General features: G+C 50.0%; 4 protein-coding genes and 6 long non-coding RNA genes across 20 annotated transcripts; 5 read left to right on the forward strand and 5 right to left on the reverse strand.

Annotated features, from left to right (window-relative positions):
• Window positions 1–7,593: 7,593 nt before the first annotated feature.
• On the reverse strand, window positions 7,594–13,442 carry LOC135278275 (zinc finger protein 541-like). Its single transcript, XM_064384829.1, has 8 exons — window positions 13,242–13,442; window positions 11,970–12,019; window positions 11,670–11,809; window positions 11,123–11,226; window positions 10,495–10,570; window positions 10,072–10,160; window positions 9,457–9,543; window positions 7,594–7,970 (listed from the first exon to the last, which is right to left on the reverse strand). The coding sequence occupies exons 2-8, from the start codon at window positions 11,999–12,001 to the stop codon at window positions 7,962–7,964; spliced, it is 537 nt and encodes a 178-aa protein (XP_064240899.1). The 5' UTR covers window positions 12,002–12,019; window positions 13,242–13,442; the 3' UTR covers window positions 7,594–7,961.
• Window positions 13,443–16,065: 2,623 nt separating this feature from the next.
• On the forward strand, window positions 16,066–26,933 carry LOC135278276 (uncharacterized). Of its 5 annotated transcripts, none has more exons than XR_010345820.1 (4): window positions 16,066–19,097; window positions 19,266–20,688; window positions 21,050–22,569; window positions 23,979–26,933. It is a non-coding gene; the product is annotated as an uncharacterized LOC135278276 (long non-coding RNA). The 5 variants fall into 5 exon arrangements; XR_010345821.1 differs by having other exon boundaries at window positions 16,068–20,688; window positions 21,050–21,227; window positions 22,482–22,569; XR_010345817.1 differs by having other exon boundaries at window positions 16,066–20,688.
• A 561-nt stretch (window positions 26,934–27,494) lies between these two features.
• On the reverse strand, window positions 27,495–35,665 carry LOC135278277 (serine/threonine-protein kinase PAK 3-like). 3 transcript variants are annotated; one of them, XM_064384833.1, is made up of 8 exons: window positions 34,734–35,665; window positions 33,722–33,785; window positions 30,535–30,647; window positions 29,896–30,013; window positions 29,158–29,257; window positions 28,536–28,732; window positions 27,811–27,948; window positions 27,495–27,662 (listed from the first exon to the last, which is right to left on the reverse strand). In XM_064384833.1, exons 3-8 carry the CDS (start codon window positions 30,576–30,578, stop codon window positions 27,573–27,575), a joined length of 687 nt encoding a protein of 228 aa, XP_064240903.1. In that variant the 5' UTR covers window positions 30,579–30,647; window positions 33,722–33,785; window positions 34,734–35,665; the 3' UTR covers window positions 27,495–27,572. The 3 variants fall into 3 exon arrangements, with proteins under 3 accessions (XP_064240903.1, XP_064240900.1, XP_064240901.1); XM_064384830.1 differs by having other exon boundaries at window positions 31,797–33,785; XM_064384831.1 differs by lacking the exon at window positions 34,734–35,665 and adding an exon at window positions 31,797–32,522 and having other exon boundaries at window positions 33,722–34,676.
• Window positions 35,666–35,779: 114 nt separating this feature from the next.
• Window positions 35,780–37,451, reverse strand: LOC135278521 (uncharacterized). Its single transcript, XR_010346003.1, has 3 exons — window positions 37,250–37,451; window positions 36,304–36,341; window positions 35,780–35,902 (listed from the first exon to the last, which is right to left on the reverse strand). It is a non-coding gene; the product is annotated as an uncharacterized LOC135278521 (long non-coding RNA).
• A 99-nt stretch (window positions 37,452–37,550) lies between these two features.
• Window positions 37,551–41,879, forward strand: LOC135278278 (uncharacterized). 3 transcript variants are annotated; one of them, XR_010345823.1, is made up of 3 exons: window positions 37,551–38,515; window positions 38,773–39,183; window positions 41,412–41,879. It is a non-coding gene; the product is annotated as an uncharacterized LOC135278278 (long non-coding RNA). The 3 variants fall into 3 exon arrangements; XR_010345824.1 differs by having other exon boundaries at window positions 37,552–37,677; window positions 38,160–38,515; window positions 38,773–41,879; XR_010345822.1 differs by having other exon boundaries at window positions 38,773–41,879.
• A 22,669-nt stretch (window positions 41,880–64,548) lies between these two features.
• LOC135278318 (hydrocephalus-inducing protein-like) lies at window positions 64,549–219,780 on the forward strand. Of its 3 annotated transcripts, none has more exons than XM_064384874.1 (19): window positions 64,549–64,912; window positions 191,256–191,372; window positions 192,889–193,008; window positions 195,013–195,132; window positions 196,896–197,029; window positions 198,621–198,820; window positions 202,421–202,604; window positions 203,684–203,783; window positions 205,012–205,130; window positions 206,259–206,482; window positions 208,404–208,471; window positions 210,609–210,841; window positions 211,639–211,739; window positions 212,985–213,120; window positions 213,567–213,731; window positions 214,609–214,700; window positions 215,213–215,375; window positions 216,669–216,895; window positions 218,758–219,780. In XM_064384874.1, exons 7-19 carry the CDS (start codon window positions 202,470–202,472, stop codon window positions 219,104–219,106), a joined length of 2,112 nt encoding a protein of 703 aa, XP_064240944.1. In that variant the 5' UTR covers window positions 64,549–64,912; window positions 191,256–191,372; window positions 192,889–193,008; window positions 195,013–195,132; window positions 196,896–197,029; window positions 198,621–198,820; window positions 202,421–202,469; the 3' UTR covers window positions 219,107–219,780. The 3 variants fall into 3 exon arrangements, with proteins under 3 accessions (XP_064240944.1, XP_064240943.1, XP_064240945.1); XM_064384873.1 differs by lacking the exon at window positions 64,549–64,912 and adding an exon at window positions 189,340–189,586; XM_064384875.1 differs by lacking the exons at window positions 64,549–64,912; window positions 203,684–203,783; window positions 205,012–205,130 and adding an exon at window positions 189,340–189,586.
• Window positions 178,068–179,009, reverse strand: LOC135309680 (uncharacterized). Its single transcript, XR_010369858.1, has 3 exons — window positions 178,887–179,009; window positions 178,587–178,776; window positions 178,068–178,324 (listed from the first exon to the last, which is right to left on the reverse strand). It is a non-coding gene; the product is annotated as an uncharacterized LOC135309680 (long non-coding RNA).
• Window positions 183,933–184,871, reverse strand: LOC135309654 (uncharacterized). Its single transcript, XR_010369842.1, has 3 exons — window positions 184,752–184,871; window positions 184,452–184,641; window positions 183,933–184,189 (listed from the first exon to the last, which is right to left on the reverse strand). It is a non-coding gene; the product is annotated as an uncharacterized LOC135309654 (long non-coding RNA).
• A 24,169-nt stretch (window positions 219,781–243,949) lies between the features above and the next one.
• Window positions 243,950–247,560, forward strand: LOC135278539 (uncharacterized). Its single transcript, XR_010346017.1, has 3 exons — window positions 243,950–245,112; window positions 246,236–246,295; window positions 246,449–247,560. It is a non-coding gene; the product is annotated as an uncharacterized LOC135278539 (long non-coding RNA).
• Window positions 247,561–264,992: 17,432 nt separating this feature from the next.
• LOC135278282 (serine/threonine-protein kinase pim-1-like) lies at window positions 264,993–272,814 on the forward strand. Its single transcript, XM_064384838.1, has 8 exons — window positions 264,993–265,184; window positions 269,375–269,467; window positions 269,657–270,023; window positions 270,642–270,821; window positions 271,077–271,226; window positions 271,402–271,545; window positions 272,175–272,310; window positions 272,596–272,814. Exons 1-5 carry the CDS (start codon window positions 264,993–264,995, stop codon window positions 271,181–271,183), a joined length of 939 nt encoding a protein of 312 aa, XP_064240908.1. The 3' UTR covers window positions 271,184–271,226; window positions 271,402–271,545; window positions 272,175–272,310; window positions 272,596–272,814.
• Window positions 272,815–281,536: the final 8,722 nt, after the last annotated feature.

Here is a 281,536-nt window from a genome sequence, read left to right on the forward strand (position 1 = left end):
CTGTGCCCTTGGTGCAACATCAGGATGGGGGAGAGGATGGTTAGTTAGAAATATGAAGAAAAGATGTGGACAGCTGCAACATAGTAGCCACAAGAATGCTAAGGTAGGTGTAGTTACCTGATAAGTAACTAACCAATGATGAGCTCGCCTTTTGCAATATGTATTGGCCTCATTAGCACCAATATAAATGTATGTGCCTATCAATAAAGTTTTGAGATTTGCTGATCACTCATATTGAGTGCCGCATTTCTTCCACCGATTACCACAAATGGTGACCCTGGACGTGAAACCGGTAACGGCAACCACGGTGGATCGGTGAACGAGTTCGGGTCCTACAGCAGCAAGGACGGCGAATAAGCATTGCTGAAAAAGGGAAAGGTGCCGTGCCCTGGGTGACCTTATAGAAGAGCCCGGCCAATATGTGCTGCCGAGACCTTGAAGGGCTGCAAAAACGTTGATGTTCTCAAAAATGGAAATGGAAAGGCAAGCAGAATATGATTTATTTACTTGCTTTTTAAAAAAGCATCAGGTTAAGGACATAGATTTGCAGAACGAGCTCCCACAGTTGTTAGCTTACGGGTATGCACAAGGAGTTTCTCAAAATCCTTATACAGTACATGAATTAACAGAGTGGCATAAGTTCGGGACCAGGAGTGCGACAGGGGCCGCGGGAGAGCCCGGGGCAGACGCGGCGGCGAGAACGCGTGTGGCAGTGGTGGCATGCTCGGTGCCGGCGGCACTTACGCGCACCGCGGGTCCAGTGACGCGCACGGTGACAAAAACTCACACGGCAGCTGTCCGTGGAGAAAGCGCACAGATCGCGAGGGAAGTGCCAGCCAGGGCCGGGCCAGCCAAGGTGAGACGCGGGGGCCGAATACACGGCAGCGACAAGCGCAGTGCCAGTGATAGCGGCGCGGACGTGCACCAGTAACACGAAACCCGAAAGCTGGAGCTGGGAGGGCTTTTTCACTTTTTGCAAGCGCACAAGAGCACCAGCGGTGTGGGACATTCTCCTGCTGGCTGTGGGTGTTGGCGCAGAGCCAGGGGGAACCAGCCCGAGCGGAGATCCAGGCAGAGCGGAGCCCAAAGGAGACGGGGCTGCGCGGGTCCGGGCGAGGGCGTTCCTCTCCACACCCCCGAGGTGGCACAGGCTGAGGCTGTGCTGGAGCAGGTGGAGACGGGGCGGGAGCTGACATTCCTCAAGGCACCGCCCTGTCACAGCTGCCTGGCAACCACAGCAGCCAGCCCATCGCAGCAATTCAAACAAGTGTCTGAGAAAAAACAGGTCAGGAATTTTCTTCAAGATCAGGATGGAAAACTTCTGAAAATTCACACAGTGCTTTATCCAGCTTTTCATAAAAAAAAAAAAAAAAAAGGGCAACTCCACAGAAAATGCAGCAGATGTTTCACGGGGCACTTCACCCAACTGTTCCACAGGCTTTACAGTTAGTTTACCGTTTTGTGGTTTTTTTGTAAATGTGTTTGCTTTTTTAAAAGTGGTAGAGTATTTGGGTTTGATGGCTTAAAGTTTGATGACTTCATTGCCTTTCCCTTACCTGAGGCAGGAACAACCTTTTAAGGGAACAGAATCTAAATAAACTTCCTAGTTTCTGTTTGGACTACATGTGAGAAGATTTAAACTGTAATATTTCTGTATACTATGGTCTTTATGGTCTTTGCTCTCTTCTATTCATTAAGAGATGGCATTAGATAAATGGATGTAAATGTGCGAATTGTTTTTGTACTGTCCTTATTTTAAGTGAAATTATTTGTGTTTGAAATTATCTGTCATCTTTCTCAGTTTTGTTTTAAAATATCTCTGCGAACTGTCCAGCTTTACCAGCCTGTTATCCTTCAGTTAATGATTGTTGTCAATCAGTAAGAAATCTCAGTGTAACAAAATGCCACCTGGATTCATCAAAAAAACAAAAAAAAACAACAAAAAGCAACAAAACAAAATTAAAAAAAAAAAGGGGGAACTGCTTTTATTATAAAAAATTATTCCCTGGGAAACAAAATGTCGTGTAAAGATGAAAGTATTAGTAAAGATTTAATTACTCAAGGTGTCTTGGAAGACAAAGCATTTGGGAAAGGTGAATCAGATCCTGTTGTGGGGTCATCAGTCGATTCCCCAATGATTCAAAGTTTTAAGAATTATTTATATTAAGTTTATAACCTTTGTTATTTTCGGTTTTTGTAAGTAATGCTGATAGATAGCGATTGTTGTTAATACTAGATGAATACTTTGGGAAGGTTGTCTTAACCCCTTCAAGCACTTCTTGTTAGGGAGTTTTCAGATTTTTGTGATGAGAGTTGTTGTTGGTGTGTTGTTGTGGTGTTTGCAGCCGGCTTTCATGTGTTTTTCTATTTTTTTTGTGTGATCACCTGCAAGACACGTGTCTCTTCAAGATCCTGTCTTTTTATTTCCTAACTATTTAGATGTTTCTGAGGGTTTTTATCCAAATTGCCAGTTTTGTGGTTCTTTTATTATTATTACAGAAATACTCCAGCAGAGAATTCAAGAAGTGTGCTGTGTTTAGAAAATCTCTGTCTTGACAGAAACTTCAGAAGGATTCAATTATTTGCTGGTTTGATTGGTTTGTAACCCTAAGGTTTCTTGTTTATAACAGCTGTTTTTAAAAGTCCTGTTTAAAAAATGTGTTAAGTGATACTCACCAATTAGAGTTCGGGCTCTGGCCAAGCTCTGAATCTATTTGGATAGAGTGACTGACAATCGACCCAGATGTTTTCTGCATCAAATAGTATTCAAGTCCTTTTGACTTGGCGATTTGACCATCTATGATGGCTGAGCCATTTTCAGAGGTAATTTGGAGAACCATGAATCCGGACATGATTTCCCCAATTCTCTGTCATTTTAAGGTTTATCAGCTGTCACAGACTCTGGGATAAGAGTTCAGTGTTGTAGTGTTTGGTAATTTTCTGATCTTGTATGTGTTGTTGATGGTGTGTATTATCTGAATTTATTCCTAATTACTCTTATCTTAACATTTCTCTATGTAACATTGCAAAATGAAACCAGGACCCATTCTTCACCTCTAGGATTTTGAGAAAATTCTTCAGTCCTGCGGGGACATGGGATTTGTTTGTGTTTTAACAGGTGCAAAGTCCAGATGGATTTCAATGAAGAATGTGAAACTCTATCAAGAGCAAGAGAAATGTTGACCATTCAACAAGCAAAGAAGACAGACAGATATTGGACTGTGTGACACAGGGCAGTGTCCGGAGACGAGACCTTAACCTCCCTATACAGCTGACAGTTTGGTGTGGAACTAAATACTTACTAGGTGCACTTACTCAGCAAAACAGAAAAACGGGGGAGGCGTGGGCCTTGGAATGGATATCTCCTCCACTTCAACAGCATAAAACCCTCTTTCAAAAAATCGAAATTTTGGCTGATTTCATCAAGGAGGGTTGTGAACGGACACTACAGATCATGGGAAAGGAGCCTGCTCAGATACGGGTACCAATGAAGAAAGATACATTGACCTGGTACCTGATAAACAGTATGGAATTACAAGAGGCACTGTTGGGAGCTGGAAGTGTGATTGCCACTGATGATATCCCCAATATACCGTTGAATTGGGTAGGGCAATGGGGTTGGACTCAATGCCCAAAAAGGTCACAGAAACCCCTGGCGGATGCCATAACAGCCTACACAGATGCAGGAAGAAAATCCAGAATTGCTGCAGTGACCTGGCAGGAAAAGGGACAATGGCACCATCAGATTCTCCAGGCCTCCGAATTGGATACTTTACAAACCATGGAGTTATTGGCTGTTGTTTGGGCCATGATGCATTTTTCTGGGCCCCTCAATATAGTGACAGATTCTTTGTACGTTGCTGGAGTATGCAAGCGAATAGAAGATGCCTCTATAAAAGAGGTTCAAAACAGGAGGTTACATGAGCTGTTTATACAGTTACAGAGGGCAATTAAGCTGAGGAAGTATCCTTTCTCTGTCATTCATATCAGAAGTCATAAGTGGGATATTGGTCTAGGAAAGGGTAATGCCTGAGCAGATAAGCTAGTCTCAATCACACATGTGACTCCAATTCCCAGGCAGACTGTGGCCAGAGAAGCACACTCCATGTTTCACCAAAATGCAAAAGGCCTCCATAGAGAATTTCAGATATCTATGGAAGAGGCACGGGCAATAGTCAAAGCCTGTCCCATATGTAGTCATCATAACGGGGGCTGCGGGTTAGGTCTAGGAGTTAACCCCAGAGGGCTGAATACAAATGAGACCTGGCAAATGGATGTCACACATGTTGCTGAGTTTGGAAGGATAAAGTATGTGCATGTTACTATAGACACCTGTAGTCATTTTATATGGGCCACAGCACAGACTGGTGAGAAAGCAGGGCATGTAGAGAGGCATCTCAGTAGCTGCTTTGCAGTAATGGGAGTGCCACGGCGTATTAAGACAGACAATGGGCCTGCCTACTGCAGCAAAAGAATAAAGCAGTTCATGCAAATGTGGGGGATAGAACACGTGACAGGCATCCCTAATTCCCCGACAGGACAAGTGATGGTAGAAAGAGCTAATGGTACCCTGAAAAGATATCTAGGTAAATACAAAGATATTAGAGAGCCGCAAGAAAGGTTGCTAAAGTGTCTATTTGTCTTAAAGCACCTGTGTGTTTTTGGGGAAAGCAAAGTTCCTGCTGTAATTCATCATTATGTAACAGAGAAAGATAGTGTGAGGCAGGATGTATGGGTAAAATACAGAGATCCCAAGACAGGACAATGGCAAGGTCCTGCTAAGGTATTATACTGGTGCCGTGGATATCTTTGTGTTTCTACCCCTACAGGATCCTTGTGGGTAGCTGCTAAATGGACCCCAGCAGCCGTGTTAGACGGAACCAGACCCCAGAAAACTGAGCGAAGAGGACCGTCGGCGAGTGGAGGCAAAGCTGCTGATCACTATTCGACCGATACTTCTCAAGCTGAAAGGACACTGTAGCTTTGCCATTGACCGAGCGATTGATCGGTGTCAATCTCTAGACAATATACTAAGCCTGCTTCCATCGCTTCATACGTTTTATCGTAGAAGGCCTAAGAGATTAGCTTGTATTAAGTGTCAAAATACTCAGTGTGCTGCATGGATATTGCCTTTTTGCGGGGCTTGTCAGCAAACTAAGTGGGTGCTTCAGTCCCAGTTACCTGAGCTGTGGTGCAGAAGCTGTACATTTTATTGGCAGTGGGATTCCTGGCAAGCAGAACTCCAGGCCTTTACAGGGTTACCTGGCTGCCAAGGGTTACAGCTGTATGAGTCCCCAGAACAGAAAATTCTCGCATGGTTTAGGTGGGAAACACAGCACTTTGCCAAGCACGCTTTACAGCAATCTCAATTGTGTATCTTACTGTCTAAGTGTGGTTGGGGTATTCCCCTCTCCCAGTTAGATGTAGTAAGTCCGATTCTGGGGGATCAAGATCCCAACCAAGCGTAGGACGATTGTTTAAGGGTTCTAAAAAGATTAAGTCTGGGCAGCTCGAGAAAGAAAAAGGGGAAAGGAAAGAAGAGACTTTCTTAACAGTTTGTGAGCAACCTGTTAATTTCCCAAATGTCTGGATGGTTCAAAACAGCGCCCGGGAAAATCAGGGTGATGTGGCAGACTTATGCTGCTGTTTTACTCATATTTACCCTCTTAATAGACAGCCCAGACATTGCCAAAGGAGTGAGAACCCATCAAGCATGGGCCCCACCTCAGCCCAAGACTAATATTTGGATCACCATGGCAAATTTAACTAACCAGGAGGCTATTTGCTTGTCATTATCTTCTCCCGGCAATCCATTTACCGTTTGATTGGACTACCGGCAGATCCCTGGCCATGCCCATCAAAAATACCCACCTGCAAAACCAATGACGCCAGGGTCAGTGTAGATAACTGGGACCAATGGATTTCTCATTTTCCTATAGCACCGCAGGAACCCCAAGATTTGGAACTGTTAGGCTCAGTGATAGTGGATGCATGCCTTAGGTTTAAGCATAAAAGTCAGCTGCCAGCCAAGAACTATTCTACTATTGTAACTTCTAGCATGGCCATTTACCGTAATGCAACAACTTGGTGCAATTATACCACAAAGAGTGTGTCAATCTCATCAAATGACCCTATTCAATTACCAGCAGGTTTCTTTTTAATATGTGGGGACCGTGCTTGGCCCAGTGTCCCATCGATGCTGAACGGGGGGCCATGTACAATTGCACGGTTGTCTCTACTCACACCCAATACATCCATGATCCTGAATATGAGCCACCGCTATCATAGAATTAAAAGAATGGCCCCTGCATTTACTGCTGACTGCAAAGATGATGTAAAACTTTGGTCCCCAGGGGCCATAGTGGCAGCATCCTTTTTGGCTCCAGGGGTATCAGCAGCAGGTGCCCATGCCATTTTAAACAAGCTACGATGCTGGCTTGCTAAACAAACTAATGCCACTTCTTTGGCACTTTCTAGCTTTTTGCTTGATGTTGATTCTATTCTCCATGCAACGCTTCAGAATAGAGCTGCAATTGACTTCCTTTTACTGGCACAAGGCCATGGTTGTGAGGAATTTGAGGGCATGCATTGCATGAACCTCTCTGATCATTCCCAGTCCATCCACTCCCAGCTCTCTGAGTTGCGAAGGTTAATTGGAAACTTACAGGTAGAATTGGGCTCTGGTATTGATGAATGGCTCAAATCTTTAGGCTTGGGATCATGGTTGCACTCTATTCTTAGAGTCATCATTATAGTAGGCATTATAGCTTTGTTAGTAGTGTTAGTTTTGCCTTGTTTTTTGCATGTGCTTACACAACATGGTTCAAAGAATGATACTTGCTGCATCTAATCAGACTATGCTTGTGCAACAGAAAAACAGGGGAAGTGTGGAGGATTTTGTGAACAGCTAGCCAGTTGACAAAGGTCACACTGATATAATACCCTTAATTAAGCAAGAAGGAGATGAGGATAGGAGTCAGCAGTCAGTATCCAAACCTGGCAAGGGCACTGTGCCCTTGGTGCAACATCAGGATGGGGGAGAGGATGGTTAGTTAGAAATATGAAGAAAAGATGTGGACAGCTGCAACATAGTAGCCACAAGAATGCTAAGGTAGGCGTGGTTAGCTGATAAGTAACTAACCAATAATGAGCTCGCCTTTTGCAATATGTATTGGCCTCATTAGCACCAATATAAATGTATGTGCCTATCAATAAAGTTTTGAGATTTGCTGATCACTCATACTGAGTGCCGCATTTCTTCCACCGATTACCACAGGCCTCAACCCACTACTTTTATCCCAGCAAGTACAGTGAGACAAGAGCACTCCTTTAGATCCAGTGCATTGAATTCAGCAAAGCCTCCCCAGCCACTCCCAGCTGAGATGTTCAGGAATCAAAGGAGGAAGCTCCACCATGATTTCATTGGCAGTAATGGGCACACGCCTCTGGAAGTGCTGCCAGCTGAGCCAGGGGCTGGGCCTGGGGGGGACTCCTGTGCCCCCATTGCCCTCTCAGGGCAAATGCCGTGCCTGCAACACCAAGGAAATGTAATGAACACTGCCTTGGGGATTTCATAGAGACAGAAAGGCAAAATGGAGCAAACTTTGGTTTAATGATAAAAACAGATTGTGTCTCAACAAAGACAAAATGTGAAAAGTTGAAGCATAGAAACACCAAACCTGTTACATTTATTGCTAAATCTAACACTACTGATACATCTTGAATAATACTTATATATCTTAGCTAATAAACAGAGAGATTACTATCATGTAAACTAATAGAAGAATAAACAATCCTAAAAACTTGAAAAACAATCTTATTTCTATCTATCCTCTTGACGCCTAACTCTTGCTAGCCTGGGGCAAATGCAGGGCTAATTTGGCCTTTTCTTCTTGGGGAGAGGCTGTGCATCCTTGCGTGGGCGATGTCTTCTTCTGTGCTTGTTCCTCTCCTTGATTGTTTCAAACTCCCTGGAAGACAGGAAACAAACCATCCGTTGTTAACTTCATACACACCATTAAGCCAAGCGCCGAGATCTCCCTTTTTGGATGAATTTCCATCTTTTCAGGCTGTGACACATTTGTAAAGTGATCAGCACCATGAGTCTCATCTTTCTGGTTTCAACTCTTTGAAATGTCTTCCTCCTTTTGCTTCATCGTAGGTTTAATTGGATCAGCAGCATCAAAGCAAGCTTTGATGCATGTGTTCCTGCTTGTACGAACTGTGTCTTGTTGGGGCATGGCAAGGTTTCACTGGGATGCTGGGTTTGAACGAAGCTGTTTGGGTTTCAAGTGGGCTGTAAGCTTGAGCAGGGCTGCCAGGGGCGATCCTGCAAGTGGCCTCAGCTTGCCCTGTGGTGCCTTTGGAAAGGGTCAGCGTGCTTTAGGCCAAAGGGGCAGCTGGGAGCAGAAGGAGGAGGAGCTTGCGCACCGTTGGCACTGCCCGCACGGAAAGGGGCCTCCCGCCGGCTGGGGCGGCTGGCGCGGTTGGCAGCAGGGACACTCCGCGCTGCCAGCCCGCTTGCGGCTTCTCTTCCCTGTCTCCCCAGTCTCCTTTCTGGGAGGGCTTTTCCTCCTCTTCCGTTTGCCCGCAGTCTGGGAATCAAAGAATCCTTATCAGTGCTTCCTTCCTCTCAGAAAGCTGGAATTCACAGCATCCACCCCAAAAATCTATTGGCCTAAGCAAATTCTTCCAAACCCCGAAGAGCTGAGAAAAGGGCTGGATATGGCAGGGGGCTGCGGCAGGCTGCCAACCATGGAGGTTGGAGGAAAATACTCCCCTTTACCACAGTTCTAAGGGGGTGGGATAAATACGTGGCTATCCATAGTTCTACATGTCTGATTTCTACCTCTCTGCCTAACATCTATTTATCTCTGGTTTTCCTCCCCACATGTCTAGGGCATGGCTTTTACATTCAATCACACTAGTGAAGACACATGATTACCTATATTCAGCTACCCAAAATGATCTCTCTCTCTCCCTCTCTCTGTCTCTCTCTGTGAAGCAAATTGTTCTTTGCTGGTAAGGAAAGTATTAAAGGTGCCATGGCACCGGCAGCTCCTTCTTGGGGATACGCTGGGGTGCTACAAAAGATCTCTAAAATTTGGCAGCATCTCCATGAAGGCAGCCCAGATGGCTGATGTTAGCAAGCAGTGGGGAATGAAAGGTCTGATTGGAATCTGAGGGTGCCAGCCCTTGAGAAACTGATTTGTAGAGAGTCAAAGCCCATTTTGGTGGTGGTGCTGCTGCTTTGTTGGGTCAAAGTTGTGCTCCAGAATTCCGTATTTTAGGGTAGCAGCACAAGAAAGCCCCGGGCAGCACCTGCTGCGCCTCTCCCAGTGCGTGGGACCAAGGGAGCCAGGCAAAGCGGTGTCTGGCGTGGCTTGCCAGCAGGGCTTGTGCCCTTCTGCCCGTTTCTTGACCCTGCTGGCATGTCTGGATTTTCTTCCCACTCACCTGAGCAAGAGTGCTGCTGGCAAGTTTCTGCTCTTTTTTCCAGCAGTAGTAGTATTCCACACACTGTGCCACGGTCTTACTCGGGATCTGTTGTGAAGAGAAAAAGAAGGAATCTGAAACAGCCGTCCTGTAGGGTGCATTGGAGAACAACGAGATTACAGAGTAAAGTAGGAATTAAAGTCACGGAGAAAATTGAGGAGGGTGTAAAATGAAATCAATATGCAGGAGTCAGAGAGGCATTATGCAATGTAATAAACTGAGTTTTATGCTACGTGGTAACACATATAATGCACAGATCAACACCAAGTCCCTCTAGCAGAGTTCTTCTTTGCCCCGTTCACTGCAGTTATCCCAGCACAAGGTGTTGTGGAAGCAGCAGCACACCTGGGAGACAAGTTTAACAGAACAGAGCTTTGTCTTCCAAAACAGCCTGGAGAGAAGGGCTGCAGAGGCCGGATCACCATTTTCACGCAGGCCTTCCATGTCCTGTTCTGTGACTGCTTTAACAGTTTTGGTACTTGAGAAAAGAGGGACATAGGTGCAGTATTTGGTACCACAATAGTCAACTTGTCCTTCTGATGATCTGCCAAGGTGAGGAATGTCCTGTGGCTTTACCTGCTTCTGGATGAGATGGAAATCCTTGCCGTAGGTGTGGAAAGCCTTTTGGAAGGCCTCCTTCTCCTCAGGTGTCCATCTATCAGAGCCTGGCAAGAAAAAGCAGCAGCTGAATTGATCCCTCTAGCCACTTGAAGCAGATCCCACTGGCTGCCGAAAGCAAGCTGGCTCCAGCCGTCATTCACGTGTGTGCATGTCTGCTCCCTCAGAAGGTGATGAAGACGAGAGCAGGCATTCCCCAGGGAAAAAAGCATGGAAAACGAGTCAAGCTGAAGGAGTCGATGCTGGTGCTTTCCCTGCCCCCAGAGAAGGCGAGATCGTGTGCTGGTTTAAAGCACAACTAATTGAAGCAGAAATGCTTGACACGGCCATTAAGGGCACGGCAGCATGTGTCAGTGAAGGAAGAAGCTGGGCTTAGGTTACCTGCGTAATGATAATCAGCCAAGGGATGGCCTTGAGCTGTTGAAGGCCCCCCCGAGAGCAACATCTCCAGAGCCTCCTGCAAGATGCAAAGGAAAAAGGCTTGAGCTGCCCCACAACACAAAAAAGGAGCCAAACCCCACCCATGCTGCCCTTCAGCCGCTTTGCGTCTTCAGCTGAGGATTCAGGCCACTGGATCTCATATGGGTCAAAGATTGTGCTTTGCTCCCAGTCCCTCATTTTTGCTGCCCGGCCCTTGGCTCCTGCTCCCAAGGGTAGCATTTTCCTTTCCAACTCCATGATTTTGCTCCTCCTGCACCCTGAATTGCCTCAGCTGACTGCGGCTTCTGGGAATTGCCCCTCAAAATGTCTTAGAGAACACAGATCTCCAGGAGGTTTTCAAGGCAGCAGGCTGCAGGACCCTGCGGCGCTGCCTCCAGGAGAGATCTTGTCCCTGCTGGAGCCATTTGGGCTCAGCCCTGCCGCAGCTGGACGAGACACAGCAGGCAGCGAGTGCTCTGCTGCTTGTGAACTCCCTTCTTCAAGGAGCAGCCAGGAAAGGCTGTCCCGCTGCCCGGGCCTTATCAATTCCCTGCCCACTCTTGCCCGCGCCCAAACAGCCGCTTCCTACCGGAACGCTGCCGCGAGCCTGGTGCAGGCAGTGCAGGGCGAGCTCCAGCTGAGCTGCTGCCCCGGGAAGGCCACGGGAGCTGGCCATGTCCAACAGTTCTCTGACTGCAAGCACAACAAAAACCCACCCAAAGTCAGCCTTGAGCCAACAAAGGGGAAGGCTTGCCATACAAGGCAGAAGGAAAGCACAAGAGCTAAAGCCTGCAGCTTGGAGAGCACGAAAAGGAGAGCAAAGCAAGGGGCAGCTGAAGCAAGGGCCCACCTAGTGCTGCCTCTCCCTTCCATGCAGCTTTTGGCATAAGGAGTGGGGGCCAATCTCCCCTCTTCCAGTGGCAGATGCCCCTGACCCATTTGGAGAGCAGCACAGTTGCTCTTTTTCCTGCTCTGCTGCAAAAGCAGAGCATTCTCCTTGCCCCTACCACTTCCACAAGGGAAGATGGGCATGACAAGGAGAGAAGCAGAGCCTGCCAAAAGCTGCCATTTTACCCAAAAACCAGCATTTTACATGCCTGACTATCTCAGGAGTGGAAGGAAAGCTAGACAGCTACCTCTGTCCGGTTTATCCAGGTCAGGGTCGTCTTCCTCCAAGGGCTTCCAGACCAGGGTTGCAGGCTCTTCAGCCTCACTTGGCGGCCCGGTCTGCAGCTCGGGGAGCTCGGCCTGAAAGTCACTGCCAACATTGATGTGTCTAGAGGAAGAAGGAGTAGGACGTAAGAAAGGCAAGTGGTCAAGAGACACCTGGCGTGCAGCCACGGCCTTGGACCAATCCCACCCTGACTCTGAAAGAGCAGCTGTCCTGCTCGCTGTCCCTCAAGTTTGCTGTCCTTTAACCCTAGGCCAAAACTCACGGCTCAGTGTGGGCTCTCACTTTCCTTTTCATTGTGCCTCTCCTTTCCACCTGAAAGAGATCAAAACAACGCTCCAGATAAAACTCATTCTGCCAAGATGTGTCGGTAGCCTGCTTCTCATCCTCACCACTGAAAACCCCAAGCTCCTCTGTCCCAGCTCCCCTCCATTAGGTGTCATTGCTGTGTTTTTCACTTGGAATTTCTGAGGCAGGTCCCTCTAGCAGTCTGCAGCTTCCTGAAGAAGGAAAGCTGAAGGGCAGGCACTAGAGTGCCTTGAGTCTTGGGGCCAGTGAGAAGAGCCAAGAGGATGCATGGAAGATGCACTACTGCAGGCTTGGGTTGGATGGAAGGAAAAGGTTCTTCAGCCAGAGGGGGCTTGGGCACTGGAACTGCCTCCCCAGGGAAGGGCTTCCAGCACCAAGGCTGAGAGAGCTCCAAAAGTCTTTGGACACTGCTCTTGGGCACAGGCTGGGTTTCTTAAGGCTGTCCTGAGCAGACCCAGGTGCTGGGCTCCATGATCTTTGGGAGTCCCTTCCAGCCCAGAAAATGCTGTGATACTGTGATTGTGTTCCTGAGAAGCACCAATCAAGAGGACATTTCACAGCTGCCTCTGACCGTGAGGCAGAGCCAGCCCTACACACATTGAACAACACAGACAAATCTATAGCAATATCTCTCTGGAAAAGAGATGCAAGGCAGGTGGAAAAAAATCAAAAAAGCTATGAAAATAGAATATTGTTCCAGTGTCTGTAAGTGATGTAAGTATGTGAGTACATAAGAATTGCTACAACCAGATCATTTCTGAGGATGAAAGCCAGTACTGCAGACAAGCCCAGCAAACTGCTTCCATGCTCTGATGGGCAGGCATCCCAGAGGAGAAGTCCCATCCTTCTGGTTTTTGAAGCTTTGCAGGAGGTGTGACCAGAGTGAGGGTGTAACAGGATTAGTGGACACTGAACCCCTGACCTCCCCCGGAATGACCAATTGGCTTTGGGGTTACCACAACGTAAATGGGTGCTAAGAACTTCTAATCAGGTGATCAGTGGACGAGAATCTACAAGTGCACTGTGACAGCTCCCTACATCCTCTATGGAAAGGTCTGTATTTCCCCTGGAGGCAGCATTATTCCTGGAGAAGTTGCAGCCTGCTTTCATGTGCAACCTCGTCTGGGGAAAGTGACCACACACCATGTCTGTGGTGGTTGGTGGCAGAGCCAGCTGGAGCCTCCTGCCGTTCTGTGAGTGCTTTGGGGGCCCACGGGGATTTTCTTACCTTGCACAGTGCCAAAGTGCTGTGGGGATGCCTGGCGGCAGACGAGGAGATGAGGATGTCGCTGCAGAGGCCAGCTATGGCGCTGAGTGCAGAAGGTGGCTGCTGAGGGACAGCCAGGAGCAGATGCTGCAGCTGCTGCTCCAGTGCTGCTCCACCAGTGTTCCACCAACGGCCGCAGGAGCAGCAGACAAGGGCAGTTGCTATGGGCACAGCCCAACATTCCATGCAGAACCCCAGGGGAACCATGGGACAGAAACAGGGATAGGCCACCTTTGCCCCTTCTACTTCTTCTGCTGAGAGTTTGCTCTGAGGAGCTCCCCATTGGGGCTTTTCTCCTCAGCCCTCTGGACGGGGAAAAGCAGAGCAGGGACAGCTCTGGCTCTCCTCTGTGCTTCTCTGTAAGGTGCCTGCAGCTGAACAGGCAGAGGAGGCTGGCTCTGTCCAAGGGCCCATTCCACATTTCCTGCACTGCAGAACCACAAGGACTCCTGCCGCTGCCTCTCCTCTGGCTCTGAGAGGAGCTAGAGCTTGCAAATCGTTCCATGCAGAACCAAGTGCAGAGCTTTCTCTCCAAGTGGCGGCATTCATCCTGCCCCCTTTCTCAATTGTCTGGTGCCCAATAATGTCACTTGATGTTTTCCCTCCTTTGGCCTGCTGAGCTGGTCTCTCACCTCAACACCACATCCCAGAAACTTGGAGAATCGGGATGTTTCTCAGGGGAGCTGATGGGGACACACACACTGGGGCAGTGCACCAGCATTGCTGTAGTCAACAGGTCATGCAGAATTTCTAGGTCTCTCTTCCAGCTCCCTTGAAGAAGGGAGAATGTTCATCTCTACTACTCTGGCATTCCTCTAAGGAAGGAACACCAAGAGAATTTCTTTTCCACACTAATGACCTTCAGCTTTGTTTGAATACTTAGGTGCCAGATATGGCAAAACCCAGCCACTTGTACTGCTTCCCTGCCTAAGGTTTAAGCAAAAGCAAATCTTGCTTCCTTCCCAGCCTGCATGTTACACCTACGCCAGCCACCAGCTGGGAAAACACCTGGAACAAGGCCCACTGCAAGGCAGATACTTTGTAGGCTCCAGACCCGCCTGCACTGGCTCCAGCAGGCAAGGGCAAGCTTTGGTCACTTCCCAGAAGCAGCCTGGCCTTTCCCCCCTGCCTCGCCCCCCGCCATCCTCCACAGCCCCTGCTGCCAAAGCCTTGCTAGGCAGAGCCATTTGCTGGGATCGGTAAAAGAGTGACTTGGATTCTTCTTTGGCGCAAATACCAAAGCTGTGAGAAGGGAGAGGATCAGGTTCACAGCTGCTCTGCTTTAGCTGAGGACATTACTGGAGGCTCAGAGCCTGGTCCTTTAAAGAGAAACTGATCTGAACTCCCTGGTGTCTTTGTGGTGCATGTGGATGTTTCTTTTCTAGAATCAGAGAGGTTAGAAAAGTCCTCCAAGGTGCTCAAGTCCATCTGTCCCCCAAAACGAAACAAAGTTATGTTGCTGGGCAACCAAAAGGCCTCAACCCACTACTTTTATCCCAGCAAGTACAGTGAGACAAGAGCACTCCTTTAGATCCAGTGCATTGAATTCAGCAAAGCCTCCCCAGCCACTCCCAGCTGAGATGTTCAGGAATCAAAGGAGGAAGCTCCACCATGATTTCATTGGCAGTAATGGGGACACGCCTCTGGAAGTGCTGCCAGCTGAGCCAGGGGCTGGGCCTGGGGGGGACTCATGTGCCCACATTGCCCTCTCAGGGCAAATGTCGTGTTTCCAACACCAAGGAAATGTAACGAACACTGCCTCAGGGATTTCATACAGACAAAAAGGCAAAATGGAACAAACTTTGGTTTAATGATAAAGACAGATCATGTCTCAACAAAGACAAAATGAGAAAGGATGGAGCATAGTGAACACGTAACCTCTTACATGTAATGATAAATAACATACTATTAATCTACTAGTAATTTAACACAACTTATCATCTAATAGTACTAATACATCTTTTATATTATTAATGTATCTGAACTAATTAATTGAGAAGTTCCTACCACGTAAATTTAATGGACGAATAAAGAATCCTAAAATCTTAAAAAGCTATCTTATTTCTTTCTAATCCTCTTGAGCCTAACTCTTGCTAGTCCTGGACAAGTGCAGGGCTAATTTGGCCTTTTCTTCTTGGGGAGAGGCTGTGCATCCTTGCGTGGGTGATGTCTTCTCCCACGCAAGGATGCTTGTTCCTCTCCTTGATGGTTTCAAACTCCCTGGAAGACAGGAAACAAACCATCCATTGTTAACTTCATACACACCATGAAGCCAGGCGCCGAGATCTCACTTTTTGGATGAATTTCCGTCTTTTCAGGCTGTGACATCTTTGTAAAGTGATCAGCACTGTGAGTCTGATCTTTCTGGTTGCAATTGCTTGAAATGTCTTCCTCCTTTTGCTTCATCGTAGGTTTAATTGGATCAGCAGCACCAAAGCAAGCTTTGATGCATGTGTTCCTGCTTGTACGAACTGTGTCTTGTTGGGGCATGGCAAGGTTTCACTGGGAATGCTGGGTTTGAACGAAGCTGTTTGGGTTTCAAGTGGGCTGTAAGCTTGAGCAGGGCTGCCAGGGGCGATCCTGCAAGTGGCCTCAGCTTGCCCTGTGGTGCCTTTGGAAAGGGTCAGCGTGCTTTAGGCCAAAGGGGCAGCTGGGAGCAGAAGGAGGAGGAGCTTGCGCACCGTTGGCACTGCCCGCACGGAAAGGGGCCTCCCGCCGGCTGGGGCGGCTGGCGCGGTTGGCAGCAGGGACACTCCGCGCTGCCAGCCCGCTTGCGGCTTCTCTTCCCTGTCTCCCCAGTCTCCTTTCTGGGAGGGCTTTTCCTCCTCTTCCGTTTGCCCGCAGTCTGGGAATCAAAGAATCCTTATCAGTGCTTCCTTCCTCTCAGAAAGCTGGAATTCGCAGTGTCCACCCCAAATGTCTATTGGCCTAAGCAAATTCTTCCAAACCCCGAAGAGCTGAGAAAAGGGCTGGATATGGCAGGGGGCTGCAGCAGGCTGCCAACGATGGAGGTTGGAGGAAAATACTCCCCTTTACCACAGCTCTAAGGGGGTGGGATAAATACGTGGCTATCTCTAGTTCCTCATGTCTTATTTCTACCTCTCTGCCTAACATCTATTTATCTCTGGTTTTCCTCCCCACATGTCTAGGGCATGGCTTTGACATTCAGTCAAACTAGTGAAGACACATGATTACCCATTTTCTGCTACCCAAAATAATCTCTCTCTCTCTGTCTCTCTCTGTGAAGCAAATTGCTCTTTGCTGGTAAGGAAAGTATTAAAGGTGCCATAGCACCGGCAGCTCCTTCTTGGGATACGCTGTGGTGCTACAAAAGATCTCTAAAATTTGGCAGCATCTCCATGAAGGCGGCCCAGATGGCTGATGTTAGCAAGCAGTGGGGAATGAAAGGTCTGATTGGAATCTGAGGGTGCCAGCCCTTGAGAAACTGATTTGTAGAGAGTCAAAGCCCATTTTGGTGGTGGTGCTGCTGCTTTGTTGGGTCAACGTTCTGCTCCAGAATTCCATATTTTAGGCTAGCAGCATAACGAAGCCTTGGGCAGCATCTGCTGCACCTTTCCCAGTACATGGGACTGTGATTGGTGTTACCAGTCACAGCTAGAAGATCTGCCTTCTGATTCCCCAGTGGGAGACAAGCCAAACCAACTTGCAGAGCAAGCCAAATAATTGTTGATTAGACACTTCTTTTAGCATGGAGTGTTCTGCCCTTTTAGCTGTCCTGGTTATATAGGCCAAATCAGTTACTAGATTAAAAGGTTGTTGTAATTTTTTAAATGCTCTGACATCAGCAGCCAACTCAGGAATTTGGGGGGTTCCTTCAATGACTTGAACATCCTACTCCCACTTCTGAGTGTTTGGATCCTTCCAAGTGATAACCGATTTGTGTGATTTTCCAGAGCGATCTGTAAAAACTGTGAGGGCTTTAAGAGGAACCTTACCTTTTAGAGAATTTGGGACTAGATGGAATGTTTCTTTTAGTAGCTTGTGTTTTGGATAATGAATAGAGACTTGTCCGGGATAGCTGTCTAAATCAAACTGAAGGTATCCATTTGTCTGTAATAGCGATTCTAATTTGTGTAGTTGAAATGCTGGATAAATGTATGTTGGGTCACACGCTGCAGGGGTTCGGAGGTGGTTCCTGTCTTTAATGATTAACTGAGCTAAAAGCTCTTGAGGGATTGTAATAGTTTTTTTGGTGTGGCAAAAATACCCATTCTACAATTAACAATTTTTCTGTAGAAGACGGGTCCCACTGAAAAAGCAGTGCCTGGAAATGTGGGGATTTACCAAGACTAGCAAACTGGGAGGTTAGAGAGCAGTCAGCGCGGTGTGCTTTTCGAGATGAGATAGCAGGTGCTACCTTTCGCAGCGCGTCGTGGGCATCTGGAGTTAAGATGCGCTGGGAAGTCAGGTCATGGCTCCCCTTCAGTAGGCTGAACAAAGGGCACAGCTCTTCTCTCGTGAGTCCAAGCAGTGGTCGGATCCAGGTGATGGAGCCACACAACTGTTGTATGTCCCTTAGCATTTGAGCCTTATCTTTGATGGAGATATTTTGGGGAATAATGGCTCACCCGCTGATAAGGAATCCAAGGTACTTCCACAGGGAGGTCTACTGGGTTTTTCAGGAGCAATATCAAAACCTGCATCTTCAACTGCTGTCACAGTCTTTCTGATCACTGGGTTAAGGTAAGTCTTTTCTTGGGAGCAAATTAAAATGTCGTCCATATAATGCCGAAATATAGCTTCAGGGAAGGCTTTCCTGATTGGAGATAGAATCCCAGCCACAAACATTTGACATAAAACAGGGGAAGTTTTCATTCCCTGTGGCAATGTGACCTAATGATATCTTTTAAAGGGTTCTTGACAGTTGATTGGTATCGAAAATGCGAATTTGGGAGTGCGGGACAGAGAGGGATGTTGAATAAACAGTCTTTGATATCAAGGATTGTGAGCTGCCAGTCCCTGGGAAGTACAGAAGGTGAGGGGAGCCCTGGTTGCAAGGAGCCCATGTCTTCTAAAACATAATTTACTTTCCAAAAGTCTTGTAATAACCTCCATCTGTCTTTGCCAGGTTTTTTATAAAAAGACATGGGTCAGGAGCTAGTTGATGGTACAATGTGTCCTTTTAATAATTGTTCCTGTACTGGGGCATGGAGCACTTCTAATTTGTCATTTGGAAGGCCCAATGATCCACCCACACAGGATCATACCCACAGGGAGGGATCATACCTTTTCCCACAGATGGACAACAGCCATATTGAGTGGTTTAGTTTTCATTTCTTTTTAATTCCCAAAGTTTCATTTTTTTCAACATTGTAATACAGCATCTCTATTCAAATCATTATACTCACCTTGGTTAATTAAATATTTATTAATTTATTTTGCCCCCATAATATCAGACAAAAGCATAGGACAAAAGCATAGGAAGAACAACAAGCAATTACAGAAATACAGTATCTTCCCTGAAAATCCCTTGGAAACCATGTTAAAACAATGGGAAGAACATCAACTTACTAAAGATAAAGACCCACAGCTCAAGATTGTGCATTGCATGTTAGAATGGCCAAAGAAGAAATTAAAACAAGGTCTTCGCTGGCTGAAGCATGGGTCTACCAGGATGTGGATTTGCGAAGTACTTTACAATTACGCCCAAAATAAATTAAATGCAGACTGGAATTGCAGTATGTGGAGGTCTGGTTTAAATATTGGAACAGCGAAAAGGAAGTAGAAACAGATAAACCAAATTCTCTCTGTAATGATCAATGATAAAGACACAACGAGGAAAACCAATCAACCAAGGTGGGACTCATTAAATTTCCTCCCCCCTACTGCACCTCCCAACGAACCAGCTGCAACTGCAGCTGAGTCATTGGAGGCTTCAATGAGTCATGTAACTGAGAGGGCTGAAGAAATTGAAAGTAGCAGTGGGACATCAGAAGAAACGTATATTCTATCATTCTCCTCCAGGCAAATTACAAATTCAGCCATGCAGGAAGTTCCATCCAATCAAGAAGGTCCAGCCTTCTTCACTTGAAGGAGAACCCTGGTAGTACAAAAGTGTTCCTCCTGCTCCAGCAGTAAAGATAAAACAAAGGTGGCATCCCTCAGAGAGGTCCCAATGGAGGGTGCACAAGGTGGAATAGGATATGTAAATGCACCCCTCACCTCTTCAGAAGTGAGGCATTTTAAAAAGGAAATGGAGATATTATTCAGTGACCCAGTAGGTATGTCAGAAAAAGTTTACCAGTTCTTAGGCTCTAGGATTTACCCTAGGGGAAAATGAAATTCAATAATGCAAACCCTTTTCTCTCCAGAGAAGAGAAAAGTTATTTAGACTGCAGGGATCAATATATTGGACAGAGAACATAATTTAGGAACAACTGGAGAGAAGAAATTACCATTAACAGATCCAGAATGGAACCCTAACTCAGATGAGGGAAGAAAAAGTATAGCAGAATACAGAACCCGAATTGTAAGGGGAATAAAAGAGGCAGTCCCCAGAGTTAATAACATGAAGAAAGCCTTTGGTAGCAAACAATAAAAACATGAGAGCCCAACTGACTGTATAACTCGCTTAAATAATAACATCCAATTATATTTAGAAAGAGATTTAGGTAGTGAAGGAGGAAAGACAATGTTCTAGGTCCACTTTGGGTTACATTCTTGGCCTGACATAAAACAGAAATTAGAGAAATTAGATGGATGGCCAGAAAGAAGTTTAGATGAGTTATTAGCTGAAGCACAGTAAGTTTATGCCAGGTGAAATGAAGAGAAAATGAAGACTAAAGCTAAGATGATGGCTGCTGTCCAAATTCCTAAACCAATTAGGCAGGATGGGGAGAATATTCAATTGAAGAAACCTATTTGCTTTTATTGTAAGAAAGAAGACCATATGCAATCCTGCTGTTTTAAGACATTGAGGGACTTAAGAGATTCTCCAAGTGGAGAATCAACCCTCAGAGAACTGAGGGGGTCAGGGGCTCTTCTTCTTGGGGCACAAAAACCATCTTCAAGAGCCCTTGATAAAATCAAGGATAGGACCCCTAGAACAATTAATGGAATTTTTAGTAGACACAGGAGCAGAGACAACTTGTTTAACTGAAAAACCAAATGCATGTGCCATAAGCAAAGACACTTTCAATATTTGTGCTGCTAAAGGGGAATCCTTCCCCATTCCCATCATTAAGAATGTCACTATAAAGGGTAATGGACTAACCAGAAAGGGAGATTTGTTTTTCTACCTCCAGCAGGTAACAACTTACTTGGCCAGGATCTCCAGATACCTTTGAAAGTTGGAGTAGTTCCACAAGAAGGAAGGATGAAGGTCATTTTGTTTACTTTATCCACACAAGATGAAAACTGATTAATCCTACAGTGTAAGCCCAACCAGGTAACTGGGATAAAATGAACATTACACCCATTGTAATTAATCTCCTTCCAGATATTAAACCAGCAAAAGTACCCTGGCACCCCCTTACAAAGACCAAAAGGTATTGGCTAAAACCCATAATAACTGAACTGTGACATTATAATATACTAGAGCCATGTACTTCCCCATACAACACCCCATTCTTGCTATTAAAAAGCCTGACAATAGCTACAGGCTAGTTCAAGACCTACGTGAAGTACATAAAAGAGTGCAAGCTGTGTGCTCATTAGTACAAAACCCTTACACCTTGTTAAGTTACCACCTACACACTCTTGGTTCTCAGTAACCGACCTGAAGGATGCATTTTGGTCATGCCCTGTAGATTCTCCTTCTAGACACCTGTTTGCTTCCACCTGGGAAGATCCAGACACTGGAAGGAAACAGCAGCTCACCTGGACCTGGTGACTGCAAGGGTACATGGAGTCTCCCACACTCTTCGGTCAAGCCTTGGAGAGCCTGTTCATTCCCTTTTCTCCACCCTCAGGAATACAAGTAACACAGTATGTAGATGACATACTACTCTCCAGAGAGCAAGAATCCACTGTAAAATTAGGCACCATTCAGTTACTGAACCTTCTAGGAGAGAATGGACTAATAGTATCTAAATCCAAATTACAATTTGTTAAACCAAAGTAAAATATTTCGGACATGTAATTGGTCATGGTACCAGAAAATTGAGTACTGAAAGGATAGAAGGGATTTTAAATTTACAACCTCCCCAAACAAAGAGCGAGGTTAGACAATTATTAGGCTTAATGAGGTACTGTAGAATATGGATTGATGAATACACACAAAGTGTCACAATTTTATATGAAAAATTAACTACATCAGAACCTATTAATTGGACCCAAGAGGATAATAAAAACTTAGAAAATTTAAAGCAAAAGATGATTCAGACCCCAGTTCTCTTTCTTCCTTCACTAGAAGAAGATTTTCACCACTATATTAACATAGAGAAAGGAATTCCTTATGAGGTCTTGGCCCAAGAGTGGTCAGGAATCCATAAACCTGTAGCCTACTTGTCCATATTGTTGGTCCCTGTGTCCCAAGGATGGCAAACATGCATCCAACCAATCACTGCAGCAGCCATCCTAGTAACAGCCAGCCAAAAACTTACATTTGAGAGAAATCTGACAGAATACATACCACACTCCACCCAAACCATTCTTAAACAACGAGCAGCCGAATGGCTAACAGACTCTCATATTATACAATATGGGAGCACCCTCATCCATTCCACAACTGTAACCCTGAAAACAACCACCCACACCAATCCTGCACAGTTCCTATGTGGAATTCCCCAAAAACAAGATCTCGTGCACAACTGCAGAGTTTTTATAAACCTGCAAACAAAAATTCAAGAAGACCTCCTAGAGAGCCCATTAGATGAAGGAGAAATCCTGTTCATCGACGGATCATCTAGAGTAGTAAATGGAAAGAGGTGCTCTGGATACTCCATCAGAGATGGAAAAGAACTGTACAGGTTAGAAAAGGAAAACTACCACCTTCCTGGTCTACCCAGGTATGTGAATTAGATGCTTTGGAAAAAGCATTGCACAGACTAGACAGAGCTATTGGAACCATTTATACGGACTCTAAATATGCATATGGAGTAGTCCACACGTTTGGGAAAAGCTGGGCTGAAAGAGGGTTTCCCACATCTAAGGCCAAAGACATTTTACACAAAGAACTTATATTAAAAATTTTAGAGGCACTTAAGTTACCGAAAGAAATTGCAATGGTACGTGTTCCAGGTCATCAAAAGGGAACTCTGGAGAAACCAGAGGAAACATCCTAGCAGACCATGCTGCAAAGGAGGCTGCTTTTGAGGGGGAATTAAAGGTATACAGATTTTATCCAAAAGACACACCCGAGAGTACACCAGACAACACCCTTCCTATCCCTATTTTTAAAGACAATGAAAAACAGAAACTCATATCACTAGCTGGAAAGGAAGATTCTGAGGGATGGTGGCATCTTCCTGATGGCCATTAAATGTTAAATAAAGAGCTCACTCGAGAAATTTTACAGAACCTCCACCAATCCACACACTGGGGATCTAAAGCTTTAGCAGATCACTTTCTTCAGAATTTTGGATGTCGGGGAATTGATTAATTAGCTAATCAAATTACCATAGGTTGTATAATTTGCCAAAAAGTCAATAGAAAATTAACGAGGAGAACGAGACCTGGAAGAATTGAAATTGCAATTAGACCCTTCCAAAGTATTCAAATTGATTTCACAGAAATGCCCCATGCCCAAAGATGGAAGTATTTCTTACTGATTGTAGATCACCTTACCAATGGGGTTGAAGCATTTCCACTGTTAATGCCACTGCTCAAACAGTAAGTAAGGTAATCCTAGAAGAGATAGTCCCAAGATATGGAATTATAAATAACATTGATTCAGACCAAGGTACCCATTTTACATCATTAGTATTGCAGCAGTTGGCTCAACAATTAGGAATAACTTGGAAATTACATACCCCTGGCACCCTCAAAGTTTGGGAGGGGTAGAACGCATGAATCAGACTATTAGAACAACCTGGACCAAACTGATGTTAGAAATGAAGTGGACTTGGATAAAATGCCTACCCCTTGCCCTTCTCAGAATCCAGAGCTAACCCAGAGCTGACTTAGGTTGTTCCCCATATGAAATGTTATACAGGCTTCCCTATTTAGCCACCCCGCATCAAGTAACTGCCAAAGAGTGAGGAAATATAAATGTGCAAAGGGATATTCAAATGATTGCCCAGAATCTAAAAGACTTAAAGCAGAGAGGTCTTGTACCCCAGAACATTCCTTTAGACTTCTATTTACATAAGATATGCCCCAGAGAGTAGGTACTTATTAAATGCTGGAAGGAACAATCCCTGACTCCATCAGGGGAAGGTCCTTTTCAAGTTCAACTGACCACAGAGACAGCCATCCGAGCACAGGAAAAAGGGTGCACTTCCGTCAGCCGAGTAAAAGGTCCAGTAACACCACCGCAAGATAACGAGAAACCTCCATGAACTACTCTCTACAACAGTCCTCCCCGGTGTTATTCCTGAAATTATTATATCAATTGTTATTCTCTCACTGTTTTACAGTAGAGAATCTAATGGTTATTGTACTTACTATTTAACAAGTTATTATGAATTTTCAATTCCATTTCTCCACCAGTGAAGAGTATCATTTCCCTGAGAAATGACCTTTCCTCTCCAATAACTATGTCTTTTTTTTTTTTTTTTTTTTTTTAAATTTCCTTAGGAGAAACAACATGAATAGAACCAAGGCCAGTTCCAGGTAGGACTTTCCTGCATTTAGGTCCCTTCCTGCATCCAGGTACACTCCCATGAAAACCAAGGGGTCTGAACCCAGTAGGAAAACCAGAGAGGTTGAATGGTCTGCACCACCTATCAAAGAGTACCACAGCACTTCAATCTTCCCATTGACCCCTGAGCGAGGGAAGGGAAGGTGCGCCCTACTCCTCATACTCTCCCTCTGGATCCTGTAGATCCCCCTTGTCAGAGCCTGCATCTGCTGCCACCAATGCTAACATACAGTGTACCTGACCAAAGGAAACTCCTACCTCATAAAACACTCATTCCAGGCACATTCTTATGTAAATCCCTTTTGTTATAATATGATGACACTGAGTAGATACTGACAATCGGACAAAAACCAATGGATTGGTAGAAATATTGGAAATGCAAACCAGAAAAGGAATGGAGAGTGTCCTGATCAAGAGATTTGGCTATATGTCAAATTTAATTATATAACGAAAAAGAAGGATTTGTTAAAAAGGAAAACTTATGATGTTGATTTGATTCGAGAAATTGTAATAACTGAAAGGGGGAAACAAAAGGGGGACAATCCATTAGCTACCGATAAAAACTTATTTACTGTTTTAGCAGAACAAATTAGTAAAAATCAAAATATAACCAATTGTTGGGTTTGTGGAGGCACCTTCAAATCAGAAGCCTGGCCTCAGCAAGGAGTCAGTATTGGACCCCTCAAATGACTTAAACTAAATTATTTCCCCTCCCAAACTCCAAGAGATCAAGACAATTGGCTATTGAGGGACACAGTTCTTGGAGAAGAATATATCTGGAGAAAAGGAAAAAGATACACTGAGGAAGTTGGAGAAACTACCTGTAAAAGATATTTACTAACTGAGGATCACAAGACGTGGTGGATACTGAACGAACCAGATACCTTTTGGTCAAAGAAGAAAATCAGAAACAAGAACTGCATATTACATCCCAATGAACAACTTTATCAGTGCTGGGACCCTAAAAGTCAGCCTTTATTCAGTATTACCCCAAGTTTCTAAGTATTGGACCTCCACTTTTATCACGCTTTCACATTTTTGGGAGGCCCCCCAAGGTTTATACTGGAATTGTGGGCAAAGAGCATATTCTAAACTCCCTTCTCACTGGTGTGGCAATTGTACCTTAGGAGCAATACGACCTAGCCCCTTTCTACTATCAGAAGCAGCTGGAAACCAGCTCGGAGTTCCCCTAGATGATAAATTAAAGAGACAAAAAAGATGTGAAATAGGGGGAATGTAACAATGGGGTGAGGAAGAGTGGCCACCAGAGAGAATTTTAGAAACTTACGGACCTGCCACTTGGGCTCAGGATGGGAGCTGGGGCTATCAAACTCCCATTTACATGCTAAATCACATTACTGGACTACAAGCCCTGATTCACGTCATATCTAATCAGGCCAAGAGTGCAATTGATTTTTTCAACGCCCAACAGAAGCAAATGAAAACAGCTGTATATCAAAACTCTTTAGCCCTAGATTATTTATTAGCCAAAGAGCGTGGAATATGCGGCAATTTCAACACATCAGACTATTGTCTGCATATTGATGACCATGGTGAAACTATTACTAAAATTACCCAAAACATCAGAAAGCTTACACATGTTCCAGTCCAGTTTTCACCTGATTAGTGGAAAAATATGTTCTCTAGGGAGTGGTAGAAGAAAGCCTTAATTATTTTTCGAGTTTCCTTAGTTAGCCTTCTCTTTCTCCCATGCTTAATCCCATGTTTCATTCATCTAATTACCTCAGTAGTACAAAGCATGTTCGCTAGTCAAAATCTTCAAACGAGCCAACATTCTATGCCTACTGTCAAGAAAATCATAAATCTCAATCCAATCAAAACAGATAGGAAAACGGGTAAAAAGGCCCAGCAAGTTTAGATTAATTTTAAACAATTAAACACTATCAACAAAGAACTTTTACATTTATGTAAATGCAAAAGCCAATTACTAACATAAGAGAAAGAGGGAGGAACTGTCATTTATAAAATCCCTTACATGGCTTTTGCATTTGTGACTGGTTTATATTTGTAACTGTTAATTAGCTTTTGCATTTATAACTGTTTAAAGTTACTAGTTTGATCAAGTAAAAGTGTTCAAATTAATGAAGTAAATAATATAAAATCATTATCAAGTTATACTAGCTATTCAGTAGATCCCAACTGAATGTTTAACAGTCCTGTTAAAATAGGTAGCAAAATAAGAACTATATTATTTTTATAATCCTTTGTTCTTAACCTAATTACATTATTTGTAAATTTAATTATCTCTTTTTAGTAGCCTTATACTTTCAAAGTTCCCAGTGCAGTTTCCTCTCACTAACAGCATGCAGCATTTTACAGACAATTTCTAGCCCACTCCAGGTTGAACTGGTAACTTGATGCCATAGCAATGGTGCATACTAATGAGAGAGCTTCCCATCAAAAACCTCAGAGATATCATCCCACCCCAGTGACAGCACACTCTGGGAAAGAAGATCTTACCCCATCATCTACTAGCACCAATCACCTGAGACTATGGGGGCAGGACTGCAAGTACAGACTGAGGGGACCGAGAACATCAAAGGGGCAGCCTGGCCTGAAGAGCTGTCTTTGCTGTCTTTTACTGTTCCTGGGACTGTGACTTAGCTACAGCAGGGGACCCCACACTGCAGATTTCAGTCAATATCTCTTTTTAGAGACCTTATTCCAGATTTGAGGGCAGACTAAGTGCATTCACTGCAATGCCCTCGGGTTCTTGCCTTGGGGCCAGACGCCAGTTCAGCTAGAGGTTTCCTCAATCCTTGGGCCTGGGACTTTATCCTTTTTTCTTTCTTTCCTTTCTTCTTTTTCCTTACCTCCCTTTTTGTTTTTCCCCTTTAAATAAACACCCTATTTTTGTTCAAATCGCCAAAGCTGTATCTTTTTACCACATTCAGTAAATTTTCAGACTTCATGCCAGCTCCTCGGAGCAAAGCATGAAGATTACTCCACCAAGGCAAGTATGTGTAGTACTCCCTTGTGTTGGCATCAGTTCCCATGGCAGAACATGCCTTCCCACTGGACACTCACCTGCACCTGAGCCTGTGGAGAAGCCCGGCTCCCTCCCCCTCTGCCCACAGCAACACAGACACTCCCAACCTTTCCCAAGAGCTGCAACACAACCACAGGCACAGCAGCATCCCCAGCAGTGACACCACTGCTCTGCTCCATTCTGCCCTGCTCTGCTCCTCTAGTCACAGCTGCAAGCCTGTATCTCCACAAGAGGCTGTGGCCTGGAGGCGAGGAAGGAAAAAGATCTTTGCTCACAAACAAACTGTGCCACAAACCCCATCCATGGGTCTTCCCACATAGCAGAAACACTTGACCATTCAGAAGCAAATTTAGAGCTTATTCACAGGGTGAGAACAAAAGGAAGCTTCCAACACAAAGGGTTTATTTATTTATTACAGTATTTATTCTGACTATCACTCATAACAAACTACAAACTACAAGCTATAAACTACAAACTACAAACTTCAAACAACAAACAACAACAAAGGCCTCCTCCAGGGCTAGTATCTCCTGTCGGCCATGAACTCCTGCGTGGCCATGATCAGAGGCGTCAGGGAGGAGGCTGGCTTGGCTGATCTTACAAATGGATGCTGCCCAAAGAGAAAAAGAAGCAATGAGCTTCTACTTTCCCCACAGCCTGAAGCAGGCTTTCTCTGGCTAGCAGAAAGATACAGAAAGGAGGGCATTCTGTGCACCTCTCTCTCCACATCCAGGACCTGCAGCCGCTTTGCCTGTTACCTGCAGAAGTTCCTGGGCAGACCAGCGCCTGTCCTCGTCCCTCTCCAGGCAGCAGTGCAGAAAGTCTCGCAGCCACGCCGACTGCTGCCTGGGCTTCTGCAGCTTCGGGGGGGCCCCGGTGCTTATCAGCTGTTGAACCTAGAGAAGAAGGAAATGCCACACTCTACCTGTCTCCTTCGCACCCCAAACTGCTCACACAGAGCCCATTGGACAAGCTCCACTCTGCAGTGGCACTTTACTCCCTGCCACAGGGTGGCAGATACCTTTCCTAGCCCTACTAAAACAACCCAAAGCCAGAGGCAGCCATAGCCAGTCCAGTAGGCAAAGGCTCTTGCCTTGACCACTCATTTCACTGGATGATGGAATCAGCAGCAGCTCCATCAGCTAAAGCACACTTTGCTTCTCTGAGCACTGACACAGCCTCTACAAGTGACATGGAAGACTGACTTTCATCTAACTCTTCTATTTCCAAGGATTATTCCATAAAATGCAGCTCAGCACTGCTCACTGCTCCCTTAGGCAAAGCTTCTGCCAAGCAAAAGGCATCCTGATTTTTAGGTCCTGTTCATGCACAAAAATGGCAAGGGGATGATCTGGCCAAGAAGCACGAGAGACTGTGCAGCCTGGAACCTATCATTTTCAGGTGTTGGCAAGCTTCCCAGGCAGAAGAATGGAAGCAGATTTTGTTGGGGTGACAGCAGTGTCTGAGAGCAGCTGCAGCGTACCGTGCGGGAGGTTTTCATCAGGTACGGAGGCGCTCCGTCCACCATCTCGATCCCCACGATGCCAAAGGACCAGATGTCCACTTTGGGGCCATAGGGCTTCCTGGTGAAAATTTCTGGCGCCATCCAGTAAGTTGTTCCAACAGCTGATCTCCGTTTGTTCTGCTCGGTGGTGAGCTGAGCAGCAAGGCCAAAATCAGCTGAGGAGGAAAAACCACTCTGATCAAGCCAGCGTGAATTAGGAAAGCAAACAAAAGAAATCCCCATTGTACCAATGTCCAAGAAGGCAGTGTGGAACCCAGCTGTAAAGGGGCCATACCTCAGGCCTGCAGCCAAGGAAATACGGAATTGGCCACTTAGCAAAACCCCCCAGTTTCAGGCAGTGGATTTTAGTCCCCTGAAGCTATTAGACTGTAACTGCCTTGCTTGGGAAGGGACACACACAACCCAAAGCCACCCCTGAGCCCTTCTTCCCAGCAACACTTCCCTGCACCTTGTGGCTGTGCTCTGTGCTTGCAGCAGGGCAGCCTGCACTGCCACAGGCACCACTGCAGGGAACTGGAGCCACCCAAAGGCAGCCCCACACCGCAGCCTGCCACGGCTGAGCCTGGCCAGCAACACCCACCCAACTTGACTGATCCATCCAAGCCCAGGAGAATGTTGTGGCTTTTGATATCTCGGTGGATCACTTGCTTGGAGTGCAGGAAATCCAGGCCTTGCAGGCACTGAGAGAGGAAAAAGAAACACGAGCCTAAGTGGACTTCATCCCACAGGCAGAAAAGTGGCACATCTGCAACACTGACTTCCTGGGGGATGGTGAGCCATGGCAGGACAGGCTGCTGGCAAGGGCAGGAGCCTGCTGCTCCACCACGAGAACAGCAGTGCCTTTCTAAGTGAGGATATGTTTGCTTCTGAAAGAGAAAGGGCAATTGTTCCTCTGGCCAGTGCCCTGCAAACACAGGCTGAAGGAGCCCTGCTGCAGTGGCTGTGCTCTCTGCAGCCAGACAGCAGTGGATGCTTTTGCAAACACCACTTTGGGTGCAAGGCTCTCCTTTGAGGCTGAGCTCTGGGAAAGTCCTGTGAGTATCTCTTCATCTTTGCCCCTTGCTTCACTTTGCACCACCAGCGCCTTTGCCCTTACAGGGAAGGAATGCAGCACACACAGGCTCCAGGCAAGTGTTTAGAGAGGCAAAGACAAACACACCAGAAGAAGGGCAGGGACACTGGCAGGCACTTCAGATGCTCTTGCTACTGCCAAGGACATAAGAGAAAGGCTTGGAAGATGAAATCTCTCCTCTCCTTATCACCCATTTGGAAGGACCATCCCAACCAAGCCATGGGAAGCACAAGTGCCATCCCTTACCTCCCGAGAGACAGTTGCTATCTCTCCTTCTGCCATGCGAGTCTCCCTGATGACATCATGTAAAGAACCTCCGTCCATGTATTCCATCACCAGCCAGAGTTCCTCATCCACCAGGTAGCTGAAAGGAGCAAACAGCCTGGAGATGAACGCACGCACTTACACAACCTGATGGATTCTTGTTTCTGTGTCTCTCTCAGAGGAACACAGGAGGAAGTGAGTAGTCATTCCCGACGCTCTGCAGGGCTTGAACTCTGAGCAGTCTAAAAGACAGCTCGGTATCCACACCAATGCAACAGGCCAAGGGAAATACAATAGACAGTGCTTTGTCAGCACTTCAGACACATGGAAAAAATCAAATCCCAAACCCAACAAAAAAAATGTGGAGAGAGGACAGGAACTTGGAGGCTGTTGGCTCAGTAAGACAGGGCCCAGTCCTGTCTTTGAAAGTGCCCTTCACACTAGGTATGCCAGGAAAGATGAATGCAGGCCCAATGCAATCTCCTCCCAAGACGCTGTAGATCAGCCCAAGAACAGGAATTAACAGCTCCATCCTCTTTTGCCAGCGACCAAAGGAGTGGTTGCACCTCTGGCTTGCAGGATGAGAATGACCTTTCATGGCAGGACAGCAGAACCACTCACCTGTCTACATAGTTCACAAGGTTGGCATTCTTACTGCCATGCATGACCTGGATTTCATTCAGGCACAGCTCGCTGCTGCTCTCTTGCAGGAGACTAATTTTCTTGATGGCCACCTAAAACAACATGGAAAGCCATGAACCAAAGAAGTCTGTGGCACAGGAGCACAAAGGGAACATGAAGACAGTGATTATGGGATGACAGTAGCCCCAGCTGGGCTGGGCCAAACTGCCTTGTGACTGGACATCAGACCCCATGCTTGGGCACCTCCCAGGACAGAGAGACAGATATCCTTTGCCTTGTAAACCTGGGAGAAACATGGTCTAAGCTCTCCACCTCAAAGCTCTAACAACACTCACTGTGCCCACTGTCTTACCCAGGACCTTCCTTTATCATCCCCATTGTCATTGACACACCTCTTGCAAGCAGGAATCGATTCTGTGCCAGTAGAAATGGAACAAAACTGCTGGGAAACCTTGGGCACTTCTAGGGGGCTTGATCATTACTCCAGCAACCACTGGCATTCTCCATTGCACAACTACAAAGCAAACTCTTACAGACATGACTGATAAAATGCTGTTTGTCCTAAAATCATCCTCAGGGTTATTCCCCATAAGAAACACAACCCTACATATTTCACGGAAAAAATGCTGTGATGATGAAAACATCATTAAGGACACCTCCAAAAAAGACAATCCAAGCACTTCCTCACTTCAGGAATTTGCATTTCGTTCCACTAAAATACTTTAATTCACACCACTGATATTTGCAATTACTGCCTGACTGTAAAAAGAAATAACCCATGCCTTGATCCTCTAGGGATGCACACCAGGCTCTGAGCAGGACTCAGGCCCTTGAGACACTCCTTGCAGACCTTGCTCTCTCTAAGCACAGATCCCAAGGGCAGCACTGCAGGTGGCTGCAGAACTGCCAGCATGATTTCCATGTATTGGCTAACAGCCAGAAACGAGAATTCAGGAACGCTGCAGCCCCAAAGAGCAGTGCCATGCTCTGAGACACCACCTGGGCACGTAGACCCAGCCCTGTGTCCTCCTCTGAACGATGCCGCTTGGCCTCCTTGCATCCCCTGGGGCAGCTGAGAAGGACAAAATCTGTCCCCACTGTATTTGGCAGGCAGACACTGCTCTGCACTCCATTTGCCTTTGCAGCAAAGCTCCACTGGCGAGCCAAAGCTCAGCCACAGCTCACAGCAGAGGGGAGGGTACTCGAGAGCTGCAGAAGCTGCGGCGCTGCTTGAGGCTTACCTCTTCTCCTGTGGCAGTCTCCACTGCCATGCACACAGTGCCGAAACCCCTAGAAACAAAACAGCAGCAGAGAAAGAACAAGTCCTTTAGTCCCTGCTAGTGCAAAACACTGCAGTCCAACAGGAACAAAGTCCTGGAGCAAAGAGTAAATGGAACATGACAGATTCTTCTCTGGGTCTTTTCTCCCTTTTCTCTTTCTCTAGCTGTGCATGTGTCGGATTTTTCCAGGAATATGCCCGTTGGGTCTTCTTACACCTCTCCTTGGAGTCTGTCTGCCAAACTCAAGCACTACCACTCAGGCTTTTCTGAGAAGCCTGAAGCCATGTAACAGCCATTGGAGGAAAGCCTCTAGACACAGATCCCTTCTCCAGCTTGCAAGGAAAGTAGTGTCCAGCCACAGCCATAGCAGGCAAAGGCTTCCATTGCTGCACACAAATGGAGAAATCCTCAAAACACAGGGTCCTTAGGCAGCTATGTTCTGGGTCCAGAGCCATTGGCAGCTGCTTCTCTTCGATGCAACAGACACTGGAAGGACTCCACTTTTCTGGCGACTTCTTGTACATTTGGCTTCTGTTCTGGGGTGACGTTATGATGCTTGTTTCCCCAGTCATTTGTTCTGTTTATGCTGGATGTTATATTCTGTGCCTCCAAGACGGGATCAGACAGTAGGGGCCAGGAGAAGAGGGAGCACAGAGTTTTGTTATCAGCTGCACTCTCCCCCGCAGTCTGCTGGAACACAGAACTCCAGTGTTGTGGTCTGGGCACAGATGGGGCCACACACCACACTCCTTTTGCTTTTTAGTTAGTTTAGCTAGCTAAGGTAGTCTGAGTTTCGCCTTTAGTGTTTTTCTTTCCCTTTTCTTGGAGCCATTCGAACCTGCTCCAGACTGGGACCCAGCAAAACACCGAGAGCTCACACTTTGTAGCCCACCAGGGCCTACTCTGCAGCCTTTCCCAGCACTGGAGAATGACAACCCCCAGGAGAGACTTTCTGAACTTGCCATCTCTTCAGAGCAGCAAATGAGTTTTGTCATCCGGTATTGTTCATTTTGTGTGCTGGGGAGTGATTTCCCTGTTAAATAAACAATTTCTTTCCACTTCTGTCTGAGGAAATTATTCCCAAACTGGCTGGGGGCAGTGGCCATGTGGGTTTGCTTTTAGGAGGGGCCCTTTCTGGAGGTTTCCTCCAAAATTCGCCCTAAACCAGAACACCTGGTACAGAGAAAATGTTGCAAATCAATCCCATCTACAGTCAGCAGAGCTGGCTTTCAAAGGGAATAGCTTGGTGGATTCTTTGCAGCAAACGCCTAAACCCCACAGGATCCACGAGGAGTCTGCCATCAGGCAGATGATGCCTTTTCCTCTAGAGTGCATTGCCACTGGGCATGCCCCTGAAACTTTGTCTTTTGCCACCGCAGCCACAAAAGAGAGCTGCTTCTTTCATTGCTGCTTTTGGCTTCTAGACTAGGTGGTGGTCATCCTGACTACTGAATTTTATTTGCAGCAAAATATTGGAAAGAAATGTTACTGAGAGCTGTTCCCTGACAGCTGTCAGCTGCTAGCTTGACCTTTGAGACAATGAAGTTTCTCCTCCTTTCATTCCCACGTATTCTGTATTCTTTTGAGACACTCAAAAATTATTTCTCCTATGAAAAGCGGCAAACAGGTGCAAACACACTTGAGGGACAGGAGAGCTGCCAGGTGCCGCTCTTTGCCGCAGACAAGACATTGCCAGCATCCAGGTGTCTTGGCTGTGCTTTCACAACACAGCTATAAATGCTGGCCAGCATTGAGAGATCACCTGGCATCATCTTAACGCAGTGTCTGAACAGCTTTGGAACTTGCCTGATGTCACTCTGGGGAGATGGGACACGAGCAAAACACACTGCCCCTCTCTTTGAAGAAGGAACTGTGGCTGCACTCACCCTTTGCCAAGAATTTCCAGTTCTGTGTATTTAGCCTCAGGATCTCCCTCGCTCACCAGCATCTCTGTAAAAATCCCAAGGACAGATGCTCACTTCAAAAGAGATCCCACCCTTCATCAGATCACAAAGGCAGCCCCACTCTCCGGGACACTGGGCCCTCTCAACTCAGTCAGTCGGGAAACAACAACACCACTGCACCAGCACCACCTCAAAAACAGCAGCAGCAAGACAAGCAGCCCTGCAGCACAGATGGCCAGCACTAAACTAAAAGCCTAAAGTAAAATCTAAGCACACAGAGAAACAGTCAGAGGAGACAGGGATCAGAAAACTCTAACCAAGAGAAGTGATTGTTGTCTATAAACATTAAGGGCAGCAGGAAAAACAAAACCTTCCTGTTCTTGGCAATGAACACTCTGCGACATTCAACACAAGCTTTCATCCTTGCAAACATCAAAGGCATCTTGGGTTCTGGAATCAATTTTTGTCATCAGCTGCCCTCTCCAGAACAGGAAGAATATTGCAAAGTGCTTCCAGCAGAGCCCAGATCTCCAGCTTTAAGCAGGACTTTGCCTAAACAATGCCCTTCAGCCTTTCAGGAGCAGCAGCTCATGTTATAAGCTACTGTGATGGCCTTAGGAATGAGGTCCCTCAGCCTTTAGGACAGGCTGAGTGCTGAAGATGACCTTGGCCGTGCCCACAGCAGCTGGGCCCCGCAGGAGCTCCTTGAGGCCTACTCATTCGCGAGGTCACAGCCTCCTGCTCAGCCAGAAACAATCTCTGCTTGGCCTTTTGCCTACAGGGAAGCTCAGGCAAAGCCAAACCAGGCCGAGCTGCTCTCAGAGGCAGGAGCAACACCCCGCTGATCCCTCACCACCTCAGAGCACAACAACAGATCCTGTGTGGAGGAGGCCTCAGGACCTGGCACTCAGCTGAGCAGGAGGTGGGACAGCTCATGCCGGCACACGCGCACACAAGGCACTGCTCCGGCACACAAGGATCACAAAGGACCTACTCAGCATGGCCAGGCACTTGTCCTCTGTCCTCTCTCGCTGCTGCTCTCTGCTGCCAGACGAGCTGGTCGTGCTCCAGGTGCACGAGCTGCTCGTGCTTGAGCTTCCAGCCTGGGCACTGGAGCCTTCTCCCGAGCCTTCAGCTGCAGCTCGTGCAGGTGCCAGGACAGAGGAGATGGAGCTCTGGGACAAGAAATGAATTTGGGTCACAAATGAGCCTGGCAGAGATGCCCCCATTCCATTTCAAATGCAAGCCCCTAGGAAGATGCTGCTGGCCACACCCAGGGCTCTTCACCTCTCAGCTTGTGCAGCCCGCTTCAACAGCTCAAGGCACAAAATCCAAAGGCTGCTTTTACATGACGGACAAAATGACACCAAAGACGCTGCTACCCAAAGCGGGCACTTACTGGTGTTGTTTGCTCCGGCCGTGGGCTGACCGCAGGGCCAGGTTCATCGGCACCTTCATCCTCTTCAGCCTCTTCCTCAGGTACAGAGGCAGCCAGAGCAGGTGCTGACGCTGCCCTTGTGCTCTGTGGACAGACAGCAGCATGAGGGATAGGAAAGAACCTGTCATTCACCACCTTACCTATATTCAGCTACAGGCCCTGCTGCAGCTCAGCTCTTCCTTTAGCTACTGACTTTAGCTGCTCTGTGGGGAGGGCCAGGTCCCTGCTGGGGACAGTGCCTCCTCGTATCCTGCAAGCTTGTGAACTGCATCTTTGCACTGCTCTCCTCACAGGGGACAGGGAGCCTGCACAGCCACTGGCCACCAAGGGCCTCACCTGTACCCCAGGAGCATCCAAAGACATCCTAATGCTACCTCTTGTCTCTTACTAAGACAAATTCACAGCCCCTTTCAGAACAGTAGGAAGCTGCTGCATAAACAATCCAAGTTCCACTCTGCTTTTCCAAGCTCCACTGACTGGGGGAAGGGCCGGAAAGATTCCGGCCTCCAGCATCTTCAGCCAGGCACAGGAGGTGCTGTCTGATCAGAAACTTGCAGCTATGCTTTGCTCCAGCCACAGCACGACCCAGAGATGCTACTTACTGATGCTGGATGCTCAGGCCCTGCAGTGGCAGCAGGCGCAGTTTGGGGAGCATCTTCCTCCCCTCTGGCCTCTTCTGCAGGAAGACACGCAGCCAGAGGATCCTCCGAGGTTGGTGTTGGGCTCTGCAGACAGACAGCAGCGTGAGGGACAAGTGACCTTTTCTATGTTCAGCTCTAGACCCAGATGCACTAAGGAGAAATCATCTGCAGAGAAATGGGATTCTAAGTTGTTCCCACTGAAGTAAAATGGGACAATTAGAGGGGACTGCACTCTCTTGTGCAGGGGAAATTCCGTCATGGCTTAAAGCACCAAGCAACCCCACTTCCAGCTGCTTAAAAGCTCTGAAAAGGAATTGGAGAAAACAGCCTGGGCTCCTCCTGCTGCTGCTGCTCTTGCTGCAAAGGGTCTGGACTGTAGTTTCATTCATCCAACCAGGCTGGCACTGGACTGCAACACGCCCAGCTCACAGCTTGCTCCACAATTGTCAAATGCTACCAAGGCCAGAGACTTCTTTCCCACTCACCCAAAGACTGGATTCTCTCCAGGCACGGGTGATGTGACCTGCAACACACAAGGGAAAAACAACCAGATGCTGTAAGAAAACTGCCTGTGCTGGGCAAGCCCACAAAAAGTCAACCCAAAGACAGAGCATTCTGCTTTCACTACATCACTCCAGCTGCAACCCCTGTGTCACACAGCAAGCAAGTCAACAGCACAAAATATTGCCTGGTGTCTACCTTCTGTCCTCTGTGGCCACTCAACCCACAGAAACTTGAGACTCAGAAAGGCCCAGTGGTTCTGTAACAATGACTGCTTCTGCCCCACCCCACCCAGCAGGAGCTACAGCTCCTCCCTTTCCTGTGCTTCAGTTTTCTCAAGAGATTGCATGCAGCAATTGCCATGAGCTCACTGAAAACCTTTCCCCGGAAAAGCTTCACCCAAGTGCCCCTTAGCCAGGGTGGCAATTCTATCGTGACACAGCACGGGAACAGCTCCAGGGTTCGGGAGCATACAAGAACTCCTCTGAAATGTCTATCTCAGAGGCCTTTTCCAAGCTGATTCTGTGACTTCATCACAGAACAAATGGCTCTTTTAGTGTGCAGGAAATGTCAAGGTCCACAGGCACATGCTGGGATGAGGGAATGCAGACAAGAAGACTTGAACTGAGGGACATTCCCTCAGTCCTGGAGAGCAGTGCACAGCTTTTACAAGGACTCCTGACAAGCTCTCCCACTCTTCCTATCTTGGAAGTTGTCTTCCTTGAGCCAGTAAACTGAGGAGACTAAACTCCATAGCCACAGGCTGTGCCACAGGAGGAGTGAAGCCCCTGCAGGCCACATTACAAATGCTGCCCACTCCCCACTGGCTAGAGACACCCCCTTCTTGGCTGGAGCTGTTGACAGCGGCTTTACCCAACCAAAGGCCTCTTTGTGGCATTTTGGTTTCCATATGCTGCAACATCTACTTACGTGCCAGGTGGGTGAGAAAGTACCCAGAATAAGCCACGGAAAAAGCTGCGCAAACTGCAGCACACACTCCCTCCATGGCTTGAGCAGCGCTGCTCAAGTCTGTACCAGACAACGCCTGTGGGAAAAACCAAAAATATTCCGAGTCCTGCTGGCAGAGACCTCGTCGATCAGCAGGTTCTGCCTGCAGTGAGCGTGCCACAGAGCTGCTCTGCACACTGAGCCCTTCCGGGCCTCAGCACAGCAACTTTGCCTTGACAACGCCGGGATGCGGCTGCTGACATCACAATAGCAGCCGCCCTAGGCTGGATTGTGAATTCATGCATAGAACCAGACCTGCTCTACACCTAATGCCAAAAAAATCCTGCAAAGTTTTCCTCTGCTACAAAGCAACACAAAAAGCCCTCCTAGTCCATCACCTGTTGCTCAAGGCATGTAAGAGTAGAAACACACTTAGCCCCTAGAGCCCACACTGAGAAGCTGAGCACTGAGAAGTGAGCAGGATGTGAGGAGCCGCAGTAGTGGTCTTTGACCACTATTTCTGCTGAGCAAAAACCAGAAAGCTTATTCCTTTGTTCTAGAAATCAGAAAACAAGGAGAAGCACTGCTTTAATTACATTTAGAGGTTTTTCCTAGGTACAGAGACATGGCCATGGATCTTTCTGTACATATATATTTTATTTATATATACACATATATATATATATCTATATATATGTATGTGTATTATATTATTGAATACTATATATTCAAAACATTTTACATCATAGCCATGGGAAATGGCATTCCCACAGCAGGGAAATGCCATGACAGAAAATGCAAGGAGGATCGTTCTGTATGACTCACTCTAGCAGGGAGGCCTTGGGACCAAAGCACCACCACCATTTTTTCCCCCATTTTTCTCCTTCCACAGTATTAGTCAGGAGGCGGGGCTGAGATGGGGGGCACGGAAGTGACAGCTTTGACACACAGCTGAAACCATCAGGGCCAGTGTGGCATGTGGGACTGTTTTTCCACTGCAGCAGAACCAGGCAAGCCAGAGTGGTGACACTGATCCCAAGTGAGTCCAGCCAAGCCAAGTGGAGCCCAGCAGGGTGGTAGGAAGAGGCAGCAAAGCGGCAGATCTCATTCCCACACACATGCCCAGCATGGCAGACTGATGGCAGTGGCAGTGCCAAACAGAGCTCTGCAGGGACAGAGAGACACCCATCACCATCGCCACTGCCACCATCCCTGCTGCAGAGAGGGAGCAGGAGACTGCCACTGCAGGTGCACAGCTCCTCCAGGCAGCACCAGCAGCCCCCATCTACCATCAGAACCATTCTGTAAACCCTCGCCATCCTGTCTTTGTTCCAGGGGCCCCATGTAACACTTCACCTTTGTTGCTTAAGCCATTACTCCTTTTGCACTATTTTCTTCTTATTGTTGTGCACTGCTTTTTATTTCCTCACTACATTATAACTCTAATAGTTTTAACCTCTCATTTATTGTTTTCTCCATTGACCCTTTCCATTGTCATGGAGAAGGAGAGAGAGGAGAGGCTTTACAAGGACTACCTCAAGAAGAGGACATAGAATGGAGGGAAGGCCTTAGAAAGAATAAACAACCCTCATGCTGCTGCTTTTGCAAGGAATAAATATCCAAGTTTCTTAATATCCAGCCACAAATCTGTGGAGTCTTGACAGCCAAGAAGCACAGGAACCTGGACACCTTCTTGTGAGAGACTAGAGGAGATTGCTGGCTCAACACTTTTCACGGGCTTGTATGTGGGGAAGGGGCAGATCAAGCCTTGCTCTGGTGAGGCCATGCCCCACTCAGCACGCCCCACACCCCCAGGCCTGTATCCCAGCCCAGCAGTGGCCACTGATCCCTGGCACACCAGAGGCAATGCTCCACACCTGTGTCTGGAGCCCCTAACCCAGCTCCTAAATGGCCAGGTGAGTGGGAGCCCCATGTGGGGGAAGGCCCCAGGAGAGCCAAAGGCTATTTACCTTGGGATATGTGGCCACCACATGTCTTGACCCTACCTCTTCTTGGAATTTCTATCAGCTGAACACCACTGGAACCTGGAGTGATAGCTATGTTGGTTCTTTTCTGTCATTCTCTTTTTCTCTTTCTTCTCCCTTTTCCCTCCTCTCAGATTTTTGAAAATAACTTAAAATGTAACAGGTTTAGTAATCTAAATGTAAATTAACTTACAGAGATTATAAGTTGAATGGGCTAAATTAATGCTTCATAGAATATTTTATGTTGATTGAATCCTGCTCTAAATTATTTTTGGCTTTAAAGTTCTCTTATTTTCAAATGTTGCCAGTGAAGGGTTTTGATGTTGTTCCGAACTCTTGAGAACATCTCGTCAGTATTTCTCCTGCTTTTCTAACTTAGAGTACATGAACAAGTTTAAATCCTTTTAAAGTATCTCATAGAGCAATGTTTTTGGAGGCTTGCATTTTAATTGGCACAGCAAGCAGGGTACTCTTGAGGTGAGATGGGCCTTTTATACAGCATTAACTGTTCATGACATAATAAAGGAGAAATAAATTGTCAGTCAAAGCTGCTCTTTTCTGGCAGAAAAGTAATAGAATCCCACGCAGAAACTGATCTGAACTGCTCTCCACTGACACACTTGCTAAAAGCTTATATAGAAAGCTTGTCCAGCCCTAAAGAGAGATGGGGATGGAGAGAAACTAGCACCATCCACAGTTACTTGTGGAGAAACATGAAATTTGGTAGAAGAAAATTAAAAATTCCCAGTAAAGGACCATGCCTGGTATGCATATGCATGGAGGTTTGACTCAGAGCTGTATGGTGCCCATCATCTGGAAAAGGAGCTGCATCAGCTGCAAATTGCTGAGCCTGAAACAATAGCCAGCCTCAGGCCAGAGCAGGAATTGAATGCCAGGATGAAGCCAGCCCCCAAACCATGAGAAACCAGTGAAACACGCTCTTCCAAAGCCAAAGAGCTTTAGAGTTGCAATTCAACACTGCTGGGGAAGGCCTGGAAGCAGTGTTTTCCGTAGTCCAGGAACAGCCAGGCCTTCCTGACTGCAAGGTCAGCCCCACAGCCCTTGGGAGGGCTTTAGTGCCTCAAAGTCCAACCCCGCCCCTCACCCTAAACTCTCCCCACCCCTATAAAATACAGAGGCAGGATGCCCCGAAAATGATGTCACCTTCCTCTGCTCCCTGGAGGAGAGGTTCGGCTCTGCAAAGCCAATCTTCTTCCCTCCTCATCCCAAGCCCTGCTCACTGATAAAGAAGGAATTCACTTACCAGGATGCAGTGTCTGCAGTGATACCTCATTCTGCAACAGAAGTGGTTGAACTACACGGGAAAATAAGCAATGATCGCAAAGAAAGGGAAATGGAGAATGTTTTGCGAATTTGGATTTGGGGGAATGAAATAGAACTTTTGGAGAAGGAAGCACATGGTGAAAAGCGCTGGTCTTTTGCTCAGGGAACAACTTGTGGTATGAAAAGTTTGGACCCCTTGCAGAGGGGGGAACCCCATACAATGCATGAGAAACAGCTAATGCCTGTTGACCTTCTTCTGTGTTATTGTAAGTTATTTCAACATTCAAGGATCAAAACTGAGAAAACAAAATCTTGGCACCACCTCCAAAAAGTTATGGTTGTTGATAGAAGGTGGTGGATTGAAATATCCCTAGAGGCTCTCTGGAAAGAAAATGGGGATTAAATGGGGACTCAGTTTCCCCAGATTCTTAATGAAGCTTTGCAAACTGCTCCTGCCCTGCCTCCTTCTGGCAGCCCTGGCTATTGAGCCTTGTCTGCCACCAAAGGCTGGAAGCCGAAATGCTGCTGCTAGAGCATAACCCTTAGGAGAAAATGCTTTTATCATCGTGCAAGTTTGTTGTTTTGGTCTCACTAACAAGCCTGAATGTTCAAGAATGTCCTCACTAGTCAGGAGACTGGGTGTGCATCCAGACCCGGAAAGGAGAGCCACTTAACCAGAAGTGGAAAGGACTTTTGATCCCATGGCTGTGAGATTTACAGCTGGACACTCCTAAATTATGTGATTAAAGTTAGCTCTGGACACATGGAATTGTATTGGACAGTCCAGTAAATGTAACTCTGCTGCAGATAAAGCTGCAATGGAACATTTCTAAAGTGAAAAACATTAAATGTTTTCTCTGTCTGCCCATTTCCAGAGCAGTGTCCCTGGTATGGCAGCAAGGCTGTTTGTTCCTGAATTAGTCAACCATCCTAGCAGGACCATGTACCTAATGACTACAATAGCAAGTATGGCTTTGAGTGCCAGAGGGGTAAGAGACCAAGAAAGAAAAGAGAGCCATGTCTGTAGGAGTGTGCACCCTAATGGCAGAGTGGCAAAACTAGCCTTTGTCCCCCAGAAAAGAAAAGAAGGCCAGAAGTTTCTCTCAAGGATTAGGTGAAAAGCCACCTCATGGGACCTCAGGGACTTCACCAAATACTTGAGGACATCTAATTGGATAGAAGCCAAAAAGTCCCGCTTGATCCATCAGGGAGAAAAAGAAGAGAAGAAAAGAGCTAAGTGCTTTTGTGAAGTGTTTTTACCAGGAGCAGACCTCTGCACCTGGCTCGAGTTTTTCTCTTTGTTATTATGCCTTTTATTAAACCTTTTTGTTTCTAACACTGCAGCAGAAGTCATCCTGTTTATTTTATGCCCCCAAAGTAATAGATAAGCTGTCCTTGGGTGTATTATATTTCTTTTGAGGGCTTATGAGACCTGGCTAAGAAAAAGAAACATAATAGAGCAGAGCTGGGCAGCAGCTGGGGGTACTACAGTGCACTCACAGCCACCTGCCAACGCAGCTAGCCAAAACTAAAACAAGCAAACAGAAGCAAAACCAAACAGACCAACCCTCAAATAATTTTAAAAAATAAAATTAAAAAAAAAAAGAAAAAAAAAAAAGAACAACCAAAAACCCAAACACTACAGGTGCTTGGCCTAATAGCCTGGTTACTAATAACCTAAGAAAACAACTATTAAAGATGACACCTGGGACACCAGCTGGCCAGAGCCAATTCCCAGCTATCCCATAACTTGCCTTTCTGTGCAAACACAGAGGTTTCAGTTGCCCACCTTTCAGAGAGAGGAGCCTGCCAGACCAGGTTGAACATTCAGCAATGTCTACTTGAATGATCTCAAGCTTCCAGTCCAGAAGCCCAAGCTTATGAAGTGTGATTCTTCCTTTAATTTCCTAGATTCAAAACTGATTCTTCAGATCTACACATGAGACAGTTCTCCACATCTATTGAGGACATGAATGATTTGGAAAGCAAACTAAGGAACAAGGCAAACCCCCAAATTTTATAGGGCCAGGGAGAAAATGCTAAGAGGAAAAAGGGCAATTGTGTTTTTATTCCATCCTTATTAGCTATAACTTGCAATTGCTGTGGGGTAGTTATGAGTTTATTCAGGTTGACAACTTGAGTCAAAAGTTTATTTCATTCCTGAAGCTGCAGACTTGAAATGCTTCAAGTTCTTACATCCCAGGGGAATCCTGTATGCAAAATACTTGAAAACACATTTTTTATCAGAAAGAAAAAGAGATTTAAGCATCGTTGCAAGTGTTTTATATATTCATAGAAATCTCAAACTACTAGGTTAATTCCTGAGACTATTTTTATCTTTTGCTCTTGTGCTTATTGTTGTCTTATTCCATATTCTCTTACTACTTGTAACCCACACTAATCCTATCTCACTGCATGCAATAACAAAGCAAAGAATTACCTAAGGGATGAAAAGAAGGCATTCCTCACTATCTTGCATAAGGATGAAAACGGAACATTTCAGGGACTTCAACAACTCATTTCTCTGAATAGGAGCAAAGAAATAAAAGGCAGCAAGCTTTAACCACTCCACAAATTCCAGCTCAAGTAAGAAGCTCACAGAGGGCACTAAGGCAGGGAGACATGTGGACATGTGCACACCATCACCTCATCTGACAAAAATGAACCTGTTTCACAGCACCAGGCAGTTCATAGAGCCAAACTCCTTCCCCAGCCCCATGGGAAAGCAGTGTCAAGGCACAGGAACCGGGAAGTGTCCCAGGGTGCAGAGATAATGCTGGCAGCATTTGAGCCAGCAGCACTGGCTCAGACACACTGAAGTTCACCTGTGAAGAAACTGTACAGCAGCTTCTTCACACTGCTAAGTTTCATGGGGCTGGCTGTATTTTTCACAACAGCCACTTCAGTACAGGACAGGTGTAGTGAAAAGTTCTGGAGTTCTGTTTCCTCTCTTGTAAATTCCTATTTCTCTTCTTCTTTAGGACACCCACAACTTGAGAGACCTCAGGAGGCAACATTGTATTGCAAGCAGTTCCCAAAGTGAGCTTGTAAAATATGCTACATGGGGATTTCAAAACTCTGTATTTCCAAAAACTGTTATTTTTCTGGTTAAAAATGCCTGTCAATTAAAAAGCTTAAACTTGGCCTGTTTTAACTATAGAGGAGAATACTCTCTGTCCCAGACCATCACCCAAACACACCCTTGCTTGGATACAGCTCTCGGACCTTTTGGGTAGCTTGACAACAGAATTCAAACATCCAAGAACAGGGGTACAAATACAAATCCTTATGTAAACATCTGGAAGCAACTAGGAAGTTGCTGGGTTGTTCTCATTCTGTAGGAAGAATTAACACAGCAGTAATAGAAATCACCTTTCTCCAGAAGCAGCTCTCACAGCTAGCACACTTCAGACTGCACCACAAGCAGTTCCTAGGTGTGGAATCTAGTTGTTACATGCCACCAATAGCATGTGAAACTGCTGCAGGAAAACACCACAGACACTTTTTCTTCTCTTTTTCTTTCAGTTCCAAAGGGAGTCATAAAACCTGGCTGGCTGCCTGGGTAGCTGTGTTAACACTGAAAACACTGACCAGCAGAAATGAATGCAATCACACCACTACAATCTTCCACGGAGGAGGGCAATCCTACAGATCAGTATATGGTCAAATTTGCCCCGAATTCTCATCATGTCCATCTACTCTGAATACCCTTACTTGGGATTTTTGTTTCTCAGCCATCACAGAACTGACAGCTGAGAAAGAGAGAAAGAAACATGAACAGTCCTTGGGTAAGGGCAATACTGGATTGTCAGGAACTAAAAATAGTTGATAGCATCTGTATCAGGCATTGTTTTTTTACTCTCTACCAGTGTCCATTTCAGGTATCCTGATAGTATGATTTAGGATTTTGAAGCTAAATACAATGGCTGCAATTTGAGAGGCCTACAAAAAATAAAACCTTATCAGACTGGTTTTTCCCCTAGGGACAGGTGCAAATTAGAAAATGAAAGGGCCTAGAGATAATTTTAGAAAAATATAGTATTTGCATCAGATTCTAAGGGGATAGAGATATTTGAGCAGCAAGGAAATGTTCCCAGAAATGTTTGTCTAGCCTGAAGAGACCAGCTAGCCAGAGGAACGTGAGAGAGCCACTTCTTTTAAAATGTGTACATTACTGAATGCAAGATCCATTGGCCATTTCAGCTTCTATTTGCAACAAAAAGTAAGATATTAACTTGTGTTTATGACGACTATAATTGGACTTCAATGTTGTTGAGACACTCCCAGAGCAAAATACAAAGAAACTGCATTCCATGTTAGTAAACGCAGCATTTACAGTAGCAACTAAATAGTCCTATCTCAGAGTTAAATGTTCAGTTCTTCATAAATGCAGTACCTAAACCAGTTAACTCCCACCTACACCCCAGACATCCACCTATACCTGCTTGTGTAAATTGTATTTTCCACTCCACTCCCTGGCCCTTCTCTCAGCACAGTCCTCAAGCCCTCAACCAGGCACAAGCCAACTTCTCACCAAGCAGCTGTTGGTAATTACCTGAGCACCTGTCCCACCCACAGCAGCTGTGCAGGTCCCTGACTGCTGGGAGAACAGGCTTGAAATGCAGACCCCACCCCCCATCACCACGAGAGAAAAAAAAAAATTATTACAACCTTTCTGAACAATTTCAAACTAGTAAAAGATTAGGACATAGAGAGACTTGTCTATTCCCTTCAAGAAAAAGTTTATATCCTTCTCTGTGAAGGGAAGACAGGGCTTTTTGTTGAAGCAGAAGCATGTTTTATGAGCCCACTTTCCTTCCTCGTTTGTCCCTGCTCCCCACGAGGCCACTCACTAGGCATATATAGAAATACCTGTGTCTGAAAACACATCTACATGAGTGCATGACTTGCACTGCAGCAGTTGAAGGCATTGTTTTTATTGCACAAAGATCACAAACCTCTTCTAGAAGAAGTGCAGAGTTCTTACTAAGGAGCTGTAAGAACCCTGCCAGCACATCTGCTGCTAAAGCAACAATTCCAGCTTTGCAGTGGCTTAAGCGGGCTGAGACAGAAGTGTTGCTCCATCAATGCATAAACCACAACAATGCAGTGGGGACAAGCCTTTGTTCCAAGTTTGACTGAAGCTTCGGGAAGCAGGTTTGCCTGCAGAGGGCACACAGAAGCATGACACCTTTGCCTCCTGTGCACCTACAATTTCTACACCATCATTATCACTGCTCGGGTGACTGAGCAAGCTGACAGTGTGTGTCAGATTGTCTGTCGTGTACAGAAAGTCACAGAAAGAAGAAGGGAGGGAGAAAACAGGGAAGATGACAATGCAAAAGATGTTGAAGGAGTGTGGCAAGGATTGAGGATTAAGAGACAGAAATAAGAGGAGACCATACCCCTAAACTGTCAAGTGCTGAGGGGAAACTGCAAGTACTTGCATATTTGAGCTCACCACCTGGACTTGCATGCCTTGTCCACATTACCATAATTTCAATAATTTTGATTCCTGGACAAGCTGCCTGGTCCCCAGTACCAGTCCTACCTCCCTTCCAGCAGTCTCTCTCTGGGCAGAGTCAAAAATAGATCAGGGATTACCTTTTACTCCATAAGCATTCAAGACAGCCAGAGAGCTTCCAGAAAAAAGGCCATAGTGAGTGCCCAGGACAAAGAAATTATAAGCAAGTGGAAGAAGGAGTTATTGATTGAAGATCACAGTTATGTTGAGGTTTAACCTTTCAAAGGTTTGTTTCTTTTGAAAGAGAGATTTTTGGAGCTCCCTTGAGTTTAGCAATATGAATTAAGCATTTAAATTTTAGCTTGCAGAATTATGTGTTGAATTTTAACCTTTTACCTAAGAAACCTCTGTCATAGTACAAAAAGAATAGAAAAATGCAAATATCAGAAGCTTCTTGCATAGAGAACAATACTGGGAGAAGACCAAGGATGCAGAAACCCAGATAAAGGGGCTCCTCTCTCTCCAAGCTCATGAAGACCGACGGACGTACTCAGATAAGCACCAAGGGACCAAAGCACACGCGCAAAGAAGAAAAGTTGAAAAGTTCAGCCATAAGGATGACCACAATCTTTGGCCTCAGAGACCACCAAAGACTCCCATGTGACCCCCACCATGAACAAGGCATGTTCAGAAGGGCATGGATCTAATTATCATGCCAGGCGAGGACAAGCAGGGCCAGGGGTTGAATATGCATGAAAAGGTTGAGCAATGTCATCTATATGGAGCACCTTTGTGAGTAAAACATGGGGCTCAGACCAGGGCTCAGGGCACAAGTTTTCAGGAGAGCTGTCTTGCTTGTGCCGGGTGCTGACAATACAGACCCACTTCATAACTACATCAGGTTGTGGAGTCTATTTATTCCACCTATGGCTTCACTTTTCTACTGAAAACTGCAGGTGAGAAAGCCAGGCAGAAAAGGGAAGGAGAAGCCACGTAAACAAACCCATAGCTCTATACAAGGACAGAAGCAGATTTCATCTTCACCAGGCTGAAGAGACTTCAATTTGCTCTGGCATTCTTCACATTCATTCTCCTGTGGAAGAGCGCGGGGCTCCCATTAGCTGAGAGGAAATGTGCTCTGATCCTGGCTCAGGCACGGGCTGTACAACCTGCGGCCAGTCCCGTGCTGGTGTGGCTGGAACAGCTGCGCTGTGCTGTGAGCTCAGGAGAATGGAGCTGTGGCTGCTGCCACCCTTGGCTGTGTTTGGGAAGCAGAAGGTAGGAACATCAGTCATCTGCTGTTGTTTGACTTTATTGTTATTTAAGATTGTAGTAAATACTGAGCATGAACTGGGGTGCAGATTGTAATTGCACCTACCTCACTGGGGGCTCCTGGGGAAGCAGTTTCCTTGAGAATCAAGCTCCTCTCCTCCAAAGGCACTTCCCCAAATGTCTGCATTTCCCAGGGAACACCAACACACGTCAGAAACCCTGGAAGGCTGAATTCCTTCTGCTCCTTGCACCACAGGCACTCCAGCTCGAGCTCATCTTCCTTCCCCCGGCTCTGTGTCACTTCCTTCCCCACGCCCACGTGTCGCTTTGGGCGCGCAGCCCCGGGCTGTTGAGAGCTTTGTAACAAGCTGGCTCCGAGCTAAAGCTCACAGTGAGATTAATTTGACCAAGATAGAAAATGAGGGAGTTGCCATTCCAATTAAACTGTGTGTCCTTGGCCCACGGATGAAGTAATGCACCGAGCAGGTGGTGGAGAAAAATAACCTGGGAAAGTGGGATAGTTATACCAAAAACAGCACGTAATTAGCTGATAGCTAGTTAGCCAATGGTGAGCTGGGATTTTGCACTATGCATGAGCTAATTAAAAGGTGTATAATAATCAGTGATTCGGGAATAAAGACGAGACTTGTCGATCATCATATGGTGAGCGAGTCTTCCTTCTCCATCAAATGGCTGACCCCGACGTCGACCCGTAAGACGACTACGGACGGACACGGCTGCCACGGATGGGGAAGTAGAAGCGGGTCCTTCTGAAGCAAGGTGGGGGACGGCAAACGACCACTGTGAGGTCGCGGCCCTGGGAGCTGTATAGACAGTCTCAGCCTACGTGCTGCTGAAGTCTGTAAGCCTTGCAACAGCGCTGATTAGAAATGGAAAGGCAAGCAGCATATGATTTATTTATTTGCTTTTTAAAAAAGCGGCAGATTAAGGACATAGACTTGCAGAAAGAGCTCCCACAGTTGTTGGCTTCCGGTTGTGCACAAGGAGTTTCTCAAGATCCTTGTACAGTACGTGAGTTAACAGAGTGGCGTAAGTTCGGGACCATGAGGGAAACGCGTATGGTGGCGGTGGTGCCAGTGGTGCGGCGGCGCAGCGGACCGAGTGCTGCGGCGGCAGCATGCTCGGTAGCGGCGGCGGTTACGCGCACCGCGGGTCCAGTGACACGCACGGTGACAAAAACTCGCACAGCAGCTGTCCGTGGGGAAAGCGCACAGATCGCGAGGGGGGTGCCGGCCAGGGCCAAGCCGGCCAAAGCGAGACGCGGCAGCCGAATAGGTGCTAGCGGCGGCGGACGCACACCAGTAACGCAAAACCCGAAAGCTGGAGCTGGGAGGGTTTTTTCACTTTTTGCAAGCACACAAAAGCACCAGCAGTGTGGGACATGCTCCCGCTGGCTGTGGGTGTTGGCACAGAGCCAGGGGGAACCAGCCCGAGCAGAAATCCAGGCAGAGCGGAGCCCAAAGGAGACCGGGGCTGCGCGGGTCCGGGCGAGGGCGTTCCTTTCCGCACCCCCGGGATAGCGCAGACTGAGGCTCTGCCAGAGCAGGCAGGAGACGGGCGCGGGCAGACATTCCTGAAAGCACCGCCCTGTCACAGCTGTCTAGCAACCACAGCAGACAGCCCATTGCAACAATTCAAACAAGTGTCTGAGAAAAAACAGGTCAGGAATTTCCTTCAAGATCAGGATAGAAAACTTCTGAAAATTCACACAGTGCTTCATCCAGATGTTATACAGGGCATTTCACCCAACTGTTCCACAGACTTTACAGTTTGTTTACCAGGTTTTTTTTGTAAATGTGTTTGCCTTTTTAAAAGTGATTGAGTATTTGGGTTTGATGGCTTTAAGTGTGATGACTTCATTGCCTTTCCCTTACCTGAGGCAGGAACAACCTTTTAGGGGGGCAGAGTCTAAGTAAACTTCCTAGTTTCTGTTTAGACTACATATGAGAAGATTTAAACTCTAAGATTTCTGTATACTATGGGCTTTATAGTCTTTGCTTTCTTCTATTCATTAAGAGATGGCATTAGATAAATTGATGTAAATGTGCTAATTATTTTGTAAATGTGCTAATTATTTTGTACTATCCTTATTTTAAGTGAAATTATTTGTGTTTAAAATTATCTGTCATCTTTTTCAGTTTTGTTTTAAAATATCTATCCAAGATTCAAAGTTTTAAGAATGATTGATATTAAGTTTATAATCTTTGTTATTTCCAGTTTTTGTAAGTAATGCTGATAGATAGTGATTGTTGTTAATACTAGATGAATATTTTGGGAAAGTTGTTTTAACCCCTTCAAGCACTTTTGTTAAGAAGTTTTCAGATTTTTGTGATAAGAATTATTATTAAGGTATTGTTGTAGTATTTACAGCCAGCTTTCATGTGTTTTTCTATTTTTTTGTGTGATCACCTGCAAGACACGTGTCTCTTCAGGATCCTGTCTTTTTATTTCCTAACTATTTAGATGTTTCTGAAGGGTTTTAGCCAAATTACCAGTTTTGTGGTTCTTTTAATTATTATTACAGGAATACTCCAGTAGAGAATTCAAGAAGTTTGCTGTGCTTGGAAAATCTCTGTCTTGACAGAAACTTCAGAAGGATTCAATTATTTGCTGGTTTGATTGGTTTGTAACCCTAAGGTTTCTTGTTTATAACAGTTGTTTTTAAAAATCCTGTTTAGAAAATGTGTTAAGTGACACTCACCAATTAGAGTTCGAACTCTAGCCAAGTTCTAACTCTATTTGGATGGAGTGACTGACAATCAACCCAGATGTTTTCTGCATCAAAAAGTATTCAAGTCCTTTTGACTTGGCAATTTGACCATCTATGACAGCTGAGCCATTTTCAGAGGTGATTTGGAGAACCATGAATCCGGACAGGATTTCTCCAATTCTCTGTCATTTTAAGGTTTATCAGCTGTCGCAGACTCTGGGATAAGAGTTCAGTGTTATAGTGTTTAGTAATTTTTTGATCTTGTATGTGTTGTTGATTATGTGTATTATCTAAATTGATTCCTAATTACTCTTATCTTAACATTTCTCTATGTAACATTGCAAAATGAAACCAGGACCCATTCTTCACCTCCAGGATTTTGAGAAAATTCTTCAGTTCTGCAGGGATGTGGGATTTGTTTCTGTTTTAACAGGTTCCCTGTCTCAGCTTGAAAAGAAAACGGGGGAGCTCAGGGTATTGGAGTGGCTCTCTCCACCGCTACAGCAACAGAGAACTGTGAGACTGAAAATTGAAATGATTGCATCCCTCATAAAGAAAGGACGTTTTAGGGCCATCCAAGTTACAGGAGCAGAGCCTTCCACGATATGATTGCCCATCAAAAAGGACACGCTTGACTGGTATTCGGTGAACTCTGGGGAGCTCCAGGAAGCCCTTTTAGGAGCTGGAGCTGTCATGGAGACTGGGAAACTGCATCCTAGTCCCCTCCAGTGGATGACAGAATGGGACTGGATAACAAAGCCCATTTGGATTCTGTCACCATTAAGGGGGGCTATCACGGCCTTTACGGACGCTGGTAAAAAGTCCAGGAGAGCAGCCGTGACATGGAAACAGCAAGGACAGTAGCGACAGCATTTGTTAGATGCAGATGCCAGGGACAGTCTACAGACATTGGAACTTTTAGCTGTAGTATGGACAATGATGAATTTAAAAGGTCCTTTGAATATTGTGACTGACTCCCTTTATGTAGCAGGATAGCTGCCAGGGTACTATACTGGGGGAGGGGATATCTTTGTGTTTCCTCTCCAACAGGACCCTTGTGGATCCCCGCGAAGTGGACTCGAGCTGTACCAGATGTTGAGGACCGTCGCGGCCTTGTCACCGGAGGACAAAGAGAGGGTGCACAACAAACTGACGCTGATATTGCGACCCTATTTGCAACGCCTTAAGCCCTACTCTAACGACGCGCGACGTGCCTGCGTTCATCTTCCTGACGATTGGATCGGGTGGTGTCAGGACCTTACGGTAGAAGTAAAAGCTCCTCAATCACAGCCATGCCTGGACTGTGGGGACAATAAATGCGCTGCATGGATCGCGCTAGACTGTGGAGGCTGTAATAAGGTGTTTTGGTTGGAGCAATCGACCGTTCGGCAGAACTGGTACCCAAGCTGCCGATTCTCCTGGAACTTGCAGAACTCGTGGCAGCGAGCACTAAGGGATTTTACAGGGTTTGATTTGGGAGGATCGTTAGGGTTATATGAAGCCCCGGAGCAAATTATCTTGGCATATGTTACTTGGCAACTTAAGACCTTGTGTGAGCGAGTAGAAAAGCAAGTACGTACTCACATAACAGCTTCACGCTGTCGAAAGCTTGTGCCCCTCACACAGACATCCACTGTTGGACCGATTAAAAAAGACTGTGGGGTTGAGGAGGCACTAGATGACTGCATCAAGCAACTTAAGTCCTGTTCTCTTCGCTCCAGAGGGACTGCCAAATAGGGCAACCCGCATTCTGGAGCGAGCTGAAACAAGTAGTAGTAGCCACACTTTTACCTGGAGGGGCAACTAATAAGGCCATGAATTTGGCCAAGCAGTTAGGCTGCTGGGCCAAAGACGAACTGAACGCCACCTCCCAGGTATTGGACATGTTGTCTCAAGATGTACAAAGTGTAAATCACGCAGTATTGCAAAATAGAGCAGCAATCGATTTTTTATTATTAGCTCAAGGCCATGGTTGTGAGGAATTTGAGGGTATGTGTTGTATGAATTTATCAGATCATTCTGTATCAATAAGCTATAGAGATATTGTGTGATAGTATTGCTAATGCTTGTATTACCATGCTTGCTTAATTGCATACAAAGAATAGTGAGTCAGATGATGAAAAGGGCTTGGAAAACAACACTTCTGGCCCAAAAAGAAAATGGGGGAAATGTTGAGAGCTTTGTAACAAGCTGGCTCCGAGCTAAAGCTCACAGTGAGATTAATTTGACCAAGATAGAAAATGAGGGAGTTGCCATTCCAATTAAACTGTGTGTCCTTGGCCCACGGATGAAGTAATGCACCGAGCAGGTGGTGGAGAAAAATAACCTGGGAAAGTGGGATAGTTATACCAAAAACAGCACGTAGTTAGCTGATAGCTAGTTAGCCAATGGTAAGCTGGGATTTTGCACTATGCATGAGCTAATTAAAAGGTGTATAATAATCAGTGATTCGGGAATAAAGACGAGACTTGTCGATCATCATATGGTGAGCGAGTCTTCCTTCTCCATCACCGGGCCCCTACAAACACGAGCTGCCCGCTGCCTCTGCACGTGCCTGAACTCCTGCCTGCGCTCAGGGCAGCAAAACCAGGCTGTTCCCAGCCAGGGAGCGGAGCCCTGTTCCCGCAGGAGGCTCTGCTCAGCCCCTTGCAGGATGCTCTGCTGTGCACGCAGCACTTCTCCTGCCCGCCCAGAACGCTCCTGGCACAGCAGAGCACAAGCTGGCCGGCTCTGGGCTCAGCACACCCCAAACACGGGCACAGGAAGAGGCAGCGGCTGTTTTGCAGCCATGCCCAAGACAGCTGGGAAGGGTCCCCTGCCTCTGGTCTCACTTGGTTGGCTTTCTGAGTGGGCCTGAGGCAGGGGCTGCGATTCCTCACTTGTGGGGAGAGCAGAGCTGCCAGAAGCGCACCCAGCCTGCAGGCACTGCCTGACAGCGCTGCAGCCACTGGGACACTCGCGCCTCTGAGTCACAGCCACTGCACTGCTGCTGCTGCTTCATTTGCTTTGAGGCACACCCAGAGCTCACTGTTAGGCCACCATGGTCTCTGGTTCTGCCCTCTACAGGTCCCTGTGTATGCATGGAGCATTGCTGTGCTTTCAGGAAGCTCTTGGGGAGAACTTCCAGCATTGGCAAGCTCCTCTGCCCCCGGTGGATGCTCGCCATGGAAGAGCATACTCAAGCTGGCTCTTCAAAAACCCAGGGTCCTTGTTCCCTTCAGTGTGCTCAGCACGACCTTCAACTCCACAGTGCTGTGCAACTGGAGCAGCAGGACAGAGACCTTTGCAGCCTGAGCTGCCATTGTTCCTCTCTGCCCGTGCACAGATGACGGCCTGGAACAGAATGGCAGCAGGGCCCTGTGTGTCCCCGGGCTCAGGATTTGTGCTGCTTCAGCTCCATGGACAGATGCACGAGTCAAATGAAAAAGACAAACTGTTTAATAAGGGAAGGCAAAGCAAAGGGGTGAGCTGGGAGGGAAAAAAGTGGATGGGCAGGGCCTGGGGCCTGGAGGGAGGGAGCTGCCAACAGGGAGGGAGATGGCAGGAGCTCCTGGAGCTTGTCACAGGCTCAGCTGTGAGCAGCAAGAGCTGTGCCTGGAGCTCCAGCTGGTCCCCTCTGCTCTGCAGGTGGTCCCATCTTCAGTGGGAACTGGCGGTGGCCAAAGGACACCGGTTCTTCTGATCCTGCAGACAAAGTTCAGCAGATCTCCTGGACAGGGACAGCAGATGGGACATCTGGGAAGCAAAGGGGACACTGAGTCAGTATGGGGACTGTTATGAATAGAAAATTGTATTTTTTTTAGTTTCAGAGTTAAAAAAAGCAAGTCAAACCGGTCAGACTTCTTTGGGTGTGCTGCCAAAGAAAAAGTCCTTAATCACCCGTTAATGGCCGGTGATTAACTATTGTTCCTCTGATGCTGGCCGTTTGCCAAAACGATACCAAGGGAAACCCTCCAAGGTAAAGAGAATGGGCAGTGACACCAGAGACAACATGCAAATGAGAAATGCATTGCTCCCTGGGTTTTTACAGTTTTACAGTTTTTACAAGAAAAACCCCTAAAATCACGAGCCAACAAGTGACTTAAGTGACGTCTAAGGATGGGAGCATAGTCCCGTACCTGCTTGGACCTTTTTGTTTCTCACCCTAACCTGAAAACATACTGATTAAGAAGACATCCCGGAGTGTTAAACAAACAAGCAGGACTCCGCGACTCTCCCGTGAGGACAGAGTCCCCAGCTCTGTCTGCAGACCAGTGGACAAAGCTGCATCATCCTCCTCCTTCATGCCACGCCTGGGAGCAACGGCAGTGTGGGCGCAACCCGTCGATTTCTCCCCACCTGAGCTGATTCTTCTTAAGGAGACTACCTGGAAGGAGAAGAAGCTACAAGGAAATATTTAGATGTCATTGGAGGAACCCTAGAAGGACTTAGAAAAAGAGGATACCTCCCCCAAACCTCCCCTCTTGATACAAAAGCACATGACATCAACCCAGGAGATTGGATTTTAATAAAATCCTGGAATTATAGACCATTAATGCCTAAATTTGAAGGCCCCTTTCAGGTACTCATCGCTAATTCAGCTGTGCGAACCAGAGAAAAAGGTTGGACTCACATTACGAGAATTAAAGGACCAGTCCCACCCCCGGGCATTGGACGAGATTCTTCAGTGTCTCATTCTGGTATTGGACCAGATTCCACACCAGTCTCACCCCCGAGTATTGGACAAGATTCGTCAGTGTCTCCTTCTGGTATTGGACCAGATTCCACACCACCCTCACACTCTAACTCAGGACAGGATTCAACCGCATCGGAAGTTAATTCAGCTGAGTATACTATTATAAAAGGACCAAATTACTTAAAACTGACATTCAAAAAGACTGATGAACTGCGTAAGAAAAAAGTTTAGAATCATAACATGTCTTGAAGTGTTTTAAGAAATTTGTAAAAGTTAAAAATTGTTAATAAGTAATTCTGGTTAAGTCGGCCCAACTTGGTACCAAAGACCCCAGGTTAATCTTCTCCAGAGTGCTCCCCTAAGAGGGACCAAATTAGCAGGGACAGATCAAGAGAGGTTTAACCAGAGGAACAAAAGACTCTAAAGAACTTGGAGACTTCTTCTCAGTAAAATCCTCAAGAGGCAAGGCCGGGTGGGCAGGCTGTGCAGGATGACCCATACCGGACTCTTGGGAAGGGTAGTAGTGCTGGCTCTGATTGCTGGTGGTGCTCTGGAGAGCCCAGGAGAGCTGTACAATGAGTACTACCAACCTCTCTATGAGAAAGAAGTAAGCTCCTTGCTGAGAGTCCACAACAATTGTGTTAACCTCTCCCAATTGATCTTTTATCAAGAGAATAAGAAAATATATTGGATGACCCGGAACACCGCCACCTTTAGGCAGCCACTCCTAGGAGAGCACCCTGTAGGAGAAACCTGGTGGTGCTTTGAACGTAATGCTACTGAAGCAAACCTGGTAAATCTGGTAAAAGGAAAAAGTATTTCTAAATATTGGGAGGGCACGACAAAAATTAATATCTTTCAGGAAACCCCTAAATGCCTGTTTTGGGTCAATGGTACCACAACATCCACTGAATTGCCAAGAAGCTGGTCTAGTAGCAGCATCATTAAAATTATAAAACAAACTGTCTTTATAATACACAAGATCAAGTTTAAGAGTTCCTATATATGAGGATTTGAGAAAAACAAAACTGAAGAAACAAGATATGTTAAACAAAATTTTGAAACTACAATCAGAATTAGAAGTAATATCTAATCAGACCGCATTGGCTCTTAATCATATTAATGACCAACTCAACCAAACCAAAACAGTAGCTTATCAAATCAAATTAATTGTGGCAGTCATTAGAAACACTTTAAACGAAATAAAAGAACTAGCATATTTACGAAATCAAAAGACTCCTACGCTTGATTCCAGTTGGTGGGATAATCTATGGATTTTCAAAAAAAGTTGGAAAACTATAACCTTCACTGTGGGTACACTTGTTAGTCTGTTCTTATTTCCATGTTTAACAAAAATAGTGACATCTGCTGTACAGAATAACCTAAGAATTTCTAAAGGAATTAACCTGAAAAAACCAAAAAGGGTAATGAAGTTTAGTAAATATGATCACCCGAGTGCTGAAGAAATGTATTATCAATACAAAAAATATAGGAAATTCTATGTTAATAAGCCAAAAATTATAAGGTGATGCAAGCTTAAGCTTGATCAAAGAAAAATAGGGGGGAACTGTTATGAATAGAACATTGTATTTTTTTAGTTTCAGAGTTAAAAAAAAAAAAAAAGCAAGTTAAACCGGTCAGACTTCTTTAGGTGTGCTGCTGAAGAAAAGCTCTTCGAATACCTGTTAATGGCCGGTGATTAACTGATTGTTTCCCTGATTCTAGCTGTATGCCAAGGAGATACCAAGGGAAACCCTCCAGGGTAAAGAGAATGGGCAGTGACACCAGAGACAACATGCAAATAAGAAATGCAGTGCAACCTGGGTTTTTACAGTTTTACAGTTTTTATAAGAAAAACCCCTAAAATCACGAGCCAACAAGTGACTTAAAGTGACATCCAAGGATGGGAGCATTGTCCCGTACCTGCTTGAATCTTTTTATTTCTCACCCTAACCTGAAAAGAAACTGATTAAAGAGACCCCCCCGGGTTTCTAAACCAACAAACCAAGGACTCAACGACTCTCCCGTGAGGACAGAGTCCCCAGTTCTGTCTGCAGACCAGCGGACAAAACTGCATCATCCTCCTTCTTCGTGCCACGCCTGGGAGCAGCGGCGGCGAGGGCGCAACCCGTCGATTTCTCCCCACCTGAGCTGATTCTTCTTAATAAAGGCATTAAAAAGGAGAAAGATCTCCTGCCCATTCATTTCAAGGTGTGCACCAGCGTGCCCCAATCCCTGCAGGCGATCGGGGCAGGCCCAGGAGCGGCCGTGCCCGACCTCTGCCGCCGGCCGGCAGGGTCACGGTTCGGCTGCTGGGAACGCGGGCTCAGCCTCTGAGATTCATTATAAAGGAAATAAGGAACGACCCCGTGCTGGCTTCTCCGAGCCGCTTTATTTCTGTCCCGCGCCAGGATGGCGCTGCTTGGAATCGGCAGCGTGGCACAGGAGCTGTTCGTTGCCGCAGTGGCAGCAGCGCCGGCGTGAGAAGATGGCGCAGCACTCGCAGGCAGCGGCAGCGCGGCGCGGACAGTCTCTGTCCTCACGGCAGGGACAGTCTCTCTCCTCACGGCGGGGACAGTCTCTGTCCTCACGGCGGGGACAGTCTCTCTCCTCACGGCGGGGACAGTCTCTGTCCTCACGGCGGGGACAGTCTCTCTCCTCACGGCGGGGACAGTCTCTGTCCTCACGGCGGGGACAGTCTCTCTCCTCACGGCGGGGACAGTCTCTCTCCTCACGGCGCTGGCAGCAGCGGTGCTCGTGTGGGCGATCCCCTCTCGCCAGGAGCCGTGGCTCACGGGAGGCTCAGCGGTGCCGGCGGCGCGGGCAGGAGCCAGGCGGCCGATGCCCCGCGGGGTGACCTCCTTTCCCGGGCGGAGAGGGGTGCCGGCTGCGGAGGGGGAGCCAGCGGGGCACGGGATCCGGCAGAGCGCGGGATCCGTGCAGCTGGAAGGGCAGACAGTGGCACAGAGCGGGGAGGCAGAGAAAACAGCGGCTTTTGCGTAAGAGAGAGCGGGAAATCGGGGCGGGGTTAGGTCAGAAGCTAAGATGGGAAAGGCATAAACCCATAGCAAAGAGAGAAACCCGGAACTGACAGGGAACTTACCAGACTAGGGGAAAAAACCACTGCAAGTGCCCTGGCTAGACAGGAGGCAAACATAGACTAAACATCTTCAAACTGCCTTTCCAACCAGACAGGGATAGACCAAGCATACTCAAACCCAGTGCAAGAGGAGACCAAACAACCTCAAAAAACCCCACTGCCACAGGCAGAGTTCAGCTGCCCTTGGGGGCTGCAGGAACAGTCAGGAGCCCAAAGAGCCTCCATGGCTGTGCTGGAGACCAAGGCTGGAGCAGGGAAATGCAGGGCTGCTGCGGGATGGGGAGGGCATTGAATTCCAGCACACACCTCAGCTCTCTGATGATCCCGGCACCATCCTGGGCCCTGTTTCAGACTGGAGCAGAGCAGATGTTGATGGGACAGGAGCCCTGCGGGGCTGTCAGGGACCTGCAGCTTGCAAGGTGCTCTGCTCTCCCTCAGGTGCTCTCGGAGAGATCCAATCCCGGCTGGGCACCTCAGGGCACAAGTGGCACTGCCTGTTCATGGGCACACAGCTGATGGCTGCCTGGAAAGGGGCACAGCTTTTAATACCTGTTACTTTCATAATATACACGCAAACCTTTGTCATCTGGGTCACTTGAGTACTTTGAAAAAATGGCAAAGTTTTCCCACCAGGAACAGGAATTTTCTGGATCTACTAGATTCTTCTACTGGTGTCAGGAGAAGAAATACTGATCTTCCCCTCTATTTGAGCCACCAACATTCAGTCTAATATTTCATGACCCCCTCCTTCAGGTGTTTCCAGCTCTCCTGGTTAAATGGCCATGTCTAAGGACATCTCTTCAATTGGAGCAGCTGGATCTATGCCCTTCCCCTTCTCCCAGATTTCCTCTTGCAGCTGTTTCCTCCAAACAAATCTCTCAAGAAGACCTTTAAAAGGACTTACTATTATTTTGTCCTTTGAGTTGGCCTCCCTCGAGAAATACAAACAAGAGATTCTCAGAGGCTCAAAACAGCCTTTACTGGGAACTTTAGAAAATTAGAGAAACTTTGGCAAAAGGTTTATTATTACATTGTAGTGGTTATAGTTTGTTAATTTAAGATTTTTCTAATTTTGAGATTTCTTAATTAATTTATTCATGAGTGTGGTGGGTTTTATTGTCACTTGAATATTTATATATTTATTTTGTTGTGAGATAGGATTAGGAGAAAAGTAAAGCAGGCTTAAAATTTTAAAATGTTATAAAGAAAATGTTATTAAAAGTAACAAAAAGAAAATAGGTAGTAATGTGAAATACAAAGCTGTGTTTCATGTCAGGTACATACAGGCAACGTGTATATCTGTGATTGTGATATGTGTGGAAACTGACTGTGGGACAGTTATAAAGACAATTCTAATAAATAACTGAGGAAGGAAAGCATGGAAGAAGGCCTTTGAACCTACCCTTTGTTCACAATTAACCTTTATAAATCTTGATTTAGGAGCATTCGAATTAAAGCTTTAAGGATGTTGCTGTTTGACAGGAACTTTCTGCTTTGAGCTAAAAAGAGTTTTGCAATAATAACCTTTTGAAGTATAATTATAGAACATTGCTTATAGTAAGGATCTTTGAAATTATAGCTTTAGAATATATCAAAAGGAAACATGCTTATCTCAACGCATTAACAAAACAGTGAAAAGCAGCTTAACAAAGGAAGATGAACATCTACCCAAGGATTGATAGTTTCCACCAAGGGAAGCTGGATATCACTGTTATGAGATTTGCAATTAAAAGGTGAACCCACATCTGGAATCTGGACCTTACCAGCTGAGAGACTTCTTCCTTCTTTCAGAAGACAGACACCACCATCTGGGGATAATCCTTTCTGGGATACATCCTGAGAAAAACTAAATCACAGTAGTGTATAGAATTGTGACGTAAAACTTGGGAATGGAAACTGCTGAGAAAGCTTATGAGTACCCCTATCAATGCCTGTAAGCCTCCACTATCAGTGTGCAGTTGCAGGGAAAATTTCCCCCACTGCTACCAAGTGCTGTATTGCTCATACTTTACCATATTAATTAATAAATTGATTGCTGCTCGAATATTGGCCTAGTCAAGCTTCTCATTTATAACACAATGAGACATAATCCCTGCTGGGATTGCATGGGACATGGGTGCCAATGCTGTGCCCAGGCCGGCTCTGCTGTGCCCGTGGCAGCGCCAGGGGAGTGCCCTGTGCCTGCCCTGAGCCCAGCAGGAGCCTTTCCTTGGCTGTTGTGTGCCCTGCCCAGGGCAGGAGGGCACTGCCAGAGCAGCTTTGGTGGCCCCAGGCACCCGGCCGGGCTGCAGCCGCTGCAGGGGCTCCTGGGGAATGTTCCAGAGCAAAGCTGAAAGCAAACAACATTTTCTGGAGGGGATTCTGCCCCTGGGCTGTGCTGGGAGCCCAAGGGCAACAGCCCCAAGTGCTGGAGCTCAGTGTCCCTCGGCCAGGCCATGTTCCCTGGCTCTGCCCTGTCCCCTGTCCCTCTCCTGTCCCTGTCCCCTGTCCCTTGGCTCTGTGGGGTCGGAGGTGGCAGCAGGACCCGGGGCAGCCCTGGGGGAGAACAACCCTGAGCCCCAGCTGGGCCAGTTGCCCCAGTTCCCCCAGGGGTGCCCAGGTCACTCCCAGCATGGGCTCTGCGGCTCCCAGTCACACCCAGCATGATCCCAGTAACTTTCAGTTGAATTCATTACAATCCCAGTATGATCCCAGTCACTCCCAGAATGATCCCAGAATGGTCCCAGGTGTTACCATTCACCCCTAGGATGGTTCCAGCCTCTCCCAGTATGGTTCCAGTCACCCCCAGTATCATCTCAGTCACTCCCAGTACTCTCAGTACAATGCCCTTTTCCCCCACTATCATCCCAGTATGGTTCCAGTTACTCCCAGTACCATCCCAGTGACTCCCAGATAGTCCCAGTATATTATTCCAGTAGCTTCCTTTATGATTGCTCTGTGATTCCAGTCACTCCTGGCCTCTCCCAGTATATCCCAGTTGCCCGCAGCATGCTTCCACAGACTCCCAGTTGCTCCCAGTAGCTTCCACGATTCCAGTTGCTCACAGCAACCCCCAGTCAACTCCAGCATGATTCCAGTTACTCCCTGTATATCCCAGTTGCCCCAACATAGTCCCAGCTGTTCTCAGCTTGCTCCTAGTGACTTCCAATATGATCCCAGTATGACCCCAGTCACCCTCAGTGTGGTCCCAGTTGCTCCAGTATGATCCCAGTTGCTCTCAGTTGCCCCTAGCACTGGCCCAGTCATTCCAAGTGTGATCCCATTCTCCCTCAGCATGGTCCCAGTCAAACCAGTCACACCCAGTATGGTTACAGACACTCCCAGTATATCCCAGTTGCCCTCAGCATACTCATGGTCCTTCCCAGTCACATCCAGCTAAACCAATACAGTTCCAGTTTCCACCAGTATGATCCCAGTCACTCCCAGTATATCCCAGTTGCTGCCACTATGATCCCTGCTCTCCCACTTCTGGTCCTGCTAGGTCCCAGTGTGCTCTGATCCTGCTCCCAGTGGGTCCCAGTCCTGGGTGTGGTGTGTCCCAGTGTATTCTGGTGTGTCCTGGGGTATCTCGGTGTACCCTGCTGTGTCCCAGTGTCCCAGTCCATCCCAGCCTGTCCCAATCCATCCCTGTCCCAGTCCATCCCAGCTTGTCCCAGTCCATCCCAGCCTGTCCCAATCCATCCCAGCCTGTCCCAGTCCATGCCTGTCCCAGTCCATCCCTGTCCCAGTCCATCCCAGCCTGTCCCAGTCCATGCCTGTCCCAGTCCATCCCTGTCCCAGTCCATGCCTGTCCCAGTCCGTGCCTGTCCCAATCCGTGCCTGTCCCAGTCCATCCCTGTCCCAGTCCATCCCAGCCTGTCCCAGTCCATGCCTGTCCCAGTCCATCCCAGCCTGTCCCAGTCCATCCCAGCCTGTCCCAGTCCATGCCTGTCCCAGTCTGTGCCTGTCCCAGTCCATCCCAGCCTGTTCCAGTCCATCCCAGCCTGTCCCAGTCCATACCTGTCCCAGTCCATCCCTATCCCAGTCCATGCCTGTCCCAGTCCATGCCTGTCCCAGTCCATCCCAGCCTGTCCCAGTCCATGCCTGTCCCAGTCCATCCCAGCCTGTCCCAGTCCATCCCTATCCCAGTCCATGCCTGTCCCAGTCCGTGCCTGTCCCAGTCCATCCCTGTCCCAGTCCGTGCCTGTCCCAGTCCGTGCCTGTCCCAGTCCATCCCAGCCTGTCCCAGTCCATGCCTGTCCCAGTCCGTGCCTGTCCCAGTCCATCCCAGCCTGTCCCAGTCCATCCCAGCCTGTCCCAGTCCGTGCCGGTCCCTTCCCAGCCGCCGTTTCCCGGATCCTGCCCCTCCCGCCCCCGGAGCTGCCGCCGGACGCCCCCCAAGGTGCTGCCGGGGCTCGGGGGCTTCGTGTTGGGCTTCATCTGCTGGGCTGGGGCTCGGCCTCCCCTGCGGGAGAAGGTGAGGGGGGTCCCCGGGGGTCGTGTCCCCCCTCAGAGCGCGTCTGACTCCCCCATGTCCCCCCATGCCGGGGTCACCCCCTTTTCTCTGCCCAGAGCTCCCGACCCAGCTCCTGCTCCCCCCTGGGAGGGGCTTTGGGGACTCCCCCAGGGACCCCCTTGAATCCCCATTTTGGGGCACTGGGACCCCCCTGCATCTCCTTCCCCAGTTCCAGGACCCCCTGCACTCCCTTGTCCTGCACCAACACCCCCTGCACCCCCTTTCCCGGGTATCCCCCTCTGCCAGCCCCTGGATTCCCTGTTTCCATGAGCCCAGGGACCCCCGGACCCCCATTCCTGGCTAGCCCGGGGCACCTCACCCCCAGGCCTCCCTTTGCTGGGAAACCCGGGCTGGGCACGGGGCTCTGCAGCTGCTCTGGGATTTGTGATCCCCCAGAGGAAAGGGAGGGAACAGGAGAGAGAGAGACAAGGGGATCGGCAATCAGGGATCGCAGTCCCAGCTCCCAGTTCTGCTCCGCTGGGGCTGGGACCCGCAGCCACAGGAAAAATGGATCCAGGATCCCAGTTGTCTTAGGTTGCAAATAGGGGAATTCTATTCCTATCTGTTAGAGGTGGGGCACTGATTGTCTGTTCATTGGGCACTTTTCTTAATCTCTTCCACAACCAATCCCCCCCCCCGCCACTTTGTACAAGGGCAGGCAAGGACAGGACAAGGGAGAATGGATCCAAATGGAGACAGATTAGGTTTAGCTAAGGGATTCAGAAAAAAAGACTCTCCTGGAACAGGTTGCCCACAGAAGGCGTGCATGTCCCGTCCCTGACAGTGGTCAAGGCCGGGCTGCACGGAGCTCCAGACAAGCCGGTCTAGTGCAAGGGCTCCCCAGCCACAGCAGGGGGGGTTGCAGCCACGGGATTTTTCAGATCCCTTCCAAGCCCAGCCATGCCACGACTCCATGATTCTGGGATGCTTCCCCTTCTCATCCTCTGGCAGAAAAAGAAACTTGGCCCCAAGTTCCACACTGCAGCCCATGTCTTTTGGCAGCCTGCAACTGTCTCAAGAGAGGATGAAAAGAGATGACATTACTGACACGATTTCCCTTTTCGACTTCAAAATTCAATGCTGCACTCCTGTCCACTCTGGCAAAACTGTCAGAAGAGGCAATTCTTCCCCATGAAATGCTTCGTCTCACCCAAAGAAGAAAGAAGCCACAAGCCAGCACTCTTCTTTATTGCTCCATTGTTTTCTTTGGTTATTTCTCTAACAGGAATGACTTTGGGGTGTGATTTGTTTCTTTCTCTCTTTCGTTCCGCGGGGCACAGCAGCAGCAGCAGCGCTTCTCTCGATGGGTTTTCCGTTCGACTTTCCACTGGCTCCCCATCCCCTTCTCGCTCTCACACTCACTCTGCTCCCGTCCCGTCCCGTCCGTGTCCCGCCTCTCCCGCCCGGCTCACGCCGCGTCCCGCACGGCGCCCCTCGGCGGGGCCGCCCCGTGCCCGCCGCTGCCCGGCCCGCCGTGCTTCCGCCTCCGCCGGGCTCCCTCCGTCCCGCCCGTGGCGCCGCTGGAGGTGCCGCTCGCTCTGCTGCTGGCGGAGCAGCACGGTCTTTCGGCTCCGCCTGGCGCGGGCTCTGGCCCGGCCCCGGCCGAGGCCCCGGCCCCGAAGGAAGCCCCTGCCGCGGTTCCGCCCGCAGCCGCCCCGCTGCCGCCCGGCTCCCGGCCCGCCGCCGACAGCGCTGCCGGCAGCTTCCCCGCTCCGAGCTCCGCCGCTCGCCAGCTCGGCCGCCGGCCCCGAGCCGCCGCAGCCCGGGGCGGCTCGGCAAGCAGCAGCGCGCCGGGCGCTCGGCTGCCCCGGGCACAAGAGCGAGAGCGCGGTGCCGCCCGCACGGGCGGAGAAGCCTCGCCCAGAGCAGCTCTGCCGGGAGGGCCGCTGCTGGGCAGCGGCGGCTGCGGCAGCGTTTACTCCGGGACCCGGTAAGAGACGGGGCCGGGTCGGAGCGGGGCGGCGGGCGGCGAGCTGAGCCCGCCGCTGGCCTTGGCTCGCAGGCGGCCATCAAGCGAGCGTGCCGGGAGCGCGTCTGGGAGTGGGCGCGGCCGGTGAGGGAGCGGGGCCCGCGGAGGAGCCGGCGGGGCGAGCCGGGCGGGGCTGAGGCGAGGCCCGGCAGGGCGGCAGGCGGAGGGGAGCGAGCGTGGAGAGAGCGGGGCCCGCGCAGCGTGCCGGGCCGGGCAGTGGCGAGCCGCGGCGGGGCCGGGCAGGGGGCCCAAGGCGCAGCGCAGCATCGGCCCCGCTGTCGGCATCGCGGTCCCCCCGCAGCACAAGGGCGCCCTTGTGGCCCTGGAGCTGGCGCTGCTGTGGAAGGTGTGGCGGCCCGGCTTCCGCGGCGTGGTGCGGCTCCTGGGCTGGTTCGAGGTGCCCGACGGCTTGGCGCTGGTCATGGAGCGTGCGGAGCGCAGTCAGGAGCTCTGGTACTTGCTGGAGGAGCGGGGCTTCCTGACGGAGCCCGTGGCGCGGGGGCTGCTCCGCCCGGTGCTGGAGGCCGTGCGGCACCGCAGCAGCCGCGGCGTCTGCACCGCGACATCAAGGCCGAGAACGTCCTCGTGGACCTGGGCACGGGCGAGGTGAAGCTCATCGACTTCGGGTGCGGCACGATCCTCCAGGACATGTTCTACACCCGGATGTCAGGTGAGCCCAAAGCTGGGCCCAGCCGGGCAGCGGAGGTTCCCCCTTTGCTGGCAGAGGGGGAACAGGGAGGGAGGGAGGGAGAATCCTTCTTCAGCCAGCTGCAGCCCAGTTGCTTTTTGGCAGGGCAGGGGCTGGCTGTTGTGGAACGGGAGCTGGCTGGGAGGGAGGGAGGGAGCAGCATGGGCCTGATGAGCTGCGCCCGTGTCCCATAGGAATGCCGGAGTACAGCCCAGCGGAGTGGATCCTCTTTGGCTGCTCCCATGGCCAGCCAGCCACCATCTGGTCCCTGGGCATCCTGCTGTACGAGCTGTGCTGTGGGCACCTTCCTTTCCACAGAAGATGTGGAAAGGCCATTGGAGCCACACCATCCAAAAGACCTGGTTTTCCCGTGCCTCTCCCTGGCTAGAGGCAGGGCCCCTTTAGCCGTGGTTATTCTTTCTTTCCTGGGCATTCATACTAGAGGTACCTTTTAAGGGGATCTGACAGATCATACCCAGCAGCTTGGTCATGGCAGGAGGCTACCTTCACCTTACTGGAACTCCCTCGATTAGTGTTTCCTTCCTTGAGTTGAGTTTTCCCTCCTTGTGCTGCTAAGACAGAAGTGGGTTTCCCATCCCACGTTCCCATGCCTTCCCCATGGTCACTCAGGAAGAAGCACAGGTCAGCTCGTGGGATGTACTCTCACAGTAGCTGGGGGACGTTGGGCTCTGACTTTGGGGCCTGTGACTTGCACTAGTGCTGCATTTATCTTACCTCCTGCCTCATCTCCCTCATTTCCTCTTTAAATTCTTTTCTGAGGTCCTTAACCACAGCACAGACTGCATCAGGCCTGCATGGGGCCATTGATCACACTCTCATTATTTCTAAGCTTGTTGGTGGCAGAGCCCACTGTCTCTGGGTTGGTATGGGCATTAATGGTTGCAGTGAAGGTGGTGTATTGAGATGGCCCCAGATTTGCCAGACTCCACAGCATTTGGGTGCTCTGATTTCATCTTCGATCTCCTTGGTTCTACAGGGGCGACTGCTGCTGGCTGTGGCTGCCTTGCAGTTCAGCTGGAACCTGGCTGGTTGTAATGTCTGTGGGTTTCACTCCTGCACCGTCAGACTCTTCCTCTTTGAGGCAGGGGGAGGGTTTCTCACCAGCTGGGGATGTGTGTGTGCTCCTTCAGCATCTGGCCACCTCCTTGTTTGGGGAAGGGTTTTCTTTTCTGTTCTTCCTTTTCACCTGTAGAATTTCTTGCCAGTGAGTTGCTAATGGCAGGTGATTGCTGGGTGCTTCAGACAAAGGGAGAGCTCTGTTTCTTTGGGAGTTTTCCCTAGGGAAGCAGGAGGAGGGCCAGAGCTACTGTGGGATTTGGGCTGGGGGAAGGGGCTGGGTGCAGCTCCTAGCCCTGTCTTGGCTTTGGAGGAGCACTGTGGGAGCCACTGCTCTTGGGGAAAGGAATTCCACTGCTGCTGCAGGAGCCCAGCCCAGAGCTGCTTCCTCTGCTGTGGGGTGAGCCTCTGCTGGTGAGAACAGTCACTGAACTGGGATCTTATTAACACCCACCTCAATAAAGGAGACACCAATCCCCTTCTGCTCGGATGCCTGGGATCCTGAGCTCGGCTCTCCCTGCCCTGCTGGGAGCCCCTCACCCCTGCCTGTTAGCTGTACTTAGCCGAAGCAGGAGGCCCGAGGCATCATCTTACAAAGGTAACAAGGCTCTTCTTTTATAGGGCTTTCCCTATATGCAACATTGACATACGATTCTTTCAGTCTTAAAGAATAATCTTAAATTTCATTCACGTGAATTTTGACCTCTGTAATATTTGTGTATGATAGATTTGAGTTAACTCTGTTCTGAATCATGTCTTCATAGAATCATAGACTCATGGAATCACTAAGGTTGGGAAAGGTCTGTGAGACCATGGAGTCCCAGCAGTGCTCGATGCCCAGCTTGTCCCCAGCCCAGAGCCCTGAGTGCCACCTGCAGGCCTTCCTGGGACAGCTGCAGGGATGGGCACTGCAAAGCTCCCTGGGCAGCCCCTGCCAAGGCCTGAGCAGCCTTTCCCTGGGGAAATTCCTCCTGGTGTCACTTCCATCTCCTTGATGTCATCCTCCACATCTACTTCCATGTCCTCAACCTGCTCTTCCACGTCCACCTCCATAATTTCTTCCTCATTCAGCACCATGTCCACTTCCATCTCCTCCACAGTGTCTCTGTTAGTCTGCAAGAGACAGCACAATGTCACAGTGGGGTTCCTGTCCCACACCATCCATTGCCACGTGGCTGCAGCCTGCTCAAGCAGGCTGCCCCCTCCCTAGAATGGCACTGTACCTCCACTGGCGCAGCAGTGCTCATCCTGCTGGGGTTGGTGCTCCAGAGCAGGCAGCAGGAAAAGGCCAGGCAGCAGCAGCAACAGCTGAGTGCTGACGGGCAGAGCGCAGAGCGAGCGCCAACTGAGCGCTGGCAGCAGGCAGAGTGTCTGCTGTGGTGGTTTCCAGGTGCTGGACGTTCCACCTGGAACGCTGTGGGAGCTGTGATGTCACAGAAGTTTCAGGGCCGCTCCACACTGGGAGGTGGGCGTGGTGGAATGATGAAATCCTTGAATGGTTTGGCTTGGAAGGGACCCTAAAGATCATCTGGTTGCAAGCTGAGCAGCCTCCCAGCACAGCAGGTTGCTGCGGCCCCTGTCCAAGCTGGCCTTGGATGTTGGCGGGCATGGGGTATGCACAGCCTCTCTGCGCTGGTCCCTGTGTCAGGGACAAGCACCCTGACAGGAAAGAACTTCTTGCCATCATGGAATGGATTCCAGCTCTTGCAGTTTCATCCCATTCCCCCTTGTTCTGTGACTTCAGTTGCTGACAAAGAGTCCTCTCCCACTTCCCTGTGGGTCAGGCTGTTCCTGCAGTGTCACACATGTGGCTGAAGCTGCAGCCAGGAGAGAGAGAAGCCAAGCTGGCAGAGAGAGGAAATGGGGAAAGTGACATGAGAGATGAGAGGAGAAGGAAAAAGTAGAGACATGCAAGGCATTGGGTTGGGTGGGCTGTGGCATTCATGCCTTTTATTAGAGGCCAGGTTCTCTGGTGCACTCAATGACTGTGTGATTGCGGCGTGTCCACAGTGAGCCCGTGTGAGCGAGCTGCACTCCCAGAGGCCGGAGCACACTTGCTTCAAGTGCTGATGAATGAGGCCAGAGATGGGTCTTTGTGTGGAACTCCAAACGCTGTGCATTGCCATGAAGAGGGTCCAGGGCCAGAGAGAAAATGAGGCTGGGGTCTGAGGGTTTCATTCGGGGGGGAGAAGGGGTGAAGCCAGGACCAGCAGGGGAGAAGAGAGAGGAGAACATTGTCTGGAGAGTAGATCTAAGGAAAAAATGGCAGTTGAAGTGGGTGATAGCAACAAAACCTGCGGATTGCAAGAGGCTGCAAGTGGCCATGGGTGAGAGCCTTGCATTCAGAGGGGTTTCTCTGTTTCACCTTGGTCCCCTTTGCCCTAAGGTATTACAGTTGCAATGAGAGGCCCCTGGGCCTCCACAAGTGCCCCCTTTTTGTTTTCAAGAATGAAGGCTTCTGCCATGGACTTTTGCAAGCGTTGAGCAAAACTGGATAGAATAACCAAGACAATGAATACAAGAAACAAAGCCCACAAAACAGTCTTGACTAAATCACAGAATCACAGAATCATGAGTTTGGAAGAGACCCCTAAGATCATCAAGTCCAACCTATGCCCTAACATCTCAACTAGACTATAGCACCAAGTGGCATGTCCAGTCTTTTTTTAAACACATCCAGTGATGGTGATTCCACCACCTCCCTGGGAAGACAGTTCCAGTGCTTTATTATTCTTTCAGTGAAAATTTTTTTCCTAATATCTAACCTATACCTTCCCTGACGTAGCTTGAGACTGTGTCCCCTTGTTCTGTCAGTTGCTGCCCGGTGGAAGAGACCGACCCCCACCTGTCTACAACCTCCCTTCAGGAAGTTGTAGAGAGCAATAAGGTCACCTCTAAGCCTCCTCTTCTCCAGGCTAAACAACCCCAGCTCCCTCAAATGTTCCTCGTAGGGCTTGTTTTCCAAGCCCCTCACCAGCCTCGTTGCTCTCCTCTGGACACGCTCAAGTATCTCAATATCCTTCCTAAATTGAGGGGCCCAGAACTGGACACAGTACTCAAGATGTGGCCTCACCAGTGCCGAGTACAGGGGGAGAATGACCTCCCTGCTCCTGCTGCTCACACAAGTCCTAATGCAGGCCAGGATGCCGTTGGCCTTCTTGGCCACCAAGGCACATTGCTGGCTCATATCCAATCGGCTGTCAACCAGCACCCCCAGGTCCCTTTCTGCCTGAACACTATCCAGCCACACCGTCCCCAGCCTGTAACGCTGTAGGGGATTTTTGTGGCCAAAATGCAGAACACGGCACTTAGACTTATTAGACTTCATATTGTTGGACGTAAAGATGAAAGCCAGCCTTTCATGCCCCAGTCTTTCAACAGTCCAGTGAGCCAGTCGTTGTTGCCTTTTGTCTGGATCTTATTGATTTGATCTGTGAGCAGCTGGCCGCTCTGGTATACTGAGTCCCTATGTGAGAAGAGGTTGACATGCGTGGCCATGGGCAAGAAATTGTGGCTTGGCTGTGGAACCACCCATGCGAAGGCATGCGGCATAGTTAGGAGCATCCAGCTTCCTGCTGCAGTGGCAAGAAAGGACAGCATCCTTTGACTTTAGCTAATTTACTAGTGGGTGGAGGCTTGGGTGGCCTGAAAGTAAAGAGATAGGGAGATTGCAATGTGAAACTGAAATTCTGTCCCACTAAACTTTCTCTTCTGTAAGGCAAGGGTTTGAAGTCAGCTTATTAGAAGAATCAAATATCAAGGCTAGAATACAGTTTTTCCAATTGTTAAGCGGGATATCGCAGTTAGTGGTGTCTGAGCTCTCTTGGTGTTGGTGTGTGTGGTCCACACTGCTTAGGAGATCTTCTTCTGTCCTTCTTCTTCTTTTGCAGGCTGCTGCTGTCTCTCTTAGGCTTTTGTTCTGTTTTTCTGATGGTGGCTGTGGTGTTTGCCTGGCCATTGGCAGAAGAGTTTGATGTTTTTTGCTGGGATGCGTCTTGGGCCTGCTGCTGTAGAGACACAAGCATATCCTCCCTCCCAAGTAATGAATGGGAAAGGGCCCATAATTTGTTTGGATTCAGGGTCTTTGATCAACACAGGTGGCTTTTCTTTTTATTGGGCTGCCAATTAAATATAAAATGCCTGATGACTGGGGGAGTTGTTGAAAAACTTGAGCACATCAAGGGCCTTGGCCAGGCTCTCAATGGGAGATAATATGTGGACTCCCTGTCTCTGTTGATCAAGGGTCCTTTGGATGGAAGAGTGGGCCCTCTGGACGATGGACTGTCCTGTGGCAGAGTGTGGTATGGCTGTGACATGTTTTGTAGCCCACTGGTCAGAAAATGGTTGGAATCAGTGGGAGGTATAAGCAGGACCATGATCAGTTTTAATTTCCTGTGGAACAGGGGAGGTGGAAAAGGCTAAAAAGTAACGTTTTATAGCATCTTTTGATTTTTCAGCAGCATGGGCAGGGGCAGAAATCGCAGCGTTGTCGGTGTGGATTGAGACGGGGATGTATTTTAGTCTCCCAAAAGGGGCTTGGTGTGTGATGTGTGATTGCCCGATCTGGAGAGTCTTTAGTCCTCTTGGATTGAGTGCAGCTCTGACAGAAGCAAAGGCACGTTGCTGACAATTTGGGCAGGTGGCTGCCATGAATCTTGCCTGATCTTGGGTAATTTTAAAGATGCTGAGCGGTGCAGGAATGTTTTGATGGTAGAAGTGGTGGCGGATCCTAGCCTGGTCAGAAAGATTCCGTAGGGAGGTTTGGAGAAGCATTGCTGAGGCATCTGCTCTAGCATTGCCTACTATAAATGCAGGAAGGGTGGTATGAGACCTTGTGTGCATGATATAGTGTGGGTGTTGTCTGTGGGACAGAAGAGAAATGAAAGGGGAAAGCAAATGCTCTAGTTGGGGTTAGAAATGTCTTTCAAAAATGGAATTTTCGGCCCTCTGCACTAGGTCATAGACATGTGCCGAATCAGTGATCAAAGGAAGAGGTTCTTTGAAAGTGGAGAAGGTCCTAAGGACTGCAGTCAATTCAGCAATTTGGGCAGGGTGAGGATGCCCTGGCTTGGCTTTTGTCTCTTGAGCAATGCGGGCCCAGGGCAGTGCAGAGCAGGGTGGGAAGCAGAGCCCGGAGCCTTTGGAGGCTGCAAGCCTTAAACATCAGCCCCTGCAGCAGCCCAGAAGCAGGTGCCACAGTTGCCAAGGCTGTCAAGGCCTTGAGAGCGGGCAGGTGGATTTTGCATCCCTGTGGGCTGATGGCGGCTCTGGAGCCAGGAGTGGCTGTGGCTGCAGCAGGAAGGGTGGCTGAAAGTTTCCTGCCTTGCTTTGGTGGCATGGCTGCAGGGGCCAGTGCAGCGAGAGCCCCCTCTGTGCTGGTGAGAGCTCAGCTCTTGGGGACGCGGCTGTGCCCCAGCCCAGGAGCAGCAGCAGTGGCCAGCGGCAGCAGTGGTGTCAGTGGGACCCCCTGTGCACAGGGACCCCCAGCCGCGGGGTGGCCGTGGCAGCAGCCCCAGGGAGCTCCAGCCCCGGGATCCCGGAACAAGTGGAAATCCCAACTGTGCAAACGCTGCCTGTGCCTCTTGGGTTTTCTTTGGTTGAGGGGATTTCGAGGTACGTTAGAAGTCTCTTTTTCTCTAACTTAGCTGTCGAAGGAAGAGTTGAGAAGTATGTGCTTCACTCTCTTAAGGTTGATTTTTATATTTTGTCTAAAACATTTTTTTGCTGGCCTGCTGAGGTTTGTTCAGCAGGTCAGCTTAAGGTACTCTTTTTGCCTCTTGGGTTGGTGTTATCTTTTATATTAAAACCTGACTATACTATGTTTACAAGAATGTTTTAATAGCTATTACTTAAGTTAGATAGTGACTTTCTACTTGAAACCAATATGTGAATGGTAATATCGTCTTTCATATGGATGCTAGCGAGAAGAAAGAGGAAGGACTGGGTACACCCAAATTTTTCTATCTATGTAGATAATACCAAACTCTTTCGTACAAGGTTCAAAACCTCTGTCTACAGTGCTCTAAATGTTTTCCGTTCACTTTGTGATTACTATTACTAGACTATCTAAATTGTTGTGACTTTTAATTCTTGACATAAAGGTGGTAACATGCTTTATGGGTTAAATTCAAAGGCCCAGGGGTCTTTGGCTACATGCCAGGGTCTCTGAACCCCCTGCCAGGGATTTAAAGCCCCCTGGCTGGGGCTGGAATCATTTAGGATGGTCAGGGGGAGGTCCGGGCTTCTGACAGTGCCCAAAGGAATGAGAAAGAGAAGTGAAGTTTTATAAAGAATCATTATTTATTTGCTGAACATCGGCAAACACGAGGATTTACAGAACACATTTCATTACAACAATCCTCATAACAACAACAACAACAATCTACTGCACATATTTCCATGGGATCCTATGGAGTAACAATCTTCAAAACATATTTACAAAGAACTACTAAACTAAGAACATATTTACAAAAATATCCTAACTTTTCAAACATATCTACACCGCCGTAATATCTACAGCCATCATCTGCATCAGTCCTGGAAGGAAGAAAGAAGCAAAGCTGGAGTCAGCTGCCAGCACTGGGCCCAGCTGGGCCCCAGGAGCTGGGACAGGGCTGGCAGGGCTGGTGTGGCCCCAGGCAAGTGCAGGGCAGGCCAGGGCTGGTGCTTGTGGCAGCACAATCCAGGCCCCCTGCGGGCAGCGTGTCCCTGAGCGGGGCCATCCAGCCCAGCCCCAGCCTGGCGCCAGGGCAGCCACTGTGTCTGTGGGCAGGGCATGGGGAGCATCTGCCTGTCTTACTTGTGGGGCTCCATCTTCATCCAAGGACCATGGGCTCCTCCTCATCCTTCTCATCCACTTCCATCGCCTCGATGTCATCCTCCTCATCAACTTCCATCTCCTCAACCTGGTCTTCCACGTCCACCTCCATCATCTCTTCCTCATTCAGCACCATGTCCACTTCCATCGCCACCACAGTGTCTCTGTTAGTCTGCAAGAGACAGCACAATCTCACAGTGGGGTTCCTGTCCCACACCATCCATTGCCACATGGCTGCAGCCTGCTCAAGCAGGCTGCCTCCTCCCTGGAATGGCACAGTACCTCCACTGGCGCAGCAGTGCTCATCCTGCTGGGGTTGGTGCTCCAGAGCAGGCAGCAGGAAAAGGCCAGGCAGCAGCAGCAACAGCTGAGTGCTGACGGGCAGAGCGCAGAGCGAGCGCCAACTGAGCGCTGGCAGCAGGCAGAGTGTCTGCTGTGGTGGTTTCCAGGTGCTGGACGTTCCACCTGGAACGCTGTGGGAGCTGTGATGTCACAGAAGTTTCAGGGCCGCTCCACACTGGGAGATGGGCATGGTGGAATGATGAAATCCTTGAATGGTTTGGCCTGGAAGGGACCCTAAGGATCATCTGGTTCCAAGCTGAGCAGCCTCGCAGCACAGCAGGTTGCTGCGGCCCCTGTCCAAGCTGGCCTTGGATGTTGGTGGGCATGGGGTATGCACAGCCTCTCTGCGCTGGTCCCTGTGTCAGGGACAAGCACCCTGACAGGAAAGAACTTCTTGCCATCATGGAATGGATTCCAGCTCTTGCAGTTTCATCCCATTCCCCCTTGTTCTGTGACTTCAGTTGCTGACAAAGAGTCCTCTCCCACTTCCCTGTGGGTCAGGCTGTTCCTGCAGTGTCACACATGTGGCTGAAGCTGCAGCCAGGAGAGAGAGAAGCCAAGCTGGCAGAGAGAGGAAATGGGGAAAGTGACATGAGAGATGAGAGGAGAAGGAAAAAGTAGAGACATGCAAGGCATTGGGTTGGGTGGGCTGTGGCATTCATGCCTTTTATTAGAGGCCAGGTTCTCTGGTGCACTCAATGACTGTGTGATTGCGGCGTGTCCACAGTGAGCCCGTGTGAGCGAGCTGCACTCCCAGAGGCCGGAGCACACTTGCTTCAAGTGCTGATGAATGAGGCCAGAGATGGGTCTTTGTGTGGAACTCCAAACGCTGTGCATTGCCATGAAGAGGGTCCAGGGCCAGAGAGAAAATGAGGCTGGGGTCTGAGGGTTTCATTCGGGGGGGAGAAGGGGTGAAGCCAGGACCAGCAGGGGAGAAGAGAGAGGAGAACATTGTCTGGAGAGTAGATCTAAGGAAAAAATGGCAGTTGAAGTGGGTGATAGCAACAAAACCTGCGGATTGCAAGAGGCTGCAAGTGGCCATGGGTGAGAGCCTTGCATTCAGAGGGGTTTCTCTGTTTCACCTTGGTCCCCTTTGCCCTAAGGTATTACAGTTGCAATGAGAGGCCCCTGGGCCTCCAGAAGTGCCCCCTTTTTGTTTTCAAGAATGAAGGCTTCTGCCATGGACTTTTGCAAGCGTTGAGCAAAACTGGATAGAATAACCAAGACAATGAATACAAGAAACAAAGCCCACAAAACAGTCTTGGCTAAATCACAGAATCACAGAATCATGAGTTTGGAAGAGACCCCTAAGATCATCAAGTCCAACCTATGCCCTAACATCTCAACTAGACTATAGCACCAAGTGGCATGTCCAGTCTTTTTTTAAACACATCCAGTGATGGTGATTCCACCACCTCCCTGGGAAGACAATTCCAGTGCTTTATTATTCTTTCAGTGAAAATTTTTTTCCTAATATCTAACCTATACCTTCCCTGACGTAGCTTGAGACTGTGTCCCCTTGTTCTGTCAGTTGCTGCCCGGTGGAAGAGACCGACCCCCACCTGTCTACAACCTCCCTTCAGGAAGTTGTAGAGAGCAATAAGGTCACCTCTAAGCCTCCTCTTCTCCAGGCTAAACAACCCCAGCTCCCTCAAATGTTCCTCGTAGGGCTTGTTTTCCAAGCCCCTCACCAGCCTCGTTGCTCTCCTCTGGACACGCTCAAGTATCTCAATATCCTTCCTAAATTGAGGGGCCCAGAACTGGACACAGTACTCAAGATGTGGCCTCACCAGTGCCGAGTACAGGGGGAGAATGACCTCCCTGCTCCTGCTGCTCACACAAGTCCTAATGCAGGCCAGGATGCCGTTGGCCTTCTTGGCCACCAAGGCACATTGCTGGCTCATATCCAATCGGCTGTCAACCAGCACCCCCAGGTCCCTTTCTGCCTGAACACTATCCAGCCACACCGTCCCCAGCCTGTAACGCTGTAGGGGATTTTTGTGGCCAAAATGCAGAACACGGCACTTAGACTTATTAGACTTCATATTGTTGGACGTAAAGATGAAAGCCAGCCTTTCATGCCCCAGTCTTTCAACAGTCCAGTGAGCCAGTCGTTGTTGCCTTTTGTCTGGATCTTATTGATTTGATCTGTGAGCAGCTGGCCGCTCTGGTATACTGAGTCCCTATGTGAGAAGAGGTTGACATGCGTGGCCATGGGCAAGAAATTGTGGCTTGGCTGTGGAACCACCCATGCGAAGGCATGCGGCATAGTTAGGAGCATCCAGCTTCCTGCTGCAGTGGCAAGAAAGGACAGCATCCTTTGACTTTAGCTAATTTACTAGTGGGTGGAGGCTTGGGTGGCCTGAAAGTAAAGAGATAGGGAGATTGCAATGTGAAACTGAAATTCTGGTCCCACTAAACTTTCTCTTCTGTAAGGCAAGGGTTTGAAGTCAGCTTATTAGAAGAATCAAATATCAAGGCTAGAATACAGTTTTTCCAATTGTTAAGCGGGATATCGCAGTTAGTGGTGTCTGAGCTCTCTTGGTGTTGGTCTGTGCGGTCCACACTGCTTAGGAGATCTTCTTCTGTCCTTCTTCTTCTTCTTTTCCAGGCTGCCGCTGTCTCTCTTAGGCTTTTGTTCTGTTTTTCTGATGGTGGCTGTGGTGTTTGCCTGGCCATTGGCAGAAGAGTTTGATGTTTTTTGCTGGGATGCGTCTTGGGCCTGCTGCTGTAGAGACACAAGCATATCCTCCCTCCCAAGTAATGAATGGGAAAGGGCCCATAATTTCTTTGGATTCAGGGTCTTTGATCAACACAGGTGGCTTTTCTTTTTATTGGGCTGCCAATTAAATATAAAATGCCTGATGACTGGGGGAGTTGTTGAAAAAGTTGAGCACATCAAGGGCCTTGGCCAGGCTCTCAATGGGAGATACTATGTGGACTCCCTGTCTCTGTTGATCAAGGATCCTTTGGATGGAAGAGTGGGCCCTCTGGACTATGGACTGTCCTGTGGCAGAGTGTGGTATGGCTGTGACATGTTTTGTAGCCCACTGGTCAGAAAACGGTTGGAATCAGTGGGAGGTATAAGCAGGACCATGATCAGTTTTAATTTCCTGTGGAACAGGGGAGGTGGAAAAGGCTAAAAAGTAACGTTTTATAGCATCTTTTGATTTTTCAGCAGCATGGGCAGGGGCAGAAACCGCAGCGTTGTCGGTGTGGATTGAGACGGGGATGTATTTTAGTCTCCCAAAAGGGGCTTGGTGTGTGATGTGAGATTGCCCGATCTGGAGAGTCTTTAGTCCTCTTGGATTGAGTGCAGCTCTGACAGAAGCAAAGGCACGTTGCTGACAATTTGGGCAGGTGGCTGCCATGAATCTTGCCTGATCTTGGGTAATTTTAAAGATGCTGAGCGGTGCAGGAATGTTTTGATGGTAGAAGTGGTGGCGGATCCTAGCCTGGTCAGAAAGATTCCGTAGGGAGGTTTGGAGAAGCATTGCTGAGGCATCTGCTCTAGCATTGCCTACTATAAATGCAGGAAGGGTGGTATGAGACCTTGTGTGCATGATATAGTGTGGGTGTTGTCTGTGGGACAGAAGAGAAATGAAAGGGGAAAGCAAATGCTCTAGTTGGGGTTAGAAATGTCTTTGAAAATGGAATTTTCGGCCCGCTGCACTAGGTCATAGACATGTGCTGAATCAGTGATCAAAGGAAGAGGTTCTTTGAAAGTGGAGAAGGTCCTAAGGACTGCAGTCAATTCAGCAATTTGGGCAGGGTGAGGATCCCCTGGCTTGGCTTTTGTCTCTTGAGCAATGCGGGCCCAGGGCAGTGCAGAGCAGGGTGGGAAGCAGAGCCCGGAGCCTTTGGAGGCTGCAAGCCTTAAACATCAGCCCCTGCAGCAGCCCAGATGCAGGTGCCACAGTTGCCAAGGCTGTCAAGGCCTTGAGAGCGGGCAGGTGGATTTTGCATCCCTGTGGGCTGATGGCGGCTCTGGAGCCAGGAGTGGCTGTGGCTGCAGCAGGAAGGGTGGCTGAAAGTTTCCTGCCTTGCTTTGGTGGCATGGCTGCAGGGGCCAGTGCAGTGAGAGCCCCCTCTGTGCTGGTGAGAGCTCAGCTCTTGGGGACGCGGCTGTGCCCCAGCCCAGGAGCAGCAGCAGTGGCCAGCGGCAGCAGTGGTGTCAGTGGGACCCCCTGTGCACAGGGAGCCCCAGCCGCGGGGTGGCCGTGGCAGCAGCCCCAGGGAGCTCCAGCCCCGGGATCCCGGAACAAGTGGAAATCCCAACTGTGCAAACGCTGCCTGTGCCTCTTGGGTTTTCTTTGGTTGAGGGGATTTCGAGGTACGTTAGAAGTCTCTTTTTCTCTAACTTAGCTGTCGAAGGAAGAGTTGAGAAGTATGTGCTTCACTCTCTTAAGGTTGATTTTTATATTTTGTCTAAAACATTTTTTTGCTGGCCTGCTGAGGTTTGTTCAGCAGGTCAGCTTAAGGTACTCTTTTTGCCTCTTGGGTTGGTGTTATCTTTTATATTAAAACCTGACTATACTATGTTTACAAGAATGTTTTAATAGCTATTACTTAAGTTAGATAGTGACTTTCTACTTGAAACCAATATGTGAATGGTAATATCGTCTTTCATATGGATGCTAGCGAGAAGAAAGAGGAAGGACTGGGTACACCCAAATTTTTCTATCTATGTAGATAATACCAAACTCTTTCGTACAAGGTTCAAAACCTCTGTCTACAGTGCTCTAAATGTTTTCCGTTCACTTTGTGATTACTATTACTAGACTATCTAAATTGTTGTGACTTTTAATTCTTGACATAAAGGTGGTAACATGCTTTATGGGTTAAATTCAAAGGCCCAGGGGTCTTTGGCTACATGCCAGGGTCTCTGAACCCCCTGCCAGGGATTTAAAGCCCCCTGGCTGGGGCTGGAATCATTTAGGATGGTCAGGGGGAGGTCCGGGCTTCTGACAGTGCCCAAAGGAATGAGAAAGAGAAGTGAAGTTTTATAAAGAATCATTATTTATTTGCTGAACATCGGCAAACACGAGGATTTACAGAACACATTTCATTACAACAATCCTCATAACAACAACAACAACAATCTACTGCACATATTTCCATGGGATCCTATGGAGTAACAATCTTCAAAACATATTTACAAAGAACTACTAAACTAAGAACATATTTACAAAAATATCCTAACTTTTCAAACATATCTACACCGCCGTAATATCTACAGCCATCATCTGCATCAGTCCTGGAAGGAAGAAAGAAGCAAAGCTGGAGTCAGCTGCCAGCACTGGGCCCAGCTGGGCCCCAGGAGCTGGGACAGGGCTGGCAGGGCTGGTGTGGCCCCAGGCAAGTGCAGGGCAGGCCAGGGCTGGTGCTTGTGGCAGCACAATCCAGGCCCCCTGCGGGCAGCGTGTCCCTGAGCGGGGCCATCCAGCCCAGCCCCAGCCTGGCGCCAGGGCAGCCACTGTGTCTGTGGGCAGGGCATGGGGAGCATCTGCCTGTCTTACTTGTGGGGCTCCATCTTCATCCAAGGACCATGGGCTCCTCCTCATCCTTCTCATCCACTTCCATCGCCTCGATGTCATCCTCCTCATCAACTTCCATCTCCTCAACCTGGTCTTCCACGTCCACCTCCATCATCTCTTCCTCATTCAGCACCATGTCCACTTCCATCGCCACCACAGTGTCTCTGTTAGTCTGCAAGAGACAGCACAATCTCACAGTGGGGTTCCTGTCCCACACCATCCATTGCCACATGGCTGCAGCCTGCTCAAGCAGGCTGCCTCCTCCCTGGAATGGCACAGTACCTCCACTGGCGCAGCAGTGCTCATCCTGCTGGGGTTGGTGCTCCAGAGCAGGCAGCAGGAAAAGGCCAGGCAGCAGCAGCAACAGCTGAGTGCTGACGGGCAGAGCGCAGAGCGAGCGCCAACTGAGCGCTGGCAGCAGGCAGAGTGTCTGCTGTGGTGGTTTCCAGGTGCTGGACGTTCCACCTGGAACGCTGTGGGAGCTGTGATGTCACAGAAGTTTCAGGGCCGCTCCACACTGGGAGATGGGCATGGTGGAATGATGAAATCCTTGAATGGTTTGGCCTGGAAGGGACCCTAAGGATCATCTGGTTCCAAGCTGAGCAGCCTCGCAGCACAGCAGGTTGCTGCGGCCCCTGTCCAAGCTGGCCTTGGATGTTGGTGGGCATGGGGTATGCACAGCCTCTCTGCGCTGGTCCCTGTGTCAGGGACAAGCACCCTGACAGGAAAGAACTTCTTGCCATCATGGAATGGATTCCAGCTCTTGCAGTTTCATCCCATTCCCCCTTGTTCTGTGACTTCAGTTGCTGACAAAGAGTCCTCTCCCACTTCCCTGTGGGTCAGGCTGTTCCTGCAGTGTCACACATGTGGCTGAAGCTGCAGCCAGGAGAGAGAGAAGCCAAGCTGGCAGAGAGAGGAAATGGGGAAAGTGACATGAGAGATGAGAGGAGAAGGAAAAAGTAGAGACATGCAAGGCATTGGGTTGGGTGGGCTGTGGCATTCATGCCTTTTATTAGAGGCCAGGTTCTCTGGTGCACTCAATGACTGTGTGATTGCGGCGTGTCCACAGTGAGCCCGTGTGAGCGAGCTGCACTCCCAGAGGCCGGAGCACACTTGCTTCAAGTGCTGATGAATGAGGCCAGAGATGGGTCTTTGTGTGGAACTCCAAACGCTGTGCATTGCCATGAAGAGGGTCCAGGGCCAGAGAGAAAATGAGGCTGGGGTCTGAGGGTTTCATTCGGGGGGGAGAAGGGGTGAAGCCAGGACCAGCAGGGGAGAAGAGAGAGGAGAACATTGTCTGGAGAGTAGATCTAAGGAAAAAATGGCAGTTGAAGTGGGTGATAGCAACAAAACCTGCGGATTGCAAGAGGCTGCAAGTGGCCATGGGTGAGAGCCTTGCATTCAGAGGGGTTTCTCTGTTTCACCTTGGTCCCCTTTGCCCTAAGGTATTACAGTTGCAATGAGAGGCCCCTGGGCCTCCAGAAGTGCCCCCTTTTTGTTTTCAAGAATGAAGGCTTCTGCCATGGACTTTTGCAAGCGTTGAGCAAAACTGGATAGAATAACCAAGACAATGAATACAAGAAACAAAGCCCACAAAACAGTCTTGGCTAAATCACAGAATCACAGAATCATGAGTTTGGAAGAGACCCCTAAGATCATCAAGTCCAACCTATGCCCTAACATCTCAACTAGACTATAGCACCAAGTGGCATGTCCAGTCTTTTTTTAAACACATCCAGTGATGGTGATTCCACCACCTCCCTGGGAAGACAGTTCCAGTGCTTTATTATTCTTTCAGTGAAAATTTTTTTCCTAATATCTAACCTATACCTTCCCTGACGTAGCTTGAGACTGTGTCCCCTTGTTCTGTCAGTTGCTGCCCGGTGGAAGAGACCGACCCCCACCTGTCTACAACCTCCCTTCAGGAAGTTGTAGAGAGCAATAAGGTCACCTCTAAGCCTCCTCTTCTCCAGGCTAAACAACCCCAGCTCCCTCAAATGTTCCTCGTAGGGCTTGTTTTCCAAGCCCCTCACCAGCCTCGTTGCTCTCCTCTGGACACGCTCAAGTATCTCAATATCCTTCCTAAATTGAGGGGCCCAGAACTGGACACAGTACTCAAGATGTGGCCTCACCAGTGCCGAGTACAGGGGGAGAATGACCTCCCTGCTCCTGCTGCTCACACAAGTCCTAATGCAGGCCAGGATGCCGTTGGCCTTCTTGGCCACCAAGGCACATTGCTGGCTCATATCCAATCGGCTGTCAACCAGCACCCCCAGGTCCCTTTCTGCCTGAACACTATCCAGCCACACCGTCCCCAGCCTGTAACGCTGTAGGGGATTTTTGTGGCCAAAATGCAGAACACGGCACTTAGACTTATTAGACTTCATATTGTTGGACGTAAAGATGAAAGCCAGCCTTTCATGCCCCAGTCTTTCAACAGTCCAGTGAGCCAGTCGTTGTTGCCTTTTGTCTGGATCTTATTGATTTGATCTGTGAGCAGCTGGCCGCTCTGGTATACTGAGTCCCTATGTGAGAAGAGGTTGACATGCGTGGCCATGGGCAAGAAATTGTGGCTTGGCTGTGGAACCACCCATGCGAAGGCATGCGGCATAGTTAGGAGCATCCAGCTTCCTGCTGCAGTGGCAAGAAAGGACAGCATCCTTTGACTTTAGCTAATTTACTAGTGGGTGGAGGCTTGGGTGGCCTGAAAGTAAAGAGATAGGGAGATTGCAATGTGAAACTGAAATTCTGGTCCCACTAAACTTTCTCTTCTGTAAGGCAAGGGTTTGAAGTCAGCTTATTAGAAGAATCAAATATCAAGGCTAGAATACAGTTTTTCCAATTGTTAAGCGGGATATCGCAGTTAGTGGTGTCTGAGCTCTCTTGGTGTTGGTGTGTGTGGTCCACACTGCTTAGGAGATCTTCTTCTGTCCTTCTTCTTCTTTTGCAGGCTGCTGCTGTCTCTCTTAGGCTTTTGTTCTGTTTTTCTGATGGTGGCTGTGGTGTTTGCCTGGCCATTGGCAGAAGAGTTTGATGTTTTTTGCTGGGATGCGTCTTGGGCCTGCTGCTGTAGAGACACAAGCATATCCTCCCTCCCAAGTAATGAATGGGAAAGGGCCCATAATTTGTTTGGATTCAGGGTCTTTGATCAACACAGGTGGCTTTTCTTTTTATTGGGCTGCCAATTAAATATAAAATGCCTGATGACTGGGGGAGTTGTTGAAAAAGTTGAGCACATCAAGGGCCTTGGCCAGGCTCTCAATGGGAGATAATATGTGGACTCCCTGTCTCTGTTGATCAAGGGTCCTTTGGATGGAAGAGTGGGCCCTCTGGACGATGGACTGTCCTGTGGCAGAGTGTGGTATGGCTGTGACATGTTTTGTAGCCCACTGGTCAGAAAATGGTTGGAATCAGTGGGAGGTATAAGCAGGACCATGATCAGTTTTAATTTCCTGTGGAACAGGGGAGGTGGAAAAGGCTAAAAAGTAACGTTTTATAGCATCTTTTGATTTTTCAGCAGCATGGGCAGGGGCAGAAATCGCAGCGTTGTCGGTGTGGATTGAGACGGGGATGTATTTTAGTCTCCCAAAAGGGGCTTGGTGTGTGATGTGTGATTGCCCGATCTGGAGAGTCTTTAGTCCTCTTGGATTGAGTGCAGCTCTGACAGAAGCAAAGGCACGTTGCTGACAATTTGGGCAGGTGGCTGCCATGAATCTTGCCTGATCTTGGGTAATTTTAAAGATGCTGAGCGGTGCAGGAATGTTTTGATGGTAGAAGTGGTGGCGGATCCTAGCCTGGTCAGAAAGATTCCGTAGGGAGGTTTGGAGAAGCATTGCTGAGGCATCTGCTCTAGCATTGCCTACTATAAATGCAGGAAGGGTGGTATGAGACCTTGTGTGCATGATATAGTGTGGGTGTTGTCTGTGGGACAGAAGAGAAATGAAAGGGGAAAGCAAATGCTCTAGTTGGGGTTAGAAATGTCTTTGAAAATGGAATTTTCGGCCCGCTGCACTAGGTCATAGACATGTGCCGAATCAGTGATCAAAGGAAGAGGTTCTTTGAAAGTGGAGAAGGTCCTAAGGACTGCAGTCAATTCAGCAATTTGGGCAGGGTGAGGATGCCCTGGCTTGGCTTTTGTCTCTTGAGCAATGCGGGCCCAGGGCAGTGCAGAGCAGGGTGGGAAGCAGAGCCCGGAGCCTTTGGAGGCTGCAAGCCTTAAACATCAGCCCCTGCAGCAGCCCAGATGCAGGTGCCACAGTTGCCAAGGCTGTCAAGGCCTTGAGAGCGGGCAGGTGGATTTTGCATCCCTGTGGGCTGATGGCGGCTCTGGAGCCAGGAGTGGCTGTGGCTGCAGCAGGAAGGGTGGCTGAAAGTTTCCTGCCTTGCTTTGGTGGCATGGCTGCAGGGGCCAGTGCAGTGAGAGCCCCCTCTGTGCTGGTGAGAGCTCAGCTCTTGGGGACGCGGCTGTGCCCCAGCCCAGGAGCAGCAGCAGTGGCCAGCGGCAGCAGTGGTGTCAGTGGGACCCCCTGTGCACAGGGACCCCCAGCCGTGGGGTGGCCGTGGCAGCAGCCCCAGGGAGCTCCAGCCCCGGGATCCCGGAACAAGTGGAAATCCCAACTGTGCAAATGCTGCCTGTGCCTCTTGGGTTTTCTTTGGTTGAGGGGATTTCGAGGTACGTTAGAAGTCTCTTTTTCTCTAACTTAGCTGTCGAAGGAAGAGTTGAGAAGTATGTGCTTCACTCTCTTAAGGTTGATTTTTATATTTTGTCTAAAACATTTTTTTGCTGGCCTGCTGAGGTTTGTTCAGCAGGTCAGCTTAAGGTACTCTTTTTGCCTCTTGGGTTGGTGTTATCTTTTATATTAAAACCTGACTATACTATGTTTACAAGAATGTTTTAATAGCTATTACTTAAGTTAGATAGTGACTTTCTACTTGAAACCAATATGTGAATGGTAATATCGTCTTTCATATGGATGCTAGCGAGAAGAAAGAGGAAGGACTGGGTACACCCAAATTTTTCTATCTATGTAGATAATACCAAACTCTTTCGTACAAGGTTCAAAACCTCTGTCTACAGTGCTCTAAATGTTTTCCGTTCACTTTGTGATTACTATTACTAGACTATCTAAATTGTTGTGACTTTTAATTCTTGACATAAAGGTGGTAACATGCTTTATGGGTTAAATTCAAAGGCCCAGGGGTCTTTGGCTACATGCCAGGGTCTCTGAACCCCCTGCCAGGGATTTAAAGCCCCCTGGCTGGGGCTGGAATCATTTAGGATGGTCAGGGGGAGGTCCGGGCTTCTGACAGTGCCCAAAGGAATGAGAAAGAGAAGTGAAGTTTTATAAAGAATCATTATTTATTTGCTGAACATCGGCAAACACGAGGATTTACAGAACACATTTCATTACAACAATCCTCATAACAACAACAACAACAATCTACTGCACATATTTCCATGGGATCCTATGGAGTAACAATCTTCAAAACATATTTACAAAGAACTACTAACCTAAGAACATATTTACAAAAATATCCTAACTTTTCAAACATATATACACCGCCGTAATATCTACAGCCATCATCTGCATCAGTCCTGGAAGGAAGAAAGAAGCAAAGCTGGAGTCAGCTGCCAGCACTGGGCCCAGCTGGGCCCCAGGAGCTGGGACAGGGCTGGCAGGGCTGGTGTGGCCCCAGGCAAGTGCAGGGCAGGCCAGGGCTGGTGCTTGTGGCAGCACAATCCAGGCCCCCTGCGGGCAGCGTGTCCCTGAGCGGGGCCATCCAGCCCAGCCCCAGCCTGGCGCCAGGGCAGCCACTGTGTCTGTGGGCAGGGCATGGGGAGCATCTGCCTGTCTTACTTGTGGGGCTCCATCTTCATCCAAGGACCATGGGCTCCTCCTCATCCTTCTCATCCACTTCCATCGCCTCGATGTCATCCTCCTCATCAACTTCCATCTCCTCAACCTGGTCTTCCACGTCCACCTCCATCATCTCTTCCTCATTCAGCACCATGTCCACTTCCATCGCCACCACAGTGTCTCTGTTAGTCTGCAAGAGACAGCACAATCTCACAGTGGGGTTCCTGTCCCACACCATCCATTCCCACATGGCTGCAGCCTGCTCAAGCAGGCTGCCTCCTCCCTGGAATGGCACAGTACCTCCACTGGCGCAGCAGTGCTCATCCTGCTGGGGTTGGTGCTCCAGAGCAGGCAGCAGGAAAAGGCCAGGCAGCAGCAGCAACAGCTGAGTGCTGACGGGCAGAGCGCAGAGCGAGCGCCAACTGAGCGCTGGCAGCAGGCAGAGTGTCTGCTGTGGTGGTTTCCAGGTGCTGGACGTTCCACCTGGAACGCTGTGGGAGCTGTGATGTCACAGAAGTTTCAGGGCCGCTCCACACTGGGAGATGGGCATGGTGGAATGATGAAATCCTTGAATGGTTTGGCCTGGAAGGGACCCTAAGGATCATCTGGTTCCAAGCTGAGCAGCCTCGCAGCACAGCAGGTTGCTGCGGCCCCTGTCCAAGCTGGCCTTGGATGTTGGTGGGCATGGGGTATGCACAGCCTCTCTGCGCTGGTCCCTGTGTCAGGGACAAGCACCCTGACAGGAAAGAACTTCTTGCCATCATGGAATGGATTCCAGCTCTTGCAGTTTCATCCCATTCCCCCTTGTTCTGTGACTTCAGTTGCTGACAAAGAGTCCTCTCCCACTTCCCTGTGGGTCAGGCTGTTCCTGCAGTGTCACACATGTGGCTGAAGCTGCAGCCAGGAGAGAGAGAAGCCAAGCTGGCAGAGCGAGGCAATGGGGAAAGTGCCATGAGAGATGAGAGGAGAAGGAAAAAGTAGAGACATGCAAGGCATTGGGTTGGGTGGGCTGTGGCATTCCTGCCTTTTATTAGAGGCCAGGTTCTCTGGTGCACTCAATGACTGTGTGATTGCGGCGTGTCCACAGTGAGCCCGTGTGAGCGAGCTGCACTCCCAGAGGCCGGAGCACACTTGCTTCAAGTGCTGATGAATGAGGCCAGAGATGGGTCTTTGTGTGGAACTCCAAACGCTGTGCATTGCCATGAAGAGGGTCCAGGGCCAGAGAGAAAATGAGGCTGGGGTCTGAGGGTTTCATTCGGGGGGGAGAAGGGGTGAAGCCAGGACCAGCAGGGGAGAAGAGAGAGGAGAACATTGTCTGGAGAGTAGATCTAAGGAAAAAATGGCAGTTGAAGTGGGTGATAGCAACAAAACCTGCGGATTGCAAGAGGCTGTAAGTGGCCATGGGTGAGAGCCTTGCATTCAGAGGGGTTTCTCTGTTTCACCTTGGTCCCCTTTGCCCTAAGGTATTACAGTTGCAATGAGAGGCCCCTGGGCCTCCAGAAGTGCCCCCTTTTTGTTTTCAAGAATGAAGGCTTCTGCCATGGACTTTTGCAAGCGTTGAGCAAAACTGGATAGAATAACCAAGACAATGAATACAAGAAACAAAGCCCACAAAACAGTCTTGACTAAATCACAGAATCACAGAATCATGAGTTTGGAAGAGACCCCTAAGATCATCAAGTCCAACCTATGCCCTAACATCTCAACTAGACTATAGCACCAAGTGGCATGTCCAGTCTTTTTTTAAACACATCCAGTGATGGTGATTCCACCACCTCCCTGGGAAGACAGTTCCAGTGCTTTATTATTCTTTCAGTGAAAATTTTTTTCCTAATATCTAACCTATACCTTCCCTGACGTAGCTTGAGACTGTGTCCCCTTGTTCTGTCAGTTGCTGCCCGGTGGAAGAGACCGACCCCCACCTGTCTACAACCTCCCTTCAGGAAGTTGTAGAGAGCAATAAGGTCACCTCTAAGCCTCCTCTTCTCCAGGCTAAACAACCCCAGCTCCCTCAAATGTTCCTCGTAGGGCTTGTTTTCCAAGCCCCTCACCAGCCTCGTTGCTCTCCTCTGGACACGCTCAAGTATCTCAATATCCTTCCTAAATTGAGGGGCCCAGAACTGGACACAGTACTCAAGATGTGGCCTCACCAGTGCCGAGTACAGGGGGAGAATGACCTCCCTGCTCCTGCTGCTCACACAAGTCCTAATGCAGGCCAGGATGCCGTTGGCCTTCTTGGCCACCAAGGCACATTGCTGGCTCATATCCAATCGGCTGTCAACCAGCACCCCCAGGTCCCTTTCTGCCTGAACACTATCCAGCCACACCGTCCCCAGCCTGTAACGCTGTAGGGGATTTTTGTGGCCAAAATGCAGAACACGGCACTTAGACTTATTAGACTTCATATTGTTGGACGTAAAGATGAAAGCCAGCCTTTCATGCCCCAGTCTTTCAACAGTCCAGTGAGCCAGTCGTTGTTGCCTTTTGTCTGGATCTTATTGATTTGATCTGTGAGCAGCTGGCCGCTCTGGTATACTGAGTCCCTATGTGAGAAGAGGTTGACATGCGTGGCCATGGGCAAGAAATTGTGGCTTGGCTGTGGAACCACCCATGCGAAGGCATGCGGCATAGTTAGGAGCATCCAGCTTCCTGCTGCAGTGGCAAGAAAGGACAGCATCCTTTGACTTTAGCTAATTTACTAGTGGGTGGAGGCTTGGGTGGCCTGAAAGTAAAGAGATAGGGAGATTGCAATGTGAAACTGAAATTCTGGTCCCACTAAACTTTCTCTTCTGTAAGGCAAGGGTTTGAAGTCAGCTTATTAGAAGAATCAAATATCAAGGCTAGAATACAGTTTTTCCAATTGTTAAGCGGGATATCGCAGTTAGTGGTGTCTGAGCTCTCTTGGTGTTGGTGTGTGTGGTCCACACTGCTTAGGAGATCTTCTTCTGTCCTTCTTCTTCTTTTGCAGGCTGCTGCTGTCTCTCTTAGGCTTTTGTTCTGTTTTTCTGATGGTGGCTGTGGTGTTTGCCTGGCCATTGGCAGAAGAGTTTGATGTTTTTTGCTGGGATGCGTCTTGGGCCTGCTGCTGTAGAGACACAAGCATATCCTCCCTCCCAAGTAATGAATGGGAAAGGGCCCATAATTTGTTTGGATTCAGGGTCTTTGATCAACACAGGTGGCTTTTCTTTTTATTGGGCTGCCAATTAAATATAAAATGCCTGATGACTGGGGGAGTTGTTGAAAAACTTGAGCACATCAAGGGCCTTGGCCAGGCTCTCAATGGGAGATAATATGTGGACTCCCTGTCTCTGTTGATCAAGGGTCCTTTGGATGGAAGAGTGGGCCCTCTGGACGATGGACTGTCCTGTGGCAGAGTGTGGTATGGCTGTGACATGTTTTGTAGCCCACTGGTCAGAAAATGGTTGGAATCAGTGGGAGGTATAAGCAGGACCATGATCAGTTTTAATTTCCTGTGGAACAGGGGAGGTGGAAAAGGCTAAAAAGGAACGTTTTATAGCATCTTTTGATTTTTCAGCAGCATGGGCAGGGGCAGAAATCGCAGCGTTGTCGGTGTGGATTGAGACGGGGATGTATTTTAGTCTCCCAAAAGGGGCTTGGTGTGTGATGTGTGATTGCCCGATCTGGAGAGTCTTTAGTCCTCTTGGATTGAGTGCAGCTCTGACAGAAGCAAAGGCACGTTGCTGACAATTTGGGCAGGTGGCTGCCATGAATCTTGCCTGATCTTGGGTAATTTTAAAGATGCTGAGCGGTGCAGGAATGTTTTGATGGTAGAAGTGGTGGCGGATCCTAGCCTGGTCAGAAAGATTCCGTAGGGAGGTTTGGAGAAGCATTGCTGAGGCATCTGCTCTAGCATTGCCTACTATAAATGCAGGAAGGGTGGTATGAGACCTTGTGTGCATGATATAGTGTGGGTGTTGTCTGTGGGACAGAAGAGAAATGAAAGGGGAAAGCAAATGCTCTAGTTGGGGTTAGAAATGTCTTTCAAAAATGGAATTTTCGGCCCTCTGCACTAGGTCATAGACATGTGCCGAATCAGTGATCAAAGGAAGAGGTTCTTTGAAAGTGGAGAAGGTCCTAAGGACTGCAGTCAATTCAGCAATTTGGGCAGGGTGAGGATGCCCTGGCTTGGCTTTTGTCTCTTGAGCAATGCGGGCCCAGGGCAGTGCAGAGCAGGGTGGGAAGCAGAGCCCGGAGCCTTTGGAGGCTGCAAGCCTTAAACATCAGCCCCTGCAGCAGCCCAGAAGCAGGTGCCACAGTTGCCAAGGCTGTCAAGGCCTTGAGAGCGGGCAGGTGGATTTTGCATCCCTGTGGGCTGATGGCGGCTCTGGAGCCAGGAGTGGCTGTGGCTGCAGCAGGAAGGGTGGCTGAAAGTTTCCTGCCTTGCTTTGGTGGCATGGCTGCAGGGGCCAGTGCAGCGAGAGCCCCCTCTGTGCTGGTGAGAGCTCAGCTCTTGGGGACGCGGCTGTGCCCCAGCCCAGGAGCAGCAGCAGTGGCCAGCGGCAGCAGTGGTGTCAGTGGGACCCCCTGTGCACAGGGACCCCCAGCCGCGGGGTGGCCGTGGCAGCAGCCCCAGGGAGCTCCAGCCCCGGGATCCCGGAACAAGTGGAAATCCCAACTGTGCAAACGCTGCCTGTGCCTCTTGGGTTTTCTTTGGTTGAGGGGATTTCGAGGTACGTTAGAAGTCTCTTTTTCTCTAACTTAGCTGTCGAAGGAAGAGTTGAGAAGTATGTGCTTCACTCTCTTAAGGTTGATTTTTATATTTTGTCTAAAACATTTTTTTGCTGGCCTGCTGAGGTTTGTTCAGCAGGTCAGCTTAAGGTACTCTTTTTGCCTCTTGGGTTGGTGTTATCTTTTATATTAAAACCTGACTATACTATGTTTACAAGAATGTTTTAATAGCTATTACTTAAGTTAGATAGTGACTTTCTACTTGAAACCAATATGTGAATGGTAATATCGTCTTTCATATGGATGCTAGCGAGAAGAAAGAGGAAGGACTGGGTACACCCAAATTTTTCTATCTATGTAGATAATACCAAACTCTTTCGTACAAGGTTCAAAACCTCTGTGTACAGTGCTCTAAATGTTTTGCGTTCACTTTGTGATTACTATTACTAGACTATCTAAATTGTTGTGACTTTTAATTCTTGACATAAAGGTGGTAACATGCTTTATGGGTTAAATTCAAAGGCCCAGGGGTCTTTGGCTACATGCCAGGGTCTCTGAACCCCCTGCCAGGGATTTAAAGCCCCCTGGCTGGGGCTGGAATCATTTAGGATGGTCAGGGGGAGGTCCGGGGTTCTGACAGTGCCCAAAGGAATGAGAAAGAGAAGTGAAGTTTTATAAAGAATCATTATTTATTTGCTGAACATCGGCAAACACGAGGATTTACAGAACACATTTCATTACAACAATCCTCATAACAACAACAACAACAATCTACTGCACATATTTCCATGGGATCCTATGGAGTAACAATCTTCAAAACATATTTACAAAGAACTACTAAACTAAGAACATATTTACAAAAATATCCTAACTTTTCAAACATATCTACACCGCCGTAATATCTACAGCCATCATCTGCATCAGTCCTGGAAGGAAGAAAGAAGCAAAGCTGGAGTCAGCTGCCAGCACTGGGCCCAGCTGGGCCCCAGGAGCTGGGACAGGGCTGGCAGGGCTGGTGTGGCCCCAGGCAAGTGCAGGGCAGGCCAGGGCTGGTGCTTGTGGCAGCACAATCCAGGCCCCCTGCGGGCAGCGTGTCCCTGAGCGGGGCCATCCAGCCCAGCCCCAGCCTGGCGCCAGGGCAGCCACTGTGTCTGTGGGCAGGGCATGGGGAGCATCTGCCTGTCTTACTTGTGGGGCTCCATCTTCATCCAAGGACCATGGGCTCCTCCTCATCCTTCTCATCCACTTCCATCGCCTCGATGTCATCCTCCTCATCAACTTCCATCTCCTCAACCTGGTCTTCCACGTCCACCTCCATCATCTCTTCCTCATTCAGCACCATGTCCACTTCCATCGCCACCACAGTGTCTCTGTTAGTCTGCAAGAGACAGCACAATCTCACAGTGGGGTTCCTGTCCCACACCATCCATTCCCACATGGCTGCAGCCTGCTCAAGCAGGCTGCCTCCTCCCTGGAATGGCACAGTACCTCCACTGGCGCAGCAGTGCTCATCCTGCTGGGGTTGGTGCTCCAGAGCAGGCAGCAGGAAAAGGCCAGGCAGCAGCAGCAACAGCTGAGTGCTGACGGGCAGAGCGCAGAGCGAGCGCCAACTGAGCGCTGGCAGCAGGCAGAGTGTCTGCTGTGGTGGTTTCCAGGTGCTGGACGTTCCACCTGGAACGCTGTGGGAGCTGTGATGTCACAGAAGTTTCAGGGCCGCTCCACACTGGGAGATGGGCATGGTGGAATGATGAAATCCTTGAATGGTTTGGCCTGGAAGGGACCCTAAGGATCATCTGGTTCCAAGCTGAGCAGCCTCGCAGCACAGCAGGTTGCTGCGGCCCCTGTCCAAGCTGGCCTTGGATGTTGGTGGGCATGGGGTATGCACAGCCTCTCTGCGCTGGTCCCTGTGTCAGGGACAAGCACCCTGACAGGAAAGAACTTCTTGCCATCATGGAATGGATTCCAGCTCTTGCAGTTTCATCCCATTCCCCCTTGTTCTGTGACTTCAGTTGCTGACAAAGAGTCCTCTCCCACTTCCCTGTGGGTCAGGCTGTTCCTGCAGTGTCACACATGTGGCTGAAGCTGCAGCCAGGAGAGAGAGAAGCCAAGCTGGCAGAGAGAGGAAATGGGGAAAGTGACATGAGAGATGAGAGGAGAAGGAAAAAGTAGAGACATGCAAGGCATTGGGTTGGGTGGGCTGTGGCATTCATGCCTTTTATTAGAGGCCAGGTTCTCTGGTGCACTCAATGACTGTGTGATTGCGGCGTGTCCACAGTGAGCCCGTGTGAGCGAGCTGCACTCCCAGAGGCCGGAGCACACTTGCTTCAAGTGCTGATGAATGAGGCCAGAGATGGGTCTTTGTGTGGAACTCCAAACGCTGTGCATTGCCATGAAGAGGGTCCAGGGCCAGAGAGAAAATGAGGCTGGGGTCTGAGGGTTTCATTCGGGGGGGAGAAGGGGTGAAGCCAGGACCAGCAGGGGAGAAGAGAGAGGAGAACATTGTCTGGAGAGTAGATCTAAGGAAAAAATGGCAGTTGAAGTGGGTGATAGCAACAAAACCTGCGGATTGCAAGAGGCTGCAAGTGGCCATGGGTGAGAGCCTTGCATTCAGAGGGGTTTCTCTGTTTCACCTTGGTCCCCTTTGCCCTAAGGTATTACAGTTGCAATGAGAGGCCCCTGGGCCTCCAGAAGTGCCCCCTTTTTGTTTTCAAGAATGAAGGCTTCTGCCATGGACTTTTGCAAGCGTTGAGCAAAACTGGATAGAATAACCAAGACAATGAATACAAGAAACAAAGCCCACAAAACAGTCTTGACTAAATCACAGAATCACAGAATCATGAGTTTGGAAGAGACCCCTAAGATCATCAAGTCCAACCTATGCCCTAACATCTCAACTAGACTATAGCACCAAGTGGCATGTCCAGTCTTTTTTTAAACACATCCAGTGATGGTGATTCCACCACCTCCCTGGGAAGACAGTTCCAGTGCTTTATTATTCTTTCAGTGAAAATTTTTTTCCTAATATCTAACCTATACCTTCCCTGACGTAGCTTGAGACTGTGTCCCCTTGTTCTGTCAGTTGCTGCCCGGTGGAAGAGACCGACCCCCACCTGTCTACAACCTCCCTTCAGGAAGTTGTAGAGAGCAATAAGGTCACCTCTAAGCCTCCTCTTCTCCAGGCTAAACAACCCCAGCTCCCTCAAATGTTCCTCGTAGGGCTTGTTTTCCAAGCCCCTCACCAGCCTCGTTGCTCTCCTCTGGACACGCTCAAGTATCTCAATATCCTTCCTAAATTGAGGGGCCCAGAACTGGACACAGTACTCAAGATGTGGCCTCACCAGTGCCGAGTACAGGGGGAGAATGACCTCCCTGCTCCTGCTGCTCACACAAGTCCTAATGCAGGCCAGGATGCCGTTGGCCTTCTTGGCCACCAAGGCACATTGCTGGCTCATATCCAATCGGCTGTCAACCAGCACCCCCAGGTCCCTTTCTGCCTGAACACTATCCAGCCACACCGTCCCCAGCCTGTAACGCTGTAGGGGATTTTTGTGGCCAAAATGCAGAACACGGCACTTAGACTTATTAGACTTCATATTGTTGGACGTAAAGATGAAAGCCAGCCTTTCATGCCCCAGTCTTTCAACAGTCCAGTGAGCCAGTCGTTGTTGCCTTTTGTCTGGATCTTATTGATTTGATCTGTGAGCAGCTGGCCGCTCTGGTATACTGAGTCCCTATGTGAGAAGAGGTTGACATGCGTGGCCATGGGCAAGAAATTGTGGCTTGGCTGTGGAACCACCCATGCGAAGGCATGCGGCATAGTTAGGAGCATCCAGCTTCCTGCTGCAGTGGCAAGAAAGGACAGCATCCTTTGACTTTAGCTAATTTACTAGTGGGTGGAGGCTTGGGTGGCCTGAAAGTAAAGAGATAGGGAGATTGCAATGTGAAACTGAAATTCTGGTCCCACTAAACTTTCTCTTCTGTAAGGCAAGGGTTTGAAGTCAGCTTATTAGAAGAATCAAATATCAAGGCTAGAATACAGTTTTTCCAATTGTTAAGCGGGATATCGCAGTTAGTGGTGTCTGAGCTCTCTTGGTGTTGGTGTGTGTGGTCCACACTGCTTAGGAGATCTTCTTCTGTCCTTCTTCTTCTTTTGCAGGCTGCTGCTGTCTCTCTTAGGCTTTTGTTCTGTTTTTCTGATGGTGGCTGTGGTGTTTGCCTGGCCATTGGCAGAAGAGTTTTATGTTTTTTGCTGGGATGCGTCTTGGGCCTGCTGCTGTAGAGACACAAGCATATCCTCCCTCCCAAGTAATGAATGGGAAAGGGCCCATAATTTGTTTGGATTCAGGGTCTTTGATCAACACAGGTGGCTTTTCTTTTTATTGGGCTGCCAATTAAATATAAAATGCCTGATGACTGGGGGAGTTGTTGAAAAAGTTGAGCACATCAAGGGCCTTGGCCAGGCTCTCAATGGGAGATAATATGTGGACTCCCTGTCTCTGTTGATCAAGGATCCTTTGGATGGAAGAGTGGGCCCTCTGGACGATGGACTGTCCTGTGGCAGAGTGTGGTATGGCTGTGACATGTTTTGTAGCCCACTGGTCAGAAAATGGTTGGAATCAGTGGGAGGTATAAGCAGGACCATGATCAGTTTTAATTTCCTGTGGAACAGGGGAGGTGGAAAAGGCTAAAAAGTAACGTTTTATAGCATCTTTTGATTTTTCAGCAGCATGGGCAGGGGCAGAAATCGCAGCGTTGTCGGTGTGGATTGAGACGGGGATGTATTTTAGTCTCCCAAAAGGGGCTTGGTGTGTGATGTGTGATTGCCCGATCTGGAGAGTCTTTAGTCCTCTTGGATTGAGTGCAGCTCTGACAGAAGCAAAGGCACGTTGCTGACAATTTGGGCAGGTGGCTGCCATGAATCTTGCCTGATCTTGGGTAATTTTAAAGATGCTGAGCGGTGCAGGAATGTTTTGATGGTAGAAGTGGTGGCGGATCCTAGCCTGGTCAGAAAGATTCCGTAGGGAGGTTTGGAGAAGCATTGCTGAGGCATCTGCTCTAGCATTGCCTACTATAAATGCAGGAAGGGTGGTATGAGACCTTGTGTGCATGATATAGTGTGGGTGTTGTCTGTGGGACAGAAGAGAAATGAAAGGGGAAAGCAAATGCTCTAGTTGGGGTTAGAAATGTCTTTGAAAATGGAATTTTCGGCCCGCTGCACTAGGTCATAGACATGTGCCGAATCAGTGATCAAAGGAAGAGGTTCTTTGAAAGTGGAGAAGGTCCTAAGGACTGCAGTCAATTCAGCAATTTGGGCAGGGTGAGGATGCCCTGGCTTGGCTTTTGTCTCTTGAGCAATGCGGGCCCAGGGCAGTGCAGAGCAGGGTGGGAAGCAGAGCCCGGAGCCTTTGGAGGCTGCAAGCCTTAAACATCAGCCCCTGCAGCAGCCCAGATGCAGGTGCCACAGTTGCCAAGGCTGTCAAGGCCTTGAGAGCGGGCAGGTGGATTTTGCATCCCCGTGGGCTGATGGCGGCTCTGGAGCCAGGAGTGGCTGTGGCTGCAGCAGGAAGGGTGGCTGAAAGTTTCCTGCCTTGCTTTGGTGGCATGGCTGCAGGGGTCAGTGCAGTGAGAGCCCCCTCTGTGCTGGTGACAGCTCAGCTCTTGGGGACGCGGCTGTGCCCCAGCCCAGGAGCAGCAGCAGTGGCCAGCGGCAGCAGTGGTGTCAGTGGGACCCCCTGTGCACAGGGACCCCCAGCCGTGGGGTGGCCGTGGCAGCAGCCCCAGGGAGCTCCAGCCCCGGGATCCCGGAACAAGTGGAAATCCCAACTGTGCAAACGCTGCCTGTGCCTCTTGGGTTTTCTTTGGTTGAGGGGATTTCGAGGTACGTTAGAAGTCTCTTTTTCTCTAACTTAGCTGTCGAAGGAAGAGTTGAGAAGTATGTGCTTCACTCTCTTAAGGTTGATTTTTATATTTTGTCTAAAACATTTTTTTGCTGGCCTGCTGAGGTTTGTTCAGCAGGTCAGCTTAAGGTACTCTTTTTGCCTCTTGGGTTGGTGTTATCTTTTATATTAAAACCTGACTATACTATGTTTACAAGAATGTTTTAATAGCTATTACTTAAGTTAGATAGTGACTTTCTACTTGAAACCAATATGTGAATGGTAATATCGTCTTTCATATGGATGCTAGCGAGAAGAAAGAGGAAGGACTGGGTACACCCAAATTTTTCTATCTATGTAGATAATACCAAACTCTTTCGTACAAGGTTCAAAACCTCTGTCTACAGTGCTCTAAATGTTTTCCGTTCACTTTGTGATTACTATTACTAGACTATCTAAATTGTTGTGACTTTTAATTCTTGACATAAAGGTGGTAACATGCTTTATGGGTTAAATTCAAAGGCCCAGGGGTCTTTGGCTACATGCCAGGGTCTCTGAACCCCCTGCCAGGGATTTAAAGCCCCCTGGCTGGGGCTGGAATCATTTAGGATGGTCAGGGGGAGGTCCGGGGTTCTGACAGTGCCCAAAGGAATGAGAAAGAGAAGTGAAGTTTTATAAAGAATCATTATTTATTTGCTGAACATCGGTAAACACGAGGATTTACAGAACACATTTCATTACAACAATCCTCATAACAACAACAACAACAATCTACTGCACATATTTCCATGGGATCCTATGGAGTAACAATCTTCAAAACATATTTACAAAGAACTACTAACCTAAGAACATATTTACAAAAATATCCTAACTTTTCAAACATATATACACCGCCGTAATATCTACAGCCATCATCTGCATCAGTCCTGGAAGGAAGAAAGAAGCAAAGCTGGAGTCAGCTGCCAGCACTGGGCCCAGCTGGGCCCCAGGAGCTGGGACAGGGCTGGCAGGGCTGGTGTGGCCCCAGGCAAGTGCAGGGCAGGCCAGGGCTGGTGCTTGTGGCAGCACAATCCAGGCCCCCTGCGGGCAGCGTGTCCCTGAGCGGGGCCATCCAGCCCAGCCCCAGCCTGGCGCCAGGGCAGCCACTGTGTCTGTGGGCAGGGCATGGGGAGCATCTGCCTGTCTTACTTGTGGGGCTCCATCTTCATCCAAGGACCATGGGCTCCTCCTCATCCTTCTCATCCACTTCCATCGCCTCGATGTCATCCTCCTCATCAACTTCCATCTCCTCAACCTGGTCTTCCACGTCCACCTCCATCATCTCTTCCTCATTCAGCACCATGTCCACTTCCATCGCCACCACAGTGTCTCTGTTAGTCTGCAAGAGACAGCACAATCTCACAGTGGGGTTCCTGTCCCACACCATCCATTCCCACATGGCTGCAGCCTGCTCAAGCAGGCTGCCTCCTCCCTGGAATGGCACAGTACCTCCACTGGCGCAGCAGTGCTCATCCTGCTGGGGTTGGTGCTCCAGAGCAGGCAGCAGGAAAAGGCCAGGCAGCAGCAGCAACAGCTGAGTGCTGACGGGCAGAGCGCAGAGCGAGCGCCAACTGAGCGCTGGCAGCAGGCAGAGTGTCTGCTGTGGTGGTTTCCAGGTGCTGGACGTTCCACCTGGAACGCTGTGGGAGCTGTGATGTCACAGAAGTTTCAGGGCCGCTCCACACTGGGAGATGGGCATGGTGGAATGATGAAATCCTTGAATGGTTTGGCCTGGAAGGGACCCTAAGGATCATCTGGTTCCAAGCTGAGCAGCCTCCCAGCACAGCAGGTTGCTGCGGCCCCTGTCCAAGCTGGCCTTGGATGTTGGTGGGCATGGGGTATGCACAGCCTCTCTGCGCTGGTCCCTGTGTCAGGGACAAGCACCCTGACAGGAAAGAACTTCTTGCCATCATGGAATGGATTCCAGCTCTTGCAGTTTCATCCCATTCCCCCTTGTTCTGTGACTTCAGTTGCTGACAAAGAGTCCTCTCCCACTTCCCTGTGGGTCAGGCTGTTCCTGCAGTGTCACACATGTGGCTGAAGCTGCAGCCAGGAGAGAGAGAAGCCAAGCTGGCAGAGCGAGGCAATGGGGAAAGTGACATGAGAGATGAGAGGAGAAGGAAAAAGTAGAGACATGCAAGGCATTGGGTTGGGTGGGCTGTGGCATTCCTGCCTTTTATTAGAGGCCAGGTTCTCTGGTGCACTCAATGACTGTGTGATTGCGGCGTGTCCACAGTGAGCCCGTGTGAGCGAGCTGCACTCCCAGAGGCCGGAGCACACTTGCTTCAAGTGCTGATGAATGAGGCCAGAGATGGGTCTTTGTGTGGAACTCCAAACGCTGTGCATTGCCATGAAGAGGGTCCAGGGCCAGAGAGAAAATGAGGCTGGGGTCTGAGGGTTTCATTCGGGGGGGAGAAGGGGTGAAGCCAGGACCAGCAGGGGAGAAGAGAGAGGAGAACATTGTCTGGAGAGTAGATCTAAGGAAAAAATGGCAGTTGAAGTGGGTGATAGCAACAAAACCTGCGGATTGCAAGAGGCTGCAAGTGGCCATGGGTGAGAGCCTTGCATTCAGAGGGGTTTCTCTGTTTCACCTTGGTCCCCTTTGCCCTAAGGTATTACAGTTGCAATGAGAGGCCCCTGGGCCTCCACAAGTGCCCCCTTTTTGTTTTCAAGAATGAAGGCTTCTGCCATGGACTTTTGCAAGCGTTGAGCAAAACTGGATAGAATAACCAAGACAATGAATACAAGAAACAAAGCCCACAAAACAGTCTTGACTAAATCACAGAATCACAGAATCATGAGTTTGGAAGAGACCCCTAAGATCATCAAGTCCAACCTATGCCCTAACATCTCAACTAGACTATAGCACCAAGTGGCATGTCCAGTCTTTTTTTAAACACATCCAGTGATGGTGATTCCACCACCTCCCTGGGAAGACAATTCCAGTGCTTTATTATTCTTTCAGTGAAAATTTTTTTCCTAATATCTAACCTATACCTTCCCTGACGTAGCTTGAGACTGTGTCCCCTTGTTCTGTCAGTTGCTGCCCGGTGGAAGAGACCGACCCCCACCTGTCTACAACCTCCCTTCAGGAAGTTGTAGAGAGCAATAAGGTCACCTCTAAGCCTCCTCTTCTCCAGGCTAAACAACCCCAGCTCCCTCAAATGTTCCTCGTAGGGCTTGTTTTCCAAGCCCCTCACCAGCCTCGTTGCTCTCCTCTGGACACGCTCAAGTATCTCAATATCCTTCCTAAATTGAGGGGCCCAGAACTGGACACAGTACTCAAGATGTGGCCTCACCAGTGCCGAGTACAGGGGGAGAATGACCTCCCTGCTCCTGCTGCTCACACAAGTCCTAATGCAGGCCAGGATGCCGTTGGCCTTCTTGGCCACCAAGGCACATTGCTGGCTCATATCCAATCGGCTGTCAACCAGCACCCCCAGGTCCCTTTCTGCCTGAACACTATCCAGCCACACCGTCCCCAGCCTGTAACGCTGTAGGGGATTTTTGTGGCCAAAATGCAGAACACGGCACTTAGACTTATTAGACTTCATATTGTTGGACGTAAAGATGAAAGCCAGCCTTTCATGCCCCAGTCTTTCAACAGTCCAGTGAGCCAGTCGTTGTTGCCTTTTGTCTGGATCTTATTGATTTGATCTGTGAGCAGCTGGCCGCTCTGGTATACTGAGTCCCTATGTGAGAAGAGGTTGACATGCGTGGCCATGGGCAAGAAATTGTGGCTTGGCTGTGGAACCACCCATGCGAAGGCATGCGGCATAGTTAGGAGCATCCAGCTTCCTGCTGCAGTGGCAAGAAAGGACAGCATCCTTTGACTTTAGCTAATTTACTAGTGGGTGGAGGCTTGGGTGGCCTGAAAGTAAAGAGATAGGGAGATTGCAATGTGAAACTGAAATTCTGGTCCCACTAAACTTTCTCTTCTGTAAGGCAAGGGTTTGAAGTCAGCTTATTAGAAGAATCAAATATCAAGGCTAGAATACAGTTTTTCCAATTGTTAAGCGGGATATCGCAGTTAGTGGTGTCTGAGCTCTCTTGGTGTTGGTGTGTGTGGTCCACACTGCTTAGGAGATCTTCTTCTGTCCTTCTTCTTCTTTTGCAGGCTGCTGCTGTCTCTCTTAGGCTTTTGTTCTGTTTTTCTGATGGTGGCTGTGGTGTTTGCCTGGCCATTGGCAGAAGAGTTTGATGTTTTTTGCTGGGATGCGTCTTGGGCCTGCTGCTGTAGAGACACAAGCATATCCTCCCTCCCAAGTAATGAATGGGAAAGGGCCCATAATTTGTTTGGATTCAGGGTCTTTGATCAACACAGGTGGCTTTTCTTTTTATTGGGCTGCCAATTAAATATAAAATGCCTGATGACTGGGGGAGTTGTTGAAAAACTTGAGCACATCAAGGGCCTTGGCCAGGCTCTCAATGGGAGATAATATGTGGACTCCCTGTCTCTGTTGATCAAGGGTCCTTTGGATGGAAGAGTGGGCCCTCTGGACGATGGACTGTCCTGTGGCAGAGTGTGGTATGGCTGTGACATGTTTTGTAGCCCACTGGTCAGAAAATGGTTGGAATCAGTGGGAGGTATAAGCAGGACCATGATCAGTTTTAATTTCCTGTGGAACAGGGGAGGTGGAAAAGGCTAAAAAGTAACGTTTTATAGCATCTTTTGATTTTTCAGCAGCATGGGCAGGGGCAGAAATCGCAGCGTTGTCGGTGTGGATTGAGACGGGGATGTATTTTAGTCTCCCAAAAGGGGCTTGGTGTGTGATGTGTGATTGCCCGATCTGGAGAGTCTTTAGTCCTCTTGGATTGAGTGCAGCTCTGACAGAAGCAAAGGCACGTTGCTGACAATTTGGGCAGGTGGCTGCCATGAATCTTGCCTGATCTTGGGTAATTTTAAAGATGCTGAGCGGTGCAGGAATGTTTTGATGGTAGAAGTGGTGGCGGATCCTAGCCTGGTCAGAAAGATTCCGTAGGGAGGTTTGGAGAAGCATTGCTGAGGCATCTGCTCTAGCATTGCCTACTATAAATGCAGGAAGGGTGGTATGAGACCTTGTGTGCATGATATAGTGTGGGTGTTGTCTGTGGGACAGAAGAGAAATGAAAGGGGAAAGCAAATGCTCTAGTTGGGGTTAGAAATGTCTTTCAAAAATGGAATTTTCGGCCCTCTGCACTAGGTCATAGACATGTGCCGAATCAGTGATCAAAGGAAGAGGTTCTTTGAAAGTGGAGAAGGTCCTAAGGACTGCAGTCAATTCAGCAATTTGGGCAGGGTGAGGATGCCCTGGCTTGGCTTTTGTCTCTTGAGCAATGCGGGCCCAGGGCAGTGCAGAGCAGGGTGGGAAGCAGAGCCCGGAGCCTTTGGAGGCTGCAAGCCTTAAACATCAGCCCCTGCAGCAGCCCAGAAGCAGGTGCCACAGTTGCCAAGGCTGTCAAGGCCTTGAGAGCGGGCAGGTGGATTTTGCATCCCTGTGGGCTGATGGCGGCTCTGGAGCCAGGAGTGGCTGTGGCTGCAGCAGGAAGGGTGGCTGAAAGTTTCCTGCCTTGCTTTGGTGGCATGGCTGCAGGGGCCAGTGCAGCGAGAGCCCCCTCTGTGCTGGTGAGAGCTCAGCTCTTGGGGACGCGGCTGTGCCCCAGCCCAGGAGCAGCAGCAGTGGCCAGCGGCAGCAGTGGTGTCAGTGGGACCCCCTGTGCACAGGGACCCCCAGCCGCGGGGTGGCCGTGGCAGCAGCCCCAGGGAGCTCCAGCCCCGGGATCCCGGAACAAGTGGAAATCCCAACTGTGCAAACGCTGCCTGTGCCTCTTGGGTTTTCTTTGGTTGAGGGGATTTCGAGGTACGTTAGAAGTCTCTTTTTCTCTAACTTAGCTGTCGAAGGAAGAGTTGAGAAGTATGTGCTTCACTCTCTTAAGGTTGATTTTTATATTTTGTCTAAAACATTTTTTTGCTGGCCTGCTGAGGTTTGTTCAGCAGGTCAGCTTAAGGTACTCTTTTTGCCTCTTGGGTTGGTGTTATCTTTTATATTAAAACCTGACTATACTATGTTTACAAGAATGTTTTAATAGCTATTACTTAAGTTAGATAGTGACTTTCTACTTGAAACCAATATGTGAATGGTAATATCGTCTTTCATATGGATGCTAGCGAGAAGAAAGAGGAAGGACTGGGTACACCCAAATTTTTCTATCTATGTAGATAATACCAAACTCTTTCGTACAAGGTTCAAAACCTCTGTCTACAGTGCTCTAAATGTTTTCCGTTCACTTTGTGATTACTATTACTAGACTATCTAAATTGTTGTGACTTTTAATTCTTGACATAAAGGTGGTAACATGCTTTATGGGTTAAATTCAAAGGCCCAGGGGTCTTTGGCTACATGCCAGGGTCTCTGAACCCCCTGCCAGGGATTTAAAGCCCCCTGGCTGGGGCTGGAATCATTTAGGATGGTCAGGGGGAGGTCCGGGCTTCTGACAGTGCCCAAAGGAATGAGAAAGAGAAGTGAAGTTTTATAAAGAATCATTATTTATTTGCTGAACATCGGCAAACACGAGGATTTACAGAACACATTTCATTACAACAATCCTCATAACAACAACAACAACAATCTACTGCACATATTTCCATGGGATCCTATGGAGTAACAATCTTCAAAACATATTTACAAAGAACTACTAAACTAAGAACATATTTACAAAAATATCCTAACTTTTCAAACATATCTACACCGCCGTAATATCTACAGCCATCATCTGCATCAGTCCTGGAAGGAAGAAAGAAGCAAAGCTGGAGTCAGCTGCCAGCACTGGGCCCAGCTGGGCCCCAGGAGCTGGGACAGGGCTGGCAGGGCTGGTGTGGCCCCAGGCAAGTGCAGGGCAGGCCAGGGCTGGTGCTTGTGGCAGCACAATCCAGGCCCCCTGCGGGCAGCGTGTCCCTGAGCGGGGCCATCCAGCCCAGCCCCAGCCTGGCGCCAGGGCAGCCACTGTGTCTGTGGGCAGGGCATGGGGAGCATCTGCCTGTCTTACTTGTGGGGCTCCATCTTCATCCAAGGACCATGGGCTCCTCCTCATCCTTCTCATCCACTTCCATCGCCTCGATGTCATCCTCCTCATCAACTTCCATCTCCTCAACCTGGTCTTCCACGTCCACCTCCATCATCTCTTCCTCATTCAGCACCATGTCCACTTCCATCGCCACCACAGTGTCTCTGTTAGTCTGCAAGAGACAGCACAATCTCACAGTGGGGTTCCTGTCCCACACCATCCATTGCCACATGGCTGCAGCCTGCTCAAGCAGGCTGCCTCCTCCCTGGAATGGCACAGTACCTCCACTGGCGCAGCAGTGCTCATCCTGCTGGGGTTGGTGCTCCAGAGCAGGCAGCAGGAAAAGGCCAGGCAGCAGCAGCAACAGCTGAGTGCTGACGGGCAGAGCGCAGAGCGAGCGCCAACTGAGCGCTGGCAGCAGGCAGAGTGTCTGCTGTGGTGGTTTCCAGGTGCTGGACGTTCCACCTGGAACGCTGTGGGAGCTGTGATGTCACAGAAGTTTCAGGGCCGCTCCACACTGGGAGATGGGCATGGTGGAATGATGAAATCCTTGAATGGTTTGGCCTGGAAGGGACCCTAAGGATCATCTGGTTCCAAGCTGAGCAGCCTCGCAGCACAGCAGGTTGCTGCGGCCCCTGTCCAAGCTGGCCTTGGATGTTGGTGGGCATGGGGTATGCACAGCCTCTCTGCGCTGGTCCCTGTGTCAGGGACAAGCACCCTGACAGGAAAGAACTTCTTGCCATCATGGAATGGATTCCAGCTCTTGCAGTTTCATCCCATTCCCCCTTGTTCTGTGACTTCAGTTGCTGACAAAGAGTCCTCTCCCACTTCCCTGTGGGTCAGGCTGTTCCTGCAGTGTCACACATGTGGCTGAAGCTGCAGCCAGGAGAGAGAGAAGCCAAGCTGGCAGAGCGAGGCAATGGGGAAAGTGCCATGAGAGATGAGAGGAGAAGGAAAAAGTAGAGACATGCAAGGCATTGGGTTGGGTGGGCTGTGGCATTCCTGCCTTTTATTAGAGGCCAGGTTCTCTGGTGCACTCAATGACTGTGTGATTGCGGCGTGTCCACAGTGAGCCCGTGTGAGCGAGCTGCACTCCCAGAGGCCGGAGCACACTTGCTTCAAGTGCTGATGAATGAGGCCAGAGATGGGTCTTTGTGTGGAACTCCAAACGCTGTGCATTGCCATGAAGAGGGTCCAGGGCCAGAGAGAAAATGAGGCTGGGGTCTGAGGGTTTCATTCGGGGGGGAGAAGGGGTGAAGCCAGGACCAGCAGGGGAGAAGAGAGAGGAGAACATTGTCTGGAGAGTAGATCTAAGGAAAAAATGGCAGTTGAAGTGGGTGATAGCAACAAAACCTGCGGATTGCAAGAGGCTGCAAGTGGCCATGGGTGAGAGCCTTGCATTCAGAGGGGTTTCTCTGTTTCACCTTGGTCCCCTTTGCCCTAAGGTATTACAGTTGCAATGAGAGGCCCCTGGGCCTCCAGAAGTGCCCCCTTTTTGTTTTCAAGAATGAAGGCTTCTGCCATGGACTTTTGCAAGCGTTGAGCAAAACTGGATAGAATAACCAAGACAATGAATACAAGAAACAAAGCCCACAAAACAGTCTTGACTAAATCACAGAATCACAGAATCATGAGTTTGGAAGAGACCCCTAAGATCATCAAGTCCAACCTATGCCCTAACATCTCAACTAGACTATAGCACCAAGTGGCATGTCCAGTCTTTTTTTAAACACATCCAGTGATGGTGATTCCACCACCTCCCTGGGAAGACAGTTCCAGTGCTTTATTATTCTTTCAGTGAAAATTTTTTTCCTAATATCTAACCTATACCTTCCCTGACGTAGCTTGAGACTGTGTCCCCTTGTTCTGTCAGTTGCTGCCCGGTGGAAGAGACCGACCCCCACCTGTCTACAACCTCCCTTCAGGAAGTTGTAGAGAGCAATAAGGTCACCTCTAAGCCTCCTCTTCTCCAGGCTAAACAACCCCAGCTCCCTCAAATGTTCCTCGTAGGGCTTGTTTTCCAAGCCCCTCACCAGCCTCGTTGCTCTCCTCTGGACACGCTCAAGTATCTCAATATCCTTCCTAAATTGAGGGGCCCAGAACTGGACACAGTACTCAAGATGTGGCCTCACCAGTGCCGAGTACAGGGGGAGAATGACCTCCCTGCTCCTGCTGCTCACACAAGTCCTAATGCAGGCCAGGATGCCGTTGGCCTTCTTGGCCACCAAGGCACATTGCTGGCTCATATCCAATCGGCTGTCAACCAGCACCCCCAGGTCCCTTTCTGCCTGAACACTATCCAGCCACACCGTCCCCAGCCTGTAACGCTGTAGGGGATTTTTGTGGCCAAAATGCAGAACACGGCACTTAGACTTATTAGACTTCATATTGTTGGACGTAAAGATGAAAGCCAGCCTTTCATGCCCCAGTCTTTCAACAGTCCAGTGAGCCAGTCGTTGTTGCCTTTTGTCTGGATCTTATTGATTTGATCTGTGAGCAGCTGGCCGCTCTGGTATACTGAGTCCCTATGTGAGAAGAGGTTGACATGCGTGGCCATGGGCAAGAAATTGTGGCTTGGCTGTGGAACCACCCATGCGAAGGCATGCGGCATAGTTAGGAGCATCCAGCTTCCTGCTGCAGTGGCAAGAAAGGACAGCATCCTTTGACTTTAGCTAATTTACTAGTGGGTGGAGGCTTGGGTGGCCTGAAAGTAAAGAGATAGGGAGATTGCAATGTGAAACTGAAATTCTGGTCCCACTAAACTTTCTCTTCTGTAAGGCAAGGGTTTGAAGTCAGCTTATTAGAAGAATCAAATATCAAGGCTAGAATACAGTTTTTCCAATTGTTAAGCGGGATATCGCAGTTAGTGGTGTCTGAGCTCTCTTGGTGTTGGTGTGTGTGGTCCACACTGCTTAGGAGATCTTCTTCTGTCCTTCTTCTTCTTTTGCAGGCTGCTGCTGTCTCTCTTAGGCTTTTGTTCTGTTTTTCTGATGGTGGCTGTGGTGTTTGCCTGGCCATTGGCAGAAGAGTTTGATGTTTTTTGCTGGGATGCGTCTTGGGCCTGCTGCTGTAGAGACACAAGCATATCCTCCCTCCCAAGTAATGAATGGGAAAGGGCCCATAATTTGTTTGGATTCAGGGTCTTTGATCAACACAGGTGGCTTTTCTTTTTATTGGGCTGCCAATTAAATATAAAATGCCTGATGACTGGGGGAGTTGTTGAAAAACTTGAGCACATCAAGGGCCTTGGCCAGGCTCTCAATGGGAGATAATATGTGGACTCCCTGTCTCTGTTGATCAAGGGTCCTTTGGATGGAAGAGTGGGCCCTCTGGACGATGGACTGTCCTGTGGCAGAGTGTGGTATGGCTGTGACATGTTTTGTAGCCCACTGGTCAGAAAATGGTTGGAATCAGTGGGAGGTATAAGCAGGACCATGATCAGTTTTAATTTCCTGTGGAACAGGGGAGGTGGAAAAGGCTAAAAAGGAACGTTTTATAGCATCTTTTGATTTTTCAGCAGCATGGGCAGGGGCAGAAATCGCAGCGTTGTCGGTGTGGATTGAGACGGGGATGTATTTTAGTCTCCCAAAAGGGGCTTGGTGTGTGATGTGTGATTGCCCGATCTGGAGAGTCTTTAGTCCTCTTGGATTGAGTGCAGCTCTGACAGAAGCAAAGGCACGTTGCTGACAATTTGGGCAGGTGGCTGCCATGAATCTTGCCTGATCTTGGGTAATTTTAAAGATGCTGAGCGGTGCAGGAATGTTTTGATGGTAGAAGTGGTGGCGGATCCTAGCCTGGTCAGAAAGATTCCGTAGGGAGGTTTGGAGAAGCATTGCTGAGGCATCTGCTCTAGCATTGCCTACTATAAATGCAGGAAGGGTGGTATGAGACCTTGTGTGCATGATATAGTGTGGGTGTTGTCTGTGGGACAGAAGAGAAATGAAAGGGGAAAGCAAATGCTCTAGTTGGGGTTAGAAATGTCTTTCAAAAATGGAATTTTCGGCCCTCTGCACTAGGTCATAGACATGTGCCGAATCAGTGATCAAAGGAAGAGGTTCTTTGAAAGTGGAGAAGGTCCTAAGGACTGCAGTCAATTCAGCAATTTGGGCAGGGTGAGGATGCCCTGGCTTGGCTTTTGTCTCTTGAGCAATGCGGGCCCAGGGCAGTGCAGAGCAGGGTGGGAAGCAGAGCCCGGAGCCTTTGGAGGCTGCAAGCCTTAAACATCAGCCCCTGCAGCAGCCCAGAAGCAGGTGCCACAGTTGCCAAGGCTGTCAAGGCCTTGAGAGCGGGCAGGTGGATTTTGCATCCCTGTGGGCTGATGGCGGCTCTGGAGCCAGGAGTGGCTGTGGCTGCAGCAGGAAGGGTGGCTGAAAGTTTCCTGCCTTGCTTTGGTGGCATGGCTGCAGGGGCCAGTGCAGCGAGAGCCCCCTCTGTGCTGGTGAGAGCTCAGCTCTTGGGGACGCGGCTGTGCCCCAGCCCAGGAGCAGCAGCAGTGGCCAGCGGCAGCAGTGGTGTCAGTGGGACCCCCTGTGCACAGGGACCCCCAGCCGCGGGGTGGCCGTGGCAGCAGCCCCAGGGAGCTCCAGCCCCGGGATCCCGGAACAAGTGGAAATCCCAACTGTGCAAACGCTGCCTGTGCCTCTTGGGTTTTCTTTGGTTGAGGGGATTTCGAGGTACGTTAGAAGTCTCTTTTTCTCTAACTTAGCTGTCGAAGGAAGAGTTGAGAAGTATGTGCTTCACTCTCTTAAGGTTGATTTTTATATTTTGTCTAAAACATTTTTTTGCTGGCCTGCTGAGGTTTGTTCAGCAGGTCAGCTTAAGGTACTCTTTTTGCCTCTTGGGTTGGTGTTATCTTTTATATTAAAACCTGACTATACTATGTTTACAAGAATGTTTTAATAGCTATTACTTAAGTTAGATAGTGACTTTCTACTTGAAACCAATATGTGAATGGTAATATCGTCTTTCATATGGATGCTAGCGAGAAGAAAGAGGAAGGACTGGGTACACCCAAATTTTTCTATCTATGTAGATAATACCAAACTCTTTCGTACAAGGTTCAAAACCTCTGTCTACAGTGCTCTAAATGTTTTCCGTTCACTTTGTGATTACTATTACTAGACTATCTAAATTGTTGTGACTTTTAATTCTTGACATAAAGGTGGTAACATGCTTTATGGGTTAAATTCAAAGGCCCAGGGGTCTTTGGCTACATGCCAGGGTCTCTGAACCCCCTGCCAGGGATTTAAAGCCCCCTGGCTGGGGCTGGAATCATTTAGGATGGTCAGGGGGAGGTCCGGGCTTCTGACAGTGCCCAAAGGAATGAGAAAGAGAAGTGAAGTTTTATAAAGAATCATTATTTATTTGCTGAACATCGGCAAACACGAGGATTTACAGAACACATTTCATTACAACAATCCTCATAACAACAACAACAACAATCTACTGCACATATTTCCATGGGATCCTATGGAGTAACAATCTTCAAAACATATTTACAAAGAACTACTAAACTAAGAACATATTTACAAAAATATCCTAACTTTTCAAACATATCTACACCGCCGTAATATCTACAGCCATCATCTGCATCAGTCCTGGAAGGAAGAAAGAAGCAAAGCTGGAGTCAGCTGCCAGCACTGGGCCCAGCTGGGCCCCAGGAGCTGGGACAGGGCTGGCAGGGCTGGTGTGGCCCCAGGCAAGTGCAGGGCAGGCCAGGGCTGGTGCTTGTGGCAGCACAATCCAGGCCCCCTGCGGGCAGCGTGTCCCTGAGCGGGGCCATCCAGCCCAGCCCCAGCCTGGCGCCAGGGCAGCCACTGTGTCTGTGGGCAGGGCATGGGGAGCATCTGCCTGTCTTACTTGTGGGGCTCCATCTTCATCCAAGGACCATGGGCTCCTCCTCATCCTTCTCATCCACTTCCATCGCCTCGATGTCATCCTCCTCATCAACTTCCATCTCCTCAACCTGGTCTTCCACGTCCACCTCCATCATCTCTTCCTCATTCAGCACCATGTCCACTTCCATCGCCACCACAGTGTCTCTGTTAGTCTGCAAGAGACAGCACAATCTCACAGTGGGGTTCCTGTCCCACACCATCCATTGCCACATGGCTGCAGCCTGCTCAAGCAGGCTGCCTCCTCCCTGGAATGGCACAGTACCTCCACTGGCGCAGCAGTGCTCATCCTGCTGGGGTTGGTGCTCCAGAGCAGGCAGCAGGAAAAGGCCAGGCAGCAGCAGCAACAGCTGAGTGCTGACGGGCAGAGCGCAGAGCGAGCGCCAACTGAGCGCTGGCAGCAGGCAGAGTGTCTGCTGTGGTGGTTTCCAGGTGCTGGACGTTCCACCTGGAACGCTGTGGGAGCTGTGATGTCACAGAAGTTTCAGGGCCGCTCCACACTGGGAGATGGGCATGGTGGAATGATGAAATCCTTGAATGGTTTGGCCTGGAAGGGACCCTAAGGATCATCTGGTTCCAAGCTGAGCAGCCTCGCAGCACAGCAGGTTGCTGCGGCCCCTGTCCAAGCTGGCCTTGGATGTTGGTGGGCATGGGGTATGCACAGCCTCTCTGCGCTGGTCCCTGTGTCAGGGACAAGCACCCTGACAGGAAAGAACTTCTTGCCATCATGGAATGGATTCCAGCTCTTGCAGTTTCATCCCATTCCCCCTTGTTCTGTGACTTCAGTTGCTGACAAAGAGTCCTCTCCCACTTCCCTGTGGGTCAGGCTGTTCCTGCAGTGTCACACATGTGGCTGAAGCTGCAGCCAGGAGAGAGAGAAGCCAAGCTGGCAGAGCGAGGCAATGGGGAAAGTGCCATGAGAGATGAGAGGAGAAGGAAAAAGTAGAGACATGCAAGGCATTGGGTTGGGTGGGCTGTGGCATTCCTGCCTTTTATTAGAGGCCAGGTTCTCTGGTGCACTCAATGACTGTGTGATTGCGGCGTGTCCACAGTGAGCCCGTGTGAGCGAGCTGCACTCCCAGAGGCCGGAGCACACTTGCTTCAAGTGCTGATGAATGAGGCCAGAGATGGGTCTTTGTGTGGAACTCCAAACGCTGTGCATTGCCATGAAGAGGGTCCAGGGCCAGAGAGAAAATGAGGCTGGGGTCTGAGGGTTTCATTCGGGGGGGAGAAGGGGTGAAGCCAGGACCAGCAGGGGAGAAGAGAGAGGAGAACATTGTCTGGAGAGTAGATCTAAGGAAAAAATGGCAGTTGAAGTGGGTGATAGCAACAAAACCTGCGGATTGCAAGAGGCTGCAAGTGGCCATGGGTGAGAGCCTTGCATTCAGAGGGGTTTCTCTGTTTCACCTTGGTCCCCTTTGCCCTAAGGTATTACAGTTGCAATGAGAGGCCCCTGGGCCTCCAGAAGTGCCCCCTTTTTGTTTTCAAGAATGAAGGCTTCTGCCATGGACTTTTGCAAGCGTTGAGCAAAACTGGATAGAATAACCAAGACAATGAATACAAGAAACAAAGCCCACAAAACAGTCTTGACTAAATCACAGAATCACAGAATCATGAGTTTGGAAGAGACCCCTAAGATCATCAAGTCCAACCTATGCCCTAACATCTCAACTAGACTATAGCACCAAGTGGCATGTCCAGTCTTTTTTTAAACACATCCAGTGATGGTGATTCCACCACCTCCCTGGGAAGACAGTTCCAGTGCTTTATTATTCTTTCAGTGAAAATTTTTTTCCTAATATCTAACCTATACCTTCCCTGACGTAGCTTGAGACTGTGTCCCCTTGTTCTGTCAGTTGCTGCCCGGTGGAAGAGACCGACCCCCACCTGTCTACAACCTCCCTTCAGGAAGTTGTAGAGAGCAATAAGGTCACCTCTAAGCCTCCTCTTCTCCAGGCTAAACAACCCCAGCTCCCTCAAATGTTCCTCGTAGGGCTTGTTTTCCAAGCCCCTCACCAGCCTCGTTGCTCTCCTCTGGACACGCTCAAGTATCTCAATATCCTTCCTAAATTGAGGGGCCCAGAACTGGACACAGTACTCAAGATGTGGCCTCACCAGTGCCGAGTACAGGGGGAGAATGACCTCCCTGCTCCTGCTGCTCACACAAGTCCTAATGCAGGCCAGGATGCCGTTGGCCTTCTTGGCCACCAAGGCACATTGCTGGCTCATATCCAATCGGCTGTCAACCAGCACCCCCAGGTCCCTTTCTGCCTGAACACTATCCAGCCACACCGTCCCCAGCCTGTAACGCTGTAGGGGATTTTTGTGGCCAAAATGCAGAACACGGCACTTAGACTTATTAGACTTCATATTGTTGGACGTAAAGATGAAAGCCAGCCTTTCATGCCCCAGTCTTTCAACAGTCCAGTGAGCCAGTCGTTGTTGCCTTTTGTCTGGATCTTATTGATTTGATCTGTGAGCAGCTGGCCGCTCTGGTATACTGAGTCCCTATGTGAGAAGAGGTTGACATGCGTGGCCATGGGCAAGAAATTGTGGCTTGGCTGTGGAACCACCCATGCGAAGGCATGCGGCATAGTTAGGAGCATCCAGCTTCCTGCTGCAGTGGCAAGAAAGGACAGCATCCTTTGACTTTAGCTAATTTACTAGTGGGTGGAGGCTTGGGTGGCCTGAAAGTAAAGAGATAGGGAGATTGCAATGTGAAACTGAAATTCTGGTCCCACTAAACTTTCTCTTCTGTAAGGCAAGGGTTTGAAGTCAGCTTATTAGAAGAATCAAATATCAAGGCTAGAATACAGTTTTTCCAATTGTTAAGCGGGATATCGCAGTTAGTGGTGTCTGAGCTCTCTTGGTGTTGGTGTGTGTGGTCCACACTGCTTAGGAGATCTTCTTCTGTCCTTCTTCTTCTTTTGCAGGCTGCTGCTGTCTCTCTTAGGCTTTTGTTCTGTTTTTCTGATGGTGGCTGTGGTGTTTGCCTGGCCATTGGCAGAAGAGTTTGATGTTTTTTGCTGGGATGCGTCTTGGGCCTGCTGCTGTAGAGACACAAGCATATCCTCCCTCCCAAGTAATGAATGGGAAAGGGCCCATAATTTGTTTGGATTCAGGGTCTTTGATCAACACAGGTGGCTTTTCTTTTTATTGGGCTGCCAATTAAATATAAAATGCCTGATGACTGGGGGAGTTGTTGAAAAAGTTGAGCACATCAAGGGCCTTGGCCAGGCTCTCAATGGGAGATAATATGTGGACTCCCTGTCTCTGTTGATCAAGGGTCCTTTGGATGGAAGAGTGGGCCCTCTGGACGATGGACTGTCCTGTGGCAGAGTGTGGTATGGCTGTGACATGTTTTGTAGCCCACTGGTCAGAAAATGGTTGGAATCAGTGGGAGGTATAAGCAGGACCATGATCAGTTTTAATTTCCTGTGGAACAGGGGAGGTGGAAAAGGCTAAAAAGTAACGTTTTATAGCATCTTTTGATTTTTCAGCAGCATGGGCAGGGGCAGAAATCGCAGCGTTGTCGGTGTGGATTGAGACGGGGATGTATTTTAGTCTCCCAAAAGGGGCTTGGTGTGTGATGTGTGATTGCCCGATCTGGAGAGTCTTTAGTCCTCTTGGATTGAGTGCAGCTCTGACAGAAGCAAAGGCACGTTGCTGACAATTTGGGCAGGTGGCTGCCATGAATCTTGCCTGATCTTGGGTAATTTTAAAGATGCTGAGCGGTGCAGGAATGTTTTGATGGTAGAAGTGGTGGCGGATCCTAGCCTGGTCAGAAAGATTCCGTAGGGAGGTTTGGAGAAGCATTGCTGAGGCATCTGCTCTAGCATTGCCTACTATAAATGCAGGAAGGGTGGTATGAGACCTTGTGTGCATGATATAGTGTGGGTGTTGTCTGTGGGACAGAAGAGAAATGAAAGGGGAAAGCAAATGCTCTAGTTGGGGTTAGAAATGTCTTTGAAAATGGAATTTTCGGCCCGCTGCACTAGGTCATAGACATGTGCCGAATCAGTGATCAAAGGAAGAGGTTCTTTGAAAGTGGAGAAGGTCCTAAGGACTGCAGTCAATTCAGCAATTTGGGCAGGGTGAGGATGCCCTGGCTTGGCTTTTGTCTCTTGAGCAATGCGGGCCCAGGGCAGTGCAGAGCAGGGTGGGAAGCAGAGCCCGGAGCCTTTGGAGGCTGCAAGCCTTAAACATCAGCCCCTGCAGCAGCCCAGATGCAGGTGCCACAGTTGCCAAGGCTGTCAAGGCCTTGAGAGCGGGCAGGTGGATTTTGCATCCCTGTGGGCTGATGGCGGCTCTGGAGCCAGGAGTGGCTGTGGCTGCAGCAGGAAGGGTGGCTGAAAGTTTCCTGCCTTGCTTTGGTGGCATGGCTGCAGGGGCCAGTGCAGTGAGAGCCCCCTCTGTGCTGGTGACAGCTCAGCTCTTGGGGACGCGGCTGTGCCCCAGCCCAGGAGCAGCAGCAGTGGCCAGCGGCAGCAGTGGTGTCAGTGGGACCCCCTGTGCACAGGGACCCCCAGCCGTGGGGTGGCCGTGGCAGCAGCCCCAGGGAGCTCCAGCCCCGGGATCCCGGAACAAGTGGAAATCCCAACTGTGCAAATGCTGCCTGTGCCTCTTGGGTTTTCTTTGGTTGAGGGGATTTCGAGGTACGTTAGAAGTCTCTTTTTCTCTAACTTAGCTGTCGAAGGAAGAGTTGAGAAGTATGTGCTTCACTCTCTTAAGGTTGATTTTTATATTTTGTCTAAAACATTTTTTTGCTGGCCTGCTGAGGTTTGTTCAGCAGGTCAGCTTAAGGTACTCTTTTTGCCTCTTGGGTTGGTGTTATCTTTTATATTAAAACCTGACTATACTATGTTTACAAGAATGTTTTAATAGCTATTACTTAAGTTAGATAGTGACTTTCTACTTGAAACCAATATGTGAATGGTAATATCGTCTTTCATATGGATGCTAGCGAGAAGAAAGAGGAAGGACTGGGTACACCCAAATTTTTCTATCTATGTAGATAATACCAAACTCTTTCGTACAAGGTTCAAAACCTCTGTCTACAGTGCTCTAAATGTTTTCCGTTCACTTTGTGATTACTATTACTAGACTATCTAAATTGTTGTGACTTTTAATTCTTGACATAAAGGTGGTAACATGCTTTATGGGTTAAATTCAAAGGCCCAGGGGTCTTTGGCTACATGCCAGGGTCTCTGAACCCCCTGCCAGGGATTTAAAGCCCCCTGGCTGGGGCTGGAATCATTTAGGATGGTCAGGGGGAGGTCCGGGCTTCTGACAGTGCCCAAAGGAATGAGAAAGAGAAGTGAAGTTTTATAAAGAATCATTATTTATTTGCTGAACATCGGCAAACACGAGGATTTACAGAACACATTTCATTACAACAATCCTCATAACAACAACAACAACAATCTACTGCACATATTTCCATGGGATCCTATGGAGTAACAATCTTCAAAACATATTTACAAAGAACTACTAACCTAAGAACATATTTACAAAAATATCCTAACTTTTCAAACATATATACACCGCCGTAATATCTACAGCCATCATCTGCATCAGTCCTGGAAGGAAGAAAGAAGCAAAGCTGGAGTCAGCTGCCAGCACTGGGCCCAGCTGGGCCCCAGGAGCTGGGACAGGGCTGGCAGGGCTGGTGTGGCCCCAGGCAAGTGCAGGGCAGGCCAGGGCTGGTGCTTGTGGCAGCACAATCCAGGCCCCCTGCGGGCAGCGTGTCCCTGAGCGGGGCCATCCAGCCCAGCCCCAGCCTGGCGCCAGGGCAGCCACTGTGTCTGTGGGCAGGGCATGGGGAGCATCTGCCTGTCTTACTTGTGGGGCTCCATCTTCATCCAAGGACCATGGGCTCCTCCTCATCCTTCTCATCCACTTCCATCGCCTCGATGTCATCCTCCTCATCAACTTCCATCTCCTCAACCTGGTCTTCCACGTCCACCTCCATCATCTCTTCCTCATTCAGCACCATGTCCACTTCCATCGCCACCACAGTGTCTCTGTTAGTCTGCAAGAGACAGCACAATCTCACAGTGGGGTTCCTGTCCCACACCATCCATTCCCACATGGCTGCAGCCTGCTCAAGCAGGCTGCCTCCTCCCTGGAATGGCACAGTACCTCCACTGGCGCAGCAGTGCTCATCCTGCTGGGGTTGGTGCTCCAGAGCAGGCAGCAGGAAAAGGCCAGGCAGCAGCAGCAACAGCTGAGTGCTGACGGGCAGAGCGCAGAGCGAGCGCCAACTGAGCGCTGGCAGCAGGCAGAGTGTCTGCTGTGGTGGTTTCCAGGTGCTGGACGTTCCACCTGGAACGCTGTGGGAGCTGTGATGTCACAGAAGTTTCAGGGCCGCTCCACACTGGGAGATGGGCATGGTGGAATGATGAAATCCTTGAATGGTTTGGCCTGGAAGGGACCCTAAGGATCATCTGGTTCCAAGCTGAGCAGCCTCGCAGCACAGCAGGTTGCTGCGGCCCCTGTCCAAGCTGGCCTTGGATGTTGGTGGGCATGGGGTATGCACAGCCTCTCTGCGCTGGTCCCTGTGTCAGGGACAAGCACCCTGACAGGAAAGAACTTCTTGCCATCATGGAATGGATTCCAGCTCTTGCAGTTTCATCCCATTCCCCCTTGTTCTGTGACTTCAGTTGCTGACAAAGAGTCCTCTCCCACTTCCCTGTGGGTCAGGCTGTTCCTGCAGTGTCACACATGTGGCTGAAGCTGCAGCCAGGAGAGAGAGAAGCCAAGCTGGCAGAGCGAGGCAATGGGGAAAGTGCCATGAGAGATGAGAGGAGAAGGAAAAAGTAGAGACATGCAAGGCATTGGGTTGGGTGGGCTGTGGCATTCCTGCCTTTTATTAGAGGCCAGGTTCTCTGGTGCACTCAATGACTGTGTGATTGCGGCGTGTCCACAGTGAGCCCGTGTGAGCGAGCTGCACTCCCAGAGGCCGGAGCACACTTGCTTCAAGTGCTGATGAATGAGGCCAGAGATGGGTCTTTGTGTGGAACTCCAAACGCTGTGCATTGCCATGAAGAGGGTCCAGGGCCAGAGAGAAAATGAGGCTGGGGTCTGAGGGTTTCATTCGGGGGGGAGAAGGGGTGAAGCCAGGACCAGCAGGGGAGAAGAGAGAGGAGAACATTGTCTGGAGAGTAGATCTAAGGAAAAAATGGCAGTTGAAGTGGGTGATAGCAACAAAACCTGCGGATTGCAAGAGGCTGCAAGTGGCCATGGGTGAGAGCCTTGCATTCAGAGGGGTTTCTCTGTTTCACCTTGGTCCCCTTTGCCCTAAGGTATTACAGTTGCAATGAGAGGCCCCTGGGCCTCCAGAAGTGCCCCCTTTTTGTTTTCAAGAATGAAGGCTTCTGCCATGGACTTTTGCAAGCGTTGAGCAAAACTGGATAGAATAACCAAGACAATGAATACAAGAAACAAAGCCCACAAAACAGTCTTGACTAAATCACAGAATCACAGAATCATGAGTTTGGAAGAGACCCCTAAGATCATCAAGTCCAACCTATGCCCTAACATCTCAACTAGACTATAGCACCAAGTGGCATGTCCAGTCTTTTTTTAAACACATCCAGTGATGGTGATTCCACCACCTCCCTGGGAAGACAGTTCCAGTGCTTTATTATTCTTTCAGTGAAAATTTTTTTCCTAATATCTAACCTATACCTTCCCTGACGTAGCTTGAGACTGTGTCCCCTTGTTCTGTCAGTTGCTGCCCGGTGGAAGAGACCGACCCCCACCTGTCTACAACCTCCCTTCAGGAAGTTGTAGAGAGCAATAAGGTCACCTCTAAGCCTCCTCTTCTCCAGGCTAAACAACCCCAGCTCCCTCAAATGTTCCTCGTAGGGCTTGTTTTCCAAGCCCCTCACCAGCCTCGTTGCTCTCCTCTGGACATGCTCAAGTATCTCAATATCCTTCCTAAATTGAGGGGCCCAGAACTGGACACAGTACTCAAGATGTGGCCTCACCAGTGCCGAGTACAGGGGGAGAATGACCTCCCTGCTCCTGCTGCTCACACAAGTCCTAATGCAGGCCAGGATGCCGTTGGCCTTCTTGGCCACCAAGGCACATTGCTGGCTCATATCCAATCGGCTGTCAACCAGCACCCCCAGGTCCCTTTCTGCCTGAACACTATCCAGCCACACCGTCCCCAGCCTGTAACGCTGTAGGGGATTTTTGTGGCCAAAATGCAGAACACGGCACTTAGACTTATTAGACTTCATATTGTTGGACGTAAAGATGAAAGCCAGCCTTTCATGCCCCAGTCTTTCAACAGTCCAGTGAGCCAGTCGTTGTTGCCTTTTGTCTGGATCTTATTGATTTGATCTGTGAGCAGCTGGCCGCTCTGGTATACTGAGTCCCTATGTGAGAAGAGGTTGACATGCGTGGCCATGGGCAAGAAATTGTGGCTTGGCTGTGGAACCACCCATGCGAAGGCATGCGGCATAGTTAGGAGCATCCAGCTTCCTGCTGCAGTGGCAAGAAAGGACAGCATCCTTTGACTTTAGCTAATTTACTAGTGGGTGGAGGCTTGGGTGGCCTGAAAGTAAAGAGATAGGGAGATTGCAATGTGAAACTGAAATTCTGGTCCCACTAAACTTTCTCTTCTGTAAGGCAAGGGTTTGAAGTCAGCTTATTAGAAGAATCAAATATCAAGGCTAGAATACAGTTTTTCCAATTGTTAAGCGGGATATCGCAGTTAGTGGTGTCTGAGCTCTCTTGGTGTTGGTGTGTGTGGTCCACACTGCTTAGGAGATCTTCTTCTGTCCTTCTTCTTCTTTTGCAGGCTGCTGCTGTCTCTCTTAGGCTTTTGTTCTGTTTTTCTGATGGTGGCTGTGGTGTTTGCCTGGCCATTGGCAGAAGAGTTTTATGTTTTTTGCTGGGATGCGTCTTGGGCCTGCTGCTGTAGAGACACAAGCATATCCTCCCTCCCAAGTAATGAATGGGAAAGGGCCCATAATTTGTTTGGATTCAGGGTCTTTGATCAACACAGGTGGCTTTTCTTTTTATTGGGCTGCCAATTAAATATAAAATGCCTGATGACTGGGGGAGTTGTTGAAAAAGTTGAGCACATCAAGGGCCTTGGCCAGGCTCTCAATGGGAGATAATATGTGGACTCCCTGTCTCTGTTGATCAAGGATCCTTTGGATGGAAGAGTGGGCCCTCTGGACGATGGACTGTCCTGTGGCAGAGTGTGGTATGGCTGTGACATGTTTTGTAGCCCACTGGTCAGAAAATGGTTGGAATCAGTGGGAGGTATAAGCAGGACCATGATCAGTTTTAATTTCCTGTGGAACAGGGGAGGTGGAAAAGGCTAAAAAGTAACGTTTTATAGCATCTTTTGATTTTTCAGCAGCATGGGCAGGGGCAGAAATCGCAGCGTTGTCGGTGTGGATTGAGACGGGGATGTATTTTAGTCTCCCAAAAGGGGCTTGGTGTGTGATGTGTGATTGCCCGATCTGGAGAGTCTTTAGTCCTCTTGGATTGAGTGCAGCTCTGACAGAAGCAAAGGCACGTTGCTGACAATTTGGGCAGGTGGCTGCCATGAATCTTGCCTGATCTTGGGTAATTTTAAAGATGCTGAGCGGTGCAGGAATGTTTTGATGGTAGAAGTGGTGGCGGATCCTAGCCTGGTCAGAAAGATTCCGTAGGGAGGTTTGGAGAAGCATTGCTGAGGCATCTGCTCTAGCATTGCCTACTATAAATGCAGGAAGGGTGGTATGAGACCTTGTGTGCATGATATAGTGTGGGTGTTGTCTGTGGGACAGAAGAGAAATGAAAGGGGAAAGCAAATGCTCTAGTTGGGGTTAGAAATGTCTTTGAAAATGGAATTTTCGGCCCGCTGCACTAGGTCATAGACATGTGCCGAATCAGTGATCAAAGGAAGAGGTTCTTTGAAAGTGGAGAAGGTCCTAAGGACTGCAGTCAATTCAGCAATTTGGGCAGGGTGAGGATGCCCTGGCTTGGCTTTTGTCTCTTGAGCAATGCGGGCCCAGGGCAGTGCAGAGCAGGGTGGGAAGCAGAGCCCGGAGCCTTTGGAGGCTGCAAGCCTTAAACATCAGCCCCTGCAGCAGCCCAGATGCAGGTGCCACAGTTGCCAAGGCTGTCAAGGCCTTGAGAGCGGGCAGGTGGATTTTGCATCCCCGTGGGCTGATGGCGGCTCTGGAGCCAGGAGTGGCTGTGGCTGCAGCAGGAAGGGTGGCTGAAAGTTTCCTGCCTTGCTTTGGTGGCATGGCTGCAGGGGTCAGTGCAGTGAGAGCCCCCTCTGTGCTGGTGACAGCTCAGCTCTTGGGGACGCGGCTGTGCCCCAGCCCAGGAGCAGCAGCAGTGGCCAGCGGCAGCAGTGGTGTCAGTGGGACCCCCTGTGCACAGGGACCCCCAGCCGTGGGGTGGCCGTGGCAGCAGCCCCAGGGAGCTCCAGCCCCGGGATCCCGGAACAAGTGGAAATCCCAACTGTGCAAACGCTGCCTGTGCCTCTTGGGTTTTCTTTGGTTGAGGGGATTTCGAGGTACGTTAGAAGTCTCTTTTTCTCTAACTTAGCTGTCGAAGGAAGAGTTGAGAAGTATGTGCTTCACTCTCTTAAGGTTGATTTTTATATTTTGTCTAAAACATTTTTTTGCTGGCCTGCTGAGGTTTGTTCAGCAGGTCAGCTTAAGGTACTCTTTTTGCCTCTTGGGTTGGTGTTATCTTTTATATTAAAACCTGACTATACTATGTTTACAAGAATGTTTTAATAGCTATTACTTAAGTTAGATAGTGACTTTCTACTTGAAACCAATATGTGAATGGTAATATCGTCTTTCATATGGATGCTAGCGAGAAGAAAGAGGAAGGACTGGGTACACCCAAATTTTTCTATCTATGTAGATAATACCAAACTCTTTCGTACAAGGTTCAAAACCTCTGTCTACAGTGCTCTAAATGTTTTCCGTTCACTTTGTGATTACTATTACTAGACTATCTAAATTGTTGTGACTTTTAATTCTTGACATAAAGGTGGTAACATGCTTTATGGGTTAAATTCAAAGGCCCAGGGGTCTTTGGCTACATGCCAGGGTCTCTGAACCCCCTGCCAGGGATTTAAAGCCCCCTGGCTGGGGCTGGAATCATTTAGGATGGTCAGGGGGAGGTCCGGGGTTCTGACAGTGCCCAAAGGAATGAGAAAGAGAAGTGAAGTTTTATAAAGAATCATTATTTATTTGCTGAACATCGGTAAACACGAGGATTTACAGAACACATTTCATTACAACAATCCTCATAACAACAACAACAACAATCTACTGTACATATTTCCATGGGATCCTATGGAGTAACAATCTTCAAAACATATTTACAAAGAACTACTAACCTAAGAACATATTTACAAAAATATCCTAACTTTTCAAACATATATACACCGCCGTAATATCTACAGCCATCATCTGCATCAGTCCTGGAAGGAAGAAAGAAGCAAAGCTGGAGTCAGCTGCCAGCACTGGGCCCAGCTGGGCCCCAGGAGCTGGGACAGGGCTGGCAGGGCTGGTGTGGCCCCAGGCAAGTGCAGGGCAGGCCAGGGCTGGTGCTTGTGGCAGCACAATCCAGGCCCCCTGCGGGCAGCGTGTCCCTGAGCGGGGCCATCCAGCCCAGCCCCAGCCTGGCGCCAGGGCAGCCACTGTGTCTGTGGGCAGGGCATGGGGAGCATCTGCCTGTCTTACTTGTGGGGCTCCATCTTCATCCAAGGACCATGGGCTCCTCCTCATCCTTCTCATCCACTTCCATCGCCTCGATGTCATCCTCCTCATCAACTTCCATCTCCTCAACCTGGTCTTCCACGTCCACCTCCATCATCTCTTCCTCATTCAGCACCATGTCCACTTCCATCGCCACCACAGTGTCTCTGTTAGTCTGCAAGAGACAGCACAATCTCACAGTGGGGTTCCTGTCCCACACCATCCATTCCCACATGGCTGCAGCCTGCTCAAGCAGGCTGCCTCCTCCCTGGAATGGCACAGTACCTCCACTGGCGCAGCAGTGCTCATCCTGCTGGGGTTGGTGCTCCAGAGCAGGCAGCAGGAAAAGGCCAGGCAGCAGCAGCAACAGCTGAGTGCTGACGGGCAGAGCGCAGAGCGAGCGCCAACTGAGCGCTGGCAGCAGGCAGAGTGTCTGCTGTGGTGGTTTCCAGGTGCTGGACGTTCCACCTGGAACGCTGTGGGAGCTGTGATGTCACAGAAGTTTCAGGGCCGCTCCACACTGGGAGATGGGCATGGTGGAATGATGAAATCCTTGAATGGTTTGGCCTGGAAGGGACCCTAAGGATCATCTGGTTCCAAGCTGAGCAGCCTCCCAGCACAGCAGGTTGCTGCGGCCCCTGTCCAAGCTGGCCTTGGATGTTGGTGGGCATGGGGTATGCACAGCCTCTCTGCGCTGGTCCCTGTGTCAGGGACAAGCACCCTGACAGGAAAGAACTTCTTGCCATCATGGAATGGATTCCAGCTCTTGCAGTTTCATCCCATTCCCCCTTGTTCTGTGACTTCAGTTGCTGACAAAGAGTCCTCTCCCACTTCCCGGTGGGTCAGGCTGTTCCTGCAGTGTCACACATGTGGCTGAAGCTGCAGCCAGGAGAGAGAGAAGCCAAGCTGGCAGAGAGAGGAAATGGGGAAAGTGACATGAGAGATGAGTGGAGAAGGAAAAAGTAGAGACATGCAAGGCATTGGGTTGGGTGGGCTGTGGCATTCATGCCTTTTATTAGAGGCCAGGTTCTCTGGTGCACTCAATGACTGTGTGATTGCGGCGTGTCCACAGTGAGCCCGTGTGAGCGAGCTGCACTCCCAGAGGCCGGAGCACACTTGCTTCAAGTGCTGATGAATGAGGCCAGAGATGGGTCTTTGTGTGGAACTCCAAACGCTGTGCATTGCCATGAAGAGGGTCCAGGGCCAGAGAGAAAATGAGGCTGGGGTCTGAGGGTTTCATTCGGGGGGGAGAAGGGGTGAAGCCAGGACCAGCAGGGGAGAAGAGAGAGGAGAACATTGTCTGGAGAGTAGATCTAAGGAAAAAATGGCAGTTGAAGTGGGTGATAGCAACAAAACCTGCGGATTGCAAGAGGCTGCAAGTGGCCATGGGTGAGAGCCTTGCATTCAGAGGGGTTTCTCTGTTTCACCTTGGTCCCCTTTGCCCTAAGGTATCACAGTTGCAATGAGAGGCCCCTGGGCCTCCACAAGTGCCCCCTTTTTGTTTTCAAGAATGAAGGCTTCTGCCATGGACTTTTGCAAGCGTTGAGCAAAACTGGATAGAATAACCAAGACAATGAATACAAGAAACAAAGCCCACAAAACAGTCTTGACTAAATCACAGAATCACAGAATCATGAGTTTGGAAGAGACCCCTAAGATCATCAAGTCCAACCTATGCCCTAACATCTCAACTAGACTATAGCACCAAGTGGCATGTCCAGTCTTTTTTTAAACACATCCAGTGATGGTGATTCCACCACCTCCCTGGGAAGACAGTTCCAGTGCTTTATTATTCTTTCAGTGAAAATTTTTTTCCTAATATCTAACCTATACCTTCCCTGACGTAGCTTGAGACTGTGTCCCCTTGTTCTGTCAGTTGCTGCCCGGTGGAAGAGACCGACCCCCACCTGTCTACAACCTCCCTTCAGGAAGTTGTAGAGAGCAATAAGGTCACCTCTAAGCCTCCTCTTCTCCAGGCTAAACAACCCCAGCTCCCTCAAATGTTCCTCGTAGGGCTTGTTTTCCAAGCCCCTCACCAGCCTCGTTGCTCTCCTCTGGACACGCTCAAGTATCTCAATATCCTTCCTAAATTGAGGGGCCCAGAACTGGACACAGTACTCAAGATGTGGCCTCACCAGTGCCGAGTACAGGGGGAGAATGACCTCCCTGCTCCTGCTGCTCACACAAGTCCTAATGCAGGCCAGGATGCCGTTGGCCTTCTTGGCCACCAAGGCACATTGCTGGCTCATATCCAATCGGCTGTCAACCAGCACCCCCAGGTCCCTTTCTGCCTGAACACTATCCAGCCACACCGTCCCCAGCCTGTAACGCTGTAGGGGATTTTTGTGGCCAAAATGCAGAACACGGCACTTAGACTTATTAGACTTCATATTGTTGGACGTAAAGATGAAAGCCAGCCTTTCATGCCCCAGTCTTTCAACAGTCCAGTGAGCCAGTCGTTGTTGCCTTTTGTCTGGATCTTATTGATTTGATCTGTGAGCAGCTGGCCGCTCTGGTATACTGAGTCCCTATGTGAGAAGAGGTTGACATGCGTGGCCATGGGCAAGAAATTGTGGCTTGGCTGTGGAACCACCCATGCGAAGGCATGCGGCATAGTTAGGAGCATCCAGCTTCCTGCTGCAGTGGCAAGAAAGGACAGCATCCTTTGACTTTAGCTAATTTACTAGTGGGTGGAGGCTTGGGTGGCCTGAAAGTAAAGAGATAGGGAGATTGCAATGTGAAACTGAAATTCTGTCCCACTAAACTTTCTCTTCTGTAAGGCAAGGGTTTGAAGTCAGCTTATTAGAAGAATCAAATATCAAGGCTAGAATACAGTTTTTCCAATTGTTAAGCGGGATATCGCAGTTAGTGGTGTCTGAGCTCTCTTGGTGTTGGTGTGTGTGGTCCACACTGCTTAGGAGATCTTCTTCTGTCCTTCTTCTTCTTTTGCAGGCTGCTGCTGTCTCTCTTAGGCTTTTGTTCTGTTTTTCTGATGGTGGCTGTGGTGTTTGCCTGGCCATTGGCAGAAGAGTTTTATGTTTTTTGCTGGGATGCGTCTTGGGCCTGCTGCTGTAGAGACACAAGCATATCCTCCCTCCCAAGTAATGAATGGGAAAGGGCCCATAATTTGTTTGGATTCAGGGTCTTTGATCAACACAGGTGGCTTTTCTTTTTATTGGGCTGCCAATTAAATATAAAATGCCTGATGACTGGGGGAGTTGTTGAAAAAGTTGAGCACATCAAGGGCCTTGGCCAGGCTCTCAATGGGAGATAATATGTGGACTCCCTGTCTCTGTTGATCAAGGATCCTTTGGATGGAAGAGTGGGCCCTCTGGACGATGGACTGTCCTGTGGCAGAGTGTGGTATGGCTGTGACATGTTTTGTAGCCCACTGGTCAGAAAATGGTTGGAATCAGTGGGAGGTATAAGCAGGACCATGATCAGTTTTAATTTCCTGTGGAACAGGGGAGGTGGAAAAGGCTAAAAAGTAACGTTTTATAGCATCTTTTGATTTTTCAGCAGCATGGGCAGGGGCAGAAATCGCAGCGTTGTCGGTGTGGATTGAGACGGGGATGTATTTTAGTCTCCCAAAAGGGGCTTGGTGTGTGATGTGAGATTGCCCGATCTGGAGAGTCTTTAGTCCTCTTGGATTGAGTGCAGCTCTGACAGAAGCAAAGGCACGTTGCTGACAATTTGGGCAGGTGGCTGCCATGAATCTTGCCTGATCTTGGGTAATTTTAAAGATGCTGAGCGGTGCAGGAATGTTTTGATGGTAGAAGTGGTGGCGGATCCTAGCCTGGTCAGAAAGATTCCGTAGGGAGGTTTGGAGAAGCATTGCTGAGGCATCTGCTCTAGCATTGCCTACTATAAATGCAGGAAGGGTGGTATGAGACCTTGTGTGCATGATATAGTGTGGGTGTTGTCTGTGGGACAGAAGAGAAATGAAAGGGGAAAGCAAATGCTCTAGTTGGGGTTAGAAATGTCTTTGAAAATGGAATTTTCGGCCCGCTGCACTAGGTCATAGACATGTGCCGAATCAGTGATCAAAGGAAGAGGTTCTTTGAAAGTGGAGAAGGTCCTAAGGACTGCAGTCAATTCAGCAATTTGGGCAGGGTGAGGATGCCCTGGCTTGGCTTTTGTCTCTTGAGCAATGCGGGCCCAGGGCAGTGCAGAGCAGGGTGGGAAGCAGAGCCCGGAGCCTTTGGAGGCTGCAAGCCTTAAACATCAGCCCCTGCAGCAGCCCAGATGCAGGTGCCACAGTTGCCAAGGCTGTCAAGGCCTTGAGAGCGGGCAGGTGGATTTTGCATCCCTGTGGGCTGATGGCGGCTCTGGAGCCAGGAGTGGCTGTGGCTGCAGCAGGAAGGGTGGCTGAAAGTTTCCTGCCTTGCTTTGGTGGCATGGCTGCAGGGGCCAGTGCAGTGAGAGCCCCCTCTGTGCTGGTGAGAGCTCAGCTCTTGGGGACGCGGCTGTGCCCCAGCCCAGGAGCAGCAGCAGTGGCCAGCGGCAGCAGTGGTGTCAGTGGGACCCCCTGTGCACAGGGACCCCCAGCCGTGGGGTGGCCGTGGCAGCAGCCCCAGGGAGCTCCAGCCCCGGGATCCCGGAACAAGTGGAAATCCCAACTGTGCAAACGCTGCCTGTGCCTCTTGGGTTTTCTTTGGTTGAGGGGATTTCGAGGTACGTTAGAAGTCTCTTTTTCTCTAACTTAGCTGTCGAAGGAAGAGTTGAGAAGTATGTGCTTCACTCTCTTAAGGTTGATTTTTATATTTTGTCTAAAACATTTTTTTGCTGGCCTGCTGAGGTTTGTTCAGCAGGTCAGCTTAAGGTACTCTTTTTGCCTCTTGGGTTGGTGTTATCTTTTATATTAAAACCTGACTATACTATGTTTACAAGAATGTTTTAATAGCTATTACTTAAGTTAGATAGTGACTTTCTACTTGAAACCAATATGTGAATGGTAATATCGTCTTTCATATGGATGCTAGCGAGAAGAAAGAGGAAGGACTGGGTACACCCAAATTTTTCTATCTATGTAGATAATACCAAACTCTTTCGTACAAGGTTCAAAACCTCTGTCTACAGTGCTCTAAATGTTTTCCGTTCACTTTGTGATTACTATTACTAGACTATCTAAATTGTTGTGACTTTTAATTCTTGACATAAAGGTGGTAACATGCTTTATGGGTTAAATTCAAAGGCCCAGGGGTCTTTGGCTACATGCCAGGGTCTCTGAACCCCCTGCCAGGGATTTAAAGCCCCCTGGCTGGGGCTGGAATCATTTAGGATGGTCAGGGGGAGGTCCGGGCTTCTGACAGTGCCCAAAGGAATGAGAAAGAGAAGTGAAGTTTTATAAAGAATCATTATTTATTTGCTGAACATCGGCAAACACGAGGATTTACAGAACACATTTCATTACAACAATCCTCATAACAACAACAACAACAATCTACTGCACATATTTCCATGGGATCCTATGGAGTAACAATCTTCAAAACATATTTACAAAGAACTACTAAACTAAGAACATATTTACAAAAATATCCTAACTTTTCAAACATATCTACACCGCCGTAATATCTACAGCCATCATCTGCATCAGTCCTGGAAGGAAGAAAGAAGCAAAGCTGGAGTCAGCTGCCAGCACTGGGCCCAGCTGGGCCCCAGGAGCTGGGACAGGGCTGGCAGGGCTGGTGTGGCCCCAGGCAAGTGCAGGGCAGGCCAGGGCTGGTGCTTGTGGCAGCACAATCCAGGCCCCCTGCGGGCAGCGTGTCCCTGAGCGGGGCCATCCAGCCCAGCCCCAGCCTGGCGCCAGGGCAGCCACTGTGTCTGTGGGCAGGGCATGGGGAGCATCTGCCTGTCTTACTTGTGGGGCTCCATCTTCATCCAAGGACCATGGGCTCCTCCTCATCCTTCTCATCCACTTCCATCGCCTCGATGTCATCCTCCTCATCAACTTCCATCTCCTCAACCTGGTCTTCCACGTCCACCTCCATCATCTCTTCCTCATTCAGCACCATGTCCACTTCCATCGCCACCACAGTGTCTCTGTTAGTCTGCAAGAGACAGCACAATCTCACAGTGGGGTTCCTGTCCCACACCATCCATTCCCACATGGCTGCAGCCTGCTCAAGCAGGCTGCCTCCTCCCTGGAATGGCACAGTACCTCCACTGGCGCAGCAGTGCTCATCCTGCTGGGGTTGGTGCTCCAGAGCAGGCAGCAGGAAAAGGCCAGGCAGCAGCAGCAACAGCTGAGTGCTGACGGGCAGAGCGCAGAGCGAGCGCCAACTGAGCGCTGGCAGCAGGCAGAGTGTCTGCTGTGGTGGTTTCCAGGTGCTGGACGTTCCACCTGGAACGCTGTGGGAGCTGTGATGTCACAGAAGTTTCAGGGCCGCTCCACACTGGGAGATGGGCATGGTGGAATGATGAAATCCTTGAATGGTTTGGCCTGGAAGGGACCCTAAGGATCATCTGGTTCCAAGCTGAGCAGCCTCGCAGCACAGCAGGTTGCTGCGGCCCCTGTCCAAGCTGGCCTTGGATGTTGGTGGGCATGGGGTATGCACAGCCTCTCTGCGCTGGTCCCTGTGTCAGGGACAAGCACCCTGACAGGAAAGAACTTCTTGCCATCATGGAATGGATTCCAGCTCTTGCAGTTTCATCCCATTCCCCCTTGTTCTGTGACTTCAGTTGCTGACAAAGAGTCCTCTCCCACTTCCCTGTGGGTCAGGCTGTTCCTGCAGTGTCACACATGTGGCTGAAGCTGCAGCCAGGAGAGAGAGAAGCCAAGCTGGCAGAGAGAGGAAATGGGGAAAGTGACATGAGAGATGAGAGGAGAAGGAAAAAGTAGAGACATGCAAGGCATTGGGTTGGGTGGGCTGTGGCATTCATGCCTTTTATTAGAGGCCAGGTTCTCTGGTGCACTCAATGACTGTGTGATTGCGGCGTGTCCACAGTGAGCCCGTGTGAGCGAGCTGCACTCCCAGAGGCCGGAGCACACTTGCTTCAAGTGCTGATGAATGAGGCCAGAGATGGGTCTTTGTGTGGAACTCCAAACGCTGTGCATTGCCATGAAGAGGGTCCAGGGCCAGAGAGAAAATGAGGCTGGGGTCTGAGGGTTTCATTCGGGGGGGAGAAGGGGTGAAGCCAGGACCAGCAGGGGAGAAGAGAGAGGAGAACATTGTCTGGAGAGTAGATCTAAGGAAAAAATGGCAGTTGAAGTGGGTGATAGCAACAAAACCTGCGGATTGCAAGAGGCTGCAAGTGGCCATGGGTGAGAGCCTTGCATTCAGAGGGGTTTCTCTGTTTCACCTTGGTCCCCTTTGCCCTAAGGTATTACAGTTGCAATGAGAGGCCCCTGGGCCTCCACAAGTGCCCCCTTTTTGTTTTCAAGAATGAAGGCTTCTGCCATGGACTTTTGCAAGCGTTGAGCAAAACTGGATAGAATAACCAAGACAATGAATACAAGAAACAAAGCCCACAAAACAGTCTTGACTAAATCACAGAATCACAGAATCATGAGTTTGGAAGAGACCCCTAAGATCATCAAGTCCAACCTATGCCCTAACATCTCAACTAGACTATAGCACCAAGTGGCATGTCCAGTCTTTTTTTAAACACATCCAGTGATGGTGATTCCACCACCTCCCTGGGAAGACAGTTCCAGTGCTTTATTATTCTTTCAGTGAAAATTTTTTTCCTAATATCTAACCTATACCTTCCCTGACGTAGCTTGAGACTGTGTCCCCTTGTTCTGTCAGTTGCTGCCCGGTGGAAGAGACCGACCCCCACCTGTCTACAACCTCCCTTCAGGAAGTTGTAGAGAGCAATAAGGTCACCTCTAAGCCTCCTCTTCTCCAGGCTAAACAACCCCAGCTCCCTCAAATGTTCCTCGTAGGGCTTGTTTTCCAAGCCCCTCACCAGCCTCGTTGCTCTCCTCTGGACACGCTCAAGTATCTCAATATCCTTCCTAAATTGAGGGGCCCAGAACTGGACACAGTACTCAAGATGTGGCCTCACCAGTGCCGAGTACAGGGGGAGAATGACCTCCCTGCTCCTGCTGCTCACACAAGTCCTAATGCAGGCCAGGATGCCGTTGGCCTTCTTGGCCACCAAGGCACATTGCTGGCTCATATCCAATCGGCTGTCAACCAGCACCCCCAGGTCCCTTTCTGCCTGAACACTATCCAGCCACACCGTCCCCAGCCTGTAACGCTGTAGGGGATTTTTGTGGCCAAAATGCAGAACACGGCACTTAGACTTATTAGACTTCATATTGTTGGACGTAAAGATGAAAGCCAGCCTTTCATGCCCCAGTCTTTCAACAGTCCAGTGAGCCAGTCGTTGTTGCCTTTTGTCTGGATCTTATTGATTTGATCTGTGAGCAGCTGGCCGCTCTGGTATACTGAGTCCCTATGTGAGAAGAGGTTGACATGCGTGGCCATGGGCAAGAAATTGTGGCTTGGCTGTGGAACCACCCATGCGAAGGCATGCGGCATAGTTAGGAGCATCCAGCTTCCTGCTGCAGTGGCAAGAAAGGACAGCATCCTTTGACTTTAGCTAATTTACTAGTGGGTGGAGGCTTGGGTGGCCTGAAAGTAAAGAGATAGGGAGATTGCAATGTGAAACTGAAATTCTGTCCCACTAAACTTTCTCTTCTGTAAGGCAAGGGTTTGAAGTCAGCTTATTAGAAGAATCAAATATCAAGGCTAGAATACAGTTTTTCCAATTGTTAAGCGGGATATCGCAGTTAGTGGTGTCTGAGCTCTCTTGGTGTTGGTGTGTGTGGTCCACACTGCTTAGGAGATCTTCTTCTGTCCTTCTTCTTCTTTTGCAGGCTGCTGCTGTCTCTCTTAGGCTTTTGTTCTGTTTTTCTGATGGTGGCTGTGGTGTTTGCCTGGCCATTGGCAGAAGAGTTTTATGTTTTTTGCTGGGATGCGTCTTGGGCCTGCTGCTGTAGAGACACAAGCATATCCTCCCTCCCAAGTAATGAATGGGAAAGGGCCCATAATTTGTTTGGATTCAGGGTCTTTGATCAACACAGGTGGCTTTTCTTTTTATTGGGCTGCCAATTAAATATAAAATGCCTGATGACTGGGGGAGTTGTTGAAAAAGTTGAGCACATCAAGGGCCTTGGCCAGGCTCTCAATGGGAGATAATATGTGGACTCCCTGTCTCTGTTGATCAAGGGTCCTTTGGATGGAAGAGTGGGCCCTCTGGACGATGGACTGTCCTGTGGCAGAGTGTGGTATGGCTGTGACATGTTTTGTAGCCCACTGGTCAGAAAATGGTTGGAATCAGTGGGAGGTATAAGCAGGACCATGATCAGTTTTAATTTCCTGTGGAACAGGGGAGGTGGAAAAGGCTAAAAAGTAACGTTTTATAGCATCTTTTGATTTTTCAGCAGCATGGGCAGGGGCAGAAATCGCAGCGTTGTCGGTGTGGATTGAGACGGGGATGTATTTTAGTCTCCCAAAAGGGGCTTGGTGTGTGATGTGTGATTGCCCGATCTGGAGAGTCTTTAGTCCTCTTGGATTGAGTGCAGCTCTGACAGAAGCAAAGGCACGTTGCTGACAATTTGGGCAGGTGGCTGCCATGAATCTTGCCTGATCTTGGGTAATTTTAAAGATGCTGAGCGGTGCAGGAATGTTTTGATGGTAGAAGTGGTGGCGGATCCTAGCCTGGTCAGAAAGATTCCGTAGGGAGGTTTGGAGAAGCATTGCTGAGGCATCTGCTCTAGCATTGCCTACTATAAATGCAGGAAGGGTGGTATGAGACCTTGTGTGCATGATATAGTGTGGGTGTTGTCTGTGGGACAGAAGAGAAATGAAAGGGGAAAGCAAATGCTCTAGTTGGGGTTAGAAATGTCTTTGAAAATGGAATTTTCGGCCCGCTGCACTAGGTCATAGACATGTGCCGAATCAGTGATCAAAGGAAGAGGTTCTTTGAAAGTGGAGAAGGTCCTAAGGACTGCAGTCAATTCAGCAATTTGGGCAGGGTGAGGATCCCCTGGCTTGGCTTTTGTCTCTTGAGCAATGCGGGCCCAGGGCAGTGCAGAGCAGGGTGGGAAGCAGAGCCCGGAGCCTTTGGAGGCTGCAAGCCTTAAACATCAGCCCCTGCAGCAGCCCAGATGCAGGTGCCACAGTTGCCAAGGCTGTCAAGGCCTTGAGAGCGGGCAGGTGGATTTTGCATCCCTGTGGGCTGATGGCGGCTCTGGAGCCAGGAGTGGCTGTGGCTGCAGCAGGAAGGGTGGCTGAAAGTTTCCTGCCTTGCTTTGGTGGCATGGCTGCAGGGGCCAGTGCAGTGAGAGCCCCCTCTGTGCTGGTGAGAGCTCAGCTCTTGGGGACGCGGCTGTGCCCCAGCCCAGGAGCAGCAGCAGTGGCCAGCGGCAGCAGTGGTGTCAGTGGGACCCCCTGTGCACAGGGACCCCCAGCCGTGGGGTGGCCGTGGCAGCAGCCCCAGGGAGCTCCAGCCCCGGGATCCCGGAACAAGTGGAAATCCCAACTGTGCAAACGCTGCCTGTGCCTCTTGGGTTTTCTTTGGTTGAGGGGATTTCGAGGTACGTTAGAAGTCTCTTTTTCTCTAACTTAGCTGTCGAAGGAAGAGTTGAGAAGTATGTGCTTCACTCTCTTAAGGTTGATTTTTATATTTTGTCTAAAACATTTTTTTGCTGGCCTGCTGAGGTTTGTTCAGCAGGTCAGCTTAAGGTACTCTTTTTGCCTCTTGGGTTGGTGTTATCTTTTATATTAAAACCTGACTATACTATGTTTACAAGAATGTTTTAATAGCTATTACTTAAGTTAGATAGTGACTTTCTACTTGAAACCAATATGTGAATGGTAATATCGTCTTTCATATGGATGCTAGCGAGAAGAAAGAGGAAGGACTGGGTACACCCAAATTTTTCTATCTATGTAGATAATACCAAACTCTTTCGTACAAGGTTCAAAACCTCTGTCTACAGTGCTCTAAATGTTTTCCGTTCACTTTGTGATTACTATTACTAGACTATCTAAATTGTTGTGACTTTTAATTCTTGACATAAAGGTGGTAACATGCTTTATGGGTTAAATTCAAAGGCCCAGGGGTCTTTGGCTACATGCCAGGGTCTCTGAACCCCCTGCCAGGGATTTAAAGCCCCCTGGCTGGGGCTGGAATCATTTAGGATGGTCAGGGGGAGGTCCGGGCTTCTGACAGTGCCCAAAGGAATGAGAAAGAGAAGTGAAGTTTTATAAAGAATCATTATTTATTTGCTGAACATCGGCAAACACGAGGATTTACAGAACACATTTCATTACAACAATCCTCATAACAACAACAACAACAATCTACTGCACATATTTCCATGGGATCCTATGGAGTAACAATCTTCAAAACATATTTACAAAGAACTACTAAACTAAGAACATATTTACAAAAATATCCTAACTTTTCAAACATATCTACACCGCCGTAATATCTACAGCCATCATCTGCATCAGTCCTGGAAGGAAGAAAGAAGCAAAGCTGGAGTCAGCTGCCAGCACTGGGCCCAGCTGGGCCCCAGGAGCTGGGACAGGGCTGGCAGGGCTGGTGTGGCCCCAGGCAAGTGCAGGGCAGGCCAGGGCTGGTGCTTGTGGCAGCACAATCCAGGCCCCCTGCGGGCAGCGTGTCCCTGAGCGGGGCCATCCAGCCCAGCCCCAGCCTGGCGCCAGGGCAGCCACTGTGTCTGTGGGCAGGGCATGGGGAGCATCTGCCTGTCTTACTTGTGGGGCTCCATCTTCATCCAAGGACCATGGGCTCCTCCTCATCCTTCTCATCCACTTCCATCGCCTCGATGTCATCCTCCTCATCAACTTCCATCTCCTCAACCTGGTCTTCCACGTCCACCTCCATCATCTCTTCCTCATTCAGCACCATGTCCACTTCCATCGCCACCACAGTGTCTCTGTTAGTCTGCAAGAGACAGCACAATCTCACAGTGGGGTTCCTGTCCCACACCATCCATTCCCACATGGCTGCAGCCTGCTCAAGCAGGCTGCCTCCTCCCTGGAATGGCACAGTACCTCCACTGGCGCAGCAGTGCTCATCCTGCTGGGGTTGGTGCTCCAGAGCAGGCAGCAGGAAAAGGCCAGGCAGCAGCAGCAACAGCTGAGTGCTGACGGGCAGAGCGCAGAGCGAGCGCCAACTGAGCGCTGGCAGCAGGCAGAGTGTCTGCTGTGGTGGTTTCCAGGTGCTGGACGTTCCACCTGGAACGCTGTGGGAGCTGTGATGTCACAGAAGTTTCAGGGCCGCTCCACACTGGGAGATGGGCATGGTGGAATGATGAAATCCTTGAATGGTTTGGCCTGGAAGGGACCCTAAGGATCATCTGGTTCCAAGCTGAGCAGCCTCCCAGCACAGCAGGTTGCTGCGGCCCCTGTCCAAGCTGGCCTTGGATGTTGGCGGGCATGGGGTATGCACAGCCTCTCTGCGCTGGTCCCTGTGTCAGGGACAAGCACCCTGACAGGAAAGAACTTCTTGCCATCATGGAATGGATTCCAGCTCTTGCAGTTTCATCCCATTCCCCCTTGTTCTGTGACTTCAGTTGCTGACAAAGAGTCCTCTCCCACTTCCCTGTGGGTCAGGCTGTTCCTGCAGTGTCACACATGTGGCTGAAGCTGCAGCCAGGAGAGAGAGAAGCCAAGCTGGCAGAGAGAGGCAATGGGGAAAGTGACATGAGAGATGAGAGGAGAAGGAAAAAGTAGAGACATGCAAGGCATTGGGTTGGGTGGGCTGTGGCATTCATGCCTTTTATTAGAGGCCAGGTTCTCTGGTGCACTCAATGACTGTGTGATTGCGGCGTGTCCACAGTGAGCCCGTGTGAGCGAGCTGCACTCCCAGAGGCCGGAGCACACTTGCTTCAAGTGCTGATGAATGAGGCCAGAGATGGGTCTTTGTGTGGAACTCCAAACGCTGTGCATTGCCATGAAGAGGGTCCAGGGCCAGAGAGAAAATGAGGCTGGGGTCTGAGGGTTTCATTCGGGGGGGAGAAGGGGTGAAGCCAGGACCAGCAGGGGAGAAGAGAGAGGAGAACATTGTCTGGAGAGTAGATCTAAGGAAAAAATGGCAGTTGAAGTGGGTGATAGCAACAAAACCTGCGGATTGCAAGAGGCTGCAAGTGGCCATGGGTGAGAGCCTTGCATTCAGAGGGGTTTCTCTGTTTCACCTTGGTCCCCTTTGCCCTAAGGTATTACAGTTGCAATGAGAGGCCCCTGGGCCTCCACAAGTGCCCCCTTTTTGTTTTCAAGAATGAAGGCTTCTGCCATGGACTTTTGCAAGCGTTGAGCAAAACTGGATAGAATAACCAAGACAATGAATACAAGAAACAAAGCCCACAAAACAGTCTTGACTAAATCACAGAATCACAGAATCATGAGTTTGGAAGAGACCCCTAAGATCATCAAGTCCAACCTATGCCCTAACATCTCAACTAGACTATAGCACCAAGTGGCATGTCCAGTCTTTTTTTAAACACATCCAGTGATGGTGATTCCACCACCTCCCTGGGAAGACAGTTCCAGTGCTTTATTATTCTTTCAGTGAAAATTTTTTTCCTAATATCTAACCTATACCTTCCCTGACGTAGCTTGAGACTGTGTCCCCTTGTTCTGTCAGTTGCTGCCCGGTGGAAGAGACCGACCCCCACCTGTCTACAACCTCCCTTCAGGAAGTTGTAGAGAGCAATAAGGTCACCTCTAAGCCTCCTCTTCTCCAGGCTAAACAACCCCAGCTCCCTCAAATGTTCCTCGTAGGGCTTGTTTTCCAAGCCCCTCACCAGCCTCGTTGCTCTCCTCTGGACACGCTCAAGTATCTCAATATCCTTCCTAAATTGAGGGGCCCAGAACTGGACACAGTACTCAAGATGTGGCCTCACCAGTGCCGAGTACAGGGGGAGAATGACCTCCCTGCTCCTGCTGCTCACACAAGTCCTAATGCAGGCCAGGATGCCGTTGGCCTTCTTGGCCACCAAGGCACATTGCTGGCTCATATCCAATCGGCTGTCAACCAGCACCCCCAGGTCCCTTTCTGCCTGAACACTATCCAGCCACACCGTCCCCAGCCTGTAACGCTGTAGGGGATTTTTGTGGCCAAAATGCAGAACACGGCACTTAGACTTATTAGACTTCATATTGTTGGACGTAAAGATGAAAGCCAGCCTTTCATGCCCCAGTCTTTCAACAGTCCAGTGAGCCAGTCGTTGTTGCCTTTTGTCTGGATCTTATTGATTTGATCTGTGAGCAGCTGGCCGCTCTGGTATACTGAGTCCCTATGTGAGAAGAGGTTGACATGCGTGGCCATGGGCAAGAAATTGTGGCTTGGCTGTGGAACCACCCATGCGAAGGCATGCGGCATAGTTAGGAGCATCCAGCTTCCTGCTGCAGTGGCAAGAAAGGACAGCATCCTTTGACTTTAGCTAATTTACTAGTGGGTGGAGGCTTGGGTGGCCTGAAAGTAAAGAGATAGGGAGATTGCAATGTGAAACTGAAATTCTGGTCCCACTAAACTTTCTCTTCTGTAAGGCAAGGGTTTGAAGTCAGCTTATTAGAAGAATCAAATATCAAGGCTAGAATACAGTTTTTCCAATTGTTAAGCGGGATATCGCAGTTAGTGGTGTCTGAGCTCTCTTGGTGTTGGTGTGTGTGGTCCACACTGCTTAGGAGATCTTCTTCTGTCCTTCTTCTTCTTTTGCAGGCTGCTGCTGTCTCTCTTAGGCTTTTGTTCTGTTTTTCTGATGGTGGCTGTGGTGTTTGCCTGGCCATTGGCAGAAGAGTTTTATGTTTTTTGCTGGGATGCGTCTTGGGCCTGCTGCTGTAGAGACACAAGCATATCCTCCCTCCCAAGTAATGAATGGGAAAGGGCCCATAATTTGTTTGGATTCAGGGTCTTTGATCAACACAGGTGGCTTTTCTTTTTATTGGGCTGCCAATTAAATATAAAATGCCTGATGACTGGGGGAGTTGTTGAAAAAGTTGAGCACATCAAGGGCCTTGGCCAGGCTCTCAATGGGAGATAATATGTGGACTCCCTGTCTCTGTTGATCAAGGGTCCTTTGGATGGAAGAGTGGGCCCTCTGGACGATGGACTGTCCTGTGGCAGAGTGTGGTATGGCTGTGACATGTTTTGTAGCCCACTGGTCAGAAAATGGTTGGAATCAGTGGGAGGTATAAGCAGGACCATGATCAGTTTTAATTTCCTGTGGAACAGGGGAGGTGGAAAAGGCTAAAAAGTAACGTTTTATAGCATCTTTTGATTTTTCAGCAGCATGGGCAGGGGCAGAAATCGCAGCGTTGTCGGTGTGGATTGAGACGGGGATGTATTTTAGTCTCCCAAAAGGGGCTTGGTGTGTGATGTGTGATTGCCCGATCTGGAGAGTCTTTAGTCCTCTTGGATTGAGTGCAGCTCTGACAGAAGCAAAGGCACGTTGCTGACAATTTGGGCAGGTGGCTGCCATGAATCTTGCCTGATCTTGGGTAATTTTAAAGATGCTGAGCGGTGCAGGAATGTTTTGATGGTAGAAGTGGTGGCGGATCCTAGCCTGGTCAGAAAGATTCCGTAGGGAGGTTTGGAGAAGCATTGCTGAGGCATCTGCTCTAGCATTGCCTACTATAAATGCAGGAAGGGTGGTATGAGACCTTGTGTGCATGATATAGTGTGGGTGTTGTCTGTGGGACAGAAGAGAAATGAAAGGGGAAAGCAAATGCTCTAGTTGGGGTTAGAAATGTCTTTGAAAATGGAATTTTCGGCCCGCTGCACTAGGTCATAGACATGTGCCGAATCAGTGATCAAAGGAAGAGGTTCTTTGAAAGTGGAGAAGGTCCTAAGGACTGCAGTCAATTCAGCAATTTGGGCAGGGTGAGGATGCCCTGGCTTGGCTTTTGTCTCTTGAGCAATGCGGGCCCAGGGCAGTGCAGAGCAGGGTGGGAAGCAGAGCCTGGAGCCTTTGGAGGCTGCAAGCCTTAAACATCAGCCCCTGCAGCAGCCCAGATGCAGGTGCCACAGTTGCCAAGGCTGTCAAGGCCTTGAGAGCGGGCAGGTGGATTTTGCATCCCTGTGGGCTGATGGCGGCTCTGGAGCCAGGAGTGGCTGTGGCTGCAGCAGGAAGGGTGGCTGAAAGTTTCCTGCCTTGCTTTGGTGGCATGGCTGCAGGGGCCAGTGCAGTGAGAGCCCCCTCTGTGCTGGTGAGAGCTCAGCTCTTGGGGACGCGGCTGTGCCCCAGCCCAGGAGCAGCAGCAGTGGCCAGCGGCAGCAGTGGTGTCAGTGGGACCCCCTGTGCACAGGGACCCCCAGCCGTGGGGTGGCCGTGGCAGCAGCCCCAGGGAGCTCCAGCCCCGGGATCCCGGAACAAGTGGAAATCCCAACTGTGCAAACGCTGCCTGTGCCTCTTGGGTTTTCTTTGGTTGAGGGGATTTCGAGGTACGTTAGAAGTCTCTTTTTCTCTAACTTAGCTGTCGAAGGAAGAGTTGAGAAGTATGTGCTTCACTCTCTTAAGGTTGATTTTTATATTTTGTCTAAAACATTTTTTTGCTGGCCTGCTGAGGTTTGTTCAGCAGGTCAGCTTAAGGTACTCTTTTTGCCTCTTGGGTTGGTGTTATCTTTTATATTAAAACCTGACTATACTATGTTTACAAGAATGTTTTAATAGCTATTACTTAAGTTAGATAGTGACTTTCTACTTGAAACCAATATGTGAATGGTAATATCGTCTTTCATATGGATGCTAGCGAGAAGAAAGAGGAAGGACTGGGTACACCCAAATTTTTCTATCTATGTAGATAATACCAAACTCTTTCGTACAAGGTTCAAAACCTCTGTCTACAGTGCTCTAAATGTTTTCCGTTCACTTTGTGATTACTATTACTAGACTATCTAAATTGTTGTGACTTTTAATTCTTGACATAAAGGTGGTAACATGCTTTATGGGTTAAATTCAAAGGCCCAGGGGTCTTTGGCTACATGCCAGGGTCTCTGAACCCCCTGCCAGGGATTTAAAGCCCCCTGGCTGGGGCTGGAATCATTTAGGATGGTCAGGGGGAGGTCCGGGGTTCTGACAGTGCCCAAAGGAATGAGAAAGAGAAGTGAAGTTTTATAAAGAATCATTATTTATTTGCTGAACATCGGCAAACACGAGGATTTACAGAACACATTTCATTACAACAATCCTCATAACAACAACAACAACAATCTACTGCACATATTTCCATGGGATCCTATGGAGTAACAATCTTCAAAACATATTTACAAAGAACTACTAAACTAAGAACATATTTACAAAAATATCCTAACTTTTCAAACATATCTACACCGCCGTAATATCTACAGCCATCATCTGCATCAGTCCTGGAAGGAAGAAAGAAGCAAAGCTGGAGTCAGCTGCCAGCACTGGGCCCAGCTGGGCCCCAGGAGCTGGGACAGGGCTGGCAGGGCTGGTGTGGCCCCAGGCAAGTGCAGGGCAGGCCAGGGCTGGTGCTTGTGGCAGCACAATCCAGGCCCCCTGCGGGCAGCGTGTCCCTGAGCGGGGCCATCCAGCCCAGCCCCAGCCTGGCGCTAGGGCAGCCACTGTGTCTGTGGGCAGGGCATGGGGAGCATCTGCCTGTCTTACTTGTGGGGCTCCATCTTCATCCAAGGACCATGGGCTCCTCCTCATCCTTCTCATCCACTTCCATCGCCTCGATGTCATCCTCCTCATCAACTTCCATCTCCTCAACCTGGTCTTCCACGTCCACCTCCATCATCTCTTCCTCATTCAGCACCATGTCCACTTCCATCGCCACCACAGTGTCTCTGTTAGTCTGCAAGAGACAGCACAATCTCACAGTGGGGTTCCTGTCCCACACCATCCATTCCCACATGGCTGCAGCCTGCTCAAGCAGGCTGCCTCCTCCCTGGAATGGCACAGTACCTCCACTGGCGCAGCAGTGCTCATCCTGCTGGGGTTGGTGCTCCAGAGCAGGCAGCAGGAAAAGGCCAGGCAGCAGCAGCAACAGCTGAGTGCTGACGGGCAGAGCGCAGAGCGAGCGCCAACTGAGCGCTGGCAGCAGGCAGAGTGTCTGCTGTGGTGGTTTCCAGGTGCTGGACGTTCCACCTGGAACGCTGTGGGAGCTGTGATGTCACAGAAGTTTCAGGGCCGCTCCACACTGGGAGATGGGCATGGTGGAATGATGAAATCCTTGAATGGTTTGGCCTGGAAGGGACCCTAAGGATCATCTGGTTCCAAGCTGAGCAGCCTCCCAGCACAGCAGGTTGCTGCGGCCCCTGTCCAAGCTGGCCTTGGATGTTGGCGGGCATGGGGTATGCACAGCCTCTCTGCGCTGGTCCCTGTGTCAGGGACAAGCACCCTGACAGGAAAGAACTTCTTGCCATCATGGAATGGATTCCAGCTCTTGCAGTTTCATCCCATTCCCCCTTGTTCTGTGACTTCAGTTGCTGACAAAGAGTCCTCTCCCACTTCCCTGTGGGTCAGGCTGTTCCTGCAGTGTCACACATGTGGCTGAAGCTGCAGCCAGGAGAGAGAGAAGCCAAGCTGGCAGAGAGAGGCAATGGGGAAAGTGACATGAGAGATGAGAGGAGAAGGAAAAAGTAGAGACATGCAAGGCATTGGGTTGGGTGGGCTGTGGCATTCCTGCCTTTTATTAGAGGCCAGGTTCTCTGGTGCACTCAATGACTGTGTGATTGCGGCGTGTCCACAGTGAGCCCGTGTGAGCGAGCTGCACTCCCAGAGGCCGGAGCACACTTGCTTCAAGTGCTGATGAATGAGGCCAGAGATGGGTCTTTGTGTGGAACTCCAAACGCTGTGCATTGCCATGAAGAGGGTCCAGGGCCAGAGAGAAAATGAGGCTGGGGTCTGAGGGTTTCATTCGGGGGGGAGAAGGGGTGAAGCCAGGACCAGCAGGGGAGAAGAGAGAGGAGAACATTGTCTGGAGAGTAGATCTAAGGAAAAAATGGCAGTTGAAGTGGGTGATAGCAACAAAACCTGCGGATTGCAAGAGGCTGCAAGTGGCCATGGGTGAGAGCCTTGCATTCAGAGGGGTTTCTCTGTTTCACCTTGGTCCCCTTTGCCCTAAGGTATTACAGTTGCAATGAGAGGCCCCTGGGCCTCCAGAAGTGCCCCCTTTTTGTTTTCAAGAATGAAGGCTTCTGCCATGGACTTTTGCAAGCGTTGAGCAAAACTGGATAGAATAACCAAGACAATGAATACAAGAAACAAAGCCCACAAAACAGTCTTGACTAAATCACAGAATGACAGAATCATGAGTTTGGAAGAGACCCCTAAGATCATCAAGTCCAACCTATGCCCTAACATCTCAACTAGACTATAGCACCAAGTGGCATGTCCAGTCTTTTTTTAAACACATCCAGTGATGGTGATTCCACCACCTCCCTGGGAAGACAGTTCCAGTGCTTTATTATTCTTTCAGTGAAAATTTTTTTCCTAATATCTAACCTATACCTTCCCTGACGTAGCTTGAGACTGTGTCCCCTTGTTCTGTCAGTTGCTGCCCGGTGGAAGAGACCGACCCCCACCTGTCTACAACCTCCCTTCAGGAAGTTGTAGAGAGCAATAAGGTCACCTCTAAGCCTCCTCTTCTCCAGGCTAAACAACCCCAGCTCCCTCAAATGTTCCTCGTAGGGCTTGTTTTCCAAGCCCCTCACCAGCCTCGTTGCTCTCCTCTGGACACGCTCAAGTATCTCAATATCCTTCCTAAATTGAGGGGCCCAGAACTGGACACAGTACTCAAGATGTGGCCTCACCAGTGCCGAGTACAGGGGGAGAATGACCTCCCTGCTCCTGCTGCTCACACAAGTCCTAATGCAGGCCAGGATGCCGTTGGCCTTCTTGGCCACCAAGGCACATTGCTGGCTCATATCCAATCGGCTGTCAACCAGCACCCCCAGGTCCCTTTCTGCCTGAACACTATCCAGCCACACCGTCCCCAGCCTGTAACGCTGTAGGGGATTTTTGTGGCCAAAATGCAGAACACGGCACTTAGACTTATTAGACTTCATATTGTTGGACGTAAAGATGAAAGCCAGCCTTTCATGCCCCAGTCTTTCAACAGTCCAGTGAGCCAGTCGTTGTTGCCTTTTGTCTGGATCTTATTGATTTGATCTGTGAGCAGCTGGCCGCTCTGGTATACTGAGTTCCTATGTGAGAAGAGGTTGACATGCGTGGCCATGGGCAAGAAATTGTGGCTTGGCTGTGGAACCACCCATGCGAAGGCATGCGGCATAGTTAGGAGCATCCAGCTTCCTGCTGCAGTGGCAAGAAAGGACAGCATCCTTTGACTTTAGCTAATTTACTAGTGGGTGGAGGCTTGGGTGGCCTGAAAGTAAAGAGATAGGGAGATTGCAATGTGAAACTGAAATTCTGGTCCCACTAAACTTTCTCTTCTGTAAGGCAAGGGTTTGAAGTCAGCTTATTAGAAGAATCAAATATCAAGGCTAGAATACAGTTTTTCCAATTGTTAAGCGGGATATCGCAGTTAGTGGTGTCTGAGCTCTCTTGGTGTTGGTGTGTGTGGTCCACACTGCTTAGGAGATCTTCTTCTGTCCTTCTTCTTCTTTTGCAGGCTGCTGCTGTCTCTCTTAGGCTTTTGTTCTGTTTTTCTGATGGTGGCTGTGGTGTTTGCCTGGCCATTGGCAGAAGAGTTTTATGTTTTTTGCTGGGATGCGTCTTGGGCCTGCTGCTGTAGAGACACAAGCATATCCTCCCTCCCAAGTAATGAATGGGAAAGGGCCCATAATTTGTTTGGATTCAGGGTCTTTGATCAACACAGGTGGCTTTTCTTTTTATTGGGCTGCCAATTAAATATAAAATGCCTGATGACTGGGGGAGTTGTTGAAAAAGTTGAGCACATCAAGGGCCTTGGCCAGGCTCTCAATGGGAGATAATATGTGGACTCCCTGTCTCTGTTGATCAAGGGTCCTTTGGATGGAAGAGTGGGCCCTCTGGACGATGGACTGTCCTGTGGCAGAGTGTGGTATGGCTGTGACATGTTTTGTAGCCCACTGGTCAGAAAATGGTTGGAATCAGTGGGAGGTATAAGCAGGACCATGATCAGTTTTAATTTCCTGTGGAACAGGGGAGGTGGAAAAGGCTAAAAAGTAACGTTTTATAGCATCTTTTGATTTTTCAGCAGCATGGGCAGGGGCAGAAATCGCAGCGTTGTCGGTGTGGATTGAGACGGGGATGTATTTTAGTCTCCCAAAAGGGGCTTGGTGTGTGATGTGTGATTGCCCGATCTGGAGAGTCTTTAGTCCTCTTGGATTGAGTGCAGCTCTGACAGAAGCAAAGGCACGTTGCTGACAATTTGGGCAGGTGGCTGCCATGAATCTTGCCTGATCTTGGGTAATTTTAAAGATGCTGAGCGGTGCAGGAATGTTTTGATGGTAGAAGTGGTGGCGGATCCTAGCCTGGTCAGAAAGATTCCGTAGGGAGGTTTGGAGAAGCATTGCTGAGGCATCTGCTCTAGCATTGCCTACTATAAATGCAGGAAGGGTGGTATGAGACCTTGTGTGCATGATATAGTGTGGGTGTTGTCTGTGGGACAGAAGAGAAATGAAAGGGGAAAGCAAATGCTCTAGTTGGGGTTAGAAATGTCTTTGAAAATGGAATTTTCGGCCCGCTGCACTAGGTCATAGACATGTGCCGAATCAGTGATCAAAGGAAGAGGTTCTTTGAAAGTGGAGAAGGTCCTAAGGACTGCAGTCAATTCAGCAATTTGGGCAGGGTGAGGATGCCCTGGCTTGGCTTTTGTCTCTTGAGCAATGCGGGCCCAGGGCAGTGCAGAGCAGGGTGGGAAGCAGAGCCTGGAGCCTTTGGAGGCTGCAAGCCTTAAACATCAGCCCCTGCAGCAGCCCAGATGCAGGTGCCACAGTTGCCAAGGCTGTCAAGGCCTTGAGAGCGGGCAGGTGGATTTTGCATCCCTGTGGGCTGATGGCGGCTCTGGAGCCAGGAGTGGCTGTGGCTGCAGCAGGAAGGGTGGCTGAAAGTTTCCTGCCTTGCTTTGGTGGCATGGCTGCAGGGGCCAGTGCAGTGAGAGCCCCCTCTGTGCTGGTGAGAGCTCAGCTCTTGGGGACGCGGCTGTGCCCCAGCCCAGGAGCAGCAGCAGTGGCCAGCGGCAGCAGTGGTGTCAGTGGGACCCCCTGTGCACAGGGACCCCCAGCCGTGGGGTGGCCGTGGCAGCAGCCCCAGGGAGCTCCAGCCCCGGGATCCCGGAACAAGTGGAAATCCCAACTGTGCAAACGCTGCCTGTGCCTCTTGGGTTTTCTTTGGTTGAGGGGATTTCGAGGTACGTTAGAAGTCTCTTTTTCTCTAACTTAGCTGTCGAAGGAAGAGTTGAGAAGTATGTGCTTCACTCTCTTAAGGTTGATTTTTATATTTTGTCTAAAACATTTTTTTGCTGGCCTGCTGAGGTTTGTTCAGCAGGTCAGCTTAAGGTACTCTTTTTGCCTCTTGGGTTGGTGTTATCTTTTATATTAAAACCTGACTATACTATGTTTACAAGAATGTTTTAATACCTATTACTTAAGTTAGATAGTGACTTTCTACTTGAAACCAATATGTGAATGGTAATATCGTCTTTCATATGGATGCTAGCGAGAAGAAAGAGGAAGGACTGGGTACACCCAAATTTTTCTATCTATGTAGATAATACCAAACTCTTTCGTACAAGGTTCAAAACCTCTGTCTACAGTGCTCTAAATGTTTTCCGTTCACTTTGTGATTACTATTACTAGACTATCTAAATTGTTGTGACTTTTAATTCTTGACATAAAGGTGGTAACATGCTTTATGGGTTAAATTCAAAGGCCCAGGGGTCTTTGGCTACATGCCAGGGTCTCTGAACCCCCTGCCAGGGATTTAAAGCCCCCTGGCTGGGGCTGGAATCATTTAGGATGGTCAGGGGGAGGTCCGGGGTTCTGACAGTGCCCAAAGGAATGAGAAAGAGAAGTGAAGTTTTATAAAGAATCATTATTTATTTGCTGAACATCGGCAAACACGAGGATTTACAGAACACATTTCATTACAACAATCCTCATAACAACAACAACAACAATCTACTGCACATATTTCCATGGGATCCTATGGAGTAACAATCTTCAAAACATATTTACAAAGAACTACTAAACTAAGAACATATTTACAAAAATATCCTAACTTTTCAAACATATCTACACCGCCGTAATATCTACAGCCATCATCTGCATCAGTCCTGGAAGGAAGAAAGAAGCAAAGCTGGAGTCAGCTGCCAGCACTGGGCCCAGCTGGGCCCCAGGAGCTGGGACAGGGCTGGCAGGGCTGGTGTGGCCCCAGGCAAGTGCAGGGCAGGCCAGGGCTGGTGCTTGTGGCAGCACAATCCAGGCCCCCTGCGGGCAGCGTGTCCCTGAGCGGGGCCATCCAGCCCAGCCCCAGCCTGGCGCCAGGGCAGCCACTGTGTCTGTGGGCAGGGCATGGGGAGCATCTGCCTGTCTTACTTGTGGGGCTCCATCTTCATCCAAGGACCATGGGCTCCTCCTCATCCTTCTCATCCACTTCCATCGCCTCGATGTCATCCTCCTCATCAACTTCCATCTCCTCAACCTGGTCTTCCACGTCCACCTCCATCATCTCTTCCTCATTCAGCACCATGTCCACTTCCATCGCCACCACAGTGTCTCTGTTAGTCTGCAAGAGACAGCACAATCTCACAGTGGGGTTCCTGTCCCACACCATCCATTCCCACATGGCTGCAGCCTGCTCAAGCAGGCTGCCTCCTCCCTGGAATGGCACAGTACCTCCACTGGCGCAGCAGTGCTCATCCTGCTGGGGTTGGTGCTCCAGAGCAGGCAGCAGGAAAAGGCCAGGCAGCAGCAGCAACAGCTGAGTGCTGACGGGCAGAGCGCAGAGCGAGCGCCAACTGAGCGCTGGCAGCAGGCAGAGTGTCTGCTGTGGTGGTTTCCAGGTGCTGGACGTTCCACCTGGAACGCTGTGGGAGCTGTGATGTCACAGAAGTTTCAGGGCCGCTCCACACTGGGAGATGGGCATGGTGGAATGATGAAATCCTTGAATGGTTTGGCCTGGAAGGGACCCTAAGGATCATCTGGTTCCAAGCTGAGCAGCCTCCCAGCACAGCAGGTTGCTGCGGCCCCTGTCCAAGCTGGCCTTGGATGTTGGCGGGCATGGGGTATGCACAGCCTCTCTGCGCTGGTCCCTGTGTCAGGGACAAGCACCCTGACAGGAAAGAACTTCTTGCCATCATGGAATGGATTCCAGCTCTTGCAGTTTCATCCCATTCCCCCTTGTTCTGTGACTTCAGTTGCTGACAAAGAGTCCTCTCCCACTTCCCTGTGGGTCAGGCTGTTCCTGCAGTGTCACACATGTGGCTGAAGCTGCAGCCAGGAGAGAGAGAAGCCAAGCTGGCAGAGAGAGGCAATGGGGAAAGTGACATGAGAGATGAGAGGAGAAGGAAAAAGTAGAGACATGCAAGGCATTGGGTTGGGTGGGCTGTGGCATTCCTGCCTTTTATTAGAGGCCAGGTTCTCTGGTGCACTCAATGACTGTGTGATTGCGGCGTGTCCACAGTGAGCCCGTGTGAGCGAGCTGCACTCCCAGAGGCCGGAGCACACTTGCTTCAAGTGCTGATGAATGAGGCCAGAGATGGGTCTTTGTGTGGAACTCCAAACGCTGTGCATTGCCATGAAGAGGGTCCAGGGCCAGAGAGAAAATGAGGCTGGGGTCTGAGGGTTTCATTCGGGGGGGAGAAGGGGTGAAGCCAGGACCAGCAGGGGAGAAGAGAGAGGAGAACATTGTCTGGAGAGTAGATCTAAGGAAAAAATGGCAGTTGAAGTGGGTGATAGCAACAAAACCTGCGGATTGCAAGAGGCTGCAAGTGGCCATGGGTGAGAGCCTTGCATTCAGAGGGGTTTCTCTGTTTCACCTTGGTCCCCTTTGCCCTAAGGTATTACAGTTGCAATGAGAGGCCCCTGGGCCTCCAGAAGTGCCCCCTTTTTGTTTTCAGGAATGAAGGCTTCTGCCATGGACTTTTGCAAGCGTTGAGCAAAACTGGATAGAATAACCAAGACAATGAATACAAGAAACAAAGCCCACAAAACAGTCTTGACTAAATCACAGAATGACAGAATCATGAGTTTGGAAGAGACCCCTAAGATCATCAAGTCCAACCTATGCCCTAACATCTCAACTAGACTATAGCACCAAGTGGCATGTCCAGTCTTTTTTTAAACACATCCAGTGATGGTGATTCCACCACCTCCCTGGGAAGACAGTTCCAGTGCTTTATTATTCTTTCAGTGAAAATTTTTTTCCTAATATCTAACCTATACCTTCCCTGACGTAGCTTGAGACTGTGTCCCCTTGTTCTGTCAGTTGCTGCCCGGTGGAAGAGACCGACCCCCACCTGTCTACAACCTCCCTTCAGGAAGTTGTAGAGAGCAATAAGGTCACCTCTAAGCCTCCTCTTCTCCAGGCTAAACAACCCCAGCTCCCTCAAATGTTCCTCGTAGGGCTTGTTTTCCAAGCCCCTCACCAGCCTCGTTGCTCTCCTCTGGACACGCTCAAGTATCTCAATATCCTTCCTAAATTGAGGGGCCCAGAACTGGACACAGTACTCAAGATGTGGCCTCACCAGTGCCGAGTACAGGGGGAGAATGACCTCCCTGCTCCTGCTGCTCACACAAGTCCTAATGCAGGCCAGGATGCCGTTGGCCTTCTTGGCCACCAAGGCACATTGCTGGCTCATATCCAATCGGCTGTCAACCAGCACCCCCAGGTCCCTTTCTGCCTGAACACTATCCAGCCACACCGTCCCCAGCCTGTAACGCTGTAGGGGATTTTTGTGGCCAAAATGCAGAACACGGCACTTAGACTTATTAGACTTCATATTGTTGGACGTAAAGATGAAAGCCAGCCTTTCATGCCCCAGTCTTTCAACAGTCCAGTGAGCCAGTCGTTGTTGCCTTTTGTCTGGATCTTATTGATTTGATCTGTGAGCAGCTGGCCGCTCTGGTATACTGAGTCCCTATGTGAGAAGAGGTTGACATGCGTGGCCATGGGCAAGAAATTGTGGCTTGGCTGTGGAACCACCCATGCGAAGGCATGCGGCATAGTTAGGAGCATCCAGCTTCCTGCTGCAGTGGCAAGAAAGGACAGCATCCTTTGACTTTAGCTAATTTACTAGTGGGTGGAGGCTTGGGTGGCCTGAAAGTAAAGAGATAGGGAGATTGCAATGTGAAACTTAAATTCTGGTCCCACTAAACTTTCTCTTCTGTAAGGCAAGGGTTTGAAGTCAGCTTATTAGAAGAATCAAATATCAAGGCTAGAATACAGTTTTTCCAATTGTTAAGCGGGATATCGCAGTTAGTGGTGTCTGAGCTCTCTTGGTGTTGGTGTGTGTGGTCCACACTGCTTAGGAGATCTTCTTCTGTCCTTCTTCTTCTTTTGCAGGCTGCTGCTGTCTCTCTTAGGCTTTTGTTCTGTTTTTCTGATGGTGGCTGTGGTGTTTGCCTGGCCATTGGCAGAAGAGTTTTATGTTTTTTGCTGGGATGCGTCTTGGGCCTGCTGCTGTAGAGACACAAGCATATCCTCCCTCCCAAGTAATGAATGGGAAAGGGCCCATAATTTGTTTGGATTCAGGGTCTTTGATCAACACAGGTGGCTTTTCTTTTTATTGGGCTGCCAATTAAATATAAAATGCCTGATGACTGGGGGAGTTGTTGAAAAAGTTGAGCACATCAAGGGCCTTGGCCAGGCTCTCAATGGGAGATAATATGTGGACTCCCTGTCTCTGTTGATCAAGGGTCCTTTGGATGGAAGAGTGGGCCCTCTGGACGATGGACTGTCCTGTGGCAGAGTGTGGTATGGCTGTGACATGTTTTGTAGCCCACTGGTCAGAAAATGGTTGGAATCAGTGGGAGGTATAAGCAGGACCATGATCAGTTTTAATTTCCTGTGGAACAGGGGAGGTGGAAAAGGCTAAAAAGTAACGTTTTATAGCATCTTTTGATTTTTCAGCAGCATGGGCAGGGGCAGAAATCGCAGCGTTGTCGGTGTGGATTGAGATGGGGATGTATTTTAGTCTCCCAAAAGGGGCTTGGTGTGTGATGTGTGATTGCCCGATCTGGAGAGTCTTTAGTCCTCTTGGATTGAGTGCAGCTCTGACAGAAGCAAAGGCACGTTGCTGACAATTTGGGCAGGTGGCTGCCATGAATCTTGCCTGATCTTGGGTAATTTTAAAGATGCTGAGCGGTGCTGGAATGTTTTGATGGTAGAAGTGGTGGCGGATCCTAGCCTGGTCAGAAAGATTCCGTAGGGAGGTTTGGAGAAGCATTGCTGAGGCATCTGCTCTAGCATTGCCTACTATAAATGCAGGAAGGGTGGTATGAGACCTTGTGTGCATGATATAGTGTGGGTGTTGTCTGTGGGACAGAAGAGAAATGAAAGGGGAAAGCAAATGCTCTAGTTGGGGTTAGAAATGTCTTTCAAAAATGGAATTTTCGGCCCGCTGCACTAGGTCATAGACATGTGCCGAATCAGTGATCAAAGGAAGAGGTTCTTTGAAAGTGGAGAAGGTCCTAAGGACTGCAGTCAATTCAGCAATTTGGGCAGGGTGAGGATGCCCTGGCTTGGCTTTTGTCTCTTGAGCAATGCGGAGGCAGGGCAGTGCAGAGCAGGGTGGGAAGCAGAGCCCGGAGCCTTTGGAGGCTGCAAGCCTTAAACATCAGCCCCTGCAGCAGCCCAGATGCAGGTGCCACAGTTGCCAAGGCTGTCAAGGCCTTGAGAGCGGGCAGGTGGATTTTGCATCCCTGTGGGCTGATGGCGGCTCTGGAGCCAGGAGTGGCTGTGGCTGCAGCAGGAAGGGTGGCTGAAAGTTTCCTGCCTTGCTTTGGTGGCATGGCTGCAGGGGCCAGTGCAGTGAGAGCCCCCTCTGTGCTGGTGAGAGCTCAGCTCTTGGGGACGCGGCTGTGCCCCAGCCCAGGAGCAGCAGCAGTGGCCAGCGGCAGCAGTGGTGTCAGTGGGACCCCCTGTGCACAGGGACCCCCAGCCGCGGGGTGGCCGTGGCAGCAGCCCCAGGGAGCTCCAGCCCCGGGATCCCGGAACAAGTGGAAATCCCAACTGTGCAAACGCTGCCTGTGCCTCTTGGGTTTTCTTTGGTTGAGGGGATTTCGAGGTACGTTAGAAGTCTCTTTTTCTCTAACTTAGCTGTCGAAGGAAGAGTTGAGAAGTATGTGCTTCACTCTCTTAAGGTTGATTTTTATATTTTGTCTAAAACATTTTTTTGCTGGCCTGCTGAGGTTTGTTCAGCAGGTCAGCTTAAGGTACTCTTTTTGCCTCTTGGGTTGGTGTTATCTTTTATATTAAAACCTGACTATACTATGTTTACAAGAATGTTTTAATAGCTATTACTTAAGTTAGATAGTGACTTTCTACTTGAAACCAATATGTGAATGGTAATATCGTCTTTCATATGGATGCTAGCGAGAAGAAAGAGGAAGGACTGGGTACACCCAAATTTTTCTATCTATGTAGATAATACCAAACTCTTTCGTACAAGGTTCAAAACCTCTGTCTACAGTGCTCTAAATGTTTTCCGTTCACTTTGTGATTACTATTACTAGACTATCTAAATTGTTGTGACTTTTAATTCTTGACATAAAGGTGGTAACATGCTTTATGGGTTAAATTCAAAGGCCCAGGGGTCTTTGGCTACATGCCAGGGTCTCTGAACCCCCTGCCAGGGATTTAAAGCCCCCTGGCTGGGGCTGGAATCATTTAGGATGGTCAGGGGGAGGTCCGGGCTTCTGACAGTGCCCAAAGGAATGAGAAAGAGAAGTGAAGTTTTATAAAGAATCATTATTTATTTGCTGAACATCGGCAAACACGAGGATTTACAGAACACATTTCATTACAACAATCCTCATAACAACAACAACAACAATCTACTGCACATATTTCCATGGGATCCTATGGAGTAACAATCTTCAAAACATATTTACAAAGAACTACTAAACTAAGAACATATTTACAAAAATATCCTAACTTTTCAAACATATCTACACCGCCGTAATATCTACAGCCATCATCTGCATCAGTCCTGGAAGGAAGAAAGAAGCAAAGCTGGAGTCAGCTGCCAGCACTGGGCCCAGCTGGGCCCCAGGAGCTGGGACAGGGCTGGCAGGGCTGGTGTGGCCCCAGGCAAGTGCAGGGCAGGCCAGGGCTGGTGCTTGTGGCAGCACAATCCAGGCCCCCTGCGGGCAGCGTGTCCCTGAGCGGGGCCATCCAGCCCAGCCCCAGCCTGGCGCCAGGGCAGCCACTGTGTCTGTGGGCAGGGCATGGGGAGCATCTGCCTGTCTTACTTGTGGGGCTCCAACTTCATCCAAGGACCATGGGCTCCTCCTCATCCTTCTCGTCCACTTCCATCTCCTCGATGTCATCCTCCACATCTACTTCCATCTCCTCAACCTGCTTTTCCACGTCCACCTCCATCATCTCTTCCTCATTCAGCACCATGTCCACTTCCATCGCCACCACAGTGTCTCTGTTAGTCTGCAAGAGACAGCACAATCTCACAGTGGGGTTCCTGTCCCACACCATCCATTCCCACATGGCTGCAGCCTGCTCAAGCAGGCTGCCTCCTCCCTGGAATGGCACAGTACCTCCACTGGCGCAGCAGTGCTCATCCTGCTGGGGTTGGTGCTCCAGAGCAGGCAGCAGGAAAAGGCCAGGCAGCAGCAGCAACAGCTGAGTGCTGACGGGCAGAGCGCAGAGCGAGCGCCAACTGAGCGCTGGCAGCAGGCAGAGTGTCTGCTGTGGTGGTTTCCAGGTGCTGGACGTTCCACCTGGAACGCTGTGGGAGCTGTGATGTCACAGAAGTTTCAGGGCCGCTCCACACTGGGAGATGGGCATGGTGGAATGATGAAATCCTTGAATGGTTTGGCCTGGAAGGGACCCTAAGGATCATCTGGTTCCAAGCTGAGCAGCCTCCCAGCACAGCAGGTTGCTGCGGCCCCTGTCCAAGCTGGCCTTGGATGTTGGTGGGCATGGGGTATGCACAGCCTCTCTGCGCTGGTCCCTGTGTCAGGGACAAGCACCCTGACAGGAAAGAACTTCTTGCCATCATGGAATGGATTCCAGCTCTTGCAGTTTCATCCCATTCCCCCTTGTTCTGTGACTTCAGTTGCTGACAAAGAGTCCTCTCCCACTTCCCTGTGGGTCAGGCTGTTCCTGCAGTGTCACACATGTGGCTGAAGCTGCAGCCAGGAGAGAGAGAAGCCAAGCTGGCAGAGAGAGGAAATGGGGAAAGTGACATGAGAGATGAGAGGAGAAGGAAAAAGTAGAGACATGCAAGGCATTGGGTTGGGTGGGCTGTGGCATTCATGCCTTTTATTAGAGGCCAGGTTCTCTGGTGCACTCAATGACTGTGTGATTGCGGCGTGTCCACAGTGAGCCCGTGTGAGCGAGCTGCACTCCCAGAGGCCGGAGCACACTTGCTTCAAGTGCTGATGAATGAGGCCAGAGATGGGTCTTTGTGTGGAACTCCAAACGCTGTGCATTGCCATGAAGAGGGTCCAGGGCCAGAGAGAAAATGAGGCTGGGGTCTGAGGGTTTCATTCGGGGGGGAGAAGGGGTGAAGCCAGGACCAGCAGGGGAGAAGAGAGAGGAGAACATTGTCTGGAGAGTAGATCTAAGGAAAAAATGGCAGTTGAAGTGGGTGATAGCAACAAAACCTGCGGATTGCAAGAGGCTGCAAGTGGCCATGGGTGAGAGCCTTGCATTCAGAGGGGTTTCTCTGTTTCACCTTGGTCCCCTTTGCCCTAAGGTATTACAGTTGCAATGAGAGGCCCCTGGGCCTCCAGAAGTGCCCCCTTTTTGTTTTCAGGAATGAAGGCTTCTGCCATGGACTTTTGCAAGCGTTGAGCAAAACTGGATAGAATAACCAAGACAATGAATACAAGAAACAAAGCCCACAAAACAGTCTTGACTAAATCACAGAATGACAGAATCATGAGTTTGGAAGAGACCCCTAAGATCATCAAGTCCAACCTATGCCCTAACATCTCAACTAGACTATAGCACCAAGTGGCATGTCCAGTCTTTTTTTAAACACATCCAGTGATGGTGATTCCACCACCTCCCTGGGAAGACAGTTCCAGTGCTTTATTATTCTTTCAGTGAAAATTTTTTTCCTAATATCTAACCTATACCTTCCCTGACGTAGCTTGAGACTGTGTCCCCTTGTTCTGTCAGTTGCTGCCCGGTGGAAGAGACCGACCCCCACCTGTCTACAACCTCCCTTCAGGAAGTTGTAGAGAGCAATAAGGTCACCTCTAAGCCTCCTCTTCTCCAGGCTAAACAACCCCAGCTCCCTCAAATGTTCCTCGTAGGGCTTGTTTTCCAAGCCCCTCACCAGCCTCGTTGCTCTCCTCTGGACACGCTCAAGTATCTCAATATCCTTCCTAAATTGAGGGGCCCAGAACTGGACACAGTACTCAAGATGTGGCCTCACCAGTGCCGAGTACAGGGGGAGAATGACCTCCCTGCTCCTGCTGCTCACACAAGTCCTAATGCAGGCCAGGATGCCGTTGGCCTTCTTGGCCACCAAGGCACATTGCTGGCTCATATCCAATCGGCTGTCAACCAGCACCCCCAGGTCCCTTTCTGCCTGAACACTATCCAGCCACACCGTCCCCAGCCTGTAACGCTGTAGGGGATTTTTGTGGCCAAAATGCAGAACACGGCACTTAGACTTATTAGACTTCATATTGTTGGACGTAAAGATGAAAGCCAGCCTTTCATGCCCCAGTCTTTCAACAGTCCAGTGAGCCAGTCGTTGTTGCCTTTTGTCTGGATCTTATTGATTTGATCTGTGAGCAGCTGGCCGCTCTGGTATACTGAGTCCCTATGTGAGAAGAGGTTGACATGCGTGGCCATGGGCAAGAAATTGTGGCTTGGCTGTGGAACCACCCATGCGAAGGCATGCGGCATAGTTAGGAGCATCCAGCTTCCTGCTGCAGTGGCAAGAAAGGACAGCATCCTTTGACTTTAGCTAATTTACTAGTGGGTGGAGGCTTGGGTGGCCTGAAAGTAAAGAGATAGGGAGATTGCAATGTGAAACTGAAATTCTGTCCCACTAAACTTTCTCTTCTGTAAGGCAAGGGTTTGAAGTCAGCTTATTAGAAGAATCAAATATCAAGGCTAGAATACAGTTTTTCCAATTGTTAAGCGGGATATCGCAGTTAGTGGTGTCTGAGCTCTCTTGGTGTTGGTGTGTGTGGTCCACACTGCTTAGGAGATCTTCTTCTGTCCTTCTTCTTCTTTTGCAGGCTGCTGCTGTCTCTCTTAGGCTTTTGTTCTGTTTTTCTGATGGTGGCTGTGGTGTTTGCCTGGCCATTGGCAGAAGAGTTTTATGTTTTTTGCTGGGATGCGTCTTGGGCCTGCTGCTGTAGAGACACAAGCATATCCTCCCTCCCAAGTAATGAATGGGAAAGGGCCCATAATTTGTTTGGATTCAGGGTCTTTGATCAACACAGGTGGCTTTTCTTTTTATTGGGCTGCCAATTAAATATAAAATGCCTGATGACTGGGGGAGTTGTTGAAAAAGTTGAGCACATCAAGGGCCTTGGCCAGGCTCTCAATGGGAGATAATATGTGGACTCCCTGTCTCTGTTGATCAAGGATCCTTTGGATGGAAGAGTGGGCCCTCTGGACGATGGACTGTCCTGTGGCAGAGTGTGGTATGGCTGTGACATATTTTGTAGCCCACTGGTCAGAAAATGGTTGGAATCAGTGGGAGGTATAAGCAGGACCATGATCAGTTTTAATTTCCTGTGGAACAGGGGAGGTGGAAAAGGCTAAAAAGTAACGTTTTATAGCATCTTTTGATTTTTCAGCAGCATGGGCAGGGGCAGAAATCGCAGCGTTGTCGGTGTGGATTGAGACGGGGATGTATTTTAGTCTCCCAAAAGGGGCTTGGTGTGTGATGTGTGATTGCCCGATCTGGAGAGTCTTTAGTCCTCTTGGATTGAGTGCAGCTCTGACAGAAGCAAAGGCACGTTGCTGACAATTTGGGCAGGTGGCTGCCATGAATCTTGCCTGATCTTGGGTAATTTTAAAGATGCTGAGCGGTGCAGGAATGTTTTGATGGTAGAAGTGGTGGCGGATCCTAGCCTGGTCAGAAAGATTCCGTAGGGAGGTTTGGAGAAGCATTGCTGAGGCATCTGCTCTAGCATTGCCTACTATAAATGCAGGAAGGGTGGTATGAGACCTTGTGTGCATGATATAGTGTGGGTGTTGTCTGTGGGACAGAAGAGAAATGAAAGGGGAAAGCAAATGCTCTAGTTGGGGTTAGAAATGTCTTTCAAAAATGGAATTTTCGGCCCGCTGCACTAGGTCATAGACATGTGCCGAATCAGTGATCAAAGGAAGAGGTTCTTTGAAAGTGGAGAAGGTCCTAAGGACTGCAGTCAATTCAGCAATTTGGGCAGGGTGAGGATGCCCTGGCTTGGCTTTTGTCTCTTGAGCAATGCGGGCCCAGGGCAGTGCAGAGCAGGGTGGGAAGCAGAGCCCGGAGCCTTTGGAGGCTGCAAGCCTTAAACATCAGCCCCTGCAGCAGCCCAGATGCAGGTGCCACAGTTGCCAAGGCTGTCAAGGCCTTGAGAGCGGGCAGGTGGATTTTGCATCCCTGTGGGCTGATGGCGGCTCTGGAGCCAGGAGTGGCTGTGGCTGCAGCAGGAAGGGTGGCTGAAAGTTTCCTGCCTTGCTTTGGTGGCATGGCTGCAGGGGCCAGTGCAGTGAGAGCCCCCTCTGTGCTGGTGAGAGCTCAGCTCTTGGGGACGCGGCTGTGCCCCAGCCCAGGAGCAGCAGCAGTGGCCAGCGGCAGCAGTGGTGTCAGTGGGACCCCCTGTGCACAGGGAGCCCCAGCCGCGGGGTGGCCGTGGCAGCAGCCCCAGGGAGCTCCAGCCCCGGGATCCCGGAACAAGTGGAAATCCCAACTGTGCAAACGCTGCCTGTGCCTCTTGGGTTTTCTTTGGTTGAGGGGATTTCGAGGTACGTTAGAAGTCTCTTTTTCTCTAACTTAGCTGTCGAAGGAAGAGTTGAGAAGTATGTGCTTCACTCTCTTAAGGTTGATTTTTATATTTTGTCTAAAACATTTTTTTGCTGGCCTGCTGAGGTTTGTTCAGCAGGTCAGCTTAAGGTACTCTTTTTGCCTCTTGGGTTGGTGTTATCTTTTATATTAAAACCTGACTATACTATGTTTATAAGAATGTTTTAATAGCTATTACTTAAGTTAGATAGTGACTTTCTACTTGAAACCAATATGTGAATGGTAATATCGTCTTTCATATGGATGCTAGCGAGAAGAAAGAGGAAGGACTGGGTACACCCAAATTTTTCTATCTATGTAGATAATACCAAACTCTTTCGTACAAGGTTCAAAACCTCTGTGTACAGTGCTCTAAATGTTTTCCGTTCACTTTGTGATTACTATTACTAGACTATCTAAATTGTTGTGACTTTTAATTCTTGACATAAAGGTGGTAACATGCTTTATGGGTTAAATTCAAAGGCCCAGGGGTCTTTGGCTACATGCCAGGGTCTCTGAACCCCCTGCCAGGGATTTAAAGCCCCCTGGCTGGGGCTGGAATCATTTAGGATGGTCAGGGGGAGGTCCGGGCTTCTGACAGTGCCCAAAGGAATGAGAAAGAGAAGTGAAGTTTTATAAAGAATCATTATTTATTTGCTGAACATCGGCAAACACGAGGATTTACAGAACACATTTCATTACAACAATCCTCATAACAACAACAACAACAATCTAGTGCACATATTTCCATGGGATCCTATGGAGTAACAATCTTCAAAACATATTTACAAAGAACTACTAACCTAAGAACATATTTACAAAAATATCCTAACTTTTCAAACATATCTACACCGCCGTAATATCTACAGCCATCATCTGCATCAGTCCTGGAAGGAAGAAAGAAGCAAAGCTGGAGTCAGCTGCCAGCACTGGGCCCAGCTGGGCCCCAGGAGCTGGGACAGGGCTGGCAGGGCTGGTGTGGCCCCAGGCAAGTGCAGGGCAGGCCAGGGCTGGTGCTTGTGGCAGCACAATCCAGGCCCCCTGCGGGCAGCGTGTCCCTGAGCGGGGCCATCCAGCCCAGCCCCAGCCTGGCGCCAGGGCAGCCACTGTGTCTGTGGGCAGGGCATGGGGAGCATCTGCCTGTCTTACTTGTGGGGCTCCAACTTCATCCAAGGACCATGGGCTCCTCCTCATCCTTCTCGTCCACTTCCATCTCCTCGATGTCATCCTCCACATCTACTTCCATCTCCTCAACCTGCTTTTCCACGTCCACCTCCATCATCTCTTCCTCATTCAGCACCATGTCCACTTCCATCGCCACCACAGTGTCTCTGTTAGTCTGCAAGAGACAGCACAATCTCACAGTGGGGTTCCTGTCCCACACCATCCATTGCCACATGGCTGCAGCCTGCTCAAGCAGGCTGCCTCCTCCCTGGAATGGCACAGTACCTCCACTGGCGCAGCAGTGCTCATCCTGCTGGGGTTGGTGCTCCAGAGCAGGCAGCAGGAAAAGGCCAGGCAGCAGCAGCAACAGCTGAGTGCTGACGGGCAGAGCGCAGAGCGAGCGCCAACTGAGCGCTGGCAGCAGGCAGAGTGTCTGCTGTGGTGGTTTCCAGGTGCTGGACGTTCCACCTGGAACGCTGTGGGAGCTGTGATGTCACAGAAGTTTCAGGGCCGCTCCACACTGGGAGATGGGCATGGTGGAATGATGAAATCCTTGAATGGTTTGGCCTGGAAGGGACCCTAAGGATCATCTGGTTCCAAGCTGAGCAGCCTCCCAGCACAGCAGGTTGCTGCGGCCCCTGTCCAAGCTGGCCTTGGATGTTGGCGGGCATGGGGTATGCACAGCCTCTCTGCGCTGGTCCCTGTGTCAGGGACAAGCACCCTGACAGGAAAGAACTTCTTGCCATCATGGAATGGATTCCAGCTCTTGCAGTTTCATCCCATTCCCCCTTGTTCTGTGACTTCAGTTGCTGACAAAGAGTCCTCTCCCACTTCCCTGTGGGTCAGGCTGTTCCTGCAGTGTCACACATGTGGCTGAAGCTGCAGCCAGGAGAGAGAGAAGCCAAGCTGGCAGAGAGAGGAAATGGGGAAAGTGACATGAGAGATGAGTGGAGAAGGAAAAAGTAGAGACATGCAAGGCATTGGGTTGGGTGGGCTGTGGCATTCATGCCTTTTATTAGAGGCCAGGTTCTCTGGTGCACTCAATGACTGTGTGATTGCGGCGTGTCCACAGTGAGCCCGTGTGAGCGAGCTGCACTCCCAGAGGCCGGAGCACACTTGCTTCAAGTGCTGATGAATGAGGCCAGAGATGGGTCTTTGTGTGGAACTCCAAACGCTGTGCATTGCCATGAAGAGGGTCCAGGGCCAGAGAGAAAATGAGGCTGGGGTCTGAGGGTTTCATTCGGGGGGGAGAAGGGGTGAAGCCAGGACCAGCAGGGGAGAAGAGAGAGGAGAACATTGTCTGGAGAGTAGATCTAAGGAAAAAATGGCAGTTGAAGTGGGTGATAGCAACAAAACCTGCGGATTGCAAGAGGCTGCAAGTGGCCATGGGTGAGAGCCTTGCATTCAGAGGGGTTTCTCTGTTTCACCTTGGTCCCCTTTGCCCTAAGGTATTACAGTTGCAATGAGAGGCCCCTGGGCCTCCACAAGTGCCCCCTTTTTGTTTTCAAGAATGAAGGCTTCTGCCATGGACTTTTGCAAGCGTTGAGCAAAACTGGATAGAATAACCAAGACAATGAATACAAGAAACAAAGCCCACAAAACAGTCTTGACTAAATCACAGAATGACAGAATCATGAGTTTGGAAGAGACCCCTAAGATCATCAAGTCCAACCTATGCCCTAACATCTCAACTAGACTATAGCACCAAGTGGCATGTCCAGTCTTTTTTTAAACACATCCAGTGATGGTGATTCCACCACCTCCCTGGGAAGACAGTTCCAGTGCTTTATTATTCTTTCAGTGAAAATTTTTTTCCTAATATCTAACCTATACCTTCCCTGACGTAGCTTGAGACTGTGTCCCCTTGTTCTGTCAGTTGCTGCCCGGTGGAAGAGACCGACCCCCACCTGTCTACAACCTCCCTTCAGGAAGTTGTAGAGAGCAATAAGGTCACCTCTAAGCCTCCTCTTCTCCAGGCTAAACAACCCCAGCTCCCTCAAATGTTCCTCGTAGGGCTTGTTTTCCAAGCCCCTCACCAGCCTCGTTGCTCTCCTCTGGACACGCTCAAGTATCTCAATATCCTTCCTAAATTGAGGGGCCCAGAACTGGACACAGTACTCAAGATGTGGCCTCACCAGTGCCGAGTACAGGGGGAGAATGACCTCCCTGCTCCTGCTGCTCACACAAGTCCTAATGCAGGCCAGGATGCCGTTGGCCTTCTTGGCCACCAAGGCACATTGCTGGCTCATATCCAATCGGCTGTCAACCAGCACCCCCAGGTCCCTTTCTGCCTGAACACTATCCAGCCACACCGTCCCCAGCCTGTAACGCTGTAGGGGATTTTTGTGGCCAAAATGCAGAACACGGCACTTAGACTTATTAGACTTCATATTGTTGGACGTAAAGATGAAAGCCAGCCTTTCATGCCCCAGTCTTTCAACAGTCCAGTGAGCCAGTCGTTGTTGCCTTTTGTCTGGATCTTATTGATTTGATCTGTGAGCAGCTGGCCGCTCTGGTATACTGAGTCCCTATGTGAGAAGAGGTTGACATGCGTGGCCATGGGCAAGAAATTGTGGCTTGGCTGTGGAACCACCCATGCGAAGGCATGCGGCATAGTTAGGAGCATCCAGCTTCCTGCTGCAGTGGCAAGAAAGGACAGCATCCTTTGACTTTAGCTAATTTACTAGTGGGTGGAGGCTTGGGTGGCCTGAAAGTAAAGAGATAGGGAGATTGCAATGTGAAACTGAAATTCTGTCCCACTAAACTTTCTCTTCTGTAAGGCAAGGGTTTGAAGTCAGCTTATTAGAAGAATCAAATATCAAGGCTAGAATACAGTTTTTCCAATTGTTAAGCGGGATATCGCAGTTAGTGGTGTCTGAGCTCTCTTGGTGTTGGTGTGTGTGGTCCACACTGCTTAGGAGATCTTCTTCTGTCCTTCTTCTTCTTTTGCAGGCTGCTGCTGTCTCTCTTAGGCTTTTGTTCTGTTTTTCTGATGGTGGCTGTGGTGTTTGCCTGGCCATTGGCAGAAGAGTTTTATGTTTTTTGCTGGGATGCGTCTTGGGCCTGCTGCTGTAGAGACACAAGCATATCCTCCCTCCCAAGTAATGAATGGGAAAGGGCCCATAATTTGTTTGGATTCAGGGTCTTTGATCAACACAGGTGGCTTTTCTTTTTATTGGGCTGCCAATTAAATATAAAATGCCTGATGACTGGGGGAGTTGTTGAAAAAGTTGAGCACATCAAGGGCCTTGGCCAGGCTCTCAATGGGAGATAATATGTGGACTCCCTGTCTCTGTTGATCAAGGATCCTTTGGATGGAAGAGTGGGCCCTCTGGACGATGGACTGTCCTGTGGCAGAGTGTGGTATGGCTGTGACATGTTTTGTAGCCCACTGGTCAGAAAATGGTTGGAATCAGTGGGAGGTATAAGCAGGACCATGATCAGTTTTAATTTCCTGTGGAACAGGGGAGGTGGAAAAGGCTAAAAAGTAACGTTTTATAGCATCTTTTGATTTTTCAGCAGCATGGGCAGGGGCAGAAATCGCAGCGTTGTCGGTGTGGATTGAGACGGGGATGTATTTTAGTCTCCCAAAAGGGGCTTGGTGTGTGATGTGAGATTGCCCGATCTGGAGAGTCTTTAGTCCTCTTGGATTGAGTGCAGCTCTGACAGAAGCAAAGGCACGTTGCTGACAATTTGGGCAGGTGGCTGCCATGAATCTTGCCTGATCTTGGGTAATTTTAAAGATGCTGAGCGGTGCAGGAATGTTTTGATGGTAGAAGTGGTGGCGGATCCTAGCCTGGTCAGAAAGATTCCGTAGGGAGGTTTGGAGAAGCATTGCTGAGGCATCTGCTCTAGCATTGCCTACTATAAATGCAGGAAGGGTGGTATGAGACCTTGTGTGCATGATATAGTGTGGGTGTTGTCTGTGGGACAGAAGAGAAATGAAAGGGGAAAGCAAATGCTCTAGTTGGGGTTAGAAATGTCTTTGAAAATGGAATTTTCGGCCCGCTGCACTAGGTCATAGACATGTGCCGAATCAGTGATCAAAGGAAGAGGTTCTTTGAAAGTGGAGAAGGTCCTAAGGACTGCAGTCAATTCAGCAATTTGGGCAGGGTGAGGATCCCCTGGCTTGGCTTTTGTCTCTTGAGCAATGCGGGCCCAGGGCAGTGCAGAGCAGGGTGGGAAGCAGAGCCCGGAGCCTTTGGAGGCTGCAAGCCTTAAACATCAGCCCCTGCAGCAGCCCAGATGCAGGTGCCACAGTTGCCAAGGCTGTCAAGGCCTTGAGAGCGGGCAGGTGGATTTTGCATCCCTGTGGGCTGATGGCGGCTCTGGAGCCAGGAGTGGCTGTGGCTGCAGCAGGAAGGGTGGCCGAAAGTTTCCTGCCTTGCTTTGGTGGCATGGCTGCAGGGGCCAGTGCAGTGAGAGCCCCCTCTGTGCTGGTGAGAGCTCAGCTCTTGGGGACGCGGCTGTGCCCCAGCCCAGGAGCAGCAGCAGTGGCCAGCGGCAGCAGTGGTGTCAGTGGGACCCCCTGTGCACAGGGAGCCCCAGCCGCGGGGTGGCCGTGGCAGCAGCCCCAGGGAGCTCCAGCCCCGGGATCCCGGAACAAGTGGAAATCCCAACTGTGCAAACGCTGCCTGTGCCTCTTGGCTTTTCTTTGGTTGAGGGGATTTCGAGGTACGTTAGAAGTCTCTTTTTCTCTAACTTAGCTGTCGAAGGAAGAGTTGAGAAGTATGTGCTTCACTCTCTTAAGGTTGATTTTTATATTTTGTCTAAAACATTTTTTTGCTGGCCTGCTGAGGTTTGTTCAGCAGGTCAGCTTAAGGTACTCTTTTTGCCTCTTGGGTTGGTGTTATCTTTTATATTAAAACCTGACTATACTATGTTTACAAGAATGTTTTAATAGCTATTACTTAAGTTAGATAGTGACTTTCTACTTGAAACCAATATGTGAATGGTAATATCGTCTTTCATATGGATGCTAGCGAGAAGAAAGAGGAAGGACTGGGTACACCCAAATTTTTCTATCTATGTAGATAATACCAAACTCTTTCGTACAAGGTTCAAAACCTCTGTGTACAGTGCTCTAAATGTTTTCCGTTCACTTTGTGATTACTATTACTAGACTATCTAAATTGTTGTGACTTTTAATTCTTGACATAAAGGTGGTAACATGCTTTATGGGTTAAATTCAAAGGCCCAGGGGTCTTTGGCTACATGCCAGGGTCTCTGAACCCCCTGCCAGGGATTTAAAGCCCCCTGGCTGGGGCTGGAATCATTTAGGATGGTCAGGGGGAGGTCCGGGCTTCTGACAGTGCCCAAAGGAATGAGAAAGAGAAGTGAAGTTTTATAAAGAATCATTATTTATTTGCTGAACATCGGCAAACACGAGGATTTACAGAACACATTTCATTACAACAATCCTCATAACAACAACAACAACAATCTACTGCACATATTTCCATGGGATCCTATGGAGTAACAATCTTCAAAACATATTTACAAAGAACTACTAACCTAAGAACATATTTACAAAAATATCCTAACTTTTCAAACATATATACACCGCCGTAATATCTACAGCCATCATCTGCATCAGTCCTGGAAGGAAGAAAGAAGCAAAGCTGGAGTCAGCTGCCAGCACTGGGCCCAGCTGGGCCCCAGGAGCTGGGACAGGGCTGGCAGGGCTGGTGTGGCCCCAGGCAAGTGCAGGGCAGGCCAGGGCTGGTGCTTGTGGCAGCACAATCCAGGCCCCCTGCGGGCAGCGTGTCCCTGAGCGGGGCCATCCAGCCCAGCCACAGCCTGGCGCCAGGGCAGCCACTGTGTCTGTGGGCAGGGCATGGGGAGCATCTGCCTGTCTTACTTGTGGGGCTCCATCTTCATCCAAGGACCATGGGCTCCTCCTCATCCTTCTCATCCACTTCCATCGCCTCGATGTCATCCTCCTCATCAACTTCCATCTCCTCAACCTGGTCTTCCACGTCCACCTCCATCATCTCTTCCTCATTCAGCACCATGTCCACTTCCATCGCCACCACAGTGTCTCTGTTAGTCTGCAAGAGACAGCACAATCTCACAGTGGGGTTCCTGTCCCACACCATCCATTCCCACATGGCTGCAGCCTGCTCAAGCAGGCTGCCTCCTCCCTGGAATGGCACTGTACCTCCACTGGCGCAGCAGTGCTCATCCTGCTGGGGTTGGTGCTCCAGAGCAGGCAGCAGGAAAAGGCCAGGCAGCAGCAGCAACAGCTGAGTGCTGACGGGCAGAGCGCAGAGCGAGCGCCAACTGAGCGCTGGCAGCAGGCAGAGTGTCTGCTGTGGTGGTTTCCAGGTGCTGGACGTTCCACCTGGAACGCTGTGGGAGCTGTGATGTCACAGAAGTTTCAGGGCCGCTCCACACTGGGAGATGGGCATGGTGGAATGATGAAATCCTTGAATGGTTTGGCCTGGAAGGGACCCTAAGGATCATCTGGTTCCAAGCTGAGCAGCCTCCCAGCACAGCAGGTTGCTGCGGCCCCTGTCCAAGCTGGCCTTGGATGTTGGCGGGCATGGGGTATGCACAGCCTCTCTGCGCTGGTCCCTGTGTCAGGGACAAGCACCCTGACAGGAAAGAACTTCTTGCCATCATGGAATGGATTCCAGCTCTTGCAGTTTCATCCCATTCCCCCTTGTTCTGTGACTTCAGTTGCTGACAAAGAGTCCTCTCCCACTTCCCTGTGGGTCAGGCTGTTCCTGCAGTGTCACACATGTGGCTGAAGCTGCAGCCAGGAGAGAGAGAAGCCAAGCTGGCAGAGAGAGGAAATGGGGAAAGTGACATGAGAGATGAGAGGAGAAGGAAAAAGTAGAGACATGCAAGGCATTGGGTTGGGTGATTTGTGGCATTCATGCCTTTTATTAGAGGCCAGGTTCTCTGGTGCACTCAATGACTGTGTGATTGCGGCGTGTCCACAGTGAGCCCGTGTGAGCGAGCTGCACTCCCAGAGGCCGGAGCACACTTGCTTCAAGTGCTGATGAATGAGGCCAGAGATGGGTCTTTGTGTGGAACTCCAAACGCTGTGCATTGCCATGAAGAGGGTCCAGGGCCAGAGAGAAAATGAGACGGGGGTCTGAGGGTTTCATTCGGGGGGGAGAAGGGGTGAAGCCAGGACCAGCAGGGGAGAAGAGAGAGGAGAACATTCTCTGGAGAGTAGATATAAGGAAAAAATGGCAGTTGAAGTGGGTGATAGCAACAAAACCTGCGGATTGCAAGAGGCTGCAAGTGGCCATGGGTGAGAGCCTTGCATTCAGAGGGGTTTCTCTGTTTCACCTTGGTCCCCTTTGCCCTAAGGTATTACAGTTGCAATGAGAGGCCCCTGGGCCTCCACAAGTGCCCCCTTTTTGTTTTCAAGAATGAAGGCTTCTGCCATGGACTTTTGCAAGCGTTGAGCAAAACTGGATAGAATAACCAAGACAATGAATACAAGAAACAAAGCCCACAAAACAGTCTTGACTAAATCACAGAATCACAGAAACATGAGTTTGGAAGAGACCCCTAAGATCATCAAGTCCAACCTATGCCCTAACATCTCAACTAGACTATAGCACCAAGTGGCATGTCCAGTCTTTTTTTAAACACATCCAGTGATGGTGATTCCACCACCTCCCTGGGAAGACAATTCCAGTGCTTTATTATTCTTTCAGTGAAAATTTTTTTCCTAATATCTAACCTATACCTTCCCTGACGTAGCTTGAGACTGTGTCCCCTTGTTCTGTCAGTTGCTGCCCGGTGGAAGAGACCGACCCCCACCTGTCTACAACCTCCCTTCAGGAAGTTGTAGAGAGCAATAAGGTCACCTCTAAGCCTCCTCTTCTCCAGGCTAAACAACCCCAGCTCCCTCAAATGTTCCTCGTAGGGCTTGTTTTCCAAGCCCCTCACCAGCCTCGTTGCTCTCCTCTGGACACGCTCAAGTATCTCAATATCCTTCCTAAATTGAGGGGCCCAGAACTGGACACAGTACTCAAGATGTGGCCTCACCAGTGCCGAGTACAGGGGGAGAATGACCTCCCTGCTCCTGCTGCTCACACAAGTCCTAATGCAGGCCAGGATGCCGTTGGCCTTCTTGGCCACCAAGGCACATTGCTGGCTCATATCCAATCGGCTGTCAACCAGCACCCCCAGGTCCCTTTCTGCCTGAACACTATCCAGCCACACCGTCCCCAGCCTGTAACGCTGTAGGGGATTTTTGTGGCCAAAATGCAGAACACGGCACTTAGACTTATTAGACTTCATATTGTTGGACGTAAAGATGAAAGCCAGCCTTTCATGCCCCAGTCTTTCAACAGTCCAGTGAGCCAGTCGTTGTTGCCTTTTGTCTGGATCTTATTGATTTGATCTGTGAGCAGCTGGCCGCTCTGGTATACTGAGTCCCTATGTGAGAAGAGGTTGACATGCGTGGCCATGGGCAAGAAATTGTGGCTTGGCTGTGGAACCACCCATGCGAAGGCATGCGGCATAGTTAGGAGCATCCAGCTTCCTGCTGCAGTGGCAACAAAGGACAGCATCCTTTGACTTTAGCTAATTTACTAGTGGGTGGAGGCTTGGGTGGCCTGAAAGTAAAGAGATAGGGAGATTGCAATGTGAAACTTAAATTCTGGTCCCACTAAACTTTCTCTTCTGTAAGGCAAGGGTTTGAAGTCAGCTTATTAGAAGAATCAAATATCAAGGCTAGAATACAGTTTTTCCAATTGTTAAGCGGGATATCGCAGTTAGTGGTGTCTGAGCTCTCTTGGTGTTGGTCTGTGCGGTCCACACTGCTTAGGAGATCTTCTTCTGTCCTTCTTCTTCTTCTTTTCCAGGCTGCCGCTGTCTCTCTTAGGCTTTTGTTCTGTTTTTCTGAAGGTGGCCCTGGTGTTTGCCTGGCCATTGGCAGAAGAGTTTTATGTTTTTTGCTGGGATGCGTCTTGGGCCTGCTGCTGTAGAGACACAAGCATATCCTCCCTCCCAAGTAATGAATGGGAAAGGGCCCATAATTTCTTTGGATTCAGGGTCTTTGATCAAGACAGGTGGCTTTTCTTTTTATTGGGCTGCCAATTAAATATAAAATGCCTGATGACTGGGGGAGTTGTTGAAAAAGTTGAGCACATCAAGGGCCTTGGCCAGGCTCTCAATGGGAGATACTATGTGGACTCCCTGTCTCTGTTGATCAAGGATCCTTTGGATGGAAGAGTGGGCCCTCTGGACGATGGACTGTCCTGTGGCAGAGTGTGGTATGGCTGTGACATGTTTTGTAGCCCACTGGTCAGAAAACGGTTGGAATCAGTGGGAGGTATAAGCAGGACCATGATCAGTTTTAATTTCCTGTGGAACAGGGGAGGTGGAAAAGGCTAAAAAGTAACGTTTTATAGCATCTTTTGATTTTTCAGCAGCATGGGCAGGGGCAGAAACCGCAGCGTTGTCGGTGTGGATTGAGACGGGGATGTATTTTAGTCTCCCAAAAGGGGCTTGGTGTGTGATGTGAGATTGCCCGATCTGGAGAGTCTTTAGTCCTCTTGGATTGAGTGCAGCTCTGACAGAAGCAAAGGCACGTTGCTGACAATTTGGGCAGGTGGCTGCCATGAATCTTGCCTGATCTTGGGTAATTTTAAAGATGCTGAGCGGTGCAGGAATGTTTTGATGGTAGAAGTGGTGGCGGATCCTAGCCTGGTCAGAAAGATTCCGTAGGGAGGTTTGGAGAAGCATTGCTGAGGCATCTGCTCTAGCATTGCCTACTATAAATGCAGGAAGGGTGGTATGAGACCTTGTGTGCATGATATAGTGTGGGTGTTGTCTGTGGGACAGAAGAGAAATGAAAGGGGAAAGCAAATGCTCTAGTTGGGGTTAGAAATGTCTTTGAAAATGGAATTTTCGGCCCGCTGCACTAGGTCATAGACATGTGCCGAATCAGTGATCAGAGGAAGAGGTTCTTTGAAAGTGGAGAAGGTCCTAAGGACTGCAGTCAATTCAGCAATTTGGGCAGGGTGAGGATCCCCTGGCTTGGCTTTTGTCTCTTGAGCAATGCGGGCCCAGGGCAGTGCAGAGCAGGGTGGGAAGCAGAGCCCGGAGCCTTTGGAGGCTGCAAGCCTTAAACATCAGCCCCTGCAGCAGCCCAGATGCAGGTGCCACAGTTGCCAAGGCTGTCAAGGCCTTGAGAGCGGGCAGGTGGATTTTGCATCCCTGTGGGCTGATGGCGGCTCTGGAGCCAGGAGTGGCTGTGGCTGCAGCAGGAAGGGTGGCTGAAAGTTTCCTGCCTTGCTTTGGTGGCATGGCTGCAGGGGCCAGTGCAGTGAGAGCCCCCTCTGTGCTGGTGAGAGCTCAGCTCTTGGGGACGCGGCTGTGCCCCAGCCCAGGAGCAGCAGCAGTGGCCAGCGGCAGCAGTGGTGTCAGTGGGACCCCCTGTGCACAGGGACCCCCAGCCGCGGGGTGGCCGTGGCAGCAGCCCCAGGGAGCTCCAGCCCCGGGATCCCGGAACAAGTGGAAATCCCAACTGTGCAAACGCTGCCTGTGCCTCTTGGGTTTTCTTTGGTTGAGGGGATTTCGAGGTACGTTAGAAGTCTCTTTTTCTCTAACTTAGCTGTCGAAGGAAGAGTTGAGAAGTATGTGCTTCACTCTCTTAAGGTTGATTTTTATATTTTGTCTAAAACATTTTTTTGCTGGCCTGCTGAGGTTTGTTCAGCAGGTCAGCTTAAGGTACTCTTTTTGCCTCTTGGGTTGGTGTTATCTTTTATATTAAAACCTGACTATACTATGTTTACAAGAATGTTTTAATAGCTATTACTTAAGTTAGATAGTGACTTTCTACTTGAAACCAATATGTGAATGGTAATATCGTCTTTCATATGGATGCTAGCGAGAAGAAAGAGGAAGGACTGGGTACACCCAAATTTTTCTATCTATGTAGATAATACCAAACTCTTTCGTACAAGGTTCAAAACCTCTGTGTACAGTGCTCTAAATGTTTTCCGTTCACTTTGTGATTACTATTACTAGACTATCTAAATTGTTGTGACTTTTAATTCTTGACATGAAGGTGGTAACATGCTTTATGGGTTAAATTCAAAGGCCCAGGGGTCTTTGGCTACATGCCAGGGTCTCTGAACCCCCTGCCAGGGATTTAAAGCCCCCTGGCTGGGGCTGGAATCATTTAGGATGGTCAGGGGGAGGTCCGGGCTTCTGACAGTGCCCAAAGGAATGAGAAAGAGAAGTGAAGTTTTATAAAGAATCATTATTTATTTGCTGAACATCGGCAAACACGAGGATTTACAGAACACATTTCATTACAACAATCCTCATAACAACAACAACAACAATCTACTGCACATATTTCCATGGGATCCTATGGAGTAACAATCTTCAAAACATATTTACAAAGAACTACTAACCTAAGAACATATTTACAAAAATATCCTAACTTTTCAAACATATATACACCGCCGTAATATCTACAGCCATCATCTGCATCAGTCCTGGAAGGAAGAAAGAAGCAAAGCTGGAGTCAGCTGCCAGCACTGGGCCCAGCTGGGCCCCAGGAGCTGGGACAGGGCTGGCAGGGCTGGTGTGGCCCCAGGCAAGTGCAGGGCAGGCCAGGGCTGGTGCTTGTGGCAGCACAATCCAGGCCCCCTGCGGGCAGCGTGTCCCTGAGCGGGGCCATCCAGCCCAGCCACAGCCTGGCGCCAGGGCAGCCACTGTGTCTGTGGGCAGGGCATGGGGAGCATCTGCCTGTCTTACTTGTGGGGCTCCATCTTCATCCAAGGACCATGGGCTCCTCCTCATCCTTCTCATCCACTTCCATCGCCTCGATGTCATCCTCCTCATCAACTTCCATCTCCTCAACCTGGTCTTCCACGTCCACCTCCATCATCTCTTCCTCATTCAGCACCATGTCCACTTCCATCGCCACCACAGTGTCTCTGTTAGTCTGCAAGAGACAGCACAATCTCACAGTGGGGTTCCTGTCCCACACCATCCATTCCCACATGGCTGCAGCCTGCTCAAGCAGGCTGCCTCCTCCCTGGAATGGCACTGTACCTCCACTGGCGCAGCAGTGCTCATCCTGCTGGGGTTGGTGCTCCAGAGCAGGCAGCAGGAAAAGGCCAGGCAGCAGCAGCAACAGCTGAGTGCTGACGGGCAGAGCGCAGAGCGAGCGCCAACTGAGCGCTGGCAGCAGGCAGAGTGTCTGCTGTGGTGGTTTCCAGGTGCTGGACGTTCCACCTGGAACGCTGTGGGAGCTGTGATGTCACAGAAGTTTCAGGGCCGCTCCACACTGGGAGATGGGCATGGTGGAATGATGAAATCCTTGAATGGTTTGGCCTGGAAGGGACCCTAAGGATCATCTGGTTCCAAGCTGAGCAGCCTCCCAGCACAGCAGGTTGCTGCGGCCCCTGTCCAAGCTGGCCTTGGATGTTGGCGGGCATGGGGTATGCACAGCCTCTCTGCGCTGGTCCCTGTGTCAGGGACAAGCACCCTGACAGGAAAGAACTTCTTGCCATCATGGAATGGATTCCAGCTCTTGCAGTTTCATCCCATTCCCCCTTGTTCTGTGACTTCAGTTGCTGACAAAGAGTCCTCTCCCACTTCCCTGTGGGTCAGGCTGTTCCTGCAGTGTCACACATGTGGCTGAAGCTGCAGCCAGGAGAGAGAGAAGCCAAGCTGGCAGAGAGAGGAAATGGGGAAAGTGACATGAGAGATGAGAGGAGAAGGAAAAAGTAGAGACATGCAAGGCATTGGGTTGGGTGATTTGTGGCATTCATGCCTTTTATTAGAGGCCAGGTTCTCTGGTGCACTCAATGACTGTGTGATTGCGGCGTGTCCACAGTGAGCCCCTGTGAGCGAGCTGCACTCCCAGAGGCCGGAGCACACTTGCTTCAAGTGCTGATGAATGAGGCCAGAGATGGGTCTTTGTGTGGAACTCCAAACGCTGTGCATTGCCATGAAGAGGGTCCAGGGCCAGAGAGAAAATGAGACGGGGGTCTGAGGGTTTCATTCGGGGGGGAGAAGGGGTGAAGCCAGGACCAGCAGGGGAGAAGAGAGAGGAGAACATTCTCTGGAGAGTAGATATAAGGAAAAAATGGCAGTTGAAGTGGGTGATAGCAACAAAACCTGCGGATTGCAAGAGGCTGCAAGTGGCCATGGGTGAGAGCCTTGCATTCAGAGGGGTTTCTCTGTTTCACCTTGGTCCCCTTTGCCCTAAGGTATTACAGTTGCAATGAGAGGCCCCTGGGCCTCCACAAGTGCCCCCTTTTTGTTTTCAAGAATGAAGGCTTCTGCCATGGACTTTTGCAAGCGTTGAGCAAAACTGGATAGAATAACCAAGACAATGAATACAAGAAACAAAGCCCACAAAACAGTCTTGACTAAATCACAGAATCACAGAATCATGAGTTTGGAAGAGACCCCTAAGATCATCAAGTCCAACCTATGCCCTAACATCTCAACTAGACTATAGCACCAAGTGGCATGTCCAGTCTTTTTTTAAACACATCCAGTGATGGTGATTCCACCACCTCCCTGGGAAGACAATTCCAGTGCTTTATTATTCTTTCAGTGAAAATTTTTTTCCTAATATCTAACCTATACCTTCCCTGACGTAGCTTGAGACTGTGTCCCCTTGTTCTGTCAGTTGCTGCCCGGTGGAAGAGACCGACCCCCACCTGTCTACAACCTCCCTTCAGGAAGTTGTAGAGAGCAATAAGGTCACCTCTAAGCCTCCTCTTCTCCAGGCTAAACAACCCCAGCTCCCTCAAATGTTCCTCGTAGGGCTTGTTTTCCAAGCCCCTCACCAGCCTCGTTGCTCTCCTCTGGACACGCTCAAGTATCTCAATATCCTTCCTAAATTGAGGGGCCCAGAACTGGACACAGTACTCAAGATGTGGCCTCACCAGTGCCGAGTACAGGGGGAGAATGACCTCCCTGCTCCTGCTGCTCACACAAGTCCTAATGCAGGCCAGGATGCCGTTGGCCTTCTTGGCCACCAAGGCACATTGCTGGCTCATATCCAATCGGCTGTCAACCAGCACCCCCAGGTCCCTTTCTGCCTGAACACTATCCAGCCACACCGTCCCCAGCCTGTAACGCTGTAGGGGATTTTTGTGGCCAAAATGCAGAACACGGCACTTAGACTTATTAGACTTCATATTGTTGGACGTAAAGATGAAAGCCAGCCTTTCATGCCCCAGTCTTTCAACAGTCCAGTGAGCCAGTCGTTGTTGCCTTTTGTCTGGATCTTATTGATTTGATCTGTGAGCAGCTGGCCGCTCTGGTATACTGAGTCCCTATGTGAGAAGAGGTTGACATGCGTGGCCATGGGCAAGAAATTGTGGCTTGGCTGTGGAACCACCCATGCGAAGGCATGCGGCATAGTTAGGAGCATCCAGCTTCCTGCTGCAGTGGCAAGAAAGGACAGCATCCTTTGACTTTAGCTAATTTACTAGTGGGTGGAGGCTTGGGTGGCCTGAAAGTAAAGAGATAGGGAGATTGCAATGTGAAACTTAAATTCTGGTCCCACTAAACTTTCTCTTCTGTAAGGCAAGGGTTTGAAGTCAGCTTATGAGAAGAATCAAATATCAAGGCTAGAATACAGTTTTTCCAATTGTTAAGCGGGATATCGCAGTTAGTGGTGTCTGAGCTCTCTTGGTGTTGGTCTGTGCGGTCCACACTGCTTAGGAGATCTTCTTCTGTCCTTCTTCTTCTTCTTTTCCAGGCTGCCGCTGTCTCTCTTAGGCTTTTGTTCTGTTTTTCTGAAGGTGGCCCTGGTGTTTGCCTGGCCATTGGCAGAAGAGTTTTATGTTTTTTGCTGGGATGCGTCTTGGGCCTGCTGCTGTAGAGACACAAGCATATCCTCCCTCCCAAGTAATGAATGGGAAAGGGCCCATAATTTCTTTGGATTCAGGGTCTTTGATCAAGACAGGTGGCTTTTCTTTTTATTGGGCTGCCAATTAAATATAAAATGCCTGATGACTGGGGGAGTTGTTGAAAAAGTTGAGCACATCAAGGGCCTTGGCCAGGCTCTCAATGGGAGATACTATGTGGACTCCCTGTCTCTGTTGATCAAGGATCCTTTGGATGGAAGAGTGGGCCCTCTGGACGATGGACTGTCCTGTGGCAGAGTGTGGTATGGCTGTGACATGTTTTGTAGCCCACTGGTCAGAAAACGGTTGGAATCAGTGGGAGGTATAAGCAGGACCATGATCAGTTTTAATTTCCTGTGGAACAGGGGAGGTGGAAAAGGCTAAAAAGTAACGTTTTATAGCATCTTTTGATTTTTCAGCAGCATGGGCAGGGGCAGAAACCGCAGCGTTGTCGGTGTGGATTGAGACGGGGATGTATTTTAGTCTCCCAAAAGGGGCTTGGTGTGTGATGTGAGATTGCCCGATCTGGAGAGTCTTTAGTCCTCTTGGATTGAGTGCAGCTCTGACAGAAGCAAAGGCACGTTGCTGACAATTTGGGCAGGTGGCTGCCATGAATCTTGCCTGATCTTGGGTAATTTTAAAGATGCTGAGCGGTGCAGGAATGTTTTGATGGTAGAAGTGGTGGCGGATCCTAGCCTGGTCAGAAAGATTCCGTAGGGAGGTTTGGAGAAGCATTGCTGAGGCATCTGCTCTAGCATTGCCTACTATAAATGCAGGAAGGGTGGTATGAGACCTTGTGTGCATGATATAGTGTGGGTGTTGTCTGTGGGACAGAAGAGAAATGAAAGGGGAAAGCAAATGCTCTAGTTGGGGTTAGAAATGTCTTTGAAAATGGAATTTTCGGCCCGCTGCACTAGGTCATAGACATGTGCCGAATCAGTGATCAAAGGAAGAGGTTCTTTGAAAGTGGAGAAGGTCCTAAGGACTGCAGTCAATTCAGCAATTTGGGCAGGGTGAGGATCCCCTGGCTTGGCTTTTGTCTCTTGAGCAATGCGGGCCCAGGGCAGTGCAGAGCAGGGTGGGAAGCAGAGCCCGGAGCCTTTGGAGGCTGCAAGCCTTAAACATCAGCCCCTGCAGCAGCCCAGATGCAGGTGCCACAGTTGCCAAGGCTGTCAAGGCCTTGAGAGCGGGCAGGTGGATTTTGCATCCCTGTGGGCTGATGGCGGCTCTGGAGCCAGGAGTGGCTGTGGCTGCAGCAGGAAGGGTGGCTGAAAGTTTCCTGCCTTGCTTTGGTGGCATGGCTGCAGGGGCCAGTGCAGTGAGAGCCCCCTCTGTGCTGGTGACAGCTCAGCTCTTGGGGACGCGGCTGTGCCCCAGCCCAGGAGCAGCAGCAGTGGCCAGCGGCAGCAGTGGTGTCAGTGGGACCCCCTGTGCACAGGGACCCCCAGGCGCGGGGTGGCTGTGGCAGCAGCCCCAGGGAGCTCCAGCCCCGGGATCCCGGAACAAGTGGAAATCCCAACTGTGCAAACGCTGCCTGTGCCTCTTGGGTTTTCTTTGGTTGAGGGGATTTCGAGGTACGTTAGAAGTCTCTTTTTCTCTAACTTAGCTGTCGAAGGAAGAGTTGAGAAGTATGTGCTTCACTCTCTTAAGGTTGATTTTTATATTTTGTCTAAAACATTTTTTTGCTGGCCTGCTGAGGTTTGTTCAGCAGGTCAGCTTAAGGTACTCTTTTTGCCTCTTGGGTTGGTGTTATCTTTTATATTAAAACCTGCCTATACTATGTTTGCAAGAATGTTTTAATACCTATTACTTAAGTTAGATAGTGACTTTCTACTTGAAACCAATATGTGAATGGTAATATCGTCTTTCATATGGATGCTAGCGAGAAGAAAGAGGAAGGACTGGGTACACCCAAATTTTTCTATCTATGTAGATAATACCAAACTCTTTCGTACAAGGTTCAAAACCTCTGTGTACAGTGCTCTAAATGTTTTCCGTTCACTTTGTGATTACTATTACTAGACTATCTAAATTGTTGTGACTTTTAATTCTTGACATAAAGGTGGTAACATGCTTTATGGGTTAAATTCAAAGGCCCAGGGGTCTTTGGCTACATGCCAGGGTCTCTGAACCCCCTGCCAGGGATTTAAAGCCCCCTGGCTGGGGCTGGAATCATTTAGGATGGTCAGGGGGAGGTCCGGGCTTCTGACAGTGCCCAAAGGAATGAGAAAGAGAAGTGAAGTTTTATAAAGAATCATTATTTATTTGCTGAACATCGGCAAACACGAGGATTTACAGAACAAATTTCATTACAACAATCCTCATAACAACAACAACAACAACAATCTACTGCACATATTTCCATGGGATCCTATGGAGTAACAATCTTCAAAACATATTTACAAAGAACTACTAACCTAAGAACATATTTACAAAAATATCCTAACTTTTCAAACATATATACACCGCCATAATATCTACAGCCATCATCTGCATCAGTCCTGGAAGGAAGAAAGAAGCAAAGCTGGAGTCAGCTGCCAGCACTGGGCCCAGCTGGGCCCCAGGAGCTGGGACAGGGCTGGCAGGGCTGGTGTGGCCCCAGGCAAGTGCAGGGCAGGCCAGGGCTGGTGCTTGTGGCAGCACAATCCAGGCCCCCTGCGGGCAGCGTGTCCCTGAGCGGGGCCATCCAGCCCAGCCCCAGCCTAGTGCCAGGGCAGCCACTGTGTCTGTGGGCAGGGCATGGGGAGCATCTGCCTGTCTTACTTGTGGGGCTCCATCTTCATCCGAGGACCATGGGCTCCTCCTCATCCTTCTCATCCACTTCCATCGCCTCGATGTCATCCTCCTCATCAACTTCCATCTCCTCAACCTGGTCTTCCACGTCCACCTCCATCATCTCTTCCTCATTCAGCACCATGTCCACTTCCATCGCCACCACAGTGTCTCTGTTAGTCTGCAAGAGACAGCACAATGTCACAGTGGGGTTCCTGTCCCACACCATCCATTCCCACATGGCTGCAGCCTGCTCAAGCAGGCTGCCTCCTCCCTGGAATGGCACAGTACCTCCACTGGCGCAGCAGTGCTCATCCTGCTGGGGTTGGTGCTCCAGAGCAGGCAGCAGGAAAAGGCCAGGCAGCAGCAGCAACAGCTGAGTGCTGACGGGCAGAGCGCAGAGCGAGCGCCAACTGAGCGCTGGCAGCAGGCAGAGTGTCTACTGTGGTGGTTTCCAGGTGCTGGACGTTCCACCTGGAACGCTGTGGGAGCTGTGATGTCACAGAAGTTTCAGGGCCGCTCCACACTGGGAGATGGGCATGGTGGAATGATGAAATCCTTGAATGGTTTGGCCTGGAAGGGACCCTAAGGATCATCTGGTTCCAAGCTGAGCAGCCTCGCAGCACAGCAGGTTGCTGCGGCCCCTGTCCAAGCTGGCCTTGGATGTTGGTGGGCATGGGGTATGCACAGGCTCTCTGCGCTGGTCCCTGTGTCAGGGACAAGCACCCTGACAGGAAAGAACTTCTTGCCATCATGGAATGGATTCCAGCTCTTGCAGTTTCATCCCATTCCCCCTTGTTCTGTCACTTCAGTTGCTGACAAAGAGTCCTCTCCCACTTCCCTGTGGGTCAGGCTGTTCCTGCAGTGTCACACATGTGGCTGAAGCTGCAGCCAGGAGAGAGAGAAGCCAAGCTGGCAGAGCGAGGAAATGGGGAAAGTGACATGAGAGATGAGAGGAGAAGGAAAAAGTAGAGACATGCAAGGCATTGGGTTGGGTGATTTGTGGCATTCATGCCTTTTATTAGAGGCCAGGTTCTCTGGTGCACTCAATGACTGTGTGATTGCGGCGTGTCCACAGTGAGCCCGTGTGAGCGAGCTGCACTCCCAGAGGCCGGAGCACACTTGCTTCAAGTGCTGATGAATGAGGCCAGAGATGGGTCTTTGTGTGGAACTCCAAACGCTGTGCATTGCCATGAAGAGGGTCCAGGGCCAGAGAGAAAATGAGGCTGGGGTCTGAGGGTTTCATTCGGGGGGGAGAAGGGGTGAAGCCAGGACCAGCAGGGGAGAAGAGAGAGGAGAACATTGTCTGGAGAGTAGATCTAAGGAAAAAATGGCAGTTGAAGTGGGTGATAGCAACAAAACCTGCGGATTGCAAGAGGCTGCAAGTGGCCATGGGTGAGAGCCTTGCATTCAGAGGGGTTTCTCTGTTTCACCTTGGTCCCCTTTGCCCTAAGGTATTACAGTTGCAATGAGAGGCCCCTGGGCCTCCACAAGTGCCCCCTTTTTGTTTTCAAGAATGAAGGCTTCTGCCATGGACTTTTGCAAGCGTTGAGCAAAACTGGATAGAATAACCAAGACAATGAATACAAGAAACAAAGCCCACAAAACAGTCTTGACTAAATCACAGAATGACAGAATCATGAGTTTGGAAGAGACCCCTAAGATCATCAAGTCCAACCTATGCCCTAACATCTCAACTAGACTATAGCACCAAGTGGCATGTCCAGTCTTTTTTTAAACACATCCAGTGATGGTGATTCCACCACCTCCCTGGGAAGACAGTTCCAGTGCTTTATTATTCTTTCAGTGAAAATTTTTTTCCTAATATCTAACCTATACCTTCCCTGACGTAGCTTGAGACTGTGTCCCCTTGTTCTGTCAGTTGCTGCCCGGTGGAAGAGACCGACCCCCACCTGTCTACAACCTCCCTTCAGGAAGTTGTAGAGAGCAATAAGGTCACCTCTAAGCCTCCTCTTCTCCAGGCTAAACAACCCCAGCTCCCTCAAATGTTCCTCGTAGGGCTTGTTTTCCAAGCCCCTCACCAGCCTCGTTGCTCTCCTCTGGACACGCTCAAGTATCTCAATATCCTTCCTAAATTGAGGGGCCCAGAACTGGACACAGTACTCAAGATGTGGCCTCACCAGTGCCGAGTACAGGGGGAGAATGACCTCCCTGCTCCTGCTGCTCACACAAGTCCTAATGCAGGCCAGGATGCCGTTGGCCTTCTTGGCCACCAAGGCACATTGCTGGCTCATATCCAATCGGCTGTCAACCAGCACCCCCAGGTCCCTTTGTGCCTGAACACTATCCAGCCACACCGTCCCCAGCCTGTAACGCTGTAGGGGATTTTTGTGGCCAAAATGCAGAACACGGCACTTAGACTTATTAGACTTCATATTGTTGGACGTAAAGATGAAAGCCAGCCTTTCATGCCCCAGTCTTTCAACAGTCCAGTGAGCCAGTCGTTGTTGCCTTTTGTCTGGATCTTATTGATTTGATCTGTGAGCAGCTGGCCGCTCTGGTATACTGAGTCCCTATGTGAGAAGAGGTTGACATGCGTGGCCATGGGCAAGAAATTGTGGCTTGGCTGTGGAACCACCCATGCGAAGGCATGCGGCATAGTTAGGAGCATCCAGCTTCCTGCTGCAGTGGCAACAAAGGACAGCATCCTTTGACTTTAGCTAATTTACTAGTGGGTGGAGGCTTGGGTGGCCTGAAAGTAAAGAGATAGGGAGATTGCAATGTGAAACTTAAATTCTGGTCCCACTAAACTTTCTCTTCTGTAAGGCAAGGGTTTGAAGTCAGCTTATGAGAAGAATCAAATATCAAGGCTAGAATACAGTTTTTCCAATTGTTAAGCGGGATATCGCAGTTAGTGGTGTCTGAGCTCTCTTGGTGTTGGTGTGTGTGGTCCACACTGCTTAGGAGATCTTCTTCTGTCCTTCTTCTTCTTTTGCAGGCTGCTGCTGTCTCTCTTAGGCTTTTGTTCTGTTTTTCTGATGGTGGCTGTGGTGTTTGCCTGGCCATTGGCAGAAGAGTTTTATGTTTTTTGCTGGGATGCGTCTTGGGCCTGCTGCAGTAGAGACACAAGCATATCCTCCCTCCCAAGTAATGAATGGGAAAGGGCCCATAATTTCTTTGGATTCAGGGTCTTTGATCAACACAGGTGGCTTTTCTTTTTATTGGGCTGCCAATTAAATATAAAATGCCTGATGACTGGGGGAGTTGTTGAAAAAGTTGAGCACATCAAGGGCCTTGGCCAGGCTCTCAATGGGAGATACTATGTGGACTCCCTGTCTCTGTTGATCAAGGATCATTTGGATGGAAGAGTGGGCCCTCTGGACGATGGACTGTCCTGTGGCAGAGTGTGGTATGGCTGTGACATGTTTTGTAGCCCACTGGTCAGAAAAGGGTTGGAATCAGTGGGAGGTATAAGCAGGACCATGATCACTTTTAATTTCCTGTGGAACAGGGAAGGTGGAAAAGGCTAAAAAGGAACGTTTTATAGCATCTTTTGATTTTTCAGCAGCATGGGCAGGGGCAGAAACCGCAGCGTTGTCGGTGTGGATTGAGACGGGGATGTATTTTAGTCTCCCAAAAGGGGCTTGGTGTGTGATGTGTGATTGCCCGATCTGGAGAGTCTTTAGTCCTCTTGGATTGAGTACAGCTCTGACAGAAGCAAAGGCATGTTGCTGACAATTTGGGCAGGTGTTTGCCATGAATCTTGCCTGATCTTGGGTAATTTTAAAGATGCTGAGCGGTGCAGGAATGTTTTGATGGTAGAAGTGGTGGCGGATCCTAGCCTGGTCAGAAAGATTCCGTAGGGAGGTTTGGAGAAGCATTGCTGAGGCATCTGCTCTAGCATTGCCTACTATAAATGCAGGAAGGGTGGTATGAGACCTTGTGTGCATGATATAGTGTGGGTGTTGTCTGTGGGACAGAAGAGAAATGAAAGGGGAAAGCAAATGCTCTAGTTGGGGTTAGAAATGTCTTTGAAAATGGAATTTTCGGCCCGCTGCACTAGGTCATAGACATGTGCCGAATCAGTGATCAAAGGAAGAGGTTCTTTGAAAGTGGAGAAGGTCCTAAGGACTGCAGTCAATTCAGCAATTTGGGCAGGGTGAGGATGCCCTGGCTTGGCTTTTGTCTCTTGAGCAATGCGGAGCCAGGGCAGTGCAGAGCAGGCCGGGAAGCAGAGCCCGGAGCCTTTGGAGGCTGCAAGGCTTAAACATCAGCCCCTGCAGCAGCCCAGATGCAGGTGCCACAGTTGCCAAGGCTGTCAAGGCCTTGAGAGCGGGCAGGTGGATTTTGCATCCCTGTGGGCTGATGGCGGCTCTGGAGCCAGGAGTGGCTGTGGCTGCAGCAGGAAGGGTGGCTGAAAGTTTCCTGCCTTGCTTTGGTGGCATGGCTGCAGGGGCCAGTGCAGTGAGAGCCCCCTCTGTGCTGGTGAGAGCTCAGCTCTTGGGGACGCGGCTGTGCCCCAGCCCAGGAGCAGCAGCAGTGGCCAGCGGCAGCAGTGGTGTCAGTGGGACCCCCTGTGCACAGGGAGCCCCAGCCGCGGGGTGGCCGTGGCAGCATCCCCAGGGAGCTCCAGCCCCGGGATCCCGGAGCAAGTGGAAATCCCAACTGTGCAAACGCTGCCTGTGCCTCTTGGGTTTTCTTTGGTTGAGGGGATTTCGAGGTATGTTAGAAGTCTCTTTTTCTAACTTAGCTGTCGAAGGAAGAGTTGAGAAGTAAGTGCTTCACGCTCTTAAGGTTGATTTTTATGTTTTGTCTAAAACATTTTTTGTCTGGCCTGCTGAGGTTTGTTCAGCAGGTCAGCTTAAGGTACTCTTTTTGCCTCTCGGGTTGGTGTTATCTTTTATATTAAAACCTGACTATACTATGTTTACAAGAATGTTTTAATACCTATTACTTAAGTTAGATAGTGACTTTCTACTTGAAACCAATTTGTAGATGCCAACATCATCTTTCATATGGATGCTAGGGAGAAGAAAGAGGAAGGACAGGGTACGCCCAAATTTTTCTATCTATGTAGATAATACCAAACTCTTTCGTACAAGGTTCAAAACCTCTGTGTACAGTGCTCTAAATGTTTTCCGTTCACTTTGTGATTACTATTACTAGACTATCTAAATTGTTGTGACTTTTAATTCTTGACATAAAGGTGGTAACATGCTTTATGGGTTAAATTCAAAGGCCCAGGGGTCTTTGGCTACATGCCAGGGTCTCCGAACCCCCTGCCAGGGATTTAAAGCCCCCTGGCTGGGGCTGGGATCATTTAGGATGGTCAGGGGGAGGTCCGGGGTTCTGACAGTGCCCAAAGGAATGAGAAGGAGAAGTGAAGTTTTATAAAGAATCATTATTTATTTGCTGAATATTGGCAAACACGAGGATTTACAGAACACATTTCATTACAACCATCCTTATAACAACAACAACAAGAATCTACTGCACATATTTCCATGGGATCCTATGGACTAACAATCTTCAAAACATATTTACAAAGAACTACTAACCTAAGAACATATTTACAATAAAAATTCTAACTTTTCAAACATATCTACACCGCCGTAATATCTACAGCCATCATCTGCATCAGTCCTGGAAGGAAGAAAGAAGCAAAGCTGGAGTCAGCTGCCAGCACTGGGCCCAGCTGGGCCCCAGGAGCTGGGACAGGGCTGGCAGGGCTGGTGTGGCCCCAGGCAAGTGCAGGGCAGGCCAGGGCTGGTGCTTGTGGCAGCACAATCCAGGCCCCCTGCGGGCAGCGTGTCCCTGAGCGGGGCCATCCAGCCCAGCCCCAGCCTGGCGTCAGGGCAGCCACTGTGTCTGTGGGCAGGGCATGGGGAGCATCTGCCTGTCTTACTTGTGGGACTCCATCTTCATCCAAGGACCATGGGCTCCTCCTCATCCTTCTCATCCACTTCCATCTCCTCGATGTCATCCTCCTCATCAACTTCCATCTCCTCAACCTGGTCTTCCACATCCACCTGCATCCTTTCTTCCTCAGCCTGCACCATGTCCACTTGCATCTCCTCCACAGTGTCTCTGTTAGTCTGCAAGAGACAGCACAATGTCACAGTGGGGTTCCTGTCCCACACCATCCATTCCTACATGGCTGCATCCTGCTCAAGCAGGCTGCCCCCTCCCTGGAATGGCACAGTACCTCCAGTGGTGCAGCAGTGCTCATCCTGCTGGGATTGGTGCTCCAGAGCAGGCAGCAGGAAAAGGCCAGGCAGCAGCAGCAACAGCTGAGTGCTGACGGGCAGAGCACAGAGCGAGCGCCAACTGAGCGCTGGCAGCAGGCAGAGTGTCTGCTGTGGTGGTTTCCAAGTGCTGGACGTTCCACCTGGAACACTGTGGGAGCTGTGATGTCACAGAAGTTTCAGGGCCGCTCCACACTGGGAGGTGGGCATGGTGGAATGATGAAATCCTTGAATGATTTGGCTTGGAAGGGACCCTAAAGATCGTCTGGTTCCAAGCTGAGCAGCCTCGCAGCACAGCAGGTTGCTGCGGCCCCTGTCCAAGCTGGCCTTGGATGTTGGTGGGCATGGGGTATGCACAGCCTCTCTGCACTGGTCCCTGTGTCAGGGACAAGCACCCTGACAGGAAAGAACTTCTTGCCATCATGGAATGGATTCCAGCTCTTGCAGTTTCATCCCATTCCCCCTTGTTCTGTCACTTCAGTTGCTGACAAAGAGTCCTCTCCCACTTCCCTGTGGGTCAGGCTGTTCCTGCAGTGTCACACATGTGGCTGAAGCTGCAGCCAGGAGAGAGAGAAGCCAAGCTGGCAGAGAGAGGAAATGGGGAAAGTGACATGAGAGATGAGAGGAGAAGGAAAAAGTAGAGACATGCAAGGCATTGGGTTGGGTGATTTGTGGCATTCATGCCTTTTATTAGAGGCCAGGTTCTCTGGTGCACTCAATGACTGTGTGATTGCGGCGTGTCCACAGTGAGCCCGTGTGAGCGAGCTGCACTCCCAGAGGCCGGAGCACACTTGCTTCAAGTGCTGATGAATGAGGCCAGAGATGGGTCTTTGTGTGGAACTCCAAACGCTGTGCATTGCCATGAAGAGGGTCCAGGGCCAGAGAGAAAATGAGGCTGGGGAATGAGGGTTTTATATTGGAGGGCGAAGGGGCGAAGGAGGGGAGAAGAGAGAGGAGAACATTGTCTGGAGAGTAGATCTAAGGAAAAAATGGCAGTTGAAGTGGGTGATAGCAACAAAACCTGCGGATTGCAAGAGGCTGCAAGTGGCCATGGGTGAGAGCCTTGCATTCAGAGGGGTTTCTCTGTTTCACCTTGGTCCCCTTTGCCCTAAGGTATTACAGTTGCAATGAGAGGCCCCTGGGCCTCCACAAGTGCCCCCTTTTTGTTTTCAAGAATGAAGGCTTCTGCCATGGACTTTTGCAAGCGTTGAGCAAAACTGGATAGAATAACCAAGACAATGAATACAAGAAACAAAGCCCACAAAACAGTCTTGACTAAATCACAGAATCACAGAATCATGAGTTTGGAAGAGACCCCTAAGATCATCAAGTCCAACCTATGCCCTAACATCTCAACTAGACTATAGCACCAAGTGGCATGTCCAGTCTTTTTTTAAACACATCCAGTGATGGTGATTCCACCACCTCCCTGGGAAGACAGTTCCAGTGCTTTATTATTCTTTCAGTGAAAATTTTTTTCCTAATATCTAACCTATACCTTCCCTGACGTAGCTTGAGACTGTGTCCCCTTGTTCTGTCAGTTGCTGCCCGGTGGAAGAGACCGACCCCCACCTGTCTACAACCTCCCTTCAGGAAGTTGTAGAGAGCAATAAGGTCACCTCTAAGCCTCCTCTTCTCCAGGCTAAACAACCCCAGCTCCCTCAAATGTTCCTCGTAGGGCTTGTTTTCCAAGCCCCTCACCAGCCTCGTTGCTCTCCTCTGGACACGCTCAAGTATCTCAATATCCTTCCTAAATTGAGGGGCCCAGAACTGGACACAGTACTCAAGATGTGGCCTCACCAGTGCCGAGTACAGGGGGAGAATGACCTCCCTGCTCCTGCTGCTCACACAAGTCCTAATGCAGGCCAGGATGCCGTTGGCCTTCTTGGCCACCAAGGCACATTGCTGGCTCATATCCAATCGGCTGTCAACCAGCACCCCCAGGTCCCTTTGTGCCTGAACACTATCCAGCCACACCGTCCCCAGCCTGTAACGCTGTAGGGGATTTTTGTGGCCAAAATGCAGAACACGGCACTTAGACTTATTAGACTTCATATTGTTGGACGTAAAGATGAAAGCCAGCCTTTCATGCCCCAGTCTTTCAACAGTCCAGTGAGCCAGTCGTTGTTGCCTTTTGTCTGGATCTTATTGATTTGATCTGTGAGCAGCTGGCCGCTCTGGTATACTGAGTCCCTATGTGAGAAGAGGTTGACATGCGTGGCCATGGGCAAGAAATTGTGGCTTGGCTGTGGAACCACCCATGCGAAGGCATGCGGCATAGTTAGGAGCATCCAGCTTCCTGCTGCAGTGGCAACAAAGGACAGCATCCTTTGACTTTAGCTAATTTACTAGTGGGTGGAGGCTTGGGTGGCCTGAAAGTAAAGAGATAGGGAGATTGCAATGTGAAACTTAAATTCTGGTCCCACTAAACTTTCTCTTCTGTAAGGCAAGGGTTTGAAGTCAGCTTATGAGAAGAATCAAATATCAAGGCTAGAATACAGTTTTTCCAATTGTTAAGCGGGATATCGCAGTTAGTGGTGTCTGAGCTCTCTTGGTGTTGGTGTGTGTGGTCCACACTGCTTAGGAGATCTTCTTCTGTCCTTCTTCTTCTTTTGCAGGCTGCTGCTGTCTCTCTTAGGCTTTTGTTCTGTTTTTCTGATGGTGGCTGTGGTGTTTGCCTGGCCATTGGCAGAAGAGTTTTATGTTTTTTGCTGGGATGCGTCTTGGGCCTGCTGCAGTAGAGACACAAGCATATCCTCCCTCCCAAGTAATGAATGGGAAAGGGCCCATAATTTCTTTGGATTCAGGGTCTTTGATCAACACAGGTGGCTTTTCTTTTTATTGGGCTGCCAATTAAATATAAAATGCCTGATGACTGGGGGAGTTGTTGAAAAAGTTGAGCACATCAAGGGCCTTGGCCAGGCTCTCAATGGGAGATACTATGTGGACTCCCTGTCTCTGTTGATCAAGGATCATTTGGATGGAAGAGTGGGCCCTCTGGACGATGGACTGTCCTGTGGCAGAGTGTGGTATGGCTGTGACATGTTTTGTAGCCCACTGGTCAGAAAAGGGTTGGAATCAGTGGGAGGTATAAGCAGGACCATGATCACTTTTAATTTCCTGTGGAACAGGGAAGGTGGAAAAGGCTAAAAAGGAACGTTTTATAGCATCTTTTGATTTTTCAGCAGCATGGGCAGGGGCAGAAACCGCAGCGTTGTCGGTGTGGATTGAGACGGGGATGTATTTTAGTCTCCCAAAAGGGGCTTGGTGTGTGATGTGTGATTGCCCGATCTGGAGAGTCTTTAGTCCTCTTGGATTGAGTACAGCTCTGACAGAAGCAAAGGCATGTTGCTGACAATTTGGGCAGGTGTTTGCCATGAATCTTGCCTGATCTTGGGTAATTTTAAAGATGCTGAGCGGTGCAGGAATGTTTTGATGGTAGAAGTGGTGGCGGATCCTAGCCTGGTCAGAAAGATTCCGTAGGGAGGTTTGGAGAAGCATTGCTGAGGCATCTGCTCTAGCATTGCCTACTATAAATGCAGGAAGGGTGGTATGAGACCTTGTGTGCATGATATAGTGTGGGTGTTGTCTGTGGGACAGAAGAGAAATGAAAGGGGAAAGCAAATGCTCTAGTTGGGGTTAGAAATGTCTTTGAAAATGGAATTTTCGGCCCGCTGCACTAGGTCATAGACATGTGCCGAATCAGTGATCAAAGGAAGAGGTTCTTTGAAAGTGGAGAAGGTCCTAAGGACTGCAGTCAATTCAGCAATTTGGGCAGGGTGAGGATGCCCTGGCTTGGCTTTTGTCTCTTGAGCAATGCGGAGCCAGGGCAGTGCAGAGCAGGGTGGGAAGCAGAGCCCGGAGCCTTTGGAGGCTGCAAGCCTTAAACATCAGCCCCTGCAGCAGCCCAGATGCAGGTGCCACAGTTGCCAAGGCTGTCAAGGCCTTGAGAGCGGGCAGGTGGATTTTGCATCCCTGTGGGCTGATGGCGGCTCTGGAGCCAGGAGTGGCTGTGGCTGCAGCAGGAAGGGTGGCTGAAAGTTTCCTGCCTTGCTTTGGTGGCATGGCTGCAGGGGCCAGTGCAGTGAGAGCCCCCTCTGTGCTGGTGAGAGCTCAGCTCTTGGGGACGCGGCTGTGCCCCAGCCCAGGAGCAGCAGCAGTGGCCAGCGGCAGCAGTGGTGTCAGTGGGACCCCCTGTGCACAGGGAGCCCCAGCCGCGGGGTGGCCGTGGCAGCAGCCCCAGGGAGCTCCAGCCCCGGGATCCCGGAGCAAGTGGAAATCCCAACTGTGCAAACGCTGCCTGTGCCTCTTGGGTTTTCTTTGGTTGAGGGGATTTCGAGGTATGTTAGAAGTCTCTTTTTCTAACTTAGCTGTCGAAGGAAGAGTTGAGAAGTAAGTGCTTCACGCTCTTAAGGTTGATTTTTATGTTTTGTCTAAAACATTTTTTGTCTGGCCTGCTGAGGTTTGTTCAGCAGGTCAGCTTAAGGTACTCTTTTTGCCTCTCGGGTTGGTGTTATCTTTTATATTAAAACCTGACTATACTATGTTTACAAGAATGTTTTAATACCTATTACTTAAGTTAGATAGTGACTTTCTACTTGAAACCAATTTGTAGATGCCAACATCATCTTTCATATGGATGCTAGGGAGAAGAAAGAGGAAGGACAGGGTACGCCCAAATTTTTCTATCTATGTAGATAATACCAAACTCTTTCGTACAAGGTTCAAAACCTCTGTGTACAGTGCTCTAAATGTTTTCCGTTCACTTTGTGATTACTATTACTAGACTATCTAAATTGTTGTGACTTTTAATTCTTGACATAAAGGTGGTAACATGCTTTATGGGTTAAATTCAAAGGCCCAGGGGTCTTTGGCTACATGCCAGGGTCTCCGAACCCCCTGCCAGGGATTTAAAGCCCCCTGGCTGGGGCTGGGATCATTTAGGATGGTCAGGGGGAGGTCCGGGGTTCTGACAGTGCCCAAAGGAATGAGAAGGAGAAGTGAAGTTTTATAAAGAATCATTATTTATTTGCTGAATATTGGCAAACACGAGGATTTACAGAACACATTTCATTACAACCATCCTTATAACAACAACAACAAGAATCTACTGCACATATTTCCATGGGATCCTATGGACTAACAATCTTCAAAACATATTTACAAAGAACTACTAACCTAAGAACATATTTACAATAAAAATTCTAACTTTTCAAACATATCTACACCGCCGTAATATCTACAGCCATCATCTGCATCAGTCCTGGAAGGAAGAAAGAAGCAAAGCTGGAGTCAGCTGCCAGCACTGGGCCCAGCTGGGCCCCAGGAGCTGGGACAGGGCTGGCAGGGCTGGTGTGGCCCCAGGCAAGTGCAGGGCAGGCCAGGGCTGGTGCTTGTGGCAGCACAATCCAGGCCCCCTGCGGGCAGCGTGTCCCTGAGCGGGGCCATCCAGCCCAGCCCCAGCCTGGCGTCAGGGCAGCCACTGTGTCTGTGGGCAGGGCATGGGGAGCATCTGCCTGTCTTACTTGTGGGACTCCATCTTCATCCAAGGACCATGGGCTCCTCCTCATCCTTCTCATCCACTTCCATCTCCTCGATGTCATCCTCCTCATCAACTTCCATCTCCTCAACCTGGTCTTCCACATCCACCTGCATCCTTTCTTCCTCAGCCTGCACCATGTCCACTTGCATCTCCTCCACAGTGTCTCTGTTAGTCTGCAAGAGACAGCACAATGTCACAGTGGGGTTCCTGTCCCACACCATCCATTCCTACATGGCTGCATCCTGCTCAAGCAGGCTGCCCCCTCCCTGGAATGGCACAGTACCTCCAGTGGTGCAGCAGTGCTCATCCTGCTGGGATTGGTGCTCCAGAGCAGGCAGCAGGAAAAGGCCAGGCAGCAGCAGCAACAGCTGAGTGCTGACGGGCAGAGCACAGAGCGAGCGCCAACTGAGCGCTGGCAGCAGGCAGAGTGTCTGCTGTGGTGGTTTCCAGGTGCTGGACGTTCCACCTGGAACGCTGTGGGAGCTGTGATGTCACAGAAGTTTCAGGGCCGCTCCACACTGGGAGGTGGGCATGGTGGAATGATGAAATCCTTGAATGATTTGGCTTGGAAGGGACCCTAAAGATCGTCTGGTTCCAAGCTGAGCAGCCTCGCAGCACAGCAGGTTGCTGCGGCCCCTGTCCAAGCTGGCCTTGGATGTTGGTGGGCATGGGGTATGCACAGCCTCTCTGCACTGGTCCCTGTGTCAGGGACAAGCACCCTGACAGGAAAGAACTTCTTGCCATCATGGAATGGATTCCAGCTCTTGCAGTTTCATCCCATTCCCCCTTGTTCTGTCACTTCAGTTGCTGACAAAGAGTCCTCTCCCACTTCCCTGTGGGTCAGGCTGTTCCTGCAGTGTCACACATGTGGCTGAAGCTGCAGCCAGGAGAGAGAGAAGCCAAGCTGGCAGAGAGAGGAAATGGGGAAAGTGACATGAGAGATGAGAGGAGAAGGAAAAAGTAGAGACATGCAAGGCATTGGGTTGGGTGATTTGTGGCATTCATGCCTTTTATTAGAGGCCAGGTTCTCTGGTGCACTCAATGACTGTGTGATTGCGGCTAGTCCACAGTGAGCCCGTGTGAGCGAGCTGCACTCCCAGAGGCCGGAGCACACTTGCTTCAAGTGCTGATGAATGAGGCCAGAGATGGGTCTTTGTGTGGAACTCCAAACGCTGTGCATTGCCATGAAGAGGGTCCAGGGCCAGAGAGAAAATGAGGCTGGGGAATGAGGGTTTTATATTGGAGGGCGAAGGGGCGAAGGAGGGGAGAAGAGAGAGGAGAACATTCTCTGGGGAGTAGATATAAGGAAAAAATGGCATTTGAACTGGGTGATAGCAACAAAACCTGCAGATTGCAAGAGGCTGCAAGTGGCCATGGGTGAGAGCCTTGCATTCAGAGGGGTTTCTCTGTTTCACCTTGGTCCCCTTTGCCCTAAGGTATTACAGTTCAATGGCAGGCCCCTGGGTCTCCACAACTGCCCCCTTTTTGTTTTCAGGAATGAAGGCTTCTGCCATGGACTTCTGCATGCGTTGAGCAAAACTGGATAGAATAACCAAGACAATGAATACCAGAAACAAAGCCCACAAAACAGTCTTAACTAAAGGTGAAAGCCAGCCTTTCCTGCCCCAGTCTTTCAAAAGTCCAGTGAGCCAGTCGTTGTTGTCTTTCGTCTGGATCTTGTTGATTTGATCTGTGAGCAGCTGGCCGCTCTGGTATACTGAGTCCTTATGTGAGAAGAGGTTGACAAGCGTGGCCATGGGCAAGAAATTGTGGCTTGGCTGTGGAACCAGCCAGCTGAAGGCATGTGGCATAGTGAGGAGCATCCAGCTTCCTGCTGCAGTGGCAACAAAAGACAGCATCCTTTGACTTTAGCTAATTTAGTAGTGGGTGGAGGCTTGAGTGGCCTGAAAGTAAAGAGATAGGGAGATTGCAATGTGAAACTGAAATTCTGGTCCCACTAAACTTTCTCTTCTGTAAGGCAAGGGTTTGAAGTCAGCTTATTAGAAGAATCAAATATCAAGGCTTGAATAGAGTTTTTCCAATTGTTAAGCGATATATCCCGGATAGTGGTGTCTGAGCTCTCTTGGTGTTGGTCTGTGTGGTCCACACTGCTTAGGAGATCTTCTTCTGTCCTTCTTCTTCTTCTTTTCCAGGCTGCTGCTGTCTCTCTTAGGCTTTCATTCTGTTCTTCTGAAGGTGGCCCTGGTGTTTCCCTGGCCATTGGCAGAAGGGTTTGATGTTTTTTGCTGGGATCCATCTTGGGCGTGCTGCTGTAGAGACACAAGCATATCCTCTCCCCCAAGTAATGAATGGGAAAGGGCCCATAATTTGTTTGGATTCAGGGTCTTTGATCAAGACAGGTGGCTTTTCTTTTCACTGGCCTGCAGTCACATGAAATGCAAAATGCCTGATGACTGGGGGAGTTGGCTCCATAAATGAGGTGTTGAAAAAGTTGAGCACATCAAGGGCCTTGGCCAGGCTCTCAATGGGAGATGATATGTGGACTCCCTGTCTCTGTTGATCAAGGATCCTTTGGATGGAAGAGTGGGCCCTCTGGACTATGGACTGTCCTGTGGCAGAGTGTGGTATGGCTGTGACATGTTTTGTAGCCCACTGGTCAGAAAAGGGTTGGAATCAGTGGGAGGTATAAGCAGGACCATGATCACTTTTAATTTCCTGTGGAACAGGGAAGGTGGAAAAGGCTAAAAAGGAACATTTTATAGCATCTTTTGATTTCTCACCAGCATGGGCAAAGGCGAAAGCCGCAGCGTTGTCGGTGTGGATTGAGACGGGGATGTATTTTAGTCTCCCAAAAGGGGCTTGGTGTGTGATGCGAGATTGCCCGATCTGGAGAGTCTTTAGTCCTCTTGGATTGAGTGCAGCTCTGACAGAAGCAAAGGCACGTTGCTGACAATTTGGGCAGGTGTTTGCCATGGATCTTGCCTGATCTTGGGTAATTTTAAAGATGCTGAGCGGTGCAGGAATGTTTTGATGGTGGAAGTGGTGGCGGATCCTAGCCTGTTCAAAAACATTCTGTGGGGAGGTTTGGACAACCCTTGCTGGGGCATCTGCTCTAACATTGCCTACTATGAACCCAGGAAGGGTGGTATGAGGCCTTGTGTGCATGATATAGCGTGGGTGTTGTCTGTGGGACAAAAGAGAAATGAATGCTGAAAGCAAATGCTCTAGTTGGGGTTAGAAATGTCTTTGAAAATGGAATTTTCAGCCCGCTGCACTAGGCCATAGACATCTGCCGAATCAGTGATCAAAGGAATAGGTTCTCTGAAAGTGGAGAAGGTCCTAAGGACTGCAGTCAATTCAGCAATTTGGGCAGGGTGAGGATGCCCTGGCTTGGCTTTTGTCTCTTGAGCAATGCGGAGCCAGGGCAGTGCAGAGCAGGCCGGGAAGCAGAGCCCGGAGCCTTTGGAGGCTGCAAGCCTTAAACATCAGCCCCTGCAGCAGCCCAGATGCAGGTGCCACAGTTGCCAAGGCTGTCAAGGCCTTGAGAGCGGGCAGGTGGATTTTGCATCCCTGTGGGCTGATGGCGGCTCTGGAGCCAGGAGTGGCTGTGGCTGCAGCAGGAAGGGTGGCTGAAAGTTTCCTGCCTTGCTTTGGTGGCATGGCTGCAGGGGCCAGTGCAGTGAGAGCCCCCTCTGTGCTGGTGACAGCTCAGCTCTTGGGGACGTGGCTGTGCCCCAGCCCAGGAGCAGCAGCAGTGGCCAGCGGCAGCAGTGGTGTCAGTGGGACCCCCTGTGCACAGGGACCCCCAGCCGCGGGGTGGCCGTGGCAGCAGCCCCAGGGAGCTCCAGCCCCGGGATCCCGGAACAAGTGGAAATCCCAACTCTGCAAATGCTGCCTGTACCCAAAGGAATGACAAAGAGAAGTGAGGTTTTAAAAAGTAGCAGTATTTATTTGCCAAAGATCGGCAAACACGAGTATTTACAGAACATCTTTCATTACAACAATCCTTATAACAACAACAATAACAATCTACAGAACATATTTACATGGGATCCTATGGACTAACAATCTTTGAAACATAATTACAGAGAACTTCTAACCGCAGAACATATTTACAGAATTCTTCTACTGTTTCAAACATATTTACAGAGGCGTCACATCGGTGACCATCATCGGCATCAGTCCTGGAAGAAAGGAAGCAGCAAGCTGGACTCTGCTGCTGGCACTAAACCCAGCTGTGCTAACAGCAGGGCCTCAGGGGCTGGGACAGGGCTGGCAGGGCTGGTGTGGCCCCAGGCAAGTGCAGGGCAGGCCAGGGCTGGTGCTTGTGGCAGCACAATCCAGGCCCCCTGCGGGCAGCGTGTCCCTGAGCGGGGCCATCCAGCCCAGCCCCAGCCTGGCGTCAGGGCAGCCACTGTGTCTGTGGGCAGAGCATGGGGAGCATCCACGCTGAGCCTGCCCTGGCCCAGCCTGTGGCCGTTCCCTCTGCTCCTGTGCCTTTTCCTGGGAGCACAGCCCGAAACCCAGCTGTCCCTCCTGTCAGGGAGTTGTGCAGAGGCAGAAGGGCCCCCTGAGCCTCCTTTTCTCCAGGCTGAGCCCCTTTGCAGCTGCCTCAGCCCCTCCTGGGGCTCCAGCCAGGATAGAATCCTGGTGCTGTACAAAGATTAGTGTACAGACCTGCCATAGGTGCCTTTGTCAGCACATTTTAAACTTTCCTGGCTACAGAAAGGCTCTGCAGCAAACACACGAGTCAAGTCAGCAGGGACAGTGCCAATGTCCTTTGGCAATGCGTGCGGCCCGGCCCGGCCCCGCGCTCGGTGCCGTGGTTGCCTGGTAACCGCGCCCGGGCCCTCAGCGTCTGTGCCGGCGCCGCGGCCTCAGCGCCAGAGCTCGGCCCTGGCTGCTCGTTCGCAGCCTCGGCGCCTTTAGGCGGCTGCACTCGGCCATTGCTACGGCAATTGTTGGCACAGCATTGGTTTCTGTCAGCCACTGCTGTCAATTGGCAGAGAATTGGTCTCTGTGAGCGACTCCTGAACTCGCAAAGCATTGGTCTTTTTGCGAGGGACTCCGGAACTCTCAGAACATTGGTTTGTGCCAGGGACTCCGGAACTCGCAAAGCATTGGTCTTTGCGAGGGAGTCCTGAATTTCCTTTGAAGGTAAAGATTGACTCAAATTGTACTTTCTGGTTTTGTCCCATCTGTGCTCTGAAAGAGAATGCCACAGGGAGATACAGGATGGTGGCATGTACAGCTGAGGGGATGAACAATAGATGGTCTACTGATGGTGCTTTTTGCTCACTGAACAAATGCAACATTTCCTAAGTACACTAGTTTATAGAGTTTTTCCTGTAGTATTTATTTAAACTACTTATAGGTGAGTGAGTTCTGTTCAAATTTCAGTGGGTTGTTATGATCTGGTTATTAAAATGTTTAAGGAGGTGCCCCTGAATTAAGGTGCAAAATGAGACCATCTGCCAAAGTGGATAGTCTGGATTTTATGTAACAGTAAATGTGAGGAAGAGAGAGGGAGAAAGAAATAGAAAAAGGAGGGGGGGACGGAGGTTGATGGGAAGGGGGCATGAAAGAGAGTGACAGAGACAGATTTAGTAGAAAAGATCACCATTCCATGGATCCCATCCCATCCCATTCAATCCTCTTCTGGTCTTCTCTGTGGTGAGGTTTCGCAAAATGTAAGACTCCAATGGATGAATGCGGATTTGGGCAAGGTGGGACAGCCCAGGTACCTCCCTGGGGAAGGGCAAGTTGGGCTCTGTCTTTTGCTACTTTCAAATAATATACATTGTTAGCACCAGTATATCCTTTGAGTCTGCCACGAATTGGGCAGTGGATTTTCGGATCTGTTGTGTTACTTTGCATGCCCTGCAATCATCTGGTGCAAGGGCTCAGAAATGGCTCTGGGGGCACTTTGGGGGTCTTTGATGGGCTATGACACCCCCTGAGCTGCCCCTGATGGGAATGTCCCCTGGATGTGGCCTTCTGGGGGTGGGGGTTGTAGAGCTGAGCCAGTTTGTGTGAGGGAGGATGGGTGTCCACTGCCCCTTACCAGAGGTTGTGCCACAGACCCAAAATTTCCTCCTGCCCCTCTGTTGATGGGAGGTGTGTGTGCAAACCTGGCCTCAGCAGAGGAGTCTGTGGCTGTGACTTGCCCAGCCTGAAGGCAGACAGAGCTGATTTTCAGGACAGCTGCTGGCTGTGGCTATGGTGTGGATCTATTTTTCTCCCTTGGCCTTGTTCACTTCTCCCGAGACCTGAGCTAATGGGGCAATAGTGTCACCTTTATCTTGCCTCAAGTTCCCATGTGGGCCTTAACTCCCAGTCCCAAGTTCCAGTCAGGAGGCATTTTCAGGGAAGGGTGGGCTTGGGTGCTCTCAGCTTCTTTGTACAGTTTTGTTACAATTGGAAAAAAGTCCTTTGTAGCAATATTTAAGCCATGAGCCATAACATTGCAGTCTCTCCCAAGTCCAGTGAGGAGCAGCTGAGAGAGCAGGGGTTGTTTAGCCTAAAGAAGAGGAGGTCCACTCAAGCTGGTTTTAAGTAATATTTAAGCTACAGCTTTGTCTGTTCTAAGTATTATTAATGTTCAGCTTTTTAGCTCCAGATTTCAGCAAGATCCATTTTTGAATTGCACAAGGGAGCCATCTAGTCCAAATAAAGTCCAACTAGAGGCCTAACAATACTAGCTACTTATGCCAAGCAAGCACTTAGCTACTTTCAAATGATATAAAATGTTTAGCAGCAGTGTATGCCTTGAGTCTGCCACGAATTGGGTTCTGGATTTTCAGAGTTCCATTGTTGCTCCTTCCAGTTTTGCTGAGGCCTTGTTGCTCCTCTGTGACACCCTCCCTTCAGAATGGCTTCTGGATTCCCGAAAAAGACACCGACACCTCGTCTTTTGCTGAGGGAAAGACTGCAGCCTAGCACTGTGAGTAGCCAGTGGGGCTGTGCTCAGGCTGGCAAGTGCCCTGGTGTCCAGCAGCGCTGGGAAGCTGCAGAGCCCCTGCCCAGCTCTTTGTGCCGTGCTGCTGTTGGTGGGGGCTGTCCTGGTGCAGTAGGGAACACTGTGTGATGTTTCAGGGACAGCCCAGCGCCTTGCCTGGCTGTGCCACGGGAGCCAAGTGAAACCAATGTGCAGCTGAAGCCCTCAGCATGTGCTTCTGTGCCTGCCCTTTGCCACTGGAATTCCTTCTGTCAGGCTGGGCACTGCCCTGTGCTGCTGTGACCAACCTGCCCTTGGGCACCTGGGCATGTGGGGGGGAGAGCTCAAACTCTGCCCAAAGCCTTGAGAGCCACGGCTGCTCCCAGCCAGAAGAGCTCCCAAAGCAGCAGTTCTCTCTGAGCTCCTGGGTGGGTACAGCTCCAGCCCTGCAGGCAGCACTGCAGTCAGGGCCACAAAGGTCCCTTGATGTCTGGAGCTCACTGGGCTGAAGATGCCCCAGTGCTGAGGCTCTGGCAAGGAGATCCCTGTGTTTTCTTCTCTGGAGGGCTCTGTCAGCCCAGACAGAGAAAACAAATGCTCATTAACAGAGAGAGGAAAAACTTGGACACATTCCTGTGCACCTCCCTCTTGGTACAGCTTTTCTTTCTTGCTTCTCTTGGACTCAGCCAGCAGTGCTGTCTCCTGGCTGTGAGTTATGAGTGTTGTGCAGGGATGGAGTTGGGGCAGTTCTGAGAGCTCCTTCCCACTCTCTGAAAAGGGCATTGCCTCAATGCAGAGAAACGTAAGAGGAAACAAATGGCCAAAGAGCAGAAATCCCCAAACATGTCACATCAGATCACAAAGAGTCTAATGGGACACAGCCATGTGGTTGGAGTGTGTGTATTGCACCCTGTATTATTAATTGATTGGTACTAAGTATTTCAGCAAGTAACTTCCAGGGCTTCCAGAACTGCCCAAGTGGCTGTGATCGCAAATTAATTCACCAGAACCACTTGCTCAAGATAAACCCCTCTGAACAAGCACATTTCTGAGCTTCTTTCTTGCTTAAACTGCAACCCCTTGGACGAGGACACGAGGCTTGACTCCATTTTCATCAGAAGGCTGATTTATTATGTTGTATATTATACTAAAATACTACATTACAACTATACTAAAAGAACAGAGAGAAGAAGATCAGAAGGCTACAAAGACAAGAATAGAATAGGAATGAATAACAAAAATCCTGTGACTCTCACAGCCCCGGCACAGGTGGCTGTGATCGGTCACTGATTGAAAACAATCTACATGAACCAATGGAAGATGCACCCGCGGCATTCCACAGCAGCAGATAGCCATTGTTTACATTTCTTTCCTGAGGCCCTCAGCTCCTCAGGACAGGAAAAATCCTAGCAGATGCTTTTTCACTAAAAATCCTGGCAACACTTCTTGCTGTTTTTTGTTTTTGTTATTGTTTTTGGTTTGGTTTTTTGTTTGTTTTTTTTTTTTGTTTGTTTCCTTTCAGCTGCTTCCCTCTAAGTTCCAGCAGGAGAAGTTTCTCAGCACAAAGAAGGAGGCCAGCACTGGGGGGAGTATTCTGCCCAGAATTGGCCCATGGATAGACCTGAGCAAGAATGGTCCAAAGGTAGCCTTTTCCTGCTCTTTTCCTTTCTGTTTGATAGCAAGTTTGAAGAGGGTGTGTGCTTGTGACAGGCTTGCCTCCAGCAAAACACCTCAGTGTCCAGGTGCTGTTGTCATTGCAAGCTGCTGGCAGTGGTGGACTGGGAGTCCTGATGTGCACTGAGCCAACACAGATAACCTCTGCTGCAGCTGCTGGGCTGTGCTGGAGTGTGGCTGCCATTGCTAAAACAATGGGGGAAGGCTGGGGACACAAAGGCACAACATTGGCATGTGCCATTCTCCTGCTGAAGGAGCCACCTCTTGCTTTGGTGTGGTCACCATCAAACGCTCGGGGTCACAGGATTCCCTGCACAGTGGCAGCGTTGGCCTTGGAAGGCCAAGCACCTGCAGGAATTCCTTCAGATTTAGCAGAACCAATTGCATTCCTGCTTTGGGTTGGAACAATGTGCTGGACCCTGACAGGGTGTTAGATTTTGCAGGCTGCCAGATGTGCAGGGGAGTAGCCCTGGGCAGAGGGGAGTGGATGTGCTTTCTGTGCTCAGTGCCTACTTAGAGGTGTGTTTCAAGCTGCTTTTGTGGCAGGACTGGCTCAGTAGAAAGCACAGTCCAAAGGGGCAGGTGAGCCAGGTGGGCTGTTGAGCAGGAAATTGGCAGCAAGAGACATGGAACACACTGGTTCAGGACTGGCCTGGAGAGGGGCCTTGGGAACACCCCAGGGAAGGGCACAAGTAAGGGACAGTGTGCTGCAGGCACTCCCTTCAGCAGGCTGTGTCTGCCCTGGAGTCACAGGAGAGCTGCTGGTGTCTCTGCAGTGACAGCAGTGTGGATGCAGAAGGCAGACAAAGCAGGGCAGAGTCTTCTCCAAGCAGTGTCTCTGCTCCAGAAGCATTTGCTGCTGTTGTGTCATTCCAGACGTGCCTCTACAATGGCATTAAATAAGATAGCAAGAATGACAAGAAAGCACCCAGTTAAAGCTCATGGGAAAAGGAGATACCAACTCCACTTTTACCCAAGTTGCTGAGGAAATAACTGAACCTTATCCACATTCAGCATTCACCTAATTTGTCCTTTTCCTGACTTCTGTTGTACTTTGTTTTTGCCTTTACCTCTGTTAGAAAGGCAGTAACTTTTAAATGCACAGAAAGAGGAAAAAATCATCAAAGCAAAAGAAAACTGTTTATTAGTAACAATTCACTTGAGCCGTGTGTGTCTCCTTGCCCCTGGAGAGGAGCAAACACAGCCTCCAACAAAATGGCAATCTTTGTATCCCCTTTGTACCCGGCCGGGACAGTCCCTGTCCCCTTTCCCCTTGGAGAGGCACTCAGGAACTTCCCTTCTCTCTGACCACCAACTTTTGTGTCCCCTCCCCTCTCATCCTCCTTCCTTTTGGTCAGGTCTTCAACCCCGTCCCTCTGCCAGCTCACAGCAACACCCAACAAACCAACCTGAACAAATCCAACCCACAAACAACACACAGAACCAACAAATTCCATCCTTTCAGTTCATAACCTTTTGGCTTCATCCAAATGTCACCTCATCTCTGACACCTCCTCTGGTACTGTTCTCGTCATCCTGAGGCCTAAGTTCTAGATCCAAACAGAAATTTTCAGTTGTGTGGGCCTCAGTTTCCCTGTCTCAGAGTAAAGGACATCCCAGAATTGTTTCTCCTAGAGTCTGATGTAAATTTGTGGGTTTTACTTACTGCATGAGTGCTCAGGCCGTGCCTCAGGGGGCACAGGGCTGTGCTTAAGGAAAGTGCTGCCTGGCATTGTGGAGAAGGAAAGCTGGAGAAATCAAAAGAGTAGCTTGGTTTGAACCTGCTGGAAGCTGACCAAGCAGTTCTTGATCAGCTCAGAGCAGAGGTGGGTGAGCCACTGTTTGCCCAGTGTGTCCTGGGCAGATGTGCTCCCCCAGAGTCTGCACTTCACTGGGGGTCAGTGTAAGATTGTCCTTCATGAGCCTTCCTCCCAGCAGCTGAAGCTGTCCCTGCTCTCTCTCGCCTCTCCAGCTGCCGTCAGCTGCCCCGAAACAGAGCTTGTTTCAGGTTTCCCCACCAGAGATGGTGTTTCAGAACTTCGTGGCTCGGGAGGTCTCTGAAATGGTGCTGTCTGTGACGAATAAGGACAAGGTAAGTGCTGGCACCTGGAGCTTGAATCCTGTGCTAGAAGAGGAGAGTGCTGTCATTGCCCAAGTGGGCAGCAAAGCAAGTTATCTGCTGTAGCACATGCAGGAGAAAATGTCTCAGCCCCTTGTTCTGCAAGATGATGGGAATCTTCGAGTGCTGGGAATTGTGCCCTGATTTTGTCCATGCATTGATGGTGTCTATCCCAAAGGAGTTTCCTTCTTTTGAAAGCTGTGGATTGATAGGAATGTTGAGGCCTGTACAGTTCTGACCTGCTCTCAAGCTTTGCCTTGAGTCTATAGCACCTCCTGTGTCTCCTTGGTTAATCTTGGCTCCTGGTAGGAATCTCTGCTGCTCTCAGCCTGTTGGGCTCCCTTTGTGCAGCTCACAGTCAGAGCTCAGGGGCTGAGTCTGCTCCACTTGATGCTGGAATCACTTCTCATTAAGGGCATTGGCACTGCAGGAAACGTGTTCTGGAACAGCCCTGGAATCAGAATGATGTAGCAGAAGCAGTGGGAGCCCTTTAGGTGCCACTTGAGGCTCCTGCTAAGCTTCATCCCGCTCTGCTCAGCTTTTCCAAGAGCAACACGGTGCTCTGCTTTCCCTTTGGAGAGCCACAGCACATGCAAAGCCATGTGCTCCTGGAGGTTTCCACCTTCACTTGAAGAAATTGTGATGGTTTTGCAATTTCCCAAGAGAGTTGAGAGGGGAAAAGTTGAAAAATGTCAGCAGTTGTGTTCCAGTGTAACGAGGAAAACAGAGACCATTGGAATTTCAGTCAGGGCAACTTTTTCTTAGATAAGCCTTGTGCCAAGGGTAGGCTGGTGGGAACAGAAAGGAGGGAGTCCAAATCATCTGGTTTAGACTTGTTGAGATTATTTTGGTGCTCAGTGTGCTAGAAAATGCATGTTTGCTGTGTCTGTGAATGCCAGAGGGCAGACCCTGGCCTGTGGCTGCAGGCAGCAATGCCCAGCAGCCCAGCTTGCCTGCACAGGCAGCAAGAAGCCCTGGAGAGCCAAGATTGGCTTTTCATACTGGAAGCACAGTGTCAGTCAGTGCTGGTCATGTTTCTCCAGGCAGAAAATGCCTTTGAAGCCCACAGTCCATAGGCACAGCCTGTCTGTGTTTCTGTCACTTTTGACAAGATGATTGCTCTCATGGTTTTATGACTCTTCCTTGCTGCTTTACTGCCCATTTAAATTCTCTTTGCCATCTCCTTGTTTTAGGGATTGTCTTGTTGTTCCTTTGGCTTTTCAGGTTTGCTTTTATTCCCAGTAAGGCCACAGTGTTTGGTCTCCTCTCTTGCTGGTGTGCCTGCATGACTGTATCCCCAGAATGTGCCTACCCAAACGTGATCTGCTAGAAGGGAATTTCTTCCTTCCCCCAGGAGAATGTGCTGGTTTGCTTTCAGGGAGCACATTCCCCCTCTGGAACATGACTGCATGGCTGAGTGCAGGCAGGAGCCAGCAGGTTTTTTGGCCTTGTTGAATGTACAGATGACTTGGTTCAGGTGCTCTGTCTCCATCCTGCTGGTGCTGACCTGCTTGGCCCTTCCTTGCCACCAGGCCCTGCCCCGCTGGCCCTGGCCAAAATGCTGGAGCCAGAGAGAAGGGACTCCAGCTGACCCTTGTGAATGATGTGCCTGCACCTGCTCAGCTGCAAGGGCTTTGGAAAAGGGGTCAAGGAGGGATGTCAGCAGGGCAGGGACAGGTCTCCTGTCGTCCTGTTTGCACAAGTGTCAAAATCATCATTTGGTGTCTTTGCTGCAGATTCCTCGGCTGGTGAAGGTGTGCATGGAGAGCTGCCCTTATTTCCAGCTGGCGTGCCCCAGGGGTGTGTACCACACGGTGCCAGCAGGCGCCTCTGCCCCGTGCGCATCCACTTCAGCCCCTAGGAGAACAAGGTGAGCCTGGAGGAGCCCGAGCATAGAATTCTCTGCAAAGCCATTGTTTTCCCTGCACTCTGGGTGCAGCCCATTCCATGCTGGGAGCTTGGCTCCAGGCCATGGGCAGGCAGCCTGCAGCCAGTCCCAGCTTGGCACGGGCTGCCAGGCACTGCAGCCAGGCCTGACAGGCTCTGCTTCCCCTCCCTGCACATCCCTGAGCATTGCCAAGGGAAGATGCACAGGGAACAGGATGAAAATGACAGAGGGCTGTTGATAGATGTTGGGCCATCTCTAGGTACAGCGGAAGGGGGTTCATGATGATGAGGAACAAAGAGGTCAGAGAGCTTTCCTCCTTCCCGGCTGGCAAGAGCTTCCCTGCCTCCCGCTGGGCTGGAGCAAGGACGGTGCTTTTTCCCAGCCTCTGCTCTGCAGCCTTGCAGCTGTGCTGTGCCAGAGCGCAAGTGAGCATGGTGCAGCTGCAGGGCCAGGGCAGAGGATGTGCTGTGCCCGTGAGCCCGGCCTGGCACAGGCACAGGCACACTGTTGCCAGGTTTTTAGAAGGTTTTTGGCAGGTTTGTAGAAGGTTTTTGGCGGGTTTTTAGAAGGTTTTTGGTTGGTTTTTAGAAGGTTTTTGGCAGGTTTTCTGAATATTTTGCCAAGTTTTTAGTAGGTTTTTGCCAGGTTTTTTTTTTGCTGGGTGCCCTTGGTCAGCAGGAGGTTGCTGAGCTGCAGGGGACTTGGACAGCTGCCTGCAGGAGCTGGTGTAGGGCAGGTCCAAGCTGCAGGCAGAGCTGTGAGCCCAGAGCCCATGGCAGTGACGCTGCTGTGCCTCTGTCTTCATGCCTGTCCCTGTGCTTGCTCTGTCAGCTGGCACCCATTGCGTGCCAAAGGTGCTTTTGTGTGCAGGTTTGAACAGCAGTGCTGAGGCCCTGGCAAGTCTGATCTCAGTGCTGGGATCTGGGGGGTCAGTGTTGTGATCTGGGGGCTTGTTCATACAGAAGGGTTGAGGACATGGCATGGAAGGGAGGAAGCCTTGCAGGGAAACAAAGAGAGGCTCTTTCCAACAGCATGCTAGAAAGCAATGTTAGCACTGTTACCACTGTTCTCCTCCTGACTTGGTTGGAGAGGCAAAGTTGGAGGGGAGTTCTGAGCCAACTATGTTTCTACACCAAGCCAGAGGTGCAGGAGCTCTTTGGGTGCAGCTGTTTTCTCATCTTTTTTTTTTTGCTGCTTTGAGTCAGTTTAACTTTGTCCTATTCTCAAACAGTGGGAATATAGAAAGCTAAAGAGGAATGTCCTGTGTTCCCTAGCTCCATGTTCCTTAGAAGGGACTTAGGAATTACTGAACATCATTAAAATTTAGAGTAAAAATGATGGTGGCCTAGGGCAGTTCTCTGGATGACCAAGTGACAGAAGAGCTTAATGCCACTGAGACAGGTTTTGCAAAGTGCGCTAGTGCCTCTAAAATGTGACATATTAGTAGAGCTTAATGTTCATTTAGGGTGGGATAGGTAAATTGATGCCCTTGAAGAGTTATAGGAAATGGTTTTTCTTCTGCCATGGGGACGGCACTAAATGCCCTGTGCTGAGGCAGTTTCTTTTCCTGCAGGATTATTCCCACGAGCTCACCTGCATCACTACAAGGGGAAGGATAGTGGTGCCAATTCGGGCCATTGCTGCCCGAGCTGTCCTGGACTTCCCTGAGCAGCTGGACTTCTCCACATGTCCAGTCAAGAGCAGCAGCCAGAAGACTCTGCTGCTCCACAACTCTGGGAACCTGGAAGCTCGTTTCCAGCTGAGCACCCAGAGGTGAGGATCTGTCCTTGTGCAAAACACCTTTGAGTGATAACAGGGCTGGGAAAGAGCAACAAAAGGAGCCTGAGCATCCCTGCAGCCCTGGCTGGAAGGGAGCAGGATGGATGGCAGCTGCTCTTGCCTTCAGTGTTCTTAGCAGGATGCAGCCTTTGAGCTTTCTCTGTCCCAGCTTTCCTGGAGGCTGCTGGAACATGTTGGCAGCTGGCTTGCACCCTGCTGAGCACAAGCAGCTCCTGAAATGCTTTCTCAGCACTGTCAGCCAAACAGAGCCATTCTCTGGGAGGCCACAGGCACGTGGCCTTGCAGGGGTCCCTGCATCAGATGCCCAACATGAGCTGTGCTGCAGGCAGCCCGTGCAGTTCCTGTTCCTGAAGCTGATCTGATTTCCCTTGTCAGCGGAGGGCATCAGTCACCTCTTGTGTTCCATGATGAACCTTTGAAAGCCAGTTTAAAATTTCAAACAGAGATTTAAATCTCTGAATAAGGTTGTGCCCCCTTTTCCTTGAGATTTCTTTTTGAATACTCTGAAGTTCCTGTGTTTCTGCTGGTTTTTTCATTTTGGTTTAAGTGTTTGCCAAAAGATCATGAATTCTTCCTTGGGAACTTTCATGAAGGTCGAGCTCCTCTAATGCCTATCAATATACCACATGCCCATGGGTACTTGCACATGGTGTGTAGGAAATATGAGACATTTAGTGAATATTTGAAAAGCAATTGGGCTGATTTAGAAGATAAAAGTATAGAATAACTTTTGGAGGGGACCTCTGGCAATCATCTGAGCAGACACACTGCTCAAAGCAAGAGCAGTGTCTGGGGATTGCCAGGTGCCATTGGGAGATCTGGACCTGCCTTTAGATGCCGTGCAAGGAAACAAACATACAAAGGGCCCTAGTTAAACAGCAGAAGAAAACAACCTATTAAACCCCTCTCCATACCTTATCTTTTTTGCCTGTCAGTAGTGCGGTAGTGCCTGTCAGGGTGCAGTAGTGATTCATTGAAAGGGTAGATGTAACAGGATGAGAACTGTCTTAAGGAACAGCTCACAATTCACAGATAAAAGGCCAAAAATTTAGCTTGCCAGCCCCATCTATTGGCACTGGTATTTTCATTTGGTTATTACAATGTCAGGGATGTCTCCTTCACGGCTCTTCTATCTGTGGGCTCAGGCAACAGCTTAGTGATGTTGGCTGAAATTCAGAGGAGTTAAGTTCAGCTGTAGAGCTTGTGTCCTTGGGTCTTGGGGAGCCAGGTCTGTGTGAGAGATGACTGCTACAGCAGGAACAGAGGAGTCTGGTGGGTACAGCCCGGGGTGAGATGTAGGAGATGCAGGGGCTGATTTGCACTTGGTTTTTCAGTCCTGAAAACTGAGTCCTGAACTGGGCTGGATCCTCTTCTCATGATAATTTGAAAAGAAGAAGATCCCTTCTTTCTCAGGCAACCCCTGAAGTCTCCCCCAGGAGTGTTATTGCCATCCTGACATCTGAGGGCAGGAGCATGTAACATGGGGCAGCAGTGGGAATGGAATGGAATGGAATGGAATGGAATGGAATGGAATGGAATGGAATGGAATGGAATGGAATGGAATGGAATGGAATGGAATGGAATGTAGTGCTGAAGTGTGGCCAGGGATTCCCTTAACTGGCAGCTTCTCTGTTCCAGTGAAATTTTTGGCAGAAGAATAAGAACAGAATGCTGTGCCTTGCCCAGAGCAGGCACTGATCCCCGAGCCCCAGCAGAGAGCTGCAGCAGCCCTGGCATCAGCCCTGGAGCACATGCAGGAGCTCTGGGGCTGCTGGGGCCTTGTCTTTCCACCCCTCTCTCCAAAGCCTCACATCCAGCACATAAGCACTGCTGTCCTAAGGCTTCTCCCTCAGCCAGCAGGGATGTTCTCACCAGTGGTAATGGGAACTGGTCAGGCCCATCATTGCAGCAATAGGTCCTTCATGAGCTGAACCTGAAGCAAGTTCATCACTGCTGACGTGAACAAAGTTCAGCTTGGCAGATGTTCTCTTTATTTTTGTGTGTGATGCATTCATCACCAAAGTCCCCAGAAGACACTTGGAAGTGACAGATTGAGCAGCAGCAAAGCACCAAGGCCAGGAACTTTTGTTTCCTCAGTGGGGCTGTACAAAAGCACAAAGGCCAGCAGCTGCTGGGCAGAAGCACATTTCCCCTGAGCTCTCCCTGAGCATCAAAGCAGAGAGTCTTGTGTTTGTCAGGCAAGAGCTCTTCACCTGGTGACCAATCCTGATTGCTGCTGTTAAATCCAAAGTGCACCAACACATCTGCATAATTATTTCCAACACATTGCACAGAGTTTCTCTGCTGGGCCAAGCAAACAGTTACCAGCGTGGGTGACAACCCATAGTCCAGACTGCATTGCTGGTAAATACATAGAAACCTCCTGTTCTGCTTCCTTGATGTGCTCCTGTTCATGGTGCTTCATTGAGCTGGGATTGGATCCTTCAGACTGGAAATGGCATCCTCCTTTTGGGTTTCCATGTCACTGTATTGCTCTAATGTGCATTTGCACTCTTTCAGAGTTTTGACTGCTCCCTTTCTTAGTGTAGCTTTCATTGAAGTACTGCTAAAATGTGCCCTTTTTAGGCTCAATCAGGATGTTTTCAAGGTAAAACACACCAAAGAACCACACTGCAAATTCAACAGTTATTATTCCTTGGTCTGTAAAAAAGGACTAATACAACATCACTTTCCAACATTACACATATAGTATTAATTTTACTATTTGCAAAAAGCCAATAATATAATAGGCATTTTTCACAGTGCTGGTAACACGGAGCTGCAACCCAGCTCTGTCTCCCCTTCCCAGGGAAGTCCTGCTCCATAATCTTTATCTGCCTCCCCCAGCAGCTCAGTGGGAGGAAAAGCCACTTGAAGTGGCTGGTGGATTCTCTTCAGTTTTAGCAGAGGCTTTGAGCCAGGAGGTTCCCTTGAGGGATTCTGGCTTTGGAAACCTCTCCTGAGCCTGCAGGTGTGGAGTAAAACTACCTGCTGTGCCAGTGAACAGCAAGTTATCCTGTGATCCCTCTGAGACCCGCAGGGCTTGGGGTCAGCCCTTGCTGGGGAGCGGCTGCTTGTGAGAAATAGCCACTCACTTTTCCTCAGTTTAGAAAGGTTGATTAAACCTTATCAAAAATACAACAGAAGACTGGATGGAGAAGATGTTATGGAAGGATTTTCCCCAGGTGTGCTCACCCACACAATGGAGGTTTTGCCTTTTAACCCTTTAGCCTCTCCCAAAATTCTGTCCATTGACCCCTTCTTCGCTGTCCTGTGGTGGAGTTCACTTCCTCCAATCTTGATTGGAGGTCAGATGTCACCATGGTGACAAGCCGACCCTCCCAAATATCCCAACCCCAGCTGTCCCTTGATAACAACTCAGGGGGTAAAAAACCTTTTCTTAACCTATAGACATGATATTTGTCTGTTAGTGGTGAGAGTCAGTCGTGGCATTGCTCATCTGTCACACTGCTGCTCCTCCCCGGGTGCTTTGCTCTCCTGCACTCACACTTCTCTCTGCAAATCTGTGGCTTATTAAATGACCTGCTGGCTTTGTCTCTCCTCTGGCTGCAGGCAGAGTCTTTTTGGGCAGTCACAGAGAGAGCTGTGCCTGGAAAAATTAATGGAGGAGAAAGAAACAGGGAAGGAGAAGGGCTCTTGTGAAGATCGTGCTGCCCTCCTGAGAGCCCCAGGGGAGATGGCAAAGGTGCACCAGGACCCCATGTTCTCTGATGACGTTTCTTTCATTAAGCCAATGGTAAGTGATAGCTGAGAACCTCATTTTCCTCCTCTTCCTCCTCTCCCTCTTTCTCCTCCCACCCACTCCAACCCTGGCTGTGGTCACTTGGCAGATCCTCAGCTGGCCCCACATGCTGGGAGGGAGGGTATCAAGTTTCTGGTGCAGCTGCAGAGCTCACCTAAAAATGCTAAAATGCTCAAAGCATTTCTGCCCTGGAGGGTCAAGGCAGGGCTGGGAGCCTGACAAAGCCGAGCTCTGCTGCCAAGGCTGGAGATCAGGGCACTCCGTGCGTGTCCTTGCAGTGTCACAGGGAGCAGTTCTTGTAGGGAGGGGCTGCCCCCACACGTGGGGCTCAGCAGAGGCTGTTGCAGCACTGCCAGCTCACACACTGACCTGAAGCTGGCAATGGCTGGCTGGAAAAAGGAGGCCAAACTCAGCCCAAGGTTAATCCCAGAAATGCCAATGGCCTCCTGTAACCAGCCTTGCACTATTTCTGAGTCTGCCTTCCAGTGCCATCTGTGAGCCTGGACACAAGGCTGGAAGGTTTCACTGGGCCTTTTGAGTTCTCCTGAACACAGGGACAGAAAACCTTTTCCTTTTCTGTTTGTGCAAGCAAACTGCCACGTGCTGCCAGCAGCCAGAGCCCTGATTCTGAGCACTGGCATTGTGAGAGATGATGAATGCCTGGTGTCTGCACAGTGCAAAATCCCTTCTCCCCTTGGAGTAAAGCCCAGAATAATCCCAACCTCTGCTTTCTTTCAAAACAGGTTAAACTAATATTTTTATTTCTGGGGGAGGGGATCATGATCTCTCCTTGTGAAGAGCCACCAGTGCACATTGGCAGTTACTTCCCACTGCAGCTGACAGCAGCATGATGTGAGCAAGAGCTTGTGTCAGAGCAGTAGGAAATTGTGGAGAGTGGGACCTGACCAGCATTGAGAGCTTCCAGCACTGTGTTGAGCTGCCTTTGCAGGGTTTCCTTGGGCTCCTTGTGTTGTTCACTCATCACTGATGCTCTAAACAAAGGCTGACAGGACTATGATTGAAAACAAGAAATGTGAAGTTTGAAGAGAAATGTTTTGCTGTTTCTGTTGTAGGAGGGAGAAATCGAGCCGGATGGTTTGGCCAAAATCAAGATGACTTTCAAACCCCAGGAAGCAGTGGAGTATCAAAGTGTGGCTTGTTGCAGCATCTCAGGTGCAGCTCCTGTGCCCTGCTTCTCCCCCTCAGTGCAGCCATGGTGCAAGCCTGAGCCCACTGGGCTGCCCTGGCAGTGCTGGGAAGAGTCCCTGGCCAGCAGGGCAGTGCTGGCACATCCCCAGTGGCCCTGCAGCTCCCAGGGAGTGTCCCGTGCAAGGCCAGGGCTCAGAGTGCTGTGTCTGGGTTCCTGATCCCAGCATAGCCCAGGCAGTGCAGGGAGAGGTTTTCATGCCATGGCTTTGCTGGCATTTCCTCAAAGGCCAGAGAGCTGCAGAGCAGAGCAGCTTTAGTGAACAAGCACTAAGCCCCTGCAGGCCCCTGGCCTCCAGGATGGCTCCACTGGACATGGATCCATCATCAGGTGGCAGGAGCTGGGTTAGAAATGTGCTCCCTGAGCCTGGATCAGCTCCCACTGGCCAGACACCAGCAGAGCAGAGGTGGCTGAGCCCCACTGAGCCCAGGCTGTTGGTAGAAGGAGCAGCCTTGGCCAGCAGCTGCTTCTCTCCCTGTGTGGGAGCTGTCACCTTGCAGCTCTCAGTCTGTGGAAACAGAGCCCAGTGCTGAGGGTCAGAAGGTGAGGACTTGGGCAACAAAGTCCTGTGCTGCTGGGCCAGGTAGTTTGGTAATTGCCCAGCTCTGGATGAGCTTTGTGCCTTCACTGAATGGATTTCCAAGCTCCTCTAGGTGCATGGGAAGGAAAGCACAGAATCCTAGGATGTTAAGGATGGAGTGGACCTTAAAGATCATCTAGTGCCAAGGCCCCTGCCATGGGCAGGGACACCTCCCCCCAGAGCAGGTAGCTGCAAGCCCCATCCAGCCTGGCTTTGAACACTTGCAGGGCTGGGACTTGCACAACTTCCCTGGGGAACCTGCTCCAGTGTCTCACCACCCTCACAGGAAAAAATATCATCCCAAATATCTAACCTAAATTTCCTTTCCTTCAATTTCTACCCATTACTGCTTGGTCTGCCCCTCCAGGACCCCAGAGATGTTTGAAACTCAGCAAACTGGTGGCTCCAATTGGAAACCAGCCCGAGGAATGGGTTAGGAATTAGAAGTCAGCCCCAAGGGATATCTGTTGAGGGAAGAGAAGGGTCCATATCTTGTCCTGCAGCATCAGGAGCTGGTGGCATCCAGCTCAGAGTCAGGGACTAGCACTGAGGCAGCCTGGAAAAGACAGTGTGACAGAGGGAATGCTTGTACTGAAATGGACATCTCTCCCCAGGCCGTGAGAGCAGGCTGCCCCTGCAGCTCAGAGGGGAAGGCCAAGGACCCTTGGTTGAGCTCAGCTGTGACACTCTGGACCTTGGGGACATTTTTGTCAATACCCCCCATGTCTGTGAGGTGAGCAGCAGGGCTGGGGATGGATGCTGATGGCTCCTGAGGCAGCAGCAAGCCTGGTGGAGCTGTGGAATTCCTGCCAAGCTGGGCAGTTGTGAGCAGGGAATATTTGATGTGCTAGTCCAGTCTGGGGGGTCAGAAAGGTGTGTCTGTTGTTCATGAAGGCCCAGGCCCTGCTTTTGGGCAGCCTTCCTTAGGGATCAGCTGGGAGGCTTCCTGCAAAACAAGCCCTTGGCAGGTGCAACCAGCACTGGGTGCAAAAGCTGCATGTTCAGAGGCTTTTGTGGCAGTGCCAGACACAAGGCACCTTTGGACTGGGCTCTGCAGAAGCAGCTGGAACCAACTGGCTGCCTTTGAGCTTCAGTCCACTGCCAACAGCTTTCAGTCAAGGGTCTCCTGCTCATTCCTGGAAGTCCCAGGAAAGCCTTGGGAGTTCTGTCCCTTGCTGACCAGTCCCACACTTCAGCCTTGGTGCATCTCTGGCTCTGGAAAGAGAAAAGTGTTCCTGGGAAAAAAGCAAAGGATTTTTCTACCTATTTGCGTCCACCCCCCAGTAGTGTCAAGCTTGTAAAAAACTCATGAAAGAGCAACTGAAAAGAGGCAGGAAATGAGGCACTGCATCAGGGCAAACACTTTCAAAAGCTTGACTGTAGAAGAGAAAGACACCACGAGTTTTCTATACCAAAAGATGGTGCTGTGTGTACATTTTGCTGCTGATGCCTCATTATCAATGTCTTGTTTTCATGGTGTGGGAAAAGGTGAATGAGGTGATGGTGCTGTTGGAGCTGTGCAGGCTGGGGCAGCAGCAGCTCAGTGCTGATTCACTAGGCAGCTGCAATCACCCCACGTTGCTCTCAGGGCCAGGTCTCCATGAGCTGGGTGATGCTGCCCAGAGGTGCACTGCTCTGTGTCCATGGGATAACCCCAGGGTGACTGCAGGTCTGTGCAGCTGCCACTGCTTTGCATGAAAACCCAAAGGCAGAACTTGTCCTCTTGTATCTTCTGACTTCTGCCATTCAGCAGCACAAAGCATCTTCTGCCTTTTGTGGCTGTTCATTGCATCCTTAGACAATAACTCCCAAGAAGGAAAGATTCCACACGAATTTCCACTTTGCTTTCTTGCTGCTGCAGGTGAACCTGATCAACCAAGGAGCTCTTGATGCTCCCTTCAGCTACATCCCTTCGGCCACAAAGGTGGGCTTGGGCTTCAAGTTGGCACCCCAGGAGGGCATCATTGCAGCAGGTGGGAGCCAGACTCTCCAGATCTCCTTCAGTGCCACCGTGTTGGGGAGGTTTGAGGAAGAATTCCGGTTCAGTCTGGCTGGATCTCCTACGCCTGCCATCCTGACCATCAAGTAAGGACCCTGGGAGCTTGGTGGGCACATCTGCAGCTGTCTCTGGGACATGCCCCACCTGCCTCCTGTTGGGGTGGAGCAGAGAGAAAAGGTGTTTGCTGAGGTCTTCATCTCAGCTCTGATGCTGGCATTGCTTTAGTGGGAGGATGCCTCCTGCCCTGTGTGGTACCTGGAGCTGGAATGACTCCTCCCTGCAGGGATCTCCCTCTGCCCTGGGCCATGGCAGGCAGTGGGATGGATCAGCTTTGGGCAGCAGCTGCTCTGGGATGTCCCAGCTGAACAGCCAGCAAGGCCCCCAGGGCTTTGGAGATGGGCCAGCCTGGGGCATTCTGCAGCAGCAGCAGTGCTTTTAAAAACTTCTGTCAATAATCCATGCCAGATGGGCAGCAGCAGCCTCACCTCCCCTCTCATGGCCATGCTGTGGGGGACAAGCTGTGCTCCCTGCTGCTGTGCCCAGAGGGCTCTGGTGCCTCCTGTGCACAGCCAGGCAAGGGCTGATGTGGGAGTCAGGGAACTGTGCAGCAGGAATTGTGCCAAGGACTTGGGCATCATCCCCTGGGCTGGTGCCATGGCAAGAGATCATCCTGGCCCAGCACAAGGGACAAGGGGTGATGATAGGGGAGGCAGAGCTCAGTGCTCAGCACCACAGCAGCACGAGGCCCTGTCCCTGCCAGCCTGAGCCATGTGCTGCTAGGATAATGCAGTGGGAGCAGGAGAGCTGATGCTGGCTGCTCTGCAGCTTTGGAGCTGGGCTGCTGCTCTTGGGAGGCACTGGGGCAAGGCAGTGAAGAAATGAAAGCAATCTGCACTGGATTATGACAATAAGATAAGGGAGATGGATGAACAAGAACAAGGAAGTTATTACTTAGCAAGAGCAAAGTGGTGAGTAGGTCTGCCCCCAGTGGAGAAAGAATGATGATGGCTTTGTTCTTGGAGGAAAAGTGCTGCTTTTTTATTTTGGAGATCAAGAGGGAACCTTCCACCATCCAATAATTGATTCTCCTCTGTCCCTCCCCTAACTGGTGATGGGATGTTTGTGCATCAGCAGCTTTCTCCTTGAGCAAGGGCAGGTGTCTCTTGTTGAGATGTGTGGAGCAGAGCCAGGGGCAGTGCTGTGAATCCAACAGAAGGCACAGGTCACTGGGCCTGGATTTTTAACCACAAGGCAGAGTGGGCATGAATTGGCATCAGCCATGAAATCAACTGGGGAGTGTTGTGCAGCTTCAAGTGCTGCTTTCAGTGGGTGTTGGTGACTTTTGCAGTGTGTCTGCTGATTTCAAGGACAGGTGAGGTGCTGTGCTAGATTCAGGACCCCCTTGTTTGGTTGTTGAAGCTGTTGCTCTTGGCTGTGCCAGCTGGTGCACTGCTGGCAAGCTGGTCCTTTCCTCTAGGACTGTCCCCTGTGTAGAAGTGTTGCTGCTCTTTTCAGAGGATGTTTGGGGCTGCCCTGGGTTCATGGCTCAGAACTGTGTCTGTAATGATGGTGTGGGTCAAACTCTGCTGAGAAAGCTCCTCCATGGGAACAGCAGTTCCAGCTAAGAAGTAGCAAAGCAGGAACCTGTGGCTGGCAGGGCTGGTTACAGAAGTTTGTGGGGACACCTTGATGTCCATGCCATTGCAGATGGGGAAACTGAGGCCCGGAGCCATGTCTGGCTGTGTGTTCAGGGTCCTTCATGGGACCAGCAGCATCCCGGGGGCTTTTCCTGCCTGCCCTGTGCCCAGAGCCCATCAGTGGCTGCTGGCTGCTGGCCACTTGGCTTTAGCTGCCTCCTGTGCCCAGGGGCACTGTGCTGAGCACATGGTGTGTGCTGGTTTGAAAGGCACGGTGCCCTGACACCAGGTTTGTGCCCCCGAGCCACGACAGCCGGAGCTTTGCAATTCCTTGAACCAAGGCATTTCCTGCTCTGTCCTCGCCATGCAGGGGCAGCGTCACTGGACCCAGTTTGCACTTCGACCTCCCTGAGCTCGACTTTGGGGACATCTCCTTTGGTGAGTGCTGCCTGGGCTGGGACACAGCGGGAGGGATCTGTGCCTTCCAAGGGAAAAGCATCCCTCCCTCCTGCTCTGCCCCAGCAGCCTCTTCAGGGTGGGAACTGCAGGGCTGCTGGTGCTGCAGGGAGCATTTGGCCATTGTCAGATCAAACAGAAGCAAGGCATAGAAAGTCAGGATTTTCTGGTGTCTGTCCTGCTTGAAAAGACAGATGTCTGCCAAGGAAGGTGGGAATCTTCCTGGAATGGAAAGATGAGCCCCTCCCTCCAAATGATGATACCTTTGAAATTACAGAGCTCAAACGATGGGGAAAGGAATAACAGTTCTTTCCTAGACTATATCAGGAGAGCCCAGAGAACAAGAGCAGATGTTTGCCAGCTGCCAAGTCCCGTTTTTTCCCTTTGGTGCAGTGAGGATCCCAGCAGGAGGAGCTGTGGGCTCTGGCAGGGCAGTGATCCCCTGCCAGCCGGCAGCGGCAGGGAAGGAGGGAAGGAGGGAAATGCTCCTTTTGCAGAGGGACAGAGGGCAGGGGGATGTGGGCAGTGCCTGAGAGCAGCAGGCAGCAGCGGGGAAGGCAGGCAGGGTGGGTGCCAGGCTGAGTTGCAGCCAGGGCAGTGCCGGGGCCAAGCACACAACCTCCCGCAGCAGCACGTGGCCGAGCTCCCATCCCCGAGCGGGAGGAAGGGAAGCTCCGCTCCCTGCCCAGCCTCAGCTCCCACTGCACAGCGCCCACGGCATCACGCCACAGCTGCCAAAAACCCCCAAGGGAAAAGCCCACCCCCAGGGCCAAAACCCCCAAAACCCCTATCCCCCTTCCCAGACCAAGGGGAGCATTCACTACCAAGCCTGAACCCAGAACAAGGAAGGTCATGGACTTTTTAAGGAAACTACTTGCCTTTCCTGAGCTGCTTCTGTCCCCCCCTGCATCACCATGGAGGCACTTGTCAAGTTGCCTTCTTGAAGAAACGAAACAAGAAAGGCAACCAATGGAACTATGGTTCTGAACCAGGAGATTGATCCTGCTGGATCTGCTTTCATTCCTAAGGTCTCTTCAGCTGAAGGCAGCTGTTGTATCTTTGCTTCTTTGGAACTGTTGACTGTTGTCTGCATGCCGTGAGCTCAGTCTCATTGGAGGTTTTGCCATCTGCGTTTGTCCTTGTTGTGCCTCTCTTGCCTCCCTGCTGGAGTCACTGCTGGAGCTGGCAGTGCTCATGGGATGGGCACAGAGCAGCTCTGGGCTGCACCTGCAGTTGTTTTTTCTCCCCATCTGTGTTCCAGTGCCTCTTGGTGAGCAGGCCTGGGGAGAAATCTCCTCCCCACAGAGCTGCCAGCCCAGCCAGATGTCCACTGCAGAGCAGCTTGTGGCTGCTCTCCGGGCTCTGCAGGACATCCCCACCATGAGTGGCTGCATCTCTGGCTTTCCAGCATGGAAAGCAAATCCCAGAGCTCCAGTGGGGTAAAGCCTTGCAGGCAGCAATCCCAGTGAGCAGCATGGGTGTGATGTTCCCGTTTGTTGGGTGAGGTGGGACCTGGTTCCTCATTGCCAATCTCCAAGCAAGGCTTGGTGTGCCCCCAGTTGAGTGGGCTCTGAGCTGTCTCGTGCTCAGTCTGTTTGGCCCAAACCAAGAGATGCCTTAAAGATCCTGCAGAGAGAAGCTGCATTGGGCTGCTTTGCCTCACGTTCTAGTTCCTGATTCCATCCTCACTTTCTTTTGCTGTAGCTTCTTCTCAATGCTGACTCACTGTTTATCTATCTTGAAAAGGGTGGGAGTGTTGGCAGGCTGAACAGGGAATTTGACAGCTTGAATTCTCAGAGGAAATGCTCGGTCTGAGTGCACACTCATCACTGGGAGATCACTGGTGCTGGTTTGGGGCAGGTGAGGCAGCTCCTCCCCATCGCCAAGAGAGAAGCTTGCAGTGTTCAGCAGGGCTAGGAGTGGGCATTTTCAAGGCTGCAGTCTGCAATCTGTGTCAGAGGGAACTGAGTGACGATTCATTCCTCATGCAGCTTCTGGCTGAGCTGTAGTTCAGATAATCCAGAGCTAAACTCCAGTCCCACTTTCATCGTGCCAGGCCATTCCCAGCAGGAGTCATGCCACAGTGGGAGCCTCAATGGATGTTGGTGTCCTTTCCTAGGCTTTCCCTACACCCAGCGCTGCCGGCTCACTAACAGCTCCCCGGTGCCCGTGACGTTCCAGCTCCGCATGTCGTTCGATGGCACGCAGCCGGCCGTGGACAGCGTCGATCAGATCCGCTGCCACAGTGACCCAGCCTGGAGGAAGGGCATTCACTTGTATGTGGAGCCCCGGGAGTTTACAATCACTCCCAGCCAAGGGACCATCCTGCCCCAGGGACACCAGGACATCCAGGTACGGGCAGAGTCCAGCCAGAGACGCTTCAGCACCAGGGCTGCAGCTGCACTGCAGTGTGGGAGGGCTTTAGCTCTGCTGCAGCTTTGAGCATGGTGTGAGTGAGAGATCTGCACTGCTCTGAGGCCTCTGCCAGCTGCCTTACTCGGGGTGTTCCTCAAGGAGCACTGTTTTCTTTCCAAAATCATATGCTGAGGTCACATACCATATGGTCAAGGCCAGAAGTCACTCTTGTGTTCTTGAGAGCCATTTATTTGATTGCAAGTGGGCAGAGCAAAGATGAGGGCAGAAGGTGGTTGTTAGAGGGATGTCATTGTAGAAAGCAGTTAGCTTTTCTTCTTGGTGTGATTTCCCCTCTCCTGGGGAGCAGAAGGATTTGTGTTCACTGCAGGAATCTCCAGTGGAGACAAAAAACTCTGCAGCCATGAACTGCCCAGCACCTGCTGGGCCACACTTTGCCCTCAGCTTCCTGCTGTAAAGCTGAACTTGTTGTGTTCAAGTCAGATTTCTTCTGCATTTATGTCATTGTAGTCAGATGAGAAATTGGGGCCTTAATTTGAATACAGTGGTGTGTAGAGCTTTAGTCTAATGTTTTAATGTAGCTGAGCTATGCCCTGATAGCAAGGTGTGTTTAACACATCTGCTATTGCCAGAAGGCTTTTGTTGCTTTGAGACTGTGCTCTACACATGGAGCAGCAGCAGAATTAAGACAAAATCTTCCCTCAAGGACTGGAGGATATCACACGTGGATAATGAGCTTTTGTAAGGAAGAATTTCCTGTTCTTCTCTTCCACCAGGTGACCCTGTGTTCCAACTCAGTGATGGAGTTCTACAGGAAGATGCTGGTGGATCTGGAGGGTTTTGGCAAGGGAGTGGCATCATTGGTCATCACAGCCAGGTACCAGCCCTTGCCTGGCCTCCCCCAGCCCCTGCCTTGCCCAGGCTTTGCTGGCTGCAGCTGCCAAGGAGAAGTGCTGGTTCATGAGCTCATGTTGTGCCAGCTGGGCATGAGAAGAGCAGAGCTTGGACAGCAGCCTGTGGTGAAAAGCAGCCCTGCTCCCAGCCCAGCAGGGTCCTGGGCCCTTTTCTGAAGGCACCAGGAATGAGATCATTTCTTGGCCTGGCTTTTGGTGCTTGAGGTGGAACAAATTTCCCCAGGGCCTCCTCTCCTTCTTGCTGCAAGAGGTGGAGTTGTGCTGGGTGCGAGCACCGTGCATTGGTTTGGGACACAGCAAGCAGCCTGCTGAGAGCCAGGCTCTGGTTCTGTTCATGAGGGCACGTGGCAGGGGGGAAGTGGCTGCCAGCAAGAGTGCTGAGGGCAAGGTCTCAGGAGGGGAAAGCAGCCCTTGGTGTGGCAGCTCAGCTCTAGATTTTCTCCTTCCCTCTGCTTCCCACTCTGAGCTTGAATGTTCTCAGGGTTGAGAGCAAAAGTGGTTGTTGCTGCAGCAGAATTCCATCCTGCTGTGCTGCTGTGGGTGTCAGTGGAATGCCAGGAGGGATGCAGTTCCCTGGGACTGTTCCCTCTCCCAGGCAGAGCCATCCAGGCAGTGCCTGGGCTGCCATTTTGTCAAGCAGGTGGGCTGGGGACAGTCAGTGCCTGGAGCTGTGGAGGGAAGGAGCCAGGGAGCTGTAGGGCCTGGGAGGGGCTGATCAGCCACTCTGGAGGGCAGCTGGTGTCTCGTGCCCTCCAAGGCTGGGGCAAGCAGCTGAGTTCCCAGGCAGGGCAACAGCACCATGGCAGAGAAGGGAGTCATTTTTCCTGGGCACTGGAGTTGTGTGTTCCTTGAGCCTTAGTGAGCTCTGTTCCTTGTTGGGAAGGCTCCCCTAGAGCTCATGGATCACTGGGACTGTTACAGGAGTCCTTGCAAGCCTTCCTGGGGAAAGGAGGGGCTGAGGCAGCTGTGGGACAAAGTGCTCTGCCTGGGGCACTTGGCAGCCTCTGGGTGCTGCCTCTCAGGGTTTGCCCCTCCTTGACAAGACCTGTTGGAGTGGGAAGATGTAGAAGGCAATTTATCACTGCAGGGCTGTTCAATGTCCATTTGACAGTGACCAGTGTGTTATGCTCCATCTCACAATCTTTGAGGGTAAATGTTCTCCATTCTCTCAGTATCTCTAATTCCCCTGGGCTCATCTCTTTGTCCAGATGTCTCGTTCCCAAGCTGCAAGTGTCCCCCCACGTGCTGCAGTATGATGAGTGCCTCCTGAAGGTGCCATATGAGAAGAAGTTCCTGATTAGGAATCCCAGCCACCTGCCTGGCTGCTACGGGCTCATTGAACAGGTTTGGCATCCCATCCACCTCCCCCTGTCAAATATTATTGAGGAGCTTATTAGGGGAAAAAAGGATTTGGACATGACCTTGCTGGTTTCTATTCAGTCTTAAAGATTTGCTGAGAACAGGATCCTAGCTGAATGTAAACTTGAGGATGCAGTTTAACCTGCTGAGGGAACAGCTTATGTTCTAGTCTTCAGGGTGTTTTCTTGTGGGAGATCTTAGAGGGTTGTGAAAGCTGCTGCATCCACAGACACCAGTGCCTGTGCTGGCAGCCTCCTTGCAGGATCCCCTGGGAATGCTAAGCCTACAATTCTTGCATCTTGTTTGTGCCTTTTACCTTTGTCCTGGGCATTTTTAAACACGTGTGTCAGTTGCTGTTGCGGTGGATGTTAGGGAGTGTAAAGTTTCTTCAGAGGTGCCTCTGAAGCTGCATTTCATTGTGTCTCTTGCAGAAACGCAAGGAGGACGCTGCTGTGCTCTACTCCAGCCCCAGGCCCTGTGGGATTGTCCAGCCTCACAGCACTGCAGAGATCCCAGTGCTGGTGGAAGTGCAGGCGCTGGGCACGCATCGCACCAATGTTCTCATCGGCGTGTTCGGGGATGAGAGAAACCCACTGGTGAGTGCAGGGGAGATGTGTGCCTCTGTGCAGCTGCTCCTGGCAGGCTGCAAAGGGCACAGGGATTCTGCCGGGGAAAACAGGCACAGGCTGCTGTGGAGAAGGCCAGGAGGGATGGGTGGCACAAACAGCTCGTGCCTCACGGGTGGTAATCTCAGTGTCTGGCACAGAATGTCGTTGGTCTGAGCTGGAATCCAGGGCCACTTTAGTGCATTACTCTTGAAAATGCTGTTAAATTTGGAAACATCTGTTTGGAAATGGCATCTCTCTGAGCACAAAAGGGGATGTCAGAATACTTCTGGGAACCTTGAGCTTTCTGTCAACGAAAGGAAAGCTGGCATTTGAAGAGTGGTTGCAAGGATTGAAACTTACATTAAAACATAAGGAAATGACAATGCCAAATTGCCTGAATGGCACCAAACATCTGAACCTGGGCCATTGTGGCACTGCATGTAAATCAGTGAAGAGGAAGGACAGGCAAGGCAGGCTGTGCCAGGGAGCCTGAGGTTTGACAGAACAGTTGCTTTCAACTCTCAGACTGCTTACCATAAAGAGGAGGGCTTCTCCCCACCAGAGGAACCAGTTGTTTAACTGTCAGCCTGGTCTGAATTCGAGATTTCTTGCAAAGCTTTTACCTTTGGGCCAATAATTTGTAGTTTGAAAGGTTCTCCTACCTTGATCCTTTTAAATTTGGAGGTGAACATGTAATTTGCTTTTTCTTTTTTCTCCAAAAGCCCAGCATTTCAGCTGGAGAGTGGTAGCTGTCCCTAAAGAAATAACTAGAGCAGGGTTGAGCTGTTTAAGGATTTTTAGGTTTCCCTGTAGTGGTTTGCTTTGGGTTTTTTTAAAAATGTTTCTTGCCTGCTTCCTGGGACAGAGAAAACAGTTATGGAGCTCTGGACAGCTGGCAGAAACCTCCCCAAGCCCAAGGCTGATGGAGTCTGGCAGGATCCCAGCACTACAGCCCATGTATGTATGTCTGGATGCATGGAGAATGCCACCTGAGTCCCCTGGGAGTGTTGGAAAATGTCAGCCAAGCCCCCAGCAGTGTCAGGGAAACATTCCTGATAAATACCTGGTGGAGCTGCAGAGTTTCTGCTGTTGGGCCCTGGGGGAGCTGTGCTGGCTGTCACTGCCTGGGTCTGCCCCTGGATGTCTCAAATCTGCCCTTTTTGCTTGCCTTCTCTGTCTTTTCCTCTCCCACTGTGCTTTTTGCATGCCCACAGGGTGTTCATCCCTGCCCTCAGCAGTTCCTCAGTGCAAGCAGTTGCAGCTGCTGCAGCAGCTCAGTGTCATCCCTGGGCTGCCTTTAGAGCAGACCTGCTCCAGCCTGGATTGGGAAGGGCTGGATCCAAGCATTTCTCAGTTCAAGGTGCCAGCAGCCAGCCAGGGGCTGCATCCTGACCAGGAGCTGCTGGTGCAGGTGTCCCTCCCTCCCACTACAGGTCCCACTACAGGTTCACAGTTATCTTCTTTTCCAGAGATGAGCTTCACCCACCTCAATTCACTCCCCATCCACCAAAGGAGATGAGAACATGTTTGAATTGCCCAGCGTCTCGATGGAGGCACTTCAAGGCTGGAAAGCAGGAGGCAGCCACAGCCCTGACTGAAGAGCAGGATTTGACCCAGTCTTCAGGAGTAGAGGTAGATTTTCTTGTACACCTACTGCTTGTGCTGCCTCCCCAGCCTGCCACCAGCAAGTCATGCTCCTGCTGAGCTCCCTTTTTGCTGCCCTGCTGTCCTGTGCCCTGACAGTGGCTGGGCAGCAGGGCCAGTGGCTGGACATGGGGGAGTGGGAGGGAGAAATAGGAGAGTTTTCCTTGGAGAAGCTCACTCAGATCCTACAGGCCTGTGTTGAGTGTGGCATTTTTTGCCTTGTTGCCTTCCCAATGCAAGATGAGGCTTTCATCTGCATCATGATGGGAAGAGCTGCAGCTTCCTTGGCAGAGCAAGCTGGGATGAGTCCTGATCTCCATGTGCCCTCTTCCCAGCCCAGCCAGACTCCCTGTTTGCAGCTCTCTGCTGTCACCCGAGAGCTGCTCTTGCACTGCTGGCCCTGAAGCTGTCTTACAAACTGGGACTTGGCAAAGTGGCTGTCTCTTCCTGCAGGCATAGGGCATGGCTTGTTTTTCAGGTGCCATCACAAGCTCCTGCAAACCCTCACCTCCCAGCAGGCCTGGAGGGATTCAGGTGCTGCGTGGACGCACCGCACCCTGCCCTGGAAGCGGAGAAGGGAAGAGGGAATCTGTCTCCCTTGCACACTGTCAGTGTGGCAAGCAGGGCTGGAGCTGCCAGTGCCACTGGTGGCCCTGAGCATTGGCCACAGAGGGGCCTCCCATCCCTGCAGGCCCAGCACAAAGTGCTGCTGGAGCAGCTGGGTGTTGGAGAGGCCGTGCAGGACACGTTGTGGGGCTGCCCAAGGACGCTGTGCAGCACCTATGGAGGGCACTGCTCCCCCTGCAACTCCTCAGGTGGTCCAGAGGAAGGTTTTGCAGGAGCTTTTCCTGTAGCACCTTGAGGGAGCAGCATTTAAATCAGAGAGAGAGGGGAAGAGCCTCAGGAGTCAGATGAGCTGGGCTGGGAGTCCTTTGCTCAGCTCCAAGTGCTCTCACTCTGAGTCTCCTCCTTTTCTAAAAGCAGTAAGTTTTGAAACTTTTTCAAGGCAAGTTGTGCATCAGAGAGAATTTCTAGTGCCAGGAGACATCCCAGTTCACTTTCATGTCATGTACTAATGAATGCATTGACCCGTGAGGATGGGAGAAGATTTTCCCCATGGTCCCTGCACTGGTCAGTGACATGGATGCAGGATGAGATCAGGGTGATTCTGGCAGTGTTTGGGGAATAGGCCCCTCTGGCTGCAGCTGCACTTTGCTCCAAGCTGCTCTTCTGCATCCATTTCCATGCTCAACACCTCCATCTCTCCTGTCTTCCATGCAGGCTTCCAGTATCCTGCCAGTGTCAGGTGTGCTGCAGCCAGGAGAGAGCCAGCAGGTCTCCTTGCCCTTCTCTGGCCACCTCAACAGCATCTCCAGTGCCACGGCGCTGTGCCACGTGGAGGGAGGCCCCAGCTCTGAGGTGCTGGTGCCCGGGGAGGCCTCACGTGCCAGCTGCTCCCCGAGCCCCCAGGAGATCAGCTGTGGCTCTGGGGCACCTCTCAGGGAGAGGTGAGTAAGCCTTCCATGGGTTCCTGCTCTCCATGGCTTACTGTCCCTGCAGGGCTTCCCTGCTCCAAGGACTCTGAGCTCAGAGGTGCTGCATAGCAAAGGCCAGAAGCAGCACAGGGATGGCCACTCTTGGCTCCCTGGCTCCCAAGAGAGGAAGCACCTTCTTCTGTTGGGACAGAGCATCTTCTTCTCTAGTTTAGTGGTGAGCCCTCCTGCCTCAGATGCTGCCTTCAGGGAGCTGGGCTCTGGCCCTGCCTTGGCACTGGTGTCTTTAGCTCCATGGTGTTGAGCTGCTTCTTCTTCATCATCTCCCTTCTTCACCAAAACAGTGGGATTGTGGTATGGGCAGGCGTGGGGCACAGACCAAACCTTGGTTTGGGTGCTGGTGCTGCCACAGATGAAGTCCTTGCAGTGCTGATCTGCCAGGGTTCTCCTGATGGTGGAGCAGCAGCCATAAAAGCTCCTGTCCTTGGGGCTCCCCTTCAGCTGCAGCAGTGGGCAAGCACAGGAGAAGCTCTGCTCCAGCAGGGCAGCCCAGCTCAGGACACACAGGCAAAGTGTGAGCTGGGAGTGGAGGCTGCTTAAAGCAAGCCTGTGCATCAGGACTTCCTTCAGGCCAGGCTGAAGTTGGTTTCATGGGGAGGAGAGGGACGAGGCTGCATCAGATGGTTTCCACGGCAGACAGCAGCAGCTGGCTTGGTCACAGCTGGCTTCCAGCAGGAAATCTGGCTGACAAAAGCCTGTCTTGCAGGAGAGCAGTTCCTGCAGCCTTTGCTTTCTGACTGATGGGATTATTCTCATTTAGGATCAGGCTATGAGTTGTTAAAACCGAGGCTCACGAACAGTGACTCTCTAACTCATTAAAGTTAGAAAGTGGTATGTTTATTAACCCCGGCGGGCGGCACCAGAGTCGTCCCTACAAGGCGTGACCGCGCTGTACAAGGTTCTTTGCCCTCTCTTTATTTCCCAGGATCTTACACACAATACATGTGCACAACCCCAGCACCTCCCCTCCCCACTCTGTATTAAAATGAGGTCATTAGTCCTTCACACCTGTGCAATTCTTCTCTGGAATTGGGTCGGTGGTCTCCAATTGGGCCAGTGGTCTCAAGGGATGAAGTCAGGAATGTCTTCATCAGGTCTCTGTGACCCTCTGGCACCATCCAAGGTCCCCTGCTTAGTGACTGATTGACATCAAGCCCAGGTGCTAACCATTGTTCTGCTGGTTTCAAGATGTTCTTCTAACAGTTCACTTACTCCACTTCCTTCTATCAAGAAGCTCATCATGGTAAGCAATACAACAATCAGCTCTGGCTGAAGCATCTCATCATCATTAACCTATGGTCTACCTGTCTAACTGACATCCTGATCAATGTGAATTGCTTCTAAGCCTCAGGTGAAATCCAAACTCATTGAAATCCTGCTTCAGCTCTGCCCAGGGAGAAGGGAGCTGAATGAGCTGAGTAAGAATTGCAGGAGAGATCAGCAGACGTTGGCACTCTGTGCTCTGCTTGAAACTGGGAAGTCCAGAGACAAAGGGCGTTTTCAGGCACAGCGCAGAGAGCTGGTGGATCAGCCTTTGGCAGTGGGCTGGAGGTGTCTGGCTGTGCCTGGAGAGGGAGCTTGCACAGTCAAGCCCTTCTGATGGCAAGGCTCAGGCTTGGCTGGTCCTGGAGGTGCCCTTCCACCACTGCCCTCCCTTGGGATGTTCCCAACCTCTGTGGGTTGAGGAGAATTCACGGAAATGGTCTGGCGCTGCTGCCTGGCCTCAGGGTCAAGGAATGAAGTGCAGGGCCAGCCAGGACGAGTGAGCCCAAGGTTCTGGTGGTGACTCTCAGCCATGTTTTCTGTTTTGTCTGCAGAAGGGAGCTGAAGCGGCCGGCTCCAAAGCTTGAGGAGGAGACAAAAGCCTTGGAGGAGGAAGAGAGGCAGAAGGAGAAAGAGAAGCAGAAGAAAGCAAAGAAGGGTGTCTCTGTGGGGAAGGAACCTCCAAAAGCAGAGAAGGGGAAAACCAAACCCCCAGAGAAGAAGGAAAGCAAGGCCCCAGAGAAGAAGGATACCAAAATCCCAGAGCGGATGGAAACCAAAGCCCCAGACAAGATAGAAACCAAACTCCCAGAAAAGAAAAACATCCAGAAAAGAAGGAAACTAAATTCCCAGAGAGGAAGGAAAGCAAGGCCCCAGAGAAGAAGGACACCAAAGCATTATTAGAGAAGAAGGAAAATAAATTCCTAGAGAAGAAGGAAACCAAAGCTCCAGAGACGATTGAAAACAAACTCCCAGAAAAGAAATACAAACCTCCAGAAAAGAGGGAATCCAAATTCCCAGAGAAGAAGGAAACCAAAGCTCCAGAGAAGATTGAAAACAAACTCCCAGAAAAGAAATACAAACCTCCAGAAAAGAGGGAAATCAAAATCCCAGAGAGGAAGGAAAGCAAAGCACCAGAGAGGAAGGAAGTGAAAATCCCAAAGAAGGAAAGCAAATCTCCAGAGAAGAGAAGCAAACCTCCAGAAAAGAAGGAAACCAAATGCCCAGAGAGGAAGGAAATCAAAATCCCAGAGAAGGAAAGCAAGGCACCAAAAAAGAAGGAACCCAAAGCCCCAAAGAAGGGGGAAGCCAAAGTGCCAGAGAAGAGAGAGACCAAAGCCCCAAAGAAGAAGGAACCCAAAGCCCCAAAGAAGGGGGAAGCCAAAGCCTGAAAGAAGGGAGGAACCAAAATCCCAGAGAACCCAGCTGAGCTGGAGAAGAACTCTTTTTTTTATTCACACAACTTATTTTATACAGTTTGACAAACCTAATGTGCCACTTTAGTTAGTAGATTTCTTATTATTAGTTATGCCAGTTATTCTGTTGGATAATAAAATATATTCTACTTGTGCATCAAATCTCTCTGTTGTATTGTTTGTATTGTTACCTATTCTCTTCACTGATTCTCATGGGACAAATCCCTTGTTCTTGCAGGTGCATTTGTTTTTCACCCTCAGAACAGATTGTTCACCAAGTCTCATTCTCAAAATAACTTCACATGGGAACTTGTGACTGCTTAGCTGCCCTTAGAAGAGATGACAGGCCAGTTGTTAATATAGCAGAACAAGGCCTGGTTTCATCAGGCCTTTCTTTTATCATTATTCTACCTGTCTCTGACATCTCCCCCTTTTTGTTCATTTAAAAAAGGCTCCTATGTTCTGATGTTGAAACAGCTCACTCTTGGGAGGGTATGATCTCATGAAGGTTATCACTGGTTATCTGTTAGATGTGAGATAAGATACATGAAAGAGCAATTACAATCAACAAAACTTACCCAATTCTGTCAAGTCATTGACACAGGGTTTTGCAGCATGAGCAAACAAAAGAATAATGTCCAATATCTCTTAGGGAACTGGAAAGAAATGGCCATTGTTTCCAATTAGCTGAGAAGTAGGAGAAGGTCCATTAGCTGGAAATGTTGATTTTGGACATCACTGAATGTCCTCCTGGAGCTGGAACAGGGAAGGACTGAAGAAGGTTGGGAGGAGCACTGTCCCATGATGATGCCATGAGGCTTTTGTTGGCCAATTGCCTCTGTCAGTTTCCAGGCACAGCTGTGTCTTGGCAGTCCTACTCCTGTTCCTGTTCTGGCCACAAAGGCTGCAAGGGGATGAGGTTATTTCTCTTTCCACTGGGCCTCATTGCTTCAGAGCTGATCAGTATCTGATGGAATGAACAGGTGACTGCTTTGAGCTGTTGCTGATAAAACACAGGCATCTCTTCTCCTGAAGTTAATGAATCAATTAGGCTTCCCTGTGGGACACTCCATTGGGATTTAGATGGGATGATCTTTTTTCCAAGATTCTAATGTAAATATTGCATGATTCAAAATGATTAGTCATCCAAATTTCTCATGTACATATTGCATTATTTGAATGTTCTTAAGGCATTCATTCCTCTTTTTTTTTTTAATGAGATGTATGTCTTTTGTTATGAGTATGAGGAAACATCGTAGCAAAATAATACATGTAGTGGACAAGAAACTTACAGCAATTAGGAATAATTTGGATACAACGATCAGGAATATTTCTAATAGCAGACAAAACTAACAACATAGGTGGAATGAAATAAATAGAAATCTCTGAAATAATGTACCATCATCCCAGAGTCTGCAAACAGCTGACAAACCTCGATTCAGTGGGGACTTGGATAATTATTTCCAGATCATAATTCCCAAGCTCCCTTTAAAAATAGTTCTACTGTCATGTATAGAGGGTCAAATTGCAACGTCAAAGCAACTCAAATCTAGTTTTGATGCAGAAAACATCTGGGTCTGTTGGCAAATTCCCGTCTAGGCAGAGCTAAGGCCTGGCCACCACCCAAGCTCTAAGTGGGAGAGAATTCCCTAAATGTAATTTTAAACAAGGCTCCTAAGAATAGCACTTAGGAGTAAAGGTCTAGGGGTGAAAGACTAATGAACCATCCAATAGCTGTCTCCTCCAGAATTTCCTCAGCATGGAGATGCTTTAAACACAGCAAACTGTTGGAGTGGTTCTGTAATAATAATTGGGACTGCATCTGATTGCTTAGAGTAGATGTCACAATACCATCAGTTTAGAGAAGACTTCTGACAAAGCTGAGATATCATTTCCTGGAACTCTGAAAAATACTTGAAAATCATGAGGCAGCACTGGGTCAAACCATGGAGCCCCAGTGCAGAGCCCAGCTAGAGGGGTAGTCTGGTCTAAGAGATACATGAGCAGCTGGAGAACAAAAGAAGGATCCTGAAATGACACCTGTCTTGTAGATAATTACACCAAAAGATGGTAAAACATATGAAAAGCTGGCTATAAAAACAGGAATACAAACATGAATGTATTTATGACACAAAAAATGCAACAAAGGAAACACTGAACAGCTCACTCATAAAATTTATGATATCTCAGATTAAATAACACTCAAACCTGATATAAATTCCTTTCAACATCAATAGAACTTAACAAGATGCACTCAATAAAACCCAGCCCTAAAAGGATTTCAAATTAATAAACATAATTTCATTATCACCTTAGTAGAACAAAAAGCACTCTCAAGAGAACTCAATCACTATTAATACTGAACATAACTGGATCCATAAAAAGCTGGAATAGATCATTGTTCAAACTAAGTAAAACTGAAACTTAACATTTATAAAATCTACCAAAATTTACTTAATAAAACTTAGCCTTATTCAAGAAGGTAACTGAGCATTACAATATTTGGGCCTTAATTTAACAGAATTCAAATGAACATTCTTAAAAGTTATAGATATGACATGATTTAACTCAGTCTAAGGTTATTAACACAAAAAGACAACTTAAAGGTGAAGAAGTTGTAAGTGAAATAACAGCATGATGGTCTGCTGGAGAAAGTAGCTTCAATGGTCTCCAGACAGTCATGGATCACTGGCTCTCCCATACTCCCACTGAGGAAGGAAGCTGAATTCACAATGTGAGTTACCACAATTTCAACATCATCTTGTTCTACTAGTATAGCTTGGTACATCAGAAACCTCTGTGGGGAGAGCCAATGTCCCCCTTTTGCCTCAAGGACTGCAGACACCGTGTGGGATACCAGCACAGTCATTTTCTGGCCCAGGGTGAATTTGTGTGCTTCCTGGATGTTCACTGCCACTGCTGCAACAGCTCTGAGACACCCTGGCCATCCTTTAGCTGCTGTGTCCAGCTGTTTGGAGAGATAGGCCACTGCTCTCTGATACGGGCCTAAGTTCTGTGCTAATATTCCCAGAGCAATCCCTTGTTTTTCGTGGGAAAACAGGAAAAATGGTTCACTCACGTCTGGAAGTCCTAGAGCTGGAGATGACATGAGGGCCTTCTTTAGTTGGTCGGAGGCTTGGGTTGCTTCTTTTGTCCACTGAAGATCTCTGCTCCCTTCCCTGATCAGGGCATATAGAGGTTTAACAAGTAACCCATAGTTAGAAATCCATAGGCTGCACCACCCTGTCATGCCTGAAAAGGTTCTCAGTTCCTTCAGTGTCTGAGGTCTCGGGGTCTGGCATATTGCTTCTTTGCCACCCTGCCCCAAGGTCCTTTGACCAGCACTCACCTCATAACCCAGGTAAATGACTGTTTGCCTCACCATCTGGCCTTTCTTCTGGGATACTCCATAGCCCTGCAGGCCCAAACAGTTTAGGAGGCTTACCGTCCAGTGCACGCGTGTCTCCTGGGTCTGGGTGGCTGTTAGGAGGTCATCCACGTGCTGGAGCAACTGCCCTTCTCCTGGTGGAGGTTCCCAACACTTTAAATCCTTGGCAAGTTGCTCCCCAGATACAGTGGGGGAGTTCTTGTACCCCTGTGGTAATACACACCATGTGAGCTGCTTCCTCCATCCAGTTTGGGGTTCTCCCATTTGAATGCAAAAATTTTCTTTCTGGCTTCATGGAGAGGGAGGCAAAAGAAGGCATCCTTCAAATCTAAAATGGTAAACCAGGTTAGTTCAGGTGAAAAATGAGTTAAAAAGGTATAAGGGTTAGCAACTACTGGATACAATTCTTCAGTTACTTTGTGAACAGCCTTAGGTCTTGTACTAACCTCTATGACCCATCAGGCTTCTTTACTGGCAAAATGGGGGTATTGAAATCAGACTGACACTCTCTTAACAGTCCTATTTGCAAAAAGTTTTCTATGTTTTTGCTAGTCCCTTCTCTGTCTTCCTTCTTTAGGAGGTATCTTTTAACCCTTACTGGTCGTTCCCCTTCCTTGAGCTTAATTTGTATGGGCAATGCATTCTTTGCTCTCCCTGGTATATTAGAAGCCCATACCCCAGGGAATACTTGATCCATTATCTTCTTGAAGTTTTTCTCTTCTTCACTTACAGTTTCAATTTCTTTGGTTATTAACATTAGGCTCAACAGCTCCACATGTTGTTGGTCCTTTACCTCCAAACTAATTTCTCCATTTTTCAATATTGTTTTTGCATCCAGCTGCTCTAGCAGATCCCTGCCCAAAAGTGCAGATGGAGCATTCGGCATATATAAAATCGATGAATCTCCCATTGCTTTCCCAATTAATACTTTAATGGTTTGCAGAAATATGCTCTTTCAGATTGACCAGTAGCCCCCTTTACCATAACATAATCATTTGTTAGAGGTATTAGGGCTTTATTCAACACTAACAATGTTGCCCCTGTCTCCACTACAAATTCCACTTCCTTTTCCTTGTTCCCCAGTTTAACTACAACCAGAGGGTCCCCTAGGGTAGGGCCCTCCTGTCCTCCTCAGTCCTCCTTCACATGAGCAACCACCCTTTCCCTCCACCCCCAACTGCTTTTTCTCTGTTCATCACCTCTTCTTCATTCTGGGCACTGGTTTTTCCAGTGTCCAAATTTCTTGCAAATTGCACATTGATCTTTTCCCAGTCGGGGTGGTCCTTGTCTTGGCAGGTCTTGCTCACGTTTCTCCTTTTCTCCCTCCCTTACTACTGCTACTAATTTCTTCATCTCTGGTTTATATCCTCCCTCCCGATTACTAAACACTCTCCATGCTTCATCCAATAGAGTCTCCAAGTCTCAGCTATTTGGGCTCTGGATCTTCTGAAGTTTCCACCTGATATCTCCTGTGGATTGTCTGAAAAATAAATTTATTAGTTGTTGTATTCCTTCATCCCATCCAGAGTCCAGGGTGGTATATCCCTGCACCGCGTCCCGCAGGTGATCCAAAAATTCAGAAGGTGTTTGAGAGGGACCTTCTTCAACAGCATATAAGGCTGACCAATTTATGGTTGTAGGAATTGCTCGTTCTAGTCCTTTCACTAAAAAGTCTTGGTATCTCTTAAGCTGTGCCCATTCATCGGGTTCATTGGGATCCCACATCGGATCCTGAAGGGGAAATACATCTCTGATATCCTATTGTGCTGGTGCACAAGCATCTTCAGCTAAATCCTTGGCTACCTTCAAAGCCAACTGCTTCTCTGTTTCTGTTAAGGCATCAAGTAGTAACTTCATGTCTGCCCAATCAGGTAAATGCTGCTTAGCCATAAACTTTACCCTTTTAGCAACCCCTGTTGGGTCACTCTGATAACCCTTAGCAGTCTTTTCCCAAGCCTCAAAATCCATTGAGAAAAAGGGGACCTTAATCACCCTTGGTTCCCTGTTAGAGGTTATAGCCTGCCTTAAGGGTGCTTGTATGACTCCTTTAGTTTGCTTTCTAGTTGTTTGTGGGGGTGGGTTAAGTCTGGTTTACCTTCTGGCCCTTGATGCTATTGGACCTTGCAGGGAAGGCTCAGGACTTGGTTCAGATTCATCCCATTCCCTATCACTACTAGGCAACGGTGGGTAAAGCCTCCATGGTTCCCTTAATTCAGGAGTTGGTGGGGAAACCCCTCCCTCAATTACTGTTTTTCCCAGGGCAGATGAACCAGAAGTTAGGGGAGGCTAAAGTTGGTGAGGGTTCCAATTTTACTCGTTCCTCTACCCTGCCTCCTTCCTGCTTTCTAGGGGGTGCTAAAAGTGCCTCTACTGTCCCTTGTTCTAAGATCTCTGTTGCATGGAGCACGTGCTACAACACCGTTTCAGCTTTTCCCTGTTAGCTTTATTATCCTTCTCAAGAGCCAATACCAGTGGATCAAATGGAGGCCTAATCCCACAATCCCTTTGCCACCCAGGGTGATTTCAAAGGCTGAAAAACATATCAGCATAAGTCACCTCTTGCCACTTCTGTTCCCGCCTAAGGAAAAGCATGAACTGTAATAGAGTCTCATAGTCCAGTGTACCATTTGCTGGCCACTTCACTCCTCCATCAAGTCTATAGAGTGGCCACCACTAAGTGGAAAGTTTGACAAGTTCCCTTTTAGGTTCACTACCACTACAGCCCACCAGCTCTTTCCAGAGTGTTAAGATACACCCTAAAGGGCTTCCTCTGGGAATCACTTTGCTCTCATTTGCCCCCATGTTTAGGATTTTTCCACAACATCTTTTGATCTTATTCCAATTTTTAAGTTTCAATTGGTATACAAAAATATACTGGCCACACTCAATCTAAGAATTTCCACTGCTTTCTTTAAGGTTCCTGAAACCCCGTTTTCCAACAACTCAAATATTTTACTGCTATCCCGTAACTCTTGACCAATTGCCAACAAAATTTGTATAGTTATCTGGGTAGCCTTTTGTTCCTTTTTATAACAGAGAGACAAATTCCAGCCTTAGGTATTAACCACCTGTACCCTTGCCAGACCCACGAGTCCTGACAGACTGCACACCGAAACACAATCCACAGATCACAGCAGCAATCTTTCCTTGGGCAGGGGAATACCCCTGAACCAGGTTCTCGATTCCTGTGCCTCCTGTTCCTGCTCATATAGTTGCGCTAGCAAACAAAAGGGATAAAACAGCTTGTTAATTAATTTTCTTCTTTCCTCTAAAGAAAGAAAGGATTAGCAGTCCTTCAAATGTAGGGTTCAGAGCAGCAGCTGTTAGGGAAAGAACTTGTAGTTCTACAAAAAAGGGGTGGGAAAACTCCTTTTGATTCAATCTAATGAAACCACACCATGTTGTTAGGTACTCCACCCAAGTTGAAGGTTACTAATAATTTATTAAATCAGGTCCTCTGTTATGCTTTGCTCCGGGTATATTACTATTAAAATACATTAAAAAATTGTAAGCAACTTTTCATACACCATAGCAAATGTGCAGCTGAAAGCAAAGCGTATCTCTTGTCATGCTGTAACCAAAGGACAGATGGAAACCTTGCAAAGTATCAGTCGAGTTTTGGCAGAAATCTGACAATTCCACGCTGCACCAAGAGCTGTGTGAGTCACTACTATAACCCATTCCGAAGCTTTTTGGACTGCTAACCAAATTTCTCTCACCCTTTGATGGAAAATGTTACAGAACATGGAGTTCAGCTGCGTATCAGGGCACCAAAGAAGTCTCTCGGCTACCTCTGCCAGCACTACTTCTGGGCTCTCTGTTTTCTGCATACAACCAAAGCCGCTAAACTGAATTTCCCTTTTCTTGCAGAGACCTGACTCCTAACACTAATAGTTTAGGCTCACAAAAAAGAAACAGACAGGGGTTTTTCACGACCCCAAACACACTCAACAAAAGTTTTAAGAAGGTCCTGCTGAAAATCACACAAACATCGGCCAGGGCACAGCACAAATCCCTCCACAAGAACTAGGGGGGGGGGGGGGGGGTAAACCATCAGCAGTTTAAAATATTACCACACACAAAAGTGTCAGTGTCCCTCTGCAAGCAGGCAGGGATTTCAAAGATCTTTTACAACTTTAAGCTTACGAAACTCCCAAAAAGACTTACAAACGTTAATAACACAGGCCATATCACTCAAATTATAATGCTCACAACACAAACTCCCACAAACCACAACAAATACAGTGCATCTACAACCTAAACACACAAAATCACCAAACAAACACGGATCCGATTACAACACACACACACACACACAACGCTGGGGGCACAACCAGGATTGTCTGCCACCCACAATGGGACCCTTTGCAGCCCAAAAATTTGAACTAACCACCCAAATGATGAGTCACTGAGGTGCACCTTTAAACTACAAACTGAAACCAGAGCCACCCCTGCTCCAATCCAAATTCACAACACCACAGCCATTGTCTCCACTAGGAGACACGGACTACCAGAGCCCTGGTCCCCACTGCGGCACACGGGTTACCAGACCACTGAGGCGGGACGAATCCCGCGTCCTATTAACTGCTGATATCATAAGGTACCTTTCCCTAAAGAGAAACATACCTTTTGTCCGTGGTTCCAGCAGGTCCTGGTCTTTCCCCACGTAGGCAGCAGGATCAGAGCATCCCCCTTCCCAGAAATTCCTGGGTGGGCGCCCAGAGGGGTCCCGGACCCCCACTGGCCACACGGCCAGAGAGTGCAGTATGTCCTGCTGCAGTCACCAAAGTGATTTATTAAAAAAATATGGATATTGATCTAGCACCGATATCCAACTGTGACAGACAAAAACTCTCTAAACAGTTTAAAGTTAGAAAGTGTATGTTTATTGCGATGCCGGGCGGCGTGTGGGATAGCTCCCAAATACACGCTGCAATTTACAGGTGATTACAGAGTCCTGTTGTTATAAATGAGCACAATGGGCCAGTCGGGTCAATTATATAGCCAATTTAATAATACAGAAAAGAGAAAGCAAAATCGCAGCGCTGGGCGGCGGGGGAGTCCTTGCTCCACCAACTACCGCACCGAAAACTGTTCCGTTCTCCTTTTTGTACCCTCCCGCGCTCCCAGCCCCGTCGCATTTCCGGTGCTCCTCCGCGCATGTCCACCAGGTTGTTAGAAGGTCTCCTTCTGCCTCCTGGTGGTCGTTGAATAGGGCTTCTGGTACTTTTCCTCGGCGCCCCCCTCTCTGGGAATCTGGGCTGGGAACAACTTGTATTTTGATTAGCTCAGCAATGTTTTGTCTCATATATTATCGCATGGCAGTTGGCAGTTACTTATTTACATTATATTTCCTCCTGCTTTTAGTGAACAACAAGGTCACATTCCCATCACAACCTTATGTTTTCTCCTGTTTTCAGTGAACAAAAAGGTCATATTCCCATCACAAACCCCCCTTTTTTTCTATGTCACTATTTTTGTTCACTGAATCTGGCAAGCTCCTTTCTGCTGAGCTCTAAGTAGTCCTCTGTGTTCCCATCGCTTAGAGGTTCATACCTCGCCTTAATGAGCATGAGGTGGGCGGCTTCCAATCTCCCCTTTACCACATTAATCAATTTATTAAATATGCAAGGCCCGAAAGTGATTGTTAGGATGAACAATATGAGAGGTCCCGCTATAGTGGACAGGAGTGTGGTGAGCCAAGGGGAGCGGTTGAACCATGATTCGTACCAGTTTTGTTGTGCTTCTCTTTCCCTTTTTCGCTTCTCCAATTGTTTTCTGAGCTCGGCCATGGTATCTATCACTATTCCAGTGTGGTCTGCATATGTGCAACATTCCTCTCGTAATGCTACGCACAACCCTCCTTGTTGTAGAAACAGTATATCCAATCCCCGTCTGTTCTGGAGTACTACTTCCGATAAAGATCTTACTGATTTGACTAGTCCATCTATTGCCTTTTCGATTCTACTTAGATCTTCATCTACTGAGGCTCTCAAGTCTTTCATACCCCTTTGCTGGTTTATTAGGGCAGTTGCCCCTGTTCCTACTCCTGCTCCTCCTAAGCCCAATAGGACGGCTACTGTGAGAGCTGTGGCCGTAAAGGGTTCTCGTTTCACTAAATGATGTTCAGGAGTGATCTGGTGTTCATATATGTATTCCTTTGGATGGTATATAATTCGGGGAACTATCACAACCTGTATGCAATATTCGAATGACTCATTGAAATGAGGTATAGATATACATGGAGTGACTCCCAGTGTATTGCATACCCATTTGGCATCTACTGCAGGGAGAAGCCACTTAGCCGGTTTTTCAGACTTGACGGTTGTCATATCTATTTCACACAGATGTTTTTTGTCTGATGGAATTTTTCCTACGCACCTCCCTTTCCCTGTTACCTGAACTATTGATATCCCTGGGGTTCTGTCCTGGCCTCTCTTCCAAAGGCACTCCCGTGGATTGGTTCCGTTAATCCTCCTAGGTTTTGCTGTAGTTCCTAAAGCTTCATAAAAAGGCGGGTTAACAGTATAGCACAACCAGCATTCATTGGTTAAATTTGGGTTCGTAGTATTGAGAACTCTGAATGTAGCTTGCATCACTTTCCACAGCATACTGTACTCCCGAGCAGGTGGAGCTGTTAGTGGCCATTCTCCCGACTGAGTCGGCTTCCTTGTGTGATTTTCTACTAATGAATAATTGCCCCTTTCTCCCTTTTTCCCTTCTTCAGTAAGTACGGGGTTCGGCCCCACAGGTTCCGGATCATGAGGGACTGGCTCTTTTCTTATTAGAAAATGCCCTCCCCGATCCTTTCCTGGTTCCCATAATCTTGCTCCCCAGGTTTTTCCTGTGACCCAAACTGGATCGTTAATTTTGTCATTGGTCACGTTTATCTGAATGGACTGGCAGTTCCCCCCCGTTGTCACTCCACCGGCAAAATCAAATCGGGGAGGGGTACAGCCCCATGGGTACCATCCGACTCTTATATATGAGTCCCTCCCTCCTCCTGGGGTAAAGCCATGAGCTATCGTTTCACATCCCCAATATCCACAATAAAAGTGTCCAGGATAGTTGCAGTATGGTTTCCCTGGATTCGACGCTGGGCACATATAGAACCCTATCCTATTTAAACAGGGTTTAGCCTGGATAATGTCACATAGCTGACATCTAAAGGAGGGGACTCCTGAAGTTGTAGTTGTTGTTATGACTCGTTGATCTTCCCACCTAATAAGTGACCATTTGAAGGGTTCATGGCTTACGCTGTCCCCTAATGTTTCCCTAATCAATAACCATATCATCAATATTCGCATTAAAGTTGAGTAACATCCACTGCCAGTATGGGTGCGAATAATCAGCCTGTCCAGTTTCACCCTTTCTTCAATTTGAGTCCCTTGGCCCTTTTGATCCCTGCCTGTAAGCTCTATTGGTGCTCCCACTTTGTGAAATTCCATCCTTCCGCTGAGTATCCCTCCGCCTCGCTCGTCAACTAGTTTGCGACTAGTTACGAGGGTTGTTATCTTCTCGGCGGCAAGGATCTTCTGAGGGATGGGGTTTGCACCTCCTTCGCCTCTTAAGAGGGTTAACAGGGAGTCGCACCTATAGCTGTTATTCTGCTTGCGAGTCTTACCCTTGTAAGGACCAAGAGACTGGTTAGGACACTCTAGAGTCCTTTCCCTAGTAATCCCTCCCAACGAGGTTGGTAAGTATTTTCTGGGAGCCCTCCCTCTCTGGCAGTGGACTCACCACAACCTTTTACAAAGTTTATGACAGGGATGGATTGGCCCGGCTTTTCTTGATATGTAGACGTTCAAATTTAACAATCAAATTATTTAAAGCTGTGTCTGGGTCTGTGTCTTTTCCTAGGGGTCCAACTATTGAGGTCTTTAAGTGTGGTACCGTATGTCGACACCTTGCAGTTAGAATACGGGAATTGGCGATCTGTCGGCACTTTTTCAACCAACATTTAATTTGCCACCTTGCCCATGCTAACAAGAGCTGTTCTGGGGTCTCATACACACTCCGAAATTGAGTACAAGGTATTCCGTTCTCTCTCTCTAATACTAGAGCCCAATCTCCCCTTCTAATGTCTCCCCCTGCACACCTCTCGCACCACAAGTGATATATTAATCTTTGTTCTTTCCAATAAACCTTATTACAACCACCGCATTTAAAGGCTACCCATGCCTCACAAAGTTCTTTTCCACAGCTACAGCAAGGACTGCGTTTAAGAGGTCGGAACGAGGGTTCCTCTTGGGGTCCAAAAGTCTCAATCCACCAGATCCAATTGTCTGGAGGATTCGTTAAGGCTTCTCGAGCTGCTGAGTTGAAGCGTGCTAAACTTAGTAGATACGGCTGCAAAGTTAATGACAGCTTCTGTTGGACCCTCCTTTGGTCTGCTGGTCCTAGCCTTTCCCACTGCTCAGTCATCGGGACGACGGCCCATTTCTGGTGCTTTGGTGAATGTCAGTCTTAGGCCGTCTGGGGGTCCTTTTATTCTCCACTGACAGTTCTGTGAATGCTCAGGAAAGTCGGAAGGGTTCACTGGTCCTTTTACTCGACTGGCGTGAGTCCACCCTTTTTCGGCAGTTCTCACAGCAGTGTCTGTGGTGAGCAGGGTAAGATATGGGCCTTCCCACCTTGGGGTTAAAGGATTTTCCTTCCAACTCTTGATTAGCACCCAGTCTCCTGGCTGAACCTGGTGTAATACAAGATTCAAAGGAGGTCGTTGGACCCACATTCCCTTTTCCCACAGTTTCTTTCTGTATTTTTCCAAGGTCACCAAATAACTGTTCAGACTCTTATTACTGATATTGGGGTTTATCTGTACTTTCTCCAAGTGGTAGGGCATTCCATATAGCATCTCAAAGGGGGATAGCCCTGTGTCCGCCCGGGGTTGTGTCCTAATGTTTAGTAATGCCAGGGGTATACACTTTACCCAGGACAACTTAGTTTCTAATACTAATTTGGTTAGCTGCTTTTTTATTTCCCCGTTCATTCTTTCCACCCTTCCCGAACTCTGGGGATGATAAGGGGTATGTTGCTCCCACCTTATTCCTAGGGAGTCGGCTAGATCCTGGGTTACCTTTGAAGTGAAATGCGGCCCTTTGTCTGAATCTATGGTTTCAGGTACTCCATATCTTGGCACTATTTCCTCTAATAGGATTCTTACTACAGTATGGGCGGTTTCTCTGGTAGTTGGGAATGCTTCTACATAATGGGTAAGGTGGTCCACCATTACCAAGAGATATCGTGTCCGCCCTACCTTTGGAAGTTCAGTAAAGTCATTTTGTATATGTGAAAATGGTCTTTTTGCCAACGGCCGACCCCCTGGGGGCAACTTCCTCAGGTTGTTTCGATTAACCCGTAAGCATGTTGGGCAACTCTTGGTAATGTATTTGGCGATATCATGTAGCCCTATAGTCATATATTGGGTTGCGAAGTGATCTGCTAACCCTTGTGCTCCCCAATGTGTACCTTGGTGTAGTTTATATAGGACTCTTTGGGCCACGGCTTTTGGCAATATTTTCCGCTTATCCCGAGTTACCCATTCCCCATTAAGTTTAGACAGTCCCATTTTCTTCAATTTGTCCTCCTCTTCAGGAGTGAAGACCAATGCTGGATCTTCCTGACTATCCTGCTCCCTTGGTTTTTCTCTCAAGAGCATTTCTCTAGCCGCTGCTCGTTTAGCCTCTTGATCTGCTGCATTATTACCCCTCGTCTTGAGGTCTGTTCCTACTTGGTGGCCTTTCAAATGTACCACTGCTATTCTTTTTGGTCCCCTTAAGGCTTGCAGTACTTCAGTTATCAATTGTTGATGAACTAATCCCTTCCCTTGTGAGTTTACTAATCCCCTTTCTTCCCATAATTTTCCAAAGGTATGTACCACCCCAAACCCATATCTAGAATCGGTATATATCGTTCCCTCTTTCCCTTTTAAGAGCTTCAAAGCTCTCAGAATAGCGTATAGTTCACAGGCTTGTGCTGACCAAGATTTATCTAAAGCCCCTGATTCCACTACTTGTAAGTCTGTGCCCCCAATAATAGCGTATCCTGATTGGCGTTTCCCATCTACCACCCGGGAGGACCCATCTATGAACAACTTTTCTCCCTCGTCTAGCTCTTCTTCTTCCAGGTCAGGCCTAATCTTGGTTTGTTCTTCAATAGTTATTAAGCAATCATGTATTAAAGGTGCTTCTTCTACATTCCCGAACAAAAAGGTAGCCGGATTTTGAATAGCAGTTGTTTCTAGGGTAAAATTTGGTGCTTCTAGTAAAATCCCCTCATATTTCAGGAGCCTAGCATCTGATATCCATTTATCTGCTTTTTGCTGCATTACGCTCCTGATATTATGGGGGGAGAAAACCTTAAGACTACTGTTAAAGGTAATTTTCCTAGCTTCCTCAACTAATAAGGCACACCCGGCTAACATTTGTAAACACGTAGGCCATCCCCTGCTCACGGGGTCCAAAAGTTTCGATAAGTACGCTACCGGTTTTCTTTTGTCTGCCCATTCTTGGGTTAGTACTCCAAAGGCAATTCCCCCTTCTATATTGACGAATAAATAAAAGGGTCTTTTTAAGTCAGGGAGACTTAGAACTGGAGCATGCACCAAGCTCTCCTTTAATTCTTTCAGGTTTTCTGTATCCTCCTGAGTCCATTTCATCCACCCATCCTGAGTCAATTTTTGGTATAAAAACCTGGCCTTACTACTGTAATTCTCTATCCACTGTCTACAATATCCTGTTAAACCTAAGATTTGTCTGATTTGTCTCTTGTTCCTGGGGGTTGGCAATGATAGAATAGCCTGCACCCTTTCCGGATCTATTCTTTTCTCACCTCGTCTGAGATAGTGTCCTAAGTACTTTACCTCTTCCTCTACAAACTGCAGCTTAGCCTTCGAAACCTTTAGTCCTTTAAGCCCCAGGAAATTCAAAAGTTTTATACTTTCTCTTCGTACTCCCTCCTCATCTTTCCCTGCTAACAATAGATCGTCTACATATTGTATCAGGGTTATCCCTGGTTCGGTTTGGTAATCCTCCAAGATTTGTTCCAAAGCTTGTCCAAATAAATTAGGGGATTCTGTAAAGCCCTGGGGTAACACCGTCCATCTAAGCTGTTGTTTTCTCCCTGTCTCTGGGTCCTCCCATTCGAAGGCGAAATAATCCCTGCTTGCTTCATCTAGGGGGCAAGCCCAAAAGGCATCCTTCAGGTCGATTACACTGTACCAGTGGTTATCCGGGCTTAGTTTGCTCAATAATGTGTAAGGGTTAGCCACCACGGGGAACCTAGCTATTGTCCTCTTGTTTATTTCTCTCAGGTCATGTACTAAACGATAAGACCCGTTTGATTTCTTTACTGGTAAAATTGGGGTATTATAAGGGGACATACAGGGTTCCAATAATCCTTGTTTGATTAGTCTATCAATTTCCGGTTTCAACCCTTTGCTCCCTTCCAAAGACATCGGGTATTGTTTTATTCTTACCGGAATCTCCGGATTTCTAATGGTTACCTTGAAGGGGGTAATTTCTAATCTGCCGGCACTATCCGGATTATACCATACTTCAGGGTTGATTTTTCTCTCATCTTCTAATCTTAGGGGACACAACTTAATCTGAATCTCCTGTTCTACCACCTTGATTTGAATACCTAATTCTACAATCATATCTCTACCCAATAAGTTATAATCTGATTCTGGTACTAATAAAAAATTCCCAATACCCATCTTGGAGTCCGATTCTACTACTACCTCTTTTATAACTCTAACTTCGAACGGTTCCCCTTTTGCTCCCACTACTGTAACGGTTTCCCTAAATAACTTACACCCTTTAGGTAATGACTGGAGTGTGGACCTCTCAGCTCCAGTATCAACCAGGAAGGTAACATCCTGGCCCTGGGGACCTACCTTCAATTTTACCAAGGGCTCCCTTTGATGTTTCTGGGTCCCCAAGAGATAGAGCCCCTGACCCCCCTAGTCCTCCTTAAACTCCTTCTCGTCCCGAATCCGCATCCGACATTCCCTCTTAAAGTGTCCTCTCCGTCCGCAGTAAAAGCACACCTTCAGTTCCTGTTTATCCCGTGGGCTTCTCTGCCCACTTCGCCTCAATTCCCTTCTGTCCTGTTCGGGTCTCCTATCCGTTCCCTGGCTTTCACGTACTGCCGCCATCATTAGTCGGGCTTGTTTCTTATCTCGCTCTTCCTCTCTCCTCACATACACTCTCTGAGCTTCTCTTAGCAACTCGTCTAACCCTCTATCTTGCCAATCCTCTAATTTCTGTATTTTCCTCCTGATGTCCTCCCAGGATTTGGAAACGAAGTGTACCTTTAGCACTGCCTGTCCCATCTGTCCATCTGGATCCATTCCTGAATACAACTGAAAATTCTTCCTTAATCTTTCTAGCCATTCAGTGGGGGTCTCATCCTTTTTCTGTCTTTCGTTAAAGGCTTTATTAATATTCTGTCCTCTTGGGACAGACTCCCTGATTCCCTGCACAATTATTGTTCTGAGGTCTTGCATGTGCACTCTATGGGCCGGGTCCTGATGATCCCAATTAGGATTTTGTAACGGCCATTTTATATCTGCTGCCGGCCCCTGTGCGTGCTGCGCATCCCAGATGCGCATTCCCTCTCTTCTAATCATATTTTTTTCCTCTGCCGTGAACAGGATATTCAGTATGGATTGTAACTCCTCCCAGGTGTACATATTAGGTCCTAAGAATTGATCTACCCGCTCGGCCACTCCAAGCGGGTCCTCCAAGAGGTGTCCCATTTCTTTCTTAAATTCCCTAACATCTCCTGAGCTTAGGGGCACCGACACAAACCCTATACCGGCCTGGGGTCCCCCCATGGGCATTTCCCTTAAGGGGTATAAGCCTTTCTTGGTTCGGCTTCGAGTCATTGGCCCTGTATATTCGGGCCCGTCCGAATCCGAGTCTGTCCCTGCTGGTGCATTCGGAGGAGCCTCCGCTTCCTGTGCTTGGGGTGGGAGTACATAAGGAGGGGGTGGCACCAAAGTGTCTTCTGGTTTATTCCCCTTTTTCTTGCTCTTATTCCCTTTCGGTGTTTCAGAGAGTTTGAAGAGAAACACCTCGGGTCTCTCTACCCAAACTTTAGCATAATCACTCTCCTCCTGAGCACAGGGGGGTTCTCTACTATTTACCCAGATATTTAAGGTTTGCCTTACCCAATCTTCTGAAGAGCCAAATACAGGCCAGAACACCCTCTTGGAGATTTCTTTTCCTCCCCATACTTCCATGCAATAGTGAATCATTTTAGCCTTATCCTTGTCCCGTGTGCCTGGAAAATGTCGCCAGTTTTCTATCATAAATCCTAAAGGGCTTTCCCTAGGTATTGGAGGGAGTTTCACCTCGACAGGGGGCTTACTCTTCCCCTGTCCCATTCTTCCGGAGTGCCTTCTTTCACACAGTCAACTTTCGCTTCCCCGGGTTCGTGGCCCAAGCCCTCGCGGGTCTGTGGGAAACGCACTACTACGGGTCCGCACTCACTTGGAAAGTCTGACTGTCAGCTTTCCTCTCACACACCACACACTCGCCGCACTCCGGGATCCCAACCCCGCCCGGACGGATCCCGTAATACTTACACGTCCCGCGTCTTCGTCCGGACTTTGTGCACAAATCTTTTAAGGGGTCTCCTTGGGCCCGCAACCTCCCTTTGCTTTCTCCTTTCCTCTTTTCGGGGTTCGTCGGTCGGGGCCGGGAGCGGGTCCCTCAGGTCCCGGGGCCTCCGAATCGGAGGGGCGCCCCCTCCGGTATTGAGAGACCCCTCCGACGGCCACCGATCCGAGTCACGGCACCAAGTTGTTATAAATGAGCACAATGGGCCAGTCGGGTCAATTATATAGCCAATTTAATAATACAGAAAAGAGAAAGCAAAATCGCAGCGCTGGGCGGCGGGGGAGTCCTTGCTCCACCAACTACCGCACCGAAAACTGTTCCGTTCTCCTTTTTGTACCCTCCCGCGCTCCCAGCCCCGTCGCATTTCCGGTGCTCCTCCGCGCATGTCCACCAGGTTGTTAGAAGGTCTCCTTCTGCCTCCTGGTGGTCGTTGAATAGGGCTTCTGGTACTTTTCCTCGGCGCCCCCCTCTCTGGGAATCTGGGCTGGGAACAACTTGTATTTTGATTAGCTCAGCAATGTTTTGTCTCATATATTATCGCATGGCAGTTGGCAGTTACTTATTTACATTATATTTCCTCCTGCTTTTAGTGAACAACAAGGTCACATTCCCATCACAACCTTATGTTTTCTCCTGTTTTCAGTGAACAAAAAGGTCATATTCCCATCACACCTGTCATCCATACAACTACTGAATACCCAAAGTACAAACACATATTCATAATTTTGGTACATCCCATTCCCTGTTTCATATGCTAATTAGTTCAAAATCTATTAAGCATGCGTAGTGTGTTCTTTGAAATGGATCGGGATCCCTTTCATGGGGAGGATCCCAAAATGAGGAAGTAAATGAAGTCTTCCTCATTCTGACCTTTCTACCTTTTCAATGCAAATATGACAAATGAACCCTTGGTAGAACTCCCATTCTCTGTCTTCAATTGGTTTCAGAACACAGGAGGCCCACAATTGTCTTATGTTCCTAAAAGCTATCTGTCAGTTTCTATATTCTTCATTATAAACCCAGCTAACCAAACATTGTGTTGACAAGCAAGCCGTTATTAGTTAATTACTAACTCTTAACTTCATCAAGACCTACCTGTTTATTTTCATTAACTCCAATAAAGCTTATCTCTAACTAAAATCTTAGCTCCTCTAAAATGTCTAACTTCCTTAAATTTATGTTTCAAACCTGGCCTCTTGAATTGGTGCTCTTGGGTCTTCCTCTTTAAGATGGGGGTCCCACAAGGTGTGGCCATCGGGGGGTGACTTACGGGGTGCCGGTCGTGCTGTCCTGTCTTGGTTTGGAAAGCCAGGTGTCTGCTAAGGAAGGCAGGAACCTCCCCTGAAATGGAAACACTAAACCCCCTCCCTCTGAATTGCTATAATTCTGACTTAAGGGGCTCTCAGGCAAAGCTATGGAAATACGAGTTCCTTTTTAGGAAAAATGAAAAATATAAATGCAATAGCACAAACCGAAAAAAAAAAAAACCACTGACAAAGTCAGAATACAACCTGACACCCTGTGGGTCAGGGTGTTGGCAGCAGTCCCATTGAATGGTGGCTGCAGCCCTCCTGCAGTGACAGGTGTGGCTCTGTTGGAGCAGGGATCCTGGAGAAGGGTGGAGTTTTCCTCTGAAGGTGCAGTGGTGGTGTAGAAGGGCCTGGTCTTCCTCTGGCAATCCAGTGGGAAAAGGTTGATCCTCTGGCAATCCAGTGGGAAAAGGTTGATCCTCTGGCAATCCAGTGGGAAAAGGCTGCTGCAATGTTCCAAACTCAGATTCTATCCAGGAAGAAATGCTTGGCTCCTCCCGCTGGGCAGAGCATCTCCCAGTGGCATGATGTCATTTTATCAGCCATGCAGTAGCACTCAATGGCCCATTAACAGAAAGTAATTAATAATTATTGACAGAAGCTATCTCCTGGAGGGAGGATTGGTTGTGGAAGAGATAAACTGCCCAATGTACAGAAGATAAGTGCCCCACCTCTGACAGATGGCAAACAGAACACACACTTAGCTTGCAATCCAGGACCTGCCCTCACTGGCTGCCCCCAGTCTCCAGAGTCCATGGTGCCCAGGGAGGCTGCAGCTGCCGGTGCCGGGAGCAAACGAGACGGGTCTTGGTTTCAGAAAGCTCCAGAATCCATTTCTTACCCCAAAAGACAGGGAGAAGGCAGGGCCGGGGGGGTTTTATAGGATATCCCAAAGGTGGAGCTGGGGTTTAGGTCAAGGGAGGAGTTCATAGCAACACAAGAAGGGTGAAATCAAATTCCTGCCTCTTAGCAACAGGGGCACTCCACACAGCATGTGTCCCCAAATCCTAAATTGCTCCTCAAACACCTCTGCAATGGTGGGACTATAGACATTTTTAATCAGTTTCTTGCATTTAACCCAGTTTGGGCTGTTTTTAAGGGATAAAGATGAATCAGAAGAAAATCAAGGCCAAACCAAAAGGACAAGCAGCCAGGTGTGTTCCCAAGAGGGAATGTGGGTCACCAGGGCTGTGCCCAGCATGGCTCCTGCAGTGGGGGATGGAGCTGGAGCAGCGCACGAAGCTCTTCCCGCGCTCGGGGCACTCGCAGGCCTTCCCTCACCGGTGCCTCTGTTGGTGTTGGGTCAAGTGAGAGCTCCTGGAGAAGCTCTTCCCACACTGGGGACACTCGTAGGGCCTCTCCCCAGTGTGGATGCGCCGGTGGGTGACGAGGTGGGAGTTGTGCCTGAATCCCTTCCCGCAGTCGGGGCAGCAGAAGGGCCTCTCCTCTGTGTGACTCTGATAGTGCCGGAGGAGATGGGAGCGGATCCGAAACCCCTTCCCACACTTGGAACATTCGTAGGGCCTCTCCCCAGTGTGGATCTTTTGGTGGACAATCAGGCTGGAGAGATGTCTGAATCTCTTCCCACACTCCCCACACTCGTAGGGCCATTCCCCAGTGTGGATCCTCTGGTGGTGGATCAGGGTGGAGCTCTGCCTGAAGCTCTTCCCACATTCCTCACACTCGTGGGGCCTCTCCCCAGTGTGGATGTGCCGGTGCTTGACAAGATGGGAGTTCTGCCTGAAGCCCTGCCCGCAGTCGGGGCAGCGGAAGGGCCTCTCCTCTGTGTGCGTGCGCTGGTGCCTGAGGAGATCAGAGCTGCTTGGAAACCTCTTCCTGCACTGATCACACTCGTAGGGCCATTCTCCAGTGTGGCTCCTCTGGTGCCTGATCAGTTCGGAGTTCCTCCTGAAGCTCTTCCCACACTCCAAGCACTTGTGAGGCTTCTCCCCATCAGCAACCTCCTCACGGACCACCAGCTCCGAGCTCTGGCTCCATCTCCGTCCGCCTTCCCGGCCCAGGCTGGCTCTTTCCCCCTCAGATCCCCGCCATCTGCGTTTGCAGCCCCTCCTCGTGCGGCATCTCCGGGGCTTTTCCTCCCTGTTGGGTTCCTGCGCCGTGGAGCCGCTCAAAACGGCCTCTGCCACGAGGTTCTGCTGTGCTGGGCTGGGAGATGGAGCAGGAGAGAGGGAGGAAGGGGCACTGACTTCCTCCTCACCTGCCTCAGTGTCCAGGGACATCTTCCTCTTCCTCACTGCCTCACAAGAACTGGCAATGGGAAATCCTGATTTGGGAAAAACAAGGGATGAGCACGTTGAGGTTGAAGGTCTCTCTGCCCAAGTCCATCTCTACAAGTCACCAGCGACCTTGGCTCCAGAAAAACCTCCCAAACACCAAGATTCAGCCGTGAAAAAGCCTCCCAGGAGTTCCCCACCCCTGCTCCCTCCCCTTTGGTGTTCAGGGTTCCCCCTGTCCCAGCTGCTGGGGTCACGCTTGCATTGGGGGTCCCCCTTCTCCTCGGTGCCCGCCCTCCCCAGCCTGCTGGCAGTCCCAGCAATCCCAAAAGCTGCCCCCTCTTCGCTCCCCATTCAGGGATGCCGGGGCTTTTTGGGCTCCCTTCTGGGCTCCCTTCTCCCCTCATTCTCTGCTCCGGGCTGCAGGGGCTCCAAGGAGTCCCCCCCTGCCCCTCTCCAGCCTCTGCAGGCTCCCGCCAATGGCGGCGCTCCCCCCTCTCTGGGCTCCCCACTTTGGGCTCCTGGGGGACACAGGGCTCTGCTCCTCCAGGCTGCCTCTGCCGCCAGCCGCCACCGCCACCCCCCGATGTCCCCCCGAGGGGCCTTTTCCGCTCAGCCTTGCACTTCTTCATTCTCCAAACATCCCCCCAAAAAAATCCCAACTGGGAGGAACTGGGAGTCACTGGGAACATGCTGGTGATCACTGGAAAAAACTGTGCTTATACTGGGATCAACTGGGATCACGCTGGAGGTGACTGGGATCATCCTGGCAGTGAGTGCCACTGCACTGAGGCTGACTGGGAGTGCTTGGCAGCAAATGGGATCATACTGGAAAGAACTGGGAGTGTCTGTAACCAAAGGGAGGGTGAAAGAGAGCAACTGGAACCATGTGGAGCACAACTGGTTCATACTGGCAGGGACTGGGAGCACACTGGGCTCATCTCTGGATCATACTGGGAGGGACTGGACTAATACTGGGAGAATCTGAGAGCGACTGGGAACACACCCTGCACATCATCCCCCATACTGGGCCTGACTGGGAGCAACTGGGATTATACTGGGACCACACTGGGAGGGCTGGCATGTGACTGGGATCCAACTGGAGCTTACTGGGATCATAGTGGGGTCGAAAGGGAGTGACTGGGATCACACTTTGGGCTACTGGGAGCACCTGAGAGAAACTGGGATCACGCTGCAAGCAAACTGGAGGAACTGGGCAGGACTGGATGCATGCTGGAGGCAGCTGGGATATTCTGGGCGTGACTGGGGGATCACACTGGGAGAACTGACACCTTCCTGGGGCACTGGCAGCGCCTGGAAATGACAGCAGACATGCTGGGACAAGGTGGGAAATGTTGGGGGGTTTTGTGGATTTTGGGGGGTTTGGATTTTGGGGGTTTTATTGGCGCTTTGGGGGGGGTGTTCTTCTGGGGGTGTTTGGGGGTTTATTGAATTTTTTTTTTATTTTGGAAGGTTTTACTGAGATTTTGTTGGGGTTTTTTTGGGATTCTCAGTAATTCTGGGGGTTTATTGGGATTTCTAGGAGATTTTGAGGCATTTCACTGGAATTGTGGGGGCTTTTAGTGGGATTCATTGGGGATTTGGGGTTTTTTTGAGAATTTTGGTAGCCTTTTTGGGGTTTTGTGGGGTTTTTTGGGTGTTGTCATGATTTCTTTGGGTCTTCGGGGGAGATTTTGTGGGATTTTTATGGTTTTTGGGACATTTTTGGGGGGATTTGCAGGGTTTAATTGGGATTTTCAGGGTTATTGGGATTTCAAAAGATTTTGTGGGCTGTTATTGGGATTCTAGGGTGTTCTAATGAGATTTAGTGATATTTATTTCGGATTTCATTAGTTTTATTGGGACTTTTGGGGCTTTTAAGGAGATTTTAATGCCTCTCAGCCCTTCCACAAACCCTGGGACAACCCCAAAGGCCCCAGATCCCCAAATCCCCCACAAATTCCACTAAAAATCCCAAATTCCTCAAGAAATTACAATAAGATCCTCCAAAAGCCCAGAGAATCCCACAAAATCCCAGGGAAACCCACCCAAACTCAAAAAAACTCCCCAAAATTTCATTAAACCCCCTGAAAACCAAGCCCCAATAAAATCCCCAAAATCCAAAACTCCCCAAATCCACAAAACCCCCAAAATCCCATAACCCCCCAAAACCCAATAATTCTCTCCAAAACCACTATAATTCCCCTTAAACTTCCATCAAGTACCCAATAAAGCCCTAAAGAAGCCCCAAGATAATCCCCCAAAACCCTCCTAAAATTCATCAAAATTGCCCCAAAATCACAAAAATGCCCCCCAAAATCCCCCCAGACTCTCTGGGGCCGTCCTGGGTCAGGGGCACCGGCCGGTGGAACAGGAGCCACCTCAGGGGCCCTCGGAGCTCTGTGGGGAGGGGGCACCATGGGAGACCCCCAAAAACGGGAGGGGGGGGTGGAACCCCTGTTGTGCCCCCTCGCCCCGAAACCCCCAGACCCCGGTTCAGGGGGGGCCTGGGACCCCCCGGGACCCCCAAATCTCCCCCGGGACCCCTCCGGGAGCCCCAAACCCCCCCAAGGTTGGCCCAGGATCACCCTGGACCCCCAAAACCTTCCCGGGACCCTCAGACCCCCCAGTTCTCCACAAAATTGACCCCAGACCCACCTGAGACCCCCCTCAAATCCATCAGACTGCCCAAATCCCCCTCAGACCCCTCAATCCCCCCCAAACCCTGGGAAATCCCCTCACACTCCGCTAAAGCCCCCCAGATGCACCTCAGAACCCCCCAGAGCCCCCCAGCTCCTCTCACAATCCCCCAAAATCCCCTCAGACCCTCCCAATTCCCCTCAGATCCCCCTAAACCCACCTGAGAACACTCCGGACCCTCTCAAGCTGCCCCCAAAGATCCCCAAAGCCCCCTCAGACCCACCAAAGCCCCCTCAGACCCCCTCACGCCCCCCAAACCCACCGCACACCCCCCTATTTCCCGTCAATCTCCCCAAAATCCCCAATTTCTCCTCAGACCGCCCCAAACCCCCCCAGTTTCCCCTCAGCGCCCTCCTCAGCCGCGCTCGCCTCTGAATCTCCCGCCTCCGCCGCGTGCACGGGCTCCCCAGCCAATAGCGGCGCGCCCCGCCCCGAACCAGCCAATGAGGGCGCGGCTCCCCTCAGCAGCGCCCGCCTCCCCGCGCCGCTGCAGCCAATCAGAGGCGAGCCGCAGCGGCGGTGCCGGTGCCGGGCGCTGCAGAGAGCGGGGGCGGCGCTGGGAGCGGCCGGAGCGCTCCGGGAGCTGCTGAGGCGGCCGGGACAGGGCCGGGAGGGGCTGAGAGGGGATCGGGGGGCCGTGGGAGGGTCCGGGGGGCTGGAGGGGCTTTGGGGAGGGTTCCGGGGTGTGGGGCGGGGTCTGGGGAGGGGTCTTGGCTGGGGGATCGTGAGGGGTCAGGGAGGGTCTGGGGAGGGGTCCTGGGGCACTGTGGGGGGATCTGGGGGTGGGGAGGGGTCCTGAGAGGGGTCTCGAGGGGGGTCCTGGGGGTGCTGGGGGGACTTTGGGGTTCCAGGGTGGTCCTGGGCCAACCTTGGGGGCTTTTCAGGGGGATTTGGGGTTCCCGGGGGAGATTTGGGGATCCTGGGGGTTCCCAGACCCCCCCCCCCTCCCGTTTCTGGGGGTCTCCCATGGTGTCCCCTCCCCACAGAGCTCCGAGGGCCCCTGAGGTGGCTCCTGTTCCACCGGCCGGTGCCCCTGACCCAGCACGGCCCCAGTGAGTCTGGGGGGATTTTGGGGGGCATTTTTGGCATTTGGGGGCAATTTTGGGAGGGTTTTTGGGGATTTTGGGAGGGCGTTTTTAGAGCTTTGGAGGGTTTTGATGGAAGTTGAGGGTGTATTATTGGGGATTCAGAGAGAATTATTGTGTTTCGGGGTTTATGGGATTTTGGGAGTTTTGTGGCTTTCGGGAGTTTTGGATTTTGGGGGATTTTATTGGGGTTGGGGGTTGATTTTTGAGGGTGTTTAGTGAAATTTTGGGGAGTTTTTTTGAGTTTGGGTGGGTTTCACTTGGATTTGGTGGGATTCTCTGGGGTTTTGGAGGATCTTATTGTAATTTCTTGAGGAATGTGGGATTTTTAGTGGAATTTGTGGGGCATTTGGGAGTCTGGGGCCTTTGGGTTGTCCCAGGGTTTGCAGAAGGGCTGAGAGGCATCACAATCTCCTTAAAAGCCCCAAAAGTCCCAATAAAACTCATGAAATCCGAAATAAATCTCGCAAAATCCCATTAGAACACCCTAGAATCCCAATAAAAGCCCACAAAATCTTTTGAAATCCCAATAACCCCCAAAATCCTAATGAAACCCCACAAATCCACCCCAAAAAATGTCCCCTAAAAAATCTTGCAAAATCTCCCCCAAGACCCAAAGAAATCAGAGCAACACCCAAAAATCCCAACAAAACTCCTCTAAATCCCACCAAAACTCCCAAAAAACCCCAAATTGCCAAAAAACCCAAATCCCAAATACATCCCACTAAATGCCTCCAAAATTCCAATAAATACCTCAAAATCTCCTAAAAATCCCAATAAAATCCCCAGAATTTATGAGAATTGCAAAAACCCCCAACAAAATCCCAGTAAAACCTCCCAAAATACAAAAAAAAACCTACCAAAATTTTCAATAAACCTCCAAACACCCCCAGAAGAACACCCCCCCCAAAGCGCCAATAAAACCCCCAAAATCCAAACCCCCCAAAATCCACAAACCCCCCAACATTTCCCACCTTGTCCCAGCATGTCTGCCGTCATTCCCAGGCGCTGCCAGGGGCCCCAGGAAGGTGTCAGTTCTCCCAGTGTGATCCCCCAGTCACGCCCAGAATATCCCAGCTGCCTCCAGCATGCATCCAGTCCTGCCCAGTTCCTCCAGTTTGCTTGCAGCGTGATCCCAGTTTCTCTCAGGTGCTCCCAGTAGCCCAAAGTGTGATCCCAGTCGCTCCCTTTCAATCCCAATATGATCCCAGTAAGCTCCAGTTGGATCCCAGTCACATGCCAGCCCTCCCAGTGTGGTCCCAGTATAATCCCAGTTGCTCCCAGTCAGTCCCAGTATGGGGGATGATGTGCAGGGTGTGTTCCCAGTCGCTCTCAGATTCTCCCAGTATCGGTCCAGTCCCTCCCAGTATGATCCAGAGATGAGCCCAGTGTGCTCCCAGTCCCTGCCAGTATGAACCAGTTGTGCTCCACATGGTTCCAGTTGCTCTCTTTCACCCTCCCTTTGGTTACAGACACTCCCAGTTCTTTCCAGTATGATCCCATTTGCTGCCAAGCACTCCCAGTCAGCCTCAGTGCAGTGGCACTCACTGCCAGGATGATCCCAGTCACCTCCAGCGTGATCCCAGTTGATCCCAGTATAAGCACAGTTTTTTCCAGTGATCACCAGCATGTTCCCAGTGACTCCCAGTTCCTCCCAGTTGGGATTTTTTTGGGGGGATGTTTGGAGAATGAAGAAGTGCAAGGCTGAGCGGAAAAGGCCCCTCGGGGGGACATCGGGGGGTGGCGGTGGCGGCTGGCGGCAGAGGCAGCCTGGAGGAGCAGAGCCCTGTGTCCCCCAGGAGCCCAAAGTGGGGAGCCCAGAGAGGGGGGAGCGCCGCCATTGGCGGGAGCCTGCAGAGGCTGGAGAGGGGCAGGGGGGGACTCCTTGGAGCCCCTGCAGCCCGGAGCAGAGAATGAGGGGAGAAGGGAGCCCAGAAGGGAGCCCAAAAAGCCCCGGCACCCCTGAATGGGGAGCGAAGAGGGGGCAGCTTTTGGGATTGCTGGGAGTGCCAGCAGGCTGGGGAGGGCGGGCACCGAGGAGAAGGGGGACCCCCAATGCAAGCGTGACCCCAGCAGCTGGGTACAGGGGCAACCCTGAACACCAGAGGGGAGGGAGCACGGACAGGGAACTCCTGGGGAGGGTTTTTCAGCCCTGAATCTTGGTGTTTGGGAGGTTTTTCTGGAGCCTAGGTCGCTGGTGACTTGTAGAGATGGACTTGGGCAGAGAGACCTTCAAACACAACGTGCTCATCCTTAGTTTTCCTCCAACCAGGATTTCCATTGCCAACCCCCATTGAGGCTGTGAGGAAAATGCCCCAGAACATGCAAGCAGGTGAGGAGGAAGTCAGTGCCCCTTTCCCCTCTCTCCTGCTCCATCTCCCAGCCCAGCACAGCCCCCAGCTGCAGGACAGCCTGGGGGCATCTCCTTGCCCTTGCCTGTGGCCCGGAGGCAAATGCCATCCTGTCCTTGTCCTTCCTCCCCCAGAGCAGGAGCTGAGCATGGAGAGCAGGGAGGACAAATCCCCGCGGCAGAACCTCGTGGCAGAGGCCGTTTTGAGCGGCTCCACGGCGCAGGAACCCAACGGGGAGGAAAAGCCCCGGAGATCCTGCACGAGGAGGGGCTGCAAACGCAGCCCAGGTTGCTCTGAGGAGTAAAGATCCACCCTGTGCCAGGAAGGTGGACAGAGCTTCAGCCAGAGCTTGGAGCTGGTGGTCCATGAGCAGGTTCCTGATGGGGAGAAGCCTCACAGGTGCTTGGAGTGTGGGAAGAGCTTCTGGTGGATCACCAGCCTGATCGTGCACCAGAGGAGCCACACTGGGGAACAGCCCTACGAGTGTGGGGAGTGTGGGAAAGGCTTCAGGTGCAGCTCTGAGCTCATCACTCACTAACGCATCCATACCGGGGAGAGGCCCTATGACTGTCCCGAGTGTCAGAAGAGGTTTCAGACCAGCTCCAGTCTCCTCCAGCATCAATGGATTCACACAGAGGAGAGGCCCTTCCTCTGCCCAGACTGCAGGAAGGGCTTCAAGTGCAACTCAAACATCGCCAGGCACCGGTGCATCCACAGCGGGGAGAGGCCCTACGAGTGTCCCCAGTGTGGGAAGAGCTTTACCCACAGCTCTAACTTGACCAAACATCAACAGAGTCACCAGTAAGGGAAGTCCTGCAAGTGCCCTGAGTGTGGGAAGAGCCTCGTGTGCTGCTCCAGCTTCATCCCCCATTGGAGAACCCACACTGGGAAGAGACCTGCTGATCCATGTTCCCTGTGATCCATGGTGGGAAGACACTTGTCACTTTTCCTGCCCCTGCTAGTGAGCTGATGTAGGATTGAAGAACAAGAGGGTCTGGCCAGAGCCGTGTCATTAGATTCACTCCCACCTCAGGTCATTGCCAGGGGCAGGAAAGGGACTCTCTCTCTCTCCCTGAGGAGAAAGGTGTCCTTTCCAGGCAGGAGGAAATACGTGGCCAGGAAGAGCCACTCAGTGGTGATGTTGTACTTTTCCCTGTAAATAGTTTTTCTTATCCCTTCTGTTATCAATATTGCTTTTGTTCCTATTTGTTCCTTATCTCATTGCTGTTCCCAGTAAATTGTTCTTATCCCAGCCTGGGATCTTTGCCTTTTGTGCTTTCCATGGGAGGTGGGAGGGCAGTGAGCAGCAGCGCGGTTTTAGAGGGAGCAGGAAATTGGGGAATCCCATTCCTGAACCCCAGCCCATGGAAACCGAGTATCCCAGCTGGTCCCAGCCCTGGTGGCCATGGCAACAGCCTTGGGAGCGGGTCCCTGGCTGGGGCTGTGGGAACCTCTTCCCTCTGGTGCCCAGGGACAGGACTGGAGGGAACGGCTGCAGCTGAGTCGGGGCAGGCTCAGGCTGGATCTCAGGAAAAGGTTTTTGCCCAGAGGCTGCTGGGGCAATGCCCAGGCTCCCCAGGGAAGGCTCCCAGCTCCAGGGCTCTCTGAGCTCCAGCAGCATTTGCACAGCCCTGCCAGGCCCAGGCTGGCATTGTTGGGGTGTCCTGTGCAGGGCCAGCAGTTGGACTCCAGGATCCTGATGGGTCCCTCCCAGCTCAGCCAATTCTGTGGATCTGGGATCCCATGACCCTGGGGATGGGGCTGCCAATGGTTGCCATGGCAACGGGCTCTGGCTGCAGGCCTGAGCTGGTGTTCATGGCACCCAGCCCTGGCCTGGGGTGTGCATGGAGCTGCCAGGGGACTGAGCATGGCAACAGGGGGCTGGGGATGGTTGCCATGGAAACTGACCATAGCAACAGGGGGCTGGGGATGGTTGCTATGGAAACTGACCATAGCAACAGGGGGCTGGGGATGGTTGCCTGGTAAGGATCAGATTTGTCACAGGCCGTCAGAGTGTTCCATGGGGACATTCCAGGCTGTTGAAGAGCTGGAATGTCACGGGCAGAGCTGGGGGCTCCATGGAGACCTCCCAGGGGTTTCTGGGGATGGTAAAGAGCTTCTGTGCTCAGAGGCAGTCACAGCCATTCCATGGTGACATCCCAGGGGACCTTGGGCTGCAAAGGCACCGATCTGTCCCAGGCACTGACAGGGGCTCCACGGTGACATCCCAGGAGTCCCCAGGCTGCCAAAGAGCTGGGATGTGACAGACACTCCCAGGGGTTCCTGTCATAGGCACAGTGGGAGCCTCAGGGAAAAGCTTTATTTCTTTATTACAGAAAATCCTGCTGGGTTATGAGATAGAGGAATGACATCCAACAGCCACCATGGATCCTCAAATCCCTGCAGGGCCCCCAGACTTCCAGAATTCCTTTTAAGAGAGGAGACTGGGATCAGCTGGATCCAATCCTAGCCCCAGAATTTGTCAAAGGTGTAGAGATTGTACAGGTGGAATTGAATCTTAATGCAATTTGTCCCATACAATTAATGATGTAATATCAGATATATTTCTATAAATATGGCTCTGATTGATTCTGATCATGATTAGAAGAAAGAACTTAACCACAGTTATTTACTTCACAGTATAGGTTCTATAACAATTATTAGAATATTCTGCTTTAGGAAGCAGTTTTGGAGTCAACAGAGCCTTGCTGGAGTGGTTGGAGCCCACTGCAGGCAGAGCCTCCTGCTCCAGCAGGACCTGCCTTTCCTGTGCCAGGAGCAGGGCAGGTCCCGCTGCAGGAAAAGCCCCAGGCCAGCCCCAGCACAGGGAAGGGCTCGGGCACAAGGGCAGAGTGCCATGCTGGGAGCTGTGCCAGGCAGAGCCTGAGGCACCAAAGGCACCTTGGCAGCAGCAGCTGCTTGCAGGGCATGGCCAGAAGCCTCCCTTGGCAGCCCGGCCTGGTGGCCAGCACTGCAGAGCTGCTGCCTCAGGGCTCATTTCTGCCTGGGCTCTGAAAAGCCACTTCTGCTCCAGGAGCCTGCCTGGGAAGCCATTGGCCCCAGCACCTTGGGGACAAGATATGAATGACAAAACTCTTCATGCCAGCAGAGACAAGGCAGGGGCAGAGGAAAGGGGAGAGCCAGGCCCAGGGGACAGGGCTGCCATGGTGATGGCTGTGAGGTCACTGCCCCTGCAGCAGCCTGGCTGCCTTCAGCAGACATTCTGGCCAGAAGCGTTGTGAGGGCACCCAGCACATCAGAGAACCCACAGAACAGGAATTCTGTGCTTGGGGATGAGAGGGTTTCACTGGGTCAGGTTGCATAAAGCTCCTGCTCTTGGACAACTTCTGGGGTGAGGCATCCTCTTCTCTGGAAGACCAGTTGAAGTTTTGTGCCACTCACATAATTTCCTCCTTCCATAATTGTAAAATATTTTCTTCATTCCAAAAAATGTAGTTCTGCCCTCCTTCAGTCTAATGGTATTGACCCTTGTTCTGTCACTGTAAGATTTAGGAGAAAATAACTTTGACCACTTTTTTTCAATTTTCACAGACCTTGGTGAGAACCCAAACATCTCCCAAGATGACATTTGGACGGCTCATCACATAACCAGTGGGGAGAGGCTGATGACTCTAAGTTCAGTGGTATGGAGACTGAGAACAGAACAGGAGTAGCCTGAGAGGGATTGAAGGGTGGTTTCAGAGAGGCTGGTGCTCTTCTTCATTGTATAAAACAGCCAGAGAAAGAAATAATGGCACCAAAGGTGAAGAGCACCCTCCCCCAGGAGGCAGGGACTCTACCCAGACAGAGGCCATCGGGTGAGGGGTGTGACTTAAAGAAGATTCCACTCTTCCATACTGTGGGGCGTGCCCCTGCAAGCCCGGGAAAAGACACTCCACCCCATCTGGTCATATAAGGAATGGTGCCAAAATGTTCTTCCTCTTCTTTACCCTCATTGGTTTTTAAATTCTACTGCAAAGCCCCCACCTCAGATTTTTCCATTGGTTGTCCTCCTTGATCCACCCCTTTGCTGTCCCCTGCTCCTTCTGCTATTGGACCCTGAGGCTAAAACTCCACCACTAAACTCATGACCCTTCCCCCTCATTTCTTGTCTTGGGCCTTGGCAAAATTAAGGATCCTGGGTTTTGCTAAACAAGATATATTCTGTTGCCTTCCTTTCCCTGTTGGTCATCGGTGTTTGCCTGAGGTCTGAGACTCCAGGGCCTCAGGGAGTTTTTATTCCATTTCTTTTGGCAGAACGCAACACAAGGGCAGATGGGGGGGCCCAGACTGGACACCAGGAGAAAGGAATTTCCCTGCCAGGGCAGGGCTGTGGTGCAACACGTCCCCCAGAAGGAGTCTGGGTCAGCCCAAGGCTTTGTGTGGGCAGGCAGCGGCAGGCAGGAGGCAGAGCTGTCAGCAAAGGAAGGGGCCAGCCAGGTGGGACAGCCAGGGGATGACGACAGCCTGCAGGGACAGAGACACAGGGCAGGGACACCGTAGGACAGCCTGGGCTGCACAGGGCACAGGGATGGGCAGCAGCTGCAAGGCCCTGACAGAGCCAACCTGGGCAGCACTTTGGCCATGGCTGCTGGCCCTGGGCCTGAGCCAGGAGCAGGGGACAAGTGACCCTTGCAGCCCTGGGGCCTCATTGCCTCCTTGTCCCTGCTCAGCAGCCTGGCAGGGGCTGCCCCATGGTGCTGCCCTTGGCATTGCACATCCCCACATGCCAGTGCCCATCCTGGGAAGAGCCCTGAGCAAGGAGGGAGGGACAGGATCTGCCTTGCCAGGGGCTGGGGCTGAGGCCTTGGTCTTTTGCATTCCTGAAACACATCCAGGTTTGCTCAGCACCAGAGACACCTTTGCCTTGCTTGTCCCCAGCTGTCATCACTGCCTCCAGTGTTCTGCTCTGACTGGAACCTGGGGACACTTTCAAGTAAGTTGTGTCCCACAGTGGGACTCATTTAAAGTTAAAGGAAGTTTGGACTTTGATTTTGAGTGCTGAGAAGCTTTTTGAGCACACTGCGAGGGACTGAGTCTGATGAAACGAGCACCAAATCTCCGAGAGGGTCATTAAAGTCCTGGTGGTGTGTCTGTGCTGCTGAGCTGGGCCGGGCTCCTGGCCCAGAGGCAGCTCCTGGCAAGGGCAGCGCTGCAGAGAGACAGCTCTGGCCAGGAGCAGCTCCTGTGCACAGCCCAGCAGGGCTGGGGCACTGCCAGGGCAGCTCAGGGACACCAGCAGGGCACAGCCAGAGCTGACAGGGGCTCAGCACTGGCAGGGGCTGGGGGATGTCCCAGAGGGGGCTGTGTCACAGCAGCACCTCTGTGGCTGTGTCATAGAGGCAGGAGGAGCAGCTGTGATGTCAGCAAGGGGCTGTGTAACAGCACAGAGTGGGCTGTGTGTGGTCACAGATTGGGCTATGGCATCACAGAGTTTGTTGTGTGAGGTCATTGAGCAGCTAGAGCATCATAGAGGGGTAACTGTGTGACATCACAGAGCAGGCTGTGACATCATGGTATGGCTGTATGACATCATAGAGCAGGCTGTAAGGTCACAGTGTGTGCTGTGACATTACAGAGTGGCAGTATGGTATCACAGAGAGGGGTTAGTGACATCACTGAGGTGGTTGTGACATCACAGAGCTGTCTGTAATGTCATAGAGTAGGCTGTGAGGCCATGGAGTAGCCTCTGCCATCATGGAAGGTTTCTCTGTGACATCAGAGAGTGGGTTGTGACATCACTGGGTGACTGAGTAACATCATAGATCCAGCTGTGATATCATAGTACAGACTGTGACATCACCAAATCGTCTGTGACATCACAGTGCAGCTCTATGATATCACAGACTGATATCCCAGCACTGGCCCTGTGATATCACGAAGGGGCTTTGTGACATCACAGAGCAGGCTGTGACATCACAGAGCATTAGTGTGTCATCACTGAGTTGCCTATGACATCATAGAGTAGGTTCTGTGACATCTTAGAATGGATTTGGCCATCACAGAGTATCTGTGTGGCATCACAGAGGGGATGAGACATCACAGAATGGCTGTGTGACATCCCAGGGTAGGTTGTGTAATATCACAACATTAACTGTGACATCATAATGAGGGCTGTGGCATCATAATGAGGGCTGTGGCATCATAATGAGGGCTGTGGCATCACAAAGGAGCTGTGTGACATCACAGGGGCTGTGTGAGGTCACAGGGGCTGTGTGAGGTCACTGGGGAGGTCACTCTGCCCCAGCCCCCCTCACAGTTCCCCCAGAGCAGTCCAACGCTGCTTGTGCACAGCGCGGTCCCCTGTCCCCCCGGGTCCCCCCGCCCCTGGCGCTGCAGCCTCCCCCAGAGGATGTTCCACGAGATCGACCCCAGAGCCTGACACGGGGAAGGGGACTGGGGCCATGGGGACAGGGGGACAGGGAGACAGGGATCCCCTGACAGTGTTCCTGTGTCCCCCAAGGCCAGAGCCTGGGCCAGGGCTCCTTTACCCGGTTACAAATGAGGGCTTGAGAATGCTGAAAAAATCTCCAGCAAGGGATCAGCAAAAACCCGATTTAATATTAAGCAAGAGCACCACAAAGTTCCTTGGCAAGAGTCCCTCTTGACTGGACACTTCAGGCACAGCAAGGAAACAAAGCAACAACAAAACCAAACCAAATCCAGGCAATCAAACCAGAAATGAACCCAGAACTGTCCCTGTGTGTGTGTGTATGACAAAAGGGCAGTGAGGACAAGCATAAAAAAATACAGCCTAAAAGCTTAACACAGCTCAATCTTAACGGGACTTGACTTACACCTTAACCTTAACTGATACCTTCAACTTCACAATTTAGCAAAAGAACAGCACTTAACAGTATTTAACCTACTTTATAACCTATGACTTTGAAATTTAACATGGGAATTACATTTAACAATATTTAACTCATTAATTATAGTAAACATAACAACAAAAGTATAACTCTTAGCAGCATATAACTTCACTTAGACCTTGTGATTTAACCTCACCTACATGCCTGACTGACTCAGCTATCCAAGGCACTTCAACCCCTCAGAGAGCAGCATTTCTGCCACATTTCCCCAGCACAGGCACTCCTCTGTGCACACAGACACAAAGAGTCAGTGCAAGGCACCTGAGAGAAATTCCCCTGAGGGCAGGAAATGCTCCCTGTGGATGCTTTGGCATCTCCCCAGTGGGTGAAGGGTTGAGCCTGGAGGAGTGGGGGGATCGGCCCAGCTCCCTCGTTGTTCAGGATCCTCGAGTGCAGCAAACGGGAAAGTTCCTGGCTGGGAGAGGCCCCACTCAGAGGGAGTCACTGGCCCAGGAGAGCTCCAAGGGGCTCCTTTTGCAGCGCTGTTTGTAGGGCCCCAAGAGAGGGACTTCAGTCACAGCAATGGTTCATCCTGGCCACACTTGGCATCAACAGCTTTCTTTGGCAGTGTGAGAACAGGGATGTTGTGCCACCGAGGGAACAAAACCAGTTCCCAGGACTGCTCCTCCAGAAACCAGGAGCTGTTTGGGCAGCAGCAGTGCCTGGAGCAGACAGTGTTTGTGCTGAGCTGCAGAGGAGCTGAGCCCAGGGGCTGTTGGCCAAGGCTGAGGCCCAAGGAGCATTTCTGAGCTGGCAGGGCGGCCTGAGAAGGGGAGGGGGGAATGCAGCAGCACAGGGCACATGGAACCAAGGGACCATGGTGACACTGTGGGGCCCTGTGACACCAAGGGACCATTGTGACACTGTGGGGCCCTGTGACACCAAGGGACCATTATGAAACTGTGGCTCCATAGAATCATGGAGAGCACTGTGACATTTCTGGGCCTCATGGAACCAAGGGAACAGTACTGACACTGTGTGGCTCCATGGAATGTAGGGATTGTGGTGACACTGAGAGGACCCATCAAACCAGAGGTCCATTGTTACACCACGGGGCCTCATGGAAGTGTGGAGAACATTATGACACTTTGAGGTGTCATGAAACCAAGAGACCATTGTGATACTGAGAGGCTCCATGGAGCCAAAGGTCCATTGCGACATTGCAAGGCCTCATGGATCCATGGAGGCACCATTAAGAGACTTCACAGCCTCGTGGAACCAAAAGGCCATTTTGACACTGTGTGGCACCATGGAACCAAGGAGACCATTGTGACACCAGTAGGACTCATAGACCATGTCCCATTGTGACACTATGAGGGCCCAGGAAATAATCAAAGCATGGTGACACTGTGAGGCCTTATGGAACCAGTGAGACCATTGTGATCCTGGGGGTCCCCACAGAACCAAGAGGACCATTGTGATACTGTGGGGCCTTGTGAAACCAAGAGGCCTTTGTGGCACTGCTGGGCCACATGGAACCAAAGCTCCAGGGTGACACAGAGGGGACTCACATCATCAGTGGTCCATTGTGTCACTGTGGAGCCAAAGGAGACCATTGTGACACTGTAAACCCCCAGGATTCAAAGGTTCATTGTGACACATCCGGGCTCATGGAACAGAGAAGTCATGTGACATTGTGGGGCCTGGGGAACCACAGAGACCATTGTGATACTACAAGGCCTCATGGAAACATTGGGACCATTGTGACACTGCGGGCCCTTCTGGAACCAAGGGGCCATTGTGACACTATGGGACCCTATTGAACCAAGGTGCCATCGAGGCATTTCAGGGCCCCATAAAACCAAGGAAACACAGAACAGGTCTGGCTGGTTTGGCCTCTCATGGACTGCCTTACTGGTCCAACAGACCTTGGCATTTTGAGGGTCTCTTCTCATCTGCTGCTGAAACACTGGGGCTCTGTGCTTTACTTCCAAATGGAAAAGAACTGTCCTTCTCCTCCAGGCACCCATGCCCAGAATTGAGATTTCACCTCCAAATTTCCTTACATCCTGGGATTGCTCCTGGAGGAATATTGCCAGGACAAGTCTGGCTGACAGCGGTTTCACAAGGGTCACTTCCCAACTGTCCCCAAAACACTGGGGAAGGCTCCATGCTTTCCTTCCTATGGGAAAAAGCTGTCCTGCTTCTCCAGGCACCCATGGCTGAGACTGGGCTTCCACCTCCAAAACTCCCTAAATCCAAAGACTCCTCCCAGACAAATCTGCCATTGCTTACAAGTCTAGCTGGCCTTGGCCTAGTGAGGCTCTCACCTGCCTTCCAAACACTGGGGCTCTGTGCTTTCCTTCCTATGGAAAAGAACTGTCCTTCTTGGCCAGGTGTTCACAGCCAGAATTGGGATTTCACCTCCAACATTGCCTATTGTGAGAGACTGGAGGAGATTGTTGGCTGGAAACATTTCATGTGTGCTGAAGGAAGGGGCAGGTCCAGCCTTGCCCTGCCCTTGAACCCCAGCATTGCCCTGCCCTGCAACCCCAATCCCTCCAGAGCCTCTATCCCAGCCCAGCAGTGGCTGCCAGTCCCTGGCACAGCACAGGCAATGCTCCACAGCCACCTCTGGAGCCCCCCAGCCCAGCTCCTGAGTGACCGAATGAGCCCCAGTCCCACCTGGGGGAAGGGCCCAGGAAGACTAAGGGGAATATAAGGCTGACCACAATGCAAGCACACATCTTGACCCTACCTCCTCTTGGAATTTCCATCTGAACACTGCTGGAATCCAGGAGGTTGTAGCTCTGTGTGTGCTTCTCTGAATCTATTTTTTTGTTACTGTTGTTTATTATTATCTCTCAATTGCTCCCAGTGAATTCTACCTGGATATTTTCAATAAGTTTTCCAGAGTTTGACCAATGCAGAGTTCCAGTGGGGATGTTTCAGAGGCTCTTCCTTCTGTTCACACAATCCTGAAATCAGATAGTCCAATGCTCTTGGTGCAACCAAATATCCATTGTCTTTCCTCAGGAATGGACTGTGGGATCTTGGCTCAGAAAAAGTCATTAGTATTGTTGATGAATTCAGTCCTTAAGCTGTTACAGTGCAACAAGTTCACTGAACTATTATCTTTGTTGTATTCATGTAACAGTGTCTAAAGTCATAGTCTTGGCTGAAATATCAACCCTGACATAAGTTTCTGTTGCAAAGACCCACAGATGTTAATTTGTTTACCTGTTCTAAATAATAGAAATTCTTTCAGTTCTAGGCTGTGAATAAAACAAGTCTTGAAAAACAGTTACTGAACGTGGTTTTAATTATTATTATTTAGGGTCAGGTTATCCTCCAACAAGGGCTTAAGCTGAACTAACCTTCTCTACCGACAGTAACTCAAGCAATTTGAATAATTGCATAGATGCTTTTCACAATCACCCACTCCAAGATGAAAAGGTTCAGCCTTCTCTGCGTGATGTCTGTATCAGCCATCTGACACAGAAAGGAGCCTCTCTGAATCACACAGGATCAATCTGAGTGTGCTGCCCTTGCAGCAAATGGGAGCTTTGGATCAGAATGGCCATACTATGCCAAATTGAGAAAAACCCCAAACTCTCTGTGTGTGCTGAGTGTGCTGGGTAGAAAAGGTGGATGTTCAGTGGTAGCTGCTGCTAAAGCAAAGGTTCTCTTCATTGCTTCTGCTGACCTCTCATATGGCACCTACCCCCTACAAGAAAACTGTGTCAATTAGCCCATTTAACCATCTGAATGGCAGCCTTGGAACTCCAGATCTGTCTCTGTTTAAATACCCCTGCCAGGCAGAAGAGCAGAAACCTATGTTTGCTCTCACTTCCCTTTGTAATTTGGTCTCCTTTTTTTGTGCTCTTACGATGGTACAGGCTATCCCACAATCCGTAATGGGCAGGGAGAATAGAAGTTAATATTTTCACAATAAACCCTTTTCTCCCATTCTTTTAAAGAAGCCTGCATAGTTGAATGGAGTCACTTTCTTGGCTGGTAGTAATGGATTCAAATGGTGAGGAGTATGGAATGAGCTGCCGAACTCTGTACATCACTGCAGATTTGTCTTTGGGAGCCAGTTGGCTGGCAAACTAACCCTGTCACATAATTATTGACTGAAAATATCCAATCAAGTAGAGATCATTCTCAGGAATGTGATGTCCCAGCATCTTCTCAACATCAAAGATGAGTGTGGGTCCCAGGATTCAATGACTCCAGGATTCCACTAACCTAGCACTCTGGGATTCCATGGCTCTATGACCCCATGGATGGATTTGAGGACTGTCTCCAAGGCAAGGAGGGAATGTTGGTGCCAGCGGGAGGGGCTGCAGTGCAGGGGCACCAACAGCTGAGAGGCAACTGCTACTGCTACTGCTGCTTGTGGGGGTGCTGCTGGCAGTGGCAGTGTCCTGGTGCGGCTGAGCATTGCCATCTGCAGCCTGCGAGCTCCTGGGAGCTCAGGGCAGAGCCCACTGACCCAGTTTGACACTGCAGTTGAGGAGGACACGGAGAACGGAAAGTGTGCCCATGGAGTGGTTCAGAGCTGTGGGAAGGAGGAGGGAGTGAGGATGAATCCCCTGCCCAAGGCTGCCAAGGAAAGGGCTTTGGGAGGGAAAGGAAGCCTTGACCTGACACTAAGCCCTTCAAGGGCCCAGTTGCCCACGTTGAGCAGGATTTCATCAGGCTTTGTCTCAAGACAGTGGCAGGGTCAGAAGTGGTGGGAGCAGCTGGAAAGCAGGGCCGTGTATTCCCTCTCTCCAGCCCATTTGGGAACATCTGGGCAAGGTCTCCATTGTCTGCCTGCAGCCAGCTTGGGGGGCCCTTCCTCTCCTCCTCCTGCTTGGGGGAGCGGGCTTGGTTTCCTCTGTCATCTGCAATGCTGAGCTTCTCTCTCCTCAAACCTGGCTGTTCAGCATTTGTGTCCCTGTGTCTCATACCTTCCTCCCCTTCCTCCTCACCACGAGCTCATGGAGCCTCTCTGGGCAGCTGGACTTGGAACTTGCAGCAGCAGGCGTGCCCTGAGGAGCACCTCTGGCCTCCAACCTTTCTGCAGGGCTACCCAGAGCTTTCCTCCCAGTGGAGAGCCTCTTTCCTTTCTCTTCCCAAGGCAATACAGTCTGGAACTTGGCTCTTTCCTCCTTTCTTTCTCTTTCAAGGAAGGATCAGCCATGGCTGAAGGAATCTTCCTTAGGTAACTGGTGCTGATGGCCATTGTCAGCATCAATCAGCCCTCTGGAAAGAATGGAATTCCTCCCGAGGGAGACAAAGAAATTGTCCAGAGGATGAAGGAGCGGGAGGTGATCTGATCCTTCGGCAGCACCAGCTGCACCTGGAGAAGGAAATGGCAGACCTGGAAGCCAGGCAGGAGTCTCTGGCATGGCCTCTGTGGGAACTGGAGAGAAAGATCCAATGGCACACATGCACAGTGATTTGCTTGGTTGTCTCTGCCATGTTCATGATCTGGAGGCAGTGTAGGAATGGAGGGGAGAACAGAGAAGAAGAAACTGGCCCAGGGCTCCTGGGGAAAGCCTGGAAAGGAGTGGCCTTCCTGACAAAGCCCTTTGTGCTGCTCAGGGCAATTTGCATCTCAATGGACAGAACTGGACAATATCTTCCGGTATTTGCAGATAGACTTGTTGAATTACCTCTTAAATTACGTCATTCCAGTAAGAAAAACTTGGTGCTTGAAATTCCTTAAGTTCCTTAGGTTAAGAATTTCTTTATTTCTCTGTATTGGTTGTTAAATATACTGTACTGATTGCTATGATCTCTATATTGATTGTTAGAAATTCTCCATATTGTTAGAAATACTCTGTACTGATTGTTAGAAATACTTTGTATTGATTGCTGTAATCTCTGTATTGATTGTTAGAAATACTCTCTGTATTGACTGTTAGAAGTACTCTCTGTATTGATTGTTAGAAACAATCTCTGTTTTCAATGTTATAAATACTAGACTTCCATTAATAAGATAAGATTTAGGCAAAGGAATAAACTTTTCAGAATTGTTTGTTTGCAACCAGATGACTTCCTGTTATCTTTAGCCTCTGGCATTCTCCTTGCACAGTGTGTTCCCCTTACAGGCTGAAATACAAACAGCACAGAAGTAGAGACCCTGTGTGCAAAACACAACTAAGGGTGTGTGCTCCTCTAAATGGACAGACATTCATGGGAGGATGTTTCAGGAAGAGGCTGTGGACATTGTGGCTGGAAAGCAGGGAAGGAACAGTTTAGCATGAGCTTTCCTTCAGCAAGAGGGGAGGCACGCAGAGGAGTTTGTTTCAAGTGAAGTCTGACGCTGTCATCCAGTGCTGGCAAGAAGGGTAGAGCAGAGAAGCTGAGCAAAGGGCCTCAGTGTGTTTAGTGCTGATGTTTGGACTTCAATGATGAGGACAAAACCTTCCTAAACAGAACATTAAATCCCAAACCCATAGAACACTGAACAGGTGCATCATTGCACTCGTGAGTCAGGCAGGGATGGGGTGCGACTTCTTTTGTTGCTGAGTAGCGAGTTGATTAAAAGAGGCTTCAAACAAGCGTGGCAAACAGGTGTGGCATGGCTCAGAGGGTGTGGCATGTCAGTGTGTGAGCAAACAAGGATGTGGCATGGCTCTGAGAGTGTGGCATGTCAGTGTGTGAGCAAACAGGGGTGTGGCACGGCTCTGAGAGTGTGGCACAGCAGTGTGTGGGCAAACAGGAGTGTGGCACAGCTCTGAGAGTGTGGCACGGCAGTGTGTGGGCAAACGGGCATGGCACATCTCTGAGAGTGTGGCACAGCAGTTTGTGGGCAAATGGGTGTGGCACGGCTCTGAGAGCGTGGCACGGCAGCTTGCGAGGCAGCTCATGCATGCAGGGCAAGCAGGCAGTGTAGCATCCCATGAACTCTCCCATTTCAGCCAATTCCGAAGTCCTCGGCCCTGGCAATGGCAGTAACTACTTACCATAGAGGTGGTCCTGCTGGGGGAAAAGACAGATTCCCCATTGGACTTCTGTCTCACGGATTCCTGGTTTCTCCTTGCCCTGTCCCCTCATTGGTTGGATACCCCTGGCTGTGCCCTTTCCCCTGGAGACCAAACCCCTCTGCTCTGCCCTTAGCTCCACCCTCCACCCCTTCCCCTTCTTAAGCTGCCTGCTCCACGTGGTTGTTCTCTTTTCATCTGGGTTCCTTGTAGCCACATGTGATACTCTGCTGGAATAAAACCTTGCAAAAAGAGCCTTTCAAGCCTCTATTGCTGAGCCAGCTGTGGTGAGTGTTGAGTGGGGGCTTGACTGTATTGCCTGAATGTTAATTCAACCTGCTTTTCTACAGCAGAGGTTTGTTGGGAGCAGATAGTAGGCAGCAGCACCCACCATTCTAACAACTGCATTTTTAAGGCAGGGTTGCACGTTTTCTTGCTAGTAAGTTTTACTGTGTGTTGTTTGCAGTGTTTCTGTTGGTTGGTTGGTTTTGGGATTTCTGGTAGTAATGGTTTTTATGTGATCGAAAACTGCAGTTAGTAAAAGTGTATGTAACCAGATGGAGCCCTCCAAAAAGGATCCATCTCTCCAAACCCATTCCTGTGTGGAGTGTTTGAGCTTGTCAGTTGTTTCAGGGGGTGTTGGAAGAAATCTGCCTGTGGTGTGAAGATGTGAACAATCTCCTTTCATTGGTCACTGAGCTTAGAGAGGAAGTTGAAAGACTAAGGGAGTATCAGGAAAAGGGAAAGGGAAATAGATTGGTGGAGTTCGGCCCTTCCATCCTTAAGGGAGGCCCACCAAAGACCAAAGGACTCCTATGCCTCCCACTGTATAGAAGAATGCTTGGTAGATGAAGGGGAGTGGAAATGGGTCCCTGCTCGGGGAAGTATTAATAAAAACTCCTCCTGATCCCCATCCGTTAGTCAGGTGCCACTTCAGAACATGTATGAACCCCTGGATCTAGAGAGTCAGACTTAAAAGAAAATTATCTGCCTCCCAATTATGATTCATCTGTGAGAAGGATCACCACTTTTAATATCAAAAAGAGAAGAAGAGTAGTCGTAGTGGGTGACTCCCTCCTGATGAGAGCAGAGGGCCCCATATATCGACCAGACCCACCCCACAGAGAGGTCTGCTGCCTCCCTGGGGCCCGGGTACAGGATATCACTGAGAGACTGCCTGGGCTGATTCAGCCCTCTGATTATTACCATTGTTGACACTCCAGGCTGGCAGTGATGAGATTGAAAAGAGGAGTGTCAGGACAATTAAAAGGGACTTTAGGGCACTGGAACAAGTGGTTGATAGGACAGGGGCACAGGCAGTCTTTTCCTCAGTCCCTTTGGTGGCTAAGAAGAACAGTGAAAGGAATAGGAGAGCTCAAATTATTAACAAGTGGCTTAAGGGTCGGTGTTACCAACAGAATTTTGGATTCTTTAATCATGCGGCAACTTTTATGGCAGCTGGTCTGCTTGGAGCAGATAGGCTCCATCCTTCTGTTAAGGGCAGAAGAATTTTAGCTCGTGAACTGGCAGAACTTGTTGAGAGAGCTTTAAAATAGGATTGAAGGGGGAAGGGGATGCTGTTGGGCTGTCTGGAAGCAGGCCCAAGGGTGGTAAGCCTCAGTTAGGGGTGAAATCAGCAGCCCAGCTGAGGTGCATGGATACCAGTGCATGCAGCATGGGTAACAAACAGGAAGAGCTGGAGGCCATGGTCCAACAGCAGAGCTATGATGTAATTGCCATCACAAAAACAAGGTGGGATGACTCACATGGCTGGAGTGCTGCACTGGATGGCTACAAGCTCTTTAGGAGAGATGGGAAAGGGAGAAGAGGTGGAGGGGTGCCCCTTTATGTTAGGGAGGCTTTGGACACCACAGGTATTGAAACTAATGATGATGAAGATGAATGCCTTTGGGTGAGAATTAGAGGGAAGACCAACAAGGCTGACATCCTACTGGGAGTCTGTTATCGTCCACCCTGCCAAGAAGAAGTGGTGGACAACTCATTCTTTAAGCAGCTAGAGAATGTTTCAGGCTCATCAGCCCTTGTTGTTGTAGGTGACTTTAACATCTGCTGGGAACTCAATACAGTAGAAAAAAAGGCAGTCCAGGAAATTTTTAGAGTGTGTGGAGGACAACCTTTTGTCACAGCTGGTGGGTGGGCCCATCAGGGGAGGGACTGTGTTAGATCTTTTTGTTTTCCAATAGAGATGGGCTGGTGGGAGATGTGGTGGTTAAATGCCGCTTGGGGCAGAGTGATCATGAAATTATAAAATTCTTGATATTTGGTGAAATGAGAAGGAATGTCAGTAAGACTCTTACACTGGACTTCCGGAGACTTTGGCTTCTCAGGAGACTTATTCAGAAAGTTCCTTGGGAAGCAGCCCTTAAAAACAAAGGAGTTCGGGCAAGGTGGGCATGCTTCAAAACAGAAATCTTGAGGGCACAGGAACCAACTGAAAGTTTCTCTTCATGGCAAACAGACCATGGTTGAACAGGATACAATTTAATAACAATCACACTCTTCCCTGAGCTATATGCAACGTCCCAGCAGTGTCTGATGAGTCCACCATCCACAAGTGATTTCCATACTAGAATTAATTTCAGAAAAACGTGTTTCTGTGATAGATATAAACACAATTAGGTTCTTGTATCAGGATGCTCCCACCAGGCCCCCGGGTGCAGAGCCTGGCTCTGTGTTCTCCATCACCTCCTCACTGGCACTGCTCTGGGCTGGGATGAGGAGCCCCTCAGCCTTCCCTGCTCTGGGCTGGACAAGCCCAGTTCCCTCAGCCTCTTCCCACAGCACAAGGCTTCCAGCCCCACCTTGGAGGCCCTTCCCTAACCCTGCTCCAGCTGCCAGACATCTTTCCTGCCCTGGGCAACCCAAATCAGGCCACAGTGACCTGGATCATCCATGTCCTTGATGTCCTGGTCACACTGCTCTGGCCCCTTGTCCCCATGTCAGGCTCTGGGGTAGATCCTGTGCAACATCCTTTGCTGGAGGCTGTGGCTCCAGGTGGAGTGGGGGGATACCGGGGGACAGGGACCCTGCTGGGCATGAACAGCATTGGACTTGTTGGGAGAAACTGTGAGGGGGAGCTGGGGTGGAGTGAGCAACCCAGTGACCTCACACAGCCCTCCTGGGATGTCACACAGCCCCGCTGGGATGTCACAGTGCATTCTTAGATGTCACACAGGTGGTCTTTGATGTCACAGCTGACTCTGTGATGTCATAGTCTTCTCTGTGATGTCAGACCTCTGCCCTGTGATGTCACAGCTAGTTCTGTGACGTCACGGAGGCAGTCTATGATGTCATAGTTCTTGATAACCTCACCTAAGGCACTCTGTGATGCCATAGCCCATTCTGTCACCTCATGTTACCAGATGATCAATTGCCTACAGCAGGTGAGCTCACACCTGGAGCTTGTTCTCCAAAACCCCAGGCCTATGGAAACCACACAATGCCCATTGTGTGAGGAGGGGAACTGGAAGTTCACCAGCCTCAGTGTCCTGCCAGCTCAGCCAGGCCCACTGGAACATTGGGGTCCACAACCACCAGGGACCATCAGAGAGACCCCCAGGACAGAAGAACACATGGGTAAAGGGGAGGAGAAGTATGTTAATGATTTTGGGGAAATTATTATCGTATGTGTGTTTAGTCCAGGGCAATCAATGAATATGTGTGCAAAATACAGAATATAAACAGAAACTTTCCTGTACTCAGCATGCACAGCTTTGGGAGAAGCTATGCTCTGTGCATCTGGCTGAATAAAGAATGCTGCTTCTTAGTGCTACAGTGGTGTTAAGGAGTCTTCTGTTTTACCAAATTGTTGGCAACACTCCTACTGCCAAGGGGAGCTCTGTCTCCTGCTGTTCACAAACAGAGAAGGGCTGGTGGCAGATGTGGGGTTGGAGGCTGCCTGGGGCACCGTGACCATGAAATAATCAAGTTTTCAATGTTCTGTGAAAGAAGGAGGGACAGCAACAAAACTTCTGCACTGGAATTAGGAAGGGCAGACTTTGTCCTCTTTAGGATGCTGATTTGGGGAGTACGGAATCAGGTACTGATTTTTTAAGAGAAACAACCCTTAAAACAAAGGGGTCCAGGAAGGAGAGAGACATTTCAAGAAAATAATCTTAAAGGAGTAGGAGCAGCCTGTCCCAGTGTGGCAAAAGTTGAGTTAGTGAGGAAAATGACTGGCCTGGCTACCCATGGAGCTTTTATGGCAACTCAAAGCAAAAAATTACTTAAAACTCAGGAAGTGTCCAAAGATGATGTTAGGTTACAGAAAAAGAAAAGTGGAGAGGTGATGACTCAGTTAGAACTTCATGTGGTCGCTTTTCTATTAAAAAAAAAAACAACAGTTTTTGTAAAAAAACTAAATGGCAAAAGGAGGGATAAGGAGAACCTCTACGTTTTATTGGACGCAGTAGAGAATAAAATAACTAAAGATAAGGAAAAAAACTGAGGTCCTTAACATCTTGTTTATCTCAGTTTTCAATATTAGGACAGATTGTCCTCAGGACAAGTGTTCTCCTGAGTTGGTGGATGAGCACAGGGAGCAGAACAGGCCCCTGGAATCCAGGAGGAAGCAGCTGGGGACCTGCTCAGCCACTCAGGTGCTCACATGTGTATGGGTTCAGATAGGATCGACCCTAGGGCAATGAGGAAGCTGGTGGATGATCTCCCCAAGCTGCTCTCCATCATTTACCATCAGTCCTGGCTCAGCAGGGAGGTCCCAGAGGAGTGGAGGTGCCAATGTGAGCCCATCCCCAAGAAGGGCTGGAAAGAGGATCTGGGGAACTCCAGACCTGTCAGCCTGACCTTGCTGCCTGGCAAGGTTATGGAACAGATCACCTTGAGATCCACCACAGGGCACTCACAGGATGGCCAAGGGATCAGAGCCAGCCAGCATGGATTTCAATATCTGCACCAATGATCTGCATGCGGGGACTGAGTCCAGCATCAGCAAATTTGCAGATGACACCAAGCTGGGTGCGAGTGTGGATGTGATGGAGGGTAGGAGGCCTCTGCAAAGGGACCTGGACAGGCTGGATCCAGGGCCCAAATCCAACAAGGTGAGCTTTAACAAGACTAAGTGCCGGGTCCTGCACTTTGGCCACAACAACCCCTGCAGCGCTACAGGCTGGGGACAGAGTGGCTGGACAGCAGCCAGGCAGAAAGGGACCTGGGGGCACTGATGGACAGCAGGCTGGACATGAGCCAGCAGTGTGCCCAGGTGGCCAAGAAGGCCAATGGCTCCTGGCCTGGATCAGGAATGGTGTGGCCAGCAGGACCAGGGCAGTGATTCTTCCCCAGTTCTCAGCAATGGTGAGTCCACACCTTGAGTGCTGTGTCCAGTTCTGGGCCCCCCAATTTGGGAAGGACATGGAGGGGCTGGAACATGTCCAGAAAATGGCAACCAGGCTGGAGAGGGGTCTCCAGAACGAGTCCTGTGAGGAGTGGCTGAGGGAGCAGGGGTTGTTTATCCTGGAGAAGAGGAGGCTCAGAGAGACAAGGCGGTGTCAGGGCACAGGCTGGACTTGATGATCTCCAAGGCCTTTTCCAACCTTGCTGATTCTGGGATTCTCTGAAACCACCCTTGGAGCAGTTGCAGGATGAGCCCTGGGCCTCCTCTTCAGAAGCTCCAGCAGCCCAGGTGCCTCAGCTTCTCCTGGCAGCCCCAAAGCCCATTCTGTCAGTCCTGCAGAGCCTCTGCAGCTCCTCCTCATTGCCCAGAACAGGGAACCCCACAGGCAGACACTGCAGCCCAGATGTGCCCCCCTGGCCTGTGGTGCCTCTGGCAAGGGAGCAGCACCAGGCACTGCAGGAGCCTGCAGACAATTCCTGCAGCACTTGGAGGATGATCCTGCTACCCAAGGGACGTTCCTGTGGTGCCAAGTCAGGAACTGCAATGGGGAGTGGGGCCAGAGAGGAAAGGGCAAACAGGGATGGGCTGTTTGCAGGGGAGGGAACAGGGCTGGGCAATAGGAAGAAATCTGGATCATGGATGGGTAAAGAAAGCAAAGGTGAAACCAAGGAAATGCTGAGGGCAGTTTGGGGCTGGCTGCCAGGCAGCCCTGGCTCTGAGCAACAGGGTCTGCAGTGGGACAGGAAACTCCCAGCTGATGGGAACAAACTGTCTGACTGACTGCAGAGGCCAGGACAAAGCTGAGTGGTTTCCCTGGTGTCCCCCAGCCCTTGCTGGCCCCAGGGGCTGATGGCATTTGTGCTGCCTCAGGTTCATGTCCCCACAGCAGCAGCATGGGGGTGCTCCTGCCTGCTCTGTGCAATGCAAACAGGGGCTCCTGAGCCAGTGCTGCCGTGGCTGTGCCTGCAAGGATGGGGCACCTCTGTGAGCTGGGGGAGAGGCCAGAGCTGCAGAGGGGGGATGTTGTGGCAGCTCCATGAGGATGCTCTGGGACGCTGCCCTGGGCTGTGCAGTGCACTGGGGATGGATCAGCCCCTGCTCTGCTGCTCCTTCCCGTCTCCCCCAGGGCCCTTGCAGAGCCCCAGCCATGCTGTTTGCCCCCAGCCTGCCCACAGCCACCCTGGGGCTGCTCAGCCTGGGGCTTTTCTGTGCTGAGCATTGGCCTGGCCGTGTTCTTGAGAGAGCCTGGGCAAGGAGCCTGGAGCCCCCAGGGCCTGGCCTGAGGCGTCAGTGCTGCCCCAGCAGTGCCCATGGCCTGTCCCTGCTGCAGCCCCGGCACTGCCACCCCCAGGACTGTGCCCGGCCCCGAGAGCACTCAGGCCCTGCAGCAACACCAGGGCCACCAGGGCAGCGGGGCAGGGCCACGGCAGCAGCACTGGCAACACCAAGTGCTGCTGCTGCTGCTGGGCACAGCTGCTGGGCCAGCACTGATCTGCCCCAGCTCTGCACACAGACATTGCTGCTGCAGCTCCAGAGAAGGCAACAAAAGGGCATCTCTGCAGAAAACTCTGCTGGGAGATTCTTAATTCCTTTAAAGCCACTGAGAGCACAGCTCCTCATTGTCACAGTCAGTGGCCACAGGGAAGATGGAGAGAAACAAAGTCAGAAATGACAGAAACACTGGTCTAGCTTTAGGAAGAATATTAAAAAAAAAAAAAAAAAAGACAGGGAAATCAAAGAACCAAACCAACAGAACTATCAAAGATTAGTTTTGTTACAAGTGATTTGCAGAAATTGGCAATCAGTTTAATGCTTCCTAAGATGTCCAGTCATCAGTCTCCACACTGCGGCCTTGAGCTCCTGGTTCCTCAGGCTGTAGATGAGGGGATTCAGGGCTGGAGGCAACAACGAGTACAGAACTGACACTGCCAGATCCAGGGATGGGGCGGAAATGGAGGAGGGTTTCAGGCAGGGAAATACTGCACTGCTGAGAAATGCATTTCTCCTGCATTTTTCCTTTTCATTTTCTTTCAGTCATCTCCTGAGAGGTCCAGTTTGTTCTGGGGCTTTTCATGAACTGATTGTACACTTGATTTAGATGGAGACTGTAGAATTGATTTCAGATGTAGAAGAATCTGAACTGAACACAGAAACAAACTCCTTCTGTCAGCCCATTTTCATCTTCTAGATCACTTTCAAGATGTCCTTGGGGGTGTTGGAATGATGATCACACAGCTCTCCACTTCTGGCTGCAGGCTCTGGAGATTGTTTCTCTGCATTCAGTCAGGCTTGCATTCCCTAAGAGTTCTTGGTAGCCTGTCATGTTTGCTTAGGGTAGAACAGTAACAATGAAAACATTACCAATGACACAACTGCCCAGCCCACAAGGAAAAGAAAAGAACAAGCTGCAAAATTCTTCAAATATTTGTCCTGCTTTGCTGCAAGTGTTGTGCTGCACACACAGTGTGGAAAGCTGCAGTTGGTGGCACACCTTGTGACAGAAGCTGCACCTCGTTCTCCAGGCAAGGTTCTTGGAAAAAGCATAGAGGACTGAGGAGAAGATTCTGGAAAAACTGAAAGAGCTTTTAAGAAATTAAATGAAAATTGAAACAATTCAAGACGTTTTTCTCTATTTATTTTATGCTCCCCTTTTCCATCTTGCACTAGTTGTCCATCCAATTAATTCCAAAGAGATCTCACTGCTAAGATCCATGAGTTGGCAAGTTTTAGACATTTTAAGATACCATGACCTACACACACTTTGGCTTCCCCTGTTTTTCTTGGAAATCAATGCTGGAGAGGTAAGTGCAGTGCTTGGGTCAGGTACAAATTCTGCATTCAGGGAATGCGCTCTGAGAGTGTTTGACCCTCAGCAGGGACAATGCACAGCAGGGACCAAGGGGAATCCTGAGCCACTGTGCAGGAGTCCAGACTCTGGCTCTTGGCTGAACTCGGCAAAGTTCCCGTGTTTGCAGAGGCTCAGGGGCTGCCCTCGGGGAACGTGGGGCTCGGGGCGGGGGCGACCGGGCAACCGACAAACGGACACGGGGACAAACAGCCCCGGAGCTTCAGTTGCAGCAGCGGCAGCAGCGGCGGCAGCTGCAGCGGCAGCGACAGAAGCAACAGAAGATTCCCTTCTCCTCTCCCTCTCCCGCTGTCCCGCTCCTCTCCCGCTCTCCCTTTCCCGGTCTCCCCTCCTCTCCCCGCCTCCCTCTCCCCGTGCCGGGCTGGGCCATGTCCCCGGCCCGCCCCCGGCCCCGGGCGGGGCTGCCCCGTGCCCGCCCCCGCCCGTCCCGCCGCCGCCTGGCCTCAGCCCGGCTCTGGCCGTGCTGGCGCTGGCGCTGCTGGGCGGGCGTCAATGCCTGGGGCTGGGGCGGCATCGCCGGCTTTTGGCTCCGCCTGGCCCGAGCCCGGCCACGGCCCCGAGCCCGGCCCCGAGCCCGGCCCCGAGCCCGCCCCCGGCGCCGGCTCCTCCCGGGCCCCGCGGAGGACACAGGCGGCGCGGCCGCTGCCGCCGCCTCCGCTGCGGTTGCTCGGCCCCAGCTCCGCCGCTCGGCAGCGCGGCCCCCGGCCCCGAGCCTCCCGTGTCGCGTTCCAAAGAGCGAACGCCGGGGGATGGCCGGGCCGGGGCGGGTGAGGGGCGCTCGGGGGCCGTTGCTGGCCCCGGGCCGAGCGCTGACAGCCGCGTCCCGCCCGCAGGGAAGGCGCAGCAGCGCCTGAAGGAGCGGTACCGGCTGGGCTCGCTGCTGGGGCGCGGCGGATTCGGCAGCGTCTTCGCCGCAACGCGGCTCTCGGACGGCGCCCCGGTGAGCGGCGGGGCCGGCGGCGGGCGGAGGAGGAGGGGGCGGAGGAGGAGGAGCAGGGAGGAGGAGGCGGGCGGAGGATGGGGCTGGGCAGGGTGGACAGCGAGATGAGCCCACTTCTGCACTTGGCTTGCAGGTGGCCATCAAAAGGGTGCCACGGAACCGCATCCATCACTGGGGTGAGCTGGTGAGTGAGCGAGGTGCCGTGCTGGGCAGGGATGAGCCGAGGCCCGGCAGGGTGGAAGCCACCGGGACGCCTCGAGGGAGAGCGGGCGTGGGGCCAGCACAGGACGCAGAGCATCCCGGGCTGGCTGAGGGGTTGCCCAGCCCTGGCACAGCATCAGCCCCCACTGACGGCATTGTGCTCCTCCTGCAGCCCGACGGCACCAGCGCATCCCTGGAGATTGTCCTGCTGGCAAAGGTGTCCAATGGCTTCCCTGGTGTGGTCCAGCTGCTGGAGTGGGTTGAGCTCCCCAACGACATTGTGATGGTGCTGGAGCGCCTGGAGCACTCTCAGGACCTGCAGCATTTCATTCGGGCACGGGGGTTCCTGTCCGAGGAGGTGGCGCTGCAGCTGTTCCACCAGGTGCTGGAGGCTGTCTGGCACGGCACCAGCTGCAGGGTCCTGCACAGAGACATCAAACCAGGGAACATCCTCGTTGACCTGGCCACCGGGCAAGCCAAATTGATTGATTTTGGCTGTGGCACCTACCTGCAAGAGACAGCCTACATTCATTTTGCAGGTGAGCCCACGCAGGGGTGTGATCCCGGTTCTGGTATCTGATGGCCCAGCATCTCATGGCCCAAGCTGGGTGTGGCAGCAGAGATTCTCCCTTTTGCTGCCCTTCATGGCATGGAGTCTTTAGCCGAGTTGGGTTTGAGAAGGGCTGGGTGGGGAGCCATCTTCCAGCCCTGCTGGCAGCCTTTGCCCACCACTCTTCCCAGGGCTGGGGCTGGGGCAGCCAGCCGAACAGAAGCAGCCGTGGGTGGGGGTAGCAGAGATGGGAGGGCCTGGAACCTGTGTCCCAGCCAGTTTGGTGTGCAGGCGAGAAAGGGCTTGGGCTGCTCCACTCACCTGGTTTCTTCTGGGTTCATAATGTATTTTGGGGCAATGCAGGCAGGGAGGATGAAGGCATGGTTTTCCCTCAGCACTAAGTGTGTTTCTGTCATGGTTGGTCTTTCCAGGGCTTCTGCTGCCCTCTTCCAACACCAGTGGCTTCTTTTCCAACCGCAAGTGTTGGAAAGAGGGGCAGTGGGTCACCCTGTGTGCCAGTGGGGCAGTCCCTGCATGCCCAGGGATGCTGGGGCCAGGCTCTGGGAGCAGCAGCAGCCCCCTGATGAACTCCATCTGTATTCCATAGGAACACCATCATACAGCCCCCCAGAATGGACCCGCTTTGGCTGGTACCATGGCGAGCCAGCTACCATCTGGTCCCTGGGCATCGTGCTGCACCAGATGGTCTGCGGGGAGCACCCTTTCAGGAGGGACCAGAACATCAGCTGGGACCATCAGCTCTCGCTGCCACAACGGCTCTCTCCAGGTGGATCCTCATCTCTGGGCACGGGGGGAATGCCAGTGCTGGGAGACAGCAGCGGGCTCAGGAGCATCCCGCTCTGGCAGCTGCTGAGGAGGTGGCACATGTCCGGCTCTCCTGCTCTCCTCCAAAACAGGGAACTGATGGGAAAGTTTAGGCCCAGCTCTGAGCACATCCATCATGGCCTGGTCAGGGAATAGTGGGGCAAAGCCAACAGGAGCCTTCTCCAACTGACCGGCGGTTTCTGGTTTCTCTGCCCAGAGTGCCAAGATCTGATCAGGCGGTGTTTATCCATGCTGGACTTGGAAAGGCCCTCATTAGAAGAGGTGTTCTGTCATCCTTGGATGCAGGATATACATCTGCCCTAGAAGAAGGGAGAGAGCCACAGGCACACTGTGCTGCAGGGCCCCGGTAAGTTACAGCTCCACACCTGCCTTGGCCATCAGAAGCAAAGGAACCCAGCCTGTGTCACTGCACCAGGGTCATGGGATGGGAACACGCAGCCCTTGTGCTGGAGCTGAGCTGCTCTGCCCAGCCCTGGTGGCTGCCATCCAAGCAGGTTTTGCTTGTCCTGGTTCCCTGACAGCTGGGGCCCTGGGCAGAGCTCTGACAGCCTGGTCTGAGCCCAGGGAAGGAGAAAGAGCCTCCAGAGAAGCTGTACCGGGTGGGGCTGCTGCTGCTGGGGACAGTGCAGATGACATCAGGGATGACAGCCTCTTCCTGGCCACTGGTAAGCTGAAGATGATGGACTTCAATTCTGGCACCTTCTTCAAAGCCTGGCTCCACAGTGAATTTACAGATGAGTCCACATGCAGGGGGATGCTCCCAGATTTGGGCATTGCACAGCCTGGCCAAGAACCAAAGGTTCCCCCCTTTGCTGGGGTGGATGCAGCTGATTGTTCAGTCGGCTGCCCAGCTGCTTTTGGCAGGGCTGGGGGAATGGGCTGGGGTGGGTACAAAATGGGAGTGGACTCCCGGCCCTGCCAACAGCCCCCAGCACCCACCATGCCCCGGGCTGGGGCTGGGGCTGGGGCAGCCAGCCCGACACAAACAAACCCCCATGGTGGGAGCAGAGGTGGGACTCCAGAACCTGTGCAGGGGCTGCTTTGCTGTGCAGGCAAGGAAGGGCTTGGGCTGCTCCACTGCCTTTGTTTGCTTTGGGATCATGGTTATTGTGGGGGGCAGTGCAGGGGAAAGGGAGAAAGCCTGGGCTTCCTCACCCATGGCTGTTTTTTTCCCTGGCATGCAGGGGTTGGTGCTTCCTCAAGCCCCTGACAGACATAAGATCTTTTACCTCTTTTCTTGTTTCCCCTTTTTGTCTGTAATCTATTTTCAATAATTTATTGTTTGTTTTTCTAGAGGAAGCGTTCCAGATGGGGTCCAGTCTGGATTGGGAAATGTTGGGACCAGCTGTGGCGTGGATGGGCCGTGCCCTTAGAGAAGGCTGAGGACATCGTTTGGGACCAGCTTTTCTTCCAGCTGTGGATGGCGTGAGGTGGGTCCCCATCTGCTTGGCAAGGTGGGATCAGAGCTTTTGGGAGATGGCAGCGAGCACAGGAGCATCCTGCTCTGGGCAGCTGCTGAGCAGGTGGATGTGCCATGGCTGGCTGCAGGCTGGGCACATGTCCTGCCCTCCTGCCCTGCTCCCAAAGGCAGCACTGATGGGCAGCTCTGGGCACAGCTCTGGGCACAGCCAGCACGGCCTGGGTGCCATGGGCAGCTGGGACAAGGGGACAGGAGCCTTCAGCTGACGAGCAGTTTCTGCTTTCTCTCCTTGCAGCCGGGCTCTGCGGATGCTGAGGCTGCTCTGGGCTCTGCCAGGGCTCTGCTGGAGCTCAGCACCGGGCCGGAATCAACCAAAGAAGAAATGGTGTCACCTGCAGCACAGACTTGCTTGAGCATTTCAGCAACACAGCTCAAGTTTGCAGAGTGTACACCTTCAAGGGAAAACATGACACGTGCCAAAAATTAAAATTGTTCAATACCTTCTGAAATCAAATCAATCTGGGATGACTCCAAATGACATTTTTCACCATGCTCAAGCTGTAGCTCAGCCCTTCTCTGAACAGTTCTCTCCCCCACCTGCCTTTTACTTCTCAACTGCTCCCTCTTTTCCCCCAATGAATTCCTAGCCCATTTCTGTCTCCATCACTCAGTGGCCTTCCTTGTTGCCCCTGACCACAAGGAAGGCCGAGCCCCAGGTTTAGGGACTCATGCTGTCAGTGGCTGAGGAGCAGCAATGTCTCAGAGGTCCAGTGGGATTTTAGTGTCATTCAGAGCCACTCTCCAGCCCTCAGCTCTCCTCACTGCTGAGTTCCCACTCCCTTTTCCTCATCCTTGCAGTAGGACGAGCTCTGTGAATCTCCTGGAGCCTCCCCACTCTTCCCAGCCGATGCACCCACCTCAGTGAGGCTGAAGCTGAAGCTTCTCTGTCTCCTCTGGCACTCCAGTTCAGTCCCCTGTGTCGGGAGCCCCAGCCCCAGAGCACAGCACACAGCAGTGCAGTCCGGGCTGGAGCAGCTGCCCTGCAGCCCTGGCTTGGCTGTTTATGGCAGCTGAATGCTCCCTGTTTCCAGCTGTCCCTGCAGGATGGCCCCAGGGCAGAGCCCAGGCGGGCTCCCACTGCAGCCCCTGGAGCTTGGGGCAGACAGTGCTCCCAGAGCTGAGGTTCATGGGGAGCACCCGGATCTGTGCCTCGCACTCAGTGTTGTCAAGTGTTGTGTTCTCATCTCCTATGGCCTGAGGGGTGCCGGGGTCGGCTGTTACTTGTCTCTGCCCCAGCACGGGAAAAAGTGGTTCTGGGTAGGCCGCGCTCTCGAAGAAGGAGTCTGGACTCTTGCTTTTAGGTCTTCAGTCGAGTTTATTATTTCTTATCTACAAAGATTTTCTGTCTGTCCAGCCGAGGTCTGATCAGCAAGACAGCCAAAGGCACTCTCTCCCGCCCACGAGGCGGTTGTCTCTTTTATAATGAAAACTACGTATTAGATATTTACCTTTAATTCCCAATACTTTCTGCCCTTGTTGGCAAGTGTACTCATTCTATGAACCAATCCACACATGCCAACATCATCCTGAACATGGATGCCAAGGAGAAGAAAGAAGAAGGACAGGGCACGCCCAAATTCCTCCATCTTGGGACTCCTGATCCATGCACAGAATTCTAGACCCCCCTGTACAACACATAAAACCCCCCTGTACAGTGCATTCTAACTTAAGTTCTAACAAGTGAATAACATCCCCTCACCATTCAGACCTGAAATTCTCTCATCTCCTCACCTTCAGGTGTCATTTCTTTAAAAGGATCAAAGTCAAGCCACCAGGTACTTTTGGCAACATTCCAGGGCCTCCGGGCCCCCCAAGGGTTGTCTCGGTAGCTCTGGCATTTGGAGTGATGTACTGAGTTCCCACATCTCCCCCTTCTGTTTGCACCAAAAGCACCCTCTTTGCAACTCGACTCATGACACCCCGCACACACAAAAGAATGCATGGAATTACAATCAAGAGGACTATGAGAATCATCAAAATTTGAAACCCTATCTTTAAAAATTCTTTTCCCAAAGGTGAAAGATCAAAAAACTTTGCTATGTCTTCAATCCAAGATCCAGTGATCTTGCCAAGTTTCTTCACACTCTCCTCTATTTTTTCGATATTTTCATGGATTGACCTGGAATGGTCGGAGAGATTCATACAGCACATTCCTTCAAATTCTTTGCACCCATGGCCGTGAGCGAGCAAAAGATAATCGATTGCTGCTCTGTTTTGCAGAGTTGCCTGTCTTACACTGTTCATGTCTTGCAACATGTCACTCAGTGCAAGAGAGACTGATTGAGCATGCTTGTTCAGCCAACAACCCATACGATCCAATTGAGTCAAAGCAACCCCTGATGCTGCCTGAGGTGAGAAAATTGCTGTTGCAATTCTCCTTGCCTTGCTCCAAGTGTAAACCCTGTCATCACAATTCTCATCGAAATGCTGTAAAGATCTTTTTTCTTTGTTTTTGTTCCCTCTGCATTTTTAAATCTGGTGTTAGCATTGAAATTCTTCCAATGCTGCATGGACCTCCCTTGGCATTCGCAGGAATACCATGCCAAATCCTGTCTCCACAAATCAAAAAGAATCCCCTTGGCAGTTGCACTGGGACTTGGAGTGACCCTTTGTCTGTCACCATGGTGTTGTTGCACCAGGCTGACGCATTTCTGTAGAATTCATGACTGGGAGTGACATCAATAGTTTTGTTTGGCTTTGCTTTACCTGAAATCTCAAATTTCATGCATACATTCATTGTCATGGACCCGAAAATCTCCAATTCCTGAGGTTCGGAAGAAGCCACAGGAAGAGAATGTGTCCAAGCACACCATTCATTCACAGGATCTTTAACAACCTGTGAGATCTCGATTGCAGTGTGTCCTGGAATTGGCCATTCATTCACTGGCAATCCAATCATGCATGCTGAAAATGGCCTCCCTGGTCTGGAGTGCGTCAGGCAAATGCTATCTAAATCTGCTGCCTGGGCTAAAACTTCGCAAACATTTTTTTCTGGCTGATTGACTGGCAAATTTGCTTTGTTGTTCAAGACCATTGGCAATGAGACAAAACACATGAACATTGCAAAGTTCATCGCTCCACCTTTCTGACTAAATATCACCATTTTCTACCCAAAGTTTTACAGAAAACCCCCCAAAGTCTTTTATTCTTCTATTTCTTCTAGATTATTGCTTGTAGTTTGAGTCTCCTCCTCCGTCTGAGTACTTGTCTCTCTGTTTCTGGGATCTGTGTTCTTTTGTTCTTGCGTTCGAAACGGCTTCACGTGTCGTGCCGACACCCACTTTGGACCTTGCTCTGTGGAAACACAAGCGAAACCCTTGCCCCAAGTGATTTGTTTGAAAGGACCTTCTATCTGTCCTGATTCTGGGTTTCTGATCAAAACTAAAGGATTCTCCCTTAGTCTTGCCTGTGAACTGTTTGAGAAATGTCTCAAGATTGGAGGATTGGGTTCTGAAGATGAACTATTTAGGAAATTCAACACATACAATGCTTTATTTAATTTCATGTGTGGCGTCACCTCTGGCTCCCCCCTCCTCTGTCTATCTAGAAGGGATTTTAAGGTATGGTGTGTTCTTTCAATGATTGCTTGACCTGTGGGTGTGTGTGGAATACCAAAGGTATGTCTGACACCCCATTTTTTCAAAAATTTGTCAAGCACCCTGCCTGTATAAGTTGGACCATTATCTGTTTTTATTTCCTGAGGCACACCCAATGACGCAAATGCTTGTAGAAAGTGTCGACAAGCATGGTCTGCTGTTTCCCCTGCATGTGCTGAAGCAAAGACTGTTCCCGAAAATGTATCAACTGAAACGTGAACATTTTTGAGCCTCCCAAATGAGGGATATTTCGTGACATCTGTTTGCCATAGCTGAAGAATTTCCAATCCTCGTGGATTGACCGCTCCTGTTGAGGCTGGCGGCTGTACAAGTTGACAATCTGGACAAGCATTGATGATCTCTCTCACTTGCGTTTTTGTGAAACGAAAGGATTCCATCAATGCATGTGCATTCTGATGAAAAAAGCTATGACTCAATTTTGCCTGCTCAAAAATGTCTGGGAGTGTCTGTGAAATGGGCATTGTCAACCTGTCTGCTCGAGCATCCCCCTCTGCTAAAAAACCTGGAAGTGTTGTGTGAGCTCTGATGTGTGTGATAAAATATTTATGTTCCCTATTTTCTAACAAAGTTTTCATGCTCACCAAATATGAATACAATATTTCATTGTTGGCCTCTTTCAAGAGTGAACCTTCCAAGCGTCTGACTACCCCCGCGACATATGCGGAATCCGTAATCAAATTGAGAGGTTGTTCAAATATTGAAATGCTCGAGTGACTGCTGCCAATTCCACAATTTGTGGAGAACCCTGAATCATCCTCACGTCTGAGTCCCATTTCCCTGTCTCTGAGTTCACCCATGTGATCACTGACTTGTGTGTCTTCCCTGAGCCATCAGTGAATACTGTGATCCCGTCCAGAGGTTCTTCACTTATTCTGGGCTTTGCTCTGTAACATATTTGTGACTGCAGCACTCTGTGTTGCGGAAAATGAATTGTAGAAGTTCCTGGGAAAGCTAACAATGCAATTATTAAGTCTTTTGATTTCTGCATCGCCCATTTAAAATAATCTTTTTTCAATGGTAAATGAATGATTGAAAATTCTTGTCCTGCCATTGTCAGCAACCTTGTTCTCCCCTTGATGATGATTTGCGCCATCATTTCTAGATCTGTAAGAATTGTTTTTGAAGGCCTGTATGGTAGAAAAATCCATTCTATAATTATCAAAGAATCTCTTTGGGATGAATCCCATTGAAAGATCAAGCCGTGGAACTGTGTTTTCTCTCCCAGCACTGCCAACTCAAAAGGCAATGATTCAACGAACCGATGTGCTTGACGCTTTTGAATAGCATCTGTGATTTTTTTCCAATTCCTTCTTTGCCTCTCGCGTGAGTGTCCTGGGAGATCAAATGTCTGTGTCCCCTCTCAAAAGATTGAGCAACGCAGGAATGTCGTTGTTCGTGATCCCTAGAATTGGTCTCATCCAGTTGATTTCTCCCAAAAGTTGTTGCAAATCATGCAGATTGTTGACTTTTGTGCTGATCTCCATCTTTTGGGGTTTTATTGTTCTCTCTGAGATTTTCCACCCTAAATATGTCCAAGGTGCAATCTCCTGAATTTTTGAAACACTGATTTCCAAACCTGCCTTTTGCACCTCTGTGATCACACAGTCACGAGCTTTTTGCAGCTCCTGTTGTGTTGACGCTGCAATGAGCAAATCGTCCATATAATGAATAATCTTCACCTGCGGGAATTTCTTCCGTGCCGGTGACAAAGCTCGTGCCACGTACCATTGACAAATTGTCGGCGAGTTTTTCAGACCTTGTGGAAGTACCACCCAATGGTATCGTTGCAACGGTGCTTCCTTGTTGATACTTGGAACGGAAAAGGCAAGTCTTGGTGCATCATCTGGATGAAGTGGAATGCTGAAAAAACAATCCTTGAGATCGATGATCACGAGTTGCCAATCTCTGGGAATCATCGAAACCGATGGAAGTCCCAACTGAAGAGGTCCCATGTCCTCAATGACTTCATTGATCTTTCTGAGATCATGCAACAGCCTCCATTTACCTGATAGTTTCTTTTTGATGACGAACACTGGAGAATTCCAAGGGCTATTTGTTGGTTTGATGTGTCCCTTCTCCAATTGTTGTTGGACCAGGTTCTTCAGCGCACTCAACTTTTCTCGTTCAAGGGGCCACTGATCCACCCAAACCGGATCATTTGTTTTCCAAGTCAGTTTCAGTGTGGCGAGTGCCGCAGTGACCCCAATTAAAAATCCATCTCGATCTTCGTCCCCCACTGAGCCAACAAATCTCTTCCCCAAACTGTGATTGGCTTTTGTACAACAAATGGACGAATGATCGCTGTTTTGTTTCCCGGTCCTGTGACAACAACAGAATTCTCACTCTGCAGACATAGAGAAGCTCCCCCTATGCCTGAGAGAGATTCCAGAGGCACAATCAAATTCCAATCACGGGGCCAAAAGATGTACGATATTACTGTGACATCTGCTCCCGTGTCAAGCATTCCTCTGACCACTATTGTTCTGTCCCCACAAGTCAACTGACATGTGAGTGTGGGTCGATCTCGACCTATGTGTTTGCTCCACGTGGCATGAATTTCAACATTCTCCCTCAGAGGATGCCCTTCCTCATCAAAGATTGACAGAACCTGCCCAATGGCATGTGGTGGCAATGCGAAAGCTCTCGCAACTTGAGTGTTTTCCGCCACGATCAACGGTGGACGGAGGGCTTTTGCCAGAACTGTTAATTCTGTGTTTCTGTCTGCTGATATAACTGATGGATAAACAATGAGTCCCAGGATACTACTTCTGTCCTGCCCTACTATTAAAAAATCTTGTTTTTTGTCCGAACGTCCATGGACACCTGTTGGTATCTCTGCATGACTTTCGTCCAAGAAACACACTAATTTGGAAGCTGCCAATGTGCACTGCGCTCCTGGTGGAAGGAGGTCTGGGTCGCTGGAGAGTCTGCTGAGGACTTTGCTGAGGGTGTCTGCTTGATGCTCTCCGATGACTGTTCTGCCTGCTCTTGTGTCATCGCCATCACTTGTGTCGTTGCGCGCTGGCGATTTGTGTGCGCGCTCTTTTTCCTGTTTCCCAGATGTGGTAAAGGATTTCCTTCCACATCCGTCTGAGAATAACATTCTTTCACAGAGTGTCTTCCTCTTCCGCATCGTGCGCAAAGTGGTTTTTGCGGTTTTTGCGTCTGCGCTTGTGCGTGTGCTTGTGGGCAATTCTTCTTAAAATGTCCAAATGCTCCACACTTGTAGCACTGTCCTCCTGGTGGATTGTTTTTCTTTTGGATGGTTGCAAGAATTTCATTCTGCTGTTGAAATATTTTGTCCAGCATCTTTTCTTCCGATTGTTTTCCCAAGTGTTCTCTCAGCTGGTTTTCCCATTCTCCTTTCAATTAATCTCTCACAATTGACGCAACATGCTGAGGCGTTCCCACCTTGCTGCATGCTTCCACCATCTCTGCCAAGGATGGCCATCCTGGCATTGCAGTGATGACCCGTTGACAATCCGGGTTGGCATTGCCGAATGCGAGACTTTCCAAGAGTGGTCGCTTCGCAGCTTCGATGGTCACCTGCCGATCCACCGCTTGCGTGAGTCGATCTATGAATGATGAATATGGTTCCATGGGACCTTGCCTGATGGTTGAAAATGGGACATCTGGAACTCCTGCTGGAGCGATCTGCAAGATCGCTTTCCGCGCCGCTTCCTTGATGTCATTCAACACTCGCCTTGGAAGACGTACCGCTTGTTCTGCTGGATTGTCATCTGGAGGATCTCCTGCCAACTGTGCTTCAGTGAGGTTCGCGTTTGGCCCGCCTTGATAATTGTTCCTCAGCTCTGTGAGATATCTTTGCCATCTTCTTTCCGAGATGAGATTCTGCGTGTCTGTGAGAATCATTGACACAAGGCTTCGAATATCAAATGGCGTCAGGTCATACATGTTAAATGTCCCCCTCAGGAGCTGTTTAGACTATGGTGAATCCAGTCCATTGCGTTGAACAGCTCTCGCTAAGTCTTTGATCACATCGTGATTCAACCTTTCCCACCTTGGATTCTGCCCCTGCGCATCATATGTCACTGGCATTGTCAGATCTCCTGATCCTTGCAGCAAAGCTTCTTCTGTCAGTTCTTTTTTGACCTGTTTCCAATCCACCATTTTCATTGGTTGTTCCTCTTCTTCCTGTAGAAATTCTTTTGGCAATTGCATGCACAGTGGAGTCTTCGATGTCAACAGTGATTGTTTTTCAAACAGTCTTTGACTCGAGGTCTTTGGCCTCGCTCCTGGACTTAAATAAGGAATTTGAAATTCTTGTGTCTGCATCCTTTTCATCGCATCAAATGATGGCACATATCCTTTTCTTGCTTCTGCTGCTGAAAACATCCATGCCGGAATTCCTTCTGATGCTGCGATTCGTATCACGTCTTCTTCTTGCCCTTGATCCTCGTATAATGTATCTTTAAGTTCTAACTGTGGTACTGTTTTCTTTGATGTTGCCTTCCCTTTATATGTCGTTGGAAAAAACTGCTGCATTGTTGCAGTCCTGCCACGAGATAACGTTGTGGCTCTGCCCTGCATTTCGGTCATCCCCCCACTGGGTTGCCTGGACAGCTGCGATGACGTCACGAGCTCGATCGGCTCCTCAGCCGTATCGATTGGCTGCAGCAGTTGTGTTTGTGGAACCCGAGCCTGCACGGATTTTGACTGAGCCAGCAATGGAGGTTGAACACCTGAGCACCACCCTGAGATGGGAGAGGTCTGAACCACAGGGTTTGGGATCGAGGAAACCGGATCCGGAGAAGGGGTGGAGCCCCGGGACACGGAGCCCCGAGATCGGCCCCTCCTCGCCCGAGACGTCACCGAGGATCGGACCCGCCCCCGACCGCGCTCCGTCCGCATTTTCCGCGCGTGTGCTCTTTCGGGAATGCTTCCTGTCTCCCCTGGACTGACGTCACTGTCTCCGTCCCACTCCCCTTCTGATGTCTCCTCCCCAGTGTCTGTCCCTGACTCTCTCTCCTCCCTCTCTGACGCTGTGTCCACACCCCATCCCCGTGTGTGCGATCCCTGCTTCGCCCGTGCCCGTATTTGCTCCGCGATGCGAGCTGACCGCCGCGGTTCTGTTTCCGGGTCCTGCGTCACCGCCGTGCGTCCCCTACATCTACTTACGGGTGCTGCTCGGAATTCCGCGGCTGCTTCGAGCTTGTTGCCCGCGTCTGACGTGGACACTGTGATTTGGGAGCCCTTCCCGGATGTCCCGCGTGTCTCGCCCCCCGTGTGCGTCTTTGGCACGGCGCCTGCCAAGGCCGCCACCCCCGGTGTGGGTCCCCCAAAACCCATGCCAAAACTCGTGTTCCCCACCGCTTCCGCGCCCCCACCGCCGGTCACAACCGCCGCCGTCGCCGCCGCGCAGCCACGCCCACCGCAAGAAAGCGTTTCCCCATCCCCCTTCGATCCCCATCGGACCCCCCTTCCCGATTCTTCCGCCTCCCCCGCCCCTTCGTCCCCCGAGACTCGAAATTCAGGAACAATCGTCCCCGACTCCTCGATCTCGCTGGGTGAAGATCTTTGCTCTTCTGGGGTTGGGAT

Source organism: Passer domesticus, chromosome 11, assembly GCF_036417665.1.
Source record: "Passer domesticus isolate bPasDom1 chromosome 11, bPasDom1.hap1, whole genome shotgun sequence".
Classification (NCBI taxonomy): domain Eukaryota; kingdom Metazoa; phylum Chordata; class Aves; order Passeriformes; family Passeridae; genus Passer; species Passer domesticus.

Bases quoted from the DNA above. Each gene is read 5' to 3' on its own strand.
- LOC135278318 (XM_064384874.1), top strand. From the start codon at position 202,470: ATGGAGGAGAAAGAAACAGGGAAGGAGAAGGGCTCTTGTGAAGATCGT. The intron at 206,483-208,403 runs GTAAGGACCCTG...CTCGCCATGCAG, and splicing joins CCTGCCATCCTGACCATCAA to GGGCAGCGTCACTGGACCCA. The intron at 213,732-214,608 runs GTGAGTGCAGGG...TTCCTGGGACAG, and splicing joins GGGATGAGAGAAACCCACTG to AGAAAACAGTTATGGAGCTC.
- LOC135278277 (XM_064384830.1), bottom strand. From the start codon at position 31,826: ATGGCAGTGGAGACTGCCACAGGAGAAGAG. The intron at 30,648-31,796 runs GTAAGCCTCAAG...ATGTTGTTTTAG, and splicing joins AGACTGCCACAGGAGAAGAG to GTGGCCATCAAGAAAATTAG. The intron at 27,663-27,810 runs GTAACAGGCAAA...CTCTTTGGGCAG, and splicing joins CTGCCCAGGAACTTCTGCAG to CATCCATTTGTAAGATCAGC.
- LOC135278282 (XM_064384838.1), top strand. From the start codon at position 264,993: ATGGCCAAGGGATCAGAGCCAGCCAGCATGGATTTCAATATCTGCACC. The intron at 269,468-269,656 runs GTGAGTGAGCGA...CTCCTCCTGCAG, and splicing joins TCCATCACTGGGGTGAGCTG to CCCGACGGCACCAGCGCATC. The intron at 270,822-271,076 runs GTGGATCCTCAT...TTCTCTGCCCAG, and splicing joins GCCACAACGGCTCTCTCCAG to AGTGCCAAGATCTGATCAGG.
- LOC135278275 (XM_064384829.1), bottom strand. From the start codon at position 12,001: ATGAAAAGGAAAGTGAGAGCCCACACTGAGCC. The intron at 10,571-11,122 runs GTAGGAAGCGGC...TGCATCTTGCAG, and splicing joins AGGCTCGCGGCAGCGTTCCG to GAGGCTCTGGAGATGTTGCT. The intron at 10,161-10,494 runs GTAACCTAAGCC...TTTTCTTGCCAG, and splicing joins GGCTGATTATCATTACGCAG to GCTCTGATAGATGGACACCT.